The 268,396-nt window shown below is 42.9% G+C and overlaps 6 protein-coding genes and 1 long non-coding RNA gene across 10 annotated transcripts in view; 1 reads left to right on the plus strand and 6 right to left on the minus strand.

Moving 5' to 3' along the window:
- LOC129814409 (SH3-containing GRB2-like protein 3-interacting protein 1) overlaps nucleotides 1–24,754 on the minus strand; it is a 38,539-nt gene extending 13,785 nt beyond the window's left edge. Inside the window, exons 1-6 of the mRNA XM_055867514.1 lie at nucleotides 24,269–24,754; nucleotides 6,318–6,381; nucleotides 5,992–6,013; nucleotides 5,700–5,756; nucleotides 5,079–5,136; nucleotides 1–123 (exon numbers count right to left, since the gene is read on the minus strand). The exon at nucleotides 1–123 is cut by the window's left edge and continues 53 nt beyond it. Coding sequence (XP_055723489.1) covers nucleotides 1–123; nucleotides 5,079–5,136; nucleotides 5,700–5,756; nucleotides 5,992–6,013; nucleotides 6,318–6,381; nucleotides 24,269–24,278 — 334 coding nt within the window. The 5' untranslated portion in view covers nucleotides 24,279–24,754. The remainder of the gene's footprint in view (nucleotides 124–5,078; nucleotides 5,137–5,699; nucleotides 5,757–5,991; nucleotides 6,014–6,317; nucleotides 6,382–24,268) is intronic.
- Nucleotides 24,755–47,928: 23,174 nt separating this feature from the next.
- Nucleotides 47,929–192,336, minus strand: LOC129814410 (cAMP-specific 3',5'-cyclic phosphodiesterase 4B-like). Of its 3 annotated transcripts, XM_055867516.1 has the most exons (17): nucleotides 192,123–192,336; nucleotides 159,274–159,408; nucleotides 132,664–132,890; nucleotides 114,416–114,616; nucleotides 113,823–113,859; nucleotides 113,631–113,701; nucleotides 110,728–110,777; nucleotides 66,877–66,989; nucleotides 56,291–56,384; nucleotides 54,346–54,563; nucleotides 53,498–53,596; nucleotides 52,663–52,827; nucleotides 52,042–52,141; nucleotides 51,681–51,835; nucleotides 51,334–51,456; nucleotides 50,996–51,178; nucleotides 47,929–50,763 (listed from the first exon to the last, which is right to left on the minus strand). In XM_055867516.1, the coding sequence occupies exons 2-17, from the start codon at nucleotides 159,313–159,315 to the stop codon at nucleotides 50,419–50,421; spliced, it is 2,223 nt and encodes a 740-aa protein (XP_055723491.1). In that variant the 5' UTR covers nucleotides 159,316–159,408; nucleotides 192,123–192,336; the 3' UTR covers nucleotides 47,929–50,418. The 3 variants fall into 3 exon arrangements, with proteins under 3 accessions (XP_055723491.1, XP_055723492.1, XP_055723493.1); XM_055867517.1 differs by lacking the exons at nucleotides 66,877–66,989; nucleotides 110,728–110,777; nucleotides 113,631–113,701; ... (3 more) ...; nucleotides 159,274–159,408; nucleotides 192,123–192,336 and adding an exon at nucleotides 62,259–62,684; XM_055867518.1 differs by lacking the exons at nucleotides 66,877–66,989; nucleotides 110,728–110,777; nucleotides 113,631–113,701; ... (3 more) ...; nucleotides 159,274–159,408; nucleotides 192,123–192,336 and adding an exon at nucleotides 58,656–59,606.
- Nucleotides 82,366–85,430, minus strand: LOC129814411 (uncharacterized). The gene is made up of 2 exons (XR_008753254.1): nucleotides 82,585–85,430; nucleotides 82,366–82,426 (listed from the first exon to the last, which is right to left on the minus strand). It is a non-coding gene; the product is annotated as an uncharacterized LOC129814411 (long non-coding RNA).
- Nucleotides 192,337–195,120: 2,784 nt separating the features above from the next.
- On the minus strand, nucleotides 195,121–200,845 carry LOC129814413 (leptin receptor gene-related protein-like). Its single transcript, XM_055867520.1, has 4 exons — nucleotides 200,532–200,845; nucleotides 199,287–199,362; nucleotides 198,814–199,000; nucleotides 195,121–198,532 (listed from the first exon to the last, which is right to left on the minus strand). Exons 1-4 carry the CDS (start codon nucleotides 200,545–200,547, stop codon nucleotides 198,422–198,424), a joined length of 390 nt encoding a protein of 129 aa, XP_055723495.1. The 5' UTR covers nucleotides 200,548–200,845; the 3' UTR covers nucleotides 195,121–198,421.
- Nucleotides 200,846–201,449: 604 nt separating this feature from the next.
- On the plus strand, nucleotides 201,450–232,702 carry LOC129814412 (tyrosine-protein kinase JAK1-like). The gene is made up of 25 exons (XM_055867519.1): nucleotides 201,450–201,895; nucleotides 202,267–202,471; nucleotides 202,807–202,930; nucleotides 203,108–203,258; nucleotides 203,380–203,543; nucleotides 203,687–203,891; nucleotides 204,083–204,229; nucleotides 204,362–204,544; nucleotides 204,998–205,155; nucleotides 206,098–206,212; nucleotides 206,489–206,678; nucleotides 207,179–207,282; nucleotides 207,517–207,672; nucleotides 208,334–208,421; nucleotides 208,897–209,024; nucleotides 211,079–211,214; nucleotides 211,289–211,440; nucleotides 211,746–211,896; nucleotides 212,053–212,147; nucleotides 212,710–212,902; nucleotides 213,019–213,143; nucleotides 216,287–216,459; nucleotides 216,813–216,930; nucleotides 217,331–217,444; nucleotides 228,146–232,702. Exons 2-25 carry the CDS (start codon nucleotides 202,270–202,272, stop codon nucleotides 228,272–228,274), a joined length of 3,501 nt encoding a protein of 1,166 aa, XP_055723494.1. The 5' UTR covers nucleotides 201,450–201,895; nucleotides 202,267–202,269; the 3' UTR covers nucleotides 228,275–232,702.
- A 17,892-nt stretch (nucleotides 232,703–250,594) lies between these two features.
- LOC129814414 (phosphoglucomutase-1-like) lies at nucleotides 250,595–258,782 on the minus strand. 2 transcript variants are annotated; one of them, XM_055867522.1, is made up of 11 exons: nucleotides 257,902–258,782; nucleotides 256,976–257,138; nucleotides 256,559–256,705; nucleotides 254,354–254,479; nucleotides 253,043–253,233; nucleotides 252,431–252,585; nucleotides 252,139–252,254; nucleotides 251,897–252,032; nucleotides 251,381–251,564; nucleotides 251,153–251,287; nucleotides 250,595–250,896 (listed from the first exon to the last, which is right to left on the minus strand). In XM_055867522.1, exons 1-11 carry the CDS (start codon nucleotides 258,157–258,159, stop codon nucleotides 250,807–250,809), a joined length of 1,701 nt encoding a protein of 566 aa, XP_055723497.1. In that variant the 5' UTR covers nucleotides 258,160–258,782; the 3' UTR covers nucleotides 250,595–250,806. The 2 variants fall into 2 exon arrangements, with proteins under 2 accessions (XP_055723497.1, XP_055723496.1); XM_055867521.1 differs by having other exon boundaries at nucleotides 256,940–257,138; nucleotides 257,902–258,515.
- A 715-nt stretch (nucleotides 258,783–259,497) lies between these two features.
- LOC129814416 (angiopoietin-related protein 3-like) lies at nucleotides 259,498–262,902 on the minus strand. Its single transcript, XM_055867523.1, has 7 exons — nucleotides 262,279–262,902; nucleotides 261,819–261,929; nucleotides 261,581–261,704; nucleotides 261,307–261,420; nucleotides 261,130–261,225; nucleotides 260,583–260,855; nucleotides 259,498–260,389 (listed from the first exon to the last, which is right to left on the minus strand). Exons 1-7 carry the CDS (start codon nucleotides 262,792–262,794, stop codon nucleotides 260,178–260,180), a joined length of 1,446 nt encoding a protein of 481 aa, XP_055723498.1. The 5' UTR covers nucleotides 262,795–262,902; the 3' UTR covers nucleotides 259,498–260,177.
- Between the last annotated feature and the right edge of the window lie 5,494 nt (nucleotides 262,903–268,396).

The following is a 268,396-nucleotide window of genomic DNA, read 5'->3' on the forward strand; positions in this document are numbered from 1 at the left end:
ATGGGACGGCACACTTGGCAGTGTCGGCAGGCAACGGCTTGATCTTGATCTTGAACTTCCTCTTGTCGTCCTCGTCCTCCGAGTCGCTGGAGGAGAAGAAGTGCTGCTTGCCTTTGGGAGCTGGTGAACACTCGTTAAGGAACAATATATTTTTTTACAAAGATTGACATTACAGAGGTGCACAGGGGTAATCTTGGCACCCATAACCTAATCTTGGAAACCCAGAACAAAAATCTTGCGTTACTGTGGGACGTTCTCCATTATGGTTAGATACATTTATGCTACGTACGTCTGTACAGGCTTTTAAGTAAGCATTTCACTGTAAGGTCTACACCTGTTGGATTCGGCGCATGTGAAAATACAATTTGATTTGATTTGTCCATGAGAGAGGGTAGACAAAGGAGCACCAAATGCATTTCTAATAAACTAAATGACTAAAGATTGTCCACTCCCTATCTTCCGGGTACCACAAAGTGTAATTTGATCCCTAAATGAAATTAAGGGCATCAAAGACCAATCCTCACACATACTCTGGACCATATCGAGCCAAGCGCCTATCAATTTCCCTTGCCACAAAATGTATAATTAGCGTGAGCATACATCCGTTCCAAAGACACAAAGGGTGCATTTACTACGGCAGCCCAATTCTGATCTTTTACCCAATTATTGACAAAAGATCTGATTGGTCAAAATATTAATTTGTGGCAAAATATCAGAATTGGGCCAAATAGATACTTTGTCAGCCAGAAAGCCAATAGTCGCTGGAGCACAAATGGTGCAGCGATATACAGTACGCCTGTCTGACTCCGTCTGGTGTGGACCAGTTTACTATACTCCACCTGCTGTTGTCCCTGATCTAGTATCAGATTATCCTACCCCAAATCCTAATTGTTATATCTCACTGCTGATGGTAGAAGATGTAGCCCTAACCTTTTCCAAAGGCTCAATTGCTAATCTGATCCTGGGCCAGTGACTACAAACATACATTTTCAATGGTATTGAAAACTTTCTAGGTGGGATGCAACAGAGATCGACAATGGGAACACCGTGGCTACTCTTATTTGACTCTGCCCTGTTACCCAGCCTGGCCGTTCTGACTAGACGTAAAATAGTAGTACATTTGTATCGGTCCAGTTAGCATGTTATGTTACGTATGGTTACATAAGACAGAAGGTTATTTAAGACAGGAACAAAATGAGGGAGATTGGTCAGGGAGGATAGGTGTGTGTATAGCGCCAATATCTAGCAACCCAAAGGTTGCGTGTTCGAATCACACCACCACAGTGGTGTTCAAAGTCGGGGACGTGACGGGGAAACTGCAGTGGGGTCAATAAAATAAAATAAAAAATAATTGTGAACTAAAAATTATGAGTGGCGATTATTTTATGGGTAATAAAAAAAAATTTTGAGAAAGATAATTTGAAAAAAATTATGTATTGAGTAAATGTATTTATTGGTTTCCTTTCAAGAGATGAAAATGTAATGAATTTAAAGTTATTTGTTGATGTAAAAATCTAAATGTACAGATTTGAAGGTTGTATCATTAGATTTGGCGTGGGGTGGGGTCGTGAGAAATTGTTGTGAAAAAAATGGGGTCCCCGCTGAAAAAGTTTGAATACCACTGCACCTTAGCATTGAATACCACAACTTTAGCATTGTAGCTAATTAGCTACATTTGAACTACTTCACAACTACTTACAATGTTAGCTAACCCTAACCCCTAACCATAGCCACCTAGTTAGCTCTCGTTAGCCGTTGGAATTCGGAACATATCATACGTATTGAAAATTTGTAACATATTGTGCGAAGTAACATATCATATGAAATGGATGATGGACATCCACAAATTGATACATATCATACAAATCGTAACATATGATATTAAATCAAATCAAATTGTATTAGTCACATGCGCTGAATACACCCTTACAGTGAAATGCATACTTATGAGCCCCTAACCAACAATGCAGTTTAAAAAAAAATATGGATAAGAAAAATAAATAAAAGTAACAAGTAATTAAAGAGCAGCAGTAAAATAACAATAGTGAGACTATATACAGGGGGGTACTGTTACAGAGTCAATGCTGGAGGTCATTTTGCAGGGCGCTGGCAGTGCACCTCCTTGCACAAAGGCGGAGGTAGCGGTCCTGCTGCTGGGTTGTTGCCCTCCTACGGCCTCCTCCACGTCTCCTGATGTACTGGCCTGTCTCCTGGTAGCGCCTCCATGCTCTGGACACTACGCTGACAGACACAGCAAACCTTTTTGCCACAGCTCGCATTGATGTGCCATCCTGGATGAACTGCACTACCTGAGCCACTTGTGTGGGTTGTAGACTCCGTCTCATGCTACCACTAGAGTGAGAGCACCGCCAGCATTCAAAAGTGACCAAAACATCAGCCAGGAAGCATAGGAACTGAGAAGTGGTCTGTGATCACCACCTGCAGAATCACTCCTTTTTTGGGGGTGTCTTGCTAATTGCCTATAATTTCCACCTTTTGTCTATTCCATTTGCACAACAGCATGTGAAATGTATTGTCAATCAATGTTGCTTCCTAAGTGGACAGTTTGATTTCACAGAAGTGTGATTGTCTTGGAGTTACATTGTGTTGTTTAAGTGTTCCCTTTATTTTTTTGAGCAGTGTATAAAAAAATGTACTTGTCTTTTGCTACTTGCACTGACTTTGCTGTTCCGGGATTCATACAACGGCATTGAGGAGTATACCACCTTAGTCATCAGCTTCATCAATAAGTGCATTGACGATGTCGTCCCCACAGTGACCGTACATACATATCCCAACCAGAAGCCATGGATTACAGGCAACATCCGCATCGAGTTAAAGGCAAGAGCTGCCGCTTTAAAGGAGCGGCACACTAATCTGGACGCTTATAAGAAATCCCGCTAGGCCCTTAGACGAACCCTCAAACAAGCAAAGCGTCAATACAGGACTAAGATCGAATCGTACTACAGCAGCTCTGACGCTCGTCGGATGTGACACGGCTTGAAAACCATTGCGGAAACCCTACAAAGGGAAACCCAGACGCAAGCTGCAGAGGTGACGCGAGCCTACCAAACAAGCTAAATGCCTTTATGCACGTTTCGAGGCATGCAACACTGAAGCATGCACGAGAGCACCAGCTGTTCTGGATGACTGTGTGATAACGTTCTCGGTAGCCGATGTGAGCAAGACCTTTAAACAGGTCAACATTCACAAAGACGCGGAGCCAGACGGATTACCAGGACATGTACTCCAAGCATGCATGGACCAACTGGTAAGTGTCTTCATTGACATTTTCAACCTCTCCCTGACTGAGTCTGTAATACCTACATGTTTCAAGCAGACCACCATAGTCCCTGTGCTCAAGGAAGCGAAGGTAACCTGCCTAAATGATTACCGCCCCATAGCACTCACGTCTGTAGCCATGTAGTGCTTTGAAAGGCTGGTCATGGCTCACATCAACAGCATCCTCCCGCATACCCTAGACAAACTCCAATTTGCATACCGCCCCAACAGATCCACAGATGACGCAATCTCAATCGCACGCCACACTGCCCTTTCCCACCTAGACAAAAGGAACACCTATGTGAGAATGCTGTTCATTGACTACAGCTCAGCATGCAACACCATAGTGCCCATTAAGCTCATCACTAAGCTAAGGACCCTGGGACTAATGGGCCACCCCCAGGTGGTAAGGGTAGGCAACAACACGTCTGCCACACTGATCCTCAACACTGGGGCCCCTCAGGGGTGTGTACTTAGTCCCCTCCTGTACTCCCTGTTCACCCACGACTGCGTGGCCAAACACAACTCCAAACCCATCATTAAGTTTGCTGACGACACAACAGCGGTAGGCCTGATCACCGACAACAATGAGACAGCCTATAGGGAGGAGGTCAGAGAACTGGCACTGTGGTGCCAGGACAACAACCTCTCCCTCAATGTGAGCAAGACAAAGGAGCTGATCGTGGACTACAGGAAAACAGGCCCCCATTAACGTCAACTGGGCTGAAGTGGAGCGGGTCGGGAGTTTCAAGTTCCTTGGTGTCCACATCACCAACAAACTATCATGGTCCAAGCACACAAAGACAAGAGGAAGGGAAGAGGCCACGACAAAACCTTTTTCCCCCCAGGAGACTGAAAAGATTTGGTATGGGTCCCCAGATCCTCAAAAAGTTATACGGCTGCAACATGGAGAGCATCCTGACCGGTTGCATCACCGCCTGGTATGGCAACTGCTTGGCATTTGAACGTAAGGCGCTACAGAGGGCAGTGAGTACGGCCCAGTACATCACTGGGGCCAAGTTTCCTGCCATCCAGGATCTATATAATAGACAGTGTCAGAAGAAAGCCCATAACATTTTCAGAGACTCCAGTCACCCAAGTCATAGACTGTTTTCTCTGCTACCGCACGGCAAGCGGTACCGGAGCGCCAAGTCTAGGACCAAAAGGCTCCTTAACAGCTTCTACCCCCAAGCCATAAGACTGCTGAACAATTATTCAAATGGTCACCGGACTATTTACATTGACACCCCCCCCCCATTTGTTTTGTACAGTGCTGCTGTTTATTATCCATGCATAGTCACTTCACCCCACCTACATGTATAAATTACCTCAACTAACCTGTACCCCCGTACACTGACTTGGTACCGGTACCCCCTGTATATAGCCTTGTTACTGTTATGTTTTGTGTTACTTTTTATACATTTTTTACTTTAGTTTATTTGGTAAATATTTTCTTAACACTTCTTGAACTGCACTGTTGGTTAAGGGCTTGTAAGTAAGCATTTCACGGTAAGGTCTACATTTGTCGTATTTGTTTGACTGGATTTGATAACTTTGTTGAGGGAAACTGTACTTGCGACGGTTGTGTTGTTGTCTCACCTAGCTGTCTTAAGATGACTGCACAAATGTAAGTCGCTCTGGATAAATGACAAAAATGTCAAAATGTCAAATATTTCTTGGTGCCCAGCAACAGTACTAGGTCTCAGAGCAGGTGGCTGCACTTGCAAGATTCCCACTACTAGTGCACCGATAACTAGCTAGCCATTCTACATCAGCTACATCTGATCAAAGGATATTTTCCCCCTCCTCTCCGGGTCTGAGACTGAAGCCCTCAGCATCCACATCTGGAGTTGCCTGTAACAGGAAGTAAATATGTATAACTAAGTGGGAAATTCATGGTTTATGACATTGTGTGACAACGAACACCGTCACTTCTCTCATGCTTGTGGTTAAATGCACACAAAAAAACGCAATCCTGTGTTTCCATAACTAAAGATGTTTGAAGATGCTTGTTTGTTCAGACTCACACAAACTTTATGTACGATTCTGAAAACAGAGATCACGTTTTGATTCCAAATTCAATGTTATATGAGGATGATTGATTGCCATAAATCAGGAAAGCTATAGGGAGCAGAAGCAGAAGTGACGTCTGGTTGAGGGAAGTCAAGTTTCGAATGTGGTTTGCCCTTTGTGGTTGAAACATCTACCGATTATAAGCAAACTATTGCATGAACGGTTTTGAACTTTTAATAGGTCTTCATTTTTATCGTCACGCCATGAGTTTTGAGTTCTGACAACCATTTCCTGTTGTGCTCTCTATACCTGCTATTGCTTATTCACTAACCCATTGTATTACTACTAATTACTGACACTATACAGGGATTACTTACTGCACTGTGCTGTATGAATGTACTTACATATCGATCCCAATCAATCTCCCCATAATAGCCATTTGGAGCCCCGTTGGTCTTTTTCTGTGATAATGGAACGTGTGAGTGAGAAACTCTCATAACACCAAGCATTTTACATACCCATATTTGAAATACACACAGCTTGAAAAAAAAACAACAACAACACAATTCACAATGGCGAAACATTCAACTAAAGTAAAGAGAAGTAAAAAAATAAATAAAAATAAAAGTGAAAAATAAGGGTACCAAGGACATCACATAGATTGTTTACCCCGTAGTCTACCTTTCTCGTACTTACTCCATCTTTGTCAGGTGAGCCCCTGTATAGAGAGACACGAGACGAAAAGACAGAATCAGCAGGTAAGACAAAGTATCTAATAGTAGTGGAAAGCTCAGAAGTTCTAAATGACCTCTCAAATAGCTATCAGACCAAAATTTAAAAACAACACTTGGATAGTTCATAGACGTTCAACATGCAGTAATATCCAAACTGCATGTCTATGGACTTGCAATCAAGTAAGTGTTACCAAAGTCAATCTAGCTGCTGAATTATGTCATGTTTTTAATGTCTTGGTGCCAGGTGTTTAATTCTGCATGTTAAACTGTCTACTCGTGCACACTTACGTGAAATCTGTATCCTTCTCTTTCTTTCGTAACCCGAAGGCCTTCCTGGTACGTTTTTTCAGTCCTAGCAGCGAAGAAAGAGAAGAAGAAGGAGTGAAAGTGAATTCGAGAGAGTAATGAAATACTGATGGGCATTTCCATGTAAAAGGACCCATGAGCACCAACATGTAAAGTTCATAGGAGCATGTCAAATTGGGTGTCAAATGAAAGCGAAGAGTATATTATTGGAAAATGAAGGCATAGATACAACCATCTTAAAAAGTAGGCATAAGTAAAAGCTTTGATTTCTGGAAAACATGTTCCAGAAAAAGGTCTTAAAAGGTATCCGAAATACTCAATAATGTTGACAAAGATCCCTGCTAGCTAATATCAACACTTAAATGTACCTTTGGAGAAATTGTTTATCTTCTGTAAGTTTCAGAAATATTGCCTAATGCTTTGTAATTCCGTTACTAAAATCCCACATATCTTTTTCTAATTTGTCTCCCTCATGAGGGTGGATAATGAAAGTTCACAGAAGTAACAAGTAATGATAGACTTACCAATTAGTTGTAGTGATCTATTTTTGCATGAATTATTGAGTGATTAAAACTCGTAATTTCGTTACCAACTGGCGTAATTGCTAAAGAATCAGTAACGGAATTACTGCGATTGAATTGGCTACAATGGAAAACATAATAGTCTGGGAAACCCCTCCCTCTCACTCTCCCTCTGCCTCTCTCTCTCTTCAGTTAATATCCCCTCTCCCAGCTCTTAGGAACACCTACCCATGAGCCCCCTCTCTTTCCATTTACTGTAATAAGCATCCTCCCCCACTTAGCACCGACCGACACTGGACTTCAATGGACATTGAAAAGTAGTAGATGGCATTGTGTGGGCGAACGGTTTGCTGATGTCAACGTTGTGAACAGAGTGTCCCATGGTGGCGGTGGGGTTATGGTATGGGCATGCATAAGCTACGGACAGCGAAAACAATTGCATTTTGTTGATGTCAATTCGAATGCACAGAGATACCGTGACGAGATCCTGAGGCCCATTGTCGTGCCATTCATCCGCCGCCATCACCTCATGTTTCAGCATGATAATGCATGGCCCCATGTTGCAAGGATCTGTACACAATTCCTGTAAGCTGAAAATGTCCCACTTCTTACATGGCCAACATAGTCACCAGACATGTCACCCATTGAGCATGTTTGGGATGCTCTGGATCAACGTGTACGACAGCGTGTTCCAGTTCGCGCCAATATCCAGCAACTTCGCACAGCCATTGAAGAGGAGTGGGACAACACTTCACAATCAACAGCCTGATCAACTCTAAGCGAAGGAGATGTGCCGCGCTGCATGACGCAAATTGTGGTCACACCAGATACTGACTAGTTTTTTGATCTACGTCCCTACCTTTTAAGGTATCTGTCCAACAGACGCATATCTGAATTCCCAGTCATGTGAAATCCATAGATAAGGGCTTATTTAATTTATTTCAATTCACTGATGTCCTTATATGAACTGTAACTCAGTAAAATCTTTGAAATCGTTGCCTGGTGCGTTAATTTATTTTATTTTTTTGGCAAAAATGCTCAAGCTCGGTAAATTTGGTTTTGAAACATTGAAACATTGATGGACAGCATCAATTCTCAAGCATATTTAAGTCAGGACTGAGACTGGACCCTTCAGAAACACCCAACATCTATTGGAAAGCCTTTCTGGTGTGTCTTTGGCATTAACATTTGTGTCATTTATCCCAGGGATAGGTTTTTAGAAGACTGAGGCGGGATTTCCTCTAACTTTTTACCAGGGCTTTGCTCCCTTCATATATATTTTTTTATTCTGACCAAATTTACTTAGCTTGGGCAATTTAGAATGTCGCCGGAAAGGGTGTCTACCATTTTACGGGCTGCTAACCAACTATGCTATTTTGTATTTTTTTTCACAACTTATTTTTTTACTTATTTTGTACATAGTGTTGCTGCTGCCGTCTCTTATGACCAAAAATAACTTCCGGATATCCGAACAGAGATTACTCACCTCGAACTGGACAAAGATTTTTTTCTTTAACGAGTCCAACGCAAAGGATATACTGCTTTCTCGGGAACGGACCCAAATCTCTTTGGTCATTTGCATGAAGAAAAGATGGAGAAAATGGGGGTGGAGGTCTGGCTGCTTTCTAAGAATTCGTAGGCGAATTGCAATCATTGGAAAACAAAATGGATGATATACAATCAAGACTATCCTACCAACAGGACATTAAAAACTGTCATATCTTCTGTTTCACTGAGTCATGGCTGAATGACGACATAGATCGTTCAGGATCGTTCAGGACAGAGAAGCTATGTCTGGTAAGACGAGGGGCGGGGGGGTGTGTGTCTATTTGTCAATAACAGCTGGTGCGCGACGTCTAATATTAAAGAAGTTTTGATATATTGTTCGCCTGAGGTAGAGTACCTTATGATAAGCTGTAGACCTCGCTATCTACCAAGAGAGTTCTCATCTATATTATTCGTAGCTGTCTATTTACCACCACAAACCGATGCTGGCACTAAGACGTCACTCAACCAACTGTATAAGGCCATAAGCAAACAAGAAAATGCTTATCCAGAAGCGACGCTACTTGTGGCTGGGGACTTTAATGCAGGCAAACTTAAACCAGTTTTACCTCATTTCAACTAGCATGTCATATGTGCAACCAGAGGGAAAAAAACTCTACACCACCTTTACTCCACACACAGAGACGCATACAAAGCTCTCCCTCGCCCTCCATTTGGAAAATCTGAACATAATTCTATCTTCCTAATTCCTTTTTACAAGCAAAAACTAAAGCAGGAAGTACCAGTGACTCACTCAATACAGAAGTGGTCAGATGATGCGGATGCTACGCTACAGGACAGTTTTGCTAGCACAGACTGAAATACGTTCCGGGATTCATCCAATGGCATTGAGGAGTATACCACCTCAGTCATCGGCATCATCAATAAGTGAATCGACGACGTCGTCCCCACAGTGACCGTACGTACATTTCCCAACCAGAAGCCATGGATTACAGGAAACATCCACATTGATTATCATGGAACCTACCAGGTACAAACCTAAATCCCTAAACACGGGCACCCTCATAGATATCATCCTGACCAACCTGCCCTCTAAATACACCTCTGCTATCTTCAACCAGGATCTCAGCGATCACTGCCTCATTGCCTGCGTCCGTAATGGGTCCGCGGTCAAACGACCACCCCTCATCACTGTCAAACGCTCCCTAAAACACTTCAGCGAGCAGGCCTTTCTAATCAACCTGGCCCGGGTATCCTGGAAGGATATTGACCCCATTCCGTCAGTAGAGGACGCCTGGTTTTTCTTTAAATGTGCTTTCCTCACCATCTTAAATAAGCATGCCCCATTCAAAAAATGTAGAACTAAGAACAGATATAGCCCTTGGTTCACTCCAGACCTGACTATCCTCGACCAGCACAAAAACATCCTGTGGTGTACTGCATTAGCAACAAATAGCCTGAATGGACGGCATACCAGTGGAAGTATACCAAACAGGACCATTATTAGCTTGTTTTAGCCACTCCTATATAAATGGTAGATTATCGGACACGCAACAAGAAGGTCTGATATCGTTATTACTGAAACAGGACCCAAGTGGTATATATAAAGATCCAGTCCATTTAAAAAAATTGGAGACCTCTTACACTTCCGTGTTGTAAAAGCAAAAATCCTAGCTAAATGCTTGGCGCATAGAAAAGTATTGTCAGATATTAATCATCCTAATCAGACAGGTTTTTTACATGGACGATACATTGGAGATAATATAAGACAAGAACTGGAAACAAAAGAATACTATGAAATATCGGGGACAACGGCCTGGTTTTCATAGCTGATTTTGAAAAAGGCTTCGGATGAAGTACGACTGGAGTTTATATATAAATGCCTAGAATATTTACATTTTGGGGAATCTCTTATAAAATGGGTTAATGTTAGGTATAGCAACCCTAGGTGTAAAATAGTAAATAATGTCTACATCTCAGAAAGTTTTAAACTGTCTAGAGGAGTAAAAACAAGGTTGTTGCCATCGAAATGTTAGCTGTTAACATTAGATCCAACAATAATATTAAGGGATTAGAAGTCTGTGGCTTAAAAACTAAGGTGTCGTTGTACGCTGATAATTCATATTTTCTTATAAAACCACAATTAGAGTCGCTCCACGGCCTCTTAGAGGATCTAGATACTTTTGCTAACCTCTCTGGATTAAAACCAAATGATAATAAGTGATGATATTATATATTGGATCACTAAAAAATTCACATTTTTAATTACCGTGTAGTTTACCAATAAAATGGTCTGACGGGGATGTGGACATACTCAGTATACAAATCCCAAAAGAAAGAAATTCTCACTCCAATACATTTTTAGAACAGAAATGGTTAAGAACAGAAATGGTTAAAGAACAGAAATGGTTAGAGAAAAGTGTGATAAATAAAAACATATACCAATTTCATTTAAGAACCCAAAAAATTGACGGCTGTGCTATATAAATTGCAAAATAGTTGGGAAGAGATTTTCGATGTACACATTCCATGGCACATGGTTTATGAATTGTCACGTTCCTGACCTATTTCTGTTAGTTTGTTGTATGTGTTAGTTGGTCAGGACGTGAGTTTGGGTGGGCATTCTATGTTGTCTGTTTCTATGTTGGTTTAGGGTTGCCTGGTATGGCTCTCAATTAGAGGCAGGTGTTTGGCGTTCCTCTAATTGAGAGTCATATTTAGGTAGGTTGTTTCACAGTGTTCGTTGTGGGTGGTTGTCTCCTGTGTCAGTGTTTGTCGCACCATACGGGACTGTTCGGTTTGTTTTGTACATCGTTCTTTTTGTGTAGTCTATTTTTCCCTGTTCGTGCGTTCTTCGTGTTTTATGTAAGTTCGTATGTCTAGGTTTGTCTACACATTCGTTTTGTTATTTTGTTAGTTAATTCAAGTATAGTTCGTTTTCTGTCTTTGTTGTTTTTGTCGTGTCTTGATTAAATTATGTCATCACAACCCGCTGCGCATTGGTTCAATCACTATTCCTCCTTTTCGGTTGAAGAGGAGGAGGAATGCCGTTACATGAATTGACACGCAAAACACCGGATTCAAAACTTCTAATTTTTCTATTTAAATTACTATACAAAATTCTTGCAACCAATAGAGTGTTATATATATGGGGGATATAATCTTCCCAGCTCTGCAGATTTTGCTGTGAGGAAGCAGAGACATTAGATCATTTATTTTGGTATTGTCCATACGTAGCTCATTTTTGGTCAAAGGTCCAGGAATGGCTGAAGAATTGCAACATTTGCCTAGAACCAACGCTGCAGATAGCAATACTGGGTGATTTGAAAAGCCATTGTCAATCAATGAATAATATAATAATTATTTTAGCAAAAAATTTTATCTTTAATTTACAATCTGTAGAAGCTATGAGAAAAGAATGGTTCAGTACTTTTGTGAAGCATCACAGCACAGTTGAAAAATATATGGCAAATAGAAATCTAAAATGGATGGTGTTAAGAGATAGATGGGAGGGGTTGAATGGAGCTGAAGAGTGGGACTAATAACAAGATAACCAATGTAAAACATACGGGGTTTGTAAAATGTAAATAGGTTCCGAAATTTTGTGAAATAGCAGTTACAAATAGAATGTTTATGTATGCATATGCATGGGTATGTACGTGTATGTATATATATACATTTACCAAAAAAAGATATGGGGGATTGGAAATGATGCAGACAATTACAACAATCTTCCCACAATATTATGCAAATCCACCCCTGAGAAAAAAAAGAAAAGAAAAAAAATCACTAGACTAAGGACCCTGGGACTAAACACCTCCCTCTGCAACTGGATCCTGGACTTCGTGACGGACCACCCCGGGTGGTAAGCGTAGGAATGGAATGTGGATTACTCAAAAAACGCGCCAACCAAATGGAGGTTTTTGGATATAAAAATAATCTTTATCGAACAAAACAAAAATGTATTGTGTAACTGGGAGTCTCGTGAGTGCAAACATACGAAGATCATCAAAGGTAAGCGATTCATTTTATTGCTTTTCTGACTTTCGTGACAAATCTACTTTGCTGCTAGCTGTTTGTAATGTTTTGTTTACTGAGAGCTGTCCTCACCTAATCGCATGGTTTGCTTTTGCCGTAAAGCTTTTTTTGAAATCTGACACGCCAGGTGGATTAACAACAAGCTAAGCTGTGTTTTGGTATATTGAACTTGTGATTGCATGAAAATTAAATATTTTTTGTAATTTAATTTGAATTTGGCGCTCTGCAATTCACAGGATGTTGACGAAAATGATCCCGCTAAAGGGATTGGTGCACCAAGAAGTTTGCTGATGACACAACAGTGGTAGGCTTGATTACCGACAACGATGAGATGACCTACAGGGAGTTGGTCAGAGACCTGTGGTGCCAGGACAACATCTCCCAAATGTGTGAGCAAGACAAAGGAGCTGATCGTGGACAACAGGAAAAGGTGGGCCGAACAGGCCCACATTGACATTGATGGGGCTGTAGCGGAGTGGATCGAGAGTTTTCAAGTTCCTTGGTGTCCACATCACCAACAAACGATCATGGTCCAAACACACCAAGACAGTCGTGAAGAGGGCACGACTATACCTATGCCCCCTCAGGAGACTGAAAAGATTTGGCATGGGTCCCCAGATCCTCAAAAAGCAGTACCATAACGCCAAGTCTAGGACCAAAAGGCTCCTTGACAGCTTCTACCCCCAAGCCATGAGACTGCTGAACAATTACTCAAATGGCCACCGGACTATTTACATTGACCCCCCCCCCCCCATTTATTTTTACACTGCTGCTACTCTCTGTTTATTATCTATGCAAAGTCACTTTACCCCTACCTACATGTTCAAATTACCTCGACTAACCTGTACCCCTGCACATTGACTTGGTACCGGTACCCCCTGTATATAGCCTCGTTATTGTTATTTTATTGAGTTACTTTTATAAACTTTTGCTTTAGTTTATTTGGTAAATATTTTCTTAACTCTTTCTAGAACTGCATTGTTGGTTAAGGGTTTGTAAGTAAGCCATTCACAGCACATGTGACAAATTAAGTTTGATTTGATTATGACAAAACAATGGATAAATGTTTCCTAGTTGTGCAAAGTTAATATTCTACCAATCATATGTGATTAGCAACTGCAATGGCTGCCAAAAGTGCTTCCACCAAGTATTAACTCTGGGGTGTGAAAACATACGCCATCAAGACATCTTCATTTTTATTTATTTTTGTTACACTTTCTATAATTTTTCTTTCAAATGTGGAGTAGGATGTGTAGATCGGTAGGAGAAAAATCCAAATGTACAGTATGGTTTTTTCCTATTTACTTTGAAGGCAGCAAAATGTGAAGAGGGTGTGCAGACTTTCACTAGGAACTGCAAGACAGGAACACAATCACCACATTTGTACAACCAAAGACAATACGGAAATGGAAGAAATGGCAGTAGGGATCAATCTATACACCCCATTGAGCCTGTGAGAAATCTAGCTTTTTCATGGTCCGGGCTAGGCCCCTTAGTTCCAGTTTTGGCTGTGCCAAAACTGAGGCCAAGCCCCCTCCAGGGTTGGTAGTTGGCATCATACAGTGTTGTAATCAGGGCAACTGGAAAAACCAACACCCTGACACAGTTTAATGTGTGGGCACAGCGAAGAGCTCAGGGCCTATGTGTCCTGGAGGGATCCCATGTTGGTACAGTTTAAGGTGACTTTGCAGCACAGGTGGAAAAACGTAGTACTGGGGACACATAGGGTGTGGGTGAAGATTTATATATTTTTTTACAATAGTTCTGTCCATTTAGAGTACCGTTTGTGGCTCAAGGACACCCCCAGAAAAAAAAGTTCTGTACAGACACTTTAAACTAACTGTCCAGTGAAAATCGCATTTTTAAAAGTTTATATTCTGTTAAAGCAGCCTTTCTTACAGTATGGGTCACGGACATGTTAATGGTGGGAGTAAAAACATATACAGTACATGACCAAAAGTGCTCATTCCCAAAATCATGGACATTAATATGGAGTTGGTCCCCCCTTTGCTGATATAGGAAGGCATTCCACAAGATGTTGGAACATTTCTGCAGGGACTTGCTTCAATTCAGCCAGAAGAGCATTAGAGGTCGGGTACTGATGTTGGGCGATTAGGCCTGGGCTCGCAGTCAGTGTTCCAAATCATCCCAAAGGTGTTCACTGGGTTGAGGTCAGGGCTCTGTGCAGGCCAGTCAAGTTATTCCACACCGATCTCGATAAACCATTTCCGTATGAACTTCCGTTTATGCACTGGTGCATTTTCATGCTGAAACAGGAAAGGGCCTTCCCCAAACTGTTTCCACGAAGAACAGAATCGTCTAGAATGTCATTGGATGCTGTAGCATTAAGATTTCCCTTTACTGGAACTAAGGGGCCTAGCCCGAACCATGAAAAACAACCCCAGACCATTAATTCTCCTCCACCAAACTCTACAGTTGGCACTATGCATTCGCGCAGGTAGCGTTCTCCTGGCATCTGCCAAACCCAGATTCGTCAGATTCGTCAGACCGCTCCAGAGTTCAATGGCGATGAGCTTTACACCACTCCAGCCGAGGCTTGGCATTGTGCATGGTGATCTTAGGCTTATGCGCGGCTGCTCGGCCAAGGAAACCCATTTCATGAAGCTCCCGACTAACAGTTCTTGTGCTGACGTTGCTTCCAGAGGCAGTTTGGAACTCGGTAGTGACTGTGGCAACCGAGGACAGAAGCTACACGCTTCAGTGGTCCCATTCTGTGAGCTTGTGTGGCCGTTGTTGCTCCTTTCCACTTCACAATATCAGCACTTACTGTTGACCGAGGCAGTCTAGCAAGGCAGAAATTTGACGAACTGACTTGTTGGAAAGGTGGCATCCAATGACAGTGCCCTGTTGAAAGTCATTGAGCTCTTCATTAAGGCCATTCTACTGCCAGTGTTTGACTATGGAGATGGAGATTGCATGGCTGTGTGCTCAATTTTATACACGTCAACACAGTGTGTGGCTGAAATAGCCGAATCCACACATTTTAAGGGGTGTCCACATACTTTTGTATACACTACCGTTCAAAAGTTGTGTCACTTAGAAATATCCATATTTTTGAAAGAAAAGCAAATTTTCTGTCCATTAAAGTAACATAAAATTGATCAGAAACACAGTGTAGACATTGTTAATTGTTGTAAATGACTATTGTAGCTGGAAACTGATTTTTTATGGAATATCTACATAGGCGTACAGAGCCCCATAGGCATACAGAGGCCCATTATCAGCAACCATCATTCCTGTGTTCCAATGGCACGTTGTGTTAGCTAATCCAAGTTCATCATTTTAAAAGGCTAATTGATCATAAAAAACGTTTTGCAATTATGTTAGAGTAAGCGATGTGAAATGGCTAGCTAGTTAGCAGTGGTGCGCACTAATAGCGTTTCAATCGGTGACGTCACTCGCTCTGAGACCTGAAGAAGTTGTTCTCCTTGCTCTGCAAGGGCCGCGGCTTTTGTGGCGTGATGGGTAACGATGCTTCGTGGGTGTCAGTTGTTGATGTGTGCAGAGGGTCCCTGGTTCGAGCCCGGTGCGAGGGGACGGACGAAAGTTATACTGTTACATTAGCACAGCTGAAAACTGTTGTCCTGATTAAAGAAGCAATAAAACTGGCCTTTTTAGACTAGTTGAGTATGTGGAGCATCAGCATTTGTGGGTCTGATTACAGGCTCAAAATGGCCAGAAACAAAGACTTTCTTCTGAAACTCGTCAGTGTATTCTTGTTCTGAGAAATGAAGGCTATTCCATGCGAGAAATTGCGAAGAAACTGAAGATCTCGTACAACGCTGTGTACTACTCCCTTCACAGAACAGCGACAACTGGCTCTAACCAAAATAGCAAGAGGAGTGGGAGGCCCCGGTGCACAACTGAGCAAGATGACAAGTGCATTAGAGTGTCTAGTTTGAGAAACAGACGCCTCACAAGTCCTCAACTGGCAGCTTCATTAAATAGTACCCGCAAAACACCAGTCTCAACGTCCACAGTGAAGAGGCGACTCTGGGATGCTGGCCTTTTAGGCAGAGTTGCAAAGAAAAAGCCATATCTCAGACTGGCCAATAAAAAGAAGAGATTAAGATGGGCAAAAGAACACAGACACTGGATAGAGGAAGATTGGAAAAAAGTGTTATGGACAGACAAATTTACTTTTAAGGTGTTCGGATCACGAAGAAGAACATTCGCGAGACGCAGAAAATTGAACAGATGCTGGAGGAGTGCTTGACGCCTTCTGTCAAGCATGGTGGAGGCAATGTGATGGTCTGGGGGTGCTTTGCTGGTGGTAAAGTGGGAGATTTGTATAGGGTAAAAGGGTTCTTGAAGGAGGAAGGCTATCACTCCATTTTGCAATGCCATGCCATACCCTGTGGACGGTGCTTAATTGGAGCCAATTTCCTCCTACAACAGGACAATGACCCAAAGCACAGCTCTAAACTATGCAATAACTATTTAGGGAAGAAGCAGTCAGCTAATATTCTGGCCAGCACAGTCACCGGATCTCAAATCTATTGAGCTGTTGCGGGAGCAGCTTGACCGTATGGTACGTAAGAAGTGCCCATCAAGCCAATCCAACTTGTGGGAGGTGCTTCAGGAAGCATGGGGTGGTATCTCTTCAGATTACCTCAACAAATTGACAACTAGAATGCCAAAGGTCTGCAGGGCTGTAATTGCTGCAAATGGAGGATTCTTTGACGAAAGCAAAGTTTGAAGGACACAATTATTACTTCAATTAAAAATCATCATTTATAACCTTGTCAACATCTTGACTATATTTCCTATTAATTTTGCAAATCATTTCATGTATGTTTTCATGGAAAACAAGGACATTTCTTAGTGACCCCAAATTTTTGAATGGTAGCGTATATAGTGTACTTACTGTTGGGAATTGTAGAATACACAAGCTGCAGTTTCGAAATGTGGTTGTGCATCAGCAGTTTCTCTCTTGTTACAGTATGTCAGTCATTGATAGTCACTTAATTAGTCATGTCAGCTAACAATTTTAAGGTAGGTAAATTAGTCTAGCCAGCTATCATGGCCTAATGCCGACCGGGCACGAAGGGCATGTGCCCAGGTGCCCTGACCTCCAGGGGGCCCCCATTGATTTCTCACTCAGACATCATATTGTGTGTATGTACTGATTGATGCTACTGACTGTAAATGTAATATATGAAAATGTAAATGATAAATGTAGGCCTGGAATAGTAGGTATCTGTGTTTTTTCTCTCAGTAGAGTCAGTACAGAACCTTTTAGTTCTATTTCTGGGTAGAATTGCAGGAAATTAGCTGTAAAACCGCAAAAACTATTTCTCTGCCTCATGGCATAATCCGTAGAATTGCAGGAAATAACCTTTTCTCAATAGGGGGTGCTGTTTTCACTTTGTAAAAATTCGTTCCCAAATTAAACTGCCTCGTACTCAATTCTTGCTCGTACAATATGCATATTATTATTACTATTGGATAGAAAACACTCTCTAGTTTCTAAAACCGTTTGAATTATATCTGTGAGTAAAACAGAACTCAAGTTGGAGCAAACTTCCTGTCAGGAAGTGAGAAATCTGAAATCAGGCAGTCTGTTCTAGGGTCAGTTTATTAATTTGCATGTATTCTATTGGTCGACATGCACTGCATAGGCCTTCCCCTAGATGTCAACAAGCAGTGAGAATTGGAATGGAGTTGCTAGGCAGATCTGAGGCCATATAAATGGTCTTGGTACGTGGGGTACACTCTTTTCAACATTCGCCATGACGCAAGACAGACCTCAGGATGGCGTTCTGGAAAGCTCTCGTTATAGGCCTTAGATATATCCGGCTCTGATTTTATTCGATATAGGTGTTAAAAACGTCATAATGTAGTTATTTTAACCGAGTTATATCATTTTATATCAGTATATTGCGATTTTCGGAATTTTCTTAGTGCTGCGTTATAGTGAGTTGGGCACGTTTTCGCCACATGGCTAATGTTTACTGCTAATTCCAAAGTTGAAGGCGACAATCTACAACCGAGCAACGATTCTTCTGGACAAAGGACAACTTGCCCAAGATTCTGATGGAAGCTCATCAAAAAGTAAGAACTATTTATGATGTTAATTCGTTGTTCTGTTGAAAAATGTTGACCTACTATTCCGCCATTAATTTCGGTGCGGTCTCGCTTTAACGCACGCTGTGTGTCGTAGTAACGTTAATTTAAAAAATCTAACACAGCGGTTGCATTAAGAACTAATGTATCTTTCATTTGCTGTCCAACCTGTATTTTTTAGTCAAGTTTATGATTAGTTATTGATTAGATTAGGTGCCTCTCCCAAGATTTCTCCCGACATTTTGTTGGCAGCTTGGCTACTATTCTCATTGTATAACCACGATTTGTGCCGCTAAATATGCACATTTTCGAACAAACTCTATATGTATTGTGTGATATGATGTTATAGGACTGTCATCTGAAGAAGTTTGAGAAGGTTAGTGAAAAAAATAATATCTTTTGCTGGTTTATTCGTTATCGCTATTGTTGGCTTGAATCAATGCTGTTGTGTGGTTGGCTATTGTAGTAAGCTAATATAATGCTGTATTGTGTTTTCGCTGTAAAACACTTAAAAAATCTGAAATATTGTCTGGATTCACAAGATCTTTGTCTTTCATTTGCTGTACGCTGTGTATTTTTCATAAATGTTTTATGATGAGTATTTAGGTAATTCACGTTGGTCTCTGTAGTTATTCTAGTTGCTTTGGTGAGAGTTGTGATGGTGGCTGCAATGTAAAACTATGATTTATACCTGAAATATGCACATTTTTCTAACAAAACATATGCTATACAATAAATATGTTATCAGACTGTCATCTGATGAAGTTGTTTCTTGGTTAGTGACTATTTATATCTTTATTTGGTCGAAATTGTGATAGCTATCTATGCAAGAAAAAAATGGTGGGAAAAAAAAGTTGTGTCTTTTGCTATCGTGGTTAGTTAATAAATACATATTGTGTCTTCCCTGTAAAACATTTTAAAAAATCAGAAATGATGGCTGGATTCACAAGATGTGTATCTTTCATCTGGTGTCTTGGACTTGTGATTTAATGATATTTAGATGCTAGTATTTACTTGTGGCGCTATGCTAGTCAGCTTTTTTACTGTTGAGGGTGCTCCCGGATCCGGGATGGTAACTCGTGAGAAGTTAAAACCTCAACATTTTCTCTAAGTCTCATGGCAAAACGTGACTCGTTTCAGGAAACTAGGCATATGTCACATGTCACAGGAAGACAGGAACCTTGGCCATGATTGGCTGAGATAGTGGATGGGCTGGACATGCAGAGAGATGAGTTTGGATTGGTCTGCTATGTAGCACGCTTGTGTCTATAACATTAGCTGCCCAATAGGTGATCCTTTCTAACACAGCTTTTTTTTTAAAGATATCATGAAGAACTGCTAATGCTCTCCACTTCCTGGAGGACTGAGATTGATTTGCAAATATACAAACTAGGGAGCTGAAAAGAGAAGGCTGTTGTATAAAACACCTGTCTCCGGATTATATCTTCAAACTAAAGGCAACCGTGGCATCCGTGACAAAGAGGGAGAAGCGTTCATTCATGTATGTGGGTAAGATAGTCTTGCTAGCTACATTTTCAGATATTATACGTTTCTAGTTTTGTCCGAAAGTCATTTTCATTGCAAGTTAAAGCTGGCTAGCAAGCTACATGTCGAAAACAAAAGACTCCACTATGCAAGTAACCATTTCACTGTACCGTTGAACACCTTCTGTATCCTGTGCATGTGACAAATAAACTTTGATTTTGTTTGATATAGTATGTGTATATCAGAAACAAACATTTCTGGGTTACGACAGGGCCTAAAAAAATAAAAATCCTCCATGTTCATGAAAGAGTGCTCAAAAATAGGTTTCAAATTCGTAACCCAGAAACGGTGTCTGCCGTCATGCTGAACTAGCGTCATGTCGGATTGGGCCTAAAATGTATTTTCGGCCACGTTCATGAATAAGTGCTCAAAAACATGTTTCAAATTCATAACCCAGAAAGGTAATGTGAAGAACAACATGACCGGCACCAAAGTCAGATTAGGATGTAACGTTAGGCCAACGAGATATTGTCCAAGTTCTACAATTCTCCGGTAGAATACCCTGCTTTTATTACGTCAAACTCGCAACCATATTTTCTGTAATTAGCTCGCCATTAACTTGTAAATAAGGATCTTGTTGTGAGCTTATTTTCCTGTAATATTGAACACAAATTAGCTAAAGTTAAGATGTTGTCAGCTATGTGACATGGTCATTATTTGAACTGGCTAGCCAGCTAACTTAAAGTTAGCTAGCTAGCTAACAAGCTAGAAACGAAACAAATCATTGTTTAGAAAGTTGCTTTTAGTTGCCTGGTTTGCTAGATTGACATATAGTAAATACATTTTTAAAGGGACAGGTTTATTGGTGTTAAAATGCTATTTTGGATCACCAGGCTGCTGATGTCATGAAGCCTGACGTTTTTGTGTTTATACTTTTCATAACGACAAGTTTAATGTCGGATGACAATTAAATCATGACAATTAAAGATGACAATTAGAATGTACATGATGTCACTGCGACAACTGCATACAGACATGTTGATAAAGGTAGTATAAACCAGCCTTTAGTCTTGAAATCTTTGTTCGTACACTACCATACTCACTGATCAGCACATGGCCTCACATGTGAATCCTTAAATAAATGGGTGGGGCTAAGGCTTAAGAGGGTGTAAACGAAGCTGAATGGGTGTAGACAAAGAAGAGTTCTCCAGTAGGTGTACCAAAACATTCAAGGACCATTTTCTCCAAAGTGGTGTTACAAGTTTATCAACTTCCAATTACTTTCCCATTGTTCCTCAACTGTAGTGTATGATATACAATTTTGTATCTCAGAGTCTCTACTTTTATCCAATGTAAAAACACCATTTCAAATTTTGCTACATAAGACCGAATCGAGCCGGTCGTGACAAATGTGTAGAATTTCATGAAATTAACTATAACACTAAAATGTTTCTCTCTGATATCAAGAAGGGGGCAACAAAAATGTTTTGCCTGAGAAATGGAGGCCCGCCCCAACAAAGGAGGCATGTTTTCATGCGCTTGGGTCCCAGGAAAATACTGAATTTCTCATTTAGGGGCCATGCTGTAAAAGTTGTGTTAACGAGATTGTACGAATTGGAATTGCAGGGGGATTTTTTTATATATATATTTGCAGGACATAACATATCATTGGAAATGGATTATGTTCTACACCACTGGTTCTCAATCCTGGTCCTGGGGATCCAAAGGGGGACACATTTCTGTTTTGCCCTAGCGCTACACAGCTGATTCAAATAATCAACTCTTCAAAAGGCTTTGATGATTTCAATCAGCACCATTTTCAGGAACCCATTTTGGCTCGTGAGCGCTACTTTCAAAATTACTTCCTGAAATTATATAAAACCCAAACACGTCTTCAACTCATACCCAAATAATGTTGTTGACTATACTCGTATTTGTTGCCAAAGCACAAAATTGTAGAAAAAAAACCCACAAAAAAACAACAACTCAGACTTGTATCTCAAACAGACCTTTTCAAAAATGCTTACTATTTCCTCATAGAACATGTCATGTTGGCTCAGTGGCTGAGCTGGCCAATCAGCAGTCTACTTGCATGAATACTTTTTATAACCGGTATACACCCACACCCTTCTGTTGTTGGGGTACACACAAACTATTCCAACACCGAAAAGCTGCTTTTTAACATGCCTAATACATTTATTTTATAGAAATCTGGAAACACTGGACAGTTACTTTAATAAGGGATTATTTTGAATCGTGACCTGTAACTGGGTCTCATGGAGAAGTTAAAAACATGTCCCACCCAGTAACATGTTAATACACTTATTTTTTACCTTCTAAATATAGTTTTGTTAAGTGCATTGAATCCAAATTTTTGTGTTTGAAAAGCCTGTAACCAAGTTTGACTTAACAGGGCCTGTAGGCAGACAGTACTGTAGTAGCATGGAAACGGAATGAATCATTTAACTACAGTATTACTGAATCACGAGGTACATTTTATTCAGCTGTTTTGATGTAGGCCTCGTTTATGCCAAGCACAGTAAGTAGACATAAACAGCCTTGGACAGGCCTTGGACACTTCTGGGATGCGTCTCAATAGTCTACCATGGCTTACTCTCTTTGTCTCTTTTCCTTCATTTGCACTGACACGAAAGAGCTGGACACGTGGGGCGAATTGGGCGTCTACACCATTGCGTTCACCAATGTCAAATCAAATCAAATTTATTTATATAGCCCTTCGTACGTCAGCTGATATCTCAAAGTGCTGTACAGAAACCCAGCCTAAAACCCCAAACAGCAAGCAATGCAGGTGTAGAAGCACGGTGGCTAGGAAAAACTCTAGAAAGGCCAAAACCTAGGAAGAAACCTAGAGAGGAACCAGGCTATGAGGGGTGGCCAGTCCTCTTCTGGCTGTGCCGGGTGGAGATTATAACAGAACATGGCCAAGATGTTCATAAATGACCAGCATGGTCAAATAATAATCATCACAGTAGTCCAATGTTTTTTAAGGGCCAGTGAAAAAAGGTGAGGGCACATGGGGATGAAGCTGCTTTAGACTGTTGAGACACACCCAGTTTTCCCTTACCCGCTCCACTCAAGATTCTTTAATGGACAACTTAATAAAACATTGTACAGTAACACTGCACTGAATAGCAGTCAACTGGCCTCAGAGAAACCCTAGGCAAGACCCTCTCTCTCTCTCTCTCTCTCTCTCTCTACTTCAGAATGCATCTCACAGCATCTCTATTTCTGGCCAGCGTGCCTATCTGTTACCTAAGACCTTTCAATCCCATAGAGCACCTTGCTATTCACATGGGCACTGAGGCTCACGCTACCATGGCTCTCAATGAGCAATGGAGAGAAAGCCTAACATCTCAATTGTATTAGAGCCTAAGAGCTGCCAGCTTGGCATGCACGTCTACAAATGATTCAGTCGATAGCTTCCCAAATAATCTGTGTCAATAGACCATTGTACACTTCTAATGTGAGCCATTCATTCAGCAAACCTAAGCAACATACAGTATAATACAGTATTTGTTTGACAACACAAACATATGCAATCAAGTATTGTTAGACCATGTATGCTTTTGTGTTTTGTTAACAACGCCGACCGTGTTGACATCATGTTTAAAGAAACATAACAACCAGAGAATAGACCAACTCATGTCACAAGGAAAACACTATATAATTTGCGCCATACAGAATGTTTTGATAATGTCCTCTTAATATGATAGGTGATCAGTGAATGGGCCACTGATTCAAACACATTCTGAAATGAGCTGGCATCATTTCAGCCAACACAAAAGACTTGAATAGAATACACTGGAGCTCACCGAATTCTAGCACAGATAGTATCAGCCACAACCTCAGTAGGTATAACCTTGAGACAAGTCTATTAACTAATTACACACCCACCACGAGAGAGAGAGAAACACACACACACACACACACACACACACCACACACACACACACACACACACACACAACCCTGCCGAGCCGGACGTCTGCCTCATTGTGCTACACAGCTGTGGTGTGAACAACTATCCCTCCCTTACAAATCAATCCACACACAGGCATCTGACAGAGCCACGTCACACTACAGATAGAACAAAACATACGGTAGCCTAAGCACCAAAACACAGAGATGCTCCAGATAGTTAGATACCCACTAGAGCTTATTACCCAGCAATAGCTCCCAAAATACCGCCTTGCAGAAGGGCATAAAAAGGTAGGAGAAGAGAGGGAGGAGATGGAGAATAAAAAGGAGGAGCGGGGGGGGGGGACAAATAATTACCTTCCATCATGATTGCAGATTTTCATTCCTCTGTCCCCCTCCACGGATGGAGGGAGACCAGCAGATGGATAGAGAGACAGACAGGCGGATGGAGAAACCCGAGATATTCCAAGTGGCTAAATGATGCCGGGTCTAGGGCATTGCTAATTGCGGAACGGCTCCCAAGTGAAGCGGAACGTCGTTGCTCCCTCCTCCTCCACCCCTTGAGCCCAGACACCAGCACACGGGGGGTGGGGGAGGTAGCCAGGCAGGCTGTCGGGCCGACGGAAGAGGCAGAGACAGAGGCCCAGGGAAGGTGTAGAGAATCGGGGGAAGGGCCCAGCGCGTTAGGCCTCAGTCGCCCCAACAGCACTGACACGCGCCATCAACGAGAGGTGGATGCTGAGTTAGAAAGGCAAAGGAGAAAAACACAAAGCTAGCGAGAGAGGCAGACTGAGAGAGATAGAGAGCAATGGAGGGAGTGAGAATGCTGCTTGCTGATGTCACACCTGCGCTGAGCCAATCCCGGCACTCTGGCAGTCATCTGCTTTGTCACATGGGTTCTGTCCTCTGATGCCTTAGCTCTTTAGCTTGGACTGTTAGCAGATATATTGTAGCCTATACATACAATTCCACATTCATTGCATGTTTTTTTTATTGTACATGCTAATACAGCAACATAACACAGGGATGCTTAAAATACCTATCAACAGTATGTGGACAATTCTACATGCACCTAGTATATTCAGTTTTTTGTGCAGATGTGAAATCCTACCAAGGACACGTCTTGATTTCTTCATGAGTGTGTGTCTGTTTAAATGTTTGGTATTTACTGTATTATTATTCACATCAGTATGTTTATTGCTCTGTTTTCGCATCACAGAATGGCAATCCTTTATGCCAAAGTCGCATTGTCAACAATCATCAGCACACAAACACCCACATACGGGGAAGGGTACGGAGGACATCACACATAGCTCAGCTTGTCAGATAAAGAGGGAGATTTGTCAATTAGGTACGTTAGAAGGAGGATTCAAATGTGTATGTGGGAAGGGATAAGGGTATTTATTTGGAATTGGGGTAATTGTCATGGGACAGTTTAGCTCAGAGGCATTCTATGAATATAACCATTCCCTTATCGAAAATAACACACACACTTAGGTTGGAGTCATTCAAACTCGTTTTTCAACCACTCCACAAATTTCTTGGTCGGTTAGGACATCTACTTCGTCCATAACACAAGTAACTTTTCCAACATTTGTTTACAGATTATTTCACTATATCCCAATTCCAGTGGGTCAGAAGTTTGAATACACTAAATTGACTGATTTTAACTTCTTGCGAATATAGGGGGTGCTGTTTTGCATTAGCATAATTTGCTCTACAGATTAAACTGCCTAGTACTCAATTCTTGCTCGTACAATATGCATATTATTATTATTATTGGATAGAAAACACTCTCTAGTTTCTATAGCCGGTGGAATTTTGTCTCTGAGTGAAACAGAACTCCTTCTACAGCACTTTTCATGACAGGGAGTCAGATTTCAGACATCTTGGCCCCTGATCTGGGGTCGGTTTAAAGGTCCCTGTAAATGCTATGGAGAAACAGACACTGCTTACGTCTTCCCCTGGGTGTCAGTACGTGGTGACGCTTTGAATGGAGTCGATTGCGCAATCAGGGCCTGTATAAAACAGCAAATACCGGAAGTAGCTTCCTTTTGCTGCCTGCGCCTGACGCACGAAGGACGTCGGACTCGCCTCCTTCCAAGCTGTTGTTTAGCCAGTAATATTTCTCCGGTCATGTTTTTACTCGTTGTAGGTGTTAAAAACATCATAAGGTAGTTAATTTAAACCGTTTTATAGCAATTTATATCCGTTTAGTGCGATTTTGAGGCATTTCTTTCTGAGACACTTTGAACCGCTGGGCACGTTTCCAGTTCATGCCGAACGTTAGTGGGCATTTCCACATGGCAAGAGGACAGCTTTCGACCAAAAGACGATTAGACCCAAGAAAGGATTCATTGCCCAAGATTCTGATGGAAGAACAGCTCATAGTAAGAACAATTTATGATGATAAATCGTGTTTCTGTCGAAAAATGTTAAACGCTTATGCCGCCATTTTGTTAGGTGTAGCTTCGCTTGGCGCAACCTGTATTGAAAAGTAAGGATAATTTAAAAAATGTAATTCAGCGATTGTATTAAGAATTAAATTGTCTATCAATCGCTGTCCACCCTGTATTTTTTAGTCAAGTTTATGAGTATTTATGTATAAGACTAGATCACTGTCTAATATGGCGCACGACATTTTCTGACCAGCTGGGCTACTTTTCTCATTGTCTAACCATGATTTTGGTGGCTAAATATGCACATTTTCAAACAAACTCTATATGTATGTTGTAATATGATGTTACAGGAGTGTCATCTGAAGAATTCTGAGAAGGTTAGTGAAAAAATTAATACATTTTGGTGGTGATAATGCTGTCGCTCTTTTTGCCGTGAATCAATGCTGGGGTAATGTTTGCACATGTGCTATGGTAATATAACGATTTATTGTGTTTTCGCTGTAAGACACTTAGAAAATCTGAAATATTGTCTGGATTCACAGGATCTGTGTCTTTCAATTAGTGTACGCTGTGTATTTTTACGAAATGTTTTATGATTAGTAATTAGGTAATACACGTTGCTCTGTATTTTTTCTAGTCGAGTTGTGATGGTGGGTAAACTATGATTTATACCTGAAATATGCACAATTTTCTAACAAAACCTATCCTATACCATAAATATGTCATCAGACTGTCATCTGATGAGGTTTTTTCTTGGTTAGTGGCTATCATAATCTTTATTTGGCCGAATTGGTGAAAGCTACTGGTGTTGAGAAAAAATGGTGGACAAAGAAAAATGGTGTCTTTTGCTAACGTGGTTAGCTAATAGATTTACATATTTTGTCTTCCCTGTAAAACATTTAAAAAATCTGAAATGGTGGCTTTATTCACTTTCATTAGGTGTCTTGGACTTGTGATTTAATGATATTTAGATGCTACTGTTTAATTGTGACGCTATGCTAGCGATGCTACTCAGTGTGTGTGTGGGGGGGGGGGGGGGGGGGGGGGGGGTGCTCCCGGACCCGGGGTAGAGAGGCGTGAAAGGTTTTAAACAGCTTCGAAAATTACAGAAAATGTCATGCTTTAGAAGCATCTGATAGGCTAATTGACATCATTTGAGTCAATTGGAGGTGTACATGTGGATGTATTTCAAGGCAGTAAAAACAAGTCCTATATCAACATAACCTTAAAGGCCGCTCAGCAAGGAAGCCACTGCTCCAAAACCGCCATAACAAATCCAGACTACAGTTTGCAACTGCACATGGGGACAAAGATCGTACATTTGAGAAATGTCCTCTGGTCTGATGAAACAAAAATAATGGCCATAATGACCATCGCTATGTTTGGAGGAAATAGGGGGAGGCTTGCAAGCCGAAGAACACCATCCCAACCGTGAAGCACGGTGGTGGCGGCATCATGTTGTGGGGGTAATTTGCTGCAGGAGGGACTGGTGCACTTCACAAAATAGATGGCATCCTAAGCAAAATTGTGGGTGTATTGAAGTAACATCTCAAGACGTCAGTCAGGAAGTTAAAGTTTGGTCACAAATGGGTCTTCCAAATGGACAATGACCCCAAGCATACTTCCAAAGTTGTGGCAAAATGTCTTAAGGACATCAAAGTCAAGGTATTGGAGTGGCCATCACAAAGCCCTGACCTCAATCCTACAGAAACTTTGTGGGCAGAACTGAGAAAGCATGTGCGAGCAAGGAGGCCTTACAAACCTGACTCAGTTACACCAGCTCTGTCAGGAGGAATGGGCCAAAATTCACCCAACTTATTGTGGGTGAAGGTGTATATTTGGCTAAGGTGTATGTTACCTTTCGAATTCAACTGTACATTTCACATATGAACACGTGACATTAATGTGACAACATGATAACATGAAACTACGTGACAACGCGATCTCTTGTGAAATAAATGTGACAACATGGGGAGGCACTTGGGATTTGAACTCAAAACCTCTTGGTTGCTAGCTACCTGAAGTTCTTGCTGCACCACCAGGTCTATTGACATAATGAAGATCAGCTAGCTATATCATGACACTAGGCGAGACCCAAATGCAGACGGTTGGAGTTTCAGATGTTTAATAAATCTTAAGGAAATAGGCAAGAGAATAGTCGTAGACAGGCAAAAGGTCATAACCAGATCAGAGTCCAGGAGGTACAGAGTGGCAGGCAGGCTCGAGGTCAGGGCAGGCAGAATAGTCAGGCAGGCGGGTACAGAGTCCAGAAAAGGCAAGGGTCAAAACCGGGAGGACTAGAAAAAGGAGAAAAGGCAAAGCAGGAAAACACGCTGGTAGACTTGGACATACAAGACGAACTCGCACAGAGACACAGGAAACACATGGATATATACACTGGGAAAGACAAGCGACACCTAGGGGGGTGGAGACAATAACGAGGACAGGTGAAACAGATCAGGGTGTAACAGTACCCCCCCCCCCCCCCGAGGTGCCACCTGTTGTGCTATCTGTGCGCATACCTGGGTGTCAGCGATGAGGACTGGATCCAGGATGTCTCTAGCGTGAACCCAGCACCTCTCCTCCAGGCCGTAACTCTCCCAGTCTACCAGGCACTGGGCGAACACCCAGGAGACATCTCACTGTGTATGCCATATGGCCATCAATGACACGGGGAGGGGGGGGAGGGGGGGGGGCCTGGGGACAGAAGACAAAGAACTGAGACACGGGTTTAGTTCTAGACACATGGAACGTAGGGTGAATACGAGGGTACGGGGTAACAAGACACGGACAGCAGTGGAACTCAGGAGATGGGAAAAGCACCAATAAAACGTGGGGACAGCTTGCGGGACTTTACCCGAAGGGGCAGGTCCCGTGTGGCCAGCCATACCCTCTGCACAATACGGTAGCGGGGAGCTGGGGTCCGGCGACGGTCTGCTTGTCGACAATACCTGGTGTCTTGAGAATAGCCGCCCTGGCAATTGTCCGGGTACGTCGACAGCGTCGGACAAAGATCTGGGCCGAGGGTACGCTGACCTCCTGCTCTTGTTCAGGGAAGAGTGGAGCACTCAAAAGGGGAGAGTCCCATGGCAGAACTGGGAAGAGTGTTCTGGGCATACTCCACCCAGACCAGTTGATGGCTCCAGGTAGTGGGGTTGGTTGAGACCAGGCACCTTAAGGTGGTCTCCAGGCCTTGGTTGGCTTGCTCCGACTGACCATTTGGGGATGGAATCCAGATGACAGGCTGGCCGATGACCTAATAAGGGTGCAGAATGCCTTCCAGAACTGAGATGAGAACCCCGATCGGAGACCATGTCTACCGGGAGTCCATGGAACTGGAAGACATGCTGCACCATAAGCTGGGCCGTCTCTTTGGCAGAAGGTAGTTTGGGGAGAGGGATGAAATGGGCGGCCTTGGAGATCCTGTTGACTAACGTCAGAATGACAGTGTTACCATCAGACGGAGGGAGCCCAGTGACAAGTCCAGAGATGAGACCAGGGACGATGAGGAACCAGTAGTGGCTGCAGGAGGCCAGAAGGAGCTTGCCGTGGAGTCTTGTTTTGAGCACACACAGTGCATGCGGTGATGCAGTCATAGACTTTAGGGACCATTGTCGGCCACCAGAAACGTTGTCGAAGGCAGGCTAGTGTACGACGGGACCCTGGATGACAGGTCACCCTTAAGGAATGAGCCCATTCCAGGAACGGATTGGATTAGGGACAAACAGACGGTTTGCCGGGCCCCCTTCAGGTCCAGGTTGGGAGCATTGTGCCTCGTGGACCAGGTTCTCAATACCCCAATCCACAGTGGCAGCAAGGCTTCTGGTCCTGGGCAGATCGCTGGGACAGGACGGCCCCCAGTCTAAAATCCAAAGAATCCACCACAAATTGATGCGAGGGGTCCAGATGGATGAGGATGGGTGCTGTTGTGAACCGATGCTTCAGGTCCACAAAGGCTTTGTCGACAGCTGGAGACCATTTGAACGGTACCTTGGGAGAGGTGAGTGCCGAGAGGGGGGCTGCCAGGGTGCTGTAGTCCCAAATGAAATGGCGGTAGAAGTTTGCAAATCCAAGAAACCATTGCAACTGCACCCTGGACGTTGATTGAGGCCAATCCACCACTGCTTTCACCTTTCCAGGATCCATCTGAACATTGCCCTCAGCAATGACATATCCCAGAAAGGTGATAGTAGAGCGGTGGAACTCCCACTTCTTGGCTTTCACGAACAGTTGGTTCTCCAGGAGGTGCTGAAGGACCTGTCTGACAGGATGTTGTCAAGGTACGTTAACACAAACCGGTTTAGCATGTCCCGAAGCACATCATTGACCTTGGAAAATATGGTGGCCCCCTGGAGAGGTTCAAACGCCGAGGAGAGGTAGGGGGTTACGGGCGCAGTGCACGGGCACAGGGTCTTGTCCTTCTCCACAAAGAAAAACCCTGTGCCGACAGGAGATGCAGATGGACGGACGGACCCAGTGGCCAGAGACTCCTCTATGTATTCCTCCATAGCTTTGGTCTCTGGTCCAGACAGGAAACACAGGGATAAATAAACTGGGGAAAACAAGCAACACCTGGAGGGGGTGGAGACAATAACGAGGACAGGTGAAACAGATCAGGGCGTGACAAGCTACTGTTTTATTGCCAAGAATACACTTCTGCACTTTCCTAAAGGTGCAGTAAAAATAGAGTAAATATATACCAAAACTGGGCCATTTTTCTACCAAATATTTGTGTCACACCCTGATCTGTTTCACCTGTCGTTGTGATTGTCTCCATCCCCCCTCAAAGTGTCACCCATCTTCCCCATTATCCTCTGTTTATTTATACATGTGTTTTCTGTCTATCTGTGCCAGTTCGTCTTGTTTCTTCAAGCCTACCAGAGTTTTGTCTCAGCTCCTGTTTTTCCCCAGTCTCTCTTTTTCTCGCACTCCTGGTTTTGACCCTTGCCTGTCCTGTCTCTGAGCCTGTCTGTCTGACCACTCTGCCTGCCCCTGAGCCTGCCTTCCGTCCTGTACCTTTGCCCTACCTCTGGATTACCAACCTCTGGCTGACCTGACCCTGAGCCTGCCTGCCGTCCTGTACCTTCCCCCACTTCTCTGGACTATTGACCCTGCCTGCCTTGACCTGTCTTTTTTCCCTGCCCCTATGGGATTATTAAACTATTGGTTATCCGATGTGGTCTGCATCTGGGTCTTACCTTCATATCTGATCATTTGAATATAAGGTAAGATCATCATTGCGCTTTGAAATGTAGGTTGGGATAATGTACTGGTGGGGATCATTAGCATATTTGGGTCAAATATATTTGCATTTGTGCCAAATGTCTGTGAAAGTGTTTAATGGTTATGCCGAAGCGAGTCAAGCACCGCCTTTGACACTGTCTGTTCTGCAAACGTTGTAAAAAATGTGTCAGTAATGAGTTGCACTGTAAAGAGATTATTGTGCATTTTCCAGAAAGTCAATGGCAACTTGTTGCTGTGAATTTAACGTTTCTTACTTGGAAGTTATTATACGTAACAAAAATATAAATGCAACATGTAAGGTGTTGGTCCCATGTTTCATGAGCTGAAATAAAAGATCCCAGAAATTTTCCATAAGCACAAAAAGCACAATTTGTTTACGTCCCTGTTAATGAGCATTTCTCTTTTGCCTAGATAATCCCTTCACCTGACAGGTGTGGCATATCAAAACGTTGATTAAACAGCATGACCATTACACAGGTGAACCTTGTGCTGGGGACAATAAAAGGCCACTCTAAAATGTGCAGTTTTGTCACACAACACAATAGAAGTCTCAAGTTTTGAGGGAGAGTGGAATTTTTTCAATTTTAATTTATCTGTTATTTTACCAGGTAAGTTGACTGAGAACACATTCTCATTTACAGCAACAACCTGGGGAATAGTTACAGGGGAGAGGAAGGGGATCAATGAGCCAATTGTAAACTGGGGATTATTAGGCTGACCGTGTTGGTTTGAGGGCCGATTGGGAATTTAGCAAGGACACCGGGGTTAACACCCCTACGATAAGTGCCATGGGATCTTTAATGACCTCAGAGTCAGAACACCCGTTTTAACATCCCATCCGAAAGACAGCACCCTACACAGGGCAGCTGCCCTGGAGCATTGGGCTATTTTGTAAACCAGAGGAAAGAGTGCCTCCTACTGGCCCTCCAACACCACTTCCAGCAGCATCTGGTCTCCCATCCAGGACCAACCCTGCTTAGCTTCAGAAGCAAGCCAGCAGTGGTATGCAGGGTGGCATGCTGACTGCAGGAATGTCCACCAAAGCTGTTGCCAGAGAATTTAATGATAATTTCTCTACCATAAGCCGCCTTCAATGTAATTTTAAAGAATTTGGCAGTACATCCAACTGGCCTCAAAACCACAGACCAGGTATAACCACGCCAACCCAGGACCTCCACCTCCGGCTTCTTCACCTGCGGGGTCGTCTGAGACCAGCCACCCGGACAGCTGATGAAGCTGAGGAGTATTTCTGTCTGTAATAAAGCCCTTTTGTGGGGAAAAACTCATTCTGATTGGCTGGGCCTGGCTCCCCAGTGGGTGGGCCTATGCCCTCCCAGGTCCAGCCAAGTCATGTGAAATACATAGATTAGGGCGTGATTAATTCATTTCATTTGAAATGAAGAGGCGACTCCAGGATGCTGGCCTTCTAGGCAGAGTTGCAAAGAAAAAGCCATAGACTGGCCAATAAAAAGAAAAGATTAAGATGGGCAAAAGAACACAGACACTGGACAGAGGAACTCTGCCTAGAAGGCCAGCATCCCGGAGTCGCCTCCTCCCTGTTGACATTGAGACCGGTGTTTTGCGGGGTACTATTTAACGAAGCTGCCAGAAGCTGTTCATCTATTTGCCCTTTGAACTCCTCCAGGGACACCAGCTCCTGGAGTTTCTGGTTGACTTGGAGGGAATTCCAAGACGAGTGGGCTGAGTAATGAAAGCACATGTTTCCAAGATCGGTTCATAATTTCGGCCATTGTTAGCATAAACAATATTGAGATCTGAGCTTGTATATGTGTTTTAATTTCAAGCTAGAAGAGAGGATAGATAAAATGGCAGTGTCCATGGTTTCAACACATGACCACTCACGTGGCAGCATTTTTCTGGCTACTACGACTAAGAGTAAGACTAGTAACATAATAAACGTAAAATATGCTATTCTGTTTTCTTTTAAAATACAATTTCTTATTTCCACAACATTTCTTTAGACTTCTTCGTGATGGACTTGAACTAGTGTTTTTTTTGTTTTTACTTGTAGCCTAGAGTAACATAAACTAATGGAAATGCTATTATGTTCTTTGAAATTATAGTTTTTTACTTTTCTAATGTTACCTAAGACCTTTATAAACACAACCAGATGACTATTCTTCCGATAGTATATATGAAATGTATTTATTAAGGTCTAAGGCACTGCATCGCAGTGCTAGCTGTGCCACTAGAGATCCTGGTTCGAGTCCAGGGTCTGTCGCAGCCGGCCACGACCGGGAGGCCCGTGGGGAGGCGCACAATTGGCCCAGTGTCGTTAGGGGAGTTTTTGGCCGGCAGGTATGTCCTTGTCCCATCGCACTCTAACAACTCCTGTGGCGGGCCAGGCACATGCACGCTGACACGGTCGCAATGTGTACGGTATTTCCTCCGACACATAGGTGTGGCTGGCTTCTGGGTTAAGCACGGCATTGTGTCAAGAAGCAGTGTGGCTTGGTTGGGTTGTGTTTCGGAGGACGCACCGCTCTCAACCTTCGCCTCTCCTGAGTCCGTACGGGAGTTTCAGCGATGAGACAAGACTGTAACTACCAATTGGGGAGAACAAATTATAAAAAGAAAAGAAATAAAAATATAATGCTGATGCATCATTGGCTGAAAGTATCAAAAATTGTCTTTAGGCCTATGTTTTTCGCTAGGATTTCGTAGAATTATGCAAAACATATCCTTGACTCTATCTAAACAAATAACAATTGTTGTTATTTTTTTTACATGGATATATTCCCATGAAATATTTCTATATGCAATTCATGCTTTACAACTGTTTAGGCACTATTTATCAAACCTTGGTGCTACTGCTTTTGTACCTTGTGGGTTGATATGCATCTGATGCGAATGCTAAAGGGGACGCTTACTATGTTATGTCTAGTCTATGAGACCAGGATAGTTTTATCATCATATTAGCATCAAAATGAAAGGCATTGAGGAGTTTGTTGTTATCTCTTCTATTAATGTATTTTGTGTCTGTGTGTGGTGGGCATTGGAAATTGCAGCCTTGACATGTTGTGCTGGAGAGAATCACTTATGAGTTCAATGGGAGATCTTGGCAGGAAACATTGTTAACTGAGTTCTTCCTAGGTTGTTTCAGGGAGCCGGCCATGTGTTGCCTGGCTGACGCGCGATCCACGTGACTACACGACGCTGTGTAGAGAAGCAGCCACGTGTCCACTTTGGCAAACATGGCCAGTTAATTTTGTCCTATCACTTTTAAGAGGATTCCTTTCTCGTCTGTTCTTTGACTTTTCAACACAGCTTATTTGACCTCACCTGATTGAAAACGCATTCGCCTTGCTTTGTAATGTGGAATGTCTTAAGTTTATGGGCGCCAATAAGTTCGTTTTTCTCCATTGACCACAAGATGGTGCCAAATATCGGAGTATTTCCTCAATATCAAGGTAATGTGCATCATAGACGTTGTATCAAAGTTGAATTATCAAACAACTTAGTGGGCAGTAACACTATACATTACGCATGATAAAATATGTTCCACTTTGGTCAAAATAAACTCAATATTTCCCCATGCATGCCTACTTTATTGGATTCTCATTCAGTGCAAATATGTGTTGGGTGACTTGAGACTGATGGATTCTATTCAAATGTAACGTTTCAAGTTAAACTAGTTTGTTTGTATCCTGTTTAGTGAATGATTACTGTGAATATGAATGGAGTTTAGGCCCTGAAACTGTGTGTATGCTAATTCAGAAGATGGACGGGTGTGATTCTAGCTAAACGAAGAGAGGACCATGGACATTCCACAGGGGAAAGGAGGGAAACCCCTCATTGGGGTCATAAAATGTATAGCTGGGCAGGTGACGCCTACAAGAGGGTGGTGACCAAGAGGGAAGAGTATAAGATGTGTTGTGGACTTTCTAAATGTATGCACTCAGCTGACTGTATCCTTGGTATTAAACACTTGAAACCTCTCTTGAGCTTTTGATTTAAATAACATGCAGAACGTCCCAAAAATTGTAATGAACATATTTTTAGCTAATCTATTTCAATACGTTTCTATGAATTAGCCCTAATCTTTCACAGTAGGGAACAGGGGCAAGTGATCCAGACTTCAAAAGAAGCTGACAGACATGGACTTGGTCACCCTGCATCATAGACGACAAAAGGGCAGTGGAAAACCCTCCAAAAATACTGACTGAAAGAAATAGCAGACGCGAGAGAGAGATAGTGAGAGCGAGCAAGAGAGAACGGAAGAGCCAGCTGCCAGCCACCTAATGAGACTGGTGTGGCAGAGTGGACAGACAGGGCATGGCATCCCCAGTGGCATTCAGAGCGGCACGTAGGCCTGCCAGGCATGCTAGTCTGCCCGCTCACACCCAGCAACTGAGACACATGAATATGTGCATGAACACACACACACACACGTATGCGCACACACAGACACACAAAAAATGATTTATAGATACAATATATGTAATACACAAACGCACACGCACACACTATTACACACACAGTTATCTGTTTGTGTTAAGAGTGGACTAGTCACAACAAGCCATCTAATCTGCATCCCTCATCGGGTCCAGGGAGAAACGTGCAGCCAGGGCCCAATTAGAGCCTGTGCTGCCTACATAGGGGCCCCTATTAGGGGCCACAGTAGCGCTCAGGTCTGGGCGGACCTGGTGGAGGAGGAAGTACCAGGGCGGCAGGGCCTTATCATTCCTGACGTATACACACACACACACACACACACACACACACACACACACACACACACACACACACACACACACACACACACACACACACACACACACACACACACACACACACACACACCAGAAGTATGGGGCCTTATCATTCCAGTAAGACAGGACAGCTCAGTGGACTCAGAGGAAACCAGATTACAGTTGTTGGGTTCTGGAAATATGAAATATACTTATTCATGTCACTGAGGGAGAGAGGGGACTATATAACATATACATTCTGTTCGGATATGTTATTGTTAGCCATCAAGTATCCACTGGGAGGGAAAAAAGACAGTCTGGTACGAGTCAACATGACAGCCATGAGTTGGGGAGGAGTGAGCACTTTGGGGCAGAGGTCAGGTCAGATGAAGTGAGGAAGAACAGATATCGCTAAGGTTCTGTCTAGCAACAGGGATGCTTTGGCTGTTCAGATGTGTAGGAGGAGACTCAGCATATGAGAAGGGGTCAAATATAAGTGCTTGTGTGAATGTCTTTTGTCTTATGCAGATGTATGACCCAATGGGGGAATAAATTGCTTAAATTTTATAAGGTTAATTTAGAACCTAACACAGTACTGAAGTGTGGCCACATATCTTGACATCTTTACTGACTGGAATCCACGACACAATAATGATCAAACTCCAACTAATCTGATACATCTCATAATGATCCTGACTAGAGTCAGTTGACATTCTGATACATAGAGAGGCAGAACATGATATGTCTTATTATAAGACATAAAGGCGCATACATGCTTATAACAAGTTACAAAGCATTATACATGTATGTTTGAAGTCAGTGTTAGCTACAGTGCTTACAGCAATTTATATTATAACCATGTTCTTATGCGAATATGTATGATCGGAAAACAATGTAGTAACTCCATAATTTAGTGTGAAAACAAACCAGTTTACTTGTGTAAGACAATATCTCATCATACAGGTTTTTTTTTGCATCTCATGAAGACAGGTAAGTTGCAGGTTTAGTTCATTTGCTTACCAGAGGTATTTTGTAGATCCAAATCATGTAGATGGCATCAGAAGTTTAGTATAAGGTTGCAACTCTGGTTGGACCGTGGGAAAGTTGACTGTTAACCTAGTGAAGGCGCCTCTACACAAACACAGGCTAGCCATGCTAAAATGTACATGTTTTCAAGCCCTTGTATACACACGGGCATACACACACACACACACACACACACACACACACACACACACACACACGCACACTGGATGTGACATGTCCTTCCACACACTCCACTGTCAATTCACAGTGCAGCTCTCTCTCTGTCGGCCCATGGCTCAGTGACGCATACGAAACAAGGACAACCATTCATCTGCTAGTTAAGACCCCAAACTCCATAGTGTCATTAAAATTGACCAGTCTGGATAGTTGTTAAAGCAAACAAGGTTTTGGGCAGTATTTCACCATATATTAGATATTAAGTTTCATTCCAAAACACTTTACAGTACATTTTCAGAACTGTTGGTAAATTAGCTATTTTTCTTGTGTCCCCCTCAACATCTAACCATGGCATGGGTTTGTTCAATGACAGACGTATTTGTTTGAAACCTATCACTGGATTTCCGAGACACAAACAATCACACGCCCAGTGAAAAAAAGTAGCACTGCAAGGTTTATCAAATGTGACAAACAATAAAACAGTTGGTGAAGAAGTGTACAAATGATACAGAACTGTGTGTACTCCTCTGATTCCAAAGGCTGCAAGTTTGAATCCAGCGATAGAAAGTTGTTTTAAGCCTACTCCAAACCGTAACGCTTACCTTAAGCATTCAGAGTTCATGTCTAAATTGAACCTTAAAGCACTTCAAAATTTGACATTTGAGAAACATGGATAAACGTCTAATTCTGACATGAGACAGAGCTAACTGAACCAAACACCACACCTTAAGGCTAGATTCATGATGTCTTGAACTTTTATGTTAAATATACAAGATAGGAACATTCCATTCCAGCTAAACAATGGATATATAGCATTTTGGAACAAAACCAATTGTAACATGTTTGAATTTTAAATCTGAGGACAGTAATATTTTTAGGTAACAATGAGCATTAATTTTTGTTGAAAGAAAAGAGAAGAGACCAGGAATCAGTGGTTAAGGATAAGCATAATACATAACTGAGAACGGTAACAGAAGGATCACAGTAACACTGGGGAACCAACAAGCACTAAGTCTCAAAATCTCACTCGGGCGACAACCACGCACGGCACACAAATCAAGCTTCTGCAAAGGACAACCGAAAACACACCTCTTTTAACAGCGAAATCAGAATGAGTAAACAGGACACACCCGAGTGTCGTTAATGTCTCTAGGACGGTCTCTGCCGCCCACTGGTGACAGGTGGAACCATGACATGTAGGGGCCGATTCCAACCTGAGTTAAGCGTGCGTAAATGGAACATCATTCCCTTTTGATGCACCTTTCTCTCTATGTGTATTCTGACCTTGAACTTAAGCATGAGAATAGCAGGCTATTCACCCGCTATTCGTTTTGGGTGGAGATAGAAGGAATCAAGGTGTGGCGGAGGTGTGTCTACAGATATGCTGTATTCTTACCTCGTGGAGTTTTCTGTCAATAGGGTTTGCAGTATTTATCTCTTTTTCAGCACCAATTGGTAGATTTAAAAAATACTCTGATATCGTATATCATTTAGGGTTAGGAAATTATTTATGATTGACCCCCGAAGATTGATGTCTTTGCCCCCGTGGAAATCGAATTTGCAAAATAAATTAAAAGAAAACATACAAATCTGTTAGTTTAAGTTAGAGATATCTGTCTCAATCCACCGCATCCACCCGTGTCGCACTTCCACATCTGCAGTGAAAGGTGACAGAGCTAGAGCGGTGTTTGTCAGACCATGAGACATCCTGAAAATTCGCTCTTCTCACAAAATCGCCTGTAGCGTGTATCGAACGGTTTGTCTTACAAACTATTATGAGGGGAGGGATGACAGGAGTGGTCTTTAGCTGGGATGGGCGAGATTGGGATCATGGGGATTATGGGAGAGGAAGGCGGTGTGGCATCTGTCTGCTAAACAATAGCAGGGGATGGGTCAGAGGTCAGACAAACAGTGCAACACAGACGAACACCATGTGATACTTCCCTATTCCCAACATAGTGCACTACTTTTAACCAGGGCTTTGTTCAAAAGTAGTGAACTAAAAAGGGAATAGGGTTCCATTTGGGATGCAGCCCAAGAGAATGTGGATGTGGGAGGGAGGATGAGAGGATGAAGGTGTGTGTGTGAGTATGCGTGTGTGAGTATGCGTGTGTGAGTATGCGTGAGTGAGTATGCCTGTATGTTGGCTTCAACAGATGCCCTTTTTGTGCAGAAATGTAGAAATGTCGGTCTCCATGAATGCATCATTCTCAGAAGAAAACCCCTGTCACATGATGTAGTAGTTCCCCTGCAGTGAATGCATCCAAGGGGAGAGCCCGAGCTTCTTTCTTTTCTTTCCAAAACACTTGAGTGTCACGATCGACCATGGGAGAGAGAGAGGACCAAGGCGCAGCGTGTAAATAATACATCTTCTCTTTATTTAGGAGATGAACTAACGAAGCAAAACAACAAATCGAAGACCGTGAAACCAAAACCGACTAAATGCAAAACATGCCATCTTGAAACAGACCTAGACACAGACTAAGACAATGACTAAATCAATGACCCCACAAACACATGATGCCTATGGCCGCCTAAAATATGGCTCCCAATCAGAGACAAATGAAAGACACCTGTCTCTGATTGAGAAAACACTCAGGCAACCATAGACATACCTAGAAACCCTCACTAAACCATAGACATACCTAGACATACTCACTCAACACAAAACCCAACAACCCCTTAACCATATAACCACCCAAACACAAAACCTTCCCCATGTCACACCCTGACCTAACAAACATAATAAAGGAAACAAAGATAACTAAGGCCAGGGTGTGACATTGAGCGTGCTGTCTCTGATCAACTCTCTCATTATCTCTCAGAACGATTTTCTTGACCCTAACCAGTCAGGTTTCAAGACGGGTCACTCAACCAAGACTGCTCTGTGTCACGGAGGCTCTCCACACTCTCCTCTGTTCTCATCCTCCTAGATCTATTCGCTGCCTTCAACTCCGTGAACCATCAGATGCTCCTCTCCACCCTCTCAGGGCTGGGCGTCTCAGGCTCTGCAGGCTGCTCAGGCTGCTCCTACCAGGTGACGTGGAGAGGATCTATGTCTGCACCACATACTCTCACTACTGGTGTTCCGCAGGGCTCGGTTCTAGGCCCTCTCCTCTTCTCTCTACACACCAAGTCACTCGGCTAGGTCATAGGTCATACATGGTATCTCCTATAATTGCTATGCTGATGACACTGAACTGCTTTTCTCCTTGCCCCCTTCTGACACCCACATGGCAACACGCATCTCTGCGTGCCTGGCAGATACCTCAACTTTGATGTCTGCCCACCACCTGAAGCTCAACCTCGACATGACAGAGCTGCTCTTCCTCCCGGGTAAGGCCTGCCCACTCAAAGAACTTTCCATCACAGTTGACAACTCCACAGTGTTGCCCTCTCAGAGTGCAAAGTACCTTGGCCAGACCCTGGACAACACCCTGTCGTTCTCTGCAAACATCAAAGCAGTGACTCGCTCCTGCAGGTTCATGCTCTACAACATCCGAAGCGTATGACCCTCCCTCACACAGGAAGAGGCACAAGTCCTAATCCAGGCATTTGTCATCTCCCATCTGGACAACTGTAACTCTCTGTTGGTTGGGCTCCCCGCTTGTGCCATCAAACCCCTGAAACTTATCCAGAACACTGCAGCCCGCCTGGTGTTCTCCCATGTCACCCCACTCCTCCGCACACTCCACTGGCTAAGCTCGCATCCACTCCAAGACCATGGTGCTTGCCTACGCAGCTGCAAGAGGAACTGCACCTCCATACCTTCAGGCTATGCTCAAACCTTACACCCCAACCCAACCACTCCGTTCTGCCTCCTCTGGTCTCTTGGCCCTCCTACCCCTACGAGAGGGCATCTCCTGCTCAGCCCAGTCCAAGCTCTTCTCTGTCCTGGCGCACCAATGGTGGAACCAGCTTCCCCCTCAAACAAGGACAGCAGAGTCCATGCCCATTTTCTAAAGCACCTGAAACCCTACCTCTTCAAAGAGTATTTTAAATAATCCCCCTCCTCATCTCGACCCGCATCCATTCTAAATGTACAGGTACATTTTATATGCAAAAGTATGTGGACACCCCTTCAAAAGTGGATTCGGCTATTTCAACCACACCCGTTACTGACAGGTGTATAAAATCGAGCACACCGCCATGCAATCTCATTAGACAAACATTGCCAGTAGAATGGCATTACTGAAGAGCTCGGTGACTTTCAATGTGGCAGCGTCACAGGATGCCAACATTCCAACAAGTCAGTTAGTCAAATTTCTGCCCTGCTAGAGCTGCCACGGTCAAATGTAAGTGCTGTTATTGCGAAGTGGAAATATCTAGGAGCAACAACGGCTCAGCCGCAAAGTGGTAGTCCACACAAGCTCACAGAACAGGACCTCTGAGTGCTGAAGCACATAGCTCGTAAAAATCGTCTGTCCTCAGTTGCAACACTCACTAAGAGTGTTGCACAAGAACTGTTCGTCAGGAACTGTTCGTTGGGAGCTTCATGAAATGGGTTTCCATGGCCAAGCAGTGGCACACAAGATAAGATCACCATGTGCAATGCCAAGCATAGGCTGGAGTGGTGTAAAGCTCACCGCCATTGGATTCTGGAGCAGTGGAAACGTGTTCTCTGGCAGTCCGACGGACGAATCTGGGTTTGGTGGATGCCAGGAGAACGCTGCCTGCCTCAATGCATAGTAAAGTTTGGTGAAGGAGGAATAACGGTCTGGGGCTGTTTTTCATGGTTCGGGCTAGGCCCCTTAGTTCCAGTGAAAGGAAATGTTAATGCTACATACAGAAAATGGTTTGTCGAGATCAGTGTGGAAGAAATTGACTGACCTGCTCAGAGCCCTGACCTCAACCCCATCGGACACCTTTGGGATTAATTGGAACACCGACCGCGAGCAAGGCCTAATCGGCCAACATCAGTGCCTGACCTCACTAATGCTCTTGTGGTTGAATGGAAGCAAGTCCCCGCAGCAATGTTCCAACAGCAAGTGGAAAGCCTTCCCAGAAGAGTGGAGGCTGTTATAGCAGCAAAAGGGGACCAACTCCATATTAATGCCCATGATTTTGGAATGAGATGTTCAACGATCATGAGTCCACATACCTTTGGTCATGTAGTGTATGTGGGTATAACTAATGGTGGCTACCAATAGTGGCTAATTTCTGACATGATACAAATGATAAAGAAATACAGTGATACAATACAATCCCCTTCTCCAATTGATTACTCATTTATCTAGCTCTTATCAATTAGTAAATTACAGTGCATGGAGAATGGTGTTATTCCAGAAAAAAGAAAGTAGATGTTCCACTTGGAATTGACAGGTTGCTCGACCTTATTCATCCTGCTCTTCTCATGCTTAAGTTCAAGGTCAGAATACGAATAGGGAGAAAGGTGCATAAAAAGAGAACTACGTTCCATTTACGCACGCCTAACTCAAGTCGGAATCGGCCCCCATATTGAATAGGCAGAAAGCTCCAGGTGAAAATCATGCATGCATGATAGGTGCTATGTACATACAGTAGGTGCTATACAAATAAAATAATACGTGTCAATTACTGTCACTTCAGAATGGTCAATATTTACTCTGTAAAATCTGTGTTTGTCTATCTGTGTTCCCCGAGTTAGTCTGGGAACACAGGTTACCTGCGGCCTAAAATGGCACAAATCATCTCCATTCAGATATTTCAGCCATGGATCTATCTATCTATCTATCTATCTATCTATCTATCTATCTATCTATCTATCTATCTATCTATCTATCTGTCTGTCTGTCTGTCTGTCTGTCTGTCTGTCTGTCTGTCTGTGTGTCTGTGTGTCTGTGTGTTTGTACACATCAGCTTCTAAGCCAGAGGTGATGTTCCCTGTCTCTCACTATCCCAGAATGACAGTGTGGTGTGTGTGCACAGACGTGCATGAGTCTGTGTGTTTGTGTATTGTTCCATCCCCATAGGGATGTTCTCTTCTATGTCCTGACTCTCTGTCGATTGGGGACAGGAAGCCCTTAGGAAACCACAAATGTCAAATTGGTGCCATAACCTTAGAGAATGAGTGTACTGAAATGACACAACCAACTATCTAGTACTGCACACTGCCATTGTACAAAAGGCTGCTATTAGATCAATCTAGCCTGGCTTTGAGCCATTGATTGATGGATAGAATGTTTATATTGCAGCTATATGTTTTTTAGTATGGGCATCAAACAGATTATTCTTTGAAGCCATTCATTCATTTTGTTGATTGTATGTACAGTGCCTTCAGAAAGTATTCACACCCCTTTGTCACGCCCGACCTTAGAGATCCCTTTTATGTCTCTATTTTGGATTGGTCAGGGCGTGAGTTGGGGTGGGCATTCTATGTTTTGTGTTCTATGTTTTTTATTTCTGTGTGTTTGGCCGGGTGTGGTTCTCAATCAGAGGCAGCTGTCTATCGTTGTCGCTGATTGAGAACCATACTTAGGTAGCCTGTTCCCACCTGTGTTTGTGGGTAGTTGTTTTCTGTCTTTGTGCCTGTACCAGACAGAACTGTTTCGTGTTGTTCGATTTTCGTTTATCACTTTGTTATTTTTGTCATAGTGTTCACGTCTCATTAAAAGGCATGAACACTTACCACGCTGCGTTTTGGTCTCCTCCCTTAGACGATCGTTACACCCTTGACGTTTTCCACATTTGTTGCATTACAGCCTGAATTTTAAATTGATTCAATTTGAATTTCGTGTCACTGGCCTACATACCCCATAATACCCCATAATGTCAAAGTGGAATTATGTTTTTAGAAATTTGTACAAATTATAAAAAAATGAAAAGCTGAAATGTCTGGAGTCAATAAGTATTCAACCCCTTATGGTAAGCCTAAATACATTCAGGATTACAATTTTGCTTAACAAGTCATATAATAAGTTGCATGGACTCACTCTGTGTGCAATACTAGTATTTAACAAGATTTTTTAATGACTACCTTATCTCTGTACCCCGCACATACAATTAATTATCTGAAAGGTCCCTCAGATTCAACCACAAAGACCAGGGAGGTTTTCTAATGCCTCACAAATTGGTAGATGGGTAAAATAAAAAATAAAGAGCAGACATTGAATATCCCTTTGAGCATAGGGAAGTTATTAATTACCCTTTGAATGGTGCATCAACACACCCAGTCACTACAAAGATACAGGCGTCCGTCCTAACTCGGTTGCCGGAGAGGAAAGAAACCGCTCAGGGATTTCACAATGAGCCGAATGGTGACTTTTAAACAGTTACAGAGTTTAATGGATGTGATACGAGAAAACTGAGGATGGATCAACAACATTGTAGTTACTCCACAATGGTAACCTAAAAGTAAAAAGAAGGAACCCTGTACAGAATACAAATATTACAAAAAATCATCCTGTTTGCAAAAAGGACCAAAGTAAAACTGCAAAAAATGTGTCCCGAATACAAAGCGTTATGTTTGGTGCATATCCCACACAACACATCACTGAGTACCACTCTTTATATTTTCAAGCATGGTAGTGGTTGCATCACGTTAGGAGTATTGCTTGTCTTGCATCATCTTATGGGTATGTTTGTCATCGGCAAGGACTAGAGAGTTTTTTTTAGGATAAAAAGAAACGGAATAGAGCTAAGCAAAGGCAAAATCCTAGATGAAAACCTGGTTCAGTCTTATTTCCAGCAGACACTTGGAGATAAATTCATTTTTCAGCAGGACAATAACCTCAAACACAAGGGCAAATATACACTGGAGTTGCTTACCAAGACGACATTGAGTGTTCCTGAGTGGCCTAGGTACAGTTTGACTTAAATCGGCTTGAAAACCATCTAGCAATGGCTGTCTAGCAATGATCAACAACCAACATGACAGAGCTTGAATCATTTTTTAAAGAATAATGTGCAAATATTGTACAATCCAGGTGTGCAAAGCTCTTAGAGACTTACCCAGAAAGACTCACAGCTGTAGTCGCTGAGATTAAAGAGGAGTAAAGTACACACACGTGCAGAACACACAAGTGCACAGACACACACACACACAGAGGCATCATGCCCATAGGGGCACAAGGGCACGTGCGCCCTCAGATTTGTCTTGTTTTTAAAAAAAAAACAGATGTTCAATGAATTAGTAAACTTCCATTTTAAGCCCGCGTTTTATCATAATTATTTATAAATAGATCTGTCAGCGTTATTTTGAAAGAGGGCACACTGACTGGACAAGGCAAGGAGTAGCCTGGGTGGCGAGGACCGGGGCCTAGCTCCACGTGCATGTAAGGGCCTCCACCACCACATGCTCCTACCACTGGTGCAGGCTGGGGTTGGCCGGCCCATCCCTAGCCCCATTGACGTCAGTCACCCACACACCACAATACCTCTGTCGGGAGTTGTAAAACAAACTTCGCCTCCTGTCGTCAAGGCAACACGGACCCCGGCAACAGACCACCATGGAAAAAGCTGGCCGTTTGTGACCATGTGTACGGTAAACAGTCAGGTTTCTCTGAAACTGCAGGAAAGAGGAAAAGGGTTTGGGTTTCCTCCTATCGTCTTAAGATGCAGCTCATACATCCTGCTGAGATAGGGAATACAGACTAGACTGAATATACTTTTTCTATTTAGATAGTACTACTACAGTACCTGTAATATTGTTTATTGATGTCCCAATTGCAGTAGAATCGAGGAGGTGGTACCATGGCTACAGTACATAGGAATAGTTATTGGAGAAGTGATAGTGACAAGCAGGGTATACATACAATTATGACTGAATAAAAAGCCAAGAAATGTACAGGAACAGTAGAGGAAGTTGTCACACGACGGTATTGATAATAGAAGTGATCGTGCCAACATGAAAAGGGTCAACTGTTCAGTGTACGTCCTCGACTTCTTTACCACGTACGCCTAATCCCTATCTCTACCTCACTGGGCTGTGACACTGGGCCTGTCGGTCATGGGAGAGCGGTTAGCACCCACCGGGCCGAGCGGATAGCATCGCTATCTCTGCATTTCCTGTTCACGTTTTTTGCCCTTGTGTGCAGCAGCAGTCGGTTACAGCAAAGTCAACATCATCACAGTGGAGAGAGAGAAGCCGTGTCAAAAAATGTATCCTTCCTCCTTCCTTGCTAACTTAGATGGGATAATCACACCACTGGCGAGGCGTAATGCTCAAGGGATAGGGTCAATTCAAATAAAAGCCAGTCAACTCAAGAGGATAATCTGAATTTCCAATTCAATAATTGAAAAGGGAATTTATGTTCAATGACTTTCTCAATAAACAGAAAAGGATACCCTGACTGACCCCCATCCTTGGTATTGCTACTCTGCTCCTGCCACTGGACCTCTCATTTCAGTCATTCCTCCTGGACATCCAGACTGCCCAAGGTCGTGATTATAGCTTGCGAATCTCATCAAATCCCCTCCTGCAGCCATTGCGATGCCCCGTCCTGTCCAGACAGGACGACACAGGGTCCCCCTATGTCAGCGGTTGATGTTACTCTTCAATAACACAGACCCCAAAGCAAATCAAGGGGAGAAAAATAGGTTTATTCAAAAGAGGACAAATCATGGATGTTATGCTGGGAAGTAGATGGTTCATTCTCCCATCATTAGTGACTTTTTCCCTCAGTGATTCTCTCCAAAGAAGAAAGGGACAGGATGTAGTTTTATAACCCAACCCTTGCCTGTGGTTTGACCAATTAGAATTCCTTGCAATAAAACTGGGCCAATGTCCAAATAACAAGTATCATATTTCAGGCTCAATGTATAAACAATTTGGACCAATGAGAACTTGCCATGTAGCTATGAGTCCCGGTCTGAAATTCTTCCCATGTCTCTGACCCATTGATCATTAATCCCATTACAGAAAAAACACTTTCCATTGACCGTTATTACTCTATTGACCTCTCGTCCTCTGCGTTGGGTATTTCTCTTTGAAATATCCTTACACCTGCATGGATCCTACCACTGCCACCAAATGATTGCAGGTCTGGAGCCTACTGCTGCCACCAAATGATTTCATAGTAGGTGAAAGGAAGTTTTCTATTGGCTTATGTTCCTTTCACCCATCAAATCATGTCAGATCAGTGATTACGTCAAGGATGGAAGGTAGGAAGGATACATTGTGATAGTTTTGGAATGCAACCAGAGGCTTTTGAGTAGACTAGAGCAGCCTTTTTCAAACCTCTCCTCAGGGACCCCTAGATATTCTGTGCATTTGAACTATTCCAGAACTATCACACCTGGTTCAACTTATCAACTAATCATCAAGCCCTTGACTACTTGAATCAGGTGCGCTAGTTCAGGGCTACAACAAAATTGTGAAACGTTTGGGGGTCCCTAAGGAGAGGTTTGAAAAAGGCTGGACTAGAGGCTATTACCACAGTATACTTAATTTGGATTTACTGTATGTTGTTCCTTTAAAACTAAAGTGGACTGACATCCTATATGACACTAGAATTACAGAAAGGTAAGACATGAAACAATGCATAGTGTAAATTCATGCTCATTTTAATAATTTCATAAAAAAGATTTGTTGAACACAATATACAATACCTTACCATGCATTGTGTGAGACTTCTGAGAAACACATGGGAAATATCGGTACATCTTAAACAATGTAATATTTCAATAAACATACAGCTAGCTGTACAATGACCCGTCACCATACATCATATAGGTTCAATGCAGCCTTCATATGGCTCCAGATAACAGGAAAACAATGGAAACCGAGGAATTACGTTTCTGCCAACCACCTCAGTTTTCTGCCAAGTAACACAGATGTTTAAGAATGTTCTGTGGAAATCTGCAAAAACTTGAGTATTATACATTATAACAAATATTTCACTTGTTTTGACAGGTAATGGAAGTGCATATAAATTATACCAAACATACTTTTTGTGAATATGATTCTATTTACAGATCAAAGTCATAAATACACTGTTTCAAACAGTTCATGGATTGACATAGGACTAGGTGCATGGACGAGGAGATTGTGCAGCTAAGTTATCCTCGTAAACACACACACACACACACACACACACACACACACACACACACACACACACACACACACACACACACACACACACACACACACACACACACACACACACACACACACACACACACACACACACACACACACACACACACACACACACACACAGTCAACAAGGGAAGTATTGTCATCTAGTGATGTTATGCTGTTCTCCCCACACTGTAGAAGCTGAGTGGTGCAGCTTCCATGGCAGTACCATTTAGATGTATTGTTGACAGAGAGCAATTAGGTGCTGAGCTATCCAGCTCGTCAAAGTGCTGGACAGAAATCGTGGCTTTTTAAATTATTTTTTAAACATTTCACTTCAGTATCTCCACTTCCTACAGGGGACCTTTTAGGTGACATTAAATTAACATTGAATCAACTTTTAAAAAGATGCTATTTGTTTTTGGCTTAGTTTCATTGTGTTTGTTGCTCTGTGATTTCTGCCAAACCTCGAGAGATGTGTTTGTTGGCGGTGGACACCTCAAGAGGGACCTGGCAACCAAAAGTATAACATCAGCTGATGTCAAATATTGTTGTATGGAGGTTTGTTTTTTGACATTGGTTGACCGTCACAAGGCTAGTCTAGGGCTTCAAAATATCATGTGACGTGGGATTTTTCTCTTTCTCTTTGGAAAGAAACCACTCAATGGTTAATTTGATGGGCCTTAATTGTCTTTAATACTGTGCATGAATTAGATTCCATCTACTGGACTTCCATTCACGGAAGGAAGATACTCAAAATTAAATGTTTTTGCGAAAGAATATTAAGATATTTAATTAAGTGCTAATCAGATGTGGCACAACATCTGGACTGAGTTCCATCTGGCTGTTAAAGTGCTTTTATCAGGTCATCTTTGGAGCTTATTGGTTAGGATAGTTTACATTGACTTTCATTGGTTTTTCCCACTGGGAAAATTTGAACGATGGAGATAATTGCTTTATGGTAGGCAAATACGTAAAATAAAAAGGAGCAGGTTTGCCACAGCTTTGCTGTGAATATCGAACTTATGTGGCGTTTGTTAATATTGACTTGAGATTTAAGAGATAACTTGTTGAGTTGGGCGTTGAAAGAATAACCTGACTCTTTAGTTGAAACACTGTTCTAACTCTCAACCCTTACAACTCTCAACCCTTACAACTCTCAACCCTTGCAAAAAAAAAAAGTGCAACTTGTGCTGGGAAGTCCCACGATTTTGGAAAGTCCACAAAGCACAATTCGGAATACACTATTGTTGAGAAGACATAAGGAAGACCGGAAGAATTTTCCTCTCATTCGAGAGACAAATAGATTAGTTGTGGGTAGAAAACAAACATTTTATAAGAACGACTTAAAACTGTTAAATAAATTAGAAAATGACATACAAAAGACACGGTCATAAAAAAAGGCACACAAAAGTCTTTAGACACCTGTTACAAATGGGTAAACCTTCTGTGTTATAAATACCTGTGGACCACTAGCTTGAACTTTGAACGCTACCCGGCAACATCCCATCCAATCCCGTTACAAAACAGAACATATACCCGAAAATAGTCACAAAGAACAACAATCGTTCTGAAGTGCAAGTGTCTCATCTTGTCCCAATTGAACACCATTGTCTCTTAGCGTAAATTAGCTTCATTTTATTTGTCAGAGCAAAGATCGTAGTATCTGGCTAAGGACCAAGATATGGTACTTCTGCCACACAGCAGTTCAACAGCACTCCTTCAAGGCATCACTCTCTTCAACTCATCATAATCTTCTTTCTGAGGGTTCCCAAAACAAGTGTTGGGGTCCCCCACCCTCTTCTGCAGGGGCCCTAAGTCAGTCAGGCCCTCGCGCACAAGCAGAGCAGCTCCAAAGAGCCAGATTGCAGGATTCCTCCACTGCAATAAAACAAGATGCCAAACACAGCCTAAAACTGGTGCTTTTATAAAGATCACGGTCAAGGCTTGTTATGTGGGGGAAGCCCCACGCATCTCCATCTCTACTCCACCCTGGTCCATTGGCGACAGTCCCCCTTCTGTCCCCCTCTCGCCCTCCTCCCTTCCTATCTGTCCATCCTCATCCTGTCCGTCATCTAGCGTCAGCTCAAACTGGAACTTGTGACCTCCTTCTCCGCCCTCTCCCTCCCCCTCTCCGTCTCCGGTGCAGAAGGGGGGAGAGGGGCTCTGGGGGATCATGCTCTGGTACCAGTTCCTGTTGTCTTCCAGGGTATCCAGGATCTCCTGGGCGTCAGGGTGCACCAGGTCGGCCCACGTCTCCCACAGAGGGTGGACGATGTAGTCTATGAAGCCCACCTGGAGAGAGGGAGAAGAGAGAGGAGGGTGTAAGATTTCAGGATAGAATAGTGCGTATGAATACTGTATTAACAGCAGTAGAGAGAGTTGAGAGAGCGTGTGTGTGTGTGTATGCAAACAGTATGTGCACGTGTTAGATGTGTATACACGTGTGTATGCGAGCAGTGTGGGTACTGTACGTATGGGTGTGTGCGGACATACCTGTATATGTGTACATGCATTAGTAACCTACCTGGCTCTTCTCCACTGAAGCCGTATGCTTATCACACATGGGGCTGATCTCGATGCCTCTCTCCCTCTCCCGGTCTCCCTGGTGGGAGAACTCGTTCATGATGCGGTCGGTCCACTGGCGGTACAGGTCCAGGGACTTGGTCGGATTGCTCAGGTCTGCGCAGTGAACCATGTTACGCATCACCTGGAAGAGACGGGACGGAGAGAGGATTGTGTGAGTTTGTGTGTGCATGTACCTACATGCCTGTATGTGCACCTGTATGCATGCCTGTGTCCCTGTGTGTGTGTGTGTGTGTGTCTTTACTGCATGCGTTCCTATGCAGGAGTGTGATCTCCTACCTGTATTTTGTCTGTGTAGTTGTCCAGCAGCAACACTCCAGAGCTGGTCACCTTCTTGGTCTCCACCATGGTCTTCAGGTCAGCCAGTAGGCTCATGTGTTTGGACATGTCAGTAGCCAGTACCTGGAGGGAGAGAGAGAGCGAGCGAGATCGTTGTTAGTGATTTAGACATGTTTATGCTTCAGCAATATAGGATATAGTATAGTAAAATATACAGTATACGGAATTGAGAACTGAGACAGGGATAGAAAGATGGACCGTCGGACGGACCGGCGCACGGTCGGAGACTCATACGAATGGGACATCAGAAACAAACGACTTTGGTCAGAACCGGGACGTTCTCTCACCATGTCTATGACCATTCTCCTGAGGGACTGGCGTTGTTTTTTGGTCAGGTTCTGGAAGATGTCACAGTTGTCCTCCTGCAGCAGCTTGAAGCCCACGGCCAGGTGGTGGTTCTCCAGGACCGACTCGTCGTTATACATCAGGGCTAGCTCTGAGTCTGGAGTGACAGAGAGACGGACTGATTAGAAGCAAAATGTCAAAAAGCATTTTCTTATGTGGTTTTTGTGACGATGGATTTCAAACTTCAATATTTTCAAATATGCCAAGAAATTATAAACGATAAGATGATAAGATAGTGTACCAAAGCAGCAGAGATTATGAATTCGGCGCTGTTGTTAAGATTTTGATGGAGAAAGTACTCACTGGTGTTAATGAGGAACTGGTTGGAGACCCCAGGATGGTCCACGTCATGGATAGCTGCCGCAAAGATGGCCGCCAAGATCTCCAGATCTGTGAAGACGGCCTGTGATTGGACAGGAGAGATTTGATGAGTTTTCAACAGTGGGAGTGACGGTTTCACTGCAGTAAAAATCCTGCTTGACAAGACACAGTAACACACATTCATCTGATAATAACTCATTCTGACATAACTAGGTGGAGTGACAGTGACATATTTAGGTGAAGTGGTGTGACATTGTACATGCGTGTTTACTGATAACACTTGCTGGTATACATGATTTATAATTACTTGGGGCAGGGCCCTCCAACCCTGTTCCTGGAGAGCTACCGTCCTGTAGGTTGTCGCTCCAAACCTAAACTAGCACACCTGATTTGAATAATTAGCTGGTTGATAAGCCGAATCAAGTTACAATTAGGGTTGAGGCGAAAACCTACAGGAGGGTAGCTCTCCAGGAACATGGTTGGAGAGCCCGGACTTAGGGGTTTGCTATGTGACAGTGTTGTTAGTCACTCCTCAGAATATTCAACACGAATCAAGAAGACAAAGCAGGGGGAAATTAAGTCGAGCTGTGTCAGATCACTTACGTCCAGAGCGGGTGTGGCGAGCAGGATGTGTGTGGACTGGGCCACGTCTGCAGCGTGGAGGCTGTTGTGGTATTCTACGTCTGAGTGGTAGTGCGCTTCCAGGGTCAACATGAAGGTCACGAATGTGTCCGCAGGGATCTTGAACGTCTTCATCAAGTCTCGCTCCTGCACGGGACGCACAAAGAAACACAATGCCGTTAGCTTGATGGAAATAACGTAACCCATAACGTCTTCATTGGGTCTCGGCTCCTGCACGGGACACACACAAACACAAGGCACCACACCGCCACTCATTAACTAAAGGAGAAATGTAACCCATTTACATGTCATACTGTATGTAACACAACAACCCATAAACACTCTCTGATGATCCTTTTAAATTTACTTCAAATTAAAATGACTTTGGTTTTTACCATTGAATTTGTCTGTTTAAATTGCAATGACTGCGTCCCCAAAAAATGCAATCACACTGCAAAAACTGCTAAGAAAAATGAATTGCTTGACATGGCTGGCACTGTGTGTTAATGTCCACTTATCCATATGACTAGATTAGTTCCTAGACTAGTTCCTACTACAGTAGCATAAGTAATCATTCAGCTACTGACCCAGAAGATGAGGACACATTATTGAGAACACCCGAGTGCTGATGTAGAGTACTTTAGGCTGTGCGCTGGTGACTCACCCTGTGTGTGTGTGTGTGTGTGTGTGTGTGTGTGTGTGTGTGTGTGTGTGTGTGCGTCTGTCTGTCTGTCTGCAAGGCACCTCAGTCAGAGAAAACACAGCAATCTGACAGGAACGAAAGAGGAGGAAGAGGAGAATGAGGAAGAGCACTGACCTGGAAGATGGTGTACATGGTGCAAGTGAGCGGGCGGTTGTGGGAGTGCTCGGCCACCCTGAAGATGTTCAGACCCCACTTGTTGATGTCCTCGAGGTCCTGAGAAAGAGAGAGACATTGTCAGGGTACGCTCTTGCAGACAGATGGCCGGAAGGTCACAATGCGCTGTAATCAGATCAGACAAATTAAATATCCAGATATTTGGATTGGAATTTAAGTTAAACAATCAGAAAGTGCCATTTGTTCGACGCTTCCATCGGTGTCCTTGTGCAGAATATGTGCGCCTTAGGTTTGGGGACATCTACGTTATAATGTTGTCCGTTACCAGTTTGTCACATTAATAAAAACAAATAAGCTCATCATAAAAATGTGTTTGTCACAAGGTGATAGCCTACGTTATGGGTTTGTCTTCCTTACATTTATATTTGAGTCATTTAGCAGACTCGCTTATCCAGAGCTGCTTACAGGAGCAATTAGGGGCACGTGCCTTGCTCGAGGGCACATCGGCAGATTTCGCACCTAGTCAGCTCTGGGATTCAAACCAGCAACCTTTCAGTTGCTGGCCCAACGCTCTTAACCGCTAAGCTACCTGCCGCCCTGTCTTAAACCTGAATTTACCCCAACCCCTGAGAAATCAGGATCAATGAGTTAGCCAGCTAACTTGCCTAAATTTCCCAAAAAATTACCTTTACATTTTTTTTTAATAAGATAAGCTTTAAATGGGCATGGTCTATAGTTGACTCAACAACCAAAAACATATTTAGCTAAACATTTTTTTATTTCTGGTTGTTTATCAAAGTTTGCTGGCGTTGTAGTATACCCCTATAAAGTAGAGACTTCCCCAGTACCTTAGACAGCAGGTCCTCCTGGTCTGTTTTGACCCCGAAGCGGCTGACGCTGCAGCCTTGGGGCACGGGGGTTTGGCTGACCTTCCTGACCCCACTGATCTGGGTCATCGTCCCTTGACCCGGAGTCTGACCCCCCTGCTGGGTCTGGTGGTGGGTTCTCTTCTTCCTCTCCCTGGTCTTGGCCATAGGGCACGGCAACTCCAACTCATTCTGCTTGTCTGGATGGAGAGAGAGATGGAGTGAGGGAGGGAGAGAGGGATGGAGAGAGGGATGGAGAGAGAGAAAAGAGAAAGGGTTAAAACTACTGCACCATAGAATGAAAACACTGAGTCGGAAAGACAGACTCACAAACAACATTTGTGGTCATTTCAATCACAGAGCAATACATACAGAATGTACATGGACACTACTCCATTTTTTTTTTTTTACAGTACAGAACATTAATTTACATGGTAAAATGATAATTACACCGCATTGGGAGAAGAGGCTATATTGACTTGAGTGGACAATCATTCAGTCAGATGTGTATATGAGTAACTGGTCTGAACTGGTTCTCTGACCTGACCACTCAGTCCTCCTATCTACTGACAGTCATTCGACTACTCTCTCAATCTTTCAAACAATCAAGCCCTTCTCTTGTTCTCTGTCTTCTTCCGTCTCCTCCAGTTAAAATTCACCAGGAAAGAGCCAACTGACATTGAGCATAATAAACTATTTCAATATTCAATGTGGGAGGGAACACATCAAGCCATAGAAATAACACGTTAAAAACAAATATGGCAAAAACATGCTAACGAAAAACAATGGCGGAACATTTAGGATTTATTCATAGAAAGAGAGAAATTCCATAACATTCAATGAGGCATGAATTCTCAGTGGGAGTGGAGAGATTAATAGTGCTTGCAGATCAATAAAAGCTTGTCGCCAAACCATAACAACACATAGCAATGTTGGCTGCTGCTCTGTTGTTGTATTAAGGAGAAGTGTTTGGCGGATGGCTTGTGGCAGTGGAGCTGAAGCGACCTCTCTCGAGGCGCTACATGTTAGCGTCGCTGGGTGTGTGCCGCTGATCGCGTGTATCTGCGGCTAACTGTGTGTTTTTCACACACTGCCTCAGTTCTGTTCTCTATGAGGCGTAGGAAGATGATTTGCCTCGACCTGACAGGTACTAGCCGCAATGCACAACACAAACCTTAAATCACTATCCGTTCTCTCTCACTTCACCCCTCATTTCTCCACCCCGCTTCGCTTTTATCTATCAACCTTAACATCACCGTCTCTTTATATCTTATCAATTTTCCTCCCTTCTACCATCTCCCTCTCTCCATCTGCTTTTTCATCCGTGAAGAGAAAGATGGAGGCTTGTTTACGAGTCGGTGCACTGCGCAGTTTTCTCAGAGTGGCAGTTTTCTCCGTGCTGGCGGAGAAGGTGGTGGTGTGAGCTTGCTAATTGGCAGGGAGCCATGGACCGTGTCACTATTAAAAATATTTATTTATTTATTTAAGAGATGAGGCAACACCATATACAGGTAACAAACGCACTCTTTCGTTCTCTCTCCCTCGCTCTGCAGAACGACAGAGTCCAAGGGAAGAGTAGAATCGCCCTTCCCTTTTCTCCCTCTCTGCAGCGAGACAGAGGGAGCACTCTTGAAACTATCGCAATTCCACGTTGGTACCCCACTCCGCAGCGTCTCATTCTCTCTGACCCTCAACCTCTTTTCTCCTCCTGCTTAATCATTTACGATTACTATATTATTATGATTTGTTTATCTTTGTGTAAAAAAACAATAATAGTTAAAACATCACCATTCAGCCAAAGGTATAGTCCATTAGCACAGCGAAAGGCAATACATGAGATTAGTTATTTTGTTTGTTTGTGAGTGTGTGTGTGTGTGTGTGTGTGTGTGTGTGTGTTTTGCGTGGAGGCGTGTATGACTTGACTTACCAAGGAAGGTGTTGGAGATGAACTCTGACACCTGGTTGCCGGAGCGACTCATCTCTGACAGGTGGGTCAGCTCCCGGTTCAACATCCTCTTGAACTGGGGAGACACAAAATGACACAACACCATGTTAGGTCGCCATTAAATAGACACTTTAGCTCACTTGGTAGAGCATGGTGCTTGCGATGCCAGGATAACGGGTTTGATTCCCGGGGACCACCCATATGTAGAACGTACTAAGTTGCTTTGGATAAAATTGTTAACCTCAGGTCAGCCATTTCCTGTTGCCAATTAGCAGTGTGAAGCATATAAACGGTTTTGTGTTGAATTGCAGTAACAGAAAATGACAACACTGTGTTAGATACACTGGGTTTGATATACTGTGTTAGATATACTGTGTTTGATACACTGTGTTAGATACACTGCATGGAGACCAACAAGACATTGAACTGGGGAAATACAAAATTACACAACACCTTACTAGATTTACTGCACGGAGACCAACAGGAAATGGCTTCCCTGGGGTAGTGGTATAACTTGTTTCCAGGGACTTTCCGTTGACGTTTAGTGATGAGCGGGTTGACTCATAAACCACATTCCCCCGCGGTGCCGGTGGGTTTAGGGTCATGAAATATTGTGTGGGGATAAAGGGCGGGTGGCGGGCGGGCGGGTTGAAACAATATATATATATATATATATATATTTTTTTTTAAATCGATAAATGTATAATTCTTGTGCAATTTATATCTATAGGCTACATAGCCTACAAATTAAGAGAAAAAAACCTATCTGGCATTAGCATGTACACCTCAGCTTTAGGGCCTAACATTACACGCGCTAAATAGCCTACACGCCAATCGCCAAACCCTTTTGGAAACATGCAGAAAAAATGTGTCTATTCACTGAGAAAAAAGCTGTGAAATGGAGAGTTGAAAATAAAGAAAAAGGAGGGCCAGAAAAGTAATTTTTGGGAAAGATTTGGTGAAGTGGTACAAGAGGAAGATAGCAGTGACTATGTCACGTGTGTTGATTGTGAGGCGCTATACAAATTCGACATTCACACGACAGGGATTTCAAATAGGCCTATGGCACGTCAAGAGAAAAACTGAAGCTTACTGTTCAGATGGGTTAAATGGAAACTGAAATCTGGAAACTGACTGTAGGTCTATAACTTCTCACAGTCTTAATATTAACTCCTGCAGAATTAAGCATTTCTTGCAGTAAAATGTTACACCAAATGTATATTTTGACTCGGGAACAAAATAATTATTCCTTCTTTCAGCATCTTGAGAGAATGTGAATGCGCACCTAGGGACTTCTTGTAGCAGTGCTACCTTTATCAACATCATAAAAGCTGATAGTATTTCAACCACATCAAATATGAATACAAGCTGAACTGAAATCTTATTATAAACATGTTGGGTTGTTTTCACAGCTTTCTCTTTCCTTACAGGCCTATTGCACTTTCTCCCCAGTCCCTAAACTTCTTTCCCCCGAAGCAGAGATGACAGAGAGAACTTTTACCTATGTCAACAAGATTGAAGCATTAATTTATGACATTCTGGTGAGCATGGGTTAATTTAGTCTTCCTGGGCAACATATAATGACAGAAGAGAAGCTGCATGCATCTAATTATAGGCAAGTTGACTAACAAATAGCCTACCAAAATGTCGGAAATTATAAGCAGAAACATATCTAAATTAGGCAACAAAATAAATTCCTGTAACCTCTGTAAAAAATTATTCCTCCGTCTCTGTAGTCTACAGGGCATTTGCTACTGTATATTTGCGGATTAGGGTCGGATGCAGTCCTCAGATTTCCCCTTTATCACATAGTCGGGTGATTGCGGATGGGTTTTTAGCGATTGCGGATGGGGTTTTAGCGATTGTGGGCGGGTGCAGGCGAACAAACAGCTGACCCGCACACCACTAATGTGGAGTATTGGAGCCCAAGGGAATAGGCTTGTTTGTTTGATACCATATAAGGAGTTTGCGTGTCTTTATACAGTATAGGCTATTTGAGTGTCCTATTTTGAGATATTTAGTATACTAATCAAAGATGTCTGTATTTCTGGATAAATATGTACAGCATAGGGTCAGAATCAACCAAATTTCTGCAGTAGCTTTTCAACCAAACATTTACCCGCACACACATCTTATTCTGTTTAGAAGCTCATGCATAACATCTTTGTTGTGAGATGGATTCAGTTGCGATCATGGGCTGTAGTGCCCAATCAATCTGATGTAATATTCAAATAAATACTAGAACGTGCTTTAAGTATACACATATGAACCCCCCCGCCCCCGCCGACATGACAAAACAACCTTTCTCTCCCCACGAACACACATTTGCCACCAGTCCCCCACAGACCTTGATGTACCCCCAGGAGACACAGAGCATGGTGTTTGCTTCAGGCATGGTGCTGTACTGTAGCTGTATATCCTGTAGCTGTCACCCCTGGCTGTCCTCAGCAGAAGCCCTGTCCGAATAGGCAAAACCAAGGCTTTCTTTCCTCAGCAACCAACGGACATGTCTCCATCTCTTCTATCTTGGTCTTTTAGCCTCTTTGGTGGTTCTTCACAGAGTCACAGATGACAGATCAATGATAACCCCCACCAAGACGAGCACCTAGACCCCCGCAGTGGGCTCTTCCTCATTTCTGGAATCTCCCAGTGATATCTTCCCCAGTCACAGCAGCTAGTTTGATAGCGACTGTATTTCCTTCAGTAGTAGACGGTATTCCCCTGAACAGCAGTATATATATATATATATATAAGTAGGTAGGAAGCTTGTAACTACGTAGATAGAAACTATCTCTTAGGTACTGTAGGTGCCTCCCTTTAACCACAGTATCTCTATCTATCTCTATACAGCCAATGGAAGACAAATGGTTCTCAAAGAGGAGATCCCAGTCCTATTGCATTGCTATCATATCTCTATCCATCCCAGAGGTAGCCAATGGAGGCGGGTTGCGGAGGGGATTCCAGTGCTATATCCATCATTCCGATGAGAGACTAAAAGGAGAGGCAGAGAGGCTAAGTGGCTTGAACGAGGGAAGGAAGAGGGGGAAGGGGGTTCCAACGGTGGCTAGGGATCCCCGGTGACTGGCTAGAACTGGCTGGCTGATAGGCCAGTGGAGGATGCCTCTCTCTCTCTGTTTAGTCTCCCGCCAATGCCAGATGTCGCCCCCCTCTCGCTCTCCTCTTTCTCTCTCCCTCAGCCCCCTCTGTCTCTGCCTGCAACACGCACATCAACACAAACCACTGCAGACATCAACACGTAGATCACGCCATGGCAACAGAGTCACGTGTACTGTATAGACGCTCTCACGGAGGTCTCTCTTCCAAACGCGCGCGCGCGCACACACACACACACACACACACACACACACACACACACACACACACACACACACACACACACACACACACACACACACACACAGCTGCGCATTACTCAGCTGAGTGAAGGGAGGCAGCTGTGCATCGTCCTGACTCTGGCCACTGCTTCATCTCAATGTGTATGTCTGTGTCTGTATACATATGTGTCTTATCTCAATGATGCTGCCTCTGTGTGTCTTATCTCAATGATGCTGCCCCTGTGTGTCTTATCTCAATGATGCTGCCTCTGTGTGTCTTATCTCAATGATGCTGCCTCTGTGTGTCTTATCTCAATGATGCTGCCTCTGTGTGTCTTATCTCAATGATGCTGCCTCTGTGTGTCTTATCTCAATGATGCTGCCTCTGTGTGTCTTATCTCAATGATGCTGCCTCTGTGTGTCTTATCTCAATGATGCTGCCTCTGTGTGTCTTATCGCAATGGGGCAGTATTTGAAGGTTATTTCAATGGCACAACTTAATTTCAAATGGGCTTGCTTTTCCTTTTTCACTAAATTAATATTTTACTTGTTTTATATTTTACAAGATTTTCATTTAATTTAGCAAAAATCATTAATATAACTCAGACATCCACTGCCCACTCTTGAAAACTGATGCATGAAATCAAAGGTATCCTATTCATCTATATTTGCGACTTTACTTGTCAATTTTTATCTTGATCCAAATATAAAAATGTATGCGTTGTAATGTGGTAATCTGAGAAATAGACAATCAAATATCCTGCAGCTAATTTACAGAATCACTTGGATTTGTTTTGTCGTTTCTAGCCAAACTTGTTTCAAACAGGTGCCTTTTCAGTGAACCATTAAATCGCACCCTCTCTAGCAGTGAATGGCTCTCATATGGCAGACCGGTCTGTTATTTCCCATTGACTGCAACCTGAACACAACTTTGAAAGTTCCGTCTTTCAAAGCTTTGGCTGCACTCAACTCTACAAACCCAACTGCTAGAGACAGTCTTATAAATCCCCCTCCAAAAAAACATAAAACTTCCCGAACTGGAAATGTCCAAATCCACTACGGATATTCTGTTCAAGCGTATTTGTAATATATTCTTACTGAAGGCGTAAAGGTACTATGCATACTGCATAGTACTTCGTGACCTCTGCAAATTGACTCATATGAGTCATACACTATGTCTTCTGTGTTTCCCCGCTAGTCATACCGAGCTATGCCAACACCATATGGTAGTCATACCGACGTTCAGTAGGCTAGCATACGCCAGCACCATATGGTAGTCATACAACATCCGTAAACCATGTGTTAATGCAGGATGACGGAAACATGAGTGTGTTCGGGTAGGACACATTACTCAACGCGCGCCGTTACTCACACAGTTACGTCAGACTTGGGGTAACACACTTGTGACAACAGGTTGTTATTTGGCGCTCCCGAAAGCGAGTGTACATTTGTGTGGTGAATGAGCCTCACAGTATTGAAGTGTTAAGCGTTCACAATGTTGAAGTGAACACATTCAAAGTAGGTAGTGATAAGATGAGCGCCACCGCAGGCTATGAAAGATGTCAACGGCGCTTTCAACCGGCTCCTTGTTGCATAATGTCACTGCATTCTGTATTCCGATAACCACTATCCGACCCACTAACCATGCATTATATTGTGTGCATGAATACACATGGATAGTGGAGGAGGTGAGGTTCCCCCTTATATTGTAGGCTAAAGCGTTTTGAGCGCATGCAAAAGAGCTATAGAAAAAATCCAATACATTATTACACTGTATTATTATCATTAACTGGTGAACTAGTTTTTTCAAGTCTGAAACAACATATCAGATTATGTTCCTACTGGCCCTAGTTTGAACAACTCAAACATTGTCTGAATGACCCTCATCTCTAAAATAGACACAACATCGGAAATGCAGAAAGTAAATTCCTGGACATACAGCATAATACTGAACCACTGTGAGGTTATTAGGTCATTAATAGAGTTATGTTTAGTTATTATGCTATCTATTACAATATAATCCATGAATACTACTGTACTTTGAATGGAATTCAAAAGACCAACACGTAGCCCTTTCCTGCAGTCAATGACGAAGTGCCCTCTTTGGCCTCATGGGTGGAATGTTCTTCATATTTTTCATCATTTCATCATTAATAAAGATTATTTTTAACAACCAGATGAAAATCCAGTGTTTCTATGTCCAACAGATTTTTTTATTTCAGTCTTCTGTGATGTATATAAAAGTGTAATATTGGGATGCATACTCAAAATGTAGTACATTTCAACTCTATATCTGACATGGTACAAGTGTCGTCTTCTTTTTAAGCCCATAACCATGTGTGTGAGGTGCATACTTTTGTTTCAAAGTAGATTTGTTTTAGACTACCAAGAATCACTCTGTGACCCTGATGTAGTCCAATGCAGTAAAAGGTTAAAGTGAAGTGAAAGTTTTTTGTAAATAAATTACAATGCCAGTGCAAGTGTATGATCCAAACCCATACAATCTGACTAAGTCCCTACATTCAGATAAAAACAAATGTTATTGAGTAAAACCATTTCCCTTAGACAAGAGAGTAGATACTCACTCTAGCAAAACAAGTAGTGTACAAACTCACCTGTTTCCAACTTGTAAGTATCCCAAATGTTTTCTTGTTCGTCTCAGAGCAGCATAGTCCCATTATTGCAAAGGCAATGCCACACGTACAATATAAATTTTCCAAAACTTGTGTTAAAACTTCTCTCAAATGGGTTAGCGTGTCGCTGTTTCTCTCGCTCTCTGGGTCTGCTTCCTCTCTGTATTCAAGTCTACTCTCTTCTGGCGACAGTCAGGAAACGTAAAACAATAAAACATGACTGATTGGCTGGCTGGTTGACTGGCCCACACAGAGACTAAGCTAAACAACTCCTCCTCTATCATAATGTAGCTCCGTGCCTGTCGCCACCCTCCCTTCCTTCCCCACCAGCTTCCTCCTTCTGACAAAATGTACTGTGGTAATTTACTGGTAAGAGCCTCCTGACAATGCCCCCGGCACTGACCTGTAATGTAGGCAAAGTCCCTCATTACAAAATACCAGGCAATCACACTGACGCAGTGTACCGTAAACTATTGGGGAGGAAAGTGAAAGATAAAAGATTACATTTGTGTCTATTTCGCAAGGCACCACCCAGGGCACACTTGAAACATGTATTTAAATCACAATGTGACGTCCCTGGTTAAATAAAAGATAAAGCAGTGGAGGTCTGCAATGTTGGCACAATGAAACTAGATTGGCGGTTTGGCCTTGGTTGATTTAAAGCAAAGAGATACAGCAGATTGCAACGTTAGCATAGTGCAATTCTGACCCAAGCAGGCAAAGCCTAATATGACTCGAACCTGTGCCAGTCCCTGTGTCCTAATTTGGGCTGTTTGCAGGGTAAACAGCTGTAGTGGCCACGGACACACACACACACACACACACACACACACACACACACACACACACACACACACACACACACACACACACACACACACACACACACACACACACACACACACACACACACACACACACACACACACACACACACACACACACACAGTATTGTATAAATAACCTTATGGGGACACATAATTCAGTTTAATTCAAAATTCAATTTTCCCTAACCCTAACCCTAACATTAACCCAAAAATCTAACTTTAAACATAACCCTAGCTCCTAACCCTAAAACTAACCCTAGTTCCTAAACCTAATTCTAACCTTAACCCTAAAACCCCTAGAATTAGCATTGTACCTTGTGGGGACTAACAAAATGTCCCAAGTTGGTCAAATTGTCTGGTCCCCACAAGTATATTTAAACACGTCCACTTCCACAAACACACAAAGGACTACAGCCTGAGACAGACCTGTTTCCCGCAGGGCTTGTGGGGAATTGTGTCTAGTAAGAAAATCTTATAAAAATCAAGGCCACCGTTTAATAGAAACATTTGTAGGTTATTTTGGATAAATCTTTGTGGTCTGCAAAGCAGTTTGTAGATACAAAGCCAATTTCTGTGCAGGCATAAAAAAGTGAAAGGACCTGCAACTATAGAAAAATAAGTTTCATCTCATTAGTACAACTACTAGTCAAACACTATTATTATCAAACAGTCATTTAAAACGCATTACCCACCCTACTTCCACATCTGTTTCAATAATTCCGTCACTCTGGTCTAAAGACTGCAGCACTTTAAAGTGTAATGACCACACGCGAGTTAAAGTTTCCTACTAGCACTCAATGCTAGGCTAGCACGCTAGCCCGTAAAGCCGCTCTCGCTAACTGGATTCAGATGGCTGTGTTTGTCTAAGGCCCAGAGCTAACGTCAGTATGGATGTGTGAGGAACTTAATGACAGTGGCGCTAGAACAGCAGCTATAGGAGCTCGCTCCTCTGAGGTCATTGGAACTTTGGAGTGGCCTAACAGGACAGTGTGTGTGTGGTCCAAGCCCGGGATACACCTGTGGAAACCTCCATTATAGGGTTAATTAGTTCCACCCCGAAAACATTGGATTCGGTGGGGCCATTCCACATTGCTCCTTATGCTGGTCTGAAACAAAAGCCTCCACACTCAGTGGACCAGGGTTAGGACCAACCAATGGAATAGTCCCCTATTTAAAAGAGAACAAGTACTGTTTGCCCTTCAGCTCTGGTTCATGCTATGAGATTTCCCACTTCGCAAAGTGCAAACGCATGCCGTGAGCAGCATTTGAGGATTTTGCACCATTCTCAATATAATAGATCAATAAATGCCACGTGCCTCACACGCCACTGCACAAGAGGAGTCATCTGACTGGGGATTTGAACCTGCGACCTTCTAGCCTCCACTCCCCAGTCCTATTCCCAACACACTGGACGTGGGTTAACCGTCAACCATCCATCTTAGAGGCCTATGACTCATGGTCAACAATGGCTCCAGTTCAGTCGGAAGGCTGAGTACTGAATGTTGTACTTGCGTGTCTTCAGGGTCTCCGGACTCATTGTGTCGAGTCCCCGTGACGTTGATAACAATAAAGGGAGGCCTTGACCTTAGGGGCCATTGTAGTCTGGTGGCCCGGGAAAGGGTGAAGAGGAGGCTGTGTGGTGGTCAGGAAAAGAGACGGGAAACGCATGTCATGGTCACCGGTCAACACAGTTAGGGTTGGCGCTTCCTTTTGACCGCAACTCCACTGTAATGTCACTGTGTAGGACAGGGGAAGAAGGGTGACCTCCCAAGCAGAATCCTTAGCGTATTTTGGTCACCATACGGTCTACTCTCTATCTGAGTTTGCTGTGCAGTTATACATTATTTTACAGTAGGCTAATTGTAGAAAAGAGTGGAGGTGAGTTTCCCCTCGTAAGAGTGTTGAGAACATTAAAAAAAAAGTCACTACATAAATCAAATTCATTATCATTATTCATTATTAAAGTGCCATAAGGCTAACCAACGTTGCCACCAACAGTATCAGCTAGCCTAGCCTAGTACGCTAGTGTCAAATTAGACTGACTTCATAATAGTTCATCTAAAACCGTTTATAAAACCAGAGTTATAGCAAGAAACGTCAGGTTTTGGTCATGGTTTTCCGAAAACTGTTTGAGCCAGTCTGGCTAATATGAGCTATCCCAGACGCGATGACGTCATCAGACAAAAATACCTATCAGGCACGATGGCGACTTATTTGTATTGTGTATATAATTCATTAATATCACAGTCTTACACAGAAAAGACAACAAATGGATAGATTGGTATTCAGATAGGCGTCTTATTCAGCGAGAGCAGTAGTCTATGGTCCTCTATGCAAACTCTCCACTGTTTGTGCATTTTACAGCAGAGCCATGAAAGAGCAGTAGCCGTTCACACACACACAACCGCAGGATGCTAACCACTTGGCAAGTACGTCAATGGGTCATTCCACGAAGTGAGTCCCTTTCGGATAGTGTAACTTGGCGAGAAATAAACATGTTTTATTTCTCCTCCTTTTAACATTCTGTCATAAAGAGCACATGTTCAACTTAATAAAACACATATTTTCCCATCACAAGAGGTTAAATAAAAAAATGACTATAGTAAGTGTATTAAACGTGCCAAATAAAGACGATTTCATCTTAAATCAGCCATGGATTTCATCTTAAATCAGCCATAGATTCCCATTGTGACAGGAGGAATGGAAGCCTGTGTTCAACAGGGAGGGGCATTTGAATGCAATCTTCACAAACAAAATAAAAATGTTAAAAAAAATTCTAGCCTGTCTATCTATGAGTAACAGAGTTGACGTGTTATACCTGGACTGCTGAGTTGTCCACCACAAAACACCAGAAAATGGCCAAAAATAGTAGAACCATCTCACCTGCTTTACAGTACTATGATTTAACTATTAGATGTTCAATGTTTCTTCAGAAAAAAATATTTTCAAAGGAATACTTTCACTATATTAAAATGAGTTCAGTTCACATAACAGGGTTTACCTTAAAATGAGGGTCCGTTTTTTTTTTATTCCTTAAAATCAATCACATGAAATAAACAATCTTCAGAAATGACTTTGTCAAAGCAAGAAAATAACTAGGGCTTCACAATGACGGTGAAAACTTGAGGAATTTATAGGTTAAGAAGTCCTAGAAGTCACAGAGGGTGCACAGAGGTCATATAAAAATCAGATTTATAGAATTTGACATGTGGTCTATATTAATAAAGGGCACTTCGTTTAATACACCAGGCTTTTAAAATCCAATATTGGTGCACAGTTTCTACTTAAAATATCAAAGGGATGCAAAAGGGACTCATTTCGTGGAACAACCCCAAAGTTCATCAAAGCATTCTTCATATTGCACAGTAAAGACTCAAAGAGCTCTTGTGCTGGCACCAAGCAGCCTTAACATAAGTCCAATATTATCTCAATCGAGTTCAAGCCACATCTAGTTTCTGTGTACTATCATGCCGACGAGCTACTAACCAGATCATACAACAGAATATCATCACAGCAATAGTCTCAATGCACTGAAGTGGTTCGTTTCAGGTTGTGTTATAGTAAGTTTGTGTGGTTGTTGTTGCATTATGGTCATGATGAGTTGCAGTTGTGTTGTGGTTACATTACAGTGGTGAGGTGTTGCAATTGCAATACTGTTGTGTTGGTTCTGTTGCATTTGTGTTGTTGTTCCATTACGGTCATGTTGTGGTTATGTTATAGTTGTGTTGTGGTTGCGTTATGGTCATATAAACAACAGTCCAGCTCAGTTTTACCTTGTTGGAAGCCATGTCGCTGACGGAACGGTAGGTCTGGATGGTCTCCAGCTGGTCCAGACACCAGTCCAGCTCCTCCATCGTCTCCATGGCCAGCTTCTGGTACGACTCGTCTGTCAACAGACACACAGCAGATACAAACTCAGGACGCAGCGGCTCCATGTCCGACACAGAGCGCGGTGGGGGTCCCAGGGCAGTGTGGCCAAGCCGTATGGGGGTCCCAGGATGTCCGGGTGGGGAGGCGTGAAGAGGCGAGCAGTGATCCTTCATCATACGTGGTGGTCCGGTGAACTCAAATGCACTCTCAGTCAAGGAAAGAGGCTAAGAGTTGCAGTAGTGTCACCCTCTCTCTCTGTGTCAATGTGTCTATGCCCCCGCATTCCTTCTCTCTCTTGCTCTCCCTCACTCTCTCCCTCTCTCCCTCTCTTGCTCTCTCCCTCTCTTGCTCTCTCCCTCTCTTGCTCTCCCGCTTGCCCTCTCTCACTCGCTCTCTCTTGCTCTCCCTCCCTCTCTCTTGCTCTCCCTCCCTCTCTCTTGCTCTCCCTCCCGCTCTCCCTCCCTCTCTCTCTTGCTCTCCCTCCCTCTCTCTCTTGCTCTCCCTCCCTCTCTCTCTTGCTCTCCCTCCCTCTCTCTCTTGCTCTCCCTCCCTCTCTCTCTTGCTCTCCCTCCCTCTCTCTCTTGCTCTCCCTCCCTCTCTCTCTTGCTCTCCCTCCCTCTCTCTCTTGCTCTCCCTCCCTCTCTCTCTTGCTCTCCCTCCCCCTCTCTCCTTAACCAAGTCGTGCGAGGTGGTTACGTCTGCTACTCTGCTCGCCTTGTGGTGTTGATGTGTCAGTGAGCCCCCCCGGCCTGAGGAGGGTTTGAGGGGGAAGGGGGAGGCGGAGCCCTGCCAGCGCACTCACTCACCCTCCACGCACGAGACGTTTCACTTCAGAGTAGCAGGGCAGACACACACCAGGGCTACACTGTTGTTTATAATGTACTGTATAGCCTCAATGGCTAATGGGGTTGGCTTGAGGAGAGGGACAGATCCTTAATACTTACACGTGTTAACGGTTGCATGGTGTATGTCTAGGAGGCTTACACTGGGAAAACTATTCTGTTGCCCTTGGATAGAGAGCAGAGTCATAGAAAGAGAGAGGCAGGAGAAAGAGGGAGATATAGAGTGGAAAAAAGTGGGTACCAAAGAAATTAGGATACAAAAATGGAGAAAGACAAAGAGAAGAGAGCGATTGATGGATAGATAGACTAAAAGAGAGAGTGAGAAACCCGGCTGAAACATATCGGTCAGCAACTGAAAGCCTCTAAAAGGGTCTTCAGCGAGCTGCAGAAGCTCACACCACCGTGCTAGACCAACAAGCTCTCCTCACTCTGATCCTCCTGAAAGAGAGACACCCAGCTAACAACAAATGTTCCCACAACTTTAGAGAACGCTCCCTTAATTGTCTCATTAGGTTACGTGTTCATAGGAATGTTCCAGTGATGTGCAAGGACTGTTTCAAAGAGACCATTAACTTAATGTCCAACAGAACTTACCCAGAACCATGTTCTCAGAATATTCAATATTAATGTTCTAGACGACACATTTCATTGGAACGTTGCAGGAATATTCCAGTGTCCCGTTTTTGGAGTGTTAGGAGAATATTCTATCAACGTCATGCCAAATATATACAGGACATGGTTGCCATGTTCTCAGAAGTGTGACATGAGTGATTTTTGGTCGACCAAATTCACATGGAAATGTGAGTTGTAGATTTGTCATTCTCATTGAAAGCAAGTCTAAGAAGCGGTAGATACTGTACGTTCTATGTGCGCTATTTCTATGCTTTCCGTTCTTAAGTTTAGTTTTTGCGTCTTTTACTTTAGGTTTTGTACACCAGATTCAAACAGCTGAAATTACAATCTTTTTGGTTATGGAAAATATACTGTATGTCACAGCAGTTTAGATGGTACAAAGATTCCGTACACAATGACTGCTTGTTTTGTCGCGTAAACTGAAATTAGGCAAACTATTAGAATTTCAGCAACCAGGAAATTGTCACGTTCCTGACCTATTTCTGTTAGTTTGTTGTATGTGTTAGTTGGTCAGGACGTGAGTTTGGGTGGGCATTCTATGTTTTCTGTTTCTATGTTGGTTTATGGGTTGCCTGGTATGGCTCTTAATTAGAGGCAGGTGTTTGGCGTTCCTCTAATTAAGAGTCATATTTAGGTAGGTTGTCTCACAGTGTTCGTTGTGGGTGGTTGTCTCCTGTGTCAGTGTTTGTCGCACCATACGGGACTGTTTCGGTTTGTTTGTTCATCGTCATTTTATGTGTAGGCTAATTTCACTGTTCGTGCGTTCTCGTGTGTTATGTGAGTCCGTCGTCCAGATCTGTCTACACCGTTTGTTATTTTGTTAGTTTATCCAAGTGTATTTCGTTTCGTGTTTTTTCCAGTCTTGTTTAATAAATATGTCTTCAACATCCGCTGCATCTTGGTTCAATCCCTGCTCATCCTCTTCTGATGAAGAGGAAGAGGACAACCGTTACAGAACCACCCACCAAAGATCCAGAACCAAGCGGCGTGAGTTCGAGCAGGATTATACACAGGACTACTGGACTTGGGAGGATGAGCTGGATGGTAAAGGACACTGGGCTCACATTGGGGAGTATCGCCGCGCTCGTGAGGAGATGGAGGCAGCGAGAGCCCAAGAGCGGTGGTATGAGGAGGCAGCAAGGAGTCGTGGCTGGAAGTCCGAGAGGAGACCCCAAAAATTTCTTGGGGGGGGGGTTAAGAGGTAGTGGGCCAAGGGCAGGTAGGAGACCTGCGCCCACTTCCCAGGCTTACCGTGGAGAGCGGGAGTACGGGCAGGCGCCGTGTTACGCAGTAGAGCGCACGGTGTCTCCTGTACGAGTGCATAGCCCAGTGCGGGTTATTCCACCTCCCCGCACTGGTAGGGCTAGATTGGGCATTGAGCCAGGTGTCATGAGGCCGGCTCAACGCGTCTGGTCTCCAGTGCGTCTCCTCGGGCCGGCTTACATGGCACCAGCCTTACGCATGGTGTCCCCGGTTCGCCTACATAGCCCGATGCGTGTTATTCCACCTCCCCGCACTGGTCGGGCGACGGGGAGCATTCAACCAGGTAAGGTTGGGCAGGCTCGGTGCTCAAGGGAGCCAGTACGCCTTCACGGTCCGGTATTTCCGGTACTACCTCCCCGCCCCAGCCCAGTACCACCAGTGCCTACACTACGCACCAGGCTTCCAGTGCGTTTCCAGAGCCCTGTTCCTCCTCCACGCACTCTCTCTATGGTGCGTGTCTCCAGCCCGGTGCCTCCAGTTCCGGCACCGCGCACTAAGCCACATGTGCGTCTCCTCAGTCCTGTGCACACTGTTGTTTCTCCCCGCACTCGTCCTGAGGTGCGTGCCCTCAGTCCGGTACCACGCACCAGGCCTATAGTGCGCTTCGAGAGGTCAGTGTGTCCTGTCCCTGCTCCCCGCACTAGGCTTGAAGTGCGTGTCCTCAGTCAGGTGCCTCCAGTTCCGGCACCACGCACCAAGCCTACAGTGCGTCTCAGCCGGCCAGAGTCTGCCGTCTGCCCAACGGCGCATGAACTGCCTGTCTGCCATGAGCCTGCAAAGCTGCCCGTCTGCCATGAGCCTACAGAGCCTTCCGTCAGACAGGAGCAGCCAGAGCCTTCCGCCAGACAGGAGCAGTCTGAGCCATCCGTCTCCCCAGCGCCGTCTGAGCCATCCGTCTCCCCAGCGCCGTCTGAGCCATCCGTCTGTCCCGAGCCATTAAAGCCGCCCGTCTGTCCCGAGCCGTCAGAGCCGATAGTCAGTCAGGAGCCGCTAGAGCCAGTCGTCAGTCAGGATCTGCCAGAGCCGCCAACCAGACAGGATCTGCCAGAGCCGCCAATCAGACAGGATCTGCCAGAGCCGCCAACCAGACAGGATCTGCCAGAGCCACCAACCAGACAGGATCTGCCAGAGCCGCCAACCAGACAGGATCTGCCAGAGCCGCCAACCAGACAGGATCTGCCAGAGCCGTCAGCCAGCCATGAGCGTCCAGAGCCGTCAGCCAGCCATGAGCGTCCAGAGCCGTCAGCCAGCCATGAGCGTCCAGAGCCGTCAGCCAGCCATGAGCGTCCAGAGCCGTCAGCCAGCCATGAGCGTCCAGAGCCGTCAGCCAGCCATGAGCGTCCAGAGCCTTCAGCCAGCCATGAGCGTCCAGAGCCGTCAGTCAGCCATGAGCGTCCAGAGCCGTCAGTCAGCCATGAGCGTCCAGAGCCGTCAGCCAGTCATGAGCGTCCAGAGCCGTCAGCCAGCCATGAGCGCAGGGGCGAAAATCTGAGATCAACCTTGGAGGGGACAATTACATTACATTTTCTCAAGAGCAATTCCTGAGGGGGACACCAAAAGTAGTGCTGTAACACATAGCATACGTTGTTAAATGTATATTGAGGAACCATAATTCCTACAACTGGATAATTGATAGGTACAGTAGTTAACTGAAGGGTTTTCCCAACTTGTTCAAATGTTTAAATCATTATAATTCTACTACTAATAATAGTTATAGCAGTGCTCCTTACCAGTCCAGTATGTATGCAGGTATTCGTACTTACAACCAGCAATATCAAGAAAGGTCAGTAGGTGACAATGGTACTGTACACTGTATGGGTGTAGTTTTCATAAATACAATGAACATGGTGTGATCACATCTAAAAGAATCTCCATTGAGAACCATCACAAAGTTGGTCTCCGTATTGAATTGACCTTTTAATTTGACTTTTTCTGATACATTTATATAGTCATTAAATATGTCCACCTGGCCTGAGTCTACAATATCTTTGCAAGAACAAAAAGCTTAAAATAAGTACAGTTCTAAAAGCAAAATAACTACTTCAATGAAAAACCCAAATAAATCAAACAAAATATCCTTCAGTGTCTCAACTCTTCAAACAGCAGCTATGGACAAGTATGTCGCACAAAGTATGCCATTTTAAATAAAATAACATGAAATAAATCATTTGTAAGTGTACTGAAAACTACTAAACAAAAGAACAACTATCAATTACACCATGGGTTCTCAAACAGGGGTCCATGGACTAATTGCAAGGGGTCCGTGAAATAAAAAAGTGTAATGAATGTAGTCAGTACCACAAGGTTTCCAGTAAGTTTACATATAATATAGAGGGGGTGGAGGTCCCTGAGGACCGCTCAAAACTTTGCCTGCCTTGCCTCAAAATATGCAGGGGTTCCAGTACCCCAAAAAGGTTGAGAACCACTGCTATACACACTACTGAACAAAAGAACCGAGCATATGTTTGCGGGTTTCCTCAACAACACATCAGTTGGCACTTTCGCAATGCCCTCGCCTGTTGTCTCCGACACCCTGTATAGCCCAATAAACTCCTTGTGAGGGACAAGGTCATGGTCAACATAACGCAGACAGACATTCTCCTGTTCAGCACCAGAGACATCTTGAGTACCATCAACAATTAATGAAAATTGTACAATCGGAAGAGACCTAATCTCAGCTGCAATGCCTCGAATGACTATTGGCCATGATGTTCAGAATTTCATTCTGTGCTTTTGGGCCTGTGTACATTGTGGTACGCTCTGTTAACCACTTCAGTAAAATGGGATCATCCTCTTCTGCCCTAAGTTTCAAAATCTGGTATAAATTCCCACTGTCATCCGTGTGGCCTCTAAAGGCTTGTCCCTGTCTTACTACATGCCGCACCGAACTAACAATTTTCATCAAGCAATGCCTTGCGTCATCCTGCTGTTTACCCCACGCGCTGGACATAACTGGACACTGATTGGATTTAGCTGGTGTGCTGTTACAATTACAAAGTGGCGGTGGGTTTGGCAATTTTGATGTGCTGTGAATTTTTCAATGCCTTTTCTCCAGTTCCTAAATCCTGCACTAATGAAGGCAGCATCAGCTCTTTGGCCAAAAGATGGCTGGCTTGAAAACCCTTGGCTACAGTGAAAACACAACACTCCTTTTATTGATGGATTATAATGTAGCCAGGGGAAATCGCGAAACCATCTCTCTTGAAACTCAACACTCTGTTGGCAAGAGTTTGCGGTTCTATAAATTGTGGGTGTGGCTGATATGGTTTTGTGCCATCACTGTGGTAACTGGACAATGCTGTGCCACTGTCCCCTATACTGGTGCTGCTGGCAACAAGGGTGACACTTGGTCCTGCCGTGGCTGTGACACTGTCCTCTGAAGTCTCTCTCCCTGGCTCTTTCCCTTTCACCACCCTAACTGACTCAGTCTGTCTCCTAGAAAATAAATAAGGTGTTTGCCGTACTCCTAACTACCGGTACCCAAAACTACACAATTAATCACAACAGCAATACCATTGCCGTAAACAAATCTTAGTTTAGTCACCAGTTTAAATTGAGAGTGGGGGTATCCATGGCATTTTCCAATTATGTCCCTATTTTACAAGTCAAAAAAATGGAGAACCTTTCATAATGTTGCCAAACAAAGACTCAACAAACTTACCTGAGACTCCCTGTCTGCCAATCTGTCCCTGCATATCTGTCCCCAACTCTGCTGTCTGTGTGCCATCTGTTGCCTGCTCTGCCTAATGACATCATTGTGAAACATTCTATTAGCATTTCACTTCTTTCTTATGAACATTTTATCAACTAGTCTTTGAGATATTAGGATACTAGAGTTCTTACTATGCGTTTTGGTGTACTGACAAATACTCTGATGTCCGTCTTATTACTTTTTTCTGCCATTTTTCTACCTGGCTGGCTGGCTGGCCTAGCTGCACACACACACATTTACACAACACATGCTGCAACCTTTTGTAATTTAAATAGTTTGTTTCATATTGGCTGGCTTCCAAAAATAGCTGAATTTGTAAAGCTAGCGAGCACCAATTCCGTTTCTGTGTGTTTGCTATAATCTTTGCTACCTGGTTAAATAAAGGTGAAATAAAATAAAATAAAAAAAGTTCACTAGCGACAATTTATCTTTTGCAACGAGACCATTATATATATTTAAGACAATGGTAGAAGAGAGTGTAGTTCTGTTCTGTTCAGTTTGGACTTCAGTTTATTGCTAACCTTATCACAGGGACGTCGAAGCACTACAGCTGCATGCTGATCTTGGAATAAACTGACGATAGCAAAGATTCCATCTTTGACGACGCCACATAAATGGAATAGGTACTAGCTAGCTTGATAGTTAATGTTTGCTTTAGTTTGCGCGCTAGCTCTGCAAATTCCCCTAGTGTGTGAACCCTGCCAACATAAAAATAAATAAATAACATTGCTATGGACCTGCTATGGATTGACTGGATTAACCTCACGTCAGTTACGTACATGTCCCTTTCGGACAGTAGATACGAACTCTCTATTACCTTGCCAGCTAAAGAACTGGCAGTGGATCAAACCATTGTGAGGCAAAGGGCGGGGGGGGGGTCGCAATCTTTTGAAATTTAAATGCGCTATTAAGTGTCTATAATCAGCACAAGTGCTTTCATTACGTATTATTAATATTATTGAAATTACATAGTTATGTTTACAGTGATATATTGGGGGGGACAAATCATATTTTTCCCAAGATGGGGGGGTCGTGTCCCCCCGTCCCCCCTGGGATTTCCGCCTATGCATGAGCGTCCAGAGCTGTCTCTCAGTCCGGAGCTGCCTTTCAGTCCGGAGTTGCCCCTCTATCCTGAGCTACCTCTCTATCCTGAGTTACCTCGCTATCCTGAGCTATCCCTCTGTCCTGAGCTATCCCTCTGTCCCGGTGCTGCCCCTGGTGTCGATGTTACCAAAAGGATTTAGTGGGGGTAAGATGAGGGTGGTCATTCATAGGGGGAAATGGAAGTTGGGATTGACTATGGTGGGGTGGGGACCTCGCCCGGAGCCTGAGCCACCACCGTGGTCAGATGCCCACCCAGACCCTCCCCTAGACTTTGTGCTGGTGCGCCCGGAGTTCGCACCTTATGGGGGGGGTTATGTCACGTTCCTGACCTATTTCTGTTAGTTTGTTGTATGTGCTAGTTGGTCAGGACGTGAGTTTGGGTGGGCATTCTATGTTTTCTGTTTCTATGTTGGTTTATGGGTTGCCTGGTATGGCTCTTAATTAGAGGCAGGTGTTTGGCGTTCCTCTAATTAAGAGTCATATTTAGGTAGGTTGTCTCAGTGTTCGTTGTGGGTGGTTGTCTCCTGTGTCAGTGTTTGTCGCACCATACGGGACTGTTTCGGTTTGTTTGTTCATCGTCATTTTATGTGTAGGCTAATTTCACTGTTCGTGCGTTCTCGTGTGTTATGTGAGTCCGTCGTCCAGATCTGTCTACACCGTTTGTTATTTTGTTAGTTTATCCAAGTGTATTTCGTTTCGTGTTTTTTCCAGTCTTGTTTAATAAATATGTCTTCAACATCCGCTGCATCTTGGTTCAATCCCTGCTCATCCTCTTCTGATGAAGAGGAAGAGGACAACCGTTACAGAAATGGAGGAGCAATTTCTGCATATTGCACCTTTAAAATACTGTAGAATGAATGTGACTTATCCCCTACAAATATCACCAGGTGATGGGATTGCTCCCCTCTCCAGCATGGCCACATGGTAAGTAGTCTGTTTACAAACAATTTGGAGAAAATGAGTGAGCAATTTGGTAAATAATCATGTATTTTTTTGTCACTACCGAACATCTATATGCAAAGTAAGGTTTTGTGACTAAAATAGATGTTTGCTTGGATGTGCATATGTCCAAAACAAATATATTTAGCTATGGGGATTCTTTAAAGTCCAAAATTGTCCAAACCCAAAACGGTCACAACCGACACAATTGACACCATAGAGATATCTAGCGGTCTCATCTTTGTATCTGTGCTATAATGGTCTGTGACAGCACGGGCAGCAGCATTGAGGATATCTCTATTATAAAGTTGCATGAGCCATGCTCTATCAACTGTGCTACAGAGAACCACCATGTGGGTAGTGGACAAGTGCTCACTTCAGTGTAATGTACTGAGATGAATAGCCATAAGGAGGGCTCTAACCGGTGGGACAGTAATTGAAAGGTTGCTTGTTCAAATCCCCAACACGGCAAGGTGGAAAAATCTGCCGTTTTGCCCTTGAGCAAGACAGTCAACCACCACAACAACTGCTCCCCAGGTGCCGGTGGACGTTGGTTAAGGTAGCCCCTCGGACCTCTCTGAATCAGAGGGTTTTGGGTTAAATAACGAATCCAAATTTAGGTTAAATGCATTCAGTTGTGCAACTAACTAGATATCAAAATCAAATCAAATTGTATTTTTCACGGGCCAAATACAACCGGTGTAGACCTTACAGTGAAATGCTTACTTACAAGCCCTGTTGAGGATGGGGGCGCTGTTGTCACTATTTATGCTAATCGTGTAATTTTTGAAACGGCTTCCCACAAAATTCTTGATCGTACAATATGCATATTATTATTATTATTGGATAGAAAACAGTCTATAGTTTCTATAGGAGTTGAAATTTTGTCTCTAAGTGGAACAGAACCCATTCTACAGCAATTTCCCTGACATGGAGTCAGATTTCAGAAATTTTGGCCCCTGATCTGGAGTCAGTTAAAAGGCCACTGTTATTGCTATGAGTATACGGACACTGCTTACGTCTTCCCCTGGATGCCTTTACGTGATGACGATTTGAATGGGGTCGATTGCGCGTTCACAGGCACTATAAATTAAAAAACCCTGTAGCTAGCAACTCTTTTATTGGTGCGTCACGCGCGTGGAGGACACCGACCCGCACCTGTTCCAAGCATTAGTGTTGGGAGTAATCTTTCTCCGGTCATGTTAAGACTCGTTATAGGAGTTAAAAACATCATAAGGTAGTTAATTTAAAGCGTTTTATAGCAATTTATATCCGTTTAGTGCGATTTTGGGACATTTATTTCTGAAACGCTGTGAATCGCCGGGCACGCTTCCAGTTCATGCTGAACGCAGTTGGCATTTCCACATGGCAAGAGGACAGCTTTCCACCAAAAGACGATTAGACCCAAGAAAGGATCCTTTGCCCAAGATACTGATGGAAGAACAGCTCAAAGTAGGACATTTTTATTATGATAAATCGTGTTTCTGTCGAAAAATGTTAGTGGCTTAGGACGCCATGTTTTTTGACGTAGCTTCGCTTGGCGCAAACTGTATTGAAAAGTAAGGATAATTTAAAAAATGTAATTCCGCGATTGTATTAAGAATTAAATTGTCTATCAATCGATGTCCACCCTATATTTTTTAGTCACGTTTATGAGTATTTATGTATAAGAGTAGATCACTGTCTAATATGGCGCACGGACATTTTCTCACCAGCTGGGCTACTTTCCCCATTGTCTAACCATGATTTTGGTGGCTAAATATGCACATTTTCGAACAAACTGTATATGCATGTTGTAATGTGATGTTACAGGGGTGTCATCTGAAGAATTCTGAGAAGGTTAGTGAAAAAAATAATATATTTTGGCGATGTTGACGTTATCGCTCACTTTGGCTAGAATTAATGCTGGGGTAATGTTTGCACCTGTGCTATGCTAATATAACGATTTATTGTGTTTTCGCTGTAAGACACTTAGAAAATCTGAAATATTGTCTGTATTCACAGGATCTGTGTCTTTCGATTAGTGTATGCTGTGTATTTTTACGAAATGTTTGATGATTAGTAAGTAGGTAAACACGTTGCTCTATGTAGTTATTCTAGTCCATTTGTGACGGTGGGTGCAATTGTAACCTATGCCATCTACCTGAAATATGCACATTTTTCTAACAAAACCTATCCCATACCATAAATATGTTATCAGACTGTCATCTGATGAGTTTTTTTCTTGGTTAGGGGCTATAAATATCTTAGTTTAGCCGAATTGGTGATAGCTACTGGTGTTGGTGGACAAATAAAAGATGGTGGATTATGCTAATGTGTTTTTAGGTAATAGATGTACATCTTTACATATTGTGTCTTCCCTGTAAAACATTTTAAAAATCGGACATGTTGGCTGGATTCACAAGATCTGTGTCTTTCATTAGCTGTATTGGACTTTAATGTGTGAAAGTTAAATATTTAAAAATAATATTTTTTTTGAATTTCGCGGCTCTGCCTTTTCAGTGGGGGTGGGGGGGGGAGTGCCGCTAGCGGCACCCTCATCCTAGACAGGTTAACCAACAATGCAGTTAAGAAAATACCTAAAAATAGTAAGAAATAAAAGTAACAAATAATTAAAGAGCATCAGTAAAATAACAATAGACCCATGGACTATAAATTTGGTCTTTAACTTGTCATGGGGGAATCTCCATTGCTTACTTCTCGTGTCCTTTCTCCTCGCCTCCTCCTCAAAACCCATTGGATGGGAAAGCAAGAGGTTCTCTCCCCTGACCTCCAATGTGTTTTGAGAAGGAAGCGAGGAGAGGCGTGAGGAATATGCAATTGAGATTTTTCCATGGTTTCAACACACTGGGTCTGGATCTTGGGGCCAATGTCCTCGTATGAATCTTGGTCTTGGCTCCTGGATATTACCATAGTCTTTGGTATACAAACCATAGGCAACCCAATTTGAAGAAGACAATGCGCTCTGATCATTGACTGATCACTCCCAACCCATAGGAATCCCCACTTAATCGACTACTTTAGTGGTTAGAGCGTTGGGCCAGTAACCGAAAGGTTGCTGGATTGAATCCCCGATATGAAAAGGGTAAAAATATGTCGTTCTCCCCCTGAGCAAGGCAGTTAACCCACTGTTCCCCGAGCGCTGAAGACGTGGATGTCGATTATGGCCCCCCACACACACATCTCTGATTCAAGTTATATTCAAAACAAGTTAGATCCATCAACAGTCCTCCATTTATCTCTACGATTGACACTTGTTAAGCACGTTATTTTGCCAAAATAAAGAGAGGTATTGTGATAATTTATACATCTAACCACATAATTAATTAGATGCATACATAATTCAATCAATCAACAAGTTTTAGATTCATACAATCAACATTGACCATTTTACAAAGACTATATTTCTCTAAATTCAATTTAAAGATTTTGAAAATCTGGTTAAAAATCTTTTTTTTTACTGTTTTGTTAATTTGGTATGCAAATACAATTTCTACAATTAATCTGTAATCAAAATGTGCATGGTTCTCCCTTTATTGCAACTTTTTCACTATGTTTCGGTAGTGACAAATTTAGTGGGGTGGTAAAGGAACTCAGATAACTATTTCAAATTTGCAATATTTGCTCCCAAGACTAAGGCACTGCATCTCAGTGCTAGAGGCCTCACTACAGACACCCTGGTTCGAATCCAGGCTGTATCACAACCAGCCGTGATTGGGAGTACCATAGGGTGGCGCACAATTGGCCCAGCGTTGTCCGGGTTTGGCCGGTGTAGGCCGTCATTGTAAATAAGAATTGGCCCAGCGTTGTCCGGGTTTGGCCGGTGTAGGCCGTCATTGTAAATAAGAATTGGCCCAGCGTTGTCCGGGTTTGGCCGGTGTAGGCTGTCATTGTAAATAAGAATTTGCCCAGCGTTGTCCGGGTTTGGCCGGTGTAGGCCGTCATTGTAAATAAGAATTTGTTCTTAAAAACTTCTTGCGGATCAGTGGAACGCTAGTGTCCCATTTCGACAACTTCCGGTGAAATTGCAGAGCGCCAAATTTAAATTAAATGACTATAAATATTCAACTTTCGTTAAATCACAAATGCAATACATCAAAATAAAACTTAACTTGTTGTTAATCCAGCCGCCGTGTCAGATTTCAAAAAGGCTTTATGGCGAAAGCAAACCATGCGATTATCTGAGGACAGCGCCCAGCACACAAATGAATAACAAATCATTTTCAACCAGGGAGTTTGCGACACGAAAGTCAAAAATAGTGATATAATACATACGCCTTACCTTTGAAGATCTTCTTCTGTTGGCACTCCAAAAGGTCCCAGTTACATCAAAAATGGTCCATTTGTTCGATAATGTCCTAATTTATATCCATAGACACTCAGTTTTTAAAATGCATACAAAATGAATCCCAAACGTTACCAATAAACTTATCCAAACAAGTCAATCAACGTCTATAATCAAACATTAGGTACCGTAATAAGCAAATAAACAATACAATTTAAGACGGAGAATCGTTATTGTCTTTACCAGAGAAAAATACCAAAGAAAGCGCTCTCATTCACACGCTTGGAAACAAAAATGGGAGCCACCTAGAAAACTACAATTTCTGGATAATTTTTCCAAAAACCAGCCTGAAACTCTTTCTAAAGACTGTTGACATCTAGTGGAAGCCCTAGGAACTGCAATCGGGCAGCCATTGAAATCAGTGGTAGGATGATTTTTTTTTGGGAGGGGAATGGTTTGTCCTCGGGGTTTCGCCTGCCATTTCAGTTCTGTTATACTCACAGACATTATTTAAACAGTTTTAGAAACTTTAGAGTGTTTTCTATCCAAATCTACCATGCTTATGCAGTAGAGTAGCAGGCAGTTTACTTTGGGCACGCTTTATCCGGACGTCAAAATACCGCCCCCATCCCAAAGAAGTTTTATCTGACTTGCCTAGTTAAACAAAGGTTAAATTTAAGTGTGTGAGTAAAATATATATATATATATATACACAGTTGAAGTCGGAATTTTACATACACCTTAGCCAAATACATTTAAACTCAGTTTCACAATTCCTGACATTTAATCCTAGTAAAAATTCCCTGTTTTAGGTCAGTTAGGATCACCACTTTTTTTAAAGAATGTTAAATGTCCGAATAATAGTAGAGAGAATGATTTTTCAGCTTTTATTTCTTTCATCACATTCCCAGTGGGTCAGAAGTTTACATACACTCAATTAGTATTTGGTAGCACTCCCTTTAAATTGTTTAACTTGGGTCAAATGTTTCAGGTAGCCTTCCACAATCTTCCCACAATAAGTTGGGTGAATTTTGGCCCATTCCTCCTGACAGAGCTGGTGTAACTGAATCAGGTTTGTAGGACTCTTGCTCGCACACGCTTTCTCAGTTCTGCCCACAGATTTTCTATAGGATTGAGGTCAGGGCTTTGTGATGGGCACTACAATACCTTGACTTTTGTTGCCATTTTGCCACAACTTTGGAAGTATGCTTGGGGTCATTGTTCATTTGGAAGACCCATTTGCGACCAAGCTTTAACTCCTGACTGATGTCTTGAGATGTTGCTTCAATATATCCACATAATTTTCCTTCTTCATCATGATGCCATCTATTTTGTGAAGTGCACCAGGCCCTCCTGCAGCAAAGCACCCCCACAACATGATGCTGCCACTCCTGTGCTTCACCGTTGAGATGGTGTTCTTCGGCTTGCAAGCCTCCCCCTTTTTTCTCCAAACATAACGATGGTCATTATGGCCAAACAGTTATATTTTTGTTTCATCAGACCAGAGGACATTTCTCCAAAAAGTGTGATCTTTGTCCCCATGTGCAGTTGCAAACCGTAGTCTGGCTTTTTTATGGCGGTTTTGGAGCAGTGGCTTCTTCCTTGCTGAGCGGCATTTCAGGTTATGTCGATATAGGACTTGTTTTAGTGTGGATATAGATACTTTTGTACCTGTTTCCTCCAGCACTTTTCGCACCAAAGTACATTCATTTCTAGGAGACAGAACGCGTCTCCTTCCTGAGCGGTATGACGGCTGCATGGTCCCATGGTGTTTATACTTGCATACTATTGTTTGTACAGATGAACATGGTACCTTCAGGCATTTGGAAATTGCTCCCAAGGATGAACCAGACTTGTCTATAATTTCTTTCTGAGGTCTTGGCTAATTTCTTTTGATTTTCCCATGAGGTCAAGCAAAGACTCCTGTGTGGCGCAGTGGTCTAGGGCACTGCATCGCAGAGCTAGCTGTGCCACCAGAGACTCTGGGTTTGCGCCCAGGCTCTGTTGGGTTGGATGCGCGTTGTGTTAAGAAGCAGTGCGGCTGTTTGGGTTGTGTTTCGGAGGACGCATGGCTTTCGACCTTCGTCTCTCCCGAGCCCGTACGGGAGTTGTAGCGATGAGACAAGATAGTAACTACTAACAAATTGGATACCATGAAAAAAGGGGGTAAAAAAAAAGCAAAGAGGCACTGAGTTTGAAGGTAGGCCTTGAAATACATCTGCAGGTACACCTCCAATTATGTCAATTAGCCCATCAGAAGCTTCTAAAGCCATGACATAATTTTCTGGAATTTTCCAAGCTGTTTAAAGGCACAGTCAAATTACTGTATGTAAACTTCTGGCCCACTGGAATTGTGATACAGTGAATTACAAGCTAAATAATCTGTCTGTAAGCAATTGTAAAAATTATTTGTGTCATGCACAAAGTAGATGTCCTAACCGACTTGCCAAACCTATAGTTTGTTAACAAGACATTTGTGGAGTGGTTGAAAAACAAGTTTTAATGACTCCAACCTAAGCGTATGTAAACTTCCGACTTCGACTGTGTGTGTATATATATGTGTGTGTATGTAATATATGTAGCTCCCTCCAGTAACCACGAGCACAACCATTCCTTGATTTTAACTGGCGGCTTTATTCTGTAGATTTAGTCAGAATTATCACCTTCCGTGAGAACTATAAAGTAAATGAAAAATACAGTTAAGCATACTCTTACAACCTTATCTTACGAGTGACTTATTAGCTTGGTATAACTCTGAAGTGCTTACATACATAAACAGTTTAGCCGGCGCTATAACAGTATTAGATTAAACACATGAATAAAGGAAAAATACCTCATTGGCTGCTTATTACAGAAGGGAGGAAATCAAACTTCACACTTATTATTCCTGGCATGAATTCACGCTTCATCCTTAATTATTATAACGTTATTATAACATCCTAACATATACGCTTCAAACTTTATGAACTACACCCGATGACATGAAAACTTAGCTAACACAGCACGGGATTGCCTTCCCTCCAAAATTGTGTTGCTACAATAAGAATCCCCGTTACAACAGTTATTAGCTACGTAGTTCCGCTTGTCTTATCATTTCCCCGCACAGCGGACACGTAAACAATTCAAACACAAAACAACGACATAACCTGTAAGTCTAACTGTCAGTTACACAATTCAAACACAAAACAACGACAACCTGTAAGTCTAACTGTCAGTTACAATATATATTTACCTGACATATGTTGGAAGACGTGTGCTGAAAGTTTTGGGAAAATAGGATACAAATTATTTTTATTTTTTTTATTCCCCAATTTGTATCACTTCTGTAAAATGACCCATATACGATATTCTGAGAACATGGTAACCACATTCTGGCTAAGTTCTGTTTGACATTAAGGGAATGTTCTCCTAAATCTAATGCCAGAACATGCTAAATAGGTTCTCAGGAGGCTTTCGCTAACATACATAGAATGTTCCCCTAACTAATGGAAAACTGGACACAAACATCAGGGGAACATTACGGGTAACATTACAAAAACGTTCGCTCTCCCTAGAATTGTTAGCTGGGGAGAGAGAGATTGAAAAAAAAAACATATCTAAAGGCAAGGCACATGCAACACGAGAGGCAAACTTTTACTCCCTAAGCTGGGGGGAGACCAGACCCAGGGTTTGAGACACCAAGGCAGCTTCCTCCCACAAAAAGCCTGGAGTGGATTTCTGGGAGGATGGATCACTGGACTGGAGTGGTTGGAGAGTCGTGGTTGACTATAACTGACATTTGACCTGGAGAGGAACTTTTCTTTGACACAAAAGCATGTGAGCCCCAGATCAGTCATACTTGGGGCTAGGAGTTTTCCTTGGACCAAGTGACCTGATCAAGAAGAAAGATGTATAGTTATTGCCAATAATGTATGCGCCTAGTTATAGCCTATCTGGCCAAGAGTTTTTCCTATTCAAGTAACATGGTCAGGGGACAACTACTTGTCCTCATCATACAGTGCTGTATCCCTCACTGTGAATGCAGTACCTTCCGGAAAGGCTGCTCTGCCTTTGAACATTGTTTCTGTGGGAAACCCTGATCTCCACTTTGAAGGAATCACATATGGAACGGATTGGACCCATATGCTTCGCACAATGGGACAAACCAGTGTGTGTTTCAGCAATTTGCGTCAATAACTTGGGTAAAAGCACATCAAAGCGCGTTGACATCACAATGACGTCACCCTCGCGAAACCTATGAACTTGTGTTCAGTCAAAATGAGCAACCATGAAATCTGAGTTCCTCCTCAAAAAACCCTAGTAGCAGAAGGCGAGTTACTGCAGAGGCACCTATTTTCTCTCAACAACTTTTATGAATACTCTGGATTATATCCATGTATAACAGGGTTGGTTAGGTGAATTATGCTTGAGTGATGAATAATTTTGCCTGAGACCTGAAGACTTATGTTAGCTCCTCAAGCGAATGCTTTAGTTAAGAGGGGTAACAGTCTTGTGGCACGCAAGGAGAGCCGGGTTCGAATCCTGGTCCGTCACACACAGGTGATGTAGTGGTGGACCTGAAAGTGACACTGAGTGACACAGCTTCATCAAAGGTGATGAACAACCTTGAATATGAGGTGAAGACTTATGTTCGCTCCCCAAGTTAATGCTAAGTCTTGTGGCACGCAGGAAACGGTGGAGGTCCATCAAAGGGCAGCCTTCATAAAGGGGTGTGCTGCTGAAATCCGGCACCACAAAGCAGCTGCCTGGCCCGAGCCATCGGGGTGCGAGACGTGCCAAGAAGGTGGAACCACATCCTGCCTTTTCCCTCCATGGAGGATGTATAAAGGGACATTAGAGGGTTTCATAGTGCAGTCAGTGCGCCAACATCAAAGACCACTAACTGAATCATTAAAACCGGCTGTAATGTGATTCCCTTCATAGGAGAAATAAATGGTGCTTGGTTCATTCTGTTCAAACACACACAAGTTATTAGGGAGGTGTTCCTGAACACGTCACCTGACCAGGACAAACTCTGGTAAGCTAATTACATAGGGCCCAAAGTATTTCTGAGTCAGGTCATGTGGTTAGGAAAAACTTCTGTCCCTAAGGTATGTTTGGATGAACCAAAAAGTTGCCAACAGGCTTGTCTTGTTTAAAAAAAAAAAAGTGCTGCACAATCTAGTGTCGTGAGTTGTGACAATACTGTATGTGCATTGAGGTTTCGAAACATACGATGTCCTACTTGCTGTAGTGTTTCAACTCAACCGAGACACATCAAGAATCGATAGGGCCCTAGTCCCTAGTTGATTATAAATGCACCGCTATATAGGTCAGGAGACATTTCACAATGTCACCAGTCAACGGTGGCGGGGGTGATGAATTTCTCAGGTCGGAAAGTGAACTCAAGAGAGACAGATCGCAACATACTTTTCCAGACAACAGGCCTTTTTTTCAGGCAGACGGAGGTCTTCCTTTATTCGCAGCCAGACGTTGTTGGTCTTAATGCTTCAGCCATATGCTGGGAGCCTGGGAGGAAAACAGGCCTCAGTGTGGACTTAGCCTTCCGTCCTCTCTCTCACTCTCTTTCCCTCTCCTTCGCTCTCTGTTGGCTCTCTCAGTCCTCTCTCCATCTCTCTGTCGTCTCTCTCCTCTCTCTGTCCTCTCCATCCCTCTCTCTCGTTTCCTCTCTCCAGCCCACAAACCAGCCTCTGTCAGAGGCCCATCAGCGGCACCCACTAAGGCATGCCTGGGTATCCGCCCCCCCCACACCCCACCTCCGTCCACCCATCCACCTCACACTGCCCCTTTCTCTCTCCTCAACCCCCCCTCTCCACCCCTACTTCATGCCTGGATGAAGACCAGTGCTGACATGACATAACACTATACATTAGAACAAACTGAGCGAAGCAAGCTAATTGGAACGCTGGCTAGGCACAGTAATCCTATGAATCAGTTACTATATATGTCATTTTATGGCCCATGCTACAGTATGTACTAGTTCATTTACAGGAAAGTGCAGCAGCTACGGGCCAAAACTCCGTTCCCTTTCTGTCGGTCAACTCGGTTAAACACAGCTATTGCAGAGTTCGTGCGCTAGAGCCCTCTACTGAAGAACATTGGCCTTGTCAGGCGTCATTCTAATGAACACCGTGCCTCACCGGAAGACACATTCCTTCAATTCTTCCGCTCTTGATCTCAAGCTGAGCTATGCAAATCCTTCACATTTCTTAAAAATGAACATTAGAACGCATCATTTATCAGGCTCTACTCCAACGTAACTGTCCCACTTATAAGGAGGGTGTTCTCATCCTTCTGGACTTAGTGTCTTAAAGTTTGGTAACTAGTTTCTTGAAGTTCCCTACCAATTTTGTTAGTTATTCTTCTGCTTGTTTAGCCTCGCCAACTGGTTGTGAGTAAGATGAATGGCACAAACGAGTCGAAGGTGGCTGTTAACCCCTTACACACGTGAAAATGGGCCTATATGAAATGTATGGCCAAATTGAAATGCTTCTAAACAGAAGAACTATAAAAAGTATATTCATGACCATGGTGTCAATTGAAAGAGAACACATTGGACCTGATGGGGAAAGGATCGGACCAAAAGGTGAGGGCACAAGACTGAATCTAAACATTACCGCTGTCATTTACGTGCATTTCACATCTACTGTACTTTTCACAGCATTTTGTCAATAACGAAAATCTGACAAAACTCTGGATTCAGTAACATAATAGGAATGTTCATAGAAATTTGGAGTAGGTGAAAGATAAGAAAAAACGATGACAAGGGTTTGAGTGAGATGTCGAACAGGTGTCGCCAAGTGGCCACACACACACACCTCTCCAAACTGCACAGTTTGCACTTTTATGCACTTTTATGACTTAAGGTGCTTTTATGAGCTCTCCTAGCTTTGCCATTGAGGAACTGAAGCAAGCAGACTTGTAGTTTTTGTTTGGAACACAGCCCTGCGTAGCCCACCATCACACAATTACTGTTGTTGTTTACGCAATCCAAAAACGTTCCATTATAAAACGCAATCTGGGTCAGCTGGGCATCATTTGAAAGCTTATTCTATTGCCAACATGGCTAGCTAAATTATAAAATACGATCTTAACAGTGTTAGCCTTTCAAAAGGCAATTCAGACAAACAGATTGTAATTTTGGTGCGTGTGGAGTGCATATAGGTGCGTGTTCTGCAGCAAATGTTTTCTTCACAATACAACAAACAGGCTCATTCTGTTCAGGACAACCCAGGATATAACGCAGTTCATGCTTGTAAAACACAGCGATCATCAACGTCGACACTGTAAATGACATGAGTTTTCCAATACGGAAATGTGATCTGCACATTTGGACTCGTGGGGTGTGTGGTTTGCTTGTATGACATCAACGCTGTCTTTATGATCATCCTCAGCGCCTCATCTGTCAGAACACATCGGCTCCTCTCGTTTTACAGAATTCCCCCTCACTCAGACAACAAGAAAGGTGCAAAAGTAGCCCAATTAGTGGGAGGGATAGGGGCATCTTCTCTTGTGGACTTGTGGTGCTCAAGCTTATAATGGCTGTCAGTCAAAACCGATACAGAGCTTTACGGAGGAGAACCTGAGCTCTGACGTCATGTATAGCATGTTACTGGACAGCCACTGAGTTCCTATTTAGGCACCTATCAATGACAAAATCGTACATTTTCAACCCGTATACAGGATGACAGTGGCTGTGAGTGAAAAGGGCTACGCTGGGTTCGAGTTCACAACCTTGCCCGCAGTCATGTGGTTTCAGCATGTCTTTGAATGATACTCACAAGTGTTGTCTTCTACGTCTCGGGCTGGGTGCATGTTCAGGCTGCCCTGGATCGAACCAGCTCATGCGACCACTTTCGCTTGGTGGGAAGCTAGCTGGCTACCTAGACCATTGGCTAACAAAAGGATGCTAACCCTAACCCGTAGCTCCCGATTAAGCACGGACCTGGCCACGGTTCTGGCTGCGGGGGAGCCCCGTGCAGAGCTCCTACAGTAGATGAGATTTGTGCTATGGATGATTTCATCTTGCGCATGTCGCACCGTCTCAGCAGTCTGGAGAAGCATGGGGGCTACCGTGGTGGTGTGGGCAGTTGTACATGGTCGAGTTTCTCCTACGGGGTTGTTTGTCTCGTTTTGAGGATAAAAAGAGGTAGGAAGCCGCACTTTTTCCTTCCTCTGAGGACCTTTGCTGCTGCAGCGGCATTGTCTTCTAGAGCAGGGATTGACAGTCCTCGGGGGCCTGATTGGTGTCAATCTTTAGCCCCAGCTAACACACCTGACTCCAATAATCAACTAATCATGATCTTTAGTTTAGAATGCAATTACTTAAATTATTTTGCTAGCGATGGGGGAAAAGTGTGGCAGCACTCTGGCCCCCGAGAGTTGCCCATCTCTGTTTTAGAGGGTCTGCAGACAGAGTGGCTAAGCGGCTCTGGCGGCTCCTGACTGGCGGGCGGCTCTGGCGGCTCGTGACTAGCGGGCGGCTCCTGACTGGCGGGCGGCTCTGGCGGCTCCTGACTGGCGGGCTGCTCTGGCGGCTCAGGACAGACTGGCGGCTCTGGCGGCTCAGGACAGACTGGCGGCTCTGGCGGCTCAGGACAGACTGGCGGCTCTGGCGGCTCAGGACAGACTGGCGGCTCTGGCGGCTCAGGACAGACTGGCGGCTCTGGCGGCTCAGGACAGACTGGCGGCTCTGGCGGCTCAGGACAGACTGGCGGCTCAGACGACGCTGGGCAGACAGGCGGCTCAGGCTTGCCGAGGCGCACTGTAGGCCTGGTGCGTGGTGCCGGAACTGGTGGTAACGGGCTGGGGACACGCACCTCCGGGCAAGTGCGGGGAGAAGGAACAGGGCATACTGGACGGCCGAGGCGCACTATAAGCCTGGTGCGTGGTGCCGGCATTGGTGGTACTGGGCTGGGGACACGCACCTCCGGGCGAGTGCGGGGAGGAGAAACAGGGCGTACAGGGCTCTGGAGACGCACAGGAAGCCTGGTGCGTGGTGTAGGCACTGGTGGTACTGGGCTGGTGCGAGGGGCTGTCACAGGCGGACTGCTGCGTGGAGAAGGCACCGGATAAACCGGACCGTGGAGGCGCACTACAGGTCTCGAGCACCGAGCCTGCCCAACCCTACCTGGCTGAATGCTCTCCGTAGCCAGGCCAGTGCGGCGAGGTGGAATAGCCCGCACTGGGCTGTGCTGGCGAACCGGAGACACCATGCGTAGGGCTGGTGCCATGTACCCCGGCCCAAGGAGACGCACTGGTGACCAGATGCGTAGAGCCGGTTTCATGGCACCTGGCTCGATGCCCAATCTAGCCCGGCCGATACGAGGTGCTGTTATGTACCGCACTGGGGACACCGTGCGCATCTCTGCATAACACGGTGCCTGCCCGATACGATGCTCTCCACAGTAAGCACAATACATTTTTGGGGCTGCCAATACATTTTTGGGGCTGCCTCTGGCTTCCAGCCGCGCTTACGTGCAGCCTCCTCATACCGCCGCCTCTCCGCTTTCGCTGCCTCCAGCTCAGCTTTAGGGCGGCGATATTCACCAGCCTGTGCCCATGGTCCCTTACCGTCCAGAATCTCCTCCCAAGTCCATTTTTCTACAACGCGCTGTTCCTCTCTTTCACGCTGCTTGGTCCGATTTGTGGGTTATTCTGTCACGATCGTCTTCAGGAGAAAGAGAGGAGGACCAAGGCGCAGCGTGATAACAATACATCTTCTATTTATTAATGACGAAATGAAGAACACTTAAACAAACTACAAAACAACAAACGAACAAACGTGACGCTATAAACAAATAGTGCAGACACAGGCAACTAACATAGACAATAACCCACGAACTACCCAATGAATATGGCTGACTAAATATGGTTCCCAATCAGAGACAACGATAGACAGCTGTCTCTAATTGAGAACCAATCTAGGCAACCATAGACATACATCACACCTAGACTAGCAAACACCCATAGACATACAAAACCCCCAAGACTAACAAAAACACCTGCATCCCCCATGTCACAGCCTGACCTAACTAAAATAATAAAGAGAACAACGATAACTAAGGCCAGGGCGTGACAGTTCCTACAGGTGCTTTTCGACCAGGGCCGTCCATTCTCCACCCTGAAGGTGTATATGGCAGCTATTTCAGCAAGTCATGTTGGAATTGATGGTGCAACTCCAGTGGCTCATCCCCTGGCGGCGCGGTAAAAAAAGAAAAAGTGGGCTGTCTCAGGCCAGTTTCGAAACCTATTGCGCAGATCTGAAGATCCTCTCCTACAAGACGGCCCTGCTCGTGGCTTTGGCCTTGGCTAAACGCGTTGAAGATCTTCACGCATTATCCGTTCGCCCCATCCTGTATGAAGTCCGTCCTTGGTGACTTTAAGGTGACGTTGTGTCTTAATGCGGCCTTCGCCCCTAAGATCATGACTATCACCTACAGGTCTCTAGCTTTTGAGCTTTTTCCCTTTTCGCCTCATCTGGGCGTTGTTTAAAGGTTTACCTGTAGGACATGTTTCAAACTCATTCCATGGCGGGCTGAGTGTCTGCAGGTTTTCGCTCTACCCTTGTACTTGATTGATGAATTAAGGTCACGGATTAGTTAGGAACTCCTCTCCCCTAGTTGTATAAGTCTTAATTGGACACAAATTGAAAGGAGCAATCAAAAACGGCCCGCCATGGAATGAGTTTGACACCCCTGCTCTAAGAGATATTTGTGCTGCGGCGAGTAGGGCCTCTCCACACACTTTTGTGAGGTTTTATTGCTTGGAAGTCCCTGCCGCTAGTGTAGCCCACAGTGTGCTTACGGCTGGACAGGAGAAGGTCAATAGGCAGCATGCAGATTGCACAATACCCAGGTGCCGCAGGTTTTCCTGACGGGTTGGAACTCTAGGTGGTCTGCCGTGGGCCATTACATTTGGTGTACAATGGGATCGGCTTGGGGCGTGATTTCATGTACCCATAGCTGTGTTGTACCCGCGTTGACCGACTGAAAAGGAACTTACAGTTATGACTATAACTACTGTTCCCTGAAGGAGGGAAACGAGATACAACCCGGAAACACACACCCAACAAATATTTTCTCACGTTCATCATCAGTTCATAAACTAAGACTAATTTGACGGGAGAATTTGACAAGTCATTAAGTTGATATGCACAGTATGTTTTACAATATCACATTGCAGTTGGTATAAGATTTAATGATCCAAAAGTCTCTTGGGAACCAGTGGAATAGGTGGACTTTTCTGGCCCGCCCAGAAACCACATCATTACTTTTTTTGTAGTCCCGTCAACTCACAACCACCAGCATTGTTGATTGTGTCTCTTGAGAGTTTATAAGTGAGGCTCAATCTCTTTAAACTATCAACACAACAGTCAAGTTTGATTGACGCCCTCCCCACCACACACACACTCTCTCTCACCCACCACACACACACACACACACACACACACCCCCCAGCCTGAGGCCCTGACAATGCATTAGGGAGACTTTTCCTGCAGGGCTGCTGGCACGGGCTGACTCTAGGGATGGGCTGCAGTCAGCTTTATGGGTGTGCTGACGTCAATAACATAATTCAAATACTAAACCAGACTGCATGCTTCCAGCCCTCAGGATCCCTCTACTCTGGGCCAGACACAGGGAAAACACGACATGGATTTAACATTACACGATAGGACTAAGTAACACTGAAAAGGACTGCTGTAGACTAGCACCCAGTGACAGAGTGATGCTACTGATCTGATTTGGATTGGTTTGAATTCTTGGGCCTCCTCCTTCTCTCTTCCACTCTTTAACCTAGCGAGACCGGACCGGTGTGGCACATACACAATTAGTTCCATTGTTTGTATTTAGTTGTTGTATTGTTTGGGGGGGGGGTTGACCCCAGGGAGAGAAAATGCTGCTTCTGCAAAAGCTAATGGGGAACCAAATAAACAAATATGTCTGGTTTCAACGTTGCAAGGTTAAACCTTTATATGTGTCTTTTCATTTTCATGCTGTTATATTATGTATCTAGCTGTTCTGACAGCTTTGCCAGTGCAAATAGCACAAAGATGGTGGACTATCCATTAAAAACCTCTTAAGGATCAGACCCTTTTTTTCAATTTTCACCTAAAATTACATACCCAAATCTAACTGCCTGTAGCAAGGATATGCATATTCTCCATTTTAAAAGGACACACTTTGAATTTTGTGGAAATGTGAAATTAATGCAGGAGAATAACACATTAGATCTGGTAAAAGATAATACAAAGAAAGAAATGTGTGAGAAAAAAAGTTGTCCCATCTTTGAAATGCAAGAGAAAGGCCATAATGTATTATTCCAGTTTAGGCACAATTTAGATTTTGGCAACTAGATGGCAGCAGTGTATGTGCAAAGTTTTAGATGAACCATTGCATTTCTGTTCAAAATGTTTTATCAAGTCTGCCCAAATGTGACTAATTGGTTTATTAATACATTTTCAAGTTCATAACTGCACTCTCCTCAAACAATAGCATGGTATTATTTCACTGTAAATTGGACAGTGCACTTAGATTAACAAGAACTTAAGCTTTCTGCCCATATCAGATATGTCTATGTCCTGGGAAATTTTCTTGTTACTTACAACCTCATGCTAATCACATAAGCACACGTTAGCTCAACCATCCCGCGGAGGGGACACCGGTTCTGTAGAGGTTATTAAAATGGTGAAAGCATGCTGGAAGCCCTCAATGGTTCTGCCCATGCTAAAACAGCATTTTGGCCACTATCATTCTCTACGACAACTGCAAAAACCTGCAGTCAAAACTTCATGACCTTTGTTCATGCAGTCGACATGTTGGCGCAAGTCAGATTTTTCTCGGCTCGTACAGGACCAATAAAAGCCAAGTACACTCATTTGGTGGGGGGGGGGGGGACGTAAAATCACAATAATGATTCTAGAATTTTGTTGTTAGTGATTTATCAGGAAGTAGTGCAGCACCCTCAGCACCCCACTTCCTGCAGCTACGGGAATACACCTCTCTGTTTCAGTAACCTGTCTGTATAACCTGTTTTACATTCCACTATGCAATAATCTACCTCTCATGACGTAGTTTACAATATGCAACAAAAGGTGGATGAGCAATGTTTTGTGGGGCCCACACCCATGGCGAACTACGCACACAGTCACGTGTGTGTTTGGTTTTTTGGGCTAGGAATGTGGTTGTTCGTAAAGTTTTGGCTCATTGAGTCATCTCATTTTACAGAGTAATGTGTGTTGAGGCTGACCAACTTTGGTGGGAAACGGCCTACTGACACAAACAATTACACACACAAGCATACAGAGTATGCAGATATAAACACAGATTCCTGCAAGGGTTCAACACTGGGGAAAATCCAACAGTGAAAGGAAATGATAATAACCCTCATAAAATAATCCTACATTAGAAGGACAGAGACACTGTATAAACATCCATAAAGGTCCCATTCATACATTCACTAGTACAGTAAACATACATTTTCTGAGAGGCTGCTCAAAGGGAGTCAGTTAATCTTCTTTAGAGGGGATGTAACGTTTTAACAAGCCATCTAGCCACAATCCCCTTTCATGCTTTCAGACCAAACCACCAGCCATGTATCCCCCTACTAGTTTACATGTTGTGACGCCCAGTGATAGCCTTTAAAGATGAATTAGCGAATACCGATCGGTGACCGCCAAAAGACGACAGAACTGCGTATTTCCCTGAAAGAAAAGGCATTTATCAAGACGTCAATGCACTAATACACACGAAAAGCCTTTAATCTAATACAGTGTTGTTGATGTGAGCGGCTTGGTGGGATGGGGCAAAGATTCGGCGTGAAGCATCCACTCAGAAATCACGTGCGGACATGAAAGATTGTTTTGAATGTTTTCACAATCGACTCGCATTACCTCGTAATGGCAACATTGTAAACAAGCACCCAGTGACGCAGTGATGCTACTGATCTAATTTGGATTGGTTTGGGCCTCCTCCATCTCTCTTCCACTCTTTAACCTAGTGACACCGGACCGGTCATGTCTCGCTCCTGTTTATTTCATTTGGCATGGTTCTCTTTCTTTCTGGCTGTCCACTTGTTTATTGTGGTGAGAGCCTGGTTTCCGTTGGCCTCATGCAGTCTCAGGAAGGTCACATTTCTGTTGTCTTTCTCTATTATTTTCTCTCTCCCTCTCGGTCTCACCATCTTTCTTTTCTACTCCAGCTCTCTTTCAACACATGCTCATCTATTCATTACTCCATCTTTACTCCAGCACCTGCTCCCGCTCTCTCTTGAGGGTTCCTTTTAATGCATCATGCAGTGATATGCACTGAGCAAATACCGGAAAAACGCAGGTATCCTTTTCCACCATGACGTTGATCTTAAATGAAAGACTAGTCTCGTCTAACAAAACACAGACGCAAAACAGGAAAAATCTGTTCTCCCTTCCTTCTCCGTTTCCTGTCATGGAAATTCTATTGGCTTTGACAAACACAAGACAAAGAGCTGGATAGCAATGGGAGGATGTGAAGTTCTCTTTCCTATTGGCACGTTTGTTCATTGTTATGGTTCAAATCAGTATTAACAATGATTCGTTATTTAGGTTGATGTCATCTGTTGAGTATTTAAAAAGGCATTTAAGTAGAGGTTTGAAGAGTGACGGATGCAGATTTAATGGAGTGTAAAATGTGCCAATCACCAATATTTGGAGAGGAGCACATCAGTGACTGTATTCTAAACTCAACTAGATTTGATTGTGTCCTTACTAGTCTCAAACAGTGTTGGTGTGCATGTGTGTGTCATACATACAGTAAGCTTTCATGTTTGTATGTGCACAGTATCTGTACTTACATCATTGTATTTCTTTTATTTACTGTATGCTCTTTTAGTCCATTTCCCACAAAGTTGGGGTGTTTGTATGTGTTCCTGCCTCTGCATGTGCACATGCGGGAAGGACAATGCAAAACTCCTCAATCGTCTTGTATTTTTCCCCTGCAAGTCTACACTTGTGGTGATAGGAAGTGCCGAGGGCCCTATGCGGCCATCCTGACGTCAGTGAACTTGGACGGACCCGCAAAACAGGAATCCACCCCTTCTCCTTCACTCCTTCCACCCTCCACCTGATATCAATCTGGGATGGCTGGAGAAGCCTCGTCGCCTATCTTTTTCAGACTCTTTCTATCTCATCGTTCTCTGATTGTGACATTAGTGAAAAGGACGTTTTTTGCGTTTGTTGTTTAGTTGTCACGGTTCATTTCCTGTGATGATGATAATGGCATCATTGCACCCTTCAGCTGTGAGGGGAGCACACCTGGGTTCAAATAGTTTTGTTTTCTTTCAAATTAACATTTGCTTAAACCAGTCTGGAGTGTCAGATGGGCAGAGTTTGCACTTTTGGAATAATTCAATTGGTTCTATTTAGCCAGGGAAGCTAAATAAATTGCACAAAATCTTTGAAAGGAAAACAAATACAATTTGAGCCCGGGTCTGGAGGGGCGCTTGTTTTTATGCCCAGTGTCTACTTAAGTGATAATGCCCGTTAAACCTGTTTTTGGAGGACAGATTGGCAAGGGGCCTCCAAACACTGGCTTCAAGGGAATTATCACTTTTATACAACGGTTACCATCATATTCAAATAATGATTTCCATATTTTCATAAATGTTATTTTGATAAATGTATTCATACTATTTCATCCTTCCACAAGATATAGTCCCTGCACAAATTTAGGGTTGCTGTCACGCCCTGACCTTAGAGATCCTTTTAATGTCTCTTTTTGGTTTGGTCAGGGTGTGATTTGGGGTGGGCATTCTATGTTTTGTTTTTCTATGATTTTCTATTTCTATGTTTTGACCGGGTATGGTTCTCAATCAGGGACAGCTGTCAATCGTTGTCTTTGATTGGGAACCATACTTAGGTAGCCTTTTTTCCCACCTGTCTTTGTGGGAAGTTGACTTTTGTTTAGGGCACTTAGCCTGTAGCTTCACGGTTTGTTTTTGTAGGGTTTGTTGTTTTTGTTCGGCGTCATTTTTATGAAATAAAGAGAAAATGCACACTGACCACGCTGCACCTTGGTCCGCTCCTTTCAACAGCTGTGACAAACCGGCTGGTCGTTTGATCTATCGGTTCAGTTTCCAGAGACGTGACCCAGAGTTCTTATCCCTTGTTTGCTAGCTAGCCAACTACGGCTAACTTACAATCATGTCAAAAAGTGCAGCAAGAATAACAGCAAAATAGCTGCATTTGCATTTAAGCTGTTTTCTAGTGACATCTATTTGGATACATCCATAACAATGAGCTAATGATGCACAATTTCGACTGGCATAGAAAATGTGCTCTCTCGTCAGGACACTCGTCAGAGCCAACAACACGGCTAACACAATCACTTCAAACTGAAGCTGGAAAGAAAGCAAACTAGCTGCACTTCGTTTCCGTTTGACCTGTTTTCTATTTATATTTCTTTGTACAGTGGTTGCTCCACTAAAAGTTTTGTGATTATGCTGCGGGACTTAGAGGTAATTTGTGGTTTAGTACGGTACCCTGCGTCACTACTACATTGCTCCAGACCAGCACAAGGGGGAGTTAGAGTACTGATTATGCTTTTGGGTCCTACTGTGTCTCTAATTGACAATGAATGGGCGACATAAACCTAAGTAGAAACTGATAATTGTGCACGACTTCAGTATTACTTACTAAAACTGTTGTTACACTAAGGTTTTTATTCTAAGAGAAACTTAGACTACAATTAGGGTGTGGAAATGTTAGGATTATTTTGCTCTTACTGTAGTACTGTTGCCTACTCCCGACCGGTCACGTTGTACAGCGCCTGAGTGACGCAGAGGTCTAAGACACTGCATCGCAGTGAAAGCTGTGTTGATACAGATGCTGGTTCAATACCCGTGCCGGCCTCGACTGGGAGACCCATGACATGACTGTAGGCTTTTGGTTTCTCTCCCTCTAAAAACAATCTGGCTTTATTTACAAATTATTAACAATGTCTCACCCCATGTTCAAGAATGGCCTTTTTCTCACTCATTTTACATTATTTGAAAATGAAATCATCTCCAAAATATTGTTATTTTTTAAACAAAGCGATTATTATTAATTTTGAATTATATACAATCCCCTTGCATATTCTCAAATCAAATCAAAGTTTATTTGTCACGTGCGCCGAATACAACAGGTGTAGACCTTACAGTGAAATGCTTACTTACAGGCTCAAACCAATAGTGCAAAAAAGGTATTAGGTGAACAATAGGTAAGTAAAGAAATAAAAACAACAGTAAAAAGACAGTGAAAAATAACAGTTACGAGGCTATACACAGGCACCGGTTAGTCGGGCTGATTGAGGTAGTATGTACATGTAGATATGGTTAAAGTGAATACGCATATATGATGAACAGAGAGTAGCAGTAGCGTAAAAGAGGGGTTGGCGGGTGGCGGGACACAATGCAGATAGTCCGGGTAGCCATTTGATTACCTGTTCATTAGTCTTATGGCTTGGGGGTTAAAACTGTTGAGAAGCCTTTTTGTCCTAGACTTGGCACTCCGGTTCCGCTTGCCATGCGGTAGTAGAGAGAACAGTCCATGACTGGGGTGGCTGGAGTCATGACAATTTTTAGGGCCTTCCTCTGACACCGCCTGGTGTCGAGGTCCTCACAGATATTATTAACCCTGTTATTAGCAGGACAATATATATTGGTCATGGCTCCCGAGTGGCGCACAACGGGATTGCCTTGCAGTTCTCCAGCTGTATCCACTGAAATAGCGATGGGCGCGCAAGGTTCAAGGCACTTGGTCAGGGGGCACGGCATGGGCCGCAGAGCTGTGCACAGAAGACGGACCTAGCCCATGGGGAAAGGAATAGGGAATTGTCCCCACCGTTCTTAGTGCCAGTCTGCACGTTCAAACTAAAACAATGTAACTAATAATGGCGTGAAAAATGCCCCATGGATATGAATTTGGGGGGCAGATATTATTAAATATTAAACCTCTCACTAAAGGCGTCAGTCAAAAGTTAAACTTAAATCCGAACTGGATTTAACGAAAAGCACACATTTGTAAATCCCAAACTCTAAAAGTAATTGGAAAGGTAGATACAAATGATTTGACATTGTGGTTACAATAAAGAATGTAAACAAGATGTAAACAAGATGCTGAGTTTTTATTTACAGTAGTGATGGATAGCTAGTTTGAAAACAGATTTTCAAACACTTGTAGCCTGATTAGCAGGACAATAGACTCTTTATAGGCCACCTACTGTAGGTGTAAACATCCCCCTACTTGCAATGTATTCAATGCTTAAGTACTCTAAAGTGTTACATTTGCGAATAGTACGGTCCGTGACAAAAATCCCAAAGTCTAGCAGTATTTTTGAAATGTCTCCAGTAGATTTTCCGTTCCTCGTGAAAGCCCTAATCTGCTCACTTAAATGAATAGAGATCCTGGTCATGGTGCTACAGTATGTTGTTACAGCATAATCAAAGTGAGGACAATTGGCGATCTGCTGTATACTTATGGACTATTGTAAGCTGAAAGTCACACCTTTCCAGTACTCCTCACCCTGCCCCAAACTCCACCCTTAACACAGTTACCATTCAAAAACAAGCTGTTTATCTAAAACAAAATGATATTGTGACCAAAGAGAACAGACAAAATGGACATTGTTTTCATCAAGCCAGCTTCTTTCTATGGTGCTGCCCATTCCAGGGTTAAGACCGTAACTACGAGAGGACTTGAAAATGAGCCGGAGCCGAGAGGAAAGTACTTTCACCAAAAGTATTTGTTACAGTGCATTTATTTTTTATTTTTTATGATATAGCCTAACTCCACCTCCGACATTCAGAGTCAACATACCTGGCGGGTTCGTCAGGTCGTCGTTTCACCCTGACATTTACATTCCTCTTCTGACAACAGAACTTGACCAACTGCTCACCAGGCACAGCAAGGGCCGTTCGGACCGTTATGCTGTTCTGCTATTCCAAGGATGTGTAACCGAAGAGCGATACCATCAGTGGGCACAGAATACAAACTGGGATGGATCCCGAGGCAAATGTTGCTTACTAGTGAACCTCCGGGTGTTCATCATTAGTACTGTGTCTCAGAAGTTTCTGTCCATGACTGAAGCAACCCGAAACAACATTAAAGACAGAGTTAAGGAGTACTTCAGGTCACCGAGAAAGTCTGGACATGGCTTGCCCTCCCTTATGTAAGGAATTAGGCACTTTCCCATGTTTACTACAGTATGTACTGTAGGCTGTTTACTTGTCAGACTGCACAGTAGCCTAATAAACATGCGTTATTATCCAAATGTAAAAGCATATACTATACAGTACTGTATTTCAACATCAGCATCTTTATGCTTTCGTTAATAAAATAATGATAAAAATACTCTTTCAAAATGCAGATGTTTATTTAGTTATGGATCCATAACGAATTACTATGGCAATCAATATCACTGAATTACAGAGATATTGGAACAAACAACTGAAGGTAGACAAATTGTTGCTTACAGGAAAATACTCCTTCAAACACATACTGTCACGTTGTACAGCGCCAACATGGCTATTATTAGCAGACCTATATTTTGGCCTTTATAAATATTATTTTGCCTTTATTCAGATTACAATTGTTTACTGTCGTTTTTTTGAAAACAAAATCATCTCCAAAACATCATTATATATAGCCTACCTGCTGTGGACAACTATTTCAGCACCGTTTTGCGCTGCTCCGAGACAAGCATGGAGAAACTAAAATGTTCAATTATATTCCATTATATTCTTAAGATATGTGTTGACTGAATATAAATAATCAAGTTGATGGCACAGTCATATAGCCTCGGCACCTACATAAAGCTGTGTGTTGACGACGTCATGCAACCGCAAAATGTCGGATAAAGCATATACTATACAGTACTGTATTTCAACATCAGCATCTTTATGCTTTCGTTAATAAAATAATGATAAAAACACTCTTTCAAAATGCAGATGTTTATTTAGTTATGGATCCATAACGAATTACTATGGGAATCAATATCACTGAATTACAGAAATGAATTACAGAAATATCGGAAAAAAGCTGTCTAATAAAGGGAAAATTGTTGCTTACTGGAAAATACTCTTTCAAACACACACGGTCACGTTGTACAGCGCCATTATGGCTATAAGCAGGTAGCTGGACAATAGACTTGCCTAGAAGGAGGGTAGGGGGAGAATTCTGTCGTCAAATGTATTTCTTAGTTAGGTTGGCTGTATTACAACTGGCCGTGATTGGTTGCAATTTAAATTGCAATTTAAAACTCACTGCCTTCCTGAAGACAAACAATGTATACGAAATGCTTCAGTCTGGTTTTAGACCCCATCATAGCACTGATACTGCACTTGTGAAGGTGGTAAATGACCTTTTAATGGCGTCAGACCGAGGCTCTGCATCTGTCCTCGTGCTCCTAGACCTTAGTGCTGCTTTTGATACCATCGATCACCACATTCTTTTGGAGAGATTGGAAACCCATATTGGTCTACACGGACAAGTTCTGGCCTGGTTTAGATCTTATCTGTCGGAAAGATATCAGTTTGTCTCTATGAATGGTTTGTCCTCTGACAAATCAACTGTAAATTTTGGTGTTCCTCAAGGTTCCGTTTTAGGACCACTATTGTTTTCACTATATATTTTACCTCTTGGGGATGTCAATCGAAAACATAATGTTAACTTTCACTGCTATGTGGATGACACACAGCTGTACATTTCAATGAAACATGGTGAAGCCCCAAAATTGCCCTCGCTAGAAGCCTGTGTTTCAGACATAAGGAAGTGGATGGCTGCAAACTTTCTACTTTTAAACTCGGACAAAACAGAGATGCTTGTTCTCGGTCCCAAGAAACAAAGAGATCTTCTGTTGAATCTGACAATTAATCTTGATGGTTGTACAGTCGTCTCAAATAAAACTGTGAAGGACCTTGGCGTTACTCTGGACCCTGATCTCTCTTTTGACGAACATATCAAGACTGTTTCAAGGACAGCTTTTTTCCATCTACGTAACATTGCAAAAATCTGAAACTTTCTGTCCAAAAATGATGCAGAAAAATTAATCCATGCTTTTGTTACTTCTATGTTAGACTACTGCAATGCTCTACTTTCCGGCTACCCGGATAACGCACTAAATAAACTTCAGTTAGTGCTAAATACGGCAGCTAGAATCCTGACTAGAACCAAAACATTTGATCATATTACTCCAGTGCTAGCCTCCCTACACTGGCTTCCTGTTAAGGCAAGGGCTGATTTTCAAGGTTTTACTGCTAACCTACAAAGCATTACATGGGCTTGCTCCTACCTATCTTTCCGATTTGGTCCTGCCGTACATACCTACACCTACGCTACGGTCACAAGACACAGGCCTCCTAATTGTCCCTAGAATTTCTAAGCAAACAGCTGGAGGCAGGGCTTTCTCCTATAGAGCTCCATTTTTATGGAATGGTCTGCCTACCCACGTGAGAGACGCAGACTCGGTCTCAACCTTTAAGTCTTTATTGAAGACTCATCTCTTCAGTAGGTCCTATGATTGAGTGTAGCCTGGCCCAGGAGTGTGAAGGTGAACGGAAAGGCTCTGGAGCAACGAACCGCCCTTGCTGTCTCTGCCTGGCCGGTTCCCCTCTCTCCACTTGGAAACTCTGCCTCTAACCCTATTACAGGGGCTGAGTCACTGGCTTGCTGGTGCTCTTCCATGCCGTCCCTAGGAGGGGTGCGTCACTTGAGTGGGTTGAGTCACTGACGTGATCTTCCTGTCTGGGTTTGCGCCCCCCCTTGGTTTGTGCCATGGCGGAGATCTTTGTGGGCTATACTCGGGCCTTGTCTCAGGATGGTAAGTTGGTGGTTGAAGATTTCCCTCTAGTGGTGTGGAGGCTGTGCTTTGGCAAGGGGGGTGGGGTTATATCCTGTCTGTTTGGCCCTGTCCGGGGGTGTCATCTGATGGGGCCACAGTGTCTCCTGACTCCTCCTGTCTCAGCCTCCGGTATTTATGCTGCAGTAGTTTATGTGTCGGGGGACTAGGGTCAGTCTGTTATATCTGGAGCACTTCTCCTGTCTTATCCGGTGTTCTGTGTGAATTTAAGTATGCTCTCTCTAATTCTCTCTTTCTTTCTTTCTTTCTTTCTCTCTCTCGGAGGACCTGAGCCCTAGGACCATGCCTCAGGACTACCTGGCTTGATGACTCCTTGCTGTCCCCAGTCCACCTGGCCGTGCTGCTGCTCCAGTTTCAACTGTTCTGTCTGCGGCTATGAAACCCTGACCTGTTCACCGGACGTGCTACCTGTCCCAAACCTGATCGGCTATGAAAAGCCAACTGACATTTACTCCTGAGGTGCTGACTTGTTGCACCCTCGACAACTACTGTGATTATTATTTTTTGACCATGCTGGTCATTTATGAACATTTGAACATCTTGGCCATGTTCTGTTATAATCTCCACCTGGCACAGACAGAAGAGGACTGGCCACCCCTCATAGCCTGGTTCCTCTCTAGGTGTCTTCCTAGGTTTTGGCCTTTCTAGGGAGTTTTTCCTAGCCACCGTGCTTCTACACCTGCATTGCTTGCTGTTTGGGGTTTTAGGCTGTGTTTCTGTACAGCACTTTGAGATATCAGCTGATGTAAGAAGGGCTATATAATTCAATTAGATTTTATTTTTATTTGAAATTTAATCCACCAGAAGAGACAAAATAAATTATACAACAAAAAGTATTATTATTATGTATCCCATCCGACCGTGATTGAGAGTCCCATAGGGCGACACACACACACACTGGCCCAGCGTTTCTCTCCCTCTAAAAACAGAAATAAATGTTTTTGCATTTACAAATATTATTTTTGCATTTATTCAGATTACAATCGCTCACTTTAGTTTTTTTGGGGAAAATGAAATAACCTCAAATATCGTTATATATTATCAAGTTGATGGCACAATCATATAGCCTGGCACCTACATAAAGCTGAGTGACTCACTAAATAAGTACCAATATTATTTCTGATAGTCTTTAATAAAGAAATGTTTTCGTTATCCTGACCTGGACTGTCACGCCCTGATCCGTTTCACCTGTCCTTGTGCTTGTCTCCACCCCCTTCCAGGTGTCGCACATCTTCCCCATTATCCCCTGGGTACTTAGACCTATGTTCTCTGTTTGTCTGTTGCCAGTTCGTCTTGTTTGTCAAGTCAACCAGCATTTTGTCTCAGCTCCTGCTTTTCCCTAGTCTCTCTTTTTCTCGCCCTCCTGGTTTTGACCCTTGCCTGTCCTGACTCTGAGCCCGCCTGTCTGACCACTCTGCCTGCCCCTGACCTTGAGCCTGCCTGCCATCCTGTACCTTGCCCTTCTCTGGATTATCGACCCCTGCCTACCTTGATATGCCCGTTGCCTGCCCCTGTTTCTGTAATAAACATTGTTACTTCAACACAGTCTGCATTTGGGTCTTACCTGAAATGTGATATGGACACCATGTACAGTATTATAATAGCCCTCCCGATTGGCGCAGCAGTCTAAGAAACTGCATCGCAGTGCAAAATGCGTTGATACAGATGCAGGTTTGATACCCATGCCGGCCGCCAATGGGAGACCCATATGTAATTATTGGCAGTCAAGTCATTGAAAAAAATATTTTGCGATATACTGTAGGCCTACCGTTGGCGACATGAGTCTCACTAGTGTTGAGTAATGTGCTGTTAGAAGTGGTGTAGGTCTTATTTATTTAAAGAGCATATCGAAGTTCGAAGCAGTAGGATTTGAAGCAATACCCGCTGTTGTCAACTATTTTAGCACCGTTTCGCTCTGCTCTGAGACAAGCATGGGGACTGGTCTTGGATAAATCAATGAGACTTATATTTTCACTGAATCTCCATTTGGGTATTGGTTAGACTACAATTATATAATTAGGGTGTAGTAATGTTATGCTCTTAGTACTGTAGCCTACTCCCGACCATCACGTTGTACAGCGGGTTTTTTGTTTTTCTTGGAATAGAAACACCATAATATTAAGCAAATTATAAAGCAACATTTCTTGGAATCAGTCCTGTATACTATGTTCTTACAAAAAAGGTTTTAAATTCTCTAGTACAGCCACTATTGAAGGCTATCAAATGCTTCTCAAATATGCCCTTTGGTGGTCAAACTAGCACTAACTAGCTTTAATGGTACCAGTGGTTTACACTTAAATAACGTGCCATAGAATTCTGCGGCACCATGCAAGCTGTGCTGCAGTACGCTGCAACTTTTAAAGGATGAATCACTGTATATTTCCATAAAAATGATGCTGATTCTTGATTTCGACTGGCTGAGAAAAGCTGCCAGCCTGTCTGTCTCATCCCGACTCCCAACTCCTGACACGTTTATTACTATGGGACAGCTGGTGATCGAATTTAAATATTGAAACAATGTTCCAATGTTGGAGAGACAGATAGCAAGGTTTATACAAATATCTGCTCTTGAAAATGAAATGTTAGTCTAAAAGAAATGTGAGATAATGTCTAGATCATTTTTATAGTGGAGATTAAGTCTATACATTGCCTGGCTGGGCTGACGAGACAGTGGATTGCACAGTCAGATGGAACAAAATAGGCATTTTAACATCATAGATTTAGCCGGAGGTAACTTGTGGAATAGACACCGGCTGAAATGCGGTTTTAACCAATCAGCATTCAGGACTAAACCCACCCGTTGTATAAATGTTTTTATTAACTGGGTGGTTCAAGCCCTGAATGCTAATTGGCTGACAGCCGTGGTATCTCAGACCGTATACCACGGGTGTGACAAGATATTTATTTTTACTGTTCTAATTATGTTGGTAACCAGTTTATAATAGCAATAAGGTACCTCAGGGGTTTGTGATATATGGCCAATATACCATACCTTAAGGGAACTCTGAGACTGGAGCCGTATGGTTAGTGAAGAAAGTCCCATTGCAAATGTACGGTCCCTTACCTGACGTCTTACGACGTCGCAGAAAATCACGGACGGCGTCGGGCCGTGGGCGGCGGAGAGCTCTTTCAGGAAGTCACTCAAAAAAACGTTTCGGAATTTCGGTTTCCGTTTTATAAAAATGACAAATTTTTGACTTTTTTCTGCATTCTCGAAAATTCCCACAAGAGGGAAAATAAATCATATTGCAGGCGCACGAGCACGTGGCAAACGAGTGCGGCCTTTTCTCCTAAACTGAAAATATTTCGAAGACGAAACTCGGCGAGCGTAGGTTAGGAGTAATGGACAGTTGGCCCCGAACAAGATGGCGTCGAGACCTCGGCGCTTTTTGAGTTATGGCCATTTTTCTGGGATTAAAGGGTTAAAACGCAAGTAGGGTGCTAATTTGACCGCTTCATGTCAAAGTACATAAGCATACGGTGTCAGGAAAAAAAGAACCAGCCATTTATCTATCGTAATTTAAGAGAAATCGTACATTGACCGTTTGGTGATGTTCACAAAGAGGATTTTTTTTCTTCAAAAAAATCACAGATCCAGTTGCAGTGTGTTCAGACGTACATTTTTAAAGTGGGTCTCGAAGCTCTGTGAGAATCCTGTGATTTTATATGATTTTATGAAATAACACACACTCATTTAACCCTCTTTAAATAAGTCCGCTCTTAACATAAAGACTTAAAACTCAATATTATATAAGAGCCTACGCCAAGGAGGGTATGTGTTCACTCTCAGCTTCCTATGTAACCTGGAAGTGCCTTAAAATGGTGCCATAGGGTCAGGTTTGAAGGGTAATAAGGTCAGATCTTTTCAAAACTTCACTTGTGTGATTAGACAACCCTCATGAACTGTAATCAGTCATTTTTCCCAACAGATGTCAAAGAAAAGCTCTCTCACACAAACACACACACACAAAAAGGAAGGATGGAGTGAAAAAGTACGGTGCTTAAAGAAACACAAAGCCCACAATGGCATTACTATTATCTCTAGGCCGTGCCGAGTTCAACGAGATGCCCCGCTTGACCGTAGCTCGCTCGGTCTGAGCGCAGCGACCGTTACAAAAGAACGGACACAAATGACCTTTTGACCTCAATGTCAATTTCATTTGCTTTTGGGACACAGAGAGAGAACCGTTAAGGTTAGAAACACAATTTCACCTCAGGAGTGTTCTTAAGGTCCTCCCGATCTGTGCAAGCCTAACCCTGACCTTTTGGCATTAACCCTTCACAGTTAAAAGAAGGTGATTACATCAAATAGTTTACAATGAAATGTCTCCCCATTGGAATACATTGACTGCACCTCTAAATTCAACCTAAAGCCTATGTGGGTTATGATTGTCTTATGAACCTGTCTTTGATGTCAGTCCATCAGGCCACCATGAGGTCTACCTGTGTCGATTCTAAGCTTCCTGGAGCAACCGGAAGTGGTTAAATCACCCTAAAAGTGTTTGCCATACCGAACCTGCAGTTTGAGAGAAATAGTGCATTCAACCCTATGTAAATCAGTACATTTTTAACATACAGACTTAAAACTCAGGATTCTCTAACAGCATACTCCAGTGATGATATGTGTTTATTTTCAGCTTCTTGTGCCAACCGGAAGTGCCATAATTGGTGTCAAATGGGCTGTTTCAAAGGGTTAAAAATGTCAAATCTTTCCAAAACTTCATATATGTGAATAGACAACCCTCCTGAACTGTAAATCAGTCATTCATCCCATCAGATTTAAAAAATAAATAAATAAATACACACCCACACAGAAATGATGGAGGGACACACTGAGGGGCTAAGAGGCAGACAGTGCCTGTGGTAGTTACTTTTGTTCCATCTTTTAAAGAACCGTCAGACCTAGAGTTCTGAAATTTTGGAAACCTTGTTCTAGACCTCAGGTTGATTGTGCACGGTGAGTTATGTGGCTCTAGAAGGTTCTCGGACCGATAAACAGCCTTGTGTATTTGCTATGTTTTCAATTAATTTCAGCTCAACGAAACGGACGACATTTAGAAAAGTCCCAGAGTCTCAAGACTAGGTGCATTGAAACCGGCTCGGCCCATAGAGACAGACCCCAACGAGCCTGTTTGATTGCTAATTCAAGGACCCCGTAGCAAGGCAATGAAAAAAGTGGATTTTCAGCACCAATTAGGGTTTTGCTCGGGCACCGAATGACCTATCGAGCCGAAACTTGGGATTCGAGGTCGCCTCACATAGGGCTAAACATAATGTGAAAATTGGACCCGCAGCTAGAACATAACTACGTATTATTTGTTTTATTATGGTTTAAATGGAAGGCGCTGTGAATTTTGGGCCTGCTCTGAAATATGTTATAGTTGGCTTCTAAAGGAGTTGGAAAAAGTGAGTTTGGTGTCAGATGGTATCCGTTTGGTGTCTGACAACATCCAATTGACTGATGGACACCGACTTGCTAGTTGACTTTTGTACAATTGCAATATGTTTCAACGCGGGGGTACCATGACCAAAATCGACATGATGAAATTTCCACGCAACGAGCGATGGAGAGGAACCACTAACACTGCCCGGACATCCTGAGGTCATCAGGACGTTCAATTTTGTATTTCTAAAGTATTTAAAGAATGCACGTTACATTTGCAATATGATTCAACACATCATATTACAAATGTAACACTGTGTGTTATGTTTGCAATATGATTCAACACATCATATTACAAATGTAACACTGTGTGTTATGTTTGCAATATGATTCAACACATCATATTACAAATGTAACACTGTGTGTTATGTTTGCAATATGATTCAACACATCATATTGCAAATGTAACACTGTGTGTTATGTTTGCAATATGATTCACCACATCATATTGCAAATGTAACACTGTGTTATGTTTGCAATATGATTCAACACATCATATTGCAAATGTAACACTGTGTTATGTTTGCAATATGATTCAACACATCATATTGCAAATATAACACTGTGTAATGTTTGCAATATGATGTGATGTTTTTCACTGTTGAATCATGTGCAAATGCAACGTGCATTCTTTAAATAAACCCTATGTGGGTTATGAATGTCTTATGAACCTGTCTTCAATGACATCCATCAAGCCACTATGAGGTCTACCTGTGTTGATTCTAAGCTTCCTGGAGAAACCGGAAGTGATAAAATCACCCTAAAAGTGTTTTACCCAACCAGCAGTTTGTGATATATAGTGCATTCAACCCTGTGTAAATCAGTCAGTTCTTAACGTATAGACTTAAAACTCAGGATTCTGTTAAAGCATACCCCGATCAGGATAGGTGTTTACTTATAGCTTCCTGTGCCAACCGGAAGTGCCTTAAAACGGGGTCATAGGTGCTGTTTCAAAGGCTTAAAAAAGTCAGATCTTTCCAAAACTTTAAGTGTGTGATTAGGCAACCTTCAAGAACTGTAAATCAGTCATTTCTCTAAAAAGATGTCAAAGAAAAGCTCACACACACACACACAGCAGGGATGGAGTGAAAAAGTACGGTGCTTAAAGACACACAAAGCCCGCAATGGCATTACTATTATCTCCAGGCCGTGCCGAGTTCAACGAGATGCCCCGCTTGACCGTAGCTCGCTCGGTCTGAGCGCAGCGACCGTTACAAGAAGACGGACACGAATGACCCTTTGACATCAATGTCAATTTTATTTGCTTTTGGGAGACAGAGAGAGAACCGTTAAGGTTAGAAACACAATTTGACCTCAGGAATGTTCTTAAGGTCCTCCCGATCTGTGCAAGCCTGACCTTGACCTTGTGGCATTAACCCTTGACAGTTAAAAGAAGGTGTTTACATCAAACAGTTTACAATGACATGTCTCCCCATTGGAATACATTGACTGCACCTCTAAATTCAACTTGAAGCCTATGTGGGTTATGAATGTCTTATGAACCTGTCTTTGATGTCAGTCCATCAGGCCACTATGAGGTCTACCTGTGTTGATTCTAAGCTTCCTGGAGCAACCGGAAGTGATAAAATCACCCTAAAAGTGTTTTACCCAACCAGCAGTTTGTGATATGTAGTGCATTCAACCCTGTGTAAATCAGTCAGTTCTTAACGTATAGACTTAAAACTCAGGATTCTGTAAGAGCATACCCCGATCAGGATAGGTGTTTACGTATAGCTTCCTGTGCCAACCGGAAGTGCCTTAAAATGGGGTCATAGGTGCTGTTTCAAAGGGTTAAAAAAGTCAGATCTTTCCAAAACTTTAAGTGTGTGATTAGGCAACCCTCATGAAGTGTAAATCAGTCATTTCTCTAAACAGATGTCAAAGAAAAGCTCACACACACACACACACAGCAAGGATAGAATGAAAAAGTATGGTGCTTAAAGACACACAGAGCCTTAAATGCTTTTAGGGGGGATCCAGACTTCCATATACGCTCTGGGAGCACTATACTACGGGCAAAAAACAATGGGTGCTGGCCTGAGTGATTTATGGAGGTTTTCAAAAAAAGTAAAAAAATATTCTTTTTTTTTCTTGAAAATATTTTCTGTTTTTTCTTCTCGAGTCAATGGCCTGAGTGATTTATGGAGTTTTTCCAAAAAACTCAAAAAATATTCTAAGTCCAAACTTTTCGTGCACCTGGTATTTTTTGGGGGGTTACCAGGTGCCATGGTTGAAATTGCTTTTAGGGGGCATCCAGAATTCCATACCCGCTCTGGGAGCACTATACTACGGGCAAAAATAATTGGGTGCTGGCCTGAGTGATTTATGGAGGTTTTCAAAAAAAGTCAGAAAAGATTGTTTTTTTTTCTGGAATTTTTGTTTTGTTTTTTCTTCTCGAGTCAATGGGGGTCCGGCCTGAGTGATTTAAGGAGGTTTCCAAAAAAAGTCAAAAAATATTCTAATGTTTCATGTTTTGGGTTACCAGGCGTCATTTTTCAAAACGGTTTTAAATGCTTCATTTTGGCCTTTTAAAAACAAAATGTAATTTTCGACTATGAAATCCAAAAAGCACTTTTTTAAAGGGGTTGATAAGTTTTTCAAATTTATTCACATTTTTGACTTCATATTAAATCAGATTGCAATTGCAAAAAAATTATGATAATAAAATGTGACTAAAGTATCTTCATACAGTTCTTATACATGTGGAATTGACCTAAAAATCGAAAGAATTTCGAAAAACGGTCCAGAAAGCACTTTTTTAAAGGGGGTGATACGTTTTTTCCAAATTTTTGACATTTTTGACTTTTGACTTCCTATGAAATCATATTCCAAATGCACAAAACATATACCTTAAGTTCAAAAAAAAAAAAGCAAAAAAAATTATGTTAATAAAATTTGAAAAAAGTATTTTCATATAGTTCTTACACATGTGTAATTGACATAAAACTCGAAAGAATTTCGAAAAACGGTCCAGAAAGCACTTTAAGGGGGTGATAAGTTTTTGCCAAAACTTTCAAAATCTCAAAATTTTACTCTTGGGTCTTGACTTGCGTTACACAAAGCCTATGAAAAATTTAGATAGAACACATTCGCCCACTATAGGAATTTTGGAGTGTTACACAGCTCATTTGCAGCATGGCATTTGCCATCAGCTTTGGATGAAACACCGCCAGAAGTAGTGTACTTGTCCATCGTGTATATGCTCCGCTCGGTGCCAATAACTTGCCATGTTATTTTGTACATTTGGGGGGGACTTCCCTTACACAGCTAAGGGCTGTGTCCAGGCACTCCGCGATGCGCCGTGCGTAAGAACAGCCCTTAGCCGTGGTATATTGGCCATATACCACACCCCTTGTGCCTTATTGCTTAATTATATTCCACCCCTACACCTTTGGCTCTGTCTATTCATCTGTCAGTTTCCCTGTCTGTGTGTCTTTGGTGGAAAAAAGTTGACACTTTTTATGACCAGCTGTGTGTTATGCATTACAAAGACTCACAATTTGAGTGAATGCATTACAGCCTTTTGAGCATTCGCAGACTGCTATAAACAGAAACAAGCTGTTATGAACGGTTATAGCAAGCCTAATAATGCATACTCATACTTTGAATGTGAACTCAACGTAATGTGACTAAGGGGATTGGTTGAGTTTATCAAAGAGCTCACCTGACAGAGAGACTCTGGTTACAGGAGGCTGTGGGGCGGCTGGTGACCTCCTAAAAACATAGAAGAGAGAGGAGAGAAACACTGGATATCAGTCCGGCACTGTACACACGTACACATACATGTGCGCATGGACAAATGCATACCTGCGAGGAAACACACACACATACTTTGATGTACACACTTATAATTTAATATTTACCTTGAATAGGACCTAAATAGAGTTCATTATCATGGGATTTAAGTATCAGTCCTGTGGTAATGCTAATATCTGTGTGTTGGGGGGTGGGGGGTCAATGTCTGCTATTCATACAACAGTCAAGGACCCACTTCAATGGTCTGTCACTCAAACTCAGCACTTAAAACTCTATTGTAATGTGTTTGCAATAGTTATTAGCTTGAGGACTTCGCTTTTAGGATTTAGTATTTACAATACAATCACTTTGCCTTGCATACAGACAGTGGTTGTTTCAGACCCATCATACATATATACATATACATACACATATACTACATCATACACACATATACTGTATTTATACACACACACATATATATATACACACATATACACATATATACATACATATACACATATATACATACATATACACATATATATACATATATACATACATATACACATATATATACATATAAATATACATACATATACACATATATATACATATATACACATATATATACACTGCTCAAAAAAATAAAGGGAACACTTAAACAACACAATGTAACTCCAAGTCAATCACACTTCTGTGAAATCAAACTGTCCACTTTGGAAGCAACACTGATTGACAATAAATTTCACATGCTGTTGTGCAAATGGAATAGACAAAAGGTGGAAATTATAGGCAATTAGCAAGACACCCCCCAAAAAGGAGTGATTCTGCAGGTTGTGACCACAGACCACTTCTCAGTTCCTATGCTTCCTGGCTGATGTTTTGGTCACTTTTGAATGCTGGCGGTGCTCTCACTCTAGTGGTAGCATGAGACGGAGTCTACAACCCACACAAGTGGATCAGGTAGTGCAGTTCATCCAGGATGGCACATCAATGCGAGCTGTGGCAAAAAGGTTTGCTGTGTCTGTCAGCGTAGTGTCCAGAGCATGGAGGCGCTACCAGGAGACAGGCCAGTACATCAGGAGACGTGGAGGAGGCCGTAGGAGGGCAACAACCCAGCAGCAGGACCGCTACCGCCGCCTTTGTGCAAGGAGGTGCACTGCCAGAGCCCTGCAAAATGACCTCCAGCAGGCCACATTGACTCTGCGTGCAATGAACGCAAGAGAAATGACACAATTTCACCTTCACCACCAATTTTGCCTGCTAACCTGGATTTCTTTTAGCTAAATATGCAGGTTTAAAAATATATACTTGTGTATTGATTTTAAGAAATGCATCATGTACTGGCCTGTCTCCTGGTAGCGCCTCCATGCTCTGGACACTACCCTGACAGACACAGCAAACCTTTTTGCCACAGCTCGCATTGATGTGCCATCCTGGATGAACTGCACTACCTGAGCCACTTGTGTGGGTTGTAGATTCCGTCTCATGCTACCACTAGAGTGAAAGCACCGCCAGCATTCAAAAGTGACCAAAACATCAGCCACGAAGCATAGGAAGTGAGAAGTAGTCTGTGGTCACCACCTGCAGAACCATTCCTTTATTGGGGGTGTCTTGCTAATTGCCTATAATTTCCACCTTTTGTCTATTCCGTTTGCACAACAGCATGTGACATGTATTGTCAATCAGTGTTGCTTCCTAAGTGGATAGTTTGATTTCACAGAAGTGTGATTGACTTGGAGTTACATTGTGTTGTTTAAGTGTTCCCTTTATTTTTTTGAGCAGTGTACAATGTTTTTGATCCATCCTTAGTGTTCTCCTATCACAGCCATTCAACTCTGTAACTGTTATAAAGTTCCTTGTGAAATCCCTGAGCGGTTTCTGAATCAGGAAGCAACTGAATGAGGAAGGACACCTGTATCTTTGTAGTGAGTGGGTATATTGATACACCATCCAAAGTGTAATTAATGACTTCACCATGTTCAAAGGGGTATCCAATTTCTGCTTTTAATTTTTTTTTTACCCATCTATCAATAGGTTCCCTTCTTTGCGAGGCATTGGAAAACCTCCCTGTTCTTTGTGGTTGAATCTGTATTTGAAATTCACGGCTTGACTGAGAGACCTTACAGATAATTGTATGTGTGGAGCACAGAGATGAAGTATTCATTCAAAAATCATGTTAAACACTATTATTGCTCACAGACTCCATGCAACTTATTATGTGACTTGTTAAGCAAATCTTGACCCCTGAACCTATTTAGGCTTGCCATAGCAAAGGGGTTGAATACTTATTGGCTCAAGGCATTTCAGCTTTCATTTTTAAACAATCTTGAAAAATGTCTAAAAACATAATTCCACTTTGACATTATGGGGTATTGTGTGCAGGCCAGTGACACAAAATCTCTATTTAATCTATTTCAAATTCAGGCTGTAAACAAACAAAAATGTGGAAAAATCCAAGGGTGCGAATACTTTCCGAAGGTGGTGTCTCAATATGAAATCATCAACTTGACATGACTGCCACCTAGTGGTTGGTTGTAACCTCAGGTCAAACTCTCCCGTGTGCTAGAGAATTCTATACTAGTCACACCAACTGATATGTGTGTTCTTATGTTGCATTTACCCAGGGGTAAAACTTTTCAGTCCACCAGCCACACTAAATTCATTAGCCACAAAGACTTACCAAGTTTCAGGGCAGACATCACATACCTTCTTTATTTCATTGTGGATTTAGATAACTATAGAAACACATTGCATTCAAATTCAATGGACATACTCCATGCATGAGTTATTACATTTCAGACGGAAGCAAATTGTAGGTTCCCTTACTTATTGGAGGTGCATTGTACACTGGTCAAGGTGGTGAAGTTGTTCCTCACTGTGCGAAGACTGGCAAGAACCTTAAGCCAGAGAGCACGTCTGATGTTAAATCACATAATCATTCTGTAACAATCCATAATCATTCCAATCATTTTTTTTTTTATATCTTAACGTAGATTCACAAATGGAGGAAACATTTACCTGAGCAAAAGGAGTCACAATCAGGTCTTCCCCATGCCTGAGGGAAAACCAGAAAAGATAGAGCTGTAATCAACCCTAGGGCCTCATGAATATATTTCAATTGACTGACTTTCTTATATAATATTATTATACTGAACAAAAATATATAAATGCAACATGCAACCATTTCAAAGATTTGACTGAGTTACAGTTCATTTAAGAAAATATGTCATTTGAAATATATTCATTTGACCCTAGGGCTTTAATACAGAAATAAATACTCCACAACCCCCCTTCACATCTGTCAGGTGGATGGATTATTTTAGCAAAGGAGAAATTCTCACTAACAGGGATGTACACAAATTTGTGCACAACATTTGAGAGAAATAAGCTTTGTGTGTATGGAACATTTCTGGGATCTTTTATTTCAGCTCATGAAACATGGGACGACACTTTACATAGTGCATTTATATTTTCGTTCAGTCTATATATGTATCCAATACGCATTCCAATATTCCAATCATGCATTTGTACGAGTATTTGAAACAGAACTATATTAAAATTCATATTTCACCCAGGTAAAATCTACAACACTACTTTAGAAGCGGACTCACAGTTCTCCAGCGACCGAGGAGTTGCGGGACAACTCGCGGGACTTGGGCGACAGGTCGTAGTCCGAGTCGGAGCGGTAGAGGAAGGACTCGCGCCGCTGCCCGTGGCCCCCCGTGTTGGGGTGCAGGACCAGGCCGGAGCTCGGGGACGCCTGGGGGTCCGACGGGCTGCAGCATGCAGACGGGGAATTCTCCACATCGAAGCTGCAGTAAGACACAGGAGAGAGAGAAAAACAGATGTCAGACTCACAGCGATGCACCTAGAATCGAGTGGTGAAGATCGAGGAAGAGTAGAGTAGAATAGACCACCTCAGAGTGGCAATTTGCCAGCAAACAGTGTAATCAAAAGCAATGAAATATTGAATACTGAAATCAGTGGGAAACCTAGACTGTGATAACAGTACCAAAATGAGTTTTCCTAGCCATTGGGGTTTTAGGCTAGGTTTCTGTAAAGCACTTTGTGACAACTGGTGATGTAAAAAGGGCTTTACAAAAACAGTTGATTAATTGAATAGGTGACACAGTGAAGTGAACTACTGTATGATAGGACCTGTACAGTTAACTGCTCAAATGTTTATTCTATACTACTGAGCTTTTATGTTCGTATTCTTATATTTGATTTCTTATTGTTGCATTGTGGAGAAGGAACCTGCAGGTATGCATTTCGTTGGACAGTGTATACCATGTGTATCCTGTACATACGACTAATACAACTTGAAACCTGTACAGTAGGTGACGGAGAGATCATAGAGTGATGCGGGAGAGGATTATCCTTCACTGTCACTGAATTAACCAATCAGGTCATGACAAATAATTATTTAACCAATCAGGTCATGACAAATAATGACTTAACCAATCAGGTCATGACAAATGAGATTGACGGTAGTCTGCTCAGATGAGTTGGCTGTGTTGTTCTATTGAGTCGGGAATCTTTTTACTACTTCAACATCCTTGTTGGGCCTATATGTCTTATCAGCGAGGGTCTGAGAGACGTAGACACATACAGTATTATACTGTTTAATTCAATGTTCCGAGGATTCATTTGTGGGGACTGGGGAGGCAGATACATCGTGGGGATTGCCCCTTGCGACTGGACGTAAATCGGGCATTGAGCACAACACAGAGAAAATTCATCCGCACACCAAACTTCGCTGCACAGAGCTAAGGCAGCAATGCCTTGTGTGTGATGCAGACGACACGCGAATGGCTCATAAACTGATGACAGATAATAAACGGATTTCCTCTACTGATGACGCCAAACATTACAAAGTGCCAGAGAGGTCAAGGGGTGAGCAGCCAAGGCAGGTGAGCAGAGCAGATGCTAGATAGAATATCCTGCTCAGAGGGAGGATACAAACAGAGGTGTACAAACAGAGATAATGCACCAACTAAGTGTGTGTGTGTGTGTGTGTGTGTGTGTGTGTGTGTGTCTGCATGTATTCATTTAAATTTGAAACGTGCTCACTCCAAATCCAAAATGCACCAAGCCACTACTCAAAAATGCTTTGTTGCCCTATCCACAGTTAATATCAAACCATACCACAGCATGACGTTAAGGTGCTACTAATATATAGTCCACAGAACACTCGCTAATCCTCCAACAGCAGAACACACTGCTGCACTACTACATATAAAGCCTCACAGTTCAGCCTTATGCCTCCAGGTTCTGTATTCACAAAGCCTCTCAGGGTGCTGATCTAGGGTCAGTTTTGCCTTTTAGATTATAATTATATGAACAGAGGGGACCTGATCCTAGATTCAGCACTCCTATTATGAGACGCTTGGGAATACTGACCCGACCTTTGACATCTATTTCCCCTCTACCACTCAGACTGCCTGGTAAATGAGTGCAGATCCTTAATGAAATTACACTGTTCCCATTTGAATATTTGCCCAACAGCATTTAACCCCACTGTAATCCCTACATGTAGGATTATCCCAGAACATATCTCTATATCCCACTGAGGCATTTCCTACTCCCACACCTCCCAGCGACCATGAGATCAGATTGACATAATGGATGGCAAATACAAGCGTAGGAACACACACATTGACACACACACATTGACACACACACACACACACACACACACACACACACACACACACACACACACACACACACACACACACACACACACACACACACACACACACACACACACACACACACACACACACACACACACACACACTTAATCTTACTCTCAACCACACGGCATGTTAGTACAGTACATCATCTGTAAATGTGTGTTCAAAGTTTTCATATTGCATCGCAAACACACAGCGGAATGCACCACCAAAGTAGCAATGCCTTTGCAAATCATTATTGTGCAAGGGCAATCCTATCTGAAATGACTTACTGTACAACAAGTAAATGTTGAAACACAGCCATTCTACAATCTATCATACACAGGTATTTATGGCAATACTGCAACCTACTAAAAAAAGTGTGAGATAAAATTTGTAAAAACAAATCAAGAAAGAAGAGTCACCTGTGAGTGGTGGAGGTGGAGTGACTCCTGACTACCTCCTCACTAAAGTCAAAGTGCACCCTGCCCCTGTGACAGATCGGTGACCTGGTGTACATCATCTCGCCTGCACCTCCTCCTCTCTCCTTCCTCCTCCGGATGGACATTTTGATTTCTCCTTTCTTTAATCAAGTTATCAAACACACTCGGAGCACACACACACACACACACCTCCTCTGATCTGATAGACACCACACTGACACTACGCTCTGCTCGCGCACGTGCACACTGAGCACAATATCCCTGACCAGAGGCCAACAGTGTGATGGCACAGGATTGGCTTGGCTGAGGGTAGAGCTGGGCTGGACTACATGGAATGGATTGTCTCTCTCTGTCTTTTGCTGTTCCTGTAGTATGCGCAGTCATCTGACTCTTGGTTCCACTGTGTCTGTCTAAGGGGGGACATTACAAGATTATTGGTATCATGAGCAAGACAGAGAGTGATTGAAAGAGAGAGCGAGAGAGAATAAGTGAGAGATGAAAGAATAAAAGGACAGCACAGTCACCACCAGAGGGCAACATTCGCCATGTAAAAATATTTTGGCTGCGAGGTTAAATGTCTGATATTGCTCATAGTGGACTTCAGGAAAACATCAAAACCATGGGTAGCATGTGAAAACTCTGCCTGATGCCATGCTTCCACCAGTACTTTGAAGCTATCAGTACAGTACTGATCACAAGCGCATGATGACGCCAGCTTGTGCGCCCATACGTGAATGTTTTTATTTTATTTATTTTTTTATTTCATTTTATTTCACCTTTATTTAACCAGGTAGGCTAGTTGAGAACAAGTTCTCATTTGCAACTGCGACCTGGCCAAGATAAAGCATAGCAGTGTGAACAGACAACAACACAGAGTTACACATGGAGTAAACAATAAACAAGTCAATAACATGGTAGGAAAAAGAGAATCTATATACAATGTGTGCAAAAGGCTTGAGGTAGGCAATAAATCGAATAATTACAATTTAGCAGATTAACACTGGAGTGATAAATCATCAGATGATCATGTGCAAGAAGAGATACTGGTGTGCAAAAGAGCAGAAAAGTAAATAAATAAAAGCAGTATGGGGTGAGGTAGGTAAATTGGGTGGGTAGTTTACAGATGGACTATGTACAGCTGCAGCGATCGGTTAGCTGCTCGGATAGCAGATTTTTAAAGTTGTTGAGGGAGATAAAAGTCTCCAACTTCAGAGATTTTTGCAATTCGTTCCAGTCGCAGGCAGCAGAGAACTGGAAGGAAAGGCGTCCAAATGAGGTTTTGGCTTTAGGGATGATCAGTGAGATACACCTGCTGGAGCGTGTGCTACGGGTGGGTGTAGGCATCGTGACCAGTGAACTGAGATAAGGCGGCACTTTACCTAGCATAGCCTTGTAGATGACCTGGAGCCAGTGGGTCTGACGACGAACATGTAGCGAGGGCCAGCCGACTAGGGCATACAGGTCGCAGTGGTGGGTCGTATAAGGTGCTTTAGTAACAAAACGGATGGCACTGTGATAAACTGCATCCAGTTTGCTGAGTAGAGTATTGGAAGCTATTTTGTAGATGACATCGCCGAAGTCGAGGATCGGTAGGATAGTCAGTTTTACTAGGGTAAGTTTGGCGGCGTGAGTGAAGGAGGCTTTGTTCCGGAATAGAGAGCCGACTCTAGATTTGATTTTGGATTGGAGATGTTTGATATGAGTCTGGAAGGAGAGTTTGCAGTCTAGCCAGACACCTAGGTACTTATAGATGTCCACATATTCTAGGTCGGAACCGTCCAGGGTGGTGATGCTAGTCGGGCGTGCGGGTGCAGGCAGCGAACGGTTGAAAAGCATGCATTTGGTTTTACTAGCATTTAAGAGCAGTTGGAGGCCACGGAAGGAGTGTTGTATGGCATTGAAACTCGTTTGGAGGTTAGATAGCACAGTGTCCAGGGAAGGGCCGGAAGTATACAGAATGGTGTCGTCTGCGTAGAGGTGGATCAGGGAATCGCCCGCAGCAAGAGCAACATCATTGATGTATACAGAGAAAAGACTGATGACGCCAAACATTACAAAGTGCCAGAGAGGTCAAGAGGTGAGCAGCCAAGGCAGGTGAGCAGAGCAGATGCTAGATAGAATATCCTGCTCAGAGGGAGGATACAAACAGAGGTGTACAAACATAGATAATGCACCAACTAAGTGTGTGTGTGTGTGTGTGTGTGTGATAGACACCACACTGACACTACGTATACAGAATGGTGTCGTCTGCGTAGAGGTGGATCAGGGAATCGCCCGCAGCAAGAGCAACATCATTGATGTATACAGAGAAAAGAGTCGGCCCGAGAATTGAACCCTGTGGTACCCCCATAGAGACTGCAAGAGGACCGGACAACATGCCCTCCGATTTGACACACTGAACTCTGTCTGCAAAGTAGTTGGTAAACCAGGCAAGGCAGTCATTAGAAAAACCGAGGCTATTGAGTCTGCCGATAAGAATATGGTGATTGACAGAGTCGAAAGCCTTGGCCAGGTCGATGAAGACGGCTGCACAGTAATGTCTTTTATCGATGGCGGTTATGATATCGTTTAGTACCTTGAGCGTGGCTGAGGTGCACCCGTGACCGGCTCGGAAACCGGATTGCACAGCGGAGAAGGTACGGTGGGATTCGAGATGGTCAGTGATCTGTTTGTTGACTTGGCTTTCGAAGACCTTAGCTAGGCAGGGCAGGATGGATATAGGTCTGTAACAGTTTGGGTCCAGGGTGTCTCCCCCTTTGAAGAGGGGAATGACAGCGGCAGCTTTCCAATCCTTGGGGATCTCAGATGATACGAAGGAGAGGTTGAACAGGCTGGTAATAGGGGGTGCGACAATGGCGGCGGACAGTTTCAGAAATAGGGGGTCCAGATTGTCAAGCCCAGCTGATTTGTATGGGTCCAGATTTTCCAGCCCTTTCAGAACATCTGCTATCTGGATATGGGTAAAGGAGAAGCTGGGGAGGCTTGGGCGAGTAGCAGCGGGCCGGGCGGGGCTGCTGGCCAAGGTTGGAGTCGCCAGGTGGAAGGCATGGCCAGCCATTGAGAAATGTTTGTTGAAGTTTTCAATTATCACGGACTTATCAGTGGTGACCGTGTTATCTAGCCTCAGTGCAGTGGGCAGCTGGGAGGAGGTGCTCTTGTTTTCCTTGGACTTTACAGTATCCCAGAACTTTTTGGTATTTTAAGATATTTTAAAAATGGGTTCTATTTGACTCAGAATTCCATGACGTAGAATAGCGGCATTGTAGTCAGAATAAATGGTTGCAGTTCAATGCATGATAAATATAGCTAATTCACCAATACATTTCTTGGTAGTCACAACAAATATTGCTATCAAGTTGTAAATCCCAGCCGGCTTGATACATTGTTTGCTGCCTTCAGGCAGCCATTCATGATGCACTGTTTCAGTTTCAATATTTTCGACAAAAAGACGAATGTAATTAAGGCTGGGAATGTCAATACAATCAAACTAGCAAGGGCAATGATCACAAGTCAGTCATAACGTGGTTAATAGGCTAGTGTATCTATTTATTTAAGCAAGCAAAAAAACACAGAGCCTAACGTTAGCTGGCTAGCTAACTAGCTGCTGGGAGGGTGTCATATCATTGGATGAGTGTGTGAGTGGCCAACTTTTTCCCCCCATATTGTTTTTCGTTGGCTACAGCTAGAGATGTCATTTGGTTACCTAGCAAGAAATGTGAATCACTTTGATAGCTAGCTATGCTAAACTTTAACGACTATTCACAGTTAGCATATCGCTTAGATATCAATCAAATGTACAGTTGAAGTCGGAAGTTTACATACACCTTAGCCAAATACATTTAAACTCAGTTTTTCCACAATTCCTGACATTTAATCTGAGTAATAATTCCCTGTCTTAGGTCAGTTAGGATCACCACTTTATTTTAAGAATGTGAAATGCCAGAATAATAGTAGAGAGAATTACTTATTTCAGCTTTTATTTCTTTCATCACAAATGCTTGGGGTCATTGTCCATTTGGAAGACTCATTTGCGACCAAGCTTTAACTTCCTGATTGATGTCTTCAGATGTTGCTTCAATATATCCACATAATTTTCTTTCCTCATGATGCCATCTATTTTGTGAAGTGCACCAGTCCCTCCTGCAGCAAAGCATCCCTGAAACACTTCTGCGAGCATGCCTTTCTAATCGAACTGGCCCGGGTATCCTGAAAGGATATCGGCCTCATTCAGTCAGTAGAGGATGCCTGATCATTCTTTAAAAGTAATTTCCTCACAATCTTAAATAAGCTTGCCACTTTCAAAAAATGTAGAACTAAGAACAGATATAGCCCTTGGTTCACTCCAGACTTGACTGCCCTTGACCAGCACAAAAACATCCTGTGGTGCACTGCAGTAGCTTCGAATACTCCCCGCGATATGCAACTTTTCAGGGAAGTCCGGAACCAATACAAGCAGTCAGTTAGGAAAGCAAAGGCTAGCTTTTTCAAACAGAAATTTGCATCCTCTAGCTCTAACTCCAAAAAGTTTTGGGACACTGTAAAGTCCATGGAGAATAAGAGCACCTCCTCCCCGCTGCCCACTGCACTGAGGATAGGAAACACTGTCACCACCGATAAATCCACAATAATTGAGAATTTCAATAAGCATTTCTCTACGGCTGGCCATGCTTTCCTCCTGGCTACCCCAACCCCGGCCAACAGCTCCGTACCCCCCACAGCTACTTGCCCAAGCCTCCTCAGCCTTTCCTTCACCCAAATCCAAATAAGATGTTCTGAAAGAGCTGCCAAACCTGGACCCGTACAAATCAGCTAGACAATCTGAACCCTCTCTTTCTAAAATTATCCGCCGCCATTGTTGCAACCCCTATTACCAGTCTGTTCAACCTCTCTTTCGTATCGTCTGAGATCCCTAAAGATTGGAAAGCTGCCACAGTCATCCCCCTCTTCAAAGGGGGCGACACTCTAGACCCAAACTGTTACAGACCTATATCCATCCTGCCCTGCCTTTCTACAGTCTTCCAACGCCAAGTTAACAAACAGATCACTGACCATTTCGAATCCCACCATACCTTCTCTGCTGTGCAATCCGGTTTCCGAGCTGGTCACGGGTGCACCTCAGCCACGCTCAAGATACTAAATTGTATCATAACCGCCATCGATAAAACACAGTACAGTGCAGCCGTCTTCATCGACCTGGCCAAGGCATTCGACTCTGTCAGTCACCACATTCTTATCGGCAGACTCAACAGCCTTGGTTTCTTAAATGACTGCCTTGTCTGGTTCACCAACTACTTCTCAGATAGAGTTCAGTGTGTCAAATCGGAGGGCCTGTTGTCCGGACCTCTGGCAGTCTCTATAGGGGTACCACAGGGTTTAATTCTCGGGCCGACTCTTTTCTCTGTATATATCAACGATATCGCTCTTGCTGTCGGTGATTCCCTGATCCACCTCTACGCAGACGACACCATTCTGTATACATCTGGCCCTTCTTTGGACACTGTGTTAACAAACCTCCAAACGAGCTTCAATGCCATACAACACTCCTTCCGTGGCCTCCAACTGCTCTTAAACGCTAGTAAAACTAAATGCATGTTCTTCAACCGATCGCTGCCCGCACCCGCCTGCCCGACTAGAATCACTACTCTGGACGGTTCGGACTTAGAATATGTGGACAACTACAAATTCCAAGGTGTCTGGCTAGACTGTAAACTCTCCTTCCAGACTCACATTAAACATCTCCAATCTAAAATTAAATCTAGAATCGGCTTCCTATTTCGCCACAAAGCCTCCTTCACTCACGCTGCGAAACATACCCTCGTCGTAAAACTGACTATCCTACCGATCCTCGTCTTCGGCGATGTCATTTACAAAATAGCCTCCAACTCTCTACTCAGCAAACTGGATGTAGTCTATCACAGTGCCATCCGTTTTGTCACCAAAGCCCCATATACCACCCACCACTGCGACCTGTATGATCCACTGGATAATGGTCATCTATAAGTCTTTGCTAGGTAAAGCTCCGCCTTATCTCAGCTCACTGGTCACCATAACAACACCCACCCGTAACACGCGTTCCAGCAGGTATATCTCACTGGTCATCCCCAAAGCCAACACCTCCTTTGGCCGCCTTTCCTTCCAGTTCTCTGCTGCCAATGACTGGAACGAATTGCACAAATCGTTGAAGTCTTATATATCCCTCACTAACTTTAAGCATCAGCTATCGGAGCAGCTTACCGATCGCTGCAGCTGTACAGAGCCCATCTGTAAATAGCCCATCCAATCTACCTACCCCATCCCAATACTGTTTTTATTTACTTTTTTGATATTTTGCACACCAGTATTTCTACTTGCACATCATCATCTGCACATCTATCACTCGTGTTTAATTAGCTAAATTGTAATAACTTCGTTACTATGGCCTATTTATTTTCCTTACCTCCTCCTGCCATTTGCACACACTGTATATAGACAATTTGTATTGTGTTATTGATTGTACATTTGTTTATTCCCTGTGTAACTCTATGATGTTGTATGTGTCGCACTGCTTTGCTTTATCTTGGCCAGGTCGCAGTTGTAAATGAGAACTTGTTCTCAACTGGCCTACCTGGTTTAATAAAGGTGAAATAAAACACGGCTCCTTCCTGAGCGGTATGACGGCTACGTTGTCCCATGGTGTTTATACTTGCGTACTATTGTTTGTACAGATGAACGTGGTACCTTCAGGCATTTGGAAATTGCTCCCAAGGATGAACGACTTGTCGATGTCAACAATTTTTTTTCTGACGTCTTGGCTGATTTCTTTTGATTTCCCCATGATGTCAAGCAAAGAAGCATTGAGTTTGAAGGTAGGCCTTGAAATACATCCACAGGTACACCTCCAATTGACTCAAATGATGTCAATTAGCCTATCAGAAGCTTCTAAAGCCATGACATCCTTTTCTGGAATTTTCCAAGCTGTTTACATACACTAAGTTGACTGTGCCTTTAAACTTCTGACTCCCTGGAATTGTGATACAGTGAATGATAAGTGAAATAATCTGTCTGTAAACAATTGTTTGAAAAATTACTTGTGTCATGCACAAAGTAGATGTCCTAACCGACTTGCCAAAACTATAGTTTGTTAACCTGTTGAGGATGGGGGCGCTGTTGAGACAATTTATGCTAATTGGGTAATTTTTGAAACGGCTTCTCACAAAATCCTTGATCGTACAATATGCATATTATTATTATTATTGGATAGAAAACAGTCTATAGTTTCTATAGGAGTTGAAATTTTGTCTCTAAGTGGAACAGAGCCCATTCTACAGCAATTTCCCTGACATGGATTCAGATTTCAGAAATGTTGGCCACTGTTCTGAAGTCAGTTAAAAGGGCACTGTTATTGCTATGACTGTACGGACACTTCTTACGTCTTCCCCTGGATGCCTTTACGTGATAACGATTCCAATGGGGTCGATTGCGCGTTCACAGGCCCTATAAATCAAAAAACCCTGTAGCTAGCAAGTCTTTTCTTGGTGCGTCACGCGCGTGGAGGACACCAACCCTCTCCTGTTCCAAGCGTTAGTTTAGCCTGTTATATTTCTCCGGTCATCTTTTCACTCGTTATAGGAGTTAAAAACATCATAAGGTAGTTAATTTAAAGCGTTTTATAGCAATTTATATCCGTTTAGTGCGATTTTGGGACATTTATTTCTTTAACGCTGTGAATAGCTGGGCACGCTTTCAGTTCATCCCGAACACAGTTGGCATTTCCACATGGCAAGAGGACAGCTTTCCACCAAAAGACGATTACTCCCAAGAAAGGATCCTTTGCCCAAGATACTGATGGAAGAACAGCTCAAGGTAGGACATTTTTATTATGATAAATCGTGTTTCTGTCGAAACATTTTAGTGGCTTAGGACGCCATGTTTTTTGACGTAGCTTCGCTTGGCGCAAACTGTATTGAAAAGTAAGGATAAATTAAAAAATGTAATTCCGCAATTGTATTAAGAATTAAATTGTCTATCAATCCCTGTCCACCCTATATTTTTTAGTCACGTTTATGAGTATTTATGTATAAGAGTAGATCACTGTCTAAGTGGCGCAAGGACATTTTCTGACCAGCTTGTCTACATTTCACATTGTCTAACCATGATTTTGGTGGCTAAATATAAACATTTGCGATCAAACTCTATATGGATTGTGTAATATGATGTTACAGGAGTGTCATCGGAAGAATTCTGAGAAGGTTAGTGAAAAAATTAATATCTTTTGGCGATGTTGACGTTATCGCTCACTTTGGCTAGAATCAATGCTGGGCTGCTATGTGCTATGTGCTATGCTAATATAACGATTTATTGTGTTTTCGCTGTAAGACACTTAGAAAATCTGAAATATTGTCTGTATTCACAGGATCTGTGTCTTTCGATTCGTGTATGCTGTGTATTTTTACGAAATGTTTGATGATTAGTAAGTAGGTAAACACGTTGCTCTAAGTAGTTTTTCTATTCCATTTGTGACGGTGGGTGCAATTGTAACCTATGCCATCTACCTGAAATATGCACTTTTTTCTAACAAAACCTATCCCATACCATAAATATGTTATCAGACTGTCATCTAATGAGTTTTTTTGTTGGTTAGGGGCTATAAATATCTTAGTTTAGCCGAATTGGTGATGGCTACTGGTGTTGGTGGACAAATAAAAGATGGTGGATTATGCTAATGTGTTTTTAGGTAATAGATGTACATCTTTACATATTGTGTCTTCCCTGTAAAACATTTTAAAAATCGGACATGTTGACTGGATTCACAAGATCTGTGTCTTTCATTAGCTGTATTGGACTTTAATGTGTGAAAGTTAAATATTTAAAAAAAATATTTTTTTTGAATTTCGCGGCACTGGTTTTTCAGTGGGGGGGGGGGGGTGCCGCTAGCGCCACGCTGATCCTAGACAGGTTAACAAGAAATTTGTGGAGTGGCTGAAAAACAAGTTTTAATGACTCCAACCTAAGTGTATGTAAACTTCCGACTTCAACTGTACTTGGCGTCGATCAAATGGGCAGGCAGGCAGACAAATTCCCATTCAGTTGTCAAAACGTGGGCTGGGACAAGCATGCATTGGCAGGCAAGCTGCAGAAGGGCGAGCAGGCTACTATTCCCCATAGTTTATGAGTACAATTTTGACTGCCAACTAGAAGCTGAAAAAGTTTGATTAGGTTTATCTACCTTTTCCTCATTAGATTTTAGCTGATCTTGTTCTGGCTAACATTAGTTGTTGATCTTTTTGTGGATGTTGTACATAGACAACTGAGGGAGAAATATCCTACCTCTTCCTGTTTGTTCGATCAATAGGACTGTAAAGTTCCCAAATGTAAGTGGTGTACTTTGTGGCTTTTGGCGAATGCTTTCTAATGATCTAAAGTCGCACTGTTGCTACTGCCTGTTAACACACAGTCCAGTTCAAAGTGAATGGTGGCAGGCCCATGTGGAAAATGGCTTATTTGCATATAGGTCTACTGTAGCTCTGATTGGCTGTGGCGCACAGTTTGTGTAGAGTCCGGTCCTGGACAAGACTGACACTTTTTAATTAGGTTTTATTTACCGCAGTGTCTATCAAGTGTTCAAACGCTTTCCCACTTTATATTGCTATATCATTTTCACAATGCCTTACTATACTGTACGCCATGCAAAATCATTCTATAAAAGTATAAAAATGTGAAAATGACCATATCTGCCTGCGGCTATGGAACCCTAACCTGTTCACCGGACGTGCTACCTGTCCCAGACCTGCTGTTTTCAACTCTCTAGAGACCGCAGGAGCGGTAGAGATACTCTTAATGATCGGCTACGAAAAGCCAACTGACATTTACTCCTGAGGTGCTGACTTGCTGCACCCTCGACAACTATTATTATTTGACCATGCTGGTCATTTATGAACATTTGAACATCTTGGCCATGTTCTGTTATAATCTCCACCCGGCACAGCCAGAAGAGGACTGGACCTCATAGCCTGGTTCCTCTCTAGGTTTCTTCCTAGGTTTTGGCCTTTCTAGGGAGTTTTTCCTAGCCACAGTGCTTCTACACATGCATTGGTTGCTGTTTGGGGTTTTAGGCTGGGTTTCTGTACAGCACTTTGAGATATCAGCTGATCTAAGAAGGGCTATATAAATACATTTGATTTGATCTAGGTGCTTTTCATAAAATGTAAAAAATAAAAAATAAATAAAAAGGTATATTCTTCCTGGAGGTGTATATGAACAGATTTTAATAAGATTTCATGTTGCTAAAATGCTCTCAGTTCCACATTAATTAATATTAATAGTGTCTGCTATACCAGTTTGGGGGCCACATCAGGCACACAAGCTGCTTTTTGTGGCCCCCATGATAACTGCAAAACTGACATTGACCCCAGGTAATTTGGGTTTAAAATTCTGGGTTTAAACAAGTGAATGTACCCATTACTGTGTTAGAGCAGTGGGAAAGCAAAATGCCCTCAAGGGGGAAAGAGGCGATGACGTACTCTGCAGTGTCTGACCAGAGATGTGGAGTAGAGGGGAGTAGGGAGTAGGACAGGGTAGGAAACACTCAGTAAAGGGTCATGGGCCTTGGGCCAAACACAGCCAAAGGGATGGAATGATGACATGGAATGATGTTCAACTATTCTAAACCTTTGAATTCACTTTTAGAAACACCATATTTGCGCAATGCCGGCCGGTAGCCTATAGCCTAGTTTGTAAGTTAATTTCGCCTTGAAGACGCTCTTATAGTCACATGCCCTAATCATAGTCAACAAATATAATTTGTTATATCAATGGATTAAAATATTTGAAAATGATTTTTTTTTTTAAACTCAGTTTCACAATCCCTGACATTAATTCCTAGTAAAAAGTCCCTGTCTTAGGTCAGCTAGGATCACCACTTTACTTTAAGAATGTGAAATTTCAGAATAATAGTAGAGAGAATGATTTATTTCAGCTTTTATTTCTTTCATCACATTCCCAGTGGGTCAGAAGTTTTACATACACTCAATAAGTATTTGATAGCATTGCCTTTAAATTGTTTAACTTGGGTCAAACGTTTCGGGTAGCCTTCCACAAGCTTCCCACAATAAGTTGGGTGAATTTTGGTCCATTCCTCCTGACAGAGCTGGTGTAACTGAGTCAGGTTTGTAGGCATCCTTGCTCGCACACGCTTTTTCAGTTCTGCCCACAAATTTTATATAGGATTGAGGTCAGGGCTTTGTGATGGCCACTCCAATACCTCGACTTTGTTAACCGTAAGCCATTTTTCCACAACTTTGGAAGTATGCTTGGGGTCATTGTCCATTTGGAAGACCCATTTGCGACCAAGCTTTAACTTCCTGACTGATGTCTTGAGATGCTGCTTCAATATATCCACAATTTTCCTCCTCATGATGCCATCTATTTTGTGAAGTGCACCAGGCCCTCCTGCAGCAAAGCACCCCCACAACATGATGCTGCCACCCCCGTGCTTCATTGTTGGCATGGTGTTCTTCGGCTTGCAAGCGTTCCCCTTTTTCCTCCAAACATAACAATGGTCATTATGGCCATGTGCAGTTGCAAACCGTAGTCTGGCTTTTTTATGCCGGTTTTGGAGCAGTGGCTTCTTCCTTGCTGAGCGGCCTTTCAGTTTACGTCGATATAGGACTCGTTTTACTGTGGATATAGATACTGTTGTACCTGTTTCCTCCAGCATCTTCACAAGGTCCTTTGCTGTTGTTCTTGGATTGATTTGCTCTTTTCACACCAAAGTACATTCATCTCTAGGAGATAGAACGCTTCTCCTTCCTGAGTGGTATGAAGGCTGCGTGGTCCCATGGTGTTTATACTTGCGTACTATTGTTTGTACAGACGACGTGGTACCTTCAGGCATTTGGAAATTGCTCCCAAGAATGAACCAGACTTGTGGAGGTCTACGATTTTTTTTCTGAGGTCTTGGCTGATTTCTTTTGATTTTTCCATGATGTCAAGCAAATAGGCACTGAGTTTGAAGGTAGGTCTTGAAATACATCCACAGGTACACATCCAATTGACTCAAATGATGTCAATTAGCCTATCAGAAGCTTCTAAAGCCATGACATCCTTTTCTGGAATTTTCCAAGCTGTTTAAAGTCACAGTCAACTTAGTGTATGTAAACTTCTGACCCACTGGAATTGTGATACAGTGAATGATAAGTGAAATCATCTGTCTGTAAACAATTGTTTGAAAAATTACTTGTGTCATGCACAAAGTAGATGTCCTAACCGACTTGCCAAAACTATAGTTTGTTAACAAGAAATGTGTGGAGTGGTTGAAAAACGAGTTTTAATGACTCCAACCTAAGTGTATGTAAACTTCCGACTTCAACTGTGTATACAGGGTCAGTTCCAATACCATATTTACAATGTGCAGGGACACTGGAGTGATAGAGGTACAGTGCATTCTGAAAGTACTCAGACCCCCTTGACTTTTTCCACATTTTGTTACATTACAGCCTTATTATAAAATTGTTTAATATACATTTTCCCCCTCATCAATCTACACACAATACCCCATAGTGACAAATGAAAAACATGTGTTTAGAAATTTTTGCAACATAATTTTTTTATTAAATATCACATTTACATAAGTATTCAGACCCTTTAAACACCAGTTCCTGGAAAATGTAAACTGAAACCATGACCTCTGTGACCTCTGACCTCTGAATCTGTGACCTAGCCTACAAATCATGTAGGTTTGCTTATTAACATGCTCTTCTTCTCACTTCAAGTGTTCACCGGGGGTGACATACTCTTGGAACAACAACACCCACAGAACTTTTTTCAGTTTGTAATTTCTTTCAAGAATGACGACAGACATGTTAATTAATAAGCAAACCTATATTATTTGTAGGCTAAGTCACAGATTCCGAGGTCATGGGTTCAGTTCACATTTTCCAGGAACTGCTATTTATTCCTCCTGAGGCAACCAGAGGCCTACTGTACTTGAATTACCCAATATGCATTTCAACAGTGCCATTTCACACAATTACTTATCAAGGCATAAGTTGCCTAAATGTTACAAAAGATGGGGGGGGGGGGGGGGGGGGGGGGGGTGAAATCACACAACAGTGACCAGGGTTTAAGACGTGAAGGTGGGGCGGAGGTGTGTCTACAGATACGTCGTATTCTCCATGCACTGTAATTTACAAATTGATAAGAACTATTGATAAGAGCTAGATAAACAAGTCATCCGTCTGTAACTACACATAGTAATTGTTTTAGATGATTTTTTCCTTATGATCCCTGGAGACGAATGTGACACCAGCCATATCCAAGCAAACTGACTCTCATATCAACATGACATGTATTGTGGAACCTTTTCCACAGTGAAGTAGTCTATAAATAGCCGTGCCGTTATTCTGAATTTTTATTGTGTGCCCTCATAATTTGCATGGATGAAATTTGGAGACCCTAGCTACAGACTTCTGTAGGGCTGAACCTGCCGAGATCATGTATTTGCTTATAATGTTTTAATTATATACCCGGGCTTTCCTCCGTTTTATTTTACAATTTGTATCATGTTACATATTAGCTACTGTCGGGAGCCACCGTCAGCAATACCCGCATACATTTAGAACTGTCTCTTTAGTGTTAGTTTTCTTTAATTTGTAGCTTACATATTGCATCATTCCATTCCATTGACCTTTCTTTCCTCTGTCACATCCTTGTGAATTGTTCCTGAGGGTTGCGAGCATTAGTGGATCATACTAAGCTAACGTTGTGCAATAGTTTGGGACATGTAGCCTATTTGAATCATTATGAGACCACACGTAGCAGGTTAAACCTGGAGCCGGGTGCCCAGTTCACGATGACTGGACCGCTGTCATACCGTTCCATGATTAGTGTGGACGAGGGTTGATTTACAGGACTATTGTTCCACCCTTATTGAGCACTTATCAACCTCCAATATTTCATGGATTGAACTTAAAAATGACAACGTTCAGGATGAATCAAACTTCTGTATTTTTGATTCAACCATATATTTATAAAGGCTCTCCAAACCAGTTTTTTTTTATTTTTTAAATATGATTTATGCCTACTTTCCTAATCCTAAAATTTGCCTAAATATTCTACAATTTCAGAGTATTTTTTAAATCTATCAGTTTCAATGAAATGATGAAAATGCACATTTAGATGGCTTTCTTTCATTGAGCCCTATATTCTGAACCCGATGTATTCTAGTCTGTCGTCAAAATTCTAATTACAGGTACACCGTATTTAAAGTGATGCCTGAGAACACATGTACTCAAAACCCTATAGGAAAATATGTTGGCCATCAAGTGGGAGGGTTTTCAGAGGTTAAATTAGATGTATTCGGAACGCAAGGGAACCACGGCTGCAAAGCCCATTATGCACCTCCATAAGGTAGGTCTGAAAACCAACTACTGAGAAGTGCGTTGGAAAGGAGTACATTTCCTAAGTCAGAATCGGCCCCCTTGTGAGCAATATGTTTGGAACATAAAATCGCAATAAAATATCAACATCAAATTGCAACACATATAGAATTGTGGTACATATACAATCGAAATAGATATCGTAATGTGATAATGTTGTATTGTGACGTCCTTGGCAACTCGCTGTCCTAACGCACACACACACAGACATACACACACCAACACAGCTCCAGGGCCTTACCAGGTATGGGCCACAGTGAAGCGCCTGTAACGGCGCTTGGTCACCACTTGTTTACGAAACCGTCTCGGAGAGTTGTGGGGTGAAACTCTCGTCCTCTTGTCCGATTCGGTTGGTCCACACGAGTCTATATTCTGTTCCGACTCTGTTCGGTCCCCATGGGCCTCCATAGCTAGGACCTTGGTTTAGATCCGAGTCCAGTTCACTCAGTCCCAAAGAGTGGAGCTTCAAGCGTGAGTCTACAGCACAGTATCCGCCAGAGAGCTGGTGGACAGAGCAGGGTTCTTCCGACAGCTCTAGTTCGCAGACTTCTTTGGTGAGCTCTTCTTCTCACTTCAAGTGTTCGCCAGGGGTGACATACTCTGTGCCTTTCCCTATCTCTTTCTTTCCTTCAGTCTCGCGTTGTCTCTGGCACTCTCTACCTACCTGCTCTTTCTTTACTTCACTTAAACAAACAATCTCTAACCCACTGTCCCTCTTCCATACAGTTCCATCTCTCTCTCCATTCAGGGACCACTGTAAGCTCAGAAAGTGATAAGTGGGAGGTCCCTTTTAGGGTAATATTCTTGGGCGGGGGGGGTGGCTATTGGTGATCACCTCGAATGATGCTGATTGTACAGAGCAACAGACAGTTGTGGTAAGCCAGTGACTGGAACTCAACAGTTAACCACAACCTCACTTCACAAAGCACATGAATTAAGTTGGCACCACAACTGGCTTTAGAGCACTTTGTCTCCACCCAGTGGTTGTTGGATGAAAGTGCACTTTGCTGATACTGAATGTACAAAATAGATTTGCTTCTCTGACTCCACTAACACATAATAACCTTCAGCATTGAGTAAGATGCATTCAGCAAAAATTTTATCATGGTATGCTATGCTCTACAGACGCAGAAGACAGGATGGGTTGACCTCAGGTAATATTGCACAGTTACTGTCCTCCAGGACTGCAGTGTCGGCTGGTTTCTGGCCAACCATTGCCAAATTGATAAATCAAGTGGAGATACGAAAACCAGCAGGAGTGCTGCCTTAGAAGTCCAGAGTTGCCAACCTCCCAAACGTTGAGCTATGACCTACGATATCTCACCTGTCTGGGTCGACATGGGTAATGTCGATGCGTGGCGGAGGTTGGAAGGGCAGGCTGGTGGGTCGGGCCATGGCATCATACTCTGGCGTGCGGCCCAGATCCCTCTCCGCCTGTCGCCACGACAACGGGGGCAACATTAGCGTGCCCGAGTGACGCCTGCGGCCCCGGCGAAGGTCCACCCCCGGGGTGCTGCCGAACAGGGGCACTCCCGGAGGCTCCTTGGTTTCCTGAAAAGTAAATTTTGAAAGATTGTTAGTGGAACATTAATAAAAGTTTATGGCCAAGAGTAAGAGGCAGTGGAGACGTTGAGAGAATGTTGCTATAGCGTTTAGAGGCGCGGGTTTACAGAACAAAGGTTATATCTAAGACTAAAAGGCATGGGAAAGTTGACAGAATGTTGATATAACATTGAAAAAAATCATGGGTAAGACTCAGTGGACATAGATGGGATAACAAAAAGGCAAGAGATTTCTTTCTTCAGTTAGTGTCATTTCGTGCATATTATATTACATCAGCATGCACTGCTTCGAATAAACCCAAACTAGCCACTATGTCGACGCATTGAAGTGTACATTATTAATTCAAGGTAATACTTTGTCTATTTCAATGGATGTCAAATCCTAATATTTTGTCGGTTCCGTACACATAGCACTAGGGGGCACTCTAGGGCCTGCTGTGAGTCTACAGTATTCTGAAAAGCCAACATACGGATTAATCAGAAGCAAACCTAGAAAAGGAGCCAGACCAAGTCTTTTACAGATAATGTCTTCCAGCTGGTCACATTTTGGAGTACAGAGAGTACTGGATTTTAAATACGTCTCCAATGTTTCCCAGAAGATCATGTTTTCGTGGGGAAAATGTATTATGTCATATTATGTTGACCGATTTGACTCCAACTCAACACACTAGAACATTTCTGTGATATGTGATAAACACAACAACTAAATCCATTGGGTTGAGAAAAAAAAGCGTTGTCTAATCAAAGGTAATTCCAAACGGCAACACTGATTGAGTTTAATGCAGTGTACAAAACATTAAGGACACCTTCCTAATATTTGGACGTCCTTTGGGTGGGGGACCATTCTTGATACACACAGGAAACCGATGCACCTGGCACCTAAAAGGCACTGTAATATTTTGTCTTGCCCATTCACCCTCTGTATGGCACACATTCCATGTCTCAATTATCTCAAGGCTTAAAAATCCTTATTTAAACCGTACCCTCCCCTTAATCTATTCGACACTGATTGAAGTGGATTTAACAAGTGACATCAATAAGGGATCATAGCTTTCACCTGGATTCACCCGATAAGTCTATGTCATGGAAAGAGCAGGTGTTCATAATGTTTTGTACACTCAGTGTGTATGTGTGTGTGTGTCCAGAATGATTGAATCCCTTAATAAAGATGAGCAAAAAATGATTTGTAAGATGAATAATACAAATTCTAAGGTATGTTGTACGCCATTTTCTGGGTTTATTATTACAGTATTCTATACTAATACAATTGCTCCGAGAAAGATTTTGTTTAACAAGTAATACAAAACATCTAAAGAGATATGGGTTAAAATGATTGGATTCCCTGTATTCAATACTCCAGCACCCTCACCTTACGAATTCGACATACTTTTTTCTGAAATGTTTTCTGAGATTGGAGAACCCACTGGGAGAGATTTTAGACCATTCCTCCATACAGAATCTTTCCAGATCCTTGATATCCTTTGTCTGCGCTTATGGACTGCCCTCGGAGACTGAGATGGCCATTGCAAAATGTTGATGTTGTGGTCAATTAACCATTTGTTTGTGGAATATATTGTCTGCTTGCCTTGCTGAAAGATCCATTTGTGGCCAATTTTCAGCCTCCTGGCAAAGGCAACCAGGATTTTGGCAAAAATGTTTTGATACTTGGATAAGTTCATGATGCCATTGACCTTAACAAGGGCCCCAGGACCAGCAAAATATCCCCATAACATCAAAGATCCACCACCATATTTTACAGTGGGGATTAGGTCTTTTCTGCATATACATTCATCTTTCGAAAAACAAAATTCACCATTGGTGTACATGGCCAAAAACCTCTACTTTCATGACAGCTGACCATAGCACCATCTGGAGTTTGCTAAACGGCATTGGCACATGGATTGGAACTGGTGCTATGGTCATATGACATGAAAATAGAGCTCTTTGGCCATGCACACCAGCAGTAGGTTTGGCCCCTCGAAAGAACAATGCATCAGTATTTGTAGTATTTCTTTTATAGTCTTTTTTGCTAATCTTTACCAAGGGATCCAATTCCAGACCCCACTGTGTGTGTGTGTGTGTGTGTGCGTGTGCGTGTGCGTGTGCGTGTGTTTTATACGTCTGTCAATGTTGTGACTTTCTCTGTAATGGTGGGCTGTAAAACATGGCGGTTTCAGCTAGAGGCTCCTGGCAGAGTGAGGATATACATCCCCCTCTGTTTTACATTCACTCCGTCAAAGTGTAAAAGAACGAGGGAGAGGGAGAGGGAGAGGGAGAGGGAGGCAATCGAGGAATTCCTAAAACGCTCTCTGCGTGAGTGATAGGTGAGGTGGTGTTTGCGGCGAATGGATTGTGTGCGTGTATGCCCGCCTACATGATAACAGGGTATGCAGTGCATGTCTGTGGAGAGACAGCGAATGCATAAGAGAGAAAGAGAGAGGAATCATGGAAAAGCTACTTCCCTCTAGTCAGCAGGTGCTGATGCTTCGCCAACGCCAACCAATCTCAGCACTGCTTAACAGCCCCATTGTAAATGGAAGAGGAAGCAATAGCACCACCACTGGATGGGCCTTGCAATCGGTGCTCAAGCATAACTGAAAAGACAGAACATAAATAAGTAAATCCTCTCGTATACAATTTGTTTTAATGCTGTGTGGGGGGGCAGGACCTTCTTGGTGTTCTGTATTACGTGAGGCTTTGGGGGGGGGGGGGGGGGGACCAGATTTTGGAAGAGCCACAGGTCGTTATTATGTCTCTTCAAAGTGTCTGGATCCGCCTGGTAGTATTTTTCAGTTTCATTTCCGTATGTAGTGTTCTGTAGTATGTCATACCAGTTTCATGGAAACCTATTTCCCCTATGGAGACAATAAAAGATGAACGTCATTAGACTTATAAAAGAAGGCCAAAAATAACGCCCCAGGATCATCTACCCCTCCTCAACCTGTCCCCTTTCCTTCTCTCCATCCTCCTCAGTGGGGTAGCATCCAAATGTCCCCTATCTCGTCCCAGAGTGACATACACCACACAGGAATTACCCAAGATGGCGTAGGAGTCAGGCGTCTTTTGTCTTCGTCTTGATGGGTCCCATGTATTTATCTTTTTCTATATTTTTTTCTTCGCATATATTTTCATATTTTTCTTAACCCCAACTTCAACATACTCTCCTGCAAGTCTCCTCACCCAATGTGATTCCTACCGCAAGCTCTGAACCTCTTCACCTGCATCATCGCAGCTAGCTAGCCTATGCTAGGCCCATCTCCTGGCTAGCTGAAGAGGTCAGCCACTCCTTGGGCGATAATACCTATTTTGCCAATTGGCCTGGAACCCTTTTATTGCCGATACGGACCCCCGCCGATCCATCACGACTGGACTACCGACGTAATCCGCCCAAGGGGTTTTTTCAACAGGCCCTTCTGTTGCGACGTCCCATGAATGCCCCAATGCTAGCCTGGTAGCCGCGGCCCGCTAGCTGTCTAGAGCATACCGGACTGTTAGCTGAAGTGGTCCATCAGTCTATTTCTTGGGCTACGATACCTATTTTGACAATTGGCCTGGACCCTTTTACTACACGGACCACTGCTGATCCATCACGACTGGTCTGCCGACATAACCGCACGAGGGGGCTTCAACAGACTTCTTCCGTCACAACGTCCCTCCAAGGCCCTTTGCTAGCCTGCTAGCCCCGGCCCGCTAGCTGTCTGAATCGCCGTGTCTAAAGCCCGTCCAGCTACTCATGACCCTATGATCACTCGGCTACGCATGCCTCTCCCTAATGTCAATATGCCTTGTCCATTGCTGTTTTGGTTAGTGATTATTGTCTTATTTCACTGTATAGCCTCCAGCCCTGCTCAATATGCCTCAGCTAACCCTCGTTTCCCACCTCCCACACATGCAGTGACCTCACCTGTTTTAATAGATTGTTTTAATCTCTAGAGACAATACCTCTCTCATCATCACTCAATGCCTTGGTTTACCTCCACTGTATTTACATCCTACCATACCTTAGTCAGTACATTATGCATTGAATCTATTCTACCGCCGCCAGAAACCTGCTCCTTTTACTCTCTGTTTTGAACGTACTAGACGACCAGTTCTTATAGCCCTTAGCCGTACCCTTATCCTACTCTTCCTCTGTTCTGTTAATCCAGGCCCTGCAGTGCCTAGCTCCACTCCCATTCCCCAGGCGCTCTCATTTTTTGACTTCTGTAACCGAAAAAGCCTTGCTTTCATGCATGTTAACATTAGAAGCCTCCTCCCTAAGTTTGTTTTATTCACTGCTTTAGCACACTCTGCCAACCCTGATGTCCTAGCCATGTCTGAATCCTGGCTTAGGAAGGCCACCAAAAACCCTGAAATTTCCATCCCTAACTATAACATTTTCCGACAAGATAGAACTGCCAAAGGGGACGGAGTTGCAATCTACTGCAGAGATAGCCTGCAGAGTTCTGTCTTACTATCCAGGTCTGTGCCCAAACAATTTGAGCTTCTACTTTTAAAAATCCACCTTTCCAGAAACAAGTCTCTTACCGTTGTCGCTTGCTATAGACCACCCTCTGCCCCCAGCTGTGCCCTGGACACCATATGTGAATTGATTGCACCCCTTTTACCTTCAGAGTTCATACTGTTAGGTGACCAACACTGGGATATGCTTAACACCCCGGCCGTCCTACAATTTAAGCTAGATGCCCTCAATCTCACACAAATTATCAATGAACCTACCAGGTACAACCCAAAATCCGTAAACACAGGCACTCTCATAGATATCATCCTAACCAACCTGCTTTCCAAATACACCTCTGCTGTCTTCAACCAGGATCTCAGCGATCACTGCCTCATTGTTTGCGTCCGTCATGGGTCTGCGTTACGGACGTCTGACCACCTCTCATCACTGTCAAACGCTCCCTAAAACACTTCAGCGAGCAGGGCTTTCTAATCGACCTGGCCCGGGTATCCTGGAAGGATATTGACCTCATTCCATCATTAGAAGATGTCTGGTTATTCTTTAAAAGCGCTTTCCTCACAATCTTAAATAAGCATGCCGCATTCATTAAAAAAAAAAAAACAGGAACAGATATAACCCGTGGTTCACTCCAGAACTGACTGCCCCAGCACAAAAACATCCTGTGGCATACGGCATTAGCATCGAATAGCCCCCGCGATATGCAACTTTCAGGGAAGTCAAGAACCAATATACACAGGCAGTTAGGAATGCAAAGGCTAGCTTTTTCAAACAGAAATTTGCATCCCGCAGCACAAACTCCAAAAAGTTCTGGGACACTGTAAAGTCCATGGAGAATAAGAGCACCTCCTCCCAGCTGCCCACTGCACTGAGGCTAGGAAACACTGTCACCACCGATAAATCCACAATAATTGAGAATTTCAATAAGCATTTTTCTACGGCTGGCCATGCTTTCCTCCTGGCCACACGTACCCTGGTCAACAGCCCTGCACCCCCCGCAGCAACTTGCCCAAATCCAGATAGCTGATGTTCTGAAAGAGCTGCAACATCTGGACCCTCTCTTCCTAAAATGATCAGCTGAAATTGTTGCAACCCCTACTACTAGCCTGTTCAACCTTTCTTTCGTATCGTCTAAGATTCCCAAAGATTGGAAAGCGGTCGCGGTCATCCCCCTCTTCAAAGGGGGAGACACTCTAGACCCAAACTGCTACAGACCTATATGTATCCTACCCTGCCTTTCTAAGGTCTTTGAAAGCCAAGTTAACAAACAGATTACCGACCATTTCGAACCCCACCATACCTTCCCCGCTATGCAATCTGGTTTCCGAGCTCGTCATGGGTGCACCTCAGCCACGCTCAAGGTCCTAAATGATATCATAACCGCCATTGATAAGAGACAATACCGTACAGCTATATTCATCGACCTGGCCAAGGCTTTCGACTCTGTCAATCACCGCATTCCTATCGGCAGACTCAACAGCCTTGGTTTCTCAAATGACTACCTCGCCTGGTTCACCAACTACATCTCAAATAGTGTTCAGTGTGTCAAATCGGAGGGTCTGTTGTCCGGACCTCTGGCAGTCTCTATGGGGGTGCCACAGGGTTCAATTCTCGGGCCGACTCTTTTCTCTGTATACATCAATGATGTTGCTCTTGCTGCTGGTGATTCTCTGATCCACCTCTACGCAGACGACACCATTCTGTATACTTCTGGCCCTTCTTTGGACACTGTGTTAACTAAACTCCAGACGCGCTTCAATGCCATACAACTCTCCTTCCATGGCCTCCAACTGCTCTTAAATGCAAGTAAAACTAAATGCATGCTCTTCAACCGATCGCTAGGTGTCTGGTTAGACTGTAAACTCTCGTTCCAGACTCACATTAAGCATCTCCAATCCAAAATTAAATCTAGAATCGGCTTCCTATTTCGCAAAACAAAGCATCCTTCACTCATGCTGCCAAACATACCCTCGTCGTAAAACTGACTATCCTGCCGATCCTTGACTTCGGTGATGTCATTTACAAAATAGCCTCCAACACTCTACCCAGCAAATTGGATGCAGTCTATCACAGTGCCATCCGTTTTGTCACCAAAACCCCATATACTACCCACCACTGCGACCTGTATGCTCTCGTTGGCTGGCCCTCGCTTCATATTCGTCGCCAAACCCACTGGCTCCAGGTCATCTATAAGTCTTTGCTAGGTAAAGCCCCGCCTTATCTAAGCTCACTGATCACCATATCAGCACCCACCCGTAACACGCGCTCCAGAAAGTATATTTCATTGGTCACCCCCAAAGGCAATTCCTCATTTGGCCGTCTTTCCTTCCAGTTCTCTGCTGCCAATGACTGGAACAAATTGCAAAAATCACTGAAGCTGGAGACTTATATCTCCCTCACTAACTTCAAGCACCAGCTGTCAGAGCAGCTCACAGATCACTGCACCTGTACATATCCCATCTGTAAATAGCCCATCCAACTACCTCATCCCATACTGTTATTTATTTTTTCTTCTTTGCACCCCAGTATCTCTACTTGCACATTCATCTTCTGCACATCTCTCCAGTGTTTAATTGCTAAATTGTAATTATTTAGCCACTATGGCCTATTTATTGCTTTACCTCCCTTATCTTACCTCATTTGCACACACTGTATATTTCCTTTTTTTCTATTGTGTTATTGACTGTATGTTTGTTTATTCCATGTGTAACTCTGTGTTGTTGTTTGTGTCGCACTGCTTTGCTTTATCTTGGCCAGGTCACAGTTGTAAATGAGAACTTGTTCTCAACTGGCCTACCTGGTTTAATAAAAGGTCAAATAAAATGTACCAAAAATAAACATTGCTCTGCCCTCCGGTCACCTGCCCCTCATCCTCCTCTGCTTCCTCCTCACTCCGTGGCCGTGTCATCCCTCTGTCCCCATGCCAGAGTGACATACACCATACTTCTCTCCCCTCTTTACCCTTTTCCTCCACCTCCTCTTCTTTGTCACCTCTTCCTCTCTTTCCTCATGTGACTCTTCCATCTCCTCTGCTCTCTCCACACACTCAGTGAGGTGTGGGTCCCTGTCCCTTAGCTCGTGTCAGAGTGACATGCATCACACTTCTCTGCCCTCAGGGCAACTCAGAGATCATCTCAGAGGCTGGTCTTGGGTCTAATGGTAAAGATTAGGATTTGGGGGAAGGCAGGCTGATTCTAGGTCTGTACCTAGCCATAGGGGCCACTTCAGCAGTACAGGGCAGAACGAGCGGATGGCTTGATTAAGTGTTAAATCCATTACTCTGATCATGTGTTCTATTTACTTGACTATGACTGTGATAAACGGTATGTATTACATACCTATTGTGCTGTGCGTTCTCTTCCTAAAACAAGTGTGAGCATAAACATTTTTGATTTTACTGTATCACAAACTCTACTACTGGGGTGTTATAGGCTAGTGCAATTTGCACTAGTGCCATAAGACTGTAGTCTGTCTCTCTCTCTCTCTCTCTCTCTCTCTACCTCCTGTCCTCTCTCCAACACCTCCTGCTGAGTTCACAAGACCAGCAGTCCACAACTCTGTGACCCTGTAAAGATGCATGTGGAGAGCGAGACAGCCAGAGGGGGAAGAGAGAGAAATACATGGCAAGACTGACACAGAGAGAGAAAAGGAAAGAACACCGGGATTCGGCTAGACAGACAAACACAGGGGGAAAGATAGAGAGAAGAACACAGGGGGAAAGATAGAGAGAGGAACACAGGGGGAAGGATAGAGAGAAGAACACAGGGGGAAGGATAGAGAGAAGAACACAGGGGGAAGGATAGAGAGAAGAACACAGGGGGAAGGATAGAGAGAAGAACACAGGGGGAAGGATAGAGAGAGGAACACAGGGGGAAGGATAGAGAGAGGAACACAGGGGGAAGGATAGAGAGAGGAACACAGGGGGAAAGATAGAGAGAAGAACACATGGGGAAAGATAGAGAGAAGCACACAGGGGGAAAGATAGAGAGAAGCACACAGGGGGAAAGATAGAGAGAAGAACACAGGGGGAAAGATAGAGAGAGGAACACAGGGGGAAAGATAGAGAGAAGAACACAGGGGGAAAGATAGAGAGAGGAACACAGGGGGAAAGATAGAAAGACTAACACGGGGAAAGATAGAGAGAGGGACACAGGGGGAAAGATAGAGAGAAGCACACAGGGGGAAAGATAGAGAGAGGAACACAGGGGGAAAGATAGAGAGAGGAACACAGGGGGAAGATCGAAAGAAGAACACAGGGGGAAAGATAGAGAGAGGAACACAGGGGGAAAGATAGAGAGAGGAACACAGGGGGAAAGATAGAGAGAGGGACACAGGGGGAGAGATAGAGAGAGGGACACAGGGGGAAGAGATAGAGAGAAGGACACAGGGGGAAAGATAGAGAGAAGAACACAGGGGGAAAGATAGAGAGAAGAACACAGGGGGGAGAGAGAGAGAAGAACACAGGGGGAAGGATAGAGTGAAGAACACAGGGGGAAGAGATAGAGAGAAGAACACAGGGGGAAGAGATAGAGAGAAGAACACAGGGGGAAAGATAGAGAATAACACAGGGGGAAAGATAGAGAGAGGGACACAGGGGGAAAGATAGAGAGAGGGACACAGGGGGAAAGATAGAGAGAGGGACACAGGGGGAAAGATAGAGAGAGGGAGACAGGGGGAAAGATAGAGAGAGGGACACAGGGGGAAAGATAGAGAGAAGGACACAGGGGGAAGGATAGAGAGAAGAACACAGGGGGAAAGATAGAGAGAAGAACACAGGGGGAAAGATAGAGAGAAGAACACAGGGGGAAAGATAGAGAGAAGAACACAGGGGGAAAGATAGAGAGAAGAACACAGGGGGAAAGATAGAGAGAAGAACACAGGGGGAAAGATAGAGAATAACACACGGGGAAAGATAGAGAATAACACAGGGGGAAAGATAGAGAGAGGGACACAGGGGGAAAGATAGAGAGAAGAACACAGGGGGAAAGATAGAGAGAAGAACACAGGGGGAAAGATAGAGAGAAGAACACAGGGGGAAGAGAGAGAGAAGAACACAGGGGGAAGAGAGAGAGAAGAACACAGGGGGAAGGATAGAGTGAAGAACACAGGGGGAAGAGATAGAGAGAAGAACACAGGGGGAAAGATAGAGAGAAGAACACAGGGGGAAAGATAGAGAGAAGAACACGGGGAAAGATAGAGAGAGGAACACAGGGGGAAGATCGAAAGAAGAACACAGGGGGAAAGATAGAGAGAGGAACACAGGGGGAAAGATAGAGAGAGGAACACAGGGGGAAAGATAGAGAGAGGGACACAGGGGGAGAGATAGAGAGAGGGACACAGGGGGAAGAGATAGAGAGAGGGACACAGGGGGAAGAGATAGAGAGAAGGACACAGGGGGAAAGATAGAGAGAAGAACACAGGGGGGAGAGAGAGAGAAGAACACAGGGGGAAGGATAGAGTGAAGAACACAGGGGGAAGAGATAGAGAGAAGAACACAGGGGGAAGAGATAGAGAGAAGAACACAGGGGGAAAGATAGAGAATAACACAGGGGGAAAGATAGAGAGAGGGACACAGGGGGAAAGATAGAGAGAGGGACACAGGGGGAAAGATAGAGAGAGGGACACAGGGGGAAAGATAGAGAGAGGGACACAGGGGGAAAGATAGAGAGAGGGACACAGGGGGAAAGATAGAGAGAAGGACACAGGGGGAAGGATAGAGAGAAGAACACAGGGGGAAAGATAGAGAGAAGAACACAGGGGGAAAGATAGAGAGAAGAACACAGGGGGAAAGATAGAGAGAAGAACACAGGGGGAAAGATAGAGAGAAGAACACAGGGGGAAAGATAGAGAGAAGAACACAGGGGGAAAGATAGAGAATAACACACGGGGAAAGATAGAGAATAACACAGGGGGAAAGATAGAGAGAGGGACACAGGGGGAAAGATAGAGAGAAGAACACAGGGGGAAAGATAGAGAGAAGAACACAGGGGGAAAGATAGAGAGAAGAACACAGGGGGAAGAGAGAGAGAAGAACACAGGGGGAAGAGAGAGAGAAGAACACAGGGGGAAGGATAGAGTGAAGAACACAGGGGGAAGAGATAGAGAGAAGAACACAGGGGGAAAGATAGAGAGAAGAACACAGGGGGAAAGATAGAGAGAAGAACACGGGGAAAGATAGAGAGAAGAACACGGGGAAAGATAGAGAGAAGAACACAGGGGGAAAGATAGAGAGAAGAACACAGGGGGAAAGATAGAGAGAAGAACACAGGGGGAAAGATAGAGAGAAGAACACAGGGGGAAAGATAGAGAGAAGAACACAGGGGGAAAGATAGAGAGAAGAACACAGGGGGAAAGATAGAGAGAAGAACACAGGGGGAAAGATAGAGAGAAGAACACAGGGGGAAAGATAGAGAGAGGAACACAGGGGGAAGGATAGAGAGAAGAACACAGGGGGAAGAAATAGAGAGAAGAACACAGGGGGAAGGATAGAGAGAAGAACACAGGGGGAAGAAATAGAGAGAAGAACACAGGGGGAAGGATAGAGAGAAGAACACAGGGGGAAGGATAGAGAGAAGAACACAGGGGGAAAGATAGAGAGAAGAACACAGGGGGAAAGATAGAGAGAGGAACACAGGGGGAAAGATAGAGAGAGGAACACAGGGGGAAAGATAGAGAGAAGAATACAGGGGGAAAGATAGAGAGAAGAACACAGGGGAAAGATAGAGAAACACAGGGGGAAAGATAGAGAAACACAGGGGGAAAGATAGAAAGACTAACACGGGGGGAAGATAGAGAGAGGAACACAGGGGGAAAGATAGAGAGAAGAATACAGGGGGAAAGAGAGAGAAGAACACAGGGGGAAAGAGAGGGAGAAACACAGGGGGGAAAGATAGAGAGAATAACACAGGGGGGAAAGATAGAGAGGAACACAGGGGGGAAAGATAGAGAGGAACACAGGGGGAAGGATAGAGAGAGGAACACAGGGGGAAGGATAGAGAGAAGAACACAGGGGGAAAGATAGAGAGAGGAACACAGGGGGAAAGATAGAAAGACTAACACAGGGGGAAAGAGAGAGAAGAACACAGGGGGAAAGATAGAGAGAGGAACACAGGGGGAAAGATAGAGAGAGGAACACAGGGGGAAAGATAGAGAGAGGAACACAGGGTGAAAGATAGAGAGAGGAACACAGGGGGAAAGATAGAAAGACTAAAATAAGAGTTAGATTAGAAAGAGAAGATCGGCAGAGAAGGAAGTGAAAATGGGAGGTCGACTGGAAGATACAGAGACAGGCTGAGGGAGGGAGTGAAAGGGGGGAGAGAGAGAGAGACCGATGAGAGCAAAAGATAGCGACAAAGATGGACAGACCGATAAGAGCGCGCGCGAGAGAGAAAGAACAGACAGAGGATGGAGATAGAGAACAGTCCCACCTGCTCCTAGTCAGTCCCTGCTGTAATTGACTGAGAGTAAACACAGCACTGCTGAGTCCTCTGGTATTTCTAGGAAATCTAATTTGTCTGATTTATCCCTGCAATGGGAGAGTGGCAGTCCAATTTGGTAACACTGAGATGGACTTTTTCCCGTTACGTTTCACGTGTCAAATAAGGGCCGTCATGACAGGATATTTCGATGGCAACATGTCAATACGTTATACATGTATTTATAGTGTGTTTTACCGTGTCGTCCATTTATCACATATTGATTAGTTCTCTCCAAGAGCCGGACATGTGTAACTAATTCGTGGTAAATAAGCTGTTCTTACTTTGAATTGGAAAAAGGACAGGGAAAAATACTTGTGTATTCGGGAAAGTATTCAGACCTCTCGACTTTTTCCACATTTTGTTACTGTAAGGGAAAATGTGGGACTATGGATGCTACTGGAACTATGTATGCTATTGGGACTACAGATGCTCAGGGACTATCAATACTGTGGCGACTATATGACAACTATGGAGACGATAGAAGAACCACAGAAGATACATATGTATGCATAGGAGGTCATGACAAGAGAATCATTGAAGATGCATAAGGAGTTATAAGGGAGATTATTGAGTGTGTTTGGGAATAGTACTAAGTGAATGTGGATGAGAGTATTGAGGGGAACAGAGAGGGAGAGACTGGATTTGCTACAACTGTGGGAACTTAGGGCATCTTTCAAGGCCCTGTCCTGGAGCAGGAGAAGCACAAGTAGAGTGACCGTCCTCACGTGCACGTGAACAACCCATTTGGAAGAGGAGGTGGACGAGGGGGCTACCAAGCAAAGGATGAGGCGGAAACAGAAGAAGAAACAAATTTTAAAAATTATGAAGAACCAGAAAAAACCTGTCAAATGCTAAAATTGACCACCTTGTCAACCCTGCAAGGAATGGAGGAAGACATTGTTGAGTATTGGGTCACCCTTGCAGTGTTCTTCGAACTTGGCAGGTGGAGCTGAGCACTGTTTGAGCCCAGGTGACTTCGTGGTGGTCAAAGGGTTCAGGAGAAAGAGTTGGAAGGACCGCCGTTGGAGAGGGCCATACCAAGTTCTTTTGACCACCCCCACTGTGGTCAAGGTTGCTGAAAGAGAAACCTGGATCCACTTGTCGCAATTGGGCCTCGCCAGTTCCGGTGGTGCAGTGTGGCCCTTCTCTGCTTTAGCACAGGTGTGCTTATATAAACAGTAGGTTGTGCTCTTGTGTGAAACCTGACAGAGGGTAGAAGGAGTCCTGAGCGAAAGGGACCAACGCTGGCCCGGAGTAGAGGTCCAGAAGTAGATGGTCATCGGAGAAGGAGAGCCCTGCTGGGCCCTCATGACCATGAGGACAATCTGTTCCTCTCTAGAGCAGAAATGGTTTCTAAACATACATCTGCACAAAAAGAGTGTTGGGTGTGTGGGTTGGGGTCAGTTAAGGTAGGAGCAGGTTTACCACTTGTGGGAGTTCCCATAGGGGTAAATCTGACTATGCAAATGGTTTTACCATTCCTGATTAGAGACGCCACGTAACCATGACCCCATGACGTTTTCTGCATTACACAACCACATAGGCCCACCGTTGTTTGCTAGGCCAGATAATACTTTACTCCCATCTCAGTAGTGATGACAGCCCCTTGGTGTATTAGTGGAGAAGGAGGTAATCATGTGGGTGAACTAGAACGTAACTGTACAATGTATTACAACGGATCCAATACCTGTAAGTTAACTGTTAACAATGCCGACACTGGGGAACCTGGTAATGTTACTTATGGTATTTCAGTCTGTAATGTTATTATCCCTTTGAGAGGAGCCACAAATGGTACCTATTGGTTGTGTAGGAAGATTGCCTGCCCCTGAACTGGTAGTACTGTTGGGTTTGTGGTGACAGCTATGAGAACTGTTCCAAACAATGATAAGAGTCTGAAGGCTCTGTTTAGAGACTACAAACCTCCTGGAATGAGGAGAGATAAGAGCTCTCTAGCTGACGTCACTCGCACTCCGGCCTCCAGGTTCTTTGGTGTATATTGTCCTGGGTATGGAGTCTCATGTACGCTAGACCAAATTCATGATATCGCTAAACACGTTGCCAATGCTACTCGAAATGTCCAGGAAAAATTGAATGACGAACTGAAAGAATTGCATAAATTGGCTCTGTAAAACAGAGAGGCTCTCGACTATCTTGTGCAATAATTGGAGATGAGTGTTGCACTTTTGTCCCGGATTGGTACTCTAATGTTACCGATCTGGCCGAATACATTGCCACCGTGGCTAAGAGCAATTCCCCACAGCCAGAGCGGACGCTTGCAACTTGGTTGGAATCCCTGTTTGGAAGTTGGGGATCCCAAATTTCCCAATGGGCTGCAGCGTGTTTTTTTTTCTTGCTTGGTCTGTCTAATTTCATTACTAACATGTTGTAAGGCTATTTGTGCCTCCCTAGCTGATAAGGTTTCGGCAGCCATTATGTTTATTGCGCCTCAAGAGGATGGTGAGACCGATGAGCTGCCTACGCTGGATGAGCTTCTTTTCCCCCCTGTAGATAAGGACAATGAGTGAGAATTGAAAGTTGTTTTTGTTTGACAAGTTTGGAAGGCCCTTGCGGATTTGTTAAAAAAAACAGATTTTCTGTTTTGACTAGTCTCAGGGACAGTTGGTGCAGATGATGTCACTGTTCTGTCAATGTAAGCAATGGTTCAACATTGAGAGATTTAGTCACCTCTGAGTCTACAGTGTATTTGTGTGTATTTTAGATTGTACAACCCAGAGTGAAGGGTTTGAAAGGATGAAGTGTCTGGTTTTATATGTTCATTTCACTTTAATAAACATATTTTGATAGAACCTCCTTTGATAGAAGCTATGATCTAATGCTTACCTTAACATTTTATGATCATTATCACAGAATGATAAGAGGGAATGCGAGCGAAAATATTGTTTGTGTATCAAATCAAAGCTACGTTCTAATAACCAATTGGAAAAGTTCATGCAGGTGACTGACTGATCGTGTGTGGGGGAATCCTCACTATCATTAATAAGCAACTTGGCAGTATGCCCAGAACATTGCTAAGGGAACAGAGGTTCTCTCAGTTTCAAGGTCTCAACTTGGAGAGAGGAAGTCTCGTGAGGTATTGGTCAGTCACATGCAGGAGCCAACGTTAATGATGAATTATGATGAATGTAAATCATGCAAATATGTCTGTGTAAGCAGTATATAAGAGAACTGAAGGGACCGCCTCGGTGAAACTCCCGATCGACATGTGTACTTGGTGCCTTGGGTTGGTTGGACCCTCTCAAGCGCACTGATAATAAAGAATGATTCATTTAAGATTGACTTCGAGAGACTAGTAGACTTTCCACAACATTATCTTACAGCGTTATTCTAAAATAGATTTTTTTTTAAATCCCATTAATTCATCTACAATAACCCATAATGACAAAGGAAAAACAGGTTTTTAGAAGAAAAAACCCTGTCAATATGCCATTTGCATAAGTATTCAGACCCTTTACTCAGTACTTTGTTGAAGCACCTTTGGCAGCGATTACAGCCTTGAGTCTTCTTAGGTATAACGCCATAAGCTTGGCACACCTGTATTTGAGTTTCTCCCATTCTTCCCTGCAGATCCTCTCGAGCTCTGTCAGGTTGGATGGGGAGCGTCGCTTCACAGCTATTTTCAGGTCTCTCCAGAAATGTTTGATCGGGTTCAAGTCTAGGCTCTGGCTGGGCCACTCAAAGACATTCAGACATGTCCCGAAGCCACTCCTGTGTTGTCTTGGCTGTGTGCTTAGTGTCATTGTCCTGTTGGAAGGTGAACCATTTCCCCAGTCTGAGGTCTTAAGCACTCTGGAGCAGGTTTTCATCAAAGGACCTCTCTGTACTTTGCTCTGTTAATATTTCCCTCGATCCTGACTAGTCTCCCAGTCCCTGCCACTGAAAAACATCCCCACAGCATGATGCTGCCACACCCATGCTTCACTGTAGGGATGGTGCCAAGTTTCCTCCAGATGTGACGCTTGGCATTCAGGCCAAACAGTTGAATCTTGGTTTCATCAGACCAGAGAATCTTGTTTCTCATGGTCTGAGAGTCCTTTAGGTGCCTCTTGACAAACTCTAAGTGGGCTGTCATGTGCTTTTTACTGAGGAGTGGCTTCCGTCAGGCCACTCTACCATAAAGGCCTGATTGGTGGAGTGCTGCAGAGATGGTTGTCCTTCTGGAAGGTTGTCCCATCTCCACAGAGGAACTCTGGAGCTCTGTCAGAGTGACCATAAAGTTCTTGGTCACCTCCCTGACCAAGGCCCTTCTCCCCCGATTGCTGAGTTTGGCCGGGTGGCCAGCTCTAGGAAGAGTCTTTGTGATTTCAAACTCCTTCCATTTAAGAATGATGGCGGCCACTTTGTTCTTGGGGACCTTCAATGCTGCAGAAATGTTTTGGTACCATCCCCCAGATCTGTGCCATGACACAACCCTGTTTCGAAGCTCTACGGGCAATTCCTTCGACCTCATGGCTTGGCTTTTGCTCTCACGTGCACTGTCAACTGTGGGACCTTATATAGACAGGTGTGTGGCTTTCCAAATCATGTCCAATCAATTGAATTTACCACAGGTGAGTCAAGTTGTAGAAACAAGGATGATTAATGGAAATAACGTATTTCTGTTTTCACTTTGTCATTATGGGGCATTGTGTGTAGATTGATAGGGATTAGTATTTATTTTACATAACACAATAAGGAAAAGTCAAGGTGTCTGAATACTTTCCAAATGAACTTTTTGTTTTATTTCACCTTTATTTAACCAGGTAGGCCAGTTGAGAACAAGTTCTCATGTACAACTGTAACCTGGCCAGAAAGCAAAGCAGTGTGACACAAACAACAGCGTTACAGATGGGATAAACAAACGTACAGTCAATAACACAAGATAAAAGTCTATGTACAGTGTGTGCACATGTAGTAAGATTAGGGAGGTAAGGCAATAAATAGGCCATAGTGGCGAAATAATTACAATTTAGCATTATCAAATCAAATGTATTTGTCACATACACATGGTTGGCAGGTGTTAATGCAAGTGTAGCGACAATGCTTGTGCTTCTAGTTCCGACCATGCAGTAATATCTAACAAGTAATATAACCTAACAATTTCACAACAACTACCTTATACGCACACAAGTGTAAAGGAATGAATACGAAAATGTACATAAAAATATATAAATGAGTGATGGCCGAACGGCATAGGCAAGATGCAGTAGATGGTATAGCGTACAGTATATACATATGAGATGAGTAATGTAGGGTATGAAAACATTATATAATATTAAGTGGCTAGTGATAAATTGATTACATACATTTCCATTATTAAAGTGGCTGGAGTTGAGTCAGTTTGTTGGCAGCAGCCACTCAATGTTAGTGATGGCTTTTTAACAGTCTGATGGCCTTGAGATAGAAGCTGTTTTTCAGTCTCTCGGTCCCCGCTTTGATGCACCTGTACTGACCTCGCCTTCTGGATGATAGCGGGGTGAACAGGCAGTGGCTCAGGTGGTTGTTGTCCTTGATGATCTTTTTTGCCTTCCTGTGACATCGGGTGGTGTAGGTGTCCTGGAGAGCAGGTAGTTTGCACCCGGTGATGCGTTGTGCAGACCTCACTACCCTCTGGAGAGCCTTCCGGTTATGGGCAGAGCAGCTGCCGTACCAGGTGGTGATACAGCCAGACAGGATGCGCTCGATTGTGCATCTGTAAAAGTTTGAATGTTTTTGGTGACAAGCCGAATTTCTTCAGCTTCCTGAGGTTGAAGAGGCGCTGCTGCGTCTTCTTCACCACGCTGTCTGTGTGGGTGGACCATTTCAGTTTGTAGTGATGTGTACGCCGAGGAACTTAAAACTCTCCACTATGATTAAAAGCAGTGGTTCACGTGTTCAGTTTTGCGCAAATGCTGCCATCAATCCATGCAGTTGCATCACCGATGCACTTGTTAATAAACTCGCACACCGAATCAGCGTATTCGTCAATGTTGTTGTTCGCCGCAATGCGGAACATTTCCCAGTCCACGTGATCGAAGCAATCTTAAAGCGTGGCATCTGATTGGTAGGACCAGCATTGAACAGACCTGAGCGCGGGAGCTTCCTGTTTTAGGTTCCGTCTGTAGGCTGGGAGCAACAAAATGGAGTCGTGGTCAGCTTTTCCGAAGGGAGGGCGGGGGTGGGCCTTATATGCGTCGCAGAAGTTAGAATAACAGTGGTCTAGGGTTTTGCCAGCCCTGGTAGCACAATTGATATGCTGATAGCATTTGGGGAGCCTTGTTTTCAGATTAGCCTTGTTAAAATCCCCGGCTACAATAAATGCAGCCTCAGGATATGTGGTTTCCAGTTTACATAGAGTCCAAGTTTCAGGGCCTTCGATGTGTCTGCTTGGGGGAGAATATACACAACTGTGATTATGATCGAAGAGAATTCTCTTGGTAGATAATGCGGTCGGCATTTGATTGTGAGGAATTCTAAGTCTGGTGAACAAAAGGACTTGAGTTCCTGTATGTTGTTATGATAACACCACGTCTCATTAATCATAAGGCATACACCCCCGCCCTTCTTCTTACCAGAGAGATGCTTGTTTCTGTCAGCGCAATGCGTGAAGAAACCAGGTGGCTGTACCGACTCAGATAGCGTGTCTCGAGTGAGCCATGTTTCTGTGAAACAAAGAATGTTACCGTCTCAGATGTCTCTCTGGAATGCTACCCTTGCTCGGATTTCGTCTACCTTGTTGTCAAGAGACTGGACATTGGCGAGTTGTATGCTCGGGAGCGGTGCACGACGTGCACGTCTACGGAGCCTGACCAGATGACCGCTCCGTCTGCCCCTTCTTCTATGGCGTCATTGTTTTGGGTTGCCGGCTGGGATCCGATCCATTGTCGTGGGTGGTAGGCCAAACAGATTATCCGCTTCGGGAAAGTCGTATTCCTGGTCGTAATGTTGGTGAGTTGATGTTGCTCTTATATCCAATAGTTCCTCCCGACTGTATGTAATAAAACCTAAGATTACCTGGGGTAACAATGTAAGAAATAACACATAAAAAAACAAAATACTGGAAAGTTTCCTAGGAACGCGAAGTGAGGCGGCCATCTCTGTCGGCGCAGGAAGTTATTAACACTGGAGTGATAGATGTGCAGATGATGATGTGCAAGTAGAGATACTGGGGTGCAAAAGAGCAAAAATAAGAGGGTGAGGTAGTTGGGTGGGCTATTTACAGATGGGCTGTGTACAGGTGCAGCGATCGGTAAGCTGCTATGACAGCTGATGCTTAAAGTTAGTGAGGAAGATATGAGTCTCCAGCTTCAGTGATTTTTGCAATTCGTTCCAGTCATTGGCAGCAGAGAACTGGAAGGAAAGGCGGCCAAACAAGGAGTTGGCTTTGGGGATGACCAGTGAAATATACCTGCTGGAGAGCGTGCTACGGGTGGTGTTGCTATGGTCACCAGTGAGGCGTTACCTAGCATAGACTTATAGATCACCTGGAGCCAGCGGGCTTGGCGACGAATATGAAGCAAGGGCCAGCCAACGAGAGCATACAGGTCGCAGTGGTGGGTAGTATATGGGGCTTTGGTGACAAAACAGATGGCACTGTGATAGCAAATTGGATGCAGTCTGAGTAGAGTGTTGGAGGCTAGTTTGTAAATGACAACAAAGAAGTCAAGGATCGGTAGGATAGTCAGTTTTACAAGGGTATGTTTAGCAGCATGAGTGAAGGAGGCTTTGTTGCGAAATAGGAAGCCGATTCTAGATTTAATTTTGGATTGGAGATGCTTAATGTAAGTCTGGAAGGAGAGTTTACAGTCTAATCAGACATCTAGGTATTTGTAGTTGTCCACATATTCTAAGTCAGAACCATCCAGAGTAGTGATGCTAGTCGGGCGGGCAGGTGAGGGCAGCGATCGGTTGAAGAACATGCATTTACTTTTACTTGCATTTAAGAGCAGTTGGAGGCCACGGAAGGAGTGTTGTAGGGCATTGAAGCTCGTCTGGAGGTGTGTTAACACAGTGTCTAAATAAGGGCAGAAGTATACAGAATGTTGTCGTCTGCGTAGAGGTGGATCAGAGAATCACCAGCAGCAAGAGCGACATCATTGATATATACAAAGAAAAGAGTCGGCCCGAGAATTGAACGCTGTGGCATCCCCATAGAGATTCCCAGAGGTCCGGACAACAGGCCCTCCGATTTGACACACTGAACTCTATTTGAGATGTAGTTGGTGAACCAGGCGAGCCAGTCATTTGATAAAACCAAGGCTGTTGAGTCTGCCGATAAGAATGCGGTGATTGACAGAGTCGAAAGCCTTGGCCAGGTCGATGAAGATGGCTTATCGATGGCGGTTATGATATCGTTTAGGACCTTGAGCGTGGCTGAGGTGCACCCATGACCAGCTCGGAAACCAGATTGCATAGCAGAGAAGTTCTAAATGGATTCGAAATGGAAAAAGCTAGCCTTTGCTTTCCTAACTTTCTGTGTATATTGGTTCCTAACTTCCATGAAAAGTTGCATATTGCGGGGGCAATTTGATGCTAATGCAGTCCGCCACAGGATGTTTTTGTGCTGGTCAAGGGCAGTCAGGTCTGGAGTGAACCAAGGGCTATATCTGTTCTTAGTTATACATTCTTTGAAAGGGGCATGCTTATTTAAGATGGTGAGGAAAGAATAACCAGGCATCCTCTACTGTCGGGTTGAGGTCAATATCCTTCCAGGATACCCGGGCCAGGTTGATTAGAAAGGCCTGCTCACTGAAGTGTTTTAGGGAGCGTTTGACAGGGATGAGAGGTGGTCGTTTGACTGCGGACCCATTACGGACGCAGGCAAGGTGGCAGTGATCGCTGAGATCCTGGTTGATGTCCCGTGTGGCTCAGTTGGTAGAGCATGGCGCTTGCAACGCCAGGGTTGTGGGTTCGATTCCCACGGGGGGCAAGTACAAAAAAAGTATGAATGTATGTACTTGTAAGTCGCTCTGGATAAGAGCGTCTGCTAAATGACTTAAATGTAAATGTAAGACAGCAGAGGTGTATTTAGAGGGCAGGTTGGTCAGGATGATATCTATGAGGGTGCCCGTGTTTACGGATTTAGGGCTGTACCTGGTAGGTTCCTTGATCATTTTTGTGAGATTGAGGGCATCTAGCTTAGATTGTAGGACGGCCGGGGTGTTAAGCAGATCCCAGTTTAGGTCACCTAACAGTATGAACTCTGAAGGTAAAAGGAAGGCAATCAATTCACATATGGTGTCCAGGGCACAGCTGGGGGCAGAGGGGCGTCTATAACAAGCGGCAACAGTGAGAGACTTATTTCTGGAAAGGTGTAGAAGCTCGAACTGTTTGGGCACAGACCTGGATAGCATGACAGAACTCTGCAGACTATCTCTGCAGTAGATTGCAACTCCGCCCCCTTTGCAGTTCTATCTTGGCGGAAAATGTTATAGTTGGGGATGGAAATTTCTGAATTTTTGGTGGCCTTCCTAAGCCAGGATTCAGACACGGGTAGTATATCAGGGTTGGCGGAGTGTGCTAAAGCAGGGAATAAAACAAACTTAGGAAGGAGCCTTCTGATGTTAACATGCATGAAACCAAGGCTTTTACTTTGTCTTTCACTGTCTTAACTTCAGTAGGGGATGCTATTTCATCTTTCTGTATTGTGCTTAATCTTCCTTTCAAATAATGATCAAATTATTCATTTTTTATCCAAATCTTTAATAGATATATTGATTAGCATTAGCATATTGTGATAGCATCAATGAGGTAGTTCATTGTTGTAAAATGTGACCGACCGGCTCAAATTGGTCCTATGTAGCAAAATTTGAAATTGTGTTTTTTTTATTTTTTACATTGGATAAAAGTAGAGACTCAGAGCTACAAAATGGTATATAATACACTACAGTTGAGGAACAATGGGAAAGTAATTCTGTTGTTTAACTAGCTAACGTTAGCTGGCTAGCTCGCTAGCTAACGTTACATGACATGTATGATCTTACACGTTGTTTACCTAGCAAGGTTCATTGTTTACCTAGCTAGATAGCTACATGTCTTAAGCTAAAGTCTACTGTTAGCTTACTAGCTAACGTTAGCTGGCTGGCTCCCTAGCTAACGTTACATGTATGATGTTATTTTTCGTATCCCAAAGCCATTTGCTTGGCTAGTTAGAGTCTAAAGTTAGCTAGCTAACATTGAACCTTGTTGGTTAGCTCCCAGCAGATTCATGCAGGGTAGTAATGAAATGATTTGACACAATGTTCATTGTTGTTTAACCTGCTGGCTCGCTAGCTAATGTTACGTGACGTGTATGATCTTACACACGTTTACCTAGCTAGGTTCATTGTTTACCTAGCTAGCTAGCTACATGTCTTAACAACATACTCCACTATGCAAGTAACCATTTCAGGTGTGTTCGTAAATTCAGTCTAAGTATGCCAGAGCGCAGAATAACTGATGAATTTACGAACGTACAACACCCGTTGAATATGGCCGGTGTCAGTAAACGTCGGCAAAAAAGTGTGGCTATTTTCATGTTATCCAGAGGTAAGCAAATCATCGGCCAGAGCGTCAAGTGTGCGCTCTGACCGCTCCGAGAGCGAAACAAGATGGGTGGGGCTAAAGCTTAAGAGGGTGTGAACGATGCTGAATGTGTGTAGACAAAGAAGAGCTCTTCACTAGGAACCAAAACATTCAAGGACATTTTCTCAAAACTGAGTTTACAAGTTTATCAACTTTCAAAGCAATGAGCATAGTGCCAACTTATGACGTTACTATGCCTTGCATGAATCTGCTGGTAGTGGAAGCTAACCAACAGGTTCAATGTTAGCTATCTAATATTGGGCTCTAACTAGCAAAGCAAACGGCTCCGAGATACGAATAGTAACATCATATGCGTAATGTTAGCTAGCGAGCCAGCCAGCTAACATTAGGCTCTAACTAGTTAAGCAAGCGGTTCTGGTATACGAATAATAACATAATTCACGTAACGCTGGCGAGCCAGCCAGCTAGCTAACATTAAGCTCTAACTAGCCAAGCAAATGGCTCTGGGATACGAATAATATCCTACACATAACGTTAGCTAGGGAGCCAGCCAGTTAACCTCAGCTAGCTAACAGTACACAGTATAGCTTGAAATGAAACCACTTTGTCAAAACATGTTATATCTGAAAATGTAGCTAGCTAGACTATCTTACCCGTTTAGATCATCATGCATGATGGACGAGTCTACCTTTTACAGATGCCATGCCACGGTTGCCCTTAGTTTGAAGCTGTAATCTGGAGACAGGTGTTTTCTCCATCTCTTTAGCTATCATACTCTAATTCCAATGATTTCAAAACTCAATCCTCCAGAAAGCAGAGAGCAACACTTATGCAGCTCCACTACATGATACATTTTATTTAAAAAAGCTGAGTTCGACAGGATTACCAACAGACTGACCAGCTCAAATAGACAGAAGCCTTCTATATGGCAGACCAATCTGAACTCCTCTCTCGGCATGTCCAGCCCACTCATTATCTCAGCCAATCATGGCTAGTGGGAAGGTTGCTTACTTTTTCTGTGGTTTAACCAACAAGGCTCGTAATTTAACCACTTTATTCGTATTTACCGATGGCATACAAGTTTGTTATTAAGTCACATGAAAGTTCACATTTTCCAGAAGGCATTTCTGCCAAAAAATGCATTTTGATTTTAAAAAATGTTTACGTTCAAATGGTTCTCCTGTGAAGTTGTGACCCGCGACATACGCCTAGTTTCCTGAAACGAGTTACAAATGTATAAACAGACTCACAAACATTTACATTTTTATAAGGAGATGATAAAAGCTTTACAATCTTGCCAAGAAAACTCACCTAGAATTGTCCCTCTGTCAGAATGACAGAATGAAGATTATATTGTGTGATTTTATATGACATGTGGACAACGTGTGTGGATTTGACTGAATTGAGCCCAATGTCTTACTGTGTTAGGTGGTTAGGAACATTAGAAAATATGCGCTACTGACTAAATACCGCATGTGTGTTTGTCTGAATTAAGCCCAATGTCTTAGCTCTTAAATCGTAGATGATTTAGTAACGTAACTAACAGTGGCATAATCACTTAACCAGGCCCCAGGAACATGATGTGCTAGGCCCATTAACTGCTGTATTATTCACTGCAATAGTTAATGTAAGGCTGTTGACATCAATTATTGAAAACTGTGTCAAAACGGTATGCTGCTGTGTGAAGGAGCATGTCAGTCATAAACATAACAGATATAACTAGTATACAGATTACATATGGTCAATCTGACAGCCGCAGTGGCCGTACAGCATGTACTGCTCTACGGCCTCTGCAGAAGTCAGGGCATTCATACTTCTTGCACTTTGTGGAGCAGAGATGTCGTGAAGCAAGTTGTCAAGAAAGTGAGTTTGTGTTTATACAGGACCTCCTGAACCCCAACCTACTGTCAACCAATCATGTCAATGAGGAGCTATACGGAGCCCTCCGCATTGTTACAAGATTTGGGCGGCGCACAATGATGCGGTACGAAGCTCGATTTGGCCTCCGCAAGCCTCCGGAGGCTCCGCAATTGCGTTACACCCTCCGTACGGAGCCTCCGAATCGCATTTCTGGAGCCAGCATAAATTGGCTTTAAGGCTGTATACAGTACATAGAGATGCAGATAAGCTAGAGCTGTTCAATTACGGAACATTTCTGTTTTTTTAAACATGAAAACCGCCCTCTGCTAGATGGAAATTCACAAAAGGGGAAGTTATTTGCATAAGTGCCGGTCTGTTTCTGCTGCTTATGCCAACTTGTTTTGTCGAATGCAAATAACTTTTCCACTTTTGTGAATTTCCATCTAGCTGAGGGCTGTTTAATGTCGGTCCTGGAGGGCTGAAACACGTCTGGTTTTCATCCTCTCCTTCTAATAAGGGACTAATTCAGACCTGGAACACCAAGTGAGTGCAATTATCTACTGGGTAGCAAACAATTACCCAAGGACATAGAAAATGATGGGCGGTTCAGAACTATAAGAGCTGACGGTGCCTCGAGAATACCTAGGAGAGCCGAGTGGCCCTGGGAGTTGCCTGATTCAAAATGGTCTTTCTGGAAACTGTGAAACAAAATGAGCTGGCCTGCCCATCTGATAATAAACACAGAGCTTTCTTCCATCTGAGGAGTGAGGAGAAACAGATGGGCCTTTCTCTCTCCGTCTCTCTCTTGCGCACACTCTTGGTCCCCCTCCTTTTCTCACTCCCTCCCTCTTTCTTCCCTTCTCTTCCTCGCCCCTCCGTCTCTCTCTCTCTCGTTGTCGCTCTCACTGTCACCCTCTGTCCATATCTCTTTCTTTCCCTAACCTCCCCCTCTCTTTTTTCCTCTCCCTCTCCCTCCATCACTCTCTTTCTCTGCAGTGTGCACTGTCGGACACCCCTCTGTTTCTGGACGGTCATCTGCTCATGACTCACTGCCTCCCAGACAGTACTAACAGAAATAGAGGAAGGTACTGAAAGGTTAGAGGATCATAGGCGGCACACCCAATAGGCTAGGGGAAGCTATGCTTAAGTCGTGAATACATTATTTATAAAATGCTTATGTACCGCTTAAGGATTTGTTAAAGACCTTATTTAGCTACATATGTTGTATGTAAGTATTTATGAAATGCTTATGTAGTGCTTAAGAGTGTGTTATGACGTCCTAATTTAGTTACTCTTCATTTTTATGTGTTTGGCTACCAATATGGGAGGACTTCCTGTACTAGCTGGCTAAAACTACCACACTGTTGTTGCCATTTGAGAGGGAAACTAATGTAATTTCACGCAGTGGGGTAAATTATTATCCAAGTAATGAATAGATAAAACACTACATTGTTGCCAAACAATGACTAGTAAGCTAAAGCAAACTGCTACACCGCCTGAATGGAAAGATACTGTTAAAACAAGGTGTGAATAATAAGTGAGGTGTGTTCTGGCGATGTTGTATTCTCTTTAGACAGACGGGTTGCCTCCCTCAATAGATATTTTAAGTGTATTTCACAGGAGGGTAGTTTGACAGCTAATGTTAACGTTACAAGCTTACAACCACTGACTGGCTCTAATGCCGCATTCATGTCACGTGGGAAAATCAGAAACTCAAGACTCATTTCCGACTTGGTTACTCGTTGTAGAAAGATGATACCCAAGTTTCCCACGTGGGAGGTATCAGACATAACCTATAGAAAGCTCTACGCGAATAACTTACGATCATTTTAAATCAGAGGTCCCGAGTTTCCAACATGACATGAACGCGGCCTTTTGCCTAGCTATCCGAGTCCGCACTGTATCCGCATCTAATGTTTTCCGACCCAAACTCGTGATTTGTTGGGAGAATTGTCTGTCTGAAAAGTACCCCCCCCCCAAAAAAATTTTTTTTCCCCTTTCGAAGTGGCCAAGAAAATCCAACATGATTCCCAGACCTAGTGCTGTTCCCCGAGTGATGCAGCTAATGTACTCACATCGCCTGGTGTCACCGCTAACACACTCCTGCTCTTCCTCATCCTCGGTCACCACGTCAGTCAGTCAGACACTTTCGCTCTTCTTTTATACACTTATCCTCTATCCCTCCTTCACTGGGGCCTCCACCAGCACACCTAGCATTGGAGAGGAAGAAAGGGATGGATTGAGAGAAAAAAGCATGAGAATTAAATTAGATAATCACACACCGTCATCGGTTTCGGCATGACACAGACATTTTGTGGAATATTCTCTTGTTGGATAATTGGAGTGGGTTCAGCTGACAGAGAATTGCGCATTCGAACAGTGTTATCACAGATTCAGTGATGACATTATCATAAGTAGCAGGAAGACGTCCGACACAAAGATAGCACGAAGCAAGAGGCTACTCTTCTAGGAATTTGATGTCACACAGCTATCATATTGCTTGAGAGTAGAGTGAACACCAGAGCACATGCACAAATGCTTTACAGCAGGGATGGGCAACTTTGATGGGGGTGGGGGCCACAAAAAAAATCAGAACTCATCGTGAAGGGCCACAGAGGCTCGTGGGTCTGCGTACCCACATCAATACCCGCACAGCCCTAGCCTTTTGGGGGCCCTAAGCTAAATTTGGTCAATTGCCCATCCCTGCTTTCCAGTATCTCTGAACGAGATTTGCCTCTTGCATCTCTCTGTAATAGCTTTGGGAGCACTGCTGTTTATGGTCAGAATCATTTAGAAAATAAAAGGGTTAGTGATTCACTGAAGTAGGTTTAAAGGTTAAATAGTGCCATTTAATTGAGAGATAGCAATCGATGTTGTACAGTAACACACTCTGCCTGAAGGTCTTGTACTGTACAGTACATCCGGTCTGTATTCTCTGTTCTACAGGGTTTCAGCTGGGGGCTGCGAATGAGCTCAATAATAAATCAGGAATGGTTGGGACATCTTTTTGACAAAAAGACCCAGTCAATATCTGACACCATTATGGATTTTTGCAGAATTTGTGTCATAGTGATGACGCTGACAAAAAGTGTATAAAGTAAGTTGGTTTGTCTGTTACTCCAAGGCTATTGTTGAGGTAAGTCATTTGGAAGTTCAAGTTCCTTTTTGTCCACATTACCAATGAACTGTCATGGTCCAAATACACCCCAATAATTACTGCTCATACAAGCAGTAATTTTGTTTACCACCTTTTGCTCCCCAATCTCGATCTCATCGCTGCAACTCCCCAATGGGCTCAGGAGGCGAAGGTTGAGTCATTTGTCCTCCAAGACATGACCCTCCAAACTGCGCTTCTTAACCCGGAAGCCAGCCACAATGTGCCGGAGGAAACACCATTCAACTGACGACCGGAGTCAGCCTGCAGGCGCCCGGCCCGCCACAAGGAGTTGCTAGAGCGCGATGAGCAAAGTAAAGCCCCCCCGTTCAAACCCTCCCCTAACCCGGACAACGATGGGCCAATTGTGCGCCACCCTATGGGACTCCCGATCACGGCCGGTTGTGATACAGCCCGGGGATCGAACCCGGGTCTGTAGTGATGACTCTAGCACTCTAATGCAGTGCCTTAGACCACTGCGCCACTCGGGAAGCCCCAAGCAGTTTATTTTTACTGCATTCAATGCTACACTGTTCAATGCTAACAGTGTACTGGAAAAAACATCTTAGACAAATCTTTTACAAATGCTAAGCAGGTCATGTTTCCTCCCCCATAACAATATCCCCTCTTTTCGCCTTTCCAACGCCAAATGGTTATGCTACAAATTATCACGGATGATCATCCGATGGTCTATGAATAAAACCTACGGGGAAAATCTACATAAACAAACAACAACCAGACAAGAATAGAGGAGGTTAGAAGAGTAGAGGTTACATGTCAATGCCGTTTGGTAGACGAATGGCCAGATCCTCATCCTCTATCGTTTTTTAAGGGCCTAGGCGCAGATCATTCCTCTCCAAAGAAGCTGACCTGAAAGAGAACAGGCTCTGGGGGCTTGCTGCATCCTCCTCCTTACACCGTTTTATAGGAGAACTGATGGGTTCGGTTCTCAGTGTAATAAGTAGCCTGGGGATTTACCCTGAGTTCTGACATGACATAAAGATGCCACTCTGGCTGAGGTGCTTTAGCACCAATACAGAGGCTAATGGCTTACTCTGAGAAAGTGTATCTTTGATGTTTATTTTATTTATTTATGTTTATTTTAGGACTGGTCTCACTAACCAGGTGTTCATCCAACCATTTCATGTGGATGAATGACCTGATGCTTAAACACACGACAGGCCATATGGAAAAATGTGTCGGTACAATTTCACAACGTCGCCAAAACAAAATACGCTGAACAAGGTGGGATATTTTTGGGGTCGGCGAAATACATTATGCGACAATTGCGGTGGGGCAACACTCCAGTCCAGTTGTTGGCAGTAATACACCTTTAACGTTGGTTGCCGACTGCCATATAAAATCCAAAGACGACGACACCGGTAGCTCGCTTAGGCCACTGGTAGATAGTGTCCTTTAAAAAGTGCTCTATTGAAAAAGTTTGGTTTCCAGCTACCTTTTGAATTTGGATCCCATCAAGCAGTTAGCATCAGTTGCTGGGACCACTACTATCTGTCCAGGGATCCTGCCAACCAAAAGTCTGAAGAGCTGCTAACTAGCTATCAAAGTTTCCTGAAAGCTTTAACAGAGCATGCGACCAGATTAACCCTTGTCCCTGAGACGTCGGATTGTCCTGGTCCTCGTGTCTGTCTAAATCCCTGCTGTTTGTCGCTGTTTCCATCTGCCCTGCAACCTGCCCTGTCTAGAACTGCATGGAGTACAAGTGTTAGCCTACGTTGCTACCATGACATCCAAAACCAAAGCTGGTGGGAGTAACGGAGAACAGTGTTTCTCTATCACAGGTGAAGGATCTTTTAAACAAAAAAAAAAAGCTTTATAGAAGCAGTTATAACAGCAAGAAAATAGCTTCAAGAGCTTTGTTCAAATACTGATGGATTCGACTAAGGGAGTGAACGTTATTTATAATAAGGGTTATGGAGAATATCGGACCTCTCTGAAATGAAAATGGATGGCCCTCCCTTCAGAAAAATACAATTACAGTACCGAAACCCTCCCTGAACACTTGAAAACAAACAAGTAACCTTCCCCTAAACACAAAATAGTAATTAAAATAAAGTGGATAGCAGAGACTTTTTAAAAGTTACTGACCACTTGTTAGACAGTTTTAAAAACTACTCTTCATCCTGTAACCATGACATGGCAACACAGGAACCTTGATAGCGCACAGGGCTGCGGGCCAGAAGGTTGTGGGTTCACAGACCACCGTAGACAAGTAGGGCCCGGAAAGATCCCCTTTATAGTAAAAGCATTACATGAATCTATCACATTTGCAGGTTCGTGAAATAATTTGCTTTTATAAACATTTCATGCTATTCTATTCATGCAATTCAATTTTCAGCACCACAATGTACAGTAAGTTACTGGAATCTGGCTTACTGTGGGGTCAATAACTCTGATAAATACAAAATGGGTTACAACATTGTTTTTAATACAATCTATTATAAAAGTAACAAGCTATCCACTTCATCTTCACTCTCTCCTCAAACTGAACATAGGCTACAGGCTAGTCCTGTGCATGTTTTGGACTAGGCCTAATCAAAAATAATTTGTGGAAGAAACCTTTGACTCTCCTTCTGAACTGTCCTAAATAGCACAACCATTGGTTAACCCATGAGAGTCTAAGCCCTATCTAAGCCGGGGGGGGGGGGGGGGGGTAATACTAAGCTACACATTAAGAAAGTTTTCAGACCCCTTGAAATATCACATTTACATAAGTATTCAGATCCTTTACTCAGTACTTTGTTGAAGCACATTTGGCAGTGATTACAGCCTTGAGTCTTCTTGAGTATGACTCTACACGTTTGGCACACCTGTATTTGGGGAGTTTCTTACTCCTCTATGCAGATCCTCTCAAGCTCTGTCAGGTTGGATGTGAAGCATTGCTGCACAGCTATTTTCAGGTCTCTCCAGAGATGTTCGATCGGGTTCAAGTCCGGGATCTGACTGGGCCACTCAAGGACATTCAGAGTCTTGTCCCGAAGTCACTCCTGAGTTGTCTTGGCTGTGTGCTTAGGGTCATTGTCCTGTTGGAAGGCAAAACTTCACCCCAGTCTGAGATCCTGAGTGCTCTGGAGCAGGTTTTCATCAAGGAACTCTGTACTTTGCTCCATTCATCTTTGCCTCGATCCTGACTAGTCTCCAAGGCCCTACCGCTGAAAAACATCCCCACAGCATGATGCTACCACCACCATGCTTCACCATTGGGAGATTGCCAGGTTTCCTCCAGACGTGACGCTTGGCATTCAGGCCAAATAGTTAAATATTGGTTTCATCAGACCAGAGAATCTTGTTTCTCATGGTCTGAGAGTCTCAAAACAAAACTCAAAGTGGCTGTCATGTGCCTTTTCCTGAGGAGTTGCTTCCATCTGGCCACTACCATAAAGGCCTGATTGGTAGATTTCTGCAGAGATGGTTGTTCTTCTGGAAGTTTCTCCCATCTCCACAGAGGATCTCTAGAGCTCTGTCATAGTCACCATCGGGTTCTTGGTTACCTCCCTGAACACAGCTGTTTTCCCCGATTGCTCAGTTTGGCCGGGCGGCCAGCTCTAGGAAGAGTCTAGGCGGTTCCAAACTTCTTCCATTTCAGAATGATGGAGGCCACTGTATTCTTGGGGGACCTTATATATAAGGTCAACGGTGGGACCTTACATAGACAGGTGTGTGCCTTTCCAAATGATGTCCATTCAATTGAATTTACCACAGGTGGACTCCAATCAAGTTGTAGAAACATCTCAAGGATGATCAATGGAAAAAGAATGCACCTGAGCTCAATTGTGAGTCTCATAGCAAAGGGTCTGAATACTTATGTAAATAAGGTATTTCTATATTTTATTTGTAATACATTTGCAAAATGTCAAAATCCTGTTTTCGCTTTGTCATTAAGATCACCATGCGCAATGCCACGCGTCAGCTGGAGAGGTGTAAAGCTTTCCGCCAATGGACTCTGGAGCAGTGGAAACGCGTACTCTGGAGTGATGAATCACGGTTTACTATCTGGCGGTCCAACGGACTAAATTGGATTTGGGGGATGCCAGGAGAACACTACTTGCCCCAATGCATTGTGCCAACTGTAAAGTTTGGTGGAGGAGGAATAATGGTCTGGGGCTGTTTTTCATGGTTCGGGATAGGCCCCTTAGTTCCAGTGAAAGGACATCTTAATGCTACAAAGAACAATGACATTCTAGACGATTCTGTGCTTCCAACTTCCAAAGCGAGGTCCATACAGAAATGGTTTGATCGGTGTGGAAGAACTTGACTTGCCTGCGCAGAGCCCTGACCTCAACGCCATCGAACAACTTTGGGATGAACTGGAACGCCGACTGCAAGCCAGGCCTAATCGGCCAACATCAGTGCCCGACCTCACTAACGCTCTTGTGGCTGAATGGAAGCAAGTCCCCGCAGGAATGTTCCGACATCAAGTGGAGGCTGTTACAGCAAAAAAGGGTGGACCAACTCCATATTAAATGCAATGATATGTTCGACAAGCAGGTGTCCACATTATTTTGGTCATGTAGTGTATATGGAATGGATTTAAGGTCATACCAAGGATAATTTTGCTATTTGGTTTTGAATTTTAAGACCCCCTTGAAGTATCCCCCAAAAATATAACAAAATTATTTGTTGAAACATCTGATTTGGCCTTACTGCTATTAAGCTATACAAATGCATTGAATATCAGATTCAGAGTTAAAGATCGGTCACTCATTGAAAGCAAGTCTAAGAACCAATATCTGTTCTATTTGTGCTATTTCTATGCTTCCCGTTCTTGTTTTTTGTTGTTGCATGTTTTACTTTCGGTTTTGTACACCAGCTTCAAACGGCTGAAAATACAATATTTGGACTGCACCAGATTAGCCAGTTCTTGCTGTGAGATGTTTCCCCACTCTTCCACCAAAGCACCTGCAAGTTCCCGGACATTTTTGGGAGGAATGGCCCCAGCCCTCACCGTCCGAGCCAACAAGTCCCAGACGTTGTCAATGGGATTGAGATCCAGGCACTTCGCTGGCCATGGAAGAACACTGACATTCCTGACAGGAAATCACGCACAGAACAAACAGTATAGCTGGCGGCATTGTCATGCTGGAGGGTCATGTCAGGATGAGCCTGGCAGGAAGGGTACCACATGAGGGAGGAGGATGTCTTCCCTGTAACGCACAGCGTTGAGATTCCCTGCAATGACAATAAGCTCAGTCCGATGATGCTGTGACACACCACCCCAGACCATGATGGACCTTCCACTTCCAAATCGCTCCAGAGCACAGGCCTCGGTGTAATGTTCATTCCTTCAATGATAAACGCGAATCTGACCATCACCCCTGGTGAGACAAAACCGAGACCAGTCAGAGAAGACCACTTTTTGCCAGTTCTGTCTGGTCCAGCGACAGTGGGTTTGTGCCCATAGCCAACGTTGTTGCAGGTGATGTCTGGTGAGGACCTGCCTTACAACAGGCCTACAAGCCCACAGTCCAGCCTCTATCAGCGTGTTGTGGACAGTCTGAGCACTGATTGAGGGATTGTGCGTTCCTGGTGTAAATCGGGCAGCTGTTGTTGCCATCCTGTACTTGTCCCGCAGGTGTGATGATTGGATGTACCGATCCCGTACAGGTGTTGTTATACGTGGTCTGCCACTGCGAGGACGATCAGCTGTCCGCCCTGTCTCCCTGTAGCGCCATCTTAGGCGTCTCACAGTACCAACATTGCAATTTCTTGCCCTGGCCACATCTGCAGTCCTCATGCCTCCTTGCAGCATGCCTAAGGCACGTTCACGCAGATGAGCAGGGACCCTGGGCATCTTTCTTTTGGTGTTTTTCAGAGTCAGTAGAAAGGCCTCTTTAGTGTCCTAAGTTTCCATAACTGTGATCTTAATTGCCTACCGTCTGTAAGCTGTTCGTGTCTTAACGACCGTTCCATGGGTGCATGTTTATTAATTGTTTATGTTTCATTAAACATGGGAAACAGTGTTTAAACCCTTTACAATGAAGATCTGTGAAGATATTTGGATTTTTACGAATTATCTTTGAAAGACAGGGTCCTGAAAAAGGGACGTTTCTTTTTTTGCTGAGTTTACAAACAAGACAGCAGAATGGAGCAGAATATGCTATTGAAGAAGGCCTTCTGCCTTTGAAGGATCAGCAAGGTCTCCTGAGCCTGGAATTCAATCTTCAGGGGTCTGACTTAAAACAAACTGGTGAGTTTCATTCCACTTTGTAACCAATTGTCTTTGAAGGATTCAATGGGAGTTCATGGGATTCAAATAATTTTTTCAGTTAAGACAAAAAAGTTTTTTTTTATGAAAAAGGCATCTCTACCCAGTAATATCTTTAAACTTTATGTAAAATAAAAGCATGATGTTTCGACCTCCAAATACCATCAGAATGAGCATACAGGTACGTGTTTCCTAGAACCATGTATGCTTCCCTCACCTGGGGAAAAGCGGCAGTCACTTGTGGCTAAAAGTTTTTTGATGTCAGTTGATACATTATTGATGCAGCCTCATTGAGGATGCAGCGTGAAAGATGCCGTGTGGCATGTAATGAGGCGCACAATTACCAACCCACTGGCAAAAAAAACAACATACAATTGGAGAGGAGTAAATAGGAACACTTCTTTTGCTTCCCTTCCATTGAGGGAGATTTTTAATTGGTGAGGATTTCTCATATTTACAAAATGTCTCATCGCAACACATCGCATGATGAGACTTGTGCTCTTGTTCATTAGCTGCTGTCCAGAGGAATACGATAACATCTAGAGTGTCCGAGATTGCGGCTAGCAGCCGACCGTGAAGGAGAGAAAAAAGACGATCCAGAAGTGTTGAGTCACCTGTGCCATGATGGACTTTGGGAGAGGGGTGTATTTGAGGGTGGAGATGGTATGTGCCAGCTGGTGGAGGGAGAGATGGGCAGGATATGTTCATCTGGTACTGAGGATGGACACATCTTCCCTGTATCTCCTTCCAGCGGCTCAGGAAATACATTCTAACCCTATCCACACCAGGCAGAACTCCTATGTGGAATTGTTATTCAAATTATTATTCATTCATTGTATTAGTTTAATAACTGATGGTTTGCTCTGTTCAAATGTTGAAATAGAATGTTCAGAATAACAGACAGTTCAAAGTCAATGGATTAGAATTTAGAATTCTCTTACATCATTTTTGCCTTCGAAGCCCCACTTGTGTCTCCCCTTCTACTTACAGTGGGCTCACAAATAGTTCATACTATAGTGCAATTAAATACAGAAAACAATTCGCCCCATCAACACCAATGGGCTTTCCATGGGAAGGGGAAACAGTAATTAAATGGATAATTCACCCAAATGTCCTTACCCTGTTACCGGTCTATGGACATGGTATGATAGCAGTCCATGCTTTGTTTTTGTTTACCTGCGCAATGTTTTGAAATGGTCACATTTTAGCATGTGGCACAACTCCAATTCCAGTCAATGGTACTTATTTTTTAAACATTTTTATGGCCTTATTCTGCAACTACTCTTGTCTTTTGTTTATCTTTTCTTTTGTTTAAATACAGCATTTAATAGCAGAGTATCTGAATGTAATTTGGGGAGTATAGTTGGTGTAATGGCTGGCTTATTGTAGTCCCATATAAGACCTGTGTGTCAACCTGCATCTGTCCCATCTCTGTACCAGGGACCTAGGTGGGAACTCAGCTGTACCTTTGTGCAGTATGTCAGAATGAATTAATTTACAGCTTGTGCTCGCCCACACGTTTCTAATTTGATGGTGGGCAGTGTGTGGGCCAGATCTGTGCCAGAATGAATTTTAAAAAGCATTTTGAATGTAATATAATTTAGTACTGTAAATTTCAGTACTTTACACTGTTCTCACATTAGGCAATACACTTGCATTACCCATCAAAATGTCATTTAGGCAGGTTACCTTCGTGTACTTGGGCACAGGGACTATGGTGGTCTCCTTGAAACATGTTGGTATTACAGACTCGGACAGGGAGAGGTTGAAAACACTTGCCAGTTGGTCAGCGCATGCTCGCAGTACAAGTCCTGGTAATCCGTCTGACCCTGCGGCCTTGTGAATGTTGACCTGTTTAAAGGCCTTACTCACATCGGCTGCGGAGAGCGTGATCACACAGTCATCCGGACAGCTGGTGCTCTCATGCATGTTTCAGTGTTATTTGGCTCGAAGCGAGCATAGAAGTAGTTTAGCTTGTCTGGTAGGCTTGTGTCACTGGGCAGCTCTCGGCAGTGCTTTCCTTTGTAGTCTGTAATGGTTTGCAAGTCCTGCCACATCTGACGAGCGTCGGAGCAGTACAGTTCGATCTTAGTTCTGTATTAACGCTTTGCCTGTTTGATGGTTCGTTAGAGGGCATAGCGGGATTTCTTATAAGCTTCCGGGTCCTTGAAAGCGGCAGCTCTAGCCTTTAGCTCAGTGTGGATGTTGCCTGTCGTCCTTGGCTTCTGGTTGGGGTATATACGTACGGTCACTTTGGGGACGACGACTTTGATACACTTATTGATGAAGCCAGTGACTGATGTGGTGTACTCCTCAATGCCATAGGAAGAATGACGGAACATATTCCAGTCTGTGCTAGCAAAACAGTCCTGTAGCTTAGCATCTGCTTCATCTGACCACTTTTTTATTGTCACTGGTGCTTCCTCACATTTTTGCTTGTAAGCAGGAATCAGAAGGATAGAATTATGGTCAGATTTGCAAATGGAGGGCGAGGGAGAGCTTTGTATGCGTCTGTGTGTGGAGCAAAGGTGGTCTAGAGTTTTTTCCCCCTCTGGTTGCACATGTAACGTGCTGACAGAAATTTGGTAAAACAGATTTGTTTCCCTGCATTTCAGTCCCCGGCCACTAGGAGCACCGCCTCTGGATGAGCGTTTTCCTTTTTGCTTATGGCCGTATACAGCTCATTGAGTGTGGTCTTAGTGCCAATGTTGATCTGTGGTGGTATGTAAACAGCTACGAAAAATACAGATTAAAACTCTAGGTAGATAGAGTATCTCATGATAAGCTGTATACCACACTACCTCAGGCGAGCAAAACCTTGAGACTTCCTTAGATATCGTGCAACAGCTGTTTACATATATGCATAGTGTGCCACTCCTTGTCTTACCAGACGCCGCTGTACTATCCTGCCGATACAGCGTATAACCAGCCAGCTGTATATTGATAATGTCGTCGTTCAGCCACATCTCCGTGAAGCATAAGATATTCGTTTTTAATGTCCCGTTGGTAGTTTAATCTTCCTCGTAGGTTGTCAATTTTATTTTCCAATGATTGCACGTTAGATAGTAGAACGGAAGGCGGGGGGGGGGGGGGGGGGGGGGGGGGGTTGGGGGTTACCCGATCACCTACGAATTCTCAGAAGGCAGCCCGACCTCCGTCCTCTTTTTCTCCGTCGTCTCTTCACGCAAATGACGGGGGGTTGGGCCTGTTCCCGGGAAAGCAGTATGTCGTTCACATCGGGCTCGTCAGACTTGTTAAAGAAAAAAAAAAAGCTTCTGCCAGTTCATGGTGAGTAATCGCTGTTCTAAATGTCCAGTTATTTTGGTCATAAGACGGTAACAGCAACATTATGTACAAAATAAGTAAAAAATTCAAGTTACAAACGTAAAAAACTAACATAAAAACACAATCGGTTAGGAGCACGTAAAACACCATCATCTCAAGCGCCGTCTTTATGATGGGGATTGCAATCAAACACCTTCCACCTGTATTGTAATCATGTATTCCATTTTACAGTCATGTATTGTACTTATGGTTATGGTCCTGTGTGGCTCAGTAAGAAAATTTCACTAGCAACACCAGAATTGTGGGTTTGATTCCCACTGGGGTCACATACGAAAATGTGTTGACTCACTGTTGTCATTTTGGATAAAAGCGCCTGCTACGTAAATGGCATATATTACGGTATTACAGTGCTGTATTGGCGAATGCATTTTTAGTAAAGTAGTATGCAACCCCCATATCATAATGACCCCAGCAACTTAATTTTGGATACACTTTTACTGTATACGGGATGCATGTCTCATACAGTACATATAGTTAATACCATAATGTAGTTATGAGGTACTATTTATACATAAAGTATGAACATACACTACCGTTCAACAGTTTGGGGTCACTTAGAAATGTCCTTGTTCTTGAAAGAAAAGCACATTTTTTTGTCCATTAAAATAACATCAAATTGATCAGAAATACAGTGTAGACATTGTTAATGTTGTAAAGGACTATTTATGGAATGTCTACATAGGTGTACAGAGGCCAGTTATCAGCAACCATCACTCCTGTGTTCCAATGGCACGTTGTGTTAGCTAATTCAAGTTTATCATTTTAAAAGGCTAATTGATCATTAGAAAACCCTTTTGCAATTATGTTAGCACAGCTGAAAACCACACAGGTAATTAGAGCAATAAAACTGGCCTTCTTTAGACTAGTTGAGTATTTGGAGCATCAGCATTTGTCGGTTCGATTACACACTCAAAATGTCCAGAAACAAAGCCCTTTCTTCTGAAACTTGTCAGTCTATTCTTTCTCTGAGAAATTAAGGCTATTCCATGCGAGAAATTGCCAAGACACTGAAAATCTCGTACAACGCTGTGTACTACTCCCTTCACAGAACAGCGCAAACTGTCTCTAACCAGAATAGAAAGAGTGGGAGGCCCGGTGCACAACTGAGCAAGAGGACAAGTACATTAGAGTGTCTAGTTTGAGAAACAGACGCTTCACAAGTCCTCAACTGGAAGCATCATTAAATAGTACTCGCAAAACACCAGTCTCAACGTTAACAGTGAAGAGGCAACTCTGGGATGCTGGCCTTCTAGGCAGAGTTCCTCTGTCCAGTGTCTGATCTTTAGCCCATCTTAATTTTCATTGGCCAGTCTGAGATATGGCTTTTTCTTTGCAACTCTGCCTACCTTTATGTTTAATACATTTTCAAAAATGTATTAAAACCTGTTTTGATTTGTCATTATAGGGTAGTGTGTGTAGATTGATGAGGATTTTTTATTTTATTTAATCCGTTTTAGAATAAGGCTGTAACGTAAGAAAATGTGGAAAAAGTAAAGAGGTCTGAATACTTTCCGAATGTACTGTATATACCGTATTTAGCTGCTACTCATTAACTTTTTATAAAAAGTACACATCAAATTGCCTAACAATGAGGTAGTTGGCTTGAGGATAAATTCAGCCACAATTTACTGTTTAACTTAGCGGGTTCTCTCTGGCTAATAGCCTACACAAATGGGCTGCAATAGTCAAGGTAAATTAAATGAAATCTAATTAAGTCCAACTTGAGACTCCCCAGGTCTCCTGAAGTTCTACTTTTTGTGCAAATGTTTCCACCATGCCCTGAAGGTCCAGGTTGCAGTCCCAACTGTTTTCTATACTCAGTATTGCCAACTCACTTTCCTGAGACATTGTGCGTTATATGTCCATTGCGCTGCACGAAATGTTAACTTAGTCTTGAATGACGCATGCCAAGATATACCAGAGATAAGGGACTGTTGACATGTTCAACCACACAACTCAAATGCCGCTTCACCAAAATGAACGAAATTGAAAACCACTTTGTCCAAGCCCTCAAGAACGGTTGTCCACTAAAGACGCTAATCCGTTTGCAGTATTCAGATGACCTGTTCCCAGAGCTTCCTATACAGTTTCCGTAACGTGTTGAGGCCGGCAATTAAGGAGAATGCGGCTCAATTAAATATTTTACAGAACCGCTGTATTTGAAGCACCACTCCCTTCTGCCCAGTTTCCGTGATGTTGCTACGGCAATCACATTTTTACCATCCCTCTAACTGTCTCTTCAGCTGAGAGATCATTTTCTAAACTATAGCTCATAATATAAACTACCTAAGAAACATTAGGCTCTCGGTCTGATATGCGCCTTTGAACACCTGAGTAAGCTTCACCCATTGAACTAGCGTCGTCGTAACCTTGATCTTGGCATTTGTTCACCGATATTCCCCTTATACTTTCAAAATCCGTTAAAAAAATATATTAAAAAGGCCAGAGGCACTTTTTCAGTCCCATTCACAAAAAAAGGTTAATTACTTTTTGGAGGCTTCTATGACAGGCGCATGGGCCTAAAGATCTCGTGGGCCCCCGCCTAGTGGGGGCTGGCCGGAACCCCAGTGCCTTTGATCACACATTGGATATAAATGATGGACATTTTGATAGGTACTGCAAGTGTATTGCCTAATGTGAAAAGTGTAATGTCCTATTGTTTACAGTACTGTAGCATATTACATTCAAAGGCCAATTTTGAAACATGCATCTTGCTATTGGATAAACTGGTTGTTAAAACAACACAATTGAAAATGTATATCATTATATTGTGTTTTGGTGATTCAATTATCGTTCCCATGGTATTTCACTGCAAACGTATATTTTGGATCAACGGCTATGCGGTGAAAGATGTCTCCAAACAAAATGAATGCACAATAAAAGGATTTGAATATAAGTGTTACCATTATGTTGTTTTCTTCTAAATTCACCACATACTTGTGAAAATAGCACCAAAGCAATTGAAAAAAATATATAACTGACATTAGGATGAATAAATATCCACTGCTATACACAAATGGGCGCTACGTTTCAGAACTTAGCCGGAGACAATACGGAGATCAGATGAGACCTCAGTCCGAATATGTTTACAGTAAAGAAAAAAACATTCCATGTGTGTTACAAGACATACAGTACGTGCAAAAAGGATGCCTGTAGAGGGTGAGTCAATGCCCAACACACAGTCAAGGTCATTGCACACACATACAAAGATTGCTTTTGTGAAGCCAAAACAGAGGAGTTTAAATACGTTGTGTTCCATTGCGTTCATATTACACTGTACAAAAATATAAACGGAACATGCAACTATTTCAAAGATTTTACTGAGTTAGTTCATAGAAGCAAATCCTTCAATATAAATCAATTCATTAGGCCCTAATGTATGGATTTCACTTGACTGGACAGGGGTGCAGCCATGGGTGGGCCTGGGAGGGAATAGGCCCACCTACTTGGCAGCCAGGCCCACTGACTGGGGAGCAAAGCCCAGCCAATCAGAATGAGTTTTTCCCCACAAAAGGGTTTTAGCGTTATCCCATGATTGACTTATGATGATGGTTAAAACATTACTCAGATACATGTTTTAATATTAAAATTGTCTGAAGAAGTATGCATTTCTCTTCAAATATATTGATAATTGTATCGTGGAAAACCTGTTTAATGTTATAGAAGTTGAAGGATGGTATTCATTTTTTTAATGTCATTTTTATTTCACCTTTATTTAACCAGGTAGGCTAGTTGAGAACAAGTTCTCATTTACAACTGCGACCTGGCCAAGATAAAGCAAAGCAGTGCGACACAAACACAGTTACACATGGAATAAACAAACATACAGTCAATAATACAATAGAGAAAGTCTATATATACAGTGGTGGCAACTGTGGTAAGATAAGGGGGGTGAGGCAATAAATAGGCCATAGTGACGAAATAATTACAGTATGGCAAATTAAACACTGGAGTGATAGATGTGCAGAAGATGAGTGTGCAAGTAGCGGTACTGGGGTGCAAAGGAGCAAAATAAATAACATGGTGATGAGGTAGTTGAATGGGCTATTTACAGATTGGCTATGTACAGGTGCAGTGATCTGTGAGCTGCTCTGACAGCTGGTGCTTAAAGCTAGTGAGGGAGATATGAGTCTCCAGCTTCAGTGATTTTTGCAGTTCGTTCCAGTCATTGGCAGAAGAGAACTGGAAGGAAAGGCGGCCGAAAGAGGAATTGGCTTTGGGGGTGACCAGTGAAATATACCTGCTGGAGCGCGTGCTGCGGGTGGGTGCTGCTATGGTGACCAGTGAGCTGAGATAAGGCGGGGCTTTACCTAGCAACGACTTATAGATGACCTGGAGCCAGTGGGTTTGGCGACGGATATGAAGCGAGGGCCAGCCAATATATATATATGGGGCTTTGGTGACAAAACGGATGGCACTGTGATCGACTGCATCCAATTTTCTGAGTAGAGTGTTGGAGGCTAGTTTGTAAATGACATTGCCGATGTCAAGGATCGGTAGGATAGTCAGTTTTACAAGGGTATGTTTAGCAGCATGAATGAAGGATGCTTTGTTACGAAATAGGAAGCCGATTCTAGATGTAATTTTGGATTGGAGATGCTTAATGTGAGTATGGAAGGAGAGTTTAGTCTAACCAGACACCTAGGTATTTGTAGTTGTCCACATGTTCTAAGTCAGAACCGTCCAGAGTAGTGATGCTGGACGGGTGGGTAGGTGTGGACAGCGATCGGTTAATGAGCATTCATTTAGTTTTACTAGCATTTAAGAGCAGTTGGAGGCCACGGAAGGAGAGTTGTGTGGCATTGAAGCTCGTCTGGAGGTTAGTTAACACAGTGTCCAAAGAAGGGCCAGAAGTATACAGAATGGCGTCGTCTGCGTAGAGGTGAATCAGAGAATCACCAGCAGCAAGAGTGACACATAATACATTAACATCATATCTAAATAACCATAGGCTATCAATCCCAATGTCAACTGCCTCCAGACAATTCATTGGACATTTGATCCCAATTGACCTTGTTGACTGATTTGTATGTATTTTTTCAATTTACCATGGATCATTGATCCTATGTAAGCCTAATCAATTTCAGCAGACACGCACTGACTGCAATGCACGTCACAACGGGCAAAGGCAAGGGTCATGACACATTACCTTTGTAGGCCACTCAAAACATGGAATTATAACCATGAGTCCAAAGACAGATAAATGTTATAGACATCAGTGAGTGTTTCCAAAATGCATCTCTCAATGCCAATAAGACAGAAAGCCAACACACAGACTCAGAGAGGAGAGAGGAAAGAGGGAGGAGAGAGAGGATTGTGTAGCAGTTGCGAGATGAGATCACAGATGACGGCCACGGTATATAGCACAGCCTGGCCAAGACAGACTCCCCCAGGGCACTGCCAGAGACATGGCTGTTCAGAAGACACAGAGATACTGGGTTGTTAACTAGTGTTGACCATGTTGGAACCAAACGTTCCATGACAATAACATTGTCATTTACATCCTTAGTAGAATGTAATGATCTTGGAACTACGGGTGCCACAATGGCACTCAAATCGTTTTGCCATTGTAAATCTACGGCGCTCTAGGCTGACTAAGACTTGACTCCTCCACATGAGTCCCAGAGCAAGCCAATAAGCTTGACATAGTCCCACATTCCCAATGACAAGAACAATTTTGAGGACATATGAGCAGTTTTGGATTCCTTTCTGCAGTAGATTGAGTACCCACACTCAGAAACTGAACAAAGATTGGATGTGCTTCCTACTAGGGCTTGCACAATTGTGTCACCAACAATTATGCGTAATAATCGTCATATTAGTATTAACACATTCATTATATGAGAAGAGGGGATTGAATTTGATATTAAAGTAGATATAGTTTCCCCATAGCAGTTTTTTTTTTTTTTTATATACATGAAGAGTGTAAAGTTGGTCATTATTTTACGAGCAGACTGTCACGGTTGGGTGGAGCTTCATTTCCAACATTTCAAAGCGGTCAGAACCATTCGTTTTTTGAGAAGGTGTCACCAAAGCTGTGTTGCATTCATTAGGTATGTCGTAGCTAAGTTTCAAAGATGCATTATGGTGCATTACAAGCTCAAAACATTTTTCTACAAAAATGCCAATTACATCCATAACCGTGCTATTCGCATGACAATTAATCCTTACCCCTAATTCCATAATCGTCACAGCCCTACTTCATACCTGCCTTATTTAACATAAGGCTAGATAAGCTTTTCTGGGCCCAAAAACGATTTAGTAGAGCACTTTTCTGTAAGAAAATCGGCAATTCCACTCAGAGAGGAGTAGTTACAGTAGCGACTAATTCATCACGCTTTTAGTGCCGACCCGTCCCGCTTACGCGGAGCGCTGTAGCTAAGTGACCCAGCAACCCACTGCAGGAAGTCTAATTGTTTAGAAACATTTATCATCTGGGTGAGCTTGTCAATTACCTTCATTCAATGGCAGTGGACAGCGTGTTGCTTGATGGATTAAAATCCCTCCTCTGGGTGAGTCTTGATGACAGACAGAGAGGGATAATGGGGAAATGACAAAACGGGAGACCAGGGATGGGGAAGTTCTGTCAATTTCACTAGATGACATGTACTGAATCAGAGCTCGGCCCCTCGAAATGTCTAGAGACGGGAACATAATTCAGAGCGCAGCTTTGGCTGACCTACCAGGCACTTCTCAAAGCTTCAGCTAGGGAAGGAAACCGAGTTAGGTGTGCAATGTGCATCCATGTTAATCTATCATAGATGGCCTTTAGGCAAAGTCTAAAAACATTATTCCCTCGGTGCATATGTTTTGATACTGCAAAGGCACCATACACAATGGTAAATCAGCTCCAGCTACCACAGGCTTGATATTCCATATCAGAGACCAGCCAGAAGCTCAGTGGGGATCTGGGATCGAATTTCCACTCCCCTGACATATATTCTTCATCAGACAGTAATGTAGAAATTCCAGACGTCAATCATCTTCAGGCTCCCTTGATGTAGCTGCACAGAAAGCATGGCATCCTGATCAGCTGGGGCTTCTGGCCAGACATCTATCACAGTCAGAATCATGAAGCATTTAATTTATAGTCACCCTCTGGCTATTACAGTATCCACTTTGAAAAATAATGACAAATCGAGACCATGGGGCTATAAAAGGTTCTATCTGCGCAAAACATAGTTCTGAGATATTGAGCATCAAAAGTTTTCACCTCCCCGATCTCAGAACTGTTTTGTAGTGAATTCTTCTTTCATAACCCATTAAGGTCCTCCTCATCTTAAAAAAGGTACCTAGAGTATCATATTCCTAAAATGTTTGTACAATCAAAGATAGAAATTTATGGCAATCTGGATTCAGACATGTTAAAATTATTTCAATTTTAATAAAGTACTGATATTTAAATGATGAAAGAATACCCTTCTTTCTAATACTTCCTCAAATATATGTTCATCACACATTTGTTAAAGAGATAGTGTGTCATTTTAAGGAACTATATCCTACAGATAACTAGCAACATTGCTAAAGCTTAGCTCTGGATGAGTAAATGTCTATATTTTTCTGGTCTCGGACACTGAAAGTCACTCAACTACTTGCTATTAAATCAATAAAATGTGGTAAATTTGTAATTTTACTGAAATAACCTCCATGGAAAGGGTTCCATATTGATATAGAACAAGACAAAAACAGTAATGCCTCTCCTAGGGGCCTAAGGCACCTGTATTTATTCGTTTTTTACCATATCTTAGTCAGCTTATCGTATGGTCATTTTTCTGAAAAGGTGGTGAAAGCAAATGCAAGTAATTTAAAAAGGAGGACTACAGCCTAAAATTTGTAACATCTTAATTTGCAGAAAATGCAAACATGTAGTGTATTTGAGTTTTAAAAAAGGCTTCTGAAGTTTATAATTACCACTTTGAAATTTCAGACTTGATTTGCCCTAACAAAAAATGTATCAACCCCTAGCTCTGGTGGACATTCCTGCATGCCAATTGCACACTCCCTCATAACTTGAGACCTCTGTGACATTGGGTTGACAAAACTACACTTTTGAGTGGCCTTTTATTGTCCCCAACACAAGGTGCACCTGTGTAATAACCATGCAGTTTAATCAGCTTCTTGATATGGAGAAGTGCTCACTAACAGGGATGTAAACAAATTTGTGGACAAACTCAGAGAAATTAGCTTTTCGTGTGTATGGAACATTTCTGGGATCTTTTATTTCAGCTCATGAAACCAACACATTACATTTATATTTTTGTTCAGTATAGTTTGTCCTCAATCATCGTTGAAGCTGACTTCTCAGATAAATAGCGAATGTTGCTTGTAGTTTGATTTAGCTAGTTAGTTGTCATTACTTTGAGAAAAGCTGCAACTATGCTCTGATCATGGATGGGAGCATCTTCAACAAGAAGCTAGCAAGGCAAGATATGCTAGCTAGCTGGTTAAGAACACAATGCATTAGCTAGACTTTATAAACCATCAGGCCTTCACTACCTGCATCTTCTTTGTGTTGTAGTAGGCTATAGCCAGTGTTGTTGGAGTGACAGTACTATTGAAGACAAGTCGCTGCTATAACCTAAATGTTTCACTTACTATTTCACTAGCCATGGTATTTTTCATCCCTGTATCCCACAAAACAGGTTAGATAGCTAACAAGTGAATGTTAATTCATTGAGACCGAGGGAGAGATAGAGATAAGACACACAGCGGAAGAGTGCCCCTGTGTGTGTGTTGAAAACATTTGTGACTCCATGACAATTTACTTTATTGTGGACGCAAATAATGACTGAAAGCACTGAAACATGTTCCCCCCCCCCCCCCCTCAGGGTAAGATGAAGGGAATGGGCAGGCTCATGAATCTAGTGGCTTGCACTGGATTCAACGTGGTCGTTACCATGGAGCACTCAGCTAGGGTAAGAATGATGACCTACTGTAGTAGTTTGTGTTTGTTACAGGTCTTTTTGTTGGTCAACACACGCCACTACCCAGTCACTTTCGTTTTGCACACTAGTATTTGACTTGCTTCTCTACAGTTATATGTGATTGTCTTGTGGTGTTGTGAGTATTGAATTGTTTTTCCTACTCATTTAATCTAATCTCTCAGCAGAGATGTCGGCAACTCCAGTATCCGTTCCTGCAAGCAGAATTTCAATGATCATAATTTTTGCCATCTTTCATGCCATCCAGTGTTGTATATAGTCAACAGATCTTTCTTTAAAATGTTTTTATTTTGAAGGATGTTGTTGACGGTTCATAGTCACACTGAAATGTACACTACTTTGGCTCCAATTCAAATGTACACTTCAGTGTGTATCTGTCACGCCCTGGCCTTAGTATTCTTTGTTTTCTTTATTATTTTTAGTTAGGTCAGGGTGTGACATGGGTATTTGTGGGTTTTGTAGTGTCCAGGGTGATTGTAAGGTTTAGGGGGTTTATTTAGAGTAGTTGGGTTTATGTTTAGTATAGTTGTCTAGCTGTGTCTATGTTGTGTGTAGTTGTCTAGGAAAGTCTATGGTTGCCTGAATGGGTTCCCAATTAGAGACAGCTGGTTTCTGTTGTCTCTGATTGGGAGCCATATTTAAGGTAGCCATAGGCTTTAGTTTGTTGTGGGGGAATTGTCTATGTGAACGTTTGTAGCGTGTGTGTGTGCACTACGTTTATAGCTTCACGGTCGTTTGTTGTTTTGTTAGTTTGTAAGTGTTTTGTTTCGTTTTGCCTTCTTCATAAATATAAGAAGATGGCTTATTTTCCACATGCTGCGTTTTGGTCCGTCTTACTCCCACACGATTGTGACAGTATCCATGATTGTAAAGTATAATAATTTGTTCTAGTAATGATTTAAACAATACCAGTAGTTGCTGTTTTAAAAATATTACATAGTGGCAATCATGCTGAGTGTTGTTGTTTCTCTCTCATGCCTCAATTGAATTCGAAAACTATATTTTTGAATGCTGTTTTTTCAGCTTTACCTTTAAAAGCTCATAACTCGGGCTCTGATAAATAAAACAGTTATTTAAAAAAAGATAAAGACAAGGGACAGTTTAGTTTTCAGAACTATAAAAAAAAAATACAAAAACGTGACGATGTGAAGAGTTTTGAGGTCATCACACTTGTTCGAGCCATTGGCTTCTAGCAACGAAGTGAGTTTGGAAAACGACGTTCGACCACCCCGTGTCTGAATGGTATGCAACATTATGTAGCCTAGCTAACGTTGTTATAGCTAGCTAAATGTATCTAACTGGCCTCTGTCTATAAACATTATAACCTGGAGCCTAATCGATTTGTTTATTCACTGGTTCTTAGTTTATGGCGCTTATTATGATAGCAATGTTGCCATTGTCTTGCGGCTATCAGTCTAAATGCAAATTTGGCAATTATGAGTGGTTTGATATTAGCTTTTTAGCTAGCTAGCCATTTGCTTACTTTATCCATGCCAATGTATTTCCAAGCCACTGTTTAGAATTAATGGTGTTTAGCTCATTACCTGCAGTGATCTGCTACTTGCTAATAACATTTATTTGTACCCACAGGTGTTCTTGTTGTGGCCACTGCGAAAACATGCCAACAGCTGAGGAAAACATCAGGTTTCAGTAGCCAGTGGTGTAAAATACTTTAAAAGTATTACTTAAGTTGTTTTTTACAGTATCTGTACATTACTTCACTATTTATATTTACAACTTTGGCTACTGAAACCTGATGTTTTCCTCAGCTGTCGGCGAGGAGAGGGATGGAAGCTATATTGTTACACTGGCAATACTAAAGTGCCTATAAGAACATCCAATAGTCAAAGGTATATGAAATACAAATCGTAGAGAGAGAAATAGTCCTATAATTCCTATAATAACTACAACCTAAAACTTCTTACCTGGGAATATTGAAGACTCATGTTAAAAGGAACCACCAGCTTTCATATGTTCTCATGTTCTGCGCAAGGAACTTAAACATTAGCTTTCTTACATGGCACATATTGCACTTTTACTTTCTTCTCCAACACTTTATTTTTGCATTATTTAAACATGTTCCATTATTTATGAGGCTAAATTGATTTTATTAAAAGTTAAAATAAGTGTTCATTCAGTATTGTTGTAATTGTCATTATTAGAAATAAATAATATATATTTTTAAATCGACCGATTTAATGGGTACCGGCTTTTTTTGGTCCTCCAATAATCGCTATTGAAAAATCATAATCGGTCGACCTCTACTCGATCACTCAAAAACTCCAGTGTCTGCCTGCCACCTGGAAATTTTGCCAGCGTGTGCGCTTGTGTAGGCTACCGTTACAAGCGTGATTCAGAAATTAGGGAGAGATCCCTTTTAAAACAATGGATTAACTTTTTCAATGCTAATTAAGGATACTATAGTTATCATATTTTACAATGGATTTATTAAGTACAGGTAAAACATGTTTTTATTTTAATTCTGGTGCAGCTCTGCACACACAAGTTTGTTAGCTAGCTAGCTCTGGTAAAACGTTAAACCGACTCTCGGAAGTTCAAAGACAATTAAAGTTCCTTCATAGAAGCCGCTCCTCCATAGGTATAATTCTGTGGGACTAATTCAGATTATGCAGGTCACAACAAGATTCCCAGCGCTTCAAGCCAAGCCTCCTCCTCCACGCTCTCCCCACCTCGCACCCTACACTGGTCTGTCCAATGCATGGAAACAACTAGCTATAGCTTGCCCGTTCAATAGCAAGCTGCTAGATCCGCATTGATAGGTGAAGTAATTTGATGTCGATCTAAATGTAAAAGTTTAAAAAGGAACAATGTAAACCGTTACTTATTTTGCCAGTCGGAACAGAAAAATATATATATATATATATATTTGTTCGGTTTAGAACGAAGCGATCTGAAAATCCGATATAAAATGTTGGGTTCCAACCCCTGGTTGTAAAGCCCATTGATGTACAGCTTCCATAGTTTGCACAGTGACCTATAGGGGTGATACGGTACACTCAGTTTACTCTACAAGGGCTAATCATAAAGACCTTATGTTATACACTTACTGGACAGTTTATTAGGTACACCGTTCACCCCAAAATATTTGCTCCTATGGACAGTGAGTCACGTCGCCTTGTTTTATAAAGCAGGCAGATCAGCATCGAGACATTTACTTACTGTTCAATTTAATGTTAGAATGGGCAAAACGACCGACCCAAGCGACAGCGTGGTATGATCAGCGGTACCAGGCACACCGGAACTCAGTAACGGCCTTCCTCCTGTGCTTTTCACGCACGACAGTATCTAGAGTTTGAGAACAGCGCAACAAACTAAAAACATCCAGTCAGCGGCAGTCCTGTGGGTGAAAGCGTGTTGATGAGAATGGTCGAAGGAGAATGGCAAGAATCGTGCAAGCTAACAGGCAGTACAACAGTGGTTTGCAGAATGGCATCTTGGAACGCACAACTCATCGATACTTGTCATGGATGGGCTATTGCAGCAGACGACCACACCGGGTACCACTCCTATCAGCTAAAAACAAGCGGCTCCAGTGGGCACACGATCACCAACACTGGACAATTGAGTGGAAAGACATTGCTTGAAACATTACAGCGAGTTCAGTTTACTTGATTGGCCTGTGCAGTCCCTAGACCTCAACCCAATAGAGCATATTTTAGATGATGGAACGGGCTGGTCGCAGAATTACTATACCGCCGTCCAATCTGAAGCAACTGCATGATGCAATCGCGTCAGCATGGACCAACATCCCTGTACAACGTTTCCAACACCTTGTAGATTCAGGCTGTTCTGGAGGCAAAGGATTCACTGCTGAATGCTGTGGCTGCTGACACATGCACAATGAATAGGGTGCCTTTGGTGGTTTTATCAAAGCTACAAGTGCGGGAGCGGAATAGACAGTCTTCAGACGAGGTCGGGGATGACCTGAAACAAAAAGCAAATAACTACAGAAACAAAGCCAAACATTTGTATAACTAACCCTTGTTTTTATCTGTGATAAAGCCTAGCTAGTAGGTGCAGGTCTACTACACATCTGAACAGGTATCATGATACCACTGGTAAATGGGTTTAGTTAGCATAATCTTTTGACAAGTCTTGCAGCTAGTACATGCCAGACAAACAACTCGCAGGTCGTTGTGAATAGCTAGCTAGCCCATTTGCGAAGCTATGTTCTTTTGCATTGTCACGGAGGGATGGTCGGAAATTATGCAGGAACTCTGCAAATGCGTTCCCATTATCATGCTTCGTTTACAGAATTGGCCTTGTTTAGCAAGCAAAGGCAACTACAGCAAGCCAAGGTATAAACAAATAAGACTGCTTTCGGCAGTATTTAAACAGTTTTTAGATGACCAGAATGAAATATTTACACCAAGGCAAACATATTACTCATTAAAACAGCAAGGGTGAGCTAGCCTACCTTTCTTGTCCGTCCTCAACGTTTGTGATGGTTTAATCCAAATAAAGTGCTATCAAATCCTTCACTAACGTGAGACGCAAAAGGATTTGTCTGTGTGGCCTTAAAAAAAAAAAAAAAAAAAGGTCCAGCTCGTCCATCCCAGCAAATTCCAACCATCTTCGGCGGTGTTCTGGACTTGTTGGTTAGATTGGTCGTCTTGCATCCAGAGAGGAGGTATCTAGGCGGCATTTTTCGGTTTGGCTGTACTGTGAGACTTTGTCCAAAACAATGCTATTGGGTTACCAATAACGGTAGGCAATAACTTCATTCAAAACTTGTTGCACTTTAGTGTATTTATATACTTGGGATAGTTCAGCAATCGCTAGAGTCAGTCTTTAAAACACACTTATTTTATTTCAATGTTTAGCCGATTTTATCAGGGGTTGATGAATGACCAAATTAAAAAGTGGATGATTAGATGCCTAAGACATGAGGGGTCCCCACACTCAGTACAGTAACCCCTAAATCCCAGATGTCTTCCCCTGGTGACTAAATGATTTACCCAATTTCATCCTCAAAACAGGCTGAATTAATCAAAGCTAAAACAATGAATTGTTAAATAAATGTTCATGTGTTTTGGTTAGGGAAGTCTTAGTCGCACCATTTCACATCTAGCTAAGGAGTTGTGTGCTTCATGAGCAGTACAGTGCCTTCACACCCCTGGACTTCTTCCACATTTTGTTGTGTTGATACCTGAATTTAAAATTAATTAAATTGAAACGCTAAAAACGTCTTCAGTTACCCCGTTATGGCAAGCCTAAATAAGTTCAGGAGTAAGAATTTTCTTAAGTCACATAATAAGTTGCATGAACTCTGTGTGCAATAATAGGGTTGAACAAGTGTTAACATGATTCTTGAATGACTACCACATCTCTGTACCACACACACACACAGATAATTGTAAGGTCCCTCAGTCAAGCAGTGAATTTCAAAACAGATTCAACCACAAAGACCTGGGAGGTTTTCCAATGCCTCGCAAAGAGCACCTAGCGGTAGATTGTCAAAAATAAAAAAGCAGACATTGAATATCCCTTTGAGCATGTTGACGTTATTAATTACACTTTTGATGGTGTAGCAATATACCCAGTCACTACAAAAGATACAATTTTATTTGTCCCATGCGCCAAAAACAACAAGTGTAGACTTTACTGTGAAATGCTTACTAATGAGCCCTTTCCCAACAATGAAGTTAGAATGAAAGAAAATTAAAGATATAGATAAAACAAACTAGTAACACAATTAAAATGGCACAATAACAATAACAAGGCTATATACTGGGGGTACAAGAGTCAGTGTACTGGGGTACGAGGTATTATGTACATGTAGGTTTGGTTAGGTGATTCAAGTACTATGTACATGTAGGTAGGGGGTGAAAAGCAGAAAGTCCAGGTAGGAGTTTAATGAACTGTTCAGCAATCTTATGGCTTTGGGGTAGAAGCTGTTCAGGAGCCGTTTGGTCCCAGACTAGGAGCTCCGGTACCGCTTGCCGTGCGGTAGCAAACAGAACACACTGTGATTTGGGTGGCTGGTCTATGACCATTTTTAGGGCCTTCCTCTGACGCCGCCTGGTATAGAGGTCCTGGACGACAGGGAACTCGGCCCCAGTGATGTACTAGGCCGTACGCACTACCCTCTGTAGCGCCTTGCGGTCAGATGCCAAGCAGTTGCCATACCAAGCATCGATGCAGCCAGTCAAGATGCTCTCAAAATGGTGCAGCTGTAAAACTTTAGGATGCCAAACATTTTCAGCCTCCTGAGAGGGAAGAGGCGTTGTCGTGTCCTCTTCACGACTGTGTTGGTATGTTTGGACCATGAAAGGTCCTTAGTGATGTGGACACTGAGGAACTTGAAGCGTCTTCACTACATCCCCGTCGAGGTGAATGGAGGCATCCCTCCATTTCCTGCAGCTGACGTTGAGGGAGAGGTTGTTGTCCTGGCACCACACTGCCAGGTCTCTGACCTCCTCCCTGTAAGCGGTCTCATCGTCGTCGGTGATCAGGACTACCACTGTCATGTCATCAGTCGTGGGTGAACAGGGAGTATAGGAGGGGGCTACACACGCATCCCCCCCCCCCCGTGTTGCCGGCAGCATTGCAGATGCGTTGTTGCCTACCTGGGGGCGGCCCGGCAGAAAGTCCAGTCCAGTTTATTTTGTCCAGGTGGGAAAGGGCAGTGTGGAGTGCAATAGAGAATGCGTCATCTGTGGATCAGTTGGGGCGGTATGCGAATTGGAGTGGGTCCAGGGTGTCTGAGATGATGACATTGATGAAAGGCTGGTCATGGCTTACAAAACATTTCATGGCTACAGATTGAGTACTGCAGGGCGATAGTCATTTAGAAAGGTTACCTGGGTGTTCTTCCTGACTCAATTGCCGGAGAGGAGGGAAACCGGATTTCACCATGTGTGACTTCAAAACAGTTGGAGTTTAATGGCTGTGATTGTAAGAAACTGAGAATGGATCAACAACATAGTTACACCACAATACTAACCTAAATGTTAGTATTGTGAAAAAAACAGGGAAGCCTGTACAGAATACGAATATTTCAAAACATGCATCTAGGCACTAAAGTAAAAAACTGCAAAAAAAGTGGCAAATAAATGTACCTTTATATCCTGAATACAAAATGTTATGTTTTGGGCAAATTCAACACGTCACTGAGGACCACTCCTCATATTTTCAAGCATGGTGATGGCTGCATCATGTTATAGGTATGCTTGTCATTGGCAAGAACTAGGTCGTTTTTCTGGATGAAATTTAAATGGGATAGAGCTAAGCACAGGCAAAATCTTAGAGGAAAACCCGATTGTCTGCTTTCCAACAGACACTGGGAGACAAATTAACCTTTCAGCAGGACAAGAACCTATAACAAGACTTAAAAATGTCTGTCTAACCAGTATTAAACAACCAACTTGACTGCGCTTGAAGTATTGTACAATACAGGTGTGCAAACCTCTTAAACGTACCCAGAAAGACTGTAATCGCTGCCTACTGTGATTCTGTATCGACTCAGGGTGAGAATACTTACACTCCATGACCAAATGTATGTGGACACATGCTCCCCAAACATATCATTCCAAACTCATGGGCACTAATATGGAGTTGGCCCCCCTTTGCTACTATAAAAGCTTCCACTCTTCTGGGAAGGCTTGCCGCTAGCTGTTGGAACATTTCTGCGGGGACTTGCTTCCATTCAGAAGCACTAATGTTGGGTGATTAGGCCTGGCTCGCAGTCGGCATTCCAATTCATCCCAAAGGCGTTCAATAGGGTGATAGGGTTGAGGTCGGGGCTCTGTGCAAGCTAGTCAAGTTCTTCCACACCGATCTCGACAAACCATTTCTGCATGGACACTTTTGTACATGGGGGCATTGTCATGCTGAAACAGGAAAGGGCCTTCCCCAAACTTGCCACAAAGTGGAAGCACAGCATTGTATGCTGAGGTGTTAAGATTTCCCGTCACTGGAACTAAGGGGCCTAGCCAGAACCGTGAAAAACAGCCCCAGACCATTATTTCTCCTCCAAACTTTACAGTTGGCACTATGCATTTGGGCAGCTAGCGATCTCCTGGCATCCGCCAAACCCAGATTTGTCTGTCGGACTGCCAGATGAAGCGTGATTCATCACTCTAGAGAACACGTTTCCACTGCTCCAGAGTCCAATGACGCCACACCAACAGACGCTTGGCATTGCACATGTTGATCTTAGGCTTCTGTGTGGCTGCTCGGCCATTGAAACCCACTTCATGAAGCTCCCGACGAACAGTTATTGTGTTAACGTTGCATTCAGAGGCAGTTTGGAACTCAGTAGTGAGTGTTGCAACCGAGGACCGACATTTTTTACGCGCATCAGCATTCGTCGGTCCCGTTCTGTGAGCTGGTGTGGCCAACCACTTTGCGGCTGAGCCGATGTTGCTCCTTGACGTTTCCACATCACAATAACAGCACTTACAGTTGACCGGGGCAGTTCTAGCAGGGCAGGATTTTGACAAACTAACTTGTTGGAAAGGTGGCATGTTGAAAGTCACTGAGCTCGTTAGTAAGGCCATTCTACTGCCACTGTCTATGGAGATTGCATGGCTGTGTGCTCGATTTTATACATCTGTCAGCAACGGGTGTGGCTGAAATAGCCGAATTCACTCATTTGAAGGGGGAGTCCATTTCTAAAAACAGGTTTTGACTTTGTCATGGGGTATTGTTTGTAGAAAATAAATAACTTTTGAATTCAGTCTGTAACAACAAAATGTGGCATAAATCCAGCGGTCTGAATACTTTCTGAAGGCATTGTACAGTACATTTGGAAAGTATTCAGACTCGTTGACTTTGTTACAGCCTTATTATAAAATTGATTTTTAAATAATCATAAGTCTACACACAATACCCCATAATGACAAACCAAAAACAGTTTAGAAATGTTTGCAAACAAAAAAGACATCACATAAGTATTCATACCCTTTACTCAGTACTTTGTTGAAGCACCTTTGGCAGTGATTACAGCCTTGAGTATGATGCTACAAGTGTGGCACACCTGTATTTGGGGAGTTTCAATCTTCTCTGCAGATCTTTTCAAGCTCTGTCAGGTTGGATGGGGAGCGTCGCTGCACAGCTATTTTCAGGTCTCTCCAGAGATGTTCGATCGGGTTCAAGTCCGGGCTCTGGCTGGGCCACTCAAGGACATTCAGAGACTTGTCCCGAAGCCACTCCTGCATTGCCTTGGCTGTGTGCTTGTGGTCATTGTCCTGTTGGAAGGAGAACCATCGCCCCAGGCTGAGGTTCTGTAGCAGGTTTTCATCAATGATCACGCTGTACTTTGCTCCGTTCATCTTTCCCTCGATCCTGACTGGTCTCCCAGTCCCTGCCACTAAAAAACCCCCACAGCATGATGCTGCCACCACCATGCTTCACTGTAGGGATGGTGCCAGATTTCATCCAGAAGTTACGCTTAGCATTCAGGCCAAAGAGTTCAATCTTGGTTTAATCAGACCAGAGAATTTTGTCAGATCCGTTGAGGGACGAGTGTTACGTAGGAGTGACGGGATCTGACATAACATGCCGAGTAAACCGACCTAGTTCTGTGTGCGAGCATTGTGAAATAAATGTACGCATACAATCATTATTCAATAATTTCATCCAAACTGCTTATGTACGTCAACGGGCGTCTGGAGTTCTAGAACCAAGTTCTATTTTAGATCCTTGACGTGCTGCAAGTCGCACCTCTCCAATTTCTCTCCGTGATAAGAGTCACTGACTCAAAGCCACAAGGGGGTAGAACATATTTCAACATACAAACTCACGTGGATGATTGACTGGAGTTCCACACTCCAGTCCAGGTGGCGGTAATGCACGTTAAAAAACTAACTAGGTTACCCCTTTTATCTGTGGATTAATTGTCAGAGTAGAGAACGCATGATTTTGTATGACTCAAGACGAGTCCAACTTCTACAAATATCCAGATTTTTAGCCAGCAACAGCAAGCTAGTGTTTTAACCCATCCCCAAATGAATTATTGGTTCACAGTTGGATTTGCCATTTTAACCTGCATGTCATGAACGTGTCTGGTGGGGTTAGACAAAAATCAACATACACCCGTGCGGAACAGGATAGGTAAAGGTGTAAAACAAAGACATCCTACAAGACAGATCGGTTGAGGGACAAGCATCACCTAGGAGTGATGTGATCTGATATAAAGACAATGCCTTTCTCCATCGCTTTCACTCACCATGCACAAGTACCTTTGAATGAACCTGGCTTCTCTCATTCTTCCCCCTAATGGTAGCCTTCTCTGTAAATTGCACTGATTTACACTAGTTTAGGTGAACGAGTTGTGCAAAATAACAAACAAAGCCTACACAAGATTAGCAGGTTGCCAATTATTGGAATAGTGGAAGCAGCTCTGCAGGGTAGTCACTAGCTGGCACAGCTAGTCATAAAATCAGATTTTAAACCTAACCTTAACCACACTGCAAACCTTATGCTTAACCCTAACCTTAAAATAATTTGTATTTTCATGAATTTAAAATAGCCTATATAGCCAATTGACTTTGCAGCTGGCCCATCTAGTGAGAATCTCTCAGCTCTGCCTCCAGGACAAGATTCATCCCAATAAATATCAACCTACACAAGATTATGGAATTAAATGTTGTTACGTGAGTTGTGTAGGGTGCAATTGCAGCCCGCAATTCAGGGCGTTCCTGCATCTGCAGAAGCCCCTCTTCTACTGGTCCATTTTTAGGCGAGGACTCCAGTACGTACACATGCGGGAGGCAGAGCGCACCAGTACAATAGGTGGCGGTAATGAACCACAACGTTGGATGCCAACCGCCGATAAACCCCACAGAAGAGGCAGGGGTGACAATGGTAGCTAGCTAGATGGGACACTGTCTACCGTTGTCCTTCACCCGCCTGTCGGGCGCTGTTTTCCCGCAGTTCTGTTAACTTCTCTGGGATATGTTGGACGGTAGCGTCCCACTTGGCCAAAAGCCAGAAAAAAATGTAGCGCTCCAAATTCAAATATATTACTATAAAAATCAATCTTTCATGAAATCACACACGAAAGACACCAAATTAAAGCTACACATGTTGTGAATCCAGCCAACATGTCTGCTTAAAAAAAGGATTTACGGTGAAAGCACACCAAACGATTATGTTAGCTCAGTACATAGCCACAGAAAAACACAGCCATTTTCCCAGCAAAAGATAGTAGTCACAAAAAGCAGAAGTAGAGATCAAATTAATCACTAACCTTTGATGATCTTCATCAAATGACACTCATAGGACATCATGTTACACAATACCTTTGTTTTGTTCGATAATGTGCATATTTATATCCACAAATCTCGGTTTACATTGGCGCCATGTTCAGAAACGGCTCCAAAATATCCGTAAAAATTGCAGAGAGCCACGTCAAATAACACAAATACTCATCATAAACTTTGATGAAAGATACATGTTTTACATTGAATTAAAGATACACTTGTTCCGCTGTGTCAGATTTCCCAAAAACTTTACGTAAAAAGCACACCATGGAATAATCTGAGACAGCGCTAAAAAATAACAACATTTCTCCGTCATGTTGGAGTCAACAGAAATACGAAATTACATCATAAATATTCCCTTATCTTTGATCATCTTCATCAGAATGCACTCCCAGGAATCCTAGTTCCACAATAAATCGTTGTTTTGTTCGATAATGTCCATTATGTCTAAGTAGCTACTTTTGTTAGCATGTTTAGTGCACATGTCCAAACGCTCGCGCAGATGCAGGCGAACTCGGACGAAAACTTCAAAAAGTTATATAACAGGTCGAATAAACTGGTCAAACTAAGTATAGAATCAATCTTCAGGATGTTGTTATCATATATATCCAATAACGTTCCAACCGGAGCATTCCTTCAAATCTGTAGAAGTTATGGAACGCAAGGCGATATCATGAGGAAAGTGCATGACCAGGAACTGGCATACTGCCAGAACAATGACTGAAACACCTCCCATCCGGCCCCACATCACACTAGAGGCTTCATTCCACGTTCTACAGACTGTTGACATCTAGTGGAAGGCGTAGGAAGTGCAAACATATCCGTATCTTACAGGGAACTGAATCGGTGATGAGTTGAATATTGACCAGTCTCAGAATTCTCACTTCCTGTTTGGATTTTTCTCTCCGGTTTTTGCCTGCCATATGAGTTCTGTTATACTCGCATAGATCATTCAAACAGTTTTAGAAACTTCAGAGTGTTTTATATCCAATAGTAATAATAATATGCATATATTAGCATCTGGGACAGAGTAGGAGGCAGTTCACTATGGGCACGCAATTCATCCAAAAGTGAAAATGCTGCCCCCTATCATAAAGAAGTTAACAAGGGCAGTTGTTCGGCAGGCGTTTAATACACTGGGTGCTAGCTAGATAGTTAGCAAGCTAGGACTTCGGTACACAACAGGTGGGAAGCCGGTTAGGTATCTAGATAGCACACTGGTAGACAGTGTCTTTCGCCTCCGCCGGGCACTGTTCCCGCAGTTCTGTTAAAGAGGACAGTTGTACGGCAGGCGGGAGCAAAGAACTGTGTGCTAAGTTGTTACCAACTAGCTAGTTAGGAAGATTCCGGTACACAGCAGGTGGGGGCGACACCGGTAGACAGTGTCCTTTGCCACCGAAAAACTCATACGTTTTATTTCCCTTTGACCAACATTTTAAATCGCATAGACAATCAGGGGAAATACAAAATATCAAGTGTCACACAAGCGTTCCTGCGTTCATGCAGGAACCAATGGGATGCTCGGAGTGGGGGCTTCCTGTACATGCAGAAACGCCCACATGCAGGAACGCCCCGAATTGCAGGTATATTGAAATATTGTTCTTTCAGTGTCCATTGCAAAATGTTAGCCTTAGTAGGCTACAGCAACTTAACCACACCTTGGCAATAGTCGATTGGCTACACGATAAACACTTCCCACCGGGCACAAAATACAATTCAGAGTCTATTCCATGTTAGTTCAACGTAATTTCATTGAAATTATGTGGAAACAATGTTGATTTAACCAGTGTATGCCCAGCGGGTTGTTTCCATGGGGCAGCCACTTTCGTACTCACGTGCGTGGAGCACAACTACGCTTCTGAACTTGAATTCTGACTTGAATGGGCCAACATGAGCGAGTTAAGATATGGTAGATACGTCAAGACTAAGATATGTTAAAATCATCCTCAGCCTCTCTCGAGGCAAAAGGCTAGCTGACTGAGCCATCTCTCCCTTCATAAAAAAGCATTGAACGTAAAAGACGCCTTACCCAGAGATTAGTCCACTTTTCCACACGGAGGGGGGTAATAGAATGACACACGTATTTATGAAGTATGAACAGGCGGTCCGGACTCTGACTTCAGCCTCCTGTGTGCTCTGTCGCTTGCTTCTTCGAGTTTAGTCTGACTTGCTTTCCGCGTGCTCTTTATATTCCCCTTGACTCTCCAGCGTCCGCCTCTTTCTCTCTCTCTCTCCCTCTCTCTTTTAGCTTTGATGCAGACTACAGAAGGACCCCCCCCATCCCTCTCCCGACGCGCTCATTTTATTCTTCATGGACTTCTGTCTCTCTCGTGCGCGCCCTCTCTTTCTCTGTTTGTACCAGTTTTGATGCTGGCAAATAGCCTACATAACAAATGACATAGCCTACATAACAAATGACATCAAACTGACATCATCAGCATTCATGATTCTAATAGGCCTATCTCAGTCAATCCCCATCAGCAGTCCATCCAGCCAGGCAATTCAAAATCTCCTGCAGTCATTATACTGCATAATACTCAATTAGCCCTCTGACACTGCAGGGCCACCCACAGTATCCTAACAGTAACTTTCCCTGCATATCTCACCTGATGGGGTGTTTCCCCCAGGTACAGATGTAGGATCAGCTTCCTCTGCCCCTGGTCCTAACGTTAACTATTAGTGGGGGAAAAGATCAGTGTCTAGGGGCAACTTCACCCTACTTCTCTAAAGTCATGCACCTGCATGGTAACTGTTGGGCGGCCAACTGTGAGCAGTGAGCACTGCCTATCTGTTACACCTTTGAGGAGTTATGTTCAAGGCCAGACAGGCTGGTCCAAACAGCTTTGATTTCTAGGCTGTTGCCAGGCAACGGTTGTCCCTGGTGCCAAGGATGGCCATCACAGTGTCCCTTCTTTTTGTTCATCCTACCTTCATCCTGCTCCCTGAGCATCTGCCTCTGGCTCCAAAGGTTGCATGTTCGAATCCAGCGATAGAAAGTTGTTTTAAGCTTATCCCAAATCTTAACCTTTACCTTAAGCATTCATAGTTAATGCCTAACCTTATAAACTTGTGGTTAACACCTAAAGGTAACCCTAACCCTAAAAACATAGCCTTAAACACTTTGAAATGCTACACTTGGAACAACTTAAAAATGTGATGTTCTAGAAACATGGATGAACATCTAATTCTGACATGAGACTGTGAGAGCTGGTAGATAGTGTTAGTGCTGCTGTCAATCACACAGCCACAGGTGCATGCACACATAGTACCAGTCAAAAGTTTGGTCACAACTACTCATTCAAGGGTTTTTCGTTATTTTTACTATTTTCTATATGGTAGAATAATAGTGAAGACATCAAAACTATGAAATAGCACATATGGAATCATGTAGTAACCAAGAAAGTGTTAAATCAAAATATATTTTATTTTTAAGATTCTTCAAAGTAGCCACCGTATGCCTTGACTGCTTTGCACACTCTTGGCATTCACTTAACCAGCTTCATGAGGTAGTTACCTGGAATGCATTTCAATTAACAGGTGTGCCTTGTTAAAAGCTCATTTGCGGAATTTCTTTCTTACTTAATGCGTTTGAGCCAATCAGTTGTGTTGTGACAAGGTAGGGGTGACATACAGAAGATAGCCCTATTTGGTAAAATACCAAGTCCATATTATGGCAAGAACAGCTCAAATAAGAAAAAAGAATGGACAGTCCTTCATTAGTTTAAGACATGAAGGTCAGTCAATCTGGAAAATGTCAAGTTTCTTCAAGTGCAGTCACAAAAACCAAGCGCTATGATGAAACTCTCATGAGGACCGCCACAGGAAAGGAAGACCTGGAGTTACCTCTGCTGCAGGGGATAAATTCATTATAGTTAACTGCATCTCAGATTGCAGCACAAATAAATGCTTCACAGAATTCAATTAACAGAGACATCAACATCAACTGTTCAGAGGAGACTGCATTAATCAGGCCTTCTTGGTAGAATTTCTGCAAAGAAACCACTACTAAAGGACATCAATAAGAAGAGACTTGCTTTGGCCAAGAAACACGAGCAATGGACATTAGAGCGGTGGAAATCTGTCCTTTGGTCTGATGAGCCCAAATTTGAGATTTTTGGTTCCAACTGCCGTCTTTGTGAGACGCAGAGTAGTTGAATGGATGATCTCCGCATTTGTGGTTCCCACTGTGAAGCACGGAGAAGGTGATGGTGCTTTTCTGGTAACACTGTCAGTAATTCATTTAGAACTCAAGGCACACTTAACAAGCATGGCTACCACAGCATTCTGCAGCGATATGCCATCCAATCTAGTTTGCACTTAGTGGGACTATCATTTGTTTTTCAACAGAATGACCCAAAACACACCTCCAGGCTGTGTAAGGGATGTTTGACCAAGAAGGAGAGTAATTCCTCCACAATCCCCCAGCCTCAACCCAATTGAGATGGTTTGGGATGAGTTGGACCTCAGAGTGAAGGAAAAGCAGCCAACAAGTGCTCAGCATATGTGGGAACTCCTTCAAGACTGTTGAAAAAGCATTCCAGTTGAAGCTGGTTGAGAGAATGCCAAGACTGTGCAACAGTGTCATCAAGGCAAACGGTGGCTACTTAGAAGAATCTAAAATATATTTTGATTTAACACTTTTTTGGTTACTACATGATTCCATATGTGTTATTCCATAGTTTTGATATCTGCACTATTATTCAACAAATGTAGAAAAAGTAAAAATAAAGAAAAGCGCTTGAATGAGTAGGTGTGTCCAAACTTTTGAATCGTACTGTAGGTAAATCAGCACTCAATGCATTAAATGCTGCTAGCAGAGCATCTCCAAGAAATTAACAACTGCACCATTAATAAATGAGTCTAATTATATCCGATTCATTAATAAGATTCAATAAAATGACTGCACTTGTTCTGGCTTTCTGTCCCAAATCTTTCTCTCCATGTCAATCCCTTTGTGATGTAAAGCTGCAAAAATGGACTCAAAAGATGGCCATTGATATATTGACATATTAAAACCAAAGAGGAAATATATTTCAATAGTGCTTTAATTAATGTTAGAAAACAGACTATGTATAGGATTTTGTCAGGAGTTTCAAAACAGGTCTCTCTAGTGCTCTCTAGTGTTTTGAAAGTGCTGTTAAGTCTTGGGTTCACACTTACAGTACATGTATATGCAACACAAAGACTTCATAATGAATGATAGCTAATGAGACACATATAGTATAATAACGTTTTTTTTTCCATTTCATGATATGAGATCATGCGGAAATGTTGTTAATTAAATTGACCCTTCGGTGAAAACTAGACATTTTAGCATACTTATAGTAACATGAAATCAGAATGAAGTGGTGTTGTTACATTCGGTTATTAATTGGAATATCGCAAAACAGAGTTCTAGAATACACTATGGGTTCTCAGAAGGCTATACCAATATAGAATGTAAAAAGTGACTCAAACTCTTAAGAACTTTTTGAATCAGTAAAAATAGTACATTTTACTAGGCACTTTTGGGTGAACAGAAAAGTGGGCACTTCATTAGAACAAAAAACAGCAAATATATAGTATTAACATTTCATGTGAAAACTCACCATTCATCTACTGTACCAATGTAGCCCATGGTTCACAAAACCCCATTTTGGCTTCTGTCCTCAGTGAAGACAAACATATTAAACACATGTAATTCAAAAATACATTTGTTAACTTAATAATAAGGGTGTAACATAATTACTCAATTAGAATTAATAATGTGTTTAATAATCATAGACACTCGTCAGAAACCATGGTGGGTGAATCGTGTCTAACTTATTTTCTTAAACTGTCGTTTGGTATTACTGTAAACATTTGCAGCAAGGCCTAGAATAAGGCTTTTTTTTTGTCTTGGAGCAAAATGTTTAAAATGACAAACTACAAAAACGTTGACTACACCTTGACTTGATTATCTAGTCATACCCAAAGATCATATAAAATAGATAAACACATACAACCACAAACAAAAGTACAAACGTAAATCAACTGCAAGAATGAGTATGGGTAGATAATTTGAAACGCTAATACTTAAAATAAGCAAGATACATTTTCAAACAGAATGCTCCCTGAAAAGAATAGAAACAGAATGTGGTGATAACCACAAAAATCATTCAACAGTATCCCTTATATGATACGTTCATTGAAGCATATAGAAGTTGTTGCAATCATATACAGATACATACATACACACATACATATATATACACATACATATACAGTTGAAGAAGTTTACCTTTGCCAAATACATTTAAACTCACCTTTTCACAATTCACAATTTAATCTGAGTAAAAATTCCCTGTCTTAGGTCAGTTAGGATCACCACTTTATTTTAAGAATGTGAAATGTCAGAATAATAGTCGAGAGAATAATTTATTTCAGGTTTTATTTCTTTCATCACATTCCCAGTGGGTCAGAAGTTTACACACACTCAATAAGTATTTGGTAGCATTGCCTTTAAATTGTTTAACTTGGGTCAAACGTTTTGGGTAGCCTTCCACAAGCTTCCCACAATAAGTTGGGTGAATTTTGGCCCATTCCTCCTGACAGAGCTGGTCTAACTACGTCAGGTTTGTCAGCCTCCTTGTTCACACACGTCTTCTGAGTTCTGCCCACAAATTTTCTATAGAATTGAGGTGAGGGCTTTGTGGTCAGGGCTTTGTGATGGCCACTCCAATACTTTGACTGTTGTCCTTAAGCCATTTGCCACAACTTTGGAAGACCCACTTGTGATCAAGCTTTATCTTCCTGACTGATGTCTTGGAGATGTTGCTTTAATATATCCACATAATTTTCCTTCCTCGTGATGCCGTCTATTTTGTGAAGTGCACCAGTCCCTTCTACAGCAAAGCACCCACACAACATGATGCTGCCACCCCCGTGCTTCACGGTTGGGATGGTGTTCTTCGGCTTGTAAGCATCCCCCTTTTCCCGCCAAACATAACGATGGTCATTATGGCCAACAGTTCTATTTTTGTTTCATCAGACTAGAGGACATTTCTCCAAAAAGTACGATCTTTGTCCCCATGTGCAGTTGCAAACCGTAGTCTGGCTTTTTTATGGCGGTTTTGGAGCAGTGGCTTCTTCCTTGCTGAGCTGCCTTTCAGGTTATGTCGATATAGGACTTGTTTGACTGTGGATATAGATACTTTTGTACCTGTTTCCTCCAGCATCTTCACAAGATCCTTTGCTGTTGTTCTGGCATTGATTTGTACTTTTCGCACCAAAGTACATTCATCTCTAGGAGACAGAACACGTATCCTTCCTGAACGGTATGAAGGCTGCGTGGTCCCATGGTGTTTATACTTGCATACTATTGTTTGTACAGATGAACGTGGTACCTTCAGGCATTTGGAAATTGCTCCCAAGAATATACCAGACTTGTGGAGGTCTAAAAAAAAAAAAAATCTGAGGTCTTGGCTGATTTCTTTGGATTTTCCCATGATGTCAAGCAGAGGCACTGAGTTTGAAGGTATGCCTTGAAATTCATCCATGGGTACACCTCCAATTGACTCAAATGATGTCAATTAGCCTAACAGAAACTTCTAAAGCCATGACATCATCTTCTGGAATTTTCCAAGCTGTTTAAAGACACAGTCAACTTAATGTATGTAAACTTCTGACCCACTGGAATTGTAATACAGTGAATTATAAGTGAAATAGTCTGTCTGTAAACAATTGTTGGAAAAATAACTTGTGTCATGCACAAAGTAGATGTCCTAACAGACTTGCCAAAACTATAACTTGCTAACAAGAAATTTGTGGAGTGGTTGAAAAATTTGTTTTAATGACTCCAACTGTATGCATGAATGCATGTGCATACATACATACAGTTGGAGTCATTAAAACTCATTTTTCAACCACTTCACAAATTTCTTGTTAAACTATAGTTTTGTAGCATACATACATACATACATACATACATACATACATACATACATACATACATACATACATACATACATACATACATACATGATTGTAGAGAAGTGGGTCCTGTCCAGAAACAACCACTCTTCCCTTGGTGATATTTCACCACATGCTTATACCTAAGCATACCTCTTCACATTGCCTAATCTCAAATCGACCCCTAGATCCTACACCACATGCACTTGTGGAGATCAGAGAAGATTTGACTGGTATGGTGAAACTTCCACCTAGCAAGCCTATCAGAGGGCAAGATGGAGCTATTACCATATTACTTACACCTGTCTAATCCTCTCAGATCTCCACAAATGCATAGGGTCTAGGGGTCCATTTGGGATTGTGGCTCTGTTTGGCCAGAGATTCACAGACGGTCTATCACTACTCCCAGCTGAAGTCGTCTTCCCCTCCAAACACCAGGAAGAAGCCAAGGATGGTGAGGAAGATGAAAACGTTGCCGGCCATCACCAGGCCACAGGCCCCCAACTGGATCTGCAAGAGAACAGGATAATGTTCATTGGGCACCAAACAGAAGAAAACAAACTGAAACAGGGATGTACTACATGGACTTGTCAAATAAGAAAGGTTCATTTTCATTCTCCGTTGCAAAACATTTGAAAATGTTTTCTGTCTTGTGACATGAACACAACCTAGATAGGACACAACTAGCGAAAGTTGTAAACTTAAACTGACCCTGAACCAGTTATTCATGGCATAAAGCAACTAAACCCAACACATGACAGTCATTGGCCATTGACAATATCAGGACTCACTACTGCACCCCGGGCCATTATGATGGGAAGCGCGAACGCAGATACCACAATTCCCGTAGTGAGGAAGTATGCCAGCTCTCTGCATGCGTTGCTGGCCACATCACTGTCATCACTGAGCCTTCTGGATATAAAGGTGGGGATAGGAGAGAGTATGTAGAAGAAAAGGATGAAGAGGGGCCAGTACACCCTGTGAAAACAAATCAGTTGTGTTAACATTCATCTAGTTTATTTGTCACAGATTCAGAACATAGCAAACGCCATCAGTGTAACACCTTTTGTGGGTCTCGAATCCAGGTCACCCAGCCCCCATGCAAACCCACTAACCACTGCTCCAATAGGGTTAACCACCCTGGCGAAAAACATGACACTAATATAGGCATTGCATCGCAGTTAGTTATATAGTTAACTTCCACATGTTGTCCAATTTAGCAAGAGTGTCTCACAGATTTCAGAGGTAGGGGGCAAATACGTACCCATATTGCTCCAAGGCACAGCTCAACAGGAGGAATGTCAAGCCAATGGCTCCACTGAAGGACAACCCAACCAGCGCTATAGGATGACAAAAACAGAAATGTTGAGGTAGTTATAACTTTAGAGACAGGGTACTTAGCAAGATAGAGTAGTAGACTATTGAGTGGAATCTAAGGAGCCAAATGCCCCATCCAGGGCAAGGGAGTTAAGTAGGCTATTTCAAATACTCAGGGTTATGACATATGCAACTTATAACAGTGTATTATACTAATAATACGGTTCTGCCATCATGAAAGTAAATAAAAAGACAAATGTTACGGACACAATTAAGTTACATTATCTTATCTTTGGTAGTCCCTCAAGCAAGAGTTGGTTGACAGTTTTCAATGTGGATTGGCTTCCACCCCCCTCTATTGTGAAATTATCAATGTTAGGAAATTCACAAGTCATTTGTATGCTTTTGTTATTTTCAATACTGGACAAATAAACATGCATGCAGTGCTGTAAAGTACTTAAGTAAAAATACTTTAAAGTACTACTTAAGTAATTTTTTGGAGTATCTGTACTTTACTATTTATATTTTGACAACTTTTACTTCACTAAATTCCTAAAGAAAATGATGTACTTTTTACTACGTAAATCTTCCCTGACACCCAAAAGTACTCTTCACATTTTTTATGCTTAGCAGGACATAAAAATTGTCAAATTCACGCACTAATCAAGAGAACATCCCTGGCCATCCCTACTGCCTCTGATCTGGCGGACGCACGGACTCACGAAACACAAATGCTTAATTTGTAAATGATGTGTTGGAGTGTGCCCCTGGATACCCGTAAATAAAAATATTTGCTTAATATAAGGAATTTGAAACGATGTATACTTTTACTTTTGATACTTAAGTATATGTGAGCCATTACAAATACTTTTGACACTTAACTATATTTAAAACCAAATAATTTTAGACTTTTACATAAGTAGTAATTACTGGGTGACTTTCACTTTTACTTGAGTCATTTTCTGTTAAGGTATCTTTACTTTTACTCAAGTATGACAATTGAGTACATTTTCCACCACTGAGTGCACGGTCAATGTATCACCACAAACCAAACGTGATATGTGACAGTAACGAGTGGTCGTACGTTGACTCGATACAGACAATGTTACACTTGACTTACCAGTGGCGGGAAAACATTTTATGGAAACAAGTTAAAGAGTTTTGTAGAGCAAGTACATATTTATTTTTTTACCTTTAATACCCGCCATTGTCTTAAACGTCTTAAATTGTCTGTCCGTTCCTCTTCTTTGTGCTTTGTTTGTTGTGTTGACATTCGAGACTGACTTCCTATTTCCTCCTTTGAACTTTTTCTTTGCTTCAAATGACTTTCTTAAAGGAGCTGTTTCCGATACCGACGCGTGCGCAACAATGGGGCAATTCAGACACGGTTGGCTTATATTATTGACAACGTGTAAACTATATTTCGTCTCCTAATGTTTATTGAAAACAAAAAATAAATTTACACAATGAACACTTGTCTCTCAAATACATCGTTACAGTGTTGGTTAGTTAGCTAGTGAGTTTTCTCCATATTAGCATTGACATGAAATCAGTCAAAACAAGACATGTTATGAAGAACAAGATAAAACTAGCTGGAACGAGCCACCTACGATGCCCCACATGCTTCATTGTAGCTAGCTTTGTGGCCACTCAGAATTATAACAAAGCATGGCTTTCCGGTGTTGTGCCGAAAATCTCTCCCCTGCCAGAATTCTCCCCCCTTCCTGTTCTTCATTGCTGCGACTTGCTTGCTAGTTCAGATTTATGCTCTTTGCTCCTTTGTCAGTTTAGCCTACATTACTACATTTGCCCATGTCGCCAGTACCCAAATCCGCTACTGATTTTTTGTATTAGTCTATAAATAAATCTCTGCCAAAATTCGTCATCTCTCCCATGTCTTATTCGACTAGTATTTTTGAAAGTGTAAGGATAATAATTCAGTCATAGTTGTTCTGAAATATGTATTGCTTGCCAACAATGGTTAATTCTGGGGTGCGTTCAGTTCGCTTGAACGCTTTCTACTTTGTGGAACGGTTTGTACTGTACTACATCAACATGTTATTTTACGTTCTTGAACAGATTTTTAGATACGCTTGTTCCGGTTGGTTTGGTGCGTGTGGCGTGGTGTGGCATGAAGCAATGACTGACGTCTTTAAAAGTGAGTGGCCATGTTGACAGTGTCCCTCAACCCAACACCTCCCCGTTTTTTAACTGACTGTTCAGTACAGCCCCGTTTCCGTACAGTTGAAAGTTCCAGAACGTAAAAACGTGCTGTTGTTTCCACTTTATTGATTTACTAAATAACCAATAGACGACTACATGGGCGTGGATTCGCGACAGCGTTTACGGGAATTGACAAGACGCTTGCTTGGAAGAGCCATCGCCGAGATTTAGCAACTTCATTGTACAGGATTTAAAACCCTTATCAATGATACGTGCTCAAAAACATCATCATAATATGATAATATAAGTAGCCTACATTGATATTTGGCCGTTCATGAAAGAGAAAGTTATTTTTTTCAGACATTCGTGGACGGCATAAAGTCATAGACATAGGTGAGTTTCATAATGAGGCGTTTCATCATAGGTTATTGTCACTGGTCTACTGTAAGCACTGTAATACTGTAAGTAAGTAGTTTATATTCAGATTTCCCTTAATTCACATACTTAGAGTGTAACATTCTGCTCTTTGAAGATACACATGGATTTAAATGTGAATAATAGATTTTTTTGTCATCAATAGATTTTGTACTCAGATTTTCACTTTTACTTTCAGGTAGCCTATGATTTTGGATTAATCTGGTTTTAAATATATGAGCTAAAATGACATCAATGTCACTATTACATATTATGCACTTATTAAAGCCATATAGTAGCCTACTATGGCTATATTGTCATCCTCTTAACATTAATCTTCTCTTCTTTAGTGAATGCCTCGAAACAAGGCAATGGACATGGGCAGGCAACTGTTGGCAAAGATGCGGAGGACGAGGAAGGGCAAGTTCACGCCAATCCCTGTATTAGCACAGGGCCTCGAGGTCCACTTCTACCTGCGAGACTCTCACCAGCTGGAGTTTCTCCAGGGTTGTTACACTGCTGAGGAGCTGTGCACAGGGGCAGCCAAGAAGTGTGGTGAGTCTGAGTCAGTGTTATATACAAGGAAATATATGGACATTAATACAGTAACATAAACATAGTTTATGTCCCCCCTCTTTGTTCACTCTCTCTTTTTCTCTCTCTTTCTCCCTCTCTGTCTCTCGCTGTCTCTCACACACAAACCCCTCTCACACAGACTGTAAACTCTCTCAGACCAAAGGTCTTACTAAGATCTCTCACTCAGACCGAAATTCCAAGTCTTCTTTCCCCCTCCTGAGTTGCTCATCTGAGTGTGTGTGTTATGGATAATGAATATGAAAGGTAGCAACTTGCTGGTTCTGCGTTGAGGGAAATCATATCTCTCTTTTTAGGCATTTCACCTCTTTGCTTCAATCTGTTTGCCTTGTATGACGAGGGCATGGACATCTGGTACCCTCCCAATCACACCTTCAAAATCGAGGAGAGCACCTGCTTAAAGCTCCACTATCGCATGAGGTAAGCATTAGGATATGTTGCTCCTCAGTTTGTCACAAATATTGAAGGAACAAAGCAGAGGTAACCATTTTCGATTGCAGCAGCACTTTGGTCTGCAAATTCGCAAACTTGAGATAAAAATAACTTTCTTACAAAAACTTCATACTGACATTGAAATACCCTCGTCTCTTTATCCAGGTTCTACTTCACCAACTGGCATGGTGCGAATGACAATGTGCCACGTGTTTGCAGACATGCCCTCAAGACAAAGAACGGCAATGGGCTGAAGACCGAATCAGGGGGTACGGCACTCCTTGAGGCTGCCTCACTGAAGTATCTGTTTGCCCAGGTATAATTTTGCACAAAAAAAAGGTTTATACAGTTTAAAACAGTTGTATCCTCAAATGTAGAATTCTAGCATACACAGTCATATATCCTGATTCATGTGTTTGTGCATTGGCTTTTCCCAGGGTCAGCATGACTTCCTGAAGGGGTGGGCCGCAGTGCGCAACCCTCAGAATGAAGAGGAGGCCCACTTTATTGAGAATGAGTGCCTGGGGGTGGCAGTGTTGTCTATCACACACAATGCCTTGGAGAAGAACATTGGCAACCCATATTTAGCAGGACAGATCAGGTAACTAATCGTCACTCACAAAGAGGTTCAAAATTAAACCGGTGTTACTGTCTTGCTGTCGGTTTACCATCTTTCTTATAAACACTCATGCACACACACACATACACCCCCGACTCAACCAAATCTCTTTCCATCCCACCCAGCTATAAGAAATACATCCCAGAGAGCGTGAACCAAATCATCAAGCAGCGGAACTTCCTGACACGACTCCGCATCTCCCGGGTGTTTCAGCACTTCTTTAACGAGTTCAACAACAAGACAGTGAAGAGCAACAAAGTCAACACCCATGACATCAAGGTCAAATACTTGGCTACGCTGGAGACGCTGACCTGTGAGTTCGGCTGTGAGGTGTGTAGCTAGATGTATTACAGTACTCATAATGCACTGCGTAACCATGTTTGCAGACACGCTATTAATTAAAGAAAGAATGGCACTGGGCCAAAGACAGAACCAGGTGGTACTCTAAAAATCTGTGTAAAGTACTGTATGTGTAAAGATGTTCCTGAAGCTAACATAATGGTATCCTGTCTCATTACAAGATGTACAAGCCTGAAGTGCTACGTGTGACTGACAGCGAAGGGGAGATGGAAGGAACACCCACTTCCTGTAACCAGGGTCAGCCCACCCAGTACCAAGTCCTTGTGTCTGGAAATACAGGGATCAAGTGGCGGAAGATGCAACAGAATGTGAGTATAGTATTTTTTAGTTTAAAATGTGTAAATTATGGCACACGTTGTATCCATCATTATTATCTAAATGTCATCTGATATGTTGTTCATAAAGAGATTAAAAACATGTCATGTTCATATATTTCTCAGAATGCATGGACTGCCAAAGAGAAGAAAAAATCAAAAAAGTACAAAACCGACATCAACTGGAAGAACAAACCAGCTCAAGACGTTTCGAATGACTGGAAAACCTTCTCTGATTTCTATGAGATTACACACATCAACATCAAGGGCTCCACAGTCACTGTCCACAAGCAGGACAACAAAAAGATGGTAAAGTTTCATTGGTTTAAAGGTGCAATATGCAGAAATCGCCATATCCTGGTTGCTAAAATTGTAATAGTTTGCCTAATTTCAGTTAATGTGACAAAACAAGCAATGTATAGTGTAGAGAATCATTGTACCATCTAAACCGATGTCAAATATATTTTCAATAACAAAAAATATTGTATTTTCAGCTGTTTGAAGCTGGTGTACAAAACCGAAAGCAAAAGAGTCAAAAACGAAACTTAAGAACAGGAATCATTGAATTTGATGGGGTCTCCCAAAAAGTTACATATTGGAGGTTTAAGCTTCAGGGGAAACTTAAACATTCAATAATGCTGAATATCTGAGTGAGCAATCTTGAATGAGACTCCGTCAGTGTATACTCTTATTACCAATTTTCTCTTTCATATTGGACATGGACCTTCATTGTCATTAGTTGTCGCTCTATCTCCACCACAGGAACTGAGCCTGGGTTACCATGCAGAGGCATTGTCTTTTGCCACCCTCATTGATGGATACTTCCGTCTGACAGTGGATGCACATCACTTCCTGTGTACAGATGTGGCCCCTCCCTCCGTGGTACAGAACCTGCAGGAAGGCTGTCATGGTCCAATCAGGTGAGCTTAAATATTCCCATTCATTGGTTAGAGAAAATGTAAATATTAATAAAATACAACATTTTTGTAATACTGTCAATTTGTCAGATTATACAGATATCTTTGTCAGTAACCACATTTCCATCCACAGTTTTTATGCGAGTAAGGTCACACCGTATAGATAAAACAATCACGACAGCCATGTTGGAGATAGGAAGTTTCGTTCAATTTGATCATTTCTGACAGATCATTTGTTTTTTTGACGTGGTAGGATCATATCAAAGTGAACTTGGAGTCACGCGATGATATGGTGTGTGGTTCTCTCACTATGACTCGGGAAACCATGCAATTTATTCAGCTACAGATTAAATAAATGATGATGAACTTCACAGGGTGGTGAAAGTGCACAGGGATGAGCTTGATGCACCTTTCCTTCCAATCAATATCGAGGGTCTTATTCTGGTGACACGATGATCAATGCTTGTCTGACATTTAACAAATACAAATATTCTCGCTCTTATCCATAATAATCTCATCATGTAGACTATCTGTACAGACTACCCGCACTGTATCTGTGAACTGTTGGTTAAAGCACACATGCCAATAACAGAGTAGGCACATTTACTATTTAACAGAACAATTTTTGTGACCACTATTGGTCGAGTGGAAAATGAAGAAAAAAACGTTCGATTTTTATTCGGTCCATGAAAACACAAGTGAAAAAGTACATTTTCTGTGCACTACTTCACTGATTTCTGTGCACTGATTGTTATTCGCAACAGGTCAGTTTGGTGGAAACCCACCACTGGTTGGAAAATGTGCATATTTTAGAATATTCTGATGAAAATCTGTCGCCAATTGGATGGGAACCTAGCCAGTGATACAGTAATACTTCTATACTAGTGTAGAACTGAGTTGATCCACCCCTTTTCCCATGATGCAATTTGGCCCCTCCCCCTCCAGCATGGACTACACCTCCCACAAGCTGCGTCAGGAGGGCAGGGAGGAGGGCATGTATGTGCTGCGCTGGAGCTGCATCGACTATGACCACATCATCCTGACTGTCAAATGCAATGAAGTATAGTACCACTTCCACCATCTGCCTCACCCATACTCATTTAGACATGTATACAGCCACTCTCATTTTCAGTCAATGATACATTTGAACATTTTTGTGAGGCTTTCTCACTTTTAAAAGCCTGGCGGCGCTATCGTGTTAGTGACTATCTTGTTAGTCACCATTATTTGACTGAACTGAATTGTGACAATTTGTTGCTGTAAAATGGTCGGTGTAAATAAATTGGCTCGATTACTCTCTATACTTGTTCTCCTCTTCTTGGCACTCTTGCTGTAGGTGAACCAGACCGATAGCCATCCGTACCGTAGCTTTAAGATCGAGGTGGGGCCGGAAGGCTACGGCCTGAGTGGTACAGCTCTGAGGCAGCCCTCTCTCGGGGAGCTGATGGAACAGCTGATGGGCCAGAGACTTAGTTCAGACGGAGTCTTCTTCCAGCTCCGCAAGGCCTGCCCTCCGCAGCCCAGAGGTATGGTATGATACCCTGCCCCAATACTACACACACTTAGAAAAAAAGGTGCTATCTAGAACCTAAAAGGGTTCTTCGGCTGTCCCCATAGAATAACCCTTTTTGGTTCCAGGAACAATTCTTTTGGTTCCCTTTCTACAGAGGGTTCTACATGGATCCCAAAAGGGTTTTCTACCTGTAACAAAAAAGGGTTCTATCTGGAACCAAAAAAGTTTATGGGGACAGCTGAAGAACCCCTTTGGAACCCTTTTTTCTAAAGTGTATCACCACGGCACCTAATCCCTGACCATGGTCCTTCCCAGAGGTTTGGCACCTTATGCCATACAATACACCAGACCTGGATGTGTTGTTCTCTTTATACCACTATCAAACAGGAAATGTTGCTAAGTTACAGTGGTTTTCCTGAATTCGGCAGCTCTGTCGCCTGTTTTCACGTCAGAGGGAGAAGATTGGTGTGTGTCTATATTGTTTCCCATTTCAGTTTTTTTTGTTTGTTTCAGAAATGTCTAACCTGCTACTAGTGACAAAGAGAGATGGGGAGCCGACCGACCCTGTACAGAGTCATGTCATCTTCCACAAGATCCTCAACGAGGACATAGTGCAGGTGTGTGTGTGTGTGTGCACTTGTGTACGTGGTTGTGTGAGTCTGTCTGTTTGCTTGTGTGGATTTGAATGTGCTTGTGTGTTTGCATGTTAGCCTTTACTATGTGTTTACAGTATGTTTGTGTGCACAGGATGCCCTACACTGACAATACTACTTTTTATTTAATTTCCTTCGATCTACAAATAATGCTATTCTTTCCATAACCGTGTCTGTGTCTCTCATATGTCTATATAGGAGGAGCACTTGGGCTGTGGCACCAGAACTAACATCTATGCTGGCAAATTTAAGATAAAGAGTGAGGAAGAGAAGGATGTGTGGGGTTCCCAAACCTACCACGAGGTGAAAGTGGTCCTGAAAGTGCTAGGGTCCCAACACAGAGACATGTCTATGGTGAGAACACACACACACACACACACACACACACACACACACACACACACACACACACACACACACACACACACACACACACACACACACACACACACACACACACACACACACACACACACACACACACACACACACACACATACTGTATAAACAAAAAGTGGCTTTGTAAATTAATGTGATTGGCATACACTAACCTTTTATTGCAGTGGGCTAAATCAGGGTCACACAGAGTGTTTCTTGGTAGTCTTAAACAAATCTACTTTCGTTTCAAAGTATACACCTCACCCACATGGTTATGGGCTTAGAAAATAAGAAGACGCCTCTACCATGTCAGGTATAGAGTTGAAATGTACTACATTTTGAGTTTACGTCCCAATATTACACTTTTATATACATCGCAGAAGACTGAAATATAACACAACCGTTTGACATAGAAACAGGATTTTGGGCTTAAAAAAATATATATTTAATGTTTATTAATTAGGAAATTATGAAAAATATTAATAACATTCCACCCATGAGGCTAGTAGGTCATTTGACTGCAGGAAAGGGCTACCACACATACACACCGCTCCTCCCTCCACCACCCATGTCTGACCTTGTGACTTCTCCCTTTGACTTTTGACTCTGACCTTTGACACTGAGCTCTTTCCGTTAGACTTTCTTTGAAACGGTCAGTATGATGCGTCAGGTGTCCCATCAACACATCACTCTGCTGCACGGTGTCTGTGTTCGCAACCATGACAGTAAGTCATCCTTCCTTCCTCTTATTTAGACTCCTAAACTGAGACTCTGCGATATGCCACAAGCCGCAGGAAGAACCTACGTTAATGCAGACGAGCGCCATGCGAGACTATGTACGCACATATCTGTGCATGTTCATGTGTACCCTTCACACTCCTACAACATGATATCTGCACCACAACAACTAGGGAGAAGTTTAGCCTCGCGCTTCACGCTCTTAGTTGTTGCGGAAGTTGATACCCGATACTGCTGATTAGTTTGCATCGCTGAAGGTTAGGACATAGCTTGTCTGCATATACCGTATATTGTGGAAAATGTCTCTGACAGCAAAAGTATTATTATTATTTATTTATTAAGTTGCAACCTACTCATACTTTTTTACCTGAAATAGGCTAGACATTTTTTGTACCTCTAACTGTGTGTGTGTGTGTGTGTGTGTGTGTGTGTGTGTGTGTGTATGGTGTTGTCGCTGTTCAGATATCATTGTGGAGGAGCATGTGACGCTGGGTCCTCTGGATGTGTTCATGCGGGGACATCGTCTTGAACTCAGCACCTCCTGGAAGTACCAGGTGGCCAAACAACTGACCGGCGCCCTCAGCTACCTGGTGAGATGTGATGAGACGAGACACAATTGCGATTTGACACTACAGGGCCAAACCAAGCTGTACTGGGCTGCCCTGATGGGGGGGGGGGGGGAAACAGCATAGACCAGCCTAAATATCAAGCCTGTCCATGCTGGTCTGACCAGCATGGTCTCGCTGGTTAGGCTGGCTGACTAGCTGGTCAAGCAGGTGATTCTGGTAACCAACTCATGCTGGTAATGCTGGTATGCTGATGACCAGCTTATGCTGGTGATGCTGGTGACCAAGCTGTTCTATGCTGGTCAAGCTGGTCTGCAAAAGCACACCCATCATTATTGTATTTCCCAGATTGCTCTATTGCGGTTAGATTGTTTTAATTGTTTGTTTCAATATCTGTGTTTTTGCATGTTCATTGGTTGATAAATTAATTGATTAATAATCTTATGCTACACGAAGATAAATAACAGCTATTTCTCTAAACTAATCCAATCTGTTAGTTGACTTATTGACCCCGTTATTGAAGTAGTTGTTTAGGTTTAGGTTCATTTATTCATTGTTTTAACACTGGCAGTCATTCTGAATGCCTTTGTGGGTGAATAAAAGTTACAATTGTTGGACATCCCCACTCTGACTGGATAGGAATTGAACATCACTTTGCAAGCCAGCATGTGACTTTACCAGTGTCGAAAACACAATGAAAGCTGGTCACCAGCAAAAACACAGCGAAGGCTGGTCACCAGCGAAAACACAGCGAAGGCTGGTCACCAGCGAAAACACAGCGAAGGCTGGTCACCAGCGAAAACACAGCGAAGGCTGGTCACCAGCGAAAACACAGCGAAGGCTGGTCACCAGCGAAAACACAGCGAAGGCTGGTCACCAGCTAAAACACAGCGAAGGTTGGTCACCAGCGAAAACACAGCGAAGGCTGGTCACCAGTAAAAACACAGCGAAGGCTGGTCACCAGCGAAAACACAGCGAAGGCTGGTCACCAGCGAAAACACAGCGAAGGCTGGTCACCAGCGAAAACACAGCGAAGGCTGGTCACCAGCGAAAACACAGCGAAGGCACGAGAAGAAAAAAAAAGAAGGCTGGTCACCAGCGAAAACACAGCGAAGGCTGGTCACCAGCGAAAACACAGCGAAGGCTGGTCACCAGCGAAAACACAGCGATGGCACGAGAAGAAAAAAAAAGAAGGCTGGTCACCAGCGAAAACACAGCAAAGGCACGAGAAGAAAAAAAAAGAATGAAAAAAAAAAAAGAATATGCTCATCTATGCAATTTTTTTCTCCAAAATGGAGGCCTGGTTATGCATTCTTTTTTTTTATTTTATTTTTTTTATCCCATTTTCCCCCCAATTTTCGTGGTATCCAATCGCTAGTAATTACTACCTTGTCTCATCGCTACAACTCCCGTACGGGCACGGGAGAGACGAAGGTCGAAAGCCATGCGTCCTCCGAAGCACAACCCAACCAGCCGTACTGCTTCTTAACACAGCGCGCCTCCAACCCGGAAACCAGCCGCACCAATGTGTCGGAGGAAACACCGTGTACCTGGTACCTTGGTTGGCGCGCACTGCGCCCGGCCCGCCACAGGAGTCGCTGGAGCGCGATGAGACAAGGATATCCCTACCGGCCAAACCCTCCCTACCCCGGACGACGCTATGCCAATTGTGCGTCGCCCCACGGACCTCCCGGTCGCGGCCGGCTGCGACAGAGCCTGGGCGCGAACCCAGAGACTCTGGTGGCGCAGTTAGCGCTGCGATGCAGTGCCCTAGACCACTGCGCCACCCGGGAGGCCCCGGTTATGCATTCTTCATAGTTACAGTTACTGGAACCGTGGTAGAAAGGACAATGTGAACAGAAAATACCGGTCCAGTATGATTCAGGCTGACCCCATAGTATGAATCAGGCATAGAAATGTGCCATTATAATAACATTGCATTTTATAATCTAATGTAGAATGAAATGGTCTTGGAACTTGGTGCCAACCTGGACAATACAGTAGTAGTAGTTTGTCAAAGTTGCATAGATCTATATGGCTCTAGACCTGACCCTTCCCTGTGTTCCTGTCCCCTATAGGAGGATAAGAAGCTGGTCCATGGCTATGTGTGTGCTAAGAACGTCCTAGTGGAGCGGGATGGCCTAGAGGGAGAGACTGGGCCCTTCATCAAACTGAGTAGCCCCGGGGTCTCCATCTCCGCACTCAACATACAAGGTGTGTGTGTGGTGTGTGCGTCTCTGTGTGTCTGTTTTTTCCCCCCCAGCTGACAAGACTGTGTTGTATTACAGAGTGTGTGGAGAGGATCCCGTGGATCGCCCCAGAGTGTGTGAGGAACAGCCAGGCCCTGAGTGTTGCGGTGGATAAGTGGGGATTTGGCACCACACTGTGGGAGATCTGCTATGAGGGAGTGGCTCCTCTCAAGGACAAGAAACTCATAGAGGTACACCCACACTTCCCCTGACAAGACAGTGAGCAACACAATCTCTCACTCACAACCACCCCCAGACTCCTGTGACATAGCCTAACTATTTATTTTTATTTTTGTGTCCTTTATTTACCCAGGTGAGATATCTATTTCAGAGGGGAGGTCTTGAGTTATTTCATTGAATACACCTATTTATTGACACTTGTAGACTGTGGTATTCTTACAATATTCATAGCATATCACTTAGAAGCAAGGAATTGGAATCAGTATTGGAACAGTCTTGGTTCTGATCCATCTCCTCTCTTTCTCTCTGTGAGAAGAAGGAGATGTTTTACTCAGCCCAGTGTTCCCTGGTGACCCCAGACTGCCCTCAGCTGGCTGAGCTCATCACCAAGTGCATGAACTACGACCCCAAGAGGAGGCCATTCTTCAGGGCCATTGTCAGGGACCTCACCGGGGTATCCGAGCAGAGTAAGAGGACAAACCTTTTTATCTGCCTCTATTGTTCTTGTTGTCATTATCACCTGCATGTGTATGTGCATGCAGACAAGTGTGTGTGTGTGTGTGCCTGTGTTTACATAGAGAATGTATTTGTATAACCCTATCTCTGTGTGGCCCCTCCCCCAGACCCAGTCCTGCCACCTGGTAGGGTGCCCATCCAGGAAGTGGACCCCACTGTTTTTGATATTAGGTTCCTCAGGAAAATTGATGACCTGGGAGAGGTAGGGACTCTCTTAATACATGTATACTTTACTATTGGAGTACTTGTCCTCATTTTAAAGGGGCAATCTGGGATTGGTACATCAATTATTTTAATGTTTTAAATTATAGCCATTGATTCGTGAATAATATCTCTTATATTTAATTTAACTAGGCAAGTCAGTTAAGAACAAATTCTTATTTACATTGACGGCCTACCGGGGAACAGTGGGTCAACTGCCTTGTTCAGGGGCAGAACGACAGAACACCTTGTCAGCTCTGGGATTCGATCCAGAAACCTTTCGGTTACTGGCCCAACGCGCTAACCACTAGGTTTCCTGCCACCCCAATGCTTCCTTGAGCTTAGTTTCATTGTCTTACCCCATCAGAACCCAAAATATGAGTGTCAAGGTGACCGCTTAGTTTTTTTCATCCTAGTAATACCCCTGTAATGTGACGATTGAGGTATGTAATTGTGTGTGTGGTACGGATATGAACTGTACTTGTTTGGGTTAATATGTGTTCACTATGTCTGTGGCGTGCTTTATTCTAGAATTGTTCTTGTGTTGTGTGTCTACTGTGCAGGGTCAGTTTGGTAAGGTGGAGCTGTGTCAGTATGACCCCCGTGGGGATGGCCGAGGGGAGCTGGTGGCGGTCAAGTCTCTGAAGTCAAACGGCAAAGGCCAGCTGGCCTGCCACCTGAGAAGAGAGATAGATACCATGAGAGAACTCTACCACCACAACATTGTCAAATACAAAGGAGTGTGTAGCGAGGAGGGTGAGGAGGGCAATGGATGCAATCCTACATACACACCTAAATGTATACTGTATGTAAATATACAATACACACACCACACACACACACTTGTGTGAAAATCGTGTTTCTTTGTCTAGGTGGGAGGACCACTAAGCTGATTATGGAGTACCTGCCAGCGGGGAGCCTGAAGGACTACCTTCCCAAAAGAAAACACCAGACTGACCTCAAGAGACTTCTCAACTACGCCCTCCAGATCTGCCAGGTATTGTAGTATGGAGCTTTATTAATACCCCTGTTTTAACTAGCCCCTATAGGTACAGTGGGGCAAAAAAAGTATTTAGTCAGCCACCAATTGTGCAAGTTCTCCCACTTAAAAATATGAGAGAGGCCTGTAATTTTCATCATAGGTACACTTCAACTATGACATACAAAATGAGGGAAAAAATCCAGAAAATCACATTGTAGGATTTTTAATGAATTTATTTGAAAATTATGGTGGAAAATAAGTATTTGGTCACCTACAAACAAGATAAAAACAAGATTTCTGGCTCTCACAGACCTGTAACTTCTTCTTTAAGAGGCTCCTCTGTCCTCCACTCGTTACCTGTATTAATGGCACCTGTTTGAACTTGTTATCAGTATAAAAGACACCTGTCCACAACCTCAAACAGTCACACTCCAAACTCCACTATGGCCAAGACCAAAGAGCTGTCAAAGGACACCAGAAGCAAAATTGTAGACTTGCACCAGGCTGGGAAGACTGAATCTGCTATAGGTAAGCAGCTTGGTTTGAAGAAATCAACTGTGGGAGCAATTATTAGGAAATGGAAGACATACAAGACCACTGATAATCTCCCTCGATCTGGGGCTCCACGCAAGATCTCACCCCGTGTGGTCAAAATGATCACAAGAACGGTGAGCAAAAATCCCAGAACCACACGGGAGGACCTAGTGAATGACCTGCAGAGAGCTGGAACCAAAGTAACAAAGCCTACCATCAGTAACACACTACGCCGCCAGGGACTCAAATCCTGCAGTGCCAGACGTGTCCCCCTGCTTAAGCCAGTACATGTCCAGGCCCGTCTGAAGTTTGCTAGAGAGCATTTGGATGATCCAGAAGAAGATTGGGAGAACGTCATATGGTCAGATGAAACCAAAATATAACTTTTTGGTAAAAACTCAACTCGTCGTGTTTGGAGGACAAAGAATGCTGAGTTGCATCCAAAGAACACCATACCTACTGTGAAGCATGGGGGTGGAAACATCATGCTTTGGGGCTGTTTTTCTGCAAAGGGACCAGGACGACTGATCCTTGTAAAGGAAAGAATGAATGGGGCCATGTATCGTGAGATTTTGAGTGAAAACCTCCTTCCATCAGCAAGGGCATTGAAGATGAAACATGGCTGGGTCTTTCAGCATGACAATGATCCCAAACACACCGCCCGGGCAACGAAGGAGTGGCTTCGTAAGAAGCATTTCAAGGTCCTGGAGTGGCCTAGCCAGTCTCCAGATCTCAACCCCATAGAAAATCTTTGGAGGGAGTTGAAAGTCCGTGTTGCCCAGCAACAGCCCCAAAACATCACTGCTCTAGAGGAGATCTGCAAGGAGGAATGGGCCAAAATCAAATCAAAATCAAATCAAATTTTATTAGTCACATACACATGGTTAGCAGATGTTAATGCGAGTGTAGCGAAATGCTTGTGCTTCTAGTTCCGACAATGCAGTAATAACAACAAGTAATCTAACCTAACAATTCCACAACTACTACCTTATACACGCAAGTGTAAAGGGATAAAGAATATGTACATAAAGATATATGAATGAGTGATGGTACAGAACGGCATAGGCAAGATGCAGTGCATGGTATAGAGTACGGTATATACCTATGAGATGAGTACTGTAGGGTATGTAAACATAAAGTGGCATAGTATAAAGTGGCTAGTGGTCCATGTATTACATAAGATGGCAAGATGCAGTAGATGATATAGAGTACAGTATATACATATACATAAGAGATATGTAATGTAGGGTATGTAAACATTATATTAGGTGGCATTGTTTAAAGTGGCTGGTGGTACGTTTTTACATAATTTCCATCAATTCCCATTTTTAAAGTGGCTGGAGTTCAGTCAGTATGTTGGCAGCGGCCGCTAAATGTTAGTGGTGGCTGTTTAACAGTCTGATGGCCTTGAGATAGAAGCTGTTTTTCAGTCTCTCGGTCCCTGCATTGATGCACCTGTACTGACCTCGCCTTCTGGATGATAGCGGGGTGAACAGGCAGTGGCTTGGGTGGTTGTTGTCCTTGATGATCTTTATGGCCTTCCTGTGACATCGGGTGGTGTAGGTGTCCTGGAGGGCAGGTAGTTTGCCCCGGGTGATGCGTTCTGCAGACCTCACTACCCTCTGGAGAGCCTTACGGTTGTGGGCGGAGCAGTTGCCGTACCAGGCGGTGATACAGCCCGACAGGATGCTCTCGATTGTGCATCTGTAGAAGTTTGTGAGTGCTTTTGGTGACAAGCCGAATTTCTTCAGCCTCCTGAGGTTGTAACAGCATTCTCACATAGGTATTCCTCTTGTCCAGATGGGTTAGGGCAGTGTGCAGTGTGGTTGCGATTGCGTCGTCTGTGGACCTATTGGGTCGGTAAGCAAATTGGAGTGGGTCTAGGGTGTCCGGTAGGGTGGAGGTGATATGGTCCTTGACTAGTCTCTCAAAGCACTTCATGATGACGGAAGTGAGTGCTACGGGGCGGTAGTCGTTTAGCTCAGTTACCTTAGCTTTCTTGGGAACAGGAACAATGGTGGCCCTCTTGAAGCATGTGGGAACAGCAGACTGGGATAAACACACCGCCCCGGGATAAAATACCAGCAACAGTGTGTGAAAACCTTGTGAAGACTTACAGAAAACGTTTGACCTCTGTCATTGCCAACAAAGGGTATATAACAAAGTATTGAGAAACTTTTGTTATTGACCAAATACTTATTTTCCACCATAATTTGCAAATAAATTCATTAAAAATCCTACAATGTGATTTTTCTCATTTTGTCTGTCATAGTTGAAGTGATGTACCTATGATGAAAATTACAGGCCTCTCTCATCTTTTTAAGTGGGAGAACTTGCACAATTGGTGGCTGACTAAATACCTTTTTGCCCCACTGTATTTATGTATGTACTGCGGTTTCTGATTATGGAGAGAGTTGGACATTCTAAAGCATTGCAGTCCTTATTTATATAAACGTTCTGCTACTTACAAAGAAATGAACACCGTTGGTGACTGTGGCTAATACTGTATGGAAAGTTGTGTTGAATGTTTCAATGACTCCTCGAAACCACAAGACGGCCAGGTAAATAGCTATAAAAGTATACAAACTATAAAAACAAGTGAAATGTGTGTGTGTGTCTCTCAGGGAATGGATTACTTGGGATCCCAGCGGTTCATCCACCGGGATTTGGCGGCCAGGAACGTTCTGGTGGAGAACGAGAGCACGGTGAAGATCGGAGACTTTGGCCTGACCAAGAGCATGAAGGAGGACAAGAGTTACTACACTGTCAAAGAGGAAACGTTCAGCCCTGTGTTCTGGTGAGAAACTTAGAAATAGAATGACAAGGTCCCAGAACTTAACTTGATGGTTCACTCCCAAATCAAAGTTAAGGAGATACGGTCACATGCCATTTAAAAGCCTGGAAGCCAGTTTATTGTTGCTATCTGTGATGAATCAGATTAAAACCTCTAATGATCTTGACAGGTTGTGGCTCATTGTATTGACATTAGCTGACATATTTACCTTGGTCGTGTTCATTGATAAGTAGACACCAAACGGAAGAAATCAAACTGATAAAAAGGGAGGGACTACCTCAACTTGAACAATAAGAAATGCTTATCTCCAGGTTGTTTTTGCAAAACATTTTGCTACAGTGTGTGTTGCCTTGTAGGTATGCTCCTGAGTGCCTGATGGACTGTAAGTTCTACCCTGCGTCTGACGTGTGGTCTTTCGGAGTGACCCTCTATGAGCTAATGACCTACTGCGAGCCAAGCAGCAGTCCTAACACGGTAAAGAACCTTCTCTCTGTGTTTACCTCACTTCACTATGAAAATAGTTTCATACAAATTTGTTAAACTTTATTGATTTGACAAAACACTAGGAGTTAGACATTTTAACATGTGCTGTATCTGATGTCTTAGTTCATCAAGCTAGCCCTTGTCTGTTATGGGATCAAATTATTCTGCAATTCAATACTCTGACCTTTCTCCCTAAGTGTGCACTTCATGGATTTTAAAGAAAATGACTAGAGTAAGAAATATGGAGGAAACTCCTTCCCCAAGCTTGCACCAATCCAATCCTTTTAAATGCATGGGAAGAAGTGCATGAGTGTATACTTTGAGAGAAAAGACTGGGGTGTAGGTACGGCCATCTGGTTTGGTTTTGATCATGTGACATGGTTGTTCACAGGTATATAAGGAGATGCTTCCAAATAAAACCAATGGTCAGATGACTCTCACCCGATTGGTGGAAGTGCTGATTGCCGGCAGCAGGCTGCCCTGTCCACCTCGCTGCCCAGACACGGTAAGAGAACTCCGGGAAGTGGTGCCATCTGTTTACCAAGGCTGTAGTCTTTCCTTCTCTTTCATCTGAAAGCTAAAGCGCCGGGATGAGGTTTTCCCGAGGTACAGGTCTAGGATCACCTTCTGATCCCCCAATCCTAAACTTAACCATTAGTGGGGAAAATGCTAAATAGACCCAAGATCAGCGTCTACGGGCAACTTCGCTCCAAACTAAAGATAATAGTACCCTTTCTCAATACACATTCAGTAGTGTTATTCTATACTAAAACTATCCTCAATAGGAATGAGTGGGAATAGAACATCCTGCACATCCCATGGTTCCGAGCAGGTGCTGAGGTATCAAAGTCAATGTTTACGGCGTTCACTCACTGCTGTAGAATGCAGAGAAAAATGGGGCAATTCAAGAGGGTGCTATGAAATTAATGTCAAAACGTAGTTTTCTTTGCCCTATGTCATTACAAATTATCTAGAATGAATCATTAGAATGTTCTCTACAATATTATAACCTTAATATACTTATACTTGACAGTGTTGATTCAATAGAAACGTTACTATTTATAGGTGTCTTTCCGCTGGTTTTCAACCAATCAAAATCTACGTGATACTGTCGTCATTTTCACCTCCAGATCCTTCGCTTTCATTGCCTATAACCACGATCAATCTGCATTGAGAGGGGCCGTTTCTATGGCGATTTAAAGGGAAAGACAAAATGAATGACTTCTGGTTGGGATATGTACGTACGTTCTGGTTGGGATATGTACGTGCCGTCCCCACAGTGACCATACATACATATCCCAACCAGAAGCCATGGATTACAGACAACATCCGCACTGGGCTAAAGACTAGAGCTGCCGCTTTCAAGGAGCGGGACACTAATCCGGACGCTTATAAGTAATCCTGCTATGCCCTCCGACCAACCATCAAACAGGCAAAGCCTCAATAAAGGACTCAGATTGACTCCTACTACACCGGCTCTGATGCTTGTCGGATGTGGCAGAGCTTGCAAACTATTACGGATTACAAAGGGAAACCCAGCCATGAGCTGCCCAGTGACGCAAGCCTACCAAACGAGCTAAATGCCTTCTATACTCGCTTTGAGGCAAGCAACACTGAACCATGCATGAGAGCACCAGCTGTTCCAGACGACTGTGATCACACTCTTTGTAGCTGATGTCAGTAAGACCTTTTAAAACGGGTCAACATTCACAAGGCCGCAGGGCCAGACGGATTACCAGGACTCCATACTCAGAATTCTCTGATCAACTAGCAAGTTTCTTCACTGACATTTTCAACCTCTACCTGACCGGATCTGTAATATCTTCATGATTCGAAAAGACCACGGTAGTCCCTGTGCTCAAAAACAACAAGGTAACCTGCCTAAATGACTACCACCCTGTAGCACTCACGTCTGTAGCAAAGTAGTGCTTTGAAAGGCTGGTCATGGCTCACATCAACAGCAACCTACATATCCTAGACCCATTCCAATTCACATACCGCCCCAACAGATCCACAGATGACACAATCTCCATTGCACTCCACACTGCACTTTCCCACCTGGACAAAAGGAACACCTACGTGAGAATATTGTTCGCTGACTACAGCTCAGCGTTCAACACCATAGTGCCCTCAAAGTTCATCACTAAGCTAAGGGCCCTGGGACTAAACACCTCCCTCTGCAACTGGATCCTGGACTTCCTGACATGCTGCCCCCAGGTGGTAAGGGTAGGCAACAACCCATCTGCCACGCTAATCCTCAACACGGGAGCCCCTCAGGGGTGCGTGCTTAGTCCCCTCCTGTACTCCCTGTTCACACACACAACTGCGTGGCCACGCACGACTCCAACACCATCATTAAGTTTGCCGACGACACAAGGGTGGTAGGCCTGATCACCAACAACAGTGAGACAGCGTAGAGGGAGGAGGTCAGAGACCTGGAAGTGTGGTGTGCACGACAACGCCTATTCCCTCTCAGGAGACTGAAAAGATTTGTCATGGGTCCTCAGATCCTCAAAAAGTTCTACAGCTGCACCATCGAGAGCATCCTGACTGGTTGCATCACCGCTTGGTATGGCAACTGCTCTGCATTTGGCCGCAAGGTGTTACAGAGGGTAGTGCACACGGCCCAGCACATCACTGGGGCCAAGCTCACGGCCATCCAGGATCTCTATACCAGGTGGTGTCAGAGGAAGGCCCTAAAAATGGTCAAAGACTCCAGCCACCCTAGTCATAGAGTGTTCTCTCTGCTACCTCAAGCGATACCGGAGGGCCAAGTCTAGGTCTAAAAGGCTCCTTAACAGCTCCTACCCCTAAGCCATTACACTGCTAAACAGTTAATGAAATGGCTATCCGGACTATTTGCATTGATCCCCTTTTTTATGCTGCTGCCACTCACTGTTTATTATCTATGTATAGTCGCTTTACCCCTACCTACATGTACATATTACCTCGGTACCCCTGCACATTGACACGGTACTGGTAGCTAGGGTTGCAAAGGGTCGGAAACTTTCCGGGAATTTTTCCATGGGAAGTTAAGCCCTGGAATTTGGGGAATTTTACTTATATTCATCAGAAAAGTTTGCTTATAACAGTGAACTTTTTTTGTGGGATACACAAGGCAATTCTAGGTCTTGTGGCATATTTTGGTTAAAGTATCCCCAATTCAATGGAATTGAAACCCTCTGCATGTACAGTACGCTCTTCCATCACATGTGCAGTGCACTTTTCCATCACATGTACAGCTGATTCTCAAGATCTTGCACACTAATGAGATTCTATTGAGCCCACACTACTACACTGTCTGCGACAAGGACTACATGCTTTCTGGTAAGTTTTGATTACAATACTGGGTGGGGTGAATATATTTTATATTACATTATATTTTTGTTAACTAGTAAATAGTAGCCTACAGCAAAGTGTGTTTAAATTATTTCTAACTTGTTAACAATTTCTGCTTGTTAGTTTTTGCTACCATGTGGGTTTTAGCTTGCTTGAGCCTGCTAACTGAGGAGTGTTAATTCACCTGTTTCCATACATGTTTCATTTTAAAACATTTATCTTACAAAGGAGTTGTTTAATCTAACTGATTAACTATTGATCTGTACATACATAAAATTGTATTTGTTGTTTATTTTAACTCATTTCTTTCTAATCTTTACAGGGAAATGCTATGGGCACTATCTGATGTGTGGAGACATTTCACTGCAGCTAATGTAGAAGGAAGCTGTGTACATTTGCAAATACTGTGCCAAATCATATGTGAAGAATGCAACAAAGATGCAGAATCATCTGGCCAAGTGCATAAAGTTCCTTCAGCACTCACAACAAGCAACCTCTGACAAAAGTCCCTCTACTTCCATTCAAGGTGAAAATTATGAATCAGACATCAGACTTATAGATAGCAACAGCTCATGGTCCTCCTGGAATCAGTGGAGGCATGTAGTCAGAGAAATGCTGATTAATGTCTTGCTCGAGCTATGTATGCAACTGGTTCACCTCTGATGCTCACAGGCAATGTGTATTGGAAGAGATTTCTGAATGTTCTTCGCCCAGCATACACCCCTCCAACCAGACATGCTTTATCTACTCATTTGCTGGATGCAGAGTTCAACAGAGTTCAAGTGAAGGTCAAGCAAATCATAGAGAAAGCAGACTGTATTGCAATCATCTCTGATAGGTGGTCGAATGTTTCTGGGCAAGGAATAATTAACTACATCATCTCCACCCCTCAACCAGTATTCTACAAGAGCACAGACACAAGGGACAACAGACACACTGGTCTCTACATTGCAGATTAGCTGAAGGCAGTCGTCAATGACCTTGGACCACAGAAGGTATTTGCACTGGTGACAGACAATGCTGCGAACATGAAGGCTGCTTGGTCTGTGGAGGAATCCTATCCTCACATCACACCCATTGGCTGTGCTGCTCATGCATTGAATCTGCTCCTCAAGGACATCATGACACTGAAAACAATGGATACAATCTACAAGAGAGCCAAGGAAATGGTTAGGTATGTGAAGTGTCATCAAGTTATTGCAGCAAACTTCGTCACCAAGCAAAGTGAGAAGAATAAGAGCACCACATTGAAGCTGCCCAGCAAACCTCATTGGGGTGGTGTTGTCATGATGTTTGACAGTCTCCTTGCGGGGGAGTCTCTCCAAGAAATGGCCATATCACAGTCTGCCGATATAGACAGCCCCATCAAGAGGATCCTCCTGGATGATGTATTTTGGGCAAAGACTGGTAAGCAGCCTGAAGCTCCTGAAACCTATAGCAGTAGCCATTGCACGGATTGAGGGAGGTAATGCCACCCTGTCCGATGTTCAGACTCTGCTTGCAGATGTAAGAGAAGAAGTCCGTACTGCCTTGCCCACTTCACTGTTGCTCCATGCAGGGAAAACTGCTGTTCTGAAATACATCAAAAAGCACACCTCAGCATACTTCTTGGACCCCAAGTATGCTGGCAAGAGCATCCTGTCTGGTGCAGAGATCAACAAGGCCTATGGTGTCATCACTACCATGTCTCACCACCTTGGCCTGGATGAGGGCAAGGTTCTTGGCAGTCTGGCGAAGGACACTTCCAAGAAGGGCTTTGGGATGGAGATGCAATATGGCAGTCGTGCCAACATATCTCATCAGCCACCTGGTGGAAGGGACTTTGGATCTGAGGCTCTTTCCCCTGTTGCCTCTATCATCATCCTCCAAATCCCACCAACATCAGCCGCCTCAGAGCGCAACTGGTCCTTGTTTGGGAACACACACACCAAAGCACGCAACAGGCTGACCAATACAAGGGTTGAAAAATTGGTGGCCATGCAGGCAAATTTGAAGCTTTTTGAGCCTGACAACGAGCCATCCAGGGTTGGAAAGTGACAGTGAAGATGAGGCCTCAGAGTCTGATGTTCAAGCAGTGGACATTGAGGAGGTCCAGGGAGAAGACATGGAAGCCTAAGAGGAAGACAACCAAAGCTTTAGTTTCAAAACTCATTTTACAGATGTATGTTGAAAATGTTTTTGGGAGATGCGATGGGTCATTGGGGATCATTCAATATTCCCTTTCTTTTGTTGTTCTGTGAAATCATCCCATGTGAAAAGTCAACTCATTTTTATTAAAGTTAAATTTGTTACTAAATCGTTTTTTACATTTATATTGGAAGGATTTAATCATTTGCAATTGTCTACTTATGATAAGGTAAAAGGTTTATGTTTCTGTCTCCATATGATATGGTAAATATATCCAATGCAAAAAAAACATCTCAATTTAAATGGTATTAATATTGATTTGCATATATTTCCATTAATTACCACATATTAACACATATGCCATATATTAACATATATTCTGTTCATTCCCACGGGAAGTTTCCACCTCTGAATATTCACCAAAATGTGCAACCCTACTGGTAGCCCCTGTATATAGCCTCGTTATTGTTATTTTGTGCTGTTTTTTATATTGGATAAAAGTAGATTCCCATGTGAGGACATGTGCTAAACAGAGTAAGTTAGTGCAGTTAACAACCAAAGATTAAGACGAAAGGTGGTCAAAGTAGTAGCCTTCAATAAAGTCCTTGGCATACCTCCTAATCTGACTTTGGTGCAGGTCAATTTGGTCTTCACAGTTCCGTCTCTGGTAAGCACAAGTTTATTTGTCACATAGGATACGCACAGGATACAGAAGGTGTAAACGGTACAGTGAAATGGTTACTTGCATAGTAGCAATATAAAAAATAGAAAGTGCTGAGATTAAATATTTTGTAATTATTATACTGAACAAAAATACAAATGCAACATGCAACAATTTCAAAGATTTTTACTGAGTTACAGTTCATATAAGGAAATCAGTCAAATAAATAAATTAGGCCCTAATCTATGGATTTCACATGACTGGGAATACAGATATGCATGTTGGTCACAGATGCCTTAAAAGAAAGGTAGGTGCGTGGATCAGAAAAACAGTCCGTATCTGATGTGGCCACCATTTGCCTCATGCAGCGCGACATCTCCTTCGCATAGAGTTGATCAGGCTGTTGATTGTGGCCTGTGGAATGTTGTCCCACTCTTCAATGGCTGGATATTGGCGGGAACTGGAACAAGCTGTTGTACCTGTCGATCCAGAGCATCCCAAACATGCTCAATTGGTGACATGTCTGGTGAGTATGCAGGCCATGTAAGAACTGGCATATTTTCAGCTTGAAAGAATTGTGTACAGATCCCTGCGACATGGGGCTGTGTATTATCATGCTGAAACATGAGGTGATGGCAGCGGATGAATGGCACGACAATGGGCTTCAGGTTCTCGTGACGGTATCTCTGTGCATTCAAATTGCCTTTGATAAAATGCAACTGTGTCCGTTGTCTGTAGCTTATACCTACCCATACATTAACAGGTGGCGCCAAGATAGAAACAACCGCAATCGCCATCACAACCACCAATGCCACGTTGAGCCAGGCATGCTTGCCTACCCCACCGTCAGATGGTCCACCGTCAGATTTGTCTGCCGTTGACCAGCCTGTCAACCAAATCTAGCAAAGTTCCCTTCAAGTATGATAAATGGCAAATCACGCTGCTTCTCTTCAAGGATGTATGACCAGTTTGTGTGGATTGAGTATAGTAAAGCAAAAGATGCAATATATTGTACGTTTTGTCCGCACTTTCCTGGGGCAAATGTTGAATTCAGATTTGTACGAGATGGATTTAAAAACTGGAAACTCACAAGAAATGCTTGCTGCAAACACGAGAATATCAAATTACATGCTAGTGCCCTTGCAACATTTGAATTCTAGACCCATGGGCCTAGAAGTCGTGAGACTGTGTTGATTTTGCTACGAATTGAAATCCTCAAAATCAGCTTTTCTATGTTCAGAGATAACTCAGGGGGAGACTTTGATAAAGTTCTCAAGCTAACTGAAGAGATGATGATTAAGCATGATATTAGTAATTGGAATGTGAGCGCATCACGGCAGCGAAAACTGCCTGTAAAATTGGCAGACATTGTTGTCACATCTTCATTAAGGAAAACATCCAGCATCAAGAGTGACAGTGACCTGAGGCAACTTTGGAACAATATTCTAGACAGACAGATTACTGAGTTAAACTCGAGATTTCAAGAAGACGTATGGGATCATGCAAGCGGCAGCTTCCTTTTCCAAAGAATCCCAAACTTGCGGCCTTAAAGAGCAGCTGAAGACCACATGCGATCATTATGCAATATCAATTGAGGATGCTGAATTCACTGTTTTTATTCAGCAGTTGAGTTGCACAATTAACATAAGAAAGTGACTTTGTCCATAATGAGTGTACTTGACAGCTGCCCTGATGATATTTTCCCTAATATAAACTGTTAACTTCTCTAGGGTAGGGGGCAGCATTTGGAATTTTGGATGAAAAGCATGCCCAAATTACACTGCCAGCTACTCATCCCCAGAAGATAAGATATGCATATTATTAGTACATTTGGATAGAAAACACTGAAGTTTCTAAAACTGTTTGAGTCATGTCTGTGAGTATAACAGAACTTAGCAGGCGAAACCCCGAGAACAAACCATTCAAAAAAAAATTGTTGACCTGCTTGCAAGTTCCTACCGCTTCCACTGGATGTCAACAGTCTTGAGAAATTGGTTGAGGTTATTCCTTTGTGTAATGAAGAAGTAGGGCCATCTTGAACGAGAGTCACTTGAAGAGTCCTGTTAGATAGAAGCGCGTGACCAGAAAGCTAGCTATAGTTGGTTTTAATCCTGTATTGAACACAGATCATCACGTCTTCAATTTGATCGATTATTAACGTTAAAAAATACCTAAAGTTGTATTACAAAAGTAGTTTGAAATGTTTTGGCAAAGTTTACAGGTAACCTTTGAGATATTTTCTAGTCACGTTTGAGCAAGTTGGAACCGGTGTTTTTCTGGATCAAACGCGCCAAATAAATTGACATTTTGGATATATATCGACGGAATTAATCAAACAAAAGGACCATTTGTGATGTTTATGGGACATATTGGAGTGCCAACAACAGAAGCCCGTCAAAGGTAAGGCATGAATTATATTTTTATTTCTGCGTTTTGTGTCGTGCCTGCAGGGTTGAAATATGCTTCTCTGTCTTTGTTTACTATTGTGCTATCCTCAGATAATAGCATCGTTTGCTTTCGCCGAAAAGCGTATTTGAATTCTTACATGTTGGCTGGATTCACAACCAGTGTAGCTTTAATTTGGTATCTTTCATGTGTGATTTAATGAAAGATTGATTTTTATAGTAATTTTCATAGTAATTCATTTGAATTTGGCGCTCTGCATTTTCTCTGGCTTTTTGCCAAGTGAGACAATAGCGTCCCGCCTAAACTCAGATTTTGGGATATAAATATGAACTTTACCGAACAAAACATACATGTATTGTGTAACATGAAGTCCTATGAGTGTCATCTGATGAAGATAATCAAAGGTTAGTGATTCATTTTATCTCTATTTCTGCTTTTTGTTACTCCTCTCTTTGGCTGGAAAAATTGCTGTCTTTTTCTGTGACCTAACATAATCGTTTGGTGTGCTTTCGTCATAAAACCTTTTTGAAATCGGACACTTTGGCTGGATTTACAACAAGTGTATCTTTAAAATGGTGTAAAATACTTGTATGTTTGAGGAATTTAAATTATGGTATTTCTGTTGTTTTGAATTTGGCGCACTGCAGTTTCACTGGCTTTCTCTAGGGTATGTGGGACGCTACCGTCCCACATACCCTAGAGAGGTTAAAGATCATTGTCACACTTCCAATGACATCATGCGGTGTGGAGAGACTTTTCCCAACAACAACTAGGATAAAACAATCGTCTTCGCACACCAATGACAAGCGCCCGGCTGAACCACTTCAGTTTGCTGTCTTTTGAGAGTGAACTGACAGATACATTGGATTATGATGAAATCATCACCATATTCAACTCAAAGCCTCGCCGTCTGCGCCTTGTGATGTAGGTCACGCCTTATGATACGTCAACTAAAGGTAAGGTACCTTTTTATAGTACTACTGCCCGCCGTGCTATAAATGGTAACATCAAATATAGGCTTGTTTGCCCATCGAGATTAAAGTGCGCCTGAAGATGAGTTTCATGTTGTTGGCAACTGGTCTAAAGTTACTGTCTTATTTTAATATGCTGGGATAGGTAATTATTTGTATATGTAACGAGGTTGTGCCAAGTACTATGCACTAGTATAAAACGATTGTATTAAGAAATAATTATATGGTGCACATCGCAAAATAAATGTAATAAATAAGTAGAAAAAGTGCCTAGACAAATTTTTCTAGGCCTATCCAATAGAAAAACATCTGGCTACACCCCTGGTGTAATGATCATGCTGTTTAATCAGCTTCTTGAAATGCCACACCTGTCAGGTGGATGGATTATCTTGGCAAAGGATAAATGCTCACTAACAAGGATGTAAACAAAGTTGTGCAAAACATTTGAGAGAAATAAGCTGGAACATTTTTTGTGAACTTTTATTTCAGTTTATGAAACATGGGACCAACACTTTACATGTTGCGTTTTATATTTTTGTTTAGTGTGTAGGTGATGCTAACCCAGACACACCTGTCTAAATGTCTAAAATGCTACAACCACCCCCCAGCCACATCTAGCTAAGTGGATGGGTCAGTAATGTCTAGACAGGTACACATGTTCATGAAATACAATGGATGGCCGTAATCACCTTCAGACACACCTGGTTAATTTGATGGGTCATGTAATCATCTGGCGATGTGGAGTCTTTTGTTTAGACATGTAGTTAGCCAAACAATGAACCATAATTCCAACACATACAATACTAGCAATGCAAACAGATTGTCATAGCTAGCCACCACGCATAAAATGCAGTAGTATGAATCTGTAAGTAGCGAAAGCTAACCAACTAGGTTCATTGTTAGCTAGCGAGCAATCAAGTTAAGGTTAGCTAGCTAGCTAACAATACTCTTTAACCTGCAATGAAAATGACTTTCTGCCTAAATTAGAAATGTATGATATCTGAAAATGTAGCTAGATTTACCCATATACATGCAGGAACGCTTCATGGCAGACCGGAACCGCTTTAACGAAGTAAGACGTCCTGTGTCTTTTCCGTTTTGTTTGTACAGCATGTTTGGCCCGTTGTGACAAGTCTCTCCGGTTCACACTGACCATGTGCAGAAAGTAGTCCATCACAACTTTTCCCCACTGATCTTTGTCGATAGTGCCTGCTAAATTCAAGGCAGCAATGTTATTGAGAGCAGTAGCAACGCTTTTGCAGTTCTACATGGCTAACATTATATCTTTCAAAAGAGCTTCAGTAGCAAGGATTATCTACATACTGAGCAGCTCAGGTTATAGACAGAAGCATGCTACATGGCAGACCAATCCGAACTCATCTCTCGGCATGTCCAGCCCACCCATTATCTCAGCCAATCATGGCTAGCGTGAAGGTTCCTGTATTTTTCTGTGGCTGAACCAACTAGGCTTGTAATTGAACAATTATATTCTTATTTACAGATGGCATACAAGTTTGTTATTAAGGCACATGAAAGTTCACATGTTCCCGAAGGCATTTCTGTCAAATGCATTGTGATGGAGAGAATTGTTTTTCAAATGCCTCTCCTGTGAAGGAGTGACGTGCAACATACTCATACATATCTCTCTCTCTTTCTCTCTGTGTGTGTGTGTATGTGTATGTGTGCGTGTGCGTGTGCGCAGGTATACTCCCTGATGAGGAGGTGTTGGGAGTATGACCCGGCGAACAGGATCCAGTTCAAAGGCCTGATCACGGAGCTGGAGACGCTGCTGGACGAGAGGCACAGAGGAGATAGACTGGCTGTCTACTGATAGAGCTCACACATAGATGGATATATATATATACATTTCTTGCACCATCACCCTTTGAATGGCACAAATACTCAATCCATGTCTCAAGGCTTAAAAATCATTATTTAACCTTTCTCCTTCCCTTCATCTACACTGTTTGAAGGGGATTTAACAAGTGACATCAATAAGGGATCATAGCTTTCACCTGGATTCACCTGGTCAGTCGGTCGTGGAAAGAGCAGGTGTTCTTAATGTTTTGAACACTCAGTGTATATGCCATTTAGCAAACACATCTATCCAAATAGACGGATGGATGGATGAAAAGACTGACAGACAGACGAATGTCAGTTAGCGGAACAGACAGATGTGTGTTAGCACAGATAGACTGACAGACTGACATTGACTACTACAGACATAAAAATAGACGTAATCTAGCACAGACACACAAAGACAGACAGACGTCAACCATCACAGACAGGCAGAAGGACAAAAGCTACATTTTTTTTACAATGCAGAAACAAATTGCCCAGATGTGGGCTTGATTTATATACTTTTCCACATACTGTACATATACAGTAACTCAAAAGTATTCTGACCATCAAATGCATGCTGCTGTCATTCAATATTTTCTATAGTACAGTATTTGTTTCTTTCTTTTTACAAGCTATTGATACACATTGTAAGTTAAATAGGACCTTTTTGGATAACTGAGTTAGTTCATTTTGTAAGGATGAAAGACATCGAGGCGGTAATTTGCGTTAGCCAACAAACAGATAGCTTTTCATAACTTTTTTGTTAGCCGGTGTCAGAGGTGTAACCAATGATGTATATAAACCCTGGATTGCTGATGCTATGCATTGGCCAATGAGAGGCTTTGAAGGCAACGGTTGAGTATATTGGCATTCCCCTGAAAAGCAGTCCTCCATACGAGTTCTACAGTATTTCAATTAATTGTTTCAAGGACAAAATTGCATATATTTAAGTACTTTTCATGTTGTATCGGAGACATATTTTTTTTAATGTTTAGCTCAAATAATATAATTCAAATATATGCATTAACTTGTCTGTAATAGAAGACATGTGGCAACAACAAATGCATTCTATAGCTTCCAAGCTATTTTTTACAATGGTGAGTGGAGTGCCCCCTGTCAGTCATCTAGTGTGTAAATATACATTATTGGGTGTAAAGTTTACTACAAGCTCTACGCAGGCGCAAGATTCGGAGTGTTGCAAAAAAGGGGCGGCTCCTTGTAATAGGCTCCGGCAGTCAACTGTGGGGGTAGTGTTGTCACTTGGTTCCTTGATCTAATCTGTAGGCTACAGAGGCTATTCATCATCAAAGTAGCCCATTTTGCATTGAAATATATTCTCAGTGACTGTTTAAACAGTAAACCAAACAACAAGAATCCAACCAAACAACAAGAATCCACCCAAAAGGCATTTAGTTTATTAGTAATAACTAGTGATTCAGGCTATTGTGAAATGGTAGAACCTGCTGTAGTCAACTAGCTAGCCATGTGCATTTTTCTCCATTACCAAAACATGATGGTCTATGTTTAGCTGATATGGGAATGAATAGACAAGCAGCATATCAAACTGGGATAATGTTTTAGGTTACACCAGCAAGTATACAAATATTTTCCAGGGCATATTTTTTTTAAATTATAAATCGGATTATTTCACATGGAGATGTGGGAAGGTATAAAGGCAAGTTAGCTTGAAATGCTTTAGCCAGGCTAAAGCTAGCTAGCCATGCTGCCAGCTAGATACTACTAGCAAGGGAAGGCAATTCTTCCTTGCCTTCACAAAATGGAAAGACTAAAATATTAAAACTTTGCTATTGCCCCCTAGTCAATGGGAGTGGAACCGGTGAGGGTATCATGTTAATGAAGGTGTCCGCTACTCTAAAAATCCCGCTCCACCCACGTGTGTACACGTAGATCAACAGAGTAAAGTTTGTAGTAACCTTAACACTTCAATAGCTTTCACCCCATAATTGATTTAACCTTTATTTAACTAGGCTAGTCAGTTAACTGTGTCAAAACTGTCAAATCTGTGAGCCCAATTGAGTAGATTATATCACACATTCCAGTGTTCAAACTGCTGCATGGGGTTTCTACTTATCATGCGACTAGGTGCGTCCAATTGCAATAGGTAACACAGGGGACCCTTGTGGATTTGACAGCTCTTAACGCAGTTATACCTCCGACAGCGCCTAAACAAAAGCAATGAAAGCAATGCATTTGTTGGCTAATGCGGGTTACCGCTGATCTGATTTAAGCCTGGCCTGCATCTTTAAGGCATGCACTTTTAATATTATTTTATAATACGCTAAGGATTCTAAACTGCGAGAATATCTCCTACAATTTTGGGCCGATTTTCTTCATTTTAGGCTCATCGTCCCACATGGGATTATCCACTTCATATTCCGCTGTGTTTTGTATACATTTTCCTGGTTTATGTGTTTGGAATGGCACGGTTGCTATTGCATCATCCTGCCAAAACTCTGAATCGATAATCACTTCCTAAGAAGGAATTCACCTCGACCACGCCCAACAAATTGGTGAAAACAATGTTCTTTCCCATTGACCCCCATTGTAAAAGAGCCAACTTGGTTGTTTTTTCTTGTTATACAAATAAATCTGAAAAGCTGGTATGTTGTTCAATGTAACCAGACAGGGCCGGCAATATGGGCGGGCCTTAGGGGGCCTGGCCTGCTCTACCCGTACCTCCTTACCCGTCCAAATAAAATACTGATAATTTTTGGGACCGAGACGCACGCCGACAGAAATACTCATCAACCTCAGATAAAACATCCGAGCAAGCAAAACAGCGCCCCTCTGTCTCAGTATGTGTAGACCATGTATCTGACGTAAGGCAGAGGGGTGCTGTTTCGCTCACTCGGATATTTTCTCCGGTGAGAGTTTCAGCAGAGAGGAAGAGGTGAAGCGAGGGGGCTCACTGCGTTTCTATGGGCATAATATGCAGACCTAAGCTTGTCGCTTGCCTTCCTACCTTTGGGACAACGACTTCCATTGTTTTATAAAGGTTTTTTTTAAAGGGGTGGCTCAGCTTAATATTGCGGAAAGATTGTTGCTTCCATCAATGTAATTGTCTGCATCATTTCCAATCCACCATAACTTTTTTTTGGTAAATATATATATATCCATATACATACAAGTACATATGCATACATACTGTATACACATATACATACACATACCTATATAGATATACATACTTTTTTTTATTTTTATATAAGTTTATTATTCCCCACAAACCCTACCACCCTTCCCCCAATTGGAGGGAACTAATAAAAAATAACACTTAGGCTTCTACCTTCAGTTTATACATCTTATACACATTTTACAGACACAATCTATTTTACAGTAGTTATATTTTGTTTGTTTTTAGTCCTTCCTCTATTTCTGATGTCCATCCAGTTTGATTTCTATTTGTAACTGTTCTATTTCACAAAAATTCTGAACCTATATACATTTTACAGACCCTGTATGTTTTACGTTGGTTATCTTGTTATTAGTCCCACCCTTCAGCTCCATTCAACCCCTCCCATCTATCTCTCAACACCATTTCTATTTGCCATATATTTTTCAACTGTGCTGTGATGCTTCACAAAAGTACTGAACCTTTCTATTCTCATAGCTTCTAGAGATTGTAAATGTAGAAAAACAAAATTTGCTAAAATAATTATTATATTATTGATTGATTGACTATGGCTTTTCAAATCACCCAGTATAGCTATCTGTAGCGTTATTTCTAGGCAAATGTTGCAATCTCTTCAGCCATTCCTGGACCTGAGACCAAAAACGAGCTACATATGGACAATACCAGAATAAATGATCTAATGACTCTGCCTCCTCACAGAAAAATCTGCAGAGCTGGGAAGATTGTATCCCCCATATATATATATATATAACGTTCTATTTGTTGCAAGAATTTTGTATCGTAATTTAAATTGAAAAATTTAAAGTTTTGAATCCGGCATTGTTTTGCGTATCAATTCATAAACCATGTGCCATGGAATGGGTACATCAAAAATCTCTTCCCAACTATTTTGCAATTTATATGGCACAGCTGTCAGTTTTTTGGTCCTTCAATGAAATTGGTATATGTTTTTATGTATCACACTTTTCTTTCATACAAGTTCCTTACCTTTTCCCCTTCTACTTGCCTCTTCCATTTTTGTGGTAATGCTGCAATTAGTTGGTTGTAAGTTTGGGAAGAGCAGACATTTCCATATGTCTGTGTTAGCTGCATGTGTGACAACTCCACCAGTCCTATTTATGATATCATACACTAAAATTATACCTTTTTTATTTTTTTAAATATGTTTTTTTTTAATCAATTTGTATATTTGAGTTTAACCACAATATTTGTTGTATTATTTGTTCTGTCTTTTCAAGTGGATTAAACTGAAATTGCAACCAACTTTCTATGGCTTGTTTAAAAAATAACAATATTTTGGAGATTATTTCCTTTTCAATCAACCGAAAGTGAGCAGGTGTAATCTGAATAAAGGGAAAAAGGCCATTCTTGAACATAGGATGAGACATTCCTACCAATTTACTAGAAAATCAGTTTGGATTTAAGTATAACTTTTGTATGACTGATGCCTTTAGTGAGGGGTCTAATGCTTTAATATTTAATCATGTCTGCCCTCCAAATTCATATTCATATAAATAACACCCTTTTCATTTTGTCTGGCTTGCCATTCCAAATAAAATGGAATATTTTTTGTTCATATAATTTTTTTGTTAAAAGTCACTAGGTGTAGGCAAAACCATAAGCAAATAGGTAAACTGTGATATGACTAAAGAGTTAATCAGGGTGATTTTTCCACAAATAGACAGGTATTTTCCTTTCCATGGTAGCACGATCTTATCTATTTTTGCTAACGTTCTATAAACATTTATTGGAGTGAGATTTCTTTCTTTTGGGATTTGTATACCGAGCATGTCCACATCTCCGTCAGACCATTTAATTGGTAAACTACACAGTAATGTAAAATTAGCATTTTTTAGTGATCCAATATATAATATAGTACACTTATCATAATTTGGTTTTAATCCAGAGAGGATAGCAAAAGTATCTAGATCCTCTAAGAGGCCGTGGAGAGACTCTAATTGTGTTTTAAAAGAAAACATGAATCATCAGCGTACAATGACACCTTCGTTTTTTAATCACGGATTTCTAATCCCTTAATATTATTGTTTGATCTAATTTTAACAGTTAACATTTCGATGGCAATAATAAGTAGATATGCCGATAGTGGGCAACCTTGTTTTACTCCTCTAGATAGTTTTAAACTTTCTGAGATGTAGCCATTATTTACTATTTTACACCTAGGGTTACTATACATAACTTTAACCCATTTTATAAGAGATTCCCCAAAATGTAAATATTCTAGGCATTCATATATAAACTCCAGTCGTACTTTATCAAAAGCCTTTTCAAAATCAGCTATGAAAACCAGGCCTGGTGTCCCTGATATTTCATAGTATTCTTTTGTTTCCAGTACTTGTCTTATATTATCTCCAATGTATCGTCCATGTAAAAAACATGTCTGATTAGGAGGAATAATATCTGACAATAATTTTTGAATTCTATGCACCAAGCATTTTGCTAGATGTTTGCATCACAACAATGAAGTGTAAGAGGTCTCCAATTATTTTCATGGACTGGATCTTTATATATACCACTTGGTTCCTGTTTCAGTAATAATGAGATCAGACCTTCTTGTTGAGTGTCTGATAATCTATCATTTATATAGGAGTGGTTAAAACATGCTAATAAGGGTCCTCTGAGTATATAAAAAAAAAAGTTTTGTATACTTCCACGACTCCCATTGTTAGGACGGAGACATGAGCATCTCGTCATTATATACAGAGCTCTGGTTTCAGCCTCTTGAGAATGGGAAATTAAAGTTGGCAGGGGTCCACAGTGCTCTGTTAGGATGCTGGCTTCCCCTAAAGTAAATGGATGTTTTGCCCAAATTATATAATTTCTCCTGTCTAAATAAAAACATTCAAAATACTTCACCAGAGAGCATAACTTTACCACAGAGGATCATTAGCTTCTTAAAAAAATGTCTGTGGATTGTTTCAAATCACAAGTGTGTAGGTTGGCCTATGCCTATTTGGCAAGCCCGCAATTTGGGCAGCGCAATATGTCTAGCTGATTGATTTGCCCTGTCAGTGAAAAGCATCTAAAATACGTGTGAAGATGATAATGTTTCTTGAGTATAATTTAAAATTTTGCAACAAGAAGAAGGGGAGGGGTGTGTGGCGACTATATGGTGACTATATGGTGTGTCTCTCTCCAGAATGCATGCACTCAGCTCTCCAAAATGCACTCGGCTCTCTCCCGCCAATTCTTGCACATTCATTGTTTATTCTATTAATTGTTTGCCCTTTGTTTATTTTTTATAAATTCCCCATTACGTGTCACCAGTAGGCCTAGTAAATGTATCGTTAATCCTCCGTAATTTGGTTACTTTAATTTCTGTCAATGCATGTATTAATTACAGTCATTTACCTGGTCTCCTATGTACAAATGTAGGAAAGTGCTCATTTGGCAATGTCTGGTTTCTGATTGTCTTAACTCACCACGTCCACCACTAATAAGCTGAGCTTCTCAATAATTTTTTCTTCACCTCACATTGTAGACAAAGTCTATTTATTTTTACATCCATTACGAATGATAGTTTGCGAATGATAGTTTCTTTCCAACACACCCGGCCTCGATAATCACGAAGCTTTAGTGTGAAAGAACAAAATGTTATGATCTGATGATCCCGCATATCCAGTGGAAACTTCATAAAAAACAGCTGTCTGCCCCGAGCTCACTGCCACGGAAACCCGGAGTAGGCTAGTTGATACAATGTTGCAAGTTCGCTAGCGAAAGCTTCAGGCCGGACCCAGTTGATGATTTGATTCGTTGTTGCACTTCACTAGCAATATCTCAAGTCAAAGGGAGGCAGGGAGACGGACTAGAAAGATGAATGTGATTGAAATAACCAGAATTTCTACTGTTTTTATTTGTCTGCTTTAGGCCTATATATCTTACTTAGTTGACGATGGAAGGTATAGGCCTACTACTGCATTGGCCTATAGGCTATTTCTGAGTTCTATGCTCTCATTTCTTCAGCCACCAGTGTATCAATGAGGCTGGTGCTCTCACCTTAGTAGAATTTTAACTTTTCGATTTGTAACATTTTACTTCACATTTTTATGATTAACCACATGACAATGATTTTGAGAAACAAAAACGTTATTATTGAAATGAAACAGTTCCATGAAAATGTGCATATAAAATAATCAATAACTGTAATGCAGATCGGTAGAAGCGTGCAAGCGTGAGGAGGTCAGAGGTCACAGGAGGTCCCGTGAAAAAACGTTTGTCTATGGATACCAAAGGTCTGTCCAACTGATTCGTTCTGGTGCCGGCCCTTTAACCAGGTCAAAAATCCAGACCTAAGCATTGCTCCCCACATAGGGAAATAAAGCCTGCGAGAAGAGCCCTGTGGCTTCAGGCTATTCAGCGTGGGAAATGCGAGGACCTGGTGTCCAAGTAGGCTACACATAGCTATGTGTGTGGAAAACATTTAATCACAGGTAAGACATAACTTGTTTAGTAGGCCTATAGTCCATTTGTAACTCCACTCACTACTTGTAGCTTTAGAGTCCATTTGTTTGTGTTGTCGGTCTTGGCTAGCTTAATGTTCCTGTAGGTACCCAGCTAGCACTCACTCACATAACTGTTAGCTACATCATGAAAAGGGGCATGATTGAAGCCCTTCAATGTTACTTTTTTCTAAGAGGTGAGAAATCTTGGGAGCGGGCAATGTTGAAAATACATTTTTAGACAAGTTGTACCTTTCTTAAATGTAGTTTTGTAATTGACTAAAACAAGCAGACAACAAGAAAATTGCATTTGAAAAAGGGCAAGTTTTTGTTGTGAGCCAATGGTTGTTTTCCCACAAGCGGGCGGGGCTGCGACATTCTATTCAATACCGACTGGGACTATCAGAACCCCAAGGGCTACTATGATGTCACTGAAGACAGGAGTTTTCCAAATTCAAACTATCATAATTTTTGCACCATCATTTATCCTACGATGGCGTCACTCCCGCCTCCTCTAGCCCTATAAAAGTGTCCCCCGGTCCATCTAAAAGTCAGTCATAGTCTTCTCTATCAATCACAATGCCCAGAAGACACATCGCATCCGCCAGCCGCCCTGTCTGCAGGCGCCGCAGCCGCCCCAGGGTGTCCCGGCGTCGCAAGAGAGGAGGCCGCAGGAGAGGTTATCTGGCGTGTCTAACACATCTGCCCTAACCGGCCCCTCCTGGTTGTCCTGACCGACAGCTCTCCAGTAGTGTAGAAATGCTTAAATTAAAGATGGCCTTTTAACAGAAACTGTTACGATTTTGGCTTATTAGATGGTTTATAAGAATTCTAGGCAGTAGAGTTAATAATGGATAGGCTATAATTATCTACTTAGCCTATGTTAGGGATAGATATAACACTCAAACCACTAGGCTACCTGCCGTATAGTGCCATAAGCAAACAAGAATATGCACATCCAGAAGCGGCGCTTCTCATGTCCGGTGATTTTAATGCAGGGAAACTGAAATACGTTTAACCAAATTTTTACAAGCATGTCACCTGTGCAACTAGAGGTAAGAAAACTCTAGACCACCTTGACTCCACAAACAGAGACACATGCAAGTCTCTCCCTCGCCCTCCTTTGGCAAATCTGACCATAACTCTATCCTCCTGATTCCTGATTACAAGAAAAAACTCAAACAGGAAGAATCAGTGACGTGCTCAATATGAAAGGGGTCCGATGAAGCGGATGCTAAACTACAGGACTGCTTCGCTAGCATAGACTAGAATATGTTCAATAACATTGAGGAGCATACCACATCAGTCATCGGCCTCATTAATAAGTACATCGACGAAGTCGTCCCCACATTGACTGTACGTACATATCCCAACCAAAAGCCATGGATTACAAGCAACATCGTACTGAACTAAAGGTTAGAGCTGCCACTTTTAAGGAGCGGGACACTAATATGGATGCTTCTAAGAATTCCCGCTACAACCTCCAACAAGCCATCAAACAGGTAAAACAACAATACAGGACTAAGATTGAATCATACTACACCGGCTCTGACGCTTGTCATGGTTTACAAAGGGAAACCAAGCCGCGAACTGCCCAGTGACGCAAGCCTACCAGACGAGCTATATGCCTTCTATGCTTGCGTCGAGGCAAGCAACATTGAACCATGCATGAGAGCACCAGCAGTCCTGGACAAATTTGTGATCTCCGTAGTCGATGTGAGTAGGACTTTTTAAACTGGTTAACATACACAAGGCCGGGGGCCAGATGGATTACCAGTACTCAGAGTATGCGCTGACCAGCTGGCGGGTGTCTTCAAGGAAATGTTCAACCTCTCACTCACCCAGTCTGTAGTACATGTTTGAAGCAGACCACCATAGTCTCTGTGCCGAAGAACATCAAGGTAACCTGTTTAAATTACTATCACTCACATCTGTAGCCATGAAATGCTTTGAAAGGCTGGTCATGGCTCACATCAACACTATCATCCCAGACACCCTGGACCCACTCCAATTCGCATACTGCCCCAACAGAATCACAGATGACGCAATCTCTAATGCCCTCCCACCTGGACAAGAGGAACACCAACAGTTGAAGTCGGAAGTTTACATACACCTTAGCCAAATATATTTAAACTCAGTTTTTCACAATTCCTGATATCAGTAAACATTCCCTGTCTTAGTTCAGTTAGGATCACCACTTTATTGAATGTGAAATGTCAGAATAATAGTAGAGAGAATTATTTATTTCAGCTTTTATTTCTTTCATCACATTCCCAGTGGGTCAGAAGTTTACATACACTCAATTCGTATTTGGTAGCATTGCCTTTAAATTGTTTAACTTGGGTCAAACGTTTCGGGTAGCCTTCCACAAGCTTCCCACAATAAGTTGGTTGAATTTTGGCCCTTACCTCCTGACAGGACTGGTGTAACTGAGTCAGGTTTGTAGGCCTCCTTGCTCGCACACACATTTTCAGTTCGCCCACAAATTATCTATAGGATTGAGGTCAGGGCTTTGTGATGGCCACTCCAATACTTTGAATTTGTTGTCCTTAAGCCATTTTGCCACAACTTTGGAAGTATGCTTGGGGTCATTGTCCATTTGGAAGACCCCTTTGCGACCAAGCTATAACTTCCTGACTGATGTCTTGAGATATTGCTTCAATACATCCACATCATTTTCCTCCTCATGAAGCCATCTATTTTGTGAAGTGCACCAGTCCCTCCTGTAGCAAAGCACCCCACAACATGATGCTGCCACCCCTGTGCTTCACGGTTGGGATGGTGTTCTTCAGCTTGCAAGCGTTCCCCTTTTTCCTCCAAACATAACAATGGCCATTATGGCCAAACAGTTCTATTTTTGTTCCATCAGACCAGAGGACATTTCTCCAAAATGTACAATCTTTGTCCCCATTTGCAGTTGCAAATCGTCTTTTTTATGGCGGTTTTGGAGCAGTGGCTTCTTCCTTGCTGAGGGCCTTTCAGATTATGTTAATACAGGACTCGTTTTACTGTGGATATAGATACTTTTGTACCTGTTTCCTCCAGCATCTTCACAAGGTCCTTTGCTGTTGTTCTGGGATTGATTTGCACTTTTCACACCAAAGTACGTTCATCTCTAGGAGACAGAACGTGTGTCCTTCCTGAGCGGTATGACAGTTGCGTGGTCCCATGGTGTTTATAATTGCGTACTATTGTTTGTACAGATGAACGTGGTACCTTCAGGCGTTTGGAAATTGCTCCCAAGGTTGAACCAGATTTGTGGAGGTCTACAATTTGTCTTCTGAGGTCTTGGCTGATTTATTTTGATTTTCCCATGATGTTCCAAAGAGGCACTGAGTTTGAAGGTAGGCCTGGAAATGCATCCACCGGTGTACCTCCAATTGACTCAAATTATGTCAATCAGAAGCTTCTAAAGCCATGACAGGAATTTTCCAAGCTGTTTAAAAGCACAGTCAACTTAGTGTATGTAAACTTCTGGCCCACTGGAATTGTGATACAGAGAATTTTAAGTGAAATTATCTGCATGTAAACAATTGTTAGAAGAATTACTTGTGTCATGCACAAAGTAGATGTCCTAACCGACTTGCCAAAACTATAGTTTGTTTACAAGAAATGTGTGGAGTGGTTGAAAAACGAGTTTTAATGACTCCAATATAAGTGTATGTAAACTTCCGACTTCAACTGTATGTAAGAATGCTGTTCATTGACTATAGATCAGCGTTGAACACCATAGTGCCCTCCAAGCTCATCACGAACCTCAGGACTATGGGATTAAACACATCCCTCTGCAACTGGTTCCTGGACATCCTGATAGGCCACCCCCAGATGGTGAGGGTATTCGACAACACATCTGCCACGCTGACCCTCAACAGGGACGCTTGCTTATTCCCCTCCTGTACTCCCTGTTCACTCACAACTGCATGGCTGCACACGACTAACACCATCATTAAGTTTGCTGACGACACAACGGTGGTAGGGCTGATCACCGACGATGATGAGACCGCCTATAGAGAGGAGGTTACTGACCTGGCAATGTGGTGTCAGGACAAGAACCTCTTCCTCAACGTCAGCAAGACAAAGGAGCTGAGTGGACTACAGAAAACGGAGGGCCGAGCACGCCCCCATCCTCATCGACGGGATTGTAGTGGAGCGGGTCGAGAGCTTCAAGTTCCAAACACACCAACACAGTCGCGAAGAGGGCATGACAACGCCTCTTCCCGCTCAGGAGGCTGGAAAGATTTGTCATGGGCCCTCAGATCCTCAAAGTTCTATAGCTGCACCCTTGTGATTATCTTGACTTGCTGCATCATCGCTTGGTATGGCAACTACTTGGCATCCGACCGCAAAGCGCTACAGAGGGTAGTGCATATGCCCAGTGCATCACTGGGGCCGAGCTCCCTGCCATCCAGGACCTCTATACCAAGCGGTGTCAGAGGAAGGCCCTGAAAATTGTCAAAGACTCCAGCCACCCAAGCCACAGACTGATCTCGCTGCAACTGCACAGCAAGCGGTACCGATGCACCAATCTGGAACCAACATGACCCTGAAAAGCTTCTACCCCCAAGCCATAAGACTACTATGTAATAGCTAAATAGCTACCCGGACTATCTGCATTTACCCCCTTTGCACTAACTATTTTGACTCCACATACGCTGCTGATATTGTTTATTATCTATTCTGTTGCTAGTCACTTTACCCTTACCGATATGTACATATCGACCTCAATTACCTCGTACCCCTCCACATCTACTCGGTACTGGCACCCTTTGTGTATATATAGGTTATCGTTACTCATTGTGTATTTATACTTTTTCTATATTTTTCATTCTACATTGTTGGGAAGGGAGCCCATAAGTAAGCATTTCACTGTTAGTCTACATCTGTTGATTATGATGCAGGTGACATAAAATGTGATTTGATTTTGAACTGTGCTGCTGCTCTTATAGTCAACGGTGGGCCCATGCGTGAAATCTTCAACAGCATCTCATGATGACCACTTTTTCCCAACTCTTAAACTAACCGTCAAATCCTTTCAATTACTGCTGTCAAATAAAGCAAGTAAGCACTAGGCCTAATAAGTGGAGAAGCTGCTCACTTCACTCAAATCTTTCTTTTTTTGGGGCATCTAAAATAATGGCGAGGAAAAAGAGAGACTGGGAAAAGCAGGAGACAAAGGGCTGTGAGATACAGGTTTGACTCTGGGCACATGTATACGAAGGGTACGTGGCAACAGAAGACGAACAGCAGATGGGCTAATAATCTTGGAGATGGGAAATGGGCCGATAAACCGGGGGGAGAGTTTGCGGGATTCCACCCGGAGGGGCATCCATACCTTCTGACTGAGATGATGTCGGGGTCTGATGGCGATCCGCTTGTCGTCGATACCTGGAGGTGGTCTTGAGGAGGGGCGACCGGGCTCTCCTCCAGGTACGACGACAGCGGCGGACAAACATCTGGGCAGAAGGTACGCCAACCTCTTCCTCCTGCTTGGGGAAGAGCGGGGGCTGATACCCCAGGGAACACTCAAATGGAGATAGGCCCAGATGACAATGGTTTAATATTCCACCAGGGGCAGGCAATCGACAGGTCAAGGTAGGCAGGGGTCAGTAAACCAGAGGGGGGGCAAAGGTACTGGACGGCATGCAGGCTCAGGGTAGGCAGAGGTCAACAATCCAGAGGTGGGGCAAAGGTACAGGTCGGCCAGCAGACTCAGGGGCAGGAAGAGTGGTCAGGCAGGCGGGCTCATTAGTCAGGACAGGCAAGGGTCAAAAACCAGGAAGGTGAGAAAAAGAGAGACTAGGGAAAAGCAGGAGCTGAGAACAAAACTGCTGGTTGACATGACAAACAAGACGAACTGGCAACAGGCAAACAGAGAACACAGGTATAAATACACAGGGGATAATGGGGAAGATGGGCGACACGTGGAGGGGGGTGGAGACGATCACAAGGACAGGAGAAACAGATCAGGGTGTGGCAGGTTTAGGTGTTGCACATCAACATATTTTTATCATGCATTCCTGCTTGGACTTGTTAGATTGATACAACTTCAATAAATCTAAGTCTGGAGCCTACTTTTTGTTTTACTATATAGACTATGGATAACATGAGTTCATGGTAGGCCAACATTGAATTTGAAAGAGAAAGCAAATGCCATGACCTAACATGTAGTTCGTTTTTGAAATGCTCTGGAATTGAGAATATTGGTATATCCAGAGACCAAAAAGCTGAACAGATAAACACATTTTGGATTTGCTGGAAGGTGGAATTGCATTAAATCGAATTATTAATTTCTAATGATTTACCGTCAGTAAGGACATGGTGACGCTACTTTTTCTCCCCTAACATTAGTTACTTAATATCTTCACAGAAAATTATGAGTGTTTACATTTCACTCTTTTAGCTGACATTTAATCAATGCAGGCCAATTTTTAGCAAGCTATTCATACTAAATCAGTCCCTGCCCCTGCCCCTGCCTGGTGCCAGGCCCAACAGATGCAGCCCTGTCTCCCCATCCCCATACCCCTGAACCAGCCCTACTCCTGAAGAAGGAGGTGAGCCGCATTGTGTTGAATGACAGGTCAGTTGGCATAATTGCAGGTACTGCAATGCATTGAGGATAGGAATGTGATTATCCAGTCAGAAAAAAGATCACTTGACTCAGAGGCAGCCAATATCAGAGCCTTAAAGGAAGAGATGCAGGCTCTTAGAGATGGATGGGAGTCTCTCCTATCTGAGGCAACACTGATTGCTACGCAAATGGATGTTGCACCTCAATTTAGCAGGGAACACAGCCGCCAGAGGAAAAGGAAGAGATTCCATGATGAGACCTCTCAAGAGGAGACAGCTCAGGACAGTGCAGCAACAGTGTTTTGGAACACAGTGTTTTTACTGCTATGGACAACATCATAAGTGACTTGGACACTAAGTTCCACACTACTGCAAAAATTGTCGAAGAATTTTCTGCTGTTCTGAAAGTTATAAAGTCCCTTCTGTGTGCCAACCACTGATCATGAAGTATTCCAGAGATCTTACACCTGAGTTTCAAAAGGAAGTAAGACACCTGAACACTGTATATGCTGCCACTTTCCCCCCTAATTCGTCCCCTCTTGGTCTCCTGAATGCAATTTGTAAGATGCAGCTGCAAAGCATTTTTGGAGAAGTGTGCAATGCTTTACTTATATTTTGCACACTGCCTGTGACTTGCTGGTGGCGAGAGAGCTTTCAGTAAGCTAAAACTGATTTTTTTTTAAACGATTTGACGTCCACTATGTCCCAGGACAGGCTTTGCTGTCTTGCCATGCTGTCCATTGAAAGTCGGTTAGCTAGAAAGCTGGACTTCAAAGACTTGATCAGTGACTTTGTTAGCAAAAATGCTCGGTGCTGGGCTCTTGGTGAGTAAGGCTGAGCAAGAGCCAGTGTTAACTGTTAAATGGCATGTTATGGATATTGGATCACTACACACATGATGCCCACAGGCTGAGAACAAGATATATCTCATAGTAATGGCTGGATTGCCATAACATTTGTTGTGCAGAATCAAGACCCCATGTGGAATAAACCTATTGATTTGATGACCACTTGATTTTTCCTCTAGCGCCACCATCAGGCCTTTATTTCCATTTCGTTTTCCATTTTCCATTTCCACTTTTACAGCTGCTTATTGTCTAGTTGATATGTATACTTAGTTCAAAAATCTGCTGCTGATTTTATTATTGTGTTTGTTATATCATTCTATAGATGAGAATGTTAAATTAAAGAGTTTAATGTATGTTTATTTTAAGTTATTCATTAATGTTAAGAGAATTTTCCATTCAAGAATTTTCCCATTAAAATTACATTTAGACTGTAAAAGCACATTTCTTATAGAGGATATCAGTATCAGAGGATGATACATATATTTGTATTTATTATGGATCCCCATTGGTATGTTATGATCTGCATAACATACCAATTGACATACCTTTGTATGCTTCCTCATCTGTATACCTGCAGACACAGACACAAGTGTGTGAGCAGTTTAGTTTTTTTGTGTAGGCTTACCAGTGTTCTTAGAAGGGAGGGTCACTCTCATTGGCGCCACTGGGTCTCTGGCAGTCATCAGCTTGGTTTTCTAGGAGAGGAGGCGGAGGAGGGCCCGGCACTCATACTAGAGGAACTGTCACCATTGATTGATTAATATGATTTATTTAAGTGTCATACAGGTACCAGTGGCCAGCCCACATGGGATTGCAAGACAGTACAGAACAAAATAATATTTAACAAATGATACGAATACAATAATCATGGCATGTACAGCTTCCATCTAGCCACACTACACAAACAGTACATTTCTCTTTCTCCTCCAGGCAATGTGAACAAATTGAGCAATCTCAAATACGCCCTGTCTGAAGCAAAATACAAGCCTCTGCTCGTTCCGTAAGCAGAATACTTCATAGTTATCACAATCATTTTTCACAGAAAAGAACATGTAGCAGATCGTCATACAGAGGGCAATACAACACTACATGTATTTGGTTTTAGATTTCTCCAAGATCACACAGTAGGCAAAAGGCATGCTGTTAAATCTACTCGTCTCTATAGCCAGAGGAAGGGTGCCAGATGACACAGATAATATAGAGCTGGTGGGATTTTCCATGCACCGGCAGAACAGAGAAGAAGCTATGTCTGGTAAGACGAGGGGTGGGTGTCTTTTTGTCAATAATAGATGGTGCTCGCCTGAGGTAGGGTACCTTATGATAAACTGTAGACCACACTATCTCCCAAGAGAGATCTCATCTATATTATTCATAGCCGTCTATTTACCACCACAGACCGATGCTGGCACTAAGACCGCACTCAACCAAATCTATGAGGCCATAAGCAAACAAGAAAATGCTCATCCAGAAGCGGTGCTCCTAGTGGCCGGAGACTTTAATACAGGCAAATTTAGCATGTCACATGTGCAACCAGAGGACAAAGAAACTCTAGACCAATAAATTTTTATAGAAAGTTAGCAAAAATAGATAAGATCTTGCTACCATGGAAAGGAAAATACCTGTCTATTTGTGGAAAAATCACCCTAATTAACTCTTTAGTCATATCACAGTTTACCTATTTGCTTATGGTTTTGCCTACACCTAGTGACCTGTTTTTTAAATTATATGAACAAAAAATATTCAATTTTATTTGGAACGGCAAGCCAGATAAAATTAAAAGGGCCTATTTATATAACGAATATGAATTCGGAGGGCAGAAATTATTAAATATTAAAGCATTAGACCTCTCACTAAAGGCATCGGTCATACAAAAGTTATACTTAAATCCAAACTGGTTCTCTAGTAAACTGGTACGAATGTCTCATCCTATGTTCAAGAAGGGCCTTTTTCCCTTTATTCAGATTACACCTGCTCATTTTCGGTTGTTTGAAAAGGAAATGATCTCCAAAATATCCTTATTCTTTAAACAAGCCTTAGAAAGTTGGTTGCAATTTCAGTTTAATCCACCTGAAAGGACGGAACAAATAGTACAACAAATATTGTGGTTAAATTCAAATATAATAATTGATAAAAAAACTGTATTTATCGAAGAAATGTTTAAAAAAGGTATAATTTTTGTGAATGATATCATAAATAGGACTGGTGGAGTTATGTCACACATGCAGCTAACACAGACATATGGAAAAGTCTGCTCTACCCAAAATTACAACCAATTAATTGCAGCATTACCACAAAAATGGAAGAGGCAAGTAGAAGGGGAAAAAAGTAAGGAACTTGTGTGTCGGCCCTGTATTAAAGAACAAAAATGGTTAAAGAAAAGTGTGATAAATAAAAACATATACCAATTTCATTTAAGGACCAAAAAACTAACAGCTGTGCCATACAAATTGCAAAATAGTTGGGAAGAGATTTTCGATGTACCCATTCCATGGCACATGGTTTATGAATTGATACGCAAAACAACGCCGGATTCAAAACTTCGAATTTTTCAATATAAATTACTGTACAAAATTCTTGCAACTAATAGAATGTTATATATATGGGGTATACAATCTTCCCAGCTCTGCAGATTCTGTTGTGAGGAGGCAGAGTCATTAGATCATTTATTTTGGTATTGTCCATATGTAGCTCGTTTTTGGTCACAGGTCCAGGAATGGCTGAAGAATTGCAACATTTGCCTAAAACTAACGCTACAGATAGCAATACTGGGGGATTTGAAAAGCCATAGTCAATCAATCAATAATATAATAATTATTTTGGCAAAGATGTTTATTTTTAATTTACAATCTGTAGAAGCTATGAGAATAGGAAGGTTCAGGTCTTTTGTGAAGCATCACAGCACAGTTGAGAAATGTATGGCAAATAGAAATCCGAAATGGATGATGTTGGAAGATAGATGGGAGGGGTTGGGTGGAGCTGAAGGGTGGGACTAATAACAAGATAAACAATATAGGGCATACGGGATCTGTGAAATGTGTATAGGTGCGGAGCTTTTGTGAAATAGCACAGTTACAAGTGGAAATAAAATTGGATGGACAACAGAAATAGAGGAAGGACTAAGAACAAATAAGAGAGAACTATTGTAAAGTGGACTGTGTCTGTAAGATAGGTATAAGATGTAGAAATTGAAGGTAAAAGCAGAAGTGTTTATAAGTTTACTCCAATTGGGGGATTGGTGGTAGGGTCGCGGGGAATAATAATAAAGGCATATTCTTTAAAAAAGTATGTATGTCTATATAGGTATGTGTATGTATATATGTGTATATGTATGCATACGTATATGGATATATATATTTACCCAAAAAAATATGGGGGAATGGAAATGATGCAGACAATTACATTGGAAGCAACATTCTTTCCGCAATACTAAGCTGATCCACCCCCAAAAAAAAAAAAAAAAAAAAAAAAAAAAGAAAAAAAAAAAAGAAACTCTAGACCACCTTTACTCCACACAAAGAGATGCATACAAAGCTCTCCCCCACCCTCCATTTGGCAAATTTAACCATAATTCTATCCTTCTGATTCCTGTTTACAAGCAAAAACTAAAGCAGGAAGTACCAGTGACTCGCTCAATACGGAAGTGGTCAGATGATGCAGATATTACGCTACAGGACTGTTTTACTAGCACAGACTGGAATATGTTCCAGTGTTCATTCAATGGCATTGAGGAGTATAACACCTCAGTCATCGGCTTCATCAATAAGTGCATCAACAATGTCATCCCCACAGTGACCGTAAGCACATATCCCAACAAGAAGCAATGAATTACAGGCAATATCCTCATCAAGCTAAAGGGTAGAGCTGCCACTTTCAAGGAGTGGGACACTAATCTGGACGCTTATAAGATATCCCGCTATGCCCTCAGACAAACCATCAAACAAGCAAAGCGTCAATACAGGATGAAGATTGAATCCCACCACACCGGCGCAGACGCTCGTTGGACGTAGCAGGGCTTGAAACCTATTACGGACTACAAAGGGAAACCCAGACGCGAGCTGCCCAGTGACGCGAGCCTACTAGACAAGCTAAATGCCTTTTATACTCGCTTCAAGGCAAGCAACACTGAAGCATGCACGAGAGCACCAGCTGTTCTGGATGACTGTGATAACGCTGTCGGTAGCCGATGTGAGCAAGACCTTTAAACAGGTCAACATTCACAAAACCGCAGGGCCAGATGGATTACCAGGACGTGTACTCAAAGCATGCGCGGACCAACTCTCAAGTGTCTTCACTGATATTTTCAACCTCTCTCTGACCGAGTCTGTTATCCCTACATGTTTCAAGCAGACCACCATAGTCCATGTGCCCAAGGAAGCGAAGGTATTTTACGTTACGGCAAAAATGCAATGAAGTGCCTATGCAAAGCCCTAACTTAGTCACTCAGAAACGTATTCCAATATCTGCCGGCTGAAAATCTTTGCCAGTGTGTGTATAGGCTACCTGCCCCTCCCCTTCCTCCGATGCATAGTCTACTGTAGCTACTGACGTTACACGCATGATTCAGAAATTAGGCAGAGAGATTTTTAATAAGAGAAGAATAGATTCACTTTTTCAGAGCTAGTTAAGGATACTATAGTTATCACGTTTCACATTGGCTTTATTATCAATAAAAAGGTAAGACGTTGTTTTTATTTTGGTGCCGCTCTGCACACACAAGGTTGTTAGCTAGCTAGCTAGCTCTGGTCTAGCTCTCAAACTCTGGTCGGAACAGAACGAGAAAAGTAATGGGTCTGTTTAGAATGAAACAATTGTACTTTTAGGGGTTTCCTGCTCTTCCCTCTGAGAGGGTAAGCACCGTACTGTAATACTTTAATGAGCTCCCCAGGGCCTCCCGAGTGGTGCAGTGGTTTCAGGCAGTGCTAGCTGTGCCACTATGGAACCTGGTTCGAGTCCAGGCTCTGTCGCAGAGTCCAGGCCCTGTTCCTCTCTAACCAATAAAGAAGCATTTCTAAAATCCTGATAGGTGGAGGGGGTGGATCAGAGCATGTCAGCTGCCTCTGGGTTCACTGCTCTCTCCTGGACCGGGTTGGACAGCATGGTTAGGAGAGGAGACCAACATCAGAGTGGATACTATAGGTCTATGAACATTGTAAATAGTACTGCTTTTAATAGGCTAACTGCTGTTAGTAAAAACCTCTACATGTTATTAGGGACAGACACATCTGCGGCGGCTGGCTTTTCTCAAGGCCCCAGAAGTGATTTGCAAGACAAACACTAGTGGAATTGCACTAGCAAAATGTAACTAAGTTCAGTTTTATTGATTAAATACGCATACAAAAAAAACACTGTAAGGGCATGAATATTGTAATGCAAATGTTCTGGTGACTATCTGGTGACTTTATTGTATTAAAAAATGTGCAGTACTGCATTACGCTGAGTAGAATGCTGCTAATCGAGAGGCTGGGGTTCCACTCGCTGTCCAGGCAGGGGATACATGGCCTACCTGTGTACTTGTCCACTTCAGCCAAAACAGATAGGGAAACAGTTTCCTTTTTATGACACTATCATGGCAATAGATACAGTATTGCTGGCAACTCACCATTGGTGTGGAAGGGGACGGTGTTGATCTTGACAGTTGGGGGGACAGAGCTATAAGCCTCACTAAACTGTAACACCTTATAGAACAGAAAGATTCAAAAAATAAATAGCATTTTTTTTATTTTGGCAGACAACAAGTTTAGACACCAAGTGTAGACACCATATAATCACCATCATCAGTAGCTGATCATCATCAACAATATATTATTTTGGGATGCTCTGAACACTCCATGGCCATATCACACCTTCCGACAAGGTGTCCTTCAGTCCCTCCACTTTAGCCGCCCATTTACGCAGGTTGTCACTCACTGGCTTGGCCTCCACCCCCATAAAAAATAGTGCTCACAGGTTATTTGAAGGTGACATGAATACACACTTGTTCCCGTGAAAACATTTTGACAAGCACACACAGGTAGGATGACCTAATATCTGAAGATATGATGCATACAGAAAACATAGCTGTAAACTAAGTTAGAAAAACTCACTGTTAGATCCGCTGTCTGCAGTTTTGAGGTATCGTTTTCGTTGCTGCACAACTTGACAACAGTATGTGGCAATATTTCATACAACAAATGCATGCTTTCCATGATAAAATATTGCATTGGAGCTAGGTGTAACGGATGTGAAATGGCTAGCTAGTTAGCGGGTACGCGCTACTAGCGTTTCAATCAGTTACGTCACTTGCTCTGAAACCTAGAAGTAGTGTTGCACCTTGCTCTGCAAGGGCCACGGCCTTTGTGGAGCGATTGGTAACGATGCTTCGTGGGCGACCGTTGTTGATGTGTGCAGAGGGTCCCTGGTTCGCGTGAGGGGACGGTTTAAAGTTATACTGTTACATTGATGCTGTTGACCCGGATCACTGGTTGCTGCGGAAAAGGAGGAGGTTGAAAGGGGGGTGAGTGTAACGGATGTGAAATGGCTAGCTAGTTAGCGGGTACGCGCTACTAGCGTTTCAATCAGTTACGTCACTTGCTCTGAAACCTAGAAGTAGTGTTGCACCTTGCTCTGCAAGGGCCGCGGCTTTTGTGGAGCGATGGGTAATGATGCTTCGTGGGTGTCAGTTGTTGATGTGTGCAGAGGGTCCCTGGTTCGCGCCCGTGTCGGGGCGAGGGGACGGTTTAAAGTTATACTGTTACATAGGCACACTTGAACACATTCTTTACAAGAGAACAATGGAGCAAGTTGATACGTTTCGAAGCTGTTGTCAGCCAATTTGGCGGGAAGAACTGCTTTGGATGGAGCCAGACAGCCAACAAATAGTCCTAGTCTAGGCTACATACCTCTCAACTTCACTTGATGTAGTGTACCTAGAACGACCTATTTATAGTACGGTAGTTATAGATAGTATTACAGAAAGCGCTTAATCTTAAATCCCACTTTGAAGACAGAACAGGCATATCAATATTTCTGTATTGAAATGATTTTGATATGGAATGTTTCTTTCACTTTGATGATGCAATATTAATGAAGACCAAGGCCTTCTCATTACCGATTCATTGGGGAATTTCCCATGCTACTGTCTGTAGACCTATACCATCTATGGCAGGGCTTCTCAACTCTCTGTTCCTGGAGAGATACCCTCCTGTAGGTTTTTGGAGTGAATGGACAGGACAGCAGCTCTCCAGGAACAGGGTTGGCGAGCCCTGATCGATGGGGATTTCACTAATGACACCAACAACCGAATACAAAGTTGAGAATGTTTTATTTTTGGTACAGTTCACTCGTTCTCAATTAATAAGAAGCTGAGTGGTGATAGTTGGGGTTGATCTGAAGGTACAAAATCGCACAAAGATGCTTTGGATGAAGGGTAAAATGACCATGTCAGTGAAGGTAGGATGGGGGATAGACAGTGTAGTTTGATGCTTTTATTAGGAGGGGCAGGGGTGGTAATGGACGATCATGTGATGACTGATGGTCCACTGCGGCCTGTCCTCTCATGAAGCTGTGAAACCTTCAGGGCTATGGTAACCAGGGGTGCCAGCATCACCTGGCACACACACACACACACACACACACACACACACACACACACACACACACACACACACACACACACACACACACACACACACACACACACACACACACACACACACACACACACACACACACACACACACACACACACACAGGTTATAGACTTAGTATGTAGCTACATGGCCATGATGATATTATTAGAAACACCATAGTTTGGTAAGTGAGATCTAATCTCTGAATCATCGTTTGCCTGGTGTTAGACTTACCTGTGGGTCTCGGAAGATCTTGTCAGGGTCTTTCTCATAGCTGTCGATGTAGACCCGAACTGTTGCCCCCACACTCCCTGTTCCACTGAGCCTGTAGATGATCCGGGAGCCATCTGTGAATATTATCCTCAGGCCCTGCAAGAGAGAGGAGATGAAAATGAATTAGTCCAATGTAACACGTAGGTCCAATTCTGCGTCCACGCCGAAATAGCCGCCTCCATTCCTCACTTGGTTTCTGCAGATGCGCCCGTCTACGGGATCAGTGTATTCAAAGTTGTCTGCCTTCTCCACCTGGTAGAGCTTCTCCCCCACAGCGAACCTCTGGCCCATAAAGGCCTTCTCCAGTATCATCAGCTCCAGATCCTCCATCATCTGAATGGCTGCATCCAGGTCGACTTCCTCATAGTCATACCTGCCCAAGGCAGCACAGCAGAAGATGAAATAAGAAGCTTTGGCTACGGCGCTCACGTGTTTCATCTCCCTGAGGCCAGCCCCTCTGTCATTGTCTAAGAGAATCACACTGCCACTTTTTGACACTTGCTTTCATATCATCATGTCTTTTTTTCCGCTTGATTTGATTTTCAGCATGTTATACAACTCTCGGGTTTCACTCAGACTTGAGCAGTAGCCAGCCTCACTACATCTCCCTGAGAAAGTCTGTGAAGATTCAGAAAAAGGATGTCTGCAATGATATGCTTTGACCACCAGAGGTCAGTACTGTGATTCACACTGTCCATTGCTCACTTGGTAAAGAAGTTCCTGCCAAACGTCTGCCAGTGGTCCTTTATGATATCCTCCACACTCTGCTCCCTCGTTGCCAGGATGGACAGCCATGCCAGCACGGCCCAAAGTCCATCCTTCTCACGGATATGGTCAGCACCTGACATGATAGAAACAGTGTAGATTGCTTGAGGTTCTTGCAGTGTTTGCCACTTTTCATGTAACTACAACATAGTTCCTGACATTTTGACTCACTGATGAGCTACCTGTGCCGAAACTCTCTTCTCCGCACAGTGACAGCTTGCCTGCGTCCATCAGGTTGCCAAAGAACTTCCACCCCGTGGGGGTCTCGTAAAGTTCAATCTTCGTTGCCCTGGCAACACTACAAAATACAGAGAAATGGGGGATTTAGTCATGTTGTTGTTTTGGTTATCATTCTGCACACATCTGTACATTCAATATTCAAGTTCGTTATCATTTGTTCACTGAGACAGGATGAAATGCAGTAGTGGTCAATGGCTCGTTTTCTCATTGGATAATGCCAGGCCGAGGCCTTACTTGTCCAGGGCAGCGCTGGTGGGCATGCTGCGGGCATAGCCTCTCACCCCTGTGTGCTGAAAGTAGGGGATGGTGAAGACATTGGCAGCGATGACAGCCACCGAGTCCGAGGGGTTGACAAAAAAGCCATGCTTACCCAGAATCATGTTACGGTCCTGGAACACCAGACAGAGGTTAGAGGTCAGGCGACAAGAGAGAGGTCGTCATTGTAAATACGAATGTGTTCTTAACTGGCTTGCCTAGTTAAATAAAGGTTAAGTAAAAAATAAAAAAGAGAAGGTTTAGCAGCATGGTAATTTATCTAAATACAATTCAAGGCATCTAGCCCCTAACCCTAAAGTTGTGATAGCAGTCTTCAGTCTGTCTGGGATGCTTGATGGGTACTATTTTAACATTTCCTTATCTTGGATGAAAAATAAGAAAACGTTTCTCAGTAGATTTTCAGTTGTTGTGTCAGCTTTGGCTGTTAAAGCACTTTAATATTTCTTGGGGGGGGGGGGGGTTCTAGGTTTTTTTCTATATAAAGGAGAAATTCACAAATGAAAGATGATTACCTAAAATGGTGATCATGATTATAAAGACAGTAAAATGATTGGTTGATTTAGCACGCACACCGTCACCATCAAAGGCAGCTCCAAAATCGTACTGGCCCCCCCTCATGGTCTCAACCAGGTCGGCTGCGTAGGTGAGGTTGGGATCAGGGTGCTGGCCCCCAAAGTCTTGCAGGGGGACACAGTTAATGGCAGAGTTCGCCGGGGAGCCTAGCTCCTCACACAGTATCCTCTTCACATAGGGACCCATCACTGAGAAGTAGACAGAGTTACAGAGAGAGAGCGAGAGGAGGGAGGGAGGGACAGAAAGGGGGATAGAGTCACGTTTAATAATAAACAGTTCAATGGGACAAGTGCCATGGGGTCCAAGAGACAGGATTAGAGAAATAGAGAATTTGAATTGGACCAGTCTCTAGTGCCTGTTTTATAGTGTGGCTGTTGAAAGAGACTGGAATTAGGGAAATCGCAGTCTTTGACAGAGTAGAGACACAGGATCAAGGTGTGGAATTCTGTAAGTGGGTTTTGGCGGTTATGGCGAAGACATGGCAAAGAATTTGAGAGTTAAATAGTGATAGTTTAACACTGTGATGGCGACATTTGGGAAACCATCATGATAGAGATTATTGAGAATTGGAAGGAAATTTGATTGAAAGAGTATCCTTTTTCTTAATGGATTATTGAATGATATTGACCCTCTTCCCAGTCCTGTTAAAACACTTGCCAAGTACACTGTTAGCCCACATTTTAGATATCAGAGTATTCAATTACTCATCATCATCATAACTTTGATCTCTCAATTTCAGAAGCTTTTTGAAGTCAGTTCAACATGGACACATCCTTGGGTTGACCGGCTGATTGCTCCAAGCCACATAGACACGAACGTCTTATCGGAGAGAGGGAGTAGGCATGAACGTGGAACCTTGTTAAAATTCCATTCACGTCAAGATCTTCGGCGATTTGGCAGTCTAAGGACACCGGCTTTCCTGTGCGAAGGGGGGTCCCGCCTTTGGTTTCAGTGTTATCACAGGGGAGCTGTAACCCCTCTCTCCTGAAAGACTGGATCATGTAACAGATAGTGAGATACGACAGCTGAATTCTCGACTGGGCTTCGGCTCTCACAAATCGTGCTCTGCTCATCTTTACTGTGGCACCATGTGAGATTATATGAAACCTAAGCTATATATCAACATACGCGCTTGTGAAAACAGCATAACTATAGTGTAGGTTTTGCTGTACTGTACATCTGAATAGAGTAGCCTTCTTCTTCCCTCCTAATCTTGCAGAGCCAGTCGAGTGTGTCTCTGAATATTGCATATACTCCAATCACACGTCGACGTCGTATCTGTGAAGTCTGGCACGCTAGATTACTAACCTCCATGCATGGCATCTAGCTGGATCTTGATGTGGTTCTCACCAGACAGCAGCTCCTTCAGTGCAGCAAAGTCAAAGATGTTCCTTAGCATGTTGGCGTAAGACTCTACCGAGTCCACTATCTCCACTGTGGCAAAGACAAAGAATCCCTTCAGTTGTACATCTCAGTAAGCAAAGGAGGGAAACAGTTCAAAGAGTAAAAATAGAAGCAATGTTCAGCGGACAGATTAAGTCAAACCAGAAACTGTGCTGTTAAACAGTCACATTGATCTTGCACTGCAAACCTGGACTGTCATGGTTTTTATTTGTTTTTTTATAGTGCAGGTTTTATTTAATCCTAGCCTAAGTATGTGAGTTATCTCTTGTTGCCGACTCTAAAACAGCCAACAAGGAACCAAACATCCAGTACTAGTCTACTTCTCCAGTTCTCTTGAGCTCCTTAAACCTGACCCCCAAAAAAACATCTGGGTCAGATGGTTTAGACCCGTTCTTCTTTAGGTTGCTGCCCCTGTCATCGCCAAGCCTATCTCTGACCTTTTTAACCTTTCTGGGGAGGTTCCCATTGCTTGGAAGGTAGTCATGGTTCTTCCTTTATTTAAAGGGGGAGATCAAGCTGATCCTAACTGTTATAGGCCTATTTCTATTTTGCCCTGTTAATCAAAAGTGTTGGAAAAACATACTCTGGTATGTAATCTGGTTTCCGCTCAGGTTATGGATGTGTCACTGCAACCTTAAAGGTCCTCAATGATGTCACCATTTCCCTTGATTCTAAGCAATGTTGTGCTGTTATTATTATTGACTTGGCCAAAGCTTTTGATACGGTAGCCCATTATTTTCTTGTGTGCCGGCTAAGGAGTATTGATGTCTCTGTGGGGTCTTTGGCCTGGTTGCTATCCTCCTCTCTCAAAGACTGCAGTGTATAAAGTCAGAACATCTGCTGTCTCAGCCACTGCCTGTCACCAAGGGAGTACCCCAAGGCTCGATCCTAGGCCCAACGCTCTTCTCAATTCACATCAACAACATAGCTCAGGCAGTAGCAAGCTCTCTCATCCATTTATATGCAGATGATACAGTCCTATACTCAGCTGGTATCTCCCTGGATTTTGTGTTAAACACTTTACAACAAAGCTTTCTTAGTGTCCAACAAGCTTTCTCTGCCCTTAACCTTGTTCTGAACACATCCAAAACAAAGGTCATGTGGTTTGGTAAGAAGAATGCCCCTCTCTCCACAGGTGTGATTACGACCTCTGAGGGTTTAGAGCTTGAGGTAGTCACCTCATACAAGTACTTGGGAGTATGGCTAGACGGTACACAGTCCTTCTCTCAGCACATATCAAAGCTGCAGGCTAAAGTTAAATCTAGACTTGGACTCCTCTATCGTAATCGCTCCTTTTTCACCCCAGCTGCCAAACTAACCCTGAATCAGATGACCATCCAACCCACGCTAGATTACGGAGACGTACTTTATAGATCGGCAGGTAAGCGTGCTCTTGAGAGGCTAGATGTACTTTACCATTCGGCCATCAGATTTGCCACCAATGCTCCTTATAAGATACATCACTGCAATCTATACTCTTCTGTAAACTGGTCATCTCTGTATACCCGTCACTAGACCCCCTGGTTGATGCTTATTTATAAAACCCTCTTAGGCCTCACTCCCCCCTATCTGAGATATCTACTGCAGCACTCATCCTCCACATACAACACCCGTTCTGCCAGTCACATTCTGTTAAAGGTCTCCAAAGCACACTCATCCCTGGGTCGCTCCTCTTTTCAGTTGGCTGCAGCTAGCGACTGGAACGAGCTGCAACAAACACTCAAACTGGACCGTTTTATCTCAATATTGTTTGTACCATCTTTTGTGCTGCTACCATGATGTGCTGCTGCCACGTGTTGCTACCATGTTGTTGTCATGTGTTGCTACCATGCTGTGTTGTCATGTGTTGCTGCCACGCTATGTTGTTGTCTTAGGTCTCTCTTTTTGTCGTGTTGTGTTGTCTCTCTTGTCGTGATCTGTGTTTTGCCCAATATTATTATTATAATTTTTTAATCCTAACCCCCATCCCCGCAGGAGGCCTTTTGCCTTTTGGTAGGCCGTCATTGTCAATAAGAATTTGTTCTTAACTGACTTGCCTGGTTAAATAAATGTTAAATACAAATAAATAAAATGCTCATGTCAGGTTATAAGTGATGTGTTTGTGCTCACCTGTAAAGGGTTTGAACTTGTTCTCCAGGTCAAACGTCTGTTTGCTCAGGGTAGCCAAGTCCACCCGGAGCTCTGGGCAGATGGCATACTCCTCTATGGTTCTGCTGATCTGGAAGATTCTGTTGGTGACCACATCCTGGGCTGGGCCTGGGTTGGGTCAAACAGAAGCAAGACTTAATGCTGTATCCTCTGAATACACATTCAACTTCATGTCTTGTGTTACACAAGGGCACTCAATTTGTGTCGGCCTTAATTGTGCTGCTCTAGTCTTTGCAATTGTTAATATAGACTGGAATGGTATCAAATGTGTCAAATGTCTGCATCACTGAGGATGATACGTGTGAAATGTCTCTATCTCATCTTGTAACACTCTTGGCTAACCCTTTCCTTCTGTTCCCTCTTCTCTAGTTACAGCACCTCCATTAGCAGTGTTGAACTTGATGCCAAAGTCTCCTTCGCGTCCCCCAGGGTTGTGACTGGCTGTAAGGACGATACCGCCGATGGCCTTGTACTTTCTGATCACACAGGAAACCGCTGGCGTGGACATGATCCCATGATGACCAATCACGAGCCGTCCAACCTGCGAAGATGACACAGGTCAGTTGTGTATGTTTTGGCAGCGGTGTTGTGAAGTTGACTTTCAGGTTAGTGTATCTGTTGCGGTTACATATTGTAGCGGTTATTTTGAAACAAGCCACTATGGCTTGGAGTTGAACACGTTTCGTGACTGAAAGCATCACGTTGATGGTATAGATTTCATTTTATTCCATTTTTACTTCTGGATTCGAACATGAGAAGTCCATAAGCTATGGTTGCTGGTGGTTCTACTTAGGATGGCCATAGAAATGACAGCGGTAGAAACACATTAGGTGCAGGTGTCGTCATGTGCAACTTCCTTTTAATCCCCCTAAAAATACCCCCATCTGCAAAAGCGTCCGAGGTTCTCTAATTTATGACCCAGCACCTCGGGGCCACATTAGTGCTGGCACTGGGACAACAACAAAGCTAGTTTAAATCTATTTCAAGACAGTGAGTCCTCAGTTAAGAAAGTTTGTTTTCCAGACCAACTTAGAACAAGCATTCAACAATTGTAATAAACGGGGCATATATAGACAGTCTTCCTTAAAACAGTATGTGATTCAAAGATATAAAACCAGTTGTTAATTTGTTAATTTCATCCTGGCATATTTTCAGACACCTTTAATCCATTACTAATGTTTGCATGCCCTGGATAGGCCACGTGGTGTCAAATAGGTAACACCACCAACCAGTGATTTGGAAAAGGTGACACCGATACATAGTCGCCCACATAGTGACAGGTTACAGTGACAGGTAACACTGACCCCATTCGCAGCTGCCATCTGAACAATGACCTCGATGGCTGTTTGATTGAAGTAGCGTCCATCTCCCCCAACTACCATTGTGGACCCCTGGCGGTCCAGCAGATCGATGGAGGAATATATACTCTGGACGAAGTTCTGAAGGTAGTCCTTTTTGGACTGGAAGACAGACACCTTCTTCCTCAGACCACTAGTACCTGGTCTCTGGTCTGGGTAAGGGGCTGTGGGTCGAGTCAGAACTTGCAGTGGACTATCATCCATTGTTTCAATGTGGTACAAAAACAAAAAAACAAGGAGAGAGGGGTAACCTGTTGCGTAGATGTGATCCCCTGACAGTTAAAAGGGTGTACAGGCGTAACGGGAGGGAAAAGTCTTAGCCACTCCCAGTATTTCACAGGCTGGTAGAGGGTAGTTATGGGTCCAAAAATAACCAGGCAGACTAATGTGTGTGCAGAGACAGATGGTAACTGAAGACGCTCCTTAGTTTGCACATTTACAGGGGGATCACTGTCAGGGCTGCAGCAGACCCTGTGTGGTCCTTCCAGGCAGTAGGTGGAAGTGCCATGTGGTTTAGGCTCTGTACTCTGCAGCTATGCTGACAATGATATTTGAGAGGTGGATGTTGCCTCCAGTAAGAGATTCCCTGAGCACTGATTCGTGGTCAGGTTTGATTTGAATTGACTTGCTGATGCACAGGATTGATATGTGGTGGTAACACTAGTGCAGACCAGTGTGAAGGGTCAACTTCTTCTCTGAGAGTAGAATGCATTGCTGCTTCATAGGGCTAATGTCGGATATTGTTTTGCTAGTGCTGCATCGCCAACATTACGGGGGTCTTTCCTTCAACTTTTCTTGTGACCCTCCAGTCATACAAAACAATATTTCCAGTTGAAAGCTGATTTAAAGTACAGGTGCACTCTTTTTGGAAAAAAACCACTAGGGCTCTGCTGTCACATTATGTCCTCTCATTAGCTCGGTAAGAAAATACCAATTGTAGGTCTGATTTCATCAGAGATCGGTGCGATATCGGCTATTTTTTCAGGTCAAGGCTGAACGGTGTATACAGGGGAAGTACCTGTCGGACACTCACCATGTTGTCATACCCTCACTGAAGGACGTCCCTCTGTTTACATAAAGGGGCCAACTTGTTCTAGCCTGGGTACCCGTCTGTTTAGCGAACATTCCACTCCCGGCACTTTGTGCCATTGCGAAACAAGACACAAAGTACAAGGAGAGGAGTGTTAGCTAAATAGACTGGTAACCAGGCTATACTTATTCTGCCAATCATGACACTCCCATCCCTCCCATAACCTCTGATAAGTCCATTCAAGTCCATTTTAATTGAGTAGTAATAATACACTGTGTAAAGGCTTGAATAGAGAGGGGTTTTAGGGTACAGTATATTTACAGGTATAGCTAATAACGGCTATAGATAGACGTGGACATAGATAGGCATATAGACATTCCAATCTTTCAACTGGATAACCATGTTATTGCTGATTAGCTCATTAGAAATCAAATGATTTGTGCTAGTCTTTCGTCGTGGTCGAAATACCGTTGTAGTCTTTCGAGGGTAATTATTCAGAGCCACACCAGTAGTGTCATAAATATGATTTATTTTCCAGAACTGTGAAAATGTGATAAGTAACAAAAATACAGTATTTACAGTACAAATGTGCTGAGAGTCAATGTGACTAAGACCCTGGTGATAACAGCTGTCATTAAGATGGATGCCTGTGTGCTGTCCATCCAATTCTTCACCACTTCATACCTGGTTATATTCAGACTTAAGATCTGCACGTTTAACACTAATTTGACATGAAAGAATGATGTACGTTTTGCATATTTACGAGGTTTGTGCGCAGATCACATGTATGAATAACCGCCCACCATTAATTCATCGTTTCCAATGCTTAAACAAGAACTCTATAGGATTCCACAAATGCATGTAACAATAGGAGGATGTTATCAATCAATTTCACCCAAAATTTTGAACGCTGAGTATAAAAATGTTTGACAATTAATTTGGTTCCTTGTGTCCCAAAGCCTTTAATGCTGAAGAAGAGAAGTGAGTCCTTTTTAGATTAGCTAAAAGACAAACAGTGGCTTAGAGTCCTATTTAATAAACTTGGTCCCACTGTGCAGTCGACAGAAGAGACCTGACTCAACTGGCCTCCTAAATCTCCTTAAGGCCTTGTTGTCAGGGACTGTCAGTCACATGTATCTTTGCCAAAGGTTGGTCAATGTCTTGTTTCTGTCCATACGTCTTGTGTTTGTTCTCAGCGGAAGTTGCCTGTTTCTGAGGAGGTTGAGGTGGCTGTAGTGGTGGGGGTGGAGCGAATGGAGATCTGGGTGGATCGGAGGTAGTAGGAGGCCCCTCTGGTGGGCTTCCAGTGGATTCCCCTCCTACACTCTGAACGTCCCTTGGGTCTCACGTGGATGTATCTCCCGTTCAGATTGGTGTCTCCACAAGCGTTGAACCACCAGCCGCCTGCGAAAGCCCAGAGGATTAGTTCAACTTGATGCTGGTGTGAAAAACAGCAAACTCCATTCAATCTAATGTTCCATCAAACCATATTCTTCCTAAAATCTTTCAATAACTAATTTTATTCAGAACAAACTTGAGCCTTGTGATAAACCATGCATCCATGAAATGTCGTCCTCCCCATTCCCCACTACTGTACCTGTGTAGATGTAAGCGCAGTGTGAGTCTTCAAGGTTGTCATTGTCCCGGTCCTTAGTGGAGAACTTCATACCGGTATGGTTGTTCATTGCATCAGGCAGATTTCCGGATGCCTGTGAGAGGTGGATAGTATAGTGGACCTCGGGTCCATCCAGAGAGAAGTTGTATCCGATGAAGTGTTTGCCCTGTTTCCAGTCCTCCAGTTGGATGTTCAGGAAAGAGTCACCTTGACTAGCCAGGGAGTGGACCTTCTTCAGACCCAGCCAGAACTCCCCTGGTAACACAGACAAATCAACAAGGCTCAGTGCTGTACACACACACACACACACACACACACACACACACACACACACACACACACACACACACACACACACACACACACACACACACACACACACACACACACACACACACACACACACACACACACACACACACACACACGAGGTGATGACAGCATCAGTGCTTTAATAATTGAGTACTCTGGTCTGGTGCACTGGTCATGAGAAAAAATACACATTGCACCTCACAACTCGATCACTCACCTCGAAAGTCTCCAAATCCGTTTTCATACTTCTCCCAATTCTGATCGAAATTCACGGACCCATCCTTTCTTCTCTGGATTATAGTAGCCCCTCCATCTGCAGAAAGGAAATAGGAAATACTTAATCAATAAATATACACTAGTACACAGCATTGGCGCGACTCGTTGCCTGTCTTACCTTGATCCAGGTCGCAGTAGACCATGAAGGGCTCGGATGGGTTGGGCTTGATGGCGTACACTCCACTGGCTCTCTCGCCCCTGGTAAATAGCTCACAGCAGTCTGATGGGACATCTGTAGCACAACCACACTCACAGTCAATCAGCAGCACTAAGGGGATCAATCCCGCAAACATTGTGTTCTGTAGGGCCCCTAGAATTGTACCTGTTGCCAAAGAACGAGCTGAAGGGAATACAAATCAACAAAGGACCATGACTCTTTTAAGCTACCTTACCTGTCATGTCAAAGCTGCCATTTGCAGAGGCGTTGGTCAGATACCCAGTGAGGTCCGGCGCGACAGACTGGAAGTTGTCAGATGGTTTCTCAATGGTCTCTTGCATGAAAGGGTTATAGGAGAGCTAAAAATGCGAAGGAATAATGTGGTGCTATAAAAATGTAGTCAATTGCCTGCTGTCATGATTGGAAGACTAAGGCTCAAGCTACATCATTTGTTGTACAACAGCAGCAACTACCTTCTCCTCCAGAGTCTTGATCTTGCTCCTCTGGTGAACAAGCTGGTCGCTCTGCTCTCTCACAGCCTTCAGCAGCTCAGCGATGCTTCTCTCCTGGGTGTGGATCACATCCTGAGGGACACATGATGGGACAGGGTAATTTCTCCAGACATATTTATCATTGTGTACAATATGTCTATCTGGTAGTATTGTGCTGTTCCTCTTCAAGAAAATGGAGTAGGCTAATCACTATATGTAAAAGAACCAAAGGTGACTTTAGTTAATTTACCTTCTTGAGGTTTGTTGAAGTTTCTGAAAATCATGTAAAAATTCCCTGTAAACTTTACATTGGTTTCTTACCACACCAATATTCTACATGGATATTTTGTGAGTTTTTTGAGAATGTTAATCAGCTTTAACCCCATGCTCAATTCAAAACATCATTTCCCCCATGGGTTAAGGTCAGTTTGAGGTGACTCACCTTCAGTGTGTTGATCTCAGCCAGCTGCTCAGCGGGCACCAGGCCCTGAGACAGGCCGCTCAATTTCTCCTCCAGCCCGCCCACCTTGCTTTGAAGCTGGCTACGCTCCTGCAGTATGTTCTCCACCTTGGAGTTGATCTCCAGCGATAGGCTCTTGATTTCCTCGTTGTTGGCCTTGAGCACCACCGTGGTCTTCTTCAACTCCTCCTCTTCCTCCTTGATCTCGCTGGCCAGCACAGAGAGCTGGTTGAAGGAGTGGTCGAATATGTTGAGTTTTTGGAAGATGCCATTGATCTGGTCCTTGGTCTTGTGGACGAAGTCCCTGAGGCTGTGGCCAAGCTGGAGGAGACCATTGGCCAGGAGACGCACGTCGTCCAGAGCTGCGAAGCGGGAGCGGGCCTCGACGGCGGGAACCTGAAGGAGGGGAGGGTCTTCGGACATGGGCTCCTCCTTGGTGCAGAGGACCATTGGCCACGAAGCCACAAGTACGAACATAAAGGTTAGCGTTAGCTTCATGATGTTGTTTGTTTCTGTCTTTAGACCGTCTCGTGTTGATATTGAGCTGGCCAGCCGGCCACTTGAGTCCCCTCTTCCCTTGAAAAGACGCCACAGGACACAGTACTGGGAAGCTATATAGGCTGCCTTGGATGAGGTTGATTATTAACTGACTTAGTCTCAACTGAATTTGCTTCTGCAAATATGGCTGCAGCATCCACGAGTCCAGCTTACAAAAGAGCTTAACCCTTTGATTATAGGCTTTGTTTGAAATGACTGCAGTCAGTTATTTCCGTTATTTCAGTGTTCTATTCTGAAATTCTAAACAAAAGAACTGAGTGGGCAGCTGTGTGTGATGCAATCAATTGGAATGTTCAGTTCAAAACACACTGGTGTGCCAGCCTGGTACCAGCATCCACCAACAATGGCTATTCCAAAATGTCCACTTCAGTGTCCCAGTCGGTGAATCATCATGGATGCCCAAATAAAGTGTTGATGGTTCTCAATGGTGGGGCCAAAGTCCCCAAATATATTTGCACTTGGAACAGTGTGCACTATTATCAACAACATCTGTGGTTAACATATTATATCTGATTTGAGTTTCTTATCTTCCTTTGTATAGCCATTCATAACATTCACATTTGGAGAGTCGCAGGTAATGAAGGGTCTGTTTGTCTCTCAGTGAAAAAGTTACTAATGAGGCTGGGTTGTTTTGGAACAGTTCCTGGCAATAGTTTGTAGTAAACTTCAGATGACCCAGTTTACATATTATATTGATTGCGTAACATGTCCTACAGGTGTAGGATCTTAATTGTATCACTGTTTTGTTGCTGAGAAATTTTCTTCGCCACAGGAAATGCAGATGAGCTTCAAGATTGACATCAATTCAATGAAAACCCACACTAACACAGTTATATTAACATTATTGCACTTTTCATGTATCCTCATTTTGACCAGCTAATAGCCTAAACACTGATCAAGAAACATTATAGACAAAATGTTAAAACCATGTTGCTGCCGGATTATTTTGCTACGATAATACAGGTGTAATTATTAAGATCCTACATTGTCCTATAGTTTTGCAATATTTTGTTTAAGCTATTTTTTACCTGAGAAAAGGTCAATGATGTAAGTAAGGTTGGAAATGTAAGCAATGTAAATATTTAAATGGCAGCCCTCTGCAATGACTGAGAATGTACGGTCAACATTTCGCTCTGAGATCACTGGGACATATTTTTTGTGCGTCTAATTAAATCACCATGGGAGCATATCAGAGTTGCGGACATTCCTTTCTACTCGTGCATCTATCCTACAGAATAGGGTAATCATTCCTGCTGATACAGCTGATACTGCTACATACATGTATAGTAGTGGTGATATCCCAGTTAGCACACAACGTTCTGAGAACCATATATTTCTTAGAGCTTGACTAATTCCATGGATAGAGAACATAATATCATAGCTTCTAATCTCACTGATGCCGTGCCACAATAAAAAATACATGTGTTTGCATGATTACTGCCTAAGCAAATTTCATTTAATTTTCACTTCTGTTCTCAGAACAATTAAAAAAGATTTAACATTCCAGTAATTAAACATATGGCTTCTGTTCCCACAACCAATGTGAAACCAAAAACATACGTTCCCACAACTTCCAAAGATCCAAATGTGCTAGCTGGGTAGTGTGCGACTTTATTTTTATACAGTTTACTCTTCCTTAGTCAGCACCTCCACAAACATTTTTGGGTGTGTGTCAGATCATGCTTTTTAATAGTTTACGTAAGAACACAAAAACAATTAAGCGCAAATGGCTATGCAAAATAGTTATCCTATGTAGTTGCACCGCAAAAATAACATGACAGGCATAAACTGTAATGGTTGCCAACAGTCTTTTGGCTATTGTCGTCTTTTGACTGTGGAACCAAAGGAATACAAAAAGGCAACGAGTATGATGCTGTGAACTACTTACAAACATATACAGTATACAAGTAGGACCAGATGACCATATTATATTACTGCAACGCATTTCGACCAAACAGGTCTTACTCAAGCAGTGTCTGACCAACCAAAGGATACTCAAAAATTCTCATAGTGATGCAGTAACCTAAGGTAGAAACGGCTGAGTGGAGTTCCCACATCCGTGTTTTAGCGGCAAAGGAAGCTAGGTTGAATTAGCTGTATCCCTGAAAACCACATGCTTCCAGCTGTTGGCTGCTCCGCTAAGGGTGGTGATGCAGGAGCAGCTACAAAATTGTTGACACAATTTGTAACGCTAATTGTGGTCTTGCGTTCTGTAAACAGTAAATTAGGCTTGAAAATTGTCTCGTTGAGGAAAACCTGATTTTACCAATTGATCTTTAAACTCTAATTTGTATTTGATGTTTAATAGATTTCGATCAAAATTGGAGAAATAGCTTTTTAGATCAACTATTTCTCAACAAGAATTTTGCTATGACTGTCTGGGAGTGGTCTAAATGTTGAGGGGGAAACTGAAAACTAGCTGTTATTGGCAGAGAGATTTTGAACTCTCTTTGTTATTGGTCTATTAACCAATTTACCGTATGGTGATGTCACCATTGAAAGCCGAAACTCCCGTCCATGCAAACCTGCTGATTAGAAAGTCCTGTGTAGACTGTATTATCAACTAGCAACTATCAGGAATAACACTGATCACATTTATTCACACATTTACAGTGTTAGTTTCATCAGAATTTTGTGGCCTGCTGGAGGTCATTTTGCAGGGCGCTGGCAGTGCACCTCCTTGCACAAAGGCGGAGGTAGCGGTCCTGCTGCTGGGTTGTTGGCCTCCTCCACGTCTCCTGATGTACTGGCCTGTCTCCTGGTAGCGCCTCCATGCTCTGGACACTACGCTGACAGACACAGCAAACCTTTTTGCCACAGCTCGCATTGATGTGCCATCCTGGATGAACTGCACTACCTGAGCCACTTGTGTGGGTTGTAGACTCCATCTCATGCTACCACTAGAGTAAGAGCACCGCCAGCATTCAAAAGTGACCAAAACATCAGCCAGGAAGCATAGGAACTGAGAAGTGGTCTGTGGTCACCACCTGCAGAATCACTCCTTTTTTGGGGGTGTCTTGCTAATTGCCTATAATTTCCACCTTTTGTCTATTCCATTTGCACAACAGCATGTGAATTTTATTGTCAATCAGTGTTGCTTCCTAAGTGGACAGTTTGGTTTCACAGAAGTGTGATTGACTTGGAGTTACATTGTGTTGTTTAAGTGTTCCCTTTATTTTTTTGAGCAGTGTATATTATTATTCTCAAATAGTAAATTGAGCTTGTCTTGCGCATTGGAATGGTCCCAAAAGTGAAAAACCCTGCCTATCTGGCACTCTATGCAGGCTCAAACAAACACTCAGGAGAACATTTCCGTCACGCAAAAGAGCCCAGGGCCCGGTAAAAAAAATGTAAAAATCATTTTAAGGGTAAATCATCTTAGAACCATTGTTAAAACCATTGCACCATGGATTATTTTTTAAGCTTTATTGAGCTTTATTGAGCTTGCCTGGTGCAATGGAACCATGTGGTTCTTCCTCATCACTCATGAATAGCGACTCAAAACTCAAAATGTCATAGTCAAACTTTCAAGGTCAACTACAACATCATCATTGTCCCTGAGACAATGCCTTATCTTATTTACAGTGAATGATGGCTTTAGGGATGACTTGACATTCAACACAGGGAGATGTATCTAGCAGTAGGCAATGACACGATAAGGCTCACAAACATGGACATTGACTCTATTGACTGACTTGAAATCTTGGTAATAAAATAGCTTATTCAATATGAGAGGACAAACAGATTTTATTTAACCTTTCGTTATTGTGTATGCAAACGTGTGAGGAAAATGGAAAGGGTACACAGAGACAGGTGAATATTAAATGTATTTGATCCTTGACATATAAACTCAGCAAAAAAATAAGCATCCTCTCACTGTCAACTGCATTTATTTTCAGCAAACTTAATATTTGCATGAACATTTCAAGAATCAACAACAGACATAAACTGAACAAGTTCCACAGACATGTGACTAACATAAATGGAATAATGTATCCCTGAACAAAGGGGGGGGGGGGGGGGGTCAAAATAAATCAAAAGTAACAGTCAGTATCTGGTGTGGCCACCAGCTGCATTAACTACTGCAGTGCATCTCCTCTTCATGGACTGCACCAGATTTGCCAGTTCTTGCTGTGAGATTTTACCCCACTATTCCACCAAGGCACCTGCAAGTTCCCGGATATTTCTGGGGGGAATGGCCCTATCCCTCACCCTCCGATCCAACAGGTCCCAGACGTGCTCAATGGGATTGAGATCAGGGCTCTTTGCTGGCCATGGCAGAACACTGACATTCCTGTCTTGCAGGAAATCACGCACAGAACAAGCAGTATGGCTGGTGGCATTGTCATGCTGGAGGGTCATGTCAGGATGAGCCTGCAGGAAGGGTACCACATGAGGGAGGAGGATGTCTTCCCTCTAACGCACAGCATTAAGATTGCCTGCAATGACAACAAGCTCAGTCCGATGATGCTGTGACACACCGCCCCAGACCATGACGGACCCTCCACTTCCAAATCGATCCCGCTCCAGAGTACAGGCCTCGGTGTAATGCTCATTCCTTCGACGATAAAAGCGAATCTGACCATCACCCCTTGTGAGACAAAAACGTGACTCGTCAGTGAAGAGCACTTTTTGCCAGTCCTGTCTGATCCAGAGATGGTGGGTTTGTGCCCATAGGCGACGTTGTTGCCAGTGATGTCTGGTGAGGACCTGCCTTACAACAGAACTACAAGCCCTCAATCCAGCCTCTCAGCCTATTGCGGAAAGTCTGAGCACTGATGGAGGGATTGTGCGTTCCTGGTGTAACTCCGGCAGTTGTTGTTGCCATCCTGTACCTGTCCCGCAGGTGTGATATTCGGATGCACCGATCCTGTGCAGGTGTTGTCTGCCACTGCGAGGATGATCAGCTGTCCGTCCTGTCTCCATGTAGCACTGTCTTACGCGTCTCACAGTACAGGCATTGCAATTTAATGCCCTGGCCACATCTGCAGTCCTCATGCCTCCTTGCAGCATGCCTAAGGGACGTTCACGCAGATGAGCAGGGACCCTGGGCATCTTTCTTTTGGTGTTTTTCAGAGTCAGTAGGAAGGCCTCTTTTAGTGTCCTAAGTTTTCATAACTGTGACCTTAATTGCCCACCGTCTGTAAGCTGTTAGTGTCTTAACGACCGATCCACAGGTGCATGTTCATTAATTGTTTTTGGTGCAATGATCAAGCATGTGAAACAGTGTTTAAACCTTTTACAATGAAGATCTGTGAAGTTATTTGGATTTTTACAAATTATCTTTGAAAGACAGGGTCCTGAAAAGGGGACGTTTCTTTTTTTGCTGAGATTACGCTTCTGTTAGGCTAATTGACATCATTTGAGTCAATTGGAGGTGTACCTGTGGATGTATTTCAAGGCCTACCTTCAAACTCAGTGCCTCTTTGCTTGGCATCATGGGGAAATCAAAAGAAATCAACCAAGACCTCAGAAAACAAATTGTAAACCTCCACAAGTCTGGTTCATGCTTGGGAGCAATTTCCAAATGCCTGAAGGTACC

The sequence above is a fragment of the Salvelinus fontinalis genome, chromosome 17 (genome assembly GCF_029448725.1).
Source record: "Salvelinus fontinalis isolate EN_2023a chromosome 17, ASM2944872v1, whole genome shotgun sequence".
In the NCBI taxonomy this organism is placed as follows: Eukaryota; Metazoa; Chordata; class Actinopteri; order Salmoniformes; family Salmonidae; genus Salvelinus; species Salvelinus fontinalis.

Bases quoted from the DNA above. Each gene is read 5' to 3' on its own strand.
- LOC129814410 (XM_055867516.1), bottom strand. From the start codon at position 159,315: ATGAGGAAGAGCAGGAGTGTGTTAGCGGTGACACCAGGCGAT. The intron at 114,617-132,663 runs GTGAGATATCGT...GTCTTACTGCAG, and splicing joins ACCCATGTCGACCCAGACAG to CTTCGATGTGGAGAATTCCC. The intron at 51,457-51,680 runs GTGAGAGAACGT...CTCTCCCTCCAG, and splicing joins GGAGAATGGTCATAGACATG to GTACTGGCTACTGACATGTC.
- LOC129814413 (XM_055867520.1), bottom strand. The intron at 199,001-199,286 runs GTACGTATTTGC...TTGTTTTCACAG, and splicing joins TGTGCCTTGGAGCAATATGG to GGTGTACTGGCCCCTCTTCA. The intron at 198,533-198,813 runs GTGAGTCCTGAT...GTTCTCTTGCAG, and splicing joins TAATGGCCCGGGGTGCAGTA to ATCCAGTTGGGGGCCTGTGG.
- LOC129814412 (XM_055867519.1), top strand. From the start codon at position 202,270: ATGCCTCGAAACAAGGCAATGGACATGGGCAGGCAACTGTTGGCAAAG. The intron at 206,679-207,178 runs GTATGGTATGAT...TGTTTGTTTCAG, and splicing joins CTGCCCTCCGCAGCCCAGAG to AAATGTCTAACCTGCTACTA. The intron at 216,931-217,330 runs GTAAAGAACCTT...GGTTGTTCACAG, and splicing joins CAAGCAGCAGTCCTAACACG to GTATATAAGGAGATGCTTCC.
- LOC129814414 (XM_055867521.1), bottom strand. From the start codon at position 258,159: ATGGATGATAGTCCACTGCAAGTTCTGACTCGACCCACAGCCCCTTAC. The intron at 256,706-256,939 runs GTTAGCCAAGAG...GACCCAACCCAG, and splicing joins AGAGGGAACAGAAGGAAAGG to GCCCAGCCCAGGATGTGGTC. The intron at 252,586-253,042 runs GTGCGTGCTAAA...CTGGTGTTCCAG, and splicing joins CTGCCTTTGATGGTGACGGT to GACCGTAACATGATTCTGGG.
- LOC129814416 (XM_055867523.1), bottom strand. From the start codon at position 262,794: ATGAAGCTAACGCTAACCTTTATGTTCGTACTTGTGGCTTCGTGGCCA. The intron at 261,930-262,278 runs GTGAGTCACCTC...TGTGTCCCTCAG, and splicing joins CTGAGATCAACACACTGAAG to GATGTGATCCACACCCAGGA. The intron at 261,226-261,306 runs GTAAGACAGGCA...TCCTTTCTGCAG, and splicing joins CTACTGCGACCTGGATCAAG to ATGGAGGGGCTACTATAATC.